Genomic DNA, 255,405 nt, shown 5'->3' on the forward strand with positions numbered 1-255,405 from the left:
CCTCCGCAATGTAAAAGACTCTTGTTGAGGGTGGTCATAATTCACGATGAACACCCTAACTCCCCCTTACTCCCTTCACACCCGCTGCTCTCCATTTTCCTTCCAGAAAAAAACGTGTCTTTGATGGAATGAAACGGCTCAGTCAAACAACCCCTCAAATGGTTGGGGACCCCTGCACTTGGCCACCCTTACCCACTTCCCAGCTCTATTTCTGTCCGAGTTTGGAGTTTAAGTGGGCTGACCTTGTGCCCTGACTGCCCTGGGGGTCAGTGATGAAAGCGGATGGAGGCTTCACAGTCAGGTCTCTTGTGTGTGACTCTTTTGTTCCCGGGACAGGGGTGTGCAGTGCCTGGGACAGTGCTTAATTGTTCAGGGGCACTGCTTTAGCCGTCATGCCCTTCCCCGGGTGGCCCCAGTCCTTCTTGCTCATGCGTGGGAGGGAGGCAGCTTCCCCACTTGGGGTAGGGAGGAGGAAGCAGAGTCTGGGTTGCTCGGCATCATTTCTGGCTGTTTATCAATCTGTGTAATAAATTTTGCAGAGTGCCAGAAAGCCAGAAAAAAAAATATTAAAAAACCAAAAGAACTTCCTGGAATTTTGTGACTCCTGTCTGTCACTGGGTGCATCCTCTGTTGTCCTGCCGTGCAGGCAAGAGCAACATCACCTTGCCCTAGCCAGCTCCTGGGGCCATGCACTGTGCTCTGTGGGATGCACCCTGTCACCAAGAACTCCCTCTGCCCTTCGGCAGGTGTTTAATGAAGAAAGCCTGATGTGTCAGGCCTGAGGCACTGGGCTTAGCCCGAGTGGAGGTGATGGGTTCGCACCAGGGAGTGCAGAAGCTTTGGGCTGGGGCACATCAAAGCTGGGTGGCATTGTGAGGGAGCAAGCCTGGGGCTGGATGTATTGAGGCTCCTGGAAAGCTTTGCTGGGCCTGAGCTGGCACCCACACCTGGCACTGCCCTGAGGACGTGCAGAGGAGCAGTGGGTTTGCTGTAGGTATGCATGGGCAGGGGAAGGATGCTGGACAACCTGTGGGCGTAATGATAAAGAGTTGACAGTTTACAAATGTCCATGATGGAGGTAGGTCAGCAGAGCTCAGCATAAGCATGTGGGAAGCCTTGTACTACTCAATATCTCTTTGGCTGCTCCCTCAGCATCTTTCTTTTCACAGCGAGTCCTTCCTGTGCTTTACATCTTCATTACAGCTGGAGGCTGGGGCAGGAGCCTCCGCAGCAGGCCCTCCCCTCTGCCGGTTTCAGGGAGTGACTGCAGAGGAAATGGATAAAAGGAGTGGAGGGTCAGGGTTTAATTACCCCATTGTGTGCAGAGACAAGTGATGGACAGAGACTGTCAGTGGGTCACCGATTAGCTGCCATGGAGCAGACAGAGGAGGGGGGAAACGTGATGAGCCCCTGGGACAGACTGATGTTGGGGAGAGCTGTGAGACATGGAGATGGCAGCTCATAATGGGAGACACTTTTTCTTTTAGTTGTTCCCCCAGTCCTTCATCCCCCTCTTTGTCCCAGCTCCATCAGGAGCCCTGTGGGCTCAGAAGCATCCTGCTGGGCCCTGGCTGCTTCACTGGTTAGGGTCAAGGGCTGCTGGGGTGGCAGGTCCCCTTGGGGAAAGGAGAAAAAGGTGGGATGTCTCCTGCCAAATGAGCTGAGCTCTTGTCTTCCTGTGGGGAGGCAGCAAAGAAGGATGGAGGGAGGGAGGGAGGGAGGGAGGGAGGGAGGGAGGGAGGGAGGGAGGGAAGGAGGAAAGAAAGGGCAGGAGGGAAGGAAAGGAAGAAGGCTGAAGGAAGTGGCTGCTGGCAGATGAGGTGTAATACATACGCAGTGCTCCTCTATGCAGGTGTGAAGGTCTCCTGCAGAGACATCAGCCCAACCAAAGTGGAAACCAGGCTGCCTGTCTCCAGTCCCACTGCCTCACCACTGCCTCCCTTGGACATGGCTGAATGCCTCAGGTAATAAATCTCTTCCCTTTGCATTCCTGGCATCTGGCATCTGTTGGCTCTGGGGCTGCAAGAGACCAGGGTTATTCTCTTGTCTGATTTGGTGACCTGCTTTTGTGTAAGCAGAATGCAGAAGTAACAAGTTTCAGTAAGTCTTCTGCTCCCAACCCCATAGGTACTTCTCCCTCCTTTCCTTCTCACGCTCATATCAAGCCCTGGTTCCTCATCCCACCACACTGTCTCTGAGCCCAGCCTCCCTTTCCTACATACTCGACAACTCAGTCAGCTCTTATCCTGACCCTGCCCTCAGTCCTGCCATACGATGTCACACCTAACCTTCCTCCACCAGTCCTATTACCCTTGGTCTCAAGACTCCTCTTTCTTCTTCTTTTGCCTACAATCCCTCTACACATCCTCTTTTGGATTCTGGCCTTCAGTTTCTAACTCCATCCAGTTGTCCTCCAAGGTCCTGCTTCCTGTTTCCCCTCTCCCTATCAATTCTACCCTTTCCTCTCCCTTTCTTGCCTTTCCTCACTCATCCTTTACCCCTCTTTCCTGTCCCCTTCACGCCTCATCTCCCAGCGTTGTTTGCATGAATCGTCTCTGGAATCATGAGATCACTGGTTTTTTCTGTCTCTGTCAGTGGGAACATCACATTAAGGAGCGTGGATAAGTGACCGGGGGCCATTGGGGTGACTCTGGCACCCCCTCTCCCCACCCTCCCTACTTCTCTCTTCTTCTGTATCAAAGGAAGCTTTGTTATCCAAAAGCAGAAAGAGAAAAGCAGATAAAAAGGCGGAACATGTGATCTCATTGGCTTTATTTAGCCATCCAGCTATCCCTCCTCTCTTTCTTGATTCATCCAAAATTATCCAAGTAAGAATCCATAATCCATCCTTCAGCTTCTCATCTGTGAAAGAGATGGTGGTAGATTCCTTTTTCCAAAGCAACTTCAACAGCAGACCTCTTGGTCTCCACAAGGTGCAAAGATGACCCTGATGGGGCTCTTTAGGCAGTGTAATGCCTTTGGCTACAGTAGTCTGCACTGCAGGACTGTGGGATCCCACCCTGTGAAGTGGAATTCAAACCAGGGAGAAGCAAACACTTTTCCTTGTTTCATCATTGCTAAATGGGGGTTTCTAAGAGGATCCAGCAATGCATTGCTTCATCATGGGCACTGCTTGGGGGGGGGAGGTTTATGTTTACAGTATTAGATGCACAACATTTGAATTAACAAGATTCTGGATCTGCCAGAGACTTGCTTTTTTGACAAGGGCAAAATTCTTCATCTCAGGGTGTTTTGGTTGTCCTTTGTGATGGACATGATCAGTGTTTGTACGATAGAGTAGTGGGAGCAGTGGGGCACAGCTGGGATTGCAGTAAGGATCTCTGTGTCTGTGTTGGGATTCATTTAGACACTATCAGCCAGGAGGCAGGAAGAGGATTATTATATATTCCTTAATTGTTACATATTAGATGGGTTTGAAGCTTTACAATGAAAGCTGCTCTGCATGCAGTTTCGAAACAGATATCGTTGACTTAGCACAAATCTTTATTGTGGGCACAGTCATACAAATATGAGGAGTGTGTCAGTGCACCGTTTGCATGATGTTTTAACCAGCTTGGTTAAAATCCACTAGACAAGAAGTTGTTCTAATGTGGGAATATAATGGCCCTTTTATCTGTATAGTCCATTCCCCTTCTCTACAGGAACAAAAATTGCCCAGATAACGCCTTACATCCACAGCTTTGTATGCGTGTGTGCGGGAAGTCACTAAGGCTGAAATTTAATGATTGTTTCAAGGGCCTTCCAAAATAGTTAAGGCACTGAATAGGAGAAGAGTGCAGAAAGCTTGGCAGATGGAGCCAGGCAGCATGTGCTGTGCTCATCTAAAGCACAACACGGACTGAGATGGACTCGGGACAAAGGGTAGTCAGAGGAGTGAAGAGGGTCAGTAGAGAAGATGAGTAGAAAGGCAGAAACGGTGAGATTTGCTTCAGGTGAGACTGAAGAATTTTATTTTCTTGCAGAAGGCAGTATCAGTGAAAGATATACCCGAATGCTCTAAAAATAGGGAGGTGGAAATCTGGCTGGGGAATTGTTTCTGTTGCAGAAAGGTCATTGTGGAAGTTGCAGTGACTTTAGCATCATGTGAACTTTTACATATCTATGTATGTACGTGTAAAATGACTCAGTGAAGCAGTATGTGCAAGGAGACTATAGCTAGAAGGATGTTTGTGGGAATGCCTGAGGTAGGATTTCAGTGAGGAAGACATGATGTCCATGGGGATGTGCCACAGCTTTTCTGTGGTAGGAGAGCATGCATAAGAACTTTTACAGCAATGGTGCGGAGAAACTGTATGACATTACAACCTGTCCAACAAATAGAGTTGGCTCCAGCTAACAAACAGCTGAATCAGTAAATGTGGAAGCAAGAAAGTGACTTTTTTGTGCCTCCCATGTGTTTTTTAATAAATGAAGAGTTCCTATAAAAATCTAGACCCATTGAAGCTGCCACTGGACTCCTGCCAGTTCTGGGTCCCTATCATTTGATTTTCCTGAAACAGGCACCATGACTCCATTCGCAAGACATTTCCATTAGCAAGTTGGGCTGATTCAACTTATATCCTGCCCTGTTGTGTCTGACTCATTTTTCCCCATCTCTAGGAGAAGCCCGAGGGAAGGCAGAGGGCCCTTCACATAGATGCTCAAGGTCTCTATCAGATAATAGCTGAAGAAATATTTGCCATGACCGAGCTATGGTCATTTTTTGCCATTCCTTAGTCACTTGGCAGCCAATGGAGGGAAGAGGGAGTGCAGGGTGGGGGAGAATAAATGAGACAGAGGGACAAGAACAAAAGAATCTTTTGTGGTACAGAGAGAGAGAAAAGGGAAAGCATCACCAAATGCCCAGAAGCCATGTTTGTAACAAGAGACCTATTCTCTCAGCTACTTGGAAAACAACTTGGAGTAAAAGGCCCTGGTTGAATTAACCCTTCATGGATGTGACTTACTGAGCATGCAGGAGAGAGGTATGGCCATGGGAGGCGTAATCTGTGTGGGGAGGTAGTGGTGGTGGCTCTTGGGCAATTTAAAGCAAGCATTGGTTGTCTGGGAAGAGGAGGTAGATGACGTTGGGCGGTTTGACCATACCGAAGTTTTAAAATGTCAGATGTTCTTTCTTCATAGGAGCTTCGGTTTTGGCAAAGGTCACTGGAGGGTTTTTTGCAGCATATGAGGCACTGACTCTTTTCCGTTGACATTTTTTCTAGGGACACTGGCACCTAGGACTGTGAAGAGAGAAAGGAAAGGAAAACACCACCCCTAAAATGTTTTACTGCAGCATAATCTTGTCCCATCATAGCCTCTGTGAATTCAGTTCCTATTGTTTGTCTTCAAAAAATCCCTTCTCACACATTGCATCTTTCTTGCTCATGTCTTAAGACCTCCCTTTGGCTGAGAAGAACTATTTTACTGTAGTTAGGGGTTCTCGATACAAATGGATTGAAGGTGGGCCATATACCCCATCCGCAAAGAAGCAACCAGCTTTATTTCACTGTGAACACTCTCCCTTAGCCTCCTCCCTGCCCTTTCTAAGGAGGCTTCCTCTTTTATTAAGTGGATCTTTGTGTGAAAGAGGACTTCTGTGATGATGGTATGAGAACAAGTTCTACCCAAGGAAAGAGAATCTGCACCTATTTGAAGATCAAATATGGGGTATTGGCATAGCCCAGGTCGATTTGTATCTGAGCTTGCTTCTGGGTGCTCTGCAAATTAAAAGAAGTGAGACAGCCTGATCTGAAATACAGAAGGGACAGCACCCTGCCTCTGGAGCCTCCTCACATAGTGCCAGGCAAAGGGAAGCAAAGAGCAGTCTGGAAACAGAAAGCTGGTCCTCCTCTCTGCTTCCCTGCCTCGCCAGGACAGAAGCAGTATCCACGCATCATGGGTCACCCACCCCCCTTGGCTCGATGGTGCAGATGGGGAGGATGCAGTGGGTGCCCACGGAGCCTGCAGTCAGGTGGGCTGCTGAGCGGATGCGAGATGCACACAACATTACGACTGTGCTTTCGTAAATAAGCAATCACATGGGACTCGTGTGTGTGTTAGAGCAGTGCTTTGAAAACAACCAGGAAAATCATGTGACAACAGAAGTCTGCAGGCTCCTGGCCCTCCCCCACTCCCTAACCTTCTCCCTCCCTTTCCTCTCCTTTCTATCTCTCTCTCTGGCTGGCTGGAGCTCAATTTTACTCTCGCTAACCTCATCCTGGGCTTTGGGGTGTTTGTACTGGCACTTGGTCTTGGCGTCCAACCTACCTGTGTCCCTCAGACCACCTGTGCTGTGTGATGTCCCCTGCAGCCCTGCTGGGGAAATTTTCAAGTTCAGTGTCCTAGAGGGACCGAAGGATATTTACCCAGAGGGGAGACTAAATATGATTAAACCCATTGTTCAATGGGATTTTCACTACTGCAGCCCTGAGTCCAGCAGAAATTGACTTTTTCTTGGTGCTACAGTTTTAATACCTGACTGGCACTTACTGGATTCACTTGTAAGGTCAGAAGAACAAGTTCTGGGAGTTGAATTGCAGTTTGGAAACTAAGAAACTTGAAGTGCTTCACTGCTCCCTCATACAACTCATTCACAGTAGCACAGCAAGGCAGGAGTCTCAGAGCATTAAGACCTCAGCTGAGATAAGAGCAGGTGGTGTTCTGTGTAGAACAAGTGCCACCACACTATCAATAAATGCATGTCCTTGAGCCTTGGCTCCACTAACGGCCTCCTACTGTAACTAAGTTCTCAGATGCATAAGGCTACCAACCTTGCTGAGTGCAAAAGAGCTCAAAGAGTCAGGAAGAAACTGAAGGATTTAGTGGGCTGTGCCAGGTGAAGCTCAACCTGTCCCGCTGCCCTAGCACTTGGTTGGTGTTTCTGATTACACCTTTTTCTACTGTATGTTCCTCCAGCTATCATTTCTTCCAAGCTGGCCTTTCCTAGTTTAGAAGCTCAAGATCTTAGTCTCCAGTCCATAAGACCTTCATCTTTTCCTGCGTTATGTTTCCCCAAATGCATTTCTGCTGACTGCAGTTCTCTTCTCTTCTCTTCTCTTCTCTTCTCTTCTCTTCTCTTCTCTTCTCTTCTCTTCTCTTCTCTTCTCTTCTCTTCTCTTCTCTTCTCTTCTCTTCTCTTCTCTTCTCTTCTCTTCTCTTCTCTTCTCTTCTCTTCTCTTCTCTTCTCTTCTCTTCTCTTCTCTTCTCTTCTCTTCTCTTCTCTTCTCTTCTCTTCTCTTCTCTTCTCTTCTCTTCTCTTCTCTTCTCTTCTCTTCTCTTCTCTTCTCTCTCTTCTCTTCTCTTCCTCGCCGCTCTCTTCCTTTTCCTTCTTCTCTCTTTTTCCATATGTTCTTAAAACAGATGGAAGAATTTTAAAGCAAAGTCCCTATCTTTTTATTTTTTTCAAGATATCCATCTGAATTTGAGTCAAGAGGATCTGCTGGAGGCAAAACAATAGGGCACAAGGTGGAGAGAACTGAAGAATGAGTGTGCCTGTATTGGTATGATGTGCAGGGTGTTTCAGGGAAACCATTGCTGTTAACCTGTTTGAGATAAAGTACCACCAGCTCTTAAAGCCATGGTGACCTTGGTAAGATCCAGACATTTTGACCTGAAAACACATTTCAAGTGTCTCAGAGATGAGCTTCTGTTGCCTTGCAGCTGACAACCTTACTGGGTTAGACTTTGAGTGCAACTGGACAGGCCACACTATAACCACTCCCTGAATGGAGTGTGGCTTGAATTTGGTCAGAATGGCCTGGGTATGGCTGACTTGGCCTGAGTTACACTGGCTTTGATCTGACTGAGCTACACGTACATGGACTGAGTGCAATCTGAATGTGGGTTTGAGATGGCAGCTTGTGATAGGCACGTTCTAGGTAGGCTAGACTTGCCTGGGTTAGCTGCCTTAGACTGTGTTGAATCTGAAGCTGAAGATGGGACTGGTTTGGATGGAGTTAATATTTACAGTGGATGGGAGTGGGCTGATGGGAAGAGTTTGCCTGGATACAGCGCTGCTGAAATGAGGTGAGTGACTTCACAGTGGCTGGTTTAAAAGCCTCATTTTGCTTATACTAGAACCTGTTGCCCCATCGGGGAAGCCATTTGCTGGACCAATGTTCCATGGATAGGAAAAAGTTTATTCAGAAAGTGCCAAAATGGGATCCCCAAAAGGCTGAGAAAAATCTTTAGTTCTTCAGTGTCCAGCTGCTCCAGCCATCTCCTTCTCCCACAACCTCTGAGTGGTTCATGCCAGAACATCTGCATCTTCTTTCCAGTCTGGTCCACCAGGTCAAATCTCTTCATCATTCAACATCCTAGCCTTAAAAATCCTCCTGTCTGAGAAATTCTCCAACCAGGGATGGCTACCAGTGTTTGAAGTGAGGAAATCGGACCTGAAAACCTCACACATGACTTTTTTTTTAATGACTAGGTTTCCTTGATAGTGCAAAATTTCAGGCAGTCGAATATAGCGTGTGTAATGCATTGCCGTAGTGTTGTTTATCGAGGGGATAAAATAAATACTTAACTTGGACACAGGGTTAAGCCCCAAATAAAGGAAAATTCAGACTGTGTCTCAACATAAAAGACTGTGTACCTGGATGATCTAGCAAGTCAGTCTAGGGGACAGTGCTGCCAAACGCCTTCCCTCCCAACTTGTTCTGACTGTGCTTTTAAAAAACAGAAAGAAATGCGTAGCGATGGGTAGGAGATGGTGTGGTCCCGGGGAGAAGCAGAGCCCCATGTCCTTACACAGCTAGCAGAGAGTGAAGCAGGAGAGTGGAGGGTAGCACAGTGCTGTACAGCTGCAGGGCTGCTCACAACAGGGCAGAGCTCCCGGAGAATGTGCTCTTTGTTCCCTGCCTTTAAAGGGTAAGAGAAACACTTATGCATGGCAAATTAGCCCAAAAATGTATTTCTCTAAAACACCCGATTGTCTGGCCAGATCTGCAGCTGCAGGGAAGTTCCAGGGAGAGAAGGGGGAGGTGGCGGGAAGGAGAAGGAGGGAGGCAGGGAAGGAGGGTTTTGATGGCTGGGGGTGGGGGGAGGCAAGATGATTGTGCGAATAAGAGAGAAATTCTCATGCCTCGATTCAAACAGAGCTGGCCAGTGAGCGAGGGGACCCCTGATGGAGGGGCCACGTTGGTGGCCAGGAGACCACGGATGCTGTGCGGTCTCCTAGGGGGTAGGGAGAAGAGGGGACATGAGGCAGCTGTGCTCCGGACAGTGCTGGAGCAGGCACTGGTGCAGCCGGCGGTGGCGGGGAGTCTTGCCGCCCGGCAGGTTCAGCTGTGCCATCTGGGCCGGTATGCTCAGCGAGCAGTGCCATGCTCCTCTAGTCACCGTGTCGTGCGTCCCAGGGGGCAACAAGCAGTGTCTCTTCTCCTGCTTCGGAGAAAAATATGCAGGGTGTGACTGTGCAGAGATGCAGAGCCTCTGCTGTTCCCAAGCGGTGGCACTTGGGTTTAAAACGTCCCAAATGTACCTCTTGATTAGGAACTTGATCTGGGCTTGTTATGAATCTGCAGCCCAATGCTGATACCCATTTAAAATCTCCCAGACCCTCTCTGGCAGACAAGTGATTCCTTGAACTTCCCTGGGGTTTGGAAAGCAAAACCTAATGGTAAGATGCTTGACAACTGCTCAGACTGTGAAGTTCATGGTGAGTGCCACAGTCCTGTCCCTGCCCCAAGGGATGCTCCTGAAAGCAGAGTCAGGCCCACCATGAGCACAGCTGAAACCTCAGTGTCCAAGGAGAGTCTCCCACACTGTCCAGGATGAGATGGCCTCTTCATATGCATGATGAGAACTTATTTCTCTTCCATTGTTTGCTCATGTGGAAGGACAGGTGCTCGCTGCTGCAAGCTACAGTGCTTTGCAGGCACAGCCTCTAGGCAACCTGACTGGTCCTCATTACTACCCATTGAATGTTCTTGGGGACATCTGTGGTGTGATCCAGATGCTGCTCTCAGGGGAAGCAGCTCAGGCTAGACTTTGCCTTTGAGGCAAAGGCGTGTGCTTGCCTGCTATAAATCCAGGTCCCTGTCCTTTCTGTGATGTGACATGACCTACGTTGGGCAGACAGGAGAATCTCCTTCAAAGCCACCAGTGCCACCTCCTGCGAGGGCTGATGAGATTGATAGGTAGCCTTAGGTTAGGCAATGCTTAGACTGCCCATGAGAAAAGAGAAACATGAGAGTCTCAGAAGGGGATTTGGCTTTGATACATTCAAGTGACTGGCCAGCTCAGGTGTAAGGTTGATGTTGCCACCGGTTCAAGTTAGCACAGGCAAACTGTAGTCTGTTTCCAGGTTGCTGCTAAACTAATTGGTGACCAGATTTTTCCAAGGAAAACCCTATAACTCTTCAGGTTTGTAATCCAGAAGTCCTATGAAGTCCCCTCTCACTGGACTGGAGGAAGGGAAGGACAGATGGACCTGGATGTTTTATCTGAACAAGTACCAGCTGCTGGTGGGAATTATTCATTCTTGCTTTTCAGAGGTTACATGAAGATGCTTTGGATGACACTGGGTGTGGAGGTTCCTGCTGGGTATGGAGCAGTACCTGACTGAGGGAAGTCAGAATTAGGTTTGAGTATTTCCTACAGCAGAGAAGCTGATCAGACCTGTGTGGGAGAAGCAGTGTGATGGGCAGAGGAGCAGGTGGGGAGCTGAACCACTCTTGAAATGAAGGGTTGGGAAGCTGTTGACAACTGTATAATCCTGTCATCATTACCTGGCTCATCTCTATGTGGCCACTGGGATGGTTCACTCTCTCATTTTATGTTTATGTGGGAGAAGAGGGTACAAAAAATGTTAGCTTTAATCGAGTCAGCAATATTTCTCAGCTTTGACACACTTCATTTTTCACTTAAGTGAAAAGGGGTCCCTCTGCGTGCATTGCCATGCGTCCCTGCAATAAGAGTCTGCCCTGTCCCTTCCTCTCCTCCCTTCCCCTCCACTTCTCCTACAGCTTCAGACCTTCACAGCTCTGCCACCCAGCTCCTCATATGTCCCTTTAGAAACATCCTGAGCAGCAGCCGCACAAACAAGTGTGACCATGTTACATGAGTTAAAGCCTCTAGTTTTTAAGGCCACAAAGCTACAGCTGTACCAGCACTGGGCTTCATGCCTGACCTTCAGGGAGTGGGTGGCACAATTGATGGCAGGCCTGCCATGAGTCCTGAGATCACTTGTGGCAAAGTGGGACTCGGGGAAACCAAGAATCCAGGCACACTCCAGCACTTTGTGGAGACCCAGGGATGGCAAGGATGTGGCATCATGTGAGGGTGGGAATGACTGGTACCGGGGAAGCATTTATTGGTAAATAATTTGCCAAGAAATGGGACTTCAGAGGAATGAAACCAGTTGCAGATCCAGACCTAATTCAACAAGCACTTTTGGCTGGAAAGCAAGTGTGGGAGAGGGATTTTTAAAATATCAAAACATTTCATTTCAAGACAATCTTCCTGAATTATTCTGTTTTCTAAATGCCAAAATGTTGTGAATGGACATTTTCATAGGGAATTTCTGACATTTCATTTCAAACCAGCATTTTGCATTTAAAACTTGACCCAGGTTGAAAGATGAGAGGTCAGACACAAGAGCCTAATAACCACAAAATAAAACCTGTTATTTCAAGTTCAGCAGAATGTTTCAGTCGCTGAGTTATGCTATTTGGAAAAAAAAAAAATAAATCACAGCAGAGCTCCTGTGTGTATCGAGATCAACGTGCCCTTACGTGACACCTCTGAGATGATGGAGACACTAGAGCAGAAATGGCTGGTGTGGTTGGGATAAAACCAGCCAGGCAGTGGCCTGAGATGAACTAGAAAATGCCCTTGAGCATCCCAGACAGAATTTTACTCTTATCTCAATAAATTTCAATCTGATGTCAGTAAGGCTGTTTATGGTGGGATGTGCACCTCTTAGGGGTGCTTGCATCTGTTCAGCTCCATGGGTAGCAACAAGCAGAGCAACGATGAGCAAAGTCCCTGTGGCTGTGGCAGTTTTACCTGAGCTGTCATCTAGCTTTAGGCAAAATGGCGACCAAAGTGCCATCATCTTCCAGCACTGTCCTGCTGATCCCTGTGAAAATCAGTGGAGCTCTCCATGGGCATGTGTCCATAGGCAGCTCCAAGGGAAAAAATGCAAGCCTGAGCAAGGTCTGGGCACAAGAAAATCTCTGCTAATTTGGGAAGCATCCCTGGTACTTCTCATAATGGGTGGGTAGGGTGGGGGATGATGGCCAAGCAGGATGAAGGACACTGCCAGTGCTTTGAGAAGATGCTGTGTCCCCAAACTGTCTCTTCTGTACAAAGGCAGGTTGAGACTCAAGAGATGTGAAGAATAGCCTTCCTCCCCCTTCCCAGCCAGCCCCAACCCCTCACTCCCACCACCCCATCCTCTCTGCCGTGCACACGTGGTCCCTGATGGCCATGAATAGAGTTGGCACGGGTGGGCCCAGCCCGAGCCACTGGGGCTCATGACTCCCAACCTGAATAAACAGCATAAAGGCACAGAGCAGCCCCGTCGCGGCTCTGTCCCGACCCATCCTCCCCAGCTGCGACAGCATCCGCTGCGGGCCCAGACCAGCCATTCTTACCAAGTCCTTCTGTGCCGTTTGTCTTTCTCTCCCGCTCTTGTCTCCCCCCGCCTCTTTTTTTTTTTTTTTATTTAATCCCCTTTTTCGAACATATCATTACAGGAGCAACAAAAAAGATGGGACAATACAGCCATTGATGAACTGCTCTCGTCCTCCCGTCCCGATCCCCCCCACTCCCTCCCTCCCCTCCTCTGGTGCGTGCCAGCACTCTTTCCACCCGCCCAGGGCTGGAGCCAGCGCCAAACAACCTCTGCTAATAAACAAGAGGAACCAGATAAACCAGGGACACAATAGAGGGATTTGTTGCACTTTAGTGATGGTGGGAACAATGTCAACTCCGTGGCGCAGCTGCATGGACCCCCTCCCATCCTCTCCCCCCACTGCCTCATGCCCCCCGTGCACTTGCAGCCCAACACTGTGATTTATGAAAGGCCAAAGGTCACCATGCATTAAAGAGCTCCTTTCTTGCATCATTTATTAACCCCTCTATGACAAGGCATGCTCATTGCGGAGGTGGTGGTGGTGGTACAGGGAGTGGTAACAGGGTGGATGACTCCATCCCGGCAGCACTGCACATCTCTCAGAGGATGCTGAGATGCAGAGCTAGTGCTTAAGCCTGGTTTTGCACTGACCTGGTGTGTGTGGGGAGGAGGGAAAGCTTTGGTGAGATGTGTTTTGGCCAGCAAAAGCAACTCGTGCATGCCAGCACGGCTCTGTTCACATTTCACGCAGGTCACTGCCTGCCCGACCTGCACTCGCTACCAGTCTGGCTGAGTTCAAATCACGGTCCGTGCTGAGGCCATGCGCACACCTAGGGCTGACCTGAAGGGTTGCCCTGAAGACCCCATAGTCCATATGGTAGGGTTGACCATGTTGGATCACCAGAGCCTTGGGTGACCTTGTGCTACCAGGTGTGGTCACATGGGCCTCCCCTGATGCAGCTGGTAAGGGAGGAGGCAGGGGACCATGGAACAGGATGGACCACTCCAAGGTCTCCTTCTCAGGCTAGTAGAGATGTGGCCAAAATCTTTCCTTGTCTCACCAGAGCTGGTTGCCATTACAAGCAACGCTGCAGTGTCACCATGCAGCACTTTCAAGCCTTCCTGTGTGGGCGTGAAGCAATGCCGTGAAACGCTAGCATGATAATTCACTGCCCTGATCTTTTTCTCCTGAAATTGCAGTGACCAAGTCAGTTTGGGTAAGATGATGCAGTGGTAAAGGCTTCAGCACTGAACTTTGTTGTTCCCTGAGCTACAGCCCCATGTCCCCAGCTGTGCTTGAGGGCTCCCTGGAGTCCCTGTCCATGGGCAAGCTTGCTCAGGAGGGCAAACCCCATGGCCATCACAGGCTGAGAGTGATGGGCAAGCCCTAGAGAGGGAGTGTCTGCTGGAGTTCACGTCCACCGTGAGGGCAGTGGGGTTGTGCTGGCGCCTGGTTGCCTGGCCCATCCCTCCTGGCTCAGCAGAGGGGAGGCTGCAGTATTGATGGGTTGGGACATCTTTCCCCCCCCCCACCCCCACCCCCGAGACAAAGCAATGGATAACAAGGAACAAGCTTAAGTGCTGGTAGGAGCCCTTTGAGTATGAGTGTCAGAGTGAGCCCCTGCACAGGGCAGAGGGGACACGGAGGCTGGGGCGAAGGGGAAGATGGTCCCGCTGCCCAAATGCCGGTCAGTAACGCTGGTTACCAGCCGAACTGCTCCTGCCCTGGCTTTGGTGCCTCGGCCTCGGGCCGTGCTCCCTTGCTCGCTCTCTCTTGCATTCCTCCGGGAGCTGATCAGGGCTTGAATGACACCCCAGATGACTCTTTGCTATTAATTCCTGTGAACAGAAAGGGCTCCTTGTTCTCCCAGTCCTACTCTCTGGAGGAATTACAGGGGCCAAGGCAGCAGGCTGAAGCCTTCCCAACTTAACCCTTCCCCTGGCTTCCCAGGAGCCTCCCTGCAACCAGAGGACCAGCAGAGGTGAAGAACACCCCGGAACCACCTCATCCACCACCTCATCCACCACTTAACAAGCCCACCAGGGTCACCCAGCACTGCTACAAACACAGGTCTTGTTGGGAGGGTCCCCTTTTCTGGTTGTTCTGCCTGATCGTGTACAATTCCCTTCCTCCCCTCTCTGGGCATCTCTCCTCTGTCGTGCAGACTGAGGGCACCCAGCTTCCTCCATTACATCACACTGGATATGCCAGACTCCATCTGAGAAGGGGCAAAACCAGCCCCCTTCTCCCCCAGCTCCCCACCCCTTCAGTGCTCGCTTTTTGGAGTACACCTAGCCTCTCCAGCAGGAGGTGAGGGGGTTAACAGCCAGGGAGGCTCCGTGCCACCCATCAAAGCAGGTAGCAGACAGACATGCTTACCCCATTCCTCTTTGATCTTCCCAGACCGGAGTAATGCAGGAAAATTGTCCCATTTAGCCATCACAAGTCCTTCCCATGCCCATGAAACATTGGGCTGTCCAAGACAACAAGATGGGAGCTCCCTGGGGTCTTTGTAATGCTCAGAGGTGATTGTCCTCTCTCCTTTCCATGACGTTTTCCCTACATCTCCTTTCCGAAGCAGCTGGCACTGTAATCCACTGCTTTAGAGCAAAAAATGCTCTGAGCAAAGTCTCCTGCTCAGCCACATCAAGGCATGCACACCAGTGGCAGCAGTGGGATGGTTTCCTGCACCTGCAGCAGCCCTCACTGTGCCTTGGAGAGGGAACGGGGTTTCTCCTGCTCCGGAGCTGGGTGGGACACTGCAACCATGTCCCAGACCCAGTCCTCAAAGAGCTTCCCAAGGACTCCCATCCCATCCTGGGGTGATGGGAGCACAGGGCCACGCAGCAATTGGCATCACCCAGGCTGTGTTGCCCATGGGGAATGATAACCCCAGAGGAGGGCAGCCACTGCGGCCTGCCTTTTGCTGCCCCATGCAGGACAACTGTGTTGACAAACAACCCAGTCAGGCAATAAACAACTCCAGGCATCAGCTGCCTTTTGTTTCCCCTGATACCCCATGACAAAAATTACTGCACACCCCCTGCAGCTAACTGTCCACATGGATGTGGTGCAGTGCTGCCAAAACCCAGGCAGGGCTGCAGGCAGCTCTTTGCTTTTCCTGAGTGACCCACACCACTTTCTTTCTCCTTGGGCTGCTTCGCAGGCAGCCAGTTCACCAGTGCCCATGCCTGGAAGCAGAGAGGCATCTGGGAAGGTCTAGAACCAATATCGGGAGCTTCAGTGCAAAACAGTGAGGGGTGATGAAAACCAGAGCCCAGCAGTGGTTCCTGTGCCCAGCTCCCTGCTGGGAGGATGCCTGTGGCACAAGGCAAAGTGAAGGGCTCTTTGGAGATTGTGGCCACCACAGAATCTTGGAGGGTGACACAAATGTGGGCTTGGAAAAGCCTTGAAAACGACCCTCATGCTGGGAGCCTGGAAGGGCGGTCATGACATCCGATCAAGGAGGAATTTGTAGAGAAGGGCATGAGGAAGTGGTGGAGACAGGGCTGGGCTTGGGTGCTCCAGCAAAGGGTACGACCTGGTCCTGATCTCTCCGAGGCTGCCATCAGTCATGTCCCATGATGTCTCACGAGTGAGACCAGCTGCAGACCCATAGATTTTCCAAGTGTTATGGTGGCCTCTCCCTTTGCTCCTCCCCACTTTTCCTTGGAGCATCACACTCAGGGCATCTTCAAATAAAAAGAGTAACCATTTGAAACCTTTCTATTTCTTCTTGTTCTTTCTGTGGATTGTTCAGATGGTCACCTGGCCACCCCCTCACTAGCCTCCACTTTCCCCCAGGACTGAGTAACCAGTTTCCCAGCTATTTTGTGGTCATGGTGATGAGGTGTGATAGGGCTCCGTGGCATCTCCACACCAAAGGTGACACGCAGTTCTCACTGAGCATGTTGGATATACTGTTTCTAGCTGGGGCAGAGGGAATGTCCCTGCCATCTGCAACACTCTCACGACCATCTGGGTCGCCTGGTCCTCTCCCTTTCTCCTTCTCCCTCTTGGGCCACCATGGGGCTGAGCAAATCCATTCAGATCTCCCAGCACCACAGCTTGGACAGGGAGACATCCCCCCACTTTCTAGCAGGAGGGCTGCCCCCCCGCTCTTCCTCACCAAGCCCTCCCCTCCAGCCACAGTGGGACCAGCAAGCCTCATGCAGGCAAAGATGCAAATCACACATGGGAACTGGGGATGGTTGAGGGCTTGGCTTTGGCACGGGAAACCTGTCTCCCCTCCCTGGCAGGGAGAGAAGACTTCTGCATCCCCCACCCTGGCACACTGTTGGGATGTTCACGCCCTGTCCTTCCCACAGCATCATGGAGGGACACAGACAGTTCAAACCCACACCAGCCTGCCCAGAGGGGATGAGAAGGCACCAGGGGCAAGACCCTCTCCCACCTCCAAATCCAAAACCTTGCCCCCCGCCACCCCTTCTGCCCCTCATTGCCTCATGTGCCCACCTCCATGGGAAGGGGATTTTGCAGAGAGGCGGTGGCGCCCGCTCGTCCATCCCAGTGGCCGTCCCCATCCCAGCCACCGCCGCCGCCTCAGCTCCTCCTAGCCCGGGTCTCCTCTCCAGTCTTCGGGTCTGGAGCAAGCTGGACGCTCTTAAAAAGCTTTTTATGTGCGCGCGTGTGTGTGTGTGTGAGTGTGTGTTAATCACATGATTGTAGTTCACCTGTATCCTGAACAAAGACGGCGCACTGTTTAAGGCCCAAACAAGAAAGCCGGCAAGGGAAGGAGGGGGGGGGGTGTTGGGAAAACTGAAGGGGCTGTTGAGAGAGCAGGCGCACGCGGGAGAAAATCCTTATCAGACTCCCAATTCATGGGTCTCCCTTTCCCTCAGCACACTGCGGGTATTGTTTGGCTGGGGGGTGTGTGTATTTTTTTGAATGTCTGTGTCGTTCCCCCCTCGCTCCCCAGCTCTGACGCTGTTTTACTGTATGGAAAGATTTCATGGGGAACCCCTCCCATTTTCCCAGGCAGTCCTGGGACAATACCAGTGCTGTGCCCCTGAGCTGGGTAGGGGACAAAAGCTGGCCCTGGCTCTCGCACTGGGGATCCTGCTGCTCCTCTGCTGCAGACAGGCTCTCCCCTCTTACTCCTCCCTTGCTACGGGTGCATGGGATGGGTGTCATCTAGCAAAATCCCTCCTCAGCAACTTCAGCGGTCCCACCTTGGTGGTGGAAGTGTCCCACTAATGTGGTCCCCTCATTGAAACCCTATTGAGCAGGTGTCCCTGCCTGACCCTGTGACGATGCACCTTGCTTGCCAAGCACCCAGCCCAGAGCAGAGTGCCTTTCCCATTACCCTTGGCAGCGGTGCGGGCTTAGGGGCACCTAGTGTGGTGGGACATCTCCACTTCCCAACCCACTCTTACCCATTGCCCTCCCAATATGGCTTTATGGTGGAGAAGTGGCATCCTTCCACCTTGGCATATTGGGAACTGAGGCCCCAGGAAAACATTTCACTGAGGTGTCACAGGAAACTCGTGGCTTAGCAAGTTCTCTGGCTCATGAACTACCTTCAGTGATAGATCCTTCACCTGCAAAGGACTGTCCCTTTTTATGGACCTGGAGTACCTCATCCATAGAAATATATGCTGAAAAGAAGGGGTGGAAACCTGCTATATGAGCATTTCCCCAGGGACCAGTCATTAGGAAGACTTGCATTTAGAAAGACCACTTCTTCAATGTTAGCTGCTGTGGCCAGTGGTGCCTCTTGGAGCATCCTTGTCTCTAAAAAGGGCTCCCAGGAGAGACGATGGAGTAAGAGGCATGCCACCCCAGTGATTTCTGAAATGGTCTCTTCTCCTTCCCCTCTGCCTGCGTTCTTGCCTCAGCTGAATAGAAAGTGTCACACCTCTTCTTGCTGCAGTAGAGGTATATTTTCCACAGCTATCTCTCCTGCATCTACTTCTCCATAGCACAAGAGAAGAGATGACACATGGACAGAAGAGACTTAAAAAAGGATATTCGAGCAGTCAGTGCTGTGAGAGGGGGCTGAAAACAGGAAAAAAGATGCTCAGGGAAAGAAAGTTCAGAAAGAGGAGGCAAGACCAAGGAGACAAAAGGCAAGAAATGGAAAAAGGCAAAATAAAGGGAAAAAAACCCTTTCCCTGCCATTTAGGTGTGAGGAGACACTTGACACTGCAGATTGCAGAGGCTGTGTGGCTGGTACCCACTCCTTTGAGGATGTCCCTGTCTGCAGTTGAGGCACCTACAGCTCTTCCAACAAGGTACAAACGGGACCCAGCTCCTGTCTGGCAGGTAGCAGTAACCCCTGACGGGTGTAGTGAGCAGTGGGACAAACACCAATCCAGAGCCCTGTGGATTACTGAAATCCCTTCAGGGTTTGATCCCTTTCTGCTCACCCAGACCCTGTGGGCATGCAGGAAGATGTGACCCCCATCACTCACTGTCTTGCTGGGGTCAAGCACTGTCTTATTCTCCCCACAGAGCTTGCCAAGAGGCCGCTGCATTTGGGGTATGAGCTGAGCAGGCTTTGAAGCTCCTCTCAGTGCCCTGTGGGGCTCCTTTGTCTCCGGTTTGGGGATCTTCTCCATCAAAGTGCTAGGAAGAGCCCTGGCCTCTCACTCCCTACCACTTGATACCCAGCACCCTGTATTCCCACTCTGGAGGGAAATGAGAAATACCTGCCCCATCACCTCTTTCCCATGGGGTCCACAGAAACCAGCCACCGGAAGGGAGGGCAAATAAACAGCCTTTTCTGGCCATTTTCTCTGGCATTCTTCCTCCCTGCCTCAGGTTGGAGGTTGGCTGCAGACAGGGGAACAAGCAGGGCAGTGTTTCTTGGCAGTGGCTATCTCCCTGTGGGACAGACCAACTCTGCAGTTCTCCCACATCTCATATGCAGGGTCCCTGCAGCTTGAGGATGATCCTTGCTGGCTGTGGGAAGATGCCATGATCTTTGCAGCATCACTGACTGCATCCAGTGGGCCGTTGACAACTTTGTACGAAGTGTCCTTGTCCCATTTGTTTTCTCAGGTTATCTGTCTGCCAGACAGAGGGTGAGCTGTCAAAGTGCCCCTGTCCATGCTGCAAGACCCCTTCTCATGACAACCACAACCAGGGTCTTTCTTGGTAAAAGAAATCATCCCATACTGCAGGACTTGAAGTTCACCAGCTGCTGCTTTGGTCGAGGAAGCAGGGCCTTGATGCTGTTTTGCTAGGCCCTCCACTGGGTTTTCTTGGCATTCAAGACAAAGGCACCCACATTCCTCTCTTCCAAAGGGAAAAAGGTATCATGTGAAGAAAAGTATCTGAGCCCATCTGAGCCCATCTTTTTACTGGAGTAGGTAATGCTGAAGAGAAGAAAGAGATGATTCCCTGAGAGTTTTTTTGAGGGGTGCAAGAGGTACCTTTAAGCACCTCTGCCTGCTTGATGCCAATGGTATGCAGCTGTTCCCCCTCCCAGCTCTGTTCAGTAAAGACTTCTCACTGGGCTCTAGTAAGGTTTTCCCTGCAGTCACCCTATGTTTTCAGAACTTTGCTAACTTAAGAGCAGACGTGCAGGGAAATGGGCCTATGCTGTCAGCCAGGTCTGCAAGGGCAGCGGCCAGCCCCACAGGTCTGCTCTGAGGTCTTTAGCTCGGGTGCTCAGCCCCATCCTTGGGACTGGTTCCCTTATGCTTCACGTGGTACCAGCCAGTGATTTTTCTGGGTCTTTCTAACACAAAGCTTCTGGAGAGTGAATATCTGCTACATGAGTTAAAAATGTTCTTGAAATCCCTTGAAGCTGTGGGTCACATTCATTTTTTTCGTTGTATTTTCTGACTTAGCACTGAAGTGTTTTCAGGTTGGCTCTGCAGCAAGGAGCTGGAGCAGGAGCTAGGTTTATCTCATTGCTGACTCAAGAGCGCCTGGGAGGATCATCAGATTTTTTGTGGGTAACCCCTCATAGTACAGCGTTGGTGTTGGTCTATATCAGCCCTGGTGATAAAGGAAACTGAAGAAGCAAACTACCAGAGGCATCTGGGAAGGTAAACGAGCTAGAAAATGGAAGATGTGATGAAGAACATCCTAACTCATTGAGTGCTGAGATCTTCTATATGTTCTAGTGCACGAGCAGCAAGAAAGAGGGTGAGTGAGTGTGAGAGAGTCCTTCTTGTCAGGAGACCTCCCTTTTCTCATGAAAGACCCCACATTTGCCTTCAGGAGCAATTCAGCATGTGGGAGGAAGCAAAGCCTGCTTGTCTTGGCAAGACCCCACATGTCATGACAAGCCCATCTCTAGGGTACAAAAGTCCTAAGAACGTTCAAACTGGTATCCACTGTCCAGCAGCATGGTATTTTCCCTGGACCTGATGTCCTCCATCCTTGGGACACCCCTGACCTCCTGCATCCCCTTCCCCACCCCGCAGACTCAGGTCTAAATGAGATGCCCTTTTGGCAGTGTCCTGACCCTGGGGTCTCAAGCCAACTTGTTGCAGCACAGTGGGGTCCCCGTGAGACTCTGTGATGGGGACCAGGGATTCATTTGGCACGTGGGGGGCATCAGGCCCTGCAGAAGCAACTGTACTAGCCGGGGGAAGGAGGCGATCCTAGTCCTGGGGTGCACACCCATCTCTCCCATCACCCCAACCCCCCCAGGACTGAATCCTTCAGCACCATCTCAGGGGCGGCCATGCCGCTGAGAGCAGCCCAACGCCAGCAGCTCTCTTGAAGAAGCTGGCACTGGGGGAAAGTGGGGAACGTGCTGGCAGCCGAGGTGGGGTGGGGGCTGCCTGTGTCCCCTCCCCGCCGTCCCCGACCGACCATATTCTGGCTCTGAGGAGTGCTTGGCTCCACCTTCCGCCCTTCCCTCCCCCGGTGCTAAGCAGCAAAGCCAGCTAGAGACATCCAGCCAGGGTATTAGTAAAAACCAAGCCTCCCTCTAGGAATGGCACTTGCCTAAGAGCCTCCCCACGCTGCGTGCCCCGACGCTGCTGGGGCTGGGAGGGAGAACAGGGGGGCTACTGGGATACAAATCACAGCCCTCGCAGGATCTGCCAGGCACACCGGACAGCAACGTAAGTTTTCCTACCTGAGCTTGCTTGCACGCATGCACGCACACGTTTGCTCGCGCTTTTTTCCCTCTACTTTATCTTACTTTTTTTGATTTCCCCAGCAAGGGTCCATGTCACCCTCTGAAACTGGAGGGATAACAGTCCTTGCTCTGCACTGGATCTTCTTCAGCTAAGCAAGAGACATGCTTTTCTATCACTTCTTCTTTTCTTTAATTTCTTTCTTCTTTTTTTATTGGGGGGGGGGAGGGGATAGAGGGGCCTTTATTTTTAGAGTGTTTCTTTCTTCAATGGGGAAATTGCTGTACAGTGGCAGGGACTTTTAGAGGTGGCTGCAGACAGAAGGAGAGAGGAGGAGTGTGTGGGGCAGGCAACCCAAAGCCTTGGCTTTTCTCAAAGTTAAACTTGGTTTGTGTTTTTATCTCTCTCTCTCTATATATATATATGAATGTGAATATGTATATGCATACATACACATAGACGGGTGTGTGTGGATGCAATGTAGATGTATTTTAACTCTCTGGTTTATGAGCTGAGAGAGGAGAGTGAGGGATGCAGAGGCACTTTTCCACAGCTGGGATCAGGGTCTCCATGTGCAGATGCAGGGCCCAGGCTGGTTCCCTGCCTGGTGGGGCTGCCTGCTCAGCTACCCCAGTAGCCAGGGTATAGGTCCCTTCTGATTTATCGATATGGTGCCAGTGCTTCCCCTCCCATGCCTCCCCCTGGGCACCGCGCTGGCATTTCACCGCACATCTTTGAAAGAAAGGGGCACTTCCCCACACAAATTTTGTGGCCGTCCCCTCATTCCGCTCCCTGTAGGGAGCTGTGCCTGGGCAGGATGGTCCATGTGTCTCTCCTTTCAGGTCCCCAACACCCTTATCCCTCTTGCTGCAGGCCCCTCTGCACATGTCAGCTCCAGACGATTGCAGAGATAGGGAGCAATATCCCAATTAATCAGGGGCCCCGACCCATCCCCACCCCCATTGATCACGGGTTTTGCGGTGTGCACGGCAATTGCTTTGCTTGCGCTTTTATCAAGCAGCCCCTGTCTCGTGGTCAGCTCTTCAGAGACCTCAGAATCCCTTTCAGATTTGGTGGTTGCTTCTCCTTTTCTCTTTTTCTCCCCTCTCTCCTTTCTTTCCTTTGTTTTTGTCTTCCTCCCTCCCCTCCCCAGTGAGAAGAAGGACGCCAAGAAGGAAGAGAGAGAGGGCTCAAGAGCAGCAATGGCTGATGACCAAGACCTTTCAGAGGTGGAGATGAGCCCAGTGGGCTCTGAAGACCACCACTGCCTCTCACCAGGACCTTCCATGGCGTCGGACAACTCCACACACCTCACCAGCTCTGGGAACGGGGAGATGGGGAAGGTCAAGAAAGAACAGCAAGACTCGGAGGCGGACGACGACAAGTTCCCCGTGTGTATCCGTGAGGCAGTCAGCCAGGTGCTGAGTGGCTATGACTGGACCCTGGTACCCATGCCCGTCCGGGTCAATGGAAGTAACAAGAGCAAACCTCACGTCAAGCGGCCCATGAACGCCTTCATGGTCTGGGCACAGGCTGCCCGGAGGAAATTGGCTGACCAGTACCCACACCTCCACAATGCTGAGCTCAGTAAGACCTTGGGGAAGCTCTGGAGGTAAGAGCGGGCAGGCGGGCAGAGGGAGAGCATGAGGGCTGAGGTCTGGAGGTGTCCTGGAGAAGACTGTGTGGTCACATGGAAGGATTGAAACTTAGCGGGATGGAAGCGGTGTCCCTTGAGGGGACTTCCTTCCCTGCGGGCAGCCCCCTCACAGGAGGCGCAGTTGGTGACTGGGGCAAGAGTGGTGGTTGGATGTAGCGAAGGCTTCCTCAGCAGAGCTCACCTCCATCCTGGGCAGCAGTCCTTTCCACATGTTTCCCATTAATTTCTGTTGTTCTTGACCAGGACACTTTCCTCCTGGTCCTCTCCTGCCTGACTGCCGGGGGAGATCTTGTTTTCTTGGCTCACTGTCTCTGTTGGGCCAAGTTGTGCCCAAGCAGTAACTGGGCTGAGCCCCATACAACTTAACTCACTGGTGGCTGCCTCAAGCCTGTTTGAACTCAGGTCCCAACACCAACAGGGGTTATTTTCCATGCAGTGCCACAGAGCAAGTAGCAAACCAAGTTACGGCTGAGGAAGGAGAAAGGTTAGGGGAAAGGAGCTAGGCAGTCGGAGCCCCACACCCATCCTTCCCACGGCAGTCCCGTTTTTGGCAGGCCATGCAAGTGCAGTGAGATGGACAAGGAGAGACCCTGCTAGAAAGGGGGGCTGAGGCTTACAGAAAGGAAGAGACCTGCAACAGTCCCAGCCTTAGCAGGCTCTCTTGCAACAAGCTGGCTCAAACCAGCCCTTTGCACCCAGAGAGATGCTCTTGTCGGCACACACACGCTCATTCTTCTGGCCCCACCAGTTTGTTGCACCCGTTTTCATTTCGGCTTTGTGCAGATCCCCATGTCCTTTACATACCCTCCCCAACCTGCTCCTCCTTCCTCCAGCAGACCGATGGGCTGCCCCAATTTATTGCAGCCAGCCCATCGGTGTGCAGAGAACCGTCATGGCCAAACTAAGTGTGTCAGGCTGGCCATGCCACTTCTGTTCCATCTGACAGTCTCTGCCGATAATCCCATCAACCTGTTATAAATATTTTCTGCCACAGGCCTCCAGCACTGTCCCCCCCACCATCGCCTTGCACCAACCAACGCAAACCAAGGCTCATGCAAATGTGCCCTCCCATTCTCTCTCCTGACAGCATTTTGTGGAGGAAGTCCTCAACCTTGGGTGCACCAAAAGACATTTTTCCAAGCAGAAGCAAAACACACCCCATCCAGCAGCTAGTACCAAGAGCTCCTCCTGTCTTCAAACCTCCTTGCTCATAAAGAACCAAGCCCTTGGGCATTAGTGTCTCCCTCTGCTATGTCAGCCTGTTTACCCCAATGTGCCAGTGTCTAGTGTAACTCCAGCAAAGGGATTTCTTTGGGAAGTCGAAGGCATGCTTGCGGATGTCTCATCTGATGCTCTTTCTCGCTTTGTTCACTGCTGCCTTCCTTTTACCACACCACTTGCTCCTGCCGGGGGCTCTGCTGCCAGCCTCTGGGCTGTGAAGCTGTACTGGAAGTTGTGTGTGTGTATGCATGTAAACCCACCTTTTTTGTTCCCAAAGTGTTATTTCAAGATATCATTCCTTTATTGCAAAATATTGCCAGATTTTAGAGCAATAACCTCCCTCTAGACAGTGCATTACCCCTGAAAATATAGCGAAACCCTCCACAGGTGTCGTATTCAGGGCACAGGGAGACACAGTCCCCAGCCTGTGGCCACATTCATGCACCCAACTGCAGCCCTGCTCCCAGGGCACAGCTCCTGCTGCTGTCTGCATGGGTCTCAGAGCAGGGGGACGCTGCCACCAGTTGATGGTCAAGGTCCCCAGGTGTTTCTTAGGGCCTTGTGCGGCCAATGAGTGTGGGTCAGGAAGAGAAGCTTCTGGGATCAGGCCTGAGGGTGTTGCGTGCTGCTGGGTTTGTGGCTGCTTTGATTGAACACATCTCCTCTCTGAGTGTCCCTAGTGCAGGCTGTGGCTCTCCAAGCCGTGTCAGCCCCTACAGGGACCGTACAGCACAGTAAGCTCAGCTATGGGTGCAGTCGGTGTCTGGCCTGGGTATAACTATGTGAGTGTGCCTTTCTGTGAGACTGGAGGGAAATATCAGCCCACAAAACTCCAGGGGAGGTGGACCAAAAGCTACCAGGATAGTAGCCCTGAGCCTCGCCTTCCAGCCATGATACGATTGGGTCTTTCTCCATTGAGGTTCCCACTGCCCTCATCTACACTGTCCCCAAGGTATGACTGTGAGCAGCTGGGTTTTGCTCTGAATAGCTTAGTCTCAAACATTTGACAAGTGTCCCTGCAAAGGGCTCTGGCTGTTCGCATATCCCCACCCTGACAAGGTGGCCACCCAAACCCTACATCAATAGTTGCCTTGGAAAATGTGGGTGACATATTTCCATGTGGGCTGCTCTGAGCTTACACAGGTAAAGGGCATGTTAGACAGAGAGATGAGCGCTGGTAAGCACAGGTTGCCAGCAGACCACCATTAAACCAAGTATGTCCCCAGCGATTGACTTGAGTGGGGATGGCAGAGGATGGGAAATCTTGAAAGGTAGCTAGCAGATTGAGCGATAACCACAGTGCTGTCCCATGTGCTCCTCTGCAAAATAGGCTGCAATGGTCCCGGCTTTTTTTCTTAAGCCCGGCATTTGCTCCGGCTCTGTGCCACCAATACATCCTCCATTGGCCGCAGCCCTCACTGGGAAGGGTGGCAGGACATGCCCCAATGGCCACACTTCCCGTGTGGCCCCAAGTGTGGTGCCAGGGGGCTCATGGCCCCATCCACCTCCCTGTCTGTACCCACTTAGGGTGTGTGAGGGGTGCAGTCAGCAAACCGAATATACTAAAAAAGAAGGGAGCATTTCTGTGCTTGACGGTCATGAAATCTCACCTTGGCTGCTTTCCTTCCCCAGGGTGGGACAGGGAGCAGCTCTCAAATGGAGGCTGGCTGCTGAAAATGGTGGTATGACTCTCAGCCAAAATGCCAGCTAGCACCACCTCTGGGGCTGGACACAAGCGAGGCACGGGCGGAAGGGAAGGAAGGCTCAGTAGGGAGGAGCGAGGGAACCTGATGGAGGGATCTTTGCATGGAGGTGGCAGCACCCAGGGAATAGGGTCATGCCCACAAAATCTGGGGCCATGGACGTGTAGGAGCACCCACACGGCTGCCTTCTGCTCCCAGCCAGCCCTTGCCATGCATCGGCCCCAATGCCCAACCCTGTCACCGCACTGACTCATCGGCAGCTGAGTCCCAGCACAGGGTCAGGCCGCTGGCCGCCGAGCCAGTCGCCTGGCACACAGTGCGGTCCAATGCCAGGCAGCAGAAGGGGAGGCTGCAAGAAGCAGGCAGAAAGGTTGTAGCCCTTCTTTCTTCTCCCAGAGCGGGGCGCTGGATGCTTGTCCCTCTCCCCTCGGCTCAGGAATGAGCATTCGGTGTCGGGGAGGGTGGCGAGAGCTCGGTTAAGCCCCATGAAGGGCTTTGCTCTGTGATCCATAACTTCTCTGCCCGTGCGAGATTCCTTTGCATTATGGCCTGGCAAGCGTGGGGGGCAGGAGGGGGAGGGCAGGAAGCAAGTGAAATCCAAATCCCCCCAAATCTCCTGGCCTTTGCCTGGTCGCACCAGTTTCACTTTGCTAAAGCCGATTTGAGCTCTGATCCAAGTGGGAGGGAGGAGAGAGCAGGCAGCCTTGGAAAGGAGAAGGCAAAGACGTGGGGAGTGGACTTGCCGCTGTCCTGCTGCGGCACTGTGGCACTGCCCGTGGGCTGGTGTGAAGGGGAGAGGAGGTGAGGCCCTCAGGCATAGCTCAGAGGGCAGGGATCCGACTCCTGCATAGCCTCCAGCAGCTCTGGTTCATGCCATCCACCATACGGATTTGGGAGGCTGAGCTTTGGTCTCCATGGGAGGCTCTGCTCTGAGCTCGCCATGTAGTCCACCCTGCAGATCAAAGCTGACTGTGCAGCCTACAGCTTTCTCACTCCGAGAGGAGCCCGTGTAGAGAGAGACCTTTCATTCCCAACCACAGCATCTTATTAGCTTTAGCACCATCTGGGCTGGGAGTGCAGGGACGCTGGAGCCTGGCTGCCTTGTAGTGAAGTGTCCCAGGTTGCAAGGCTGCAGTTTTTGCCTCTATTCTCCATCTCCCATGGAGACGGGGTGTTCTGCAAGGCTGAGGATTTTGGCAAGGCAAGGTCGCTTCCCAGTCCATGATGATTACGAGGGTTGGCCATGATGTCGCTTTGGACCCCTTGGAGGGCAGTCTGGAGCAGCGCAGGCTGAGGGATTAGAGCCCTCCGGGACGTGTGAGCATGGTGTATGGTGGCGGGAGGGAGACAGGAAAGCTGGTGTTGGATTCACAGTGGCTCAATTGCTTTAATCTCCAGGATTAAAGCAGTGGAGGAATGTGGTGTGTGGCTGCGACCTGCTCAAACTGCCTGGAGTGAACCCAGGTCAGCACTGTAATGGGCTCCAGCCCGTGACACGCACCTTCTGGCTGCTGGCTGAGGGGATGCACAAGGATCAGGGGAAAGAGGCTGCTTAGGAACCAACCCATTACTTGCTGGCAAACCCTTTGCCCTGGCAGATTTATCTGTGTGCTCCTTGAGCCATGTCTCCTCTTCATCTTCAGTTTTTCAGCCCAGTTCAGGCCTTTGTATCTTCCTCAGTGTCTACAGCTTAACAGAACTGGTCATGTTTTAGTGCTAAGTGCTCCGGGTGCACCAAGGTGCTGGCACAGCCCCATCCCCAGGTAGTTCTTTTGTTGGGGAGAAAAAGGCATGGACATATCATAATAGAGAATTTTTTGTTGTTTGGGAGCCCTGCCATTTCTAACAGCTGTTGGAGTTGCAAGTCATGGGAAGCCTAGTCCCTTCTGAGAGCACTGGTTTCTGGTTGGAAGCAGGATGACCTTGAGTCACAAGAATATTTGAGGGGAAAAATCATAAAATGAAACTGAAGTGCTTCCAGCAGAGACACTGCTAAAGGCTTGAGCAATAAGCTTGATCTCATCTTCAAGTGCTTTGAGCCATCCTGCCCGCACATTTCACCATCTCCTCAGAGAGCCTATCTTAACTAGAGCAGCCCATGATCTGGCAGGCATACAGAGAAGGAGCTTACATTTCTGCAGTGCCTTTCATCCAGAGACCAAAACTCATCTATTTCTACAAGGCTAGCAACATAGAAGCTAATTTTTTTACAACAGCTCGGCTAAGTTCAAGAAGGGCTGGTCCTTTGTACTTCAGCCTTTTGCATCATCCATGTCTAAGGTGAGCAGGAGCGCCAGGAATAGCAGAATAGTTTCCCCTCCTTTGAAATTTTAATTCCCTTCTAGGATATTGCAAGATGCTTAAAGGCCCAGCAAGCTCCATGCAGCAACATGGGTATTGTGGAGCCAACACCAATCGCTGCCGTTTGTGCTCAGTAGAGTCTCAAACTTGGAGCAGAGCCTATGGAAGGGTGTAACATTAAACTGGAGTAAATACAGTCTGGGGAAGAGAAAAAGACATGTGGGAGGCAGCACTGCGGATAGCAAGGGTGACCCACACTGCCTTAGTCCGAAGGATGATCCCAACTGCCCTTAATTTGCCCAAAGTCTTTGAAGGAAGCTTGTCCAGCCTTATTTTACACAGCTTATTTACACAGCTATGAAAGGCTGTGCTTTGCCTTTGGACAGCGTAAGAGAAGGCGTTGAACTTACTGAGGTGACACTGCTGGGGAAGGGGGACCCAGCGCTGGCACCAACCAGTGTCAGGGCTTAATAATTAACGAGGAGGAGGAAAACATTTCTGTCTCCACTGAAACGCTTCCAAGCTCTCCCTGTTGTTCTGGGAAATACTCTCAATGGGGCAACACCCTGACGTCTGGATTTACACACTGTGTCCCAAGATGCTGTATATAGCTGGGGTTTTTTTCTGATGTACCTGCCCCTCTCCTTCTCTTCTTCTCTTCTTTACCACCTTGGCCTCTGCAGGCTGTTGAACGAAAGTGACAAGCGGCCCTTTATTGAAGAGGCGGAGCGGCTGAGGATGCAGCACAAGAAGGATCATCCTGATTACAAGTACCAGCCCCGCCGGCGGAAAAATGGCAAAGCCACTCAGGGTGAGGGCGAAGGCCAGGTGGATGGGGAGGCTGGCGGGGCTGCCGCCATCCAGGCCCACTACAAGAATGCCCACCTGGATCACAGGCATCCCGGTGAAGGGTCACCCATGTCTGATGGTCATCCAGAACACTCCTCAGGTGAGTCCCAGGTCTCTGTGAACCTACTGACAGGTTTCAGCCAACTCAGAGGCTCAAAAAAGACAAGTCATCATGGTGAAAGCCTTAGTGATGTGGCTCACACCTTGCTCATGACCCAACAAATTCTGCTGGAGTCAGCAGTATGGGGACACACCTGAGTTTCACAGGCACTTGCATTCCTCTGGACAGGCAAGGTATTGTTGCACCCTCCCTCTTTTTCCACAAGATGATATAAAAAGGTTTGGTTTTGGCTGGCTATTTCTCTCTTCCTCCACTGAAGTCTCCAGCCAGACAGTTGCTGACATACCGGGAGGAGCAGAGCTGGGCTGTGTATAAAGCCAGGCATAAAGTGGTAACTCACCTCTCTCTTTCCTCCTCAAAATGTTTTTCACATTGCAGGTCAGAGCCACGGGCCTCCCACACCTCCTACTACCCCTAAGACTGAGCTGCAGGCAGGCAAAGCCGACTCCAAACGAGAAGGGCGTTCTCTGGGGGAAGGGGGAAAGCCACACATTGACTTTGGCAATGTGGACATTGGGGAGATCAGCCATGAAGTGATGTCCAACATGGAGACCTTCGATGTCAATGAATTCGACCAATACCTGCCGCCCAACGGACACGCCGGCCACCCAGGCCATGTTGGGGGCTACGCGGCAGCGGCGGCTGCTGGCTATGGCCTCGGGAGCGCCCTGGCTGCAGCCAGCGGACACTCTGCCTGGATCTCCAAGCAGCATGGAGTCTCCCTGTCCACTGCCACCTCATCGGTGGTGGACTCCAAGGCCCAGGTGAAAACAGAGGGGTCCACCCCTGGAGGTCATTACACTGACCAGCCCTCCACCTCCCAGATAGCTTACACATCCCTGAGTCTGCCCCACTACGGTTCGGCCTTCCCTTCCATCTCCAGGCCACAGTTTGACTACCCGGACCACCAGCCCTCAGGACCCTACTACAGCCATTCCACCCAAGCCTCTGGCCTCTACTCTGCCTTCTCCTATATGGGACCTTCCCAACGTCCCCTTTACACTGCCATCTCTGACCCTGCACCCTCTGTGCCACAGTCCCATAGCCCCACACATTGGGAACAGCCCGTGTATACGACTCTCTCCAGACCGTAGGGAATGGGGAACGGTGACCGAAGCAGCGACGGAAAGGCTCCGAAGAATCAGCACAGGCAGAAGAGCCTCCGAACTCCGAGGTCACTCAGTGCCATCCAGCCACCAGAACCCACTGAGTATACAGAAGTGCCTTTCTTGACCCCGGCTATCGCTGGCTCACCCGCCTAGAGGAAGGTTTTTTGTCCTTTCGCCCTTTACCAATTTCATGCAGGCCACATGACTGGCTTGCGACACCTTATTGGCCTTCTAGATGAGGAGGATTCTAGACATGGAGTGACTGGTCCATGGTGGGTTTCATTGTGCGCACCCTGGACTGTATGATGAGAGAGACTGTCGTTTCCTTCCCCTCCCCAAACTGCTCCAGGGAGTTAGCAAGTGTTTCCAACAGGCCACAATGGCCAACACTTTGTCACCTGCTGCGGGTGAAAGGTGGTTGCTCAGCCTTGGTGAACACGTTATGGGAGGAGTAGTAGGGAAGACGGCACAGCCGGCTTCCTTGCGATCAGCGTCGTGCAGCAGTCCTGCCTAAGATTCAGACATGCATGAATCTTGAACCCCGCTGGAAGACCAACCTGCGCTTGCTTCCCTGCTGCTTTCCACAGCTGCATCCTAGCTTTTCTCCCCGCCTCTTCTCTCCATCCTGTCTGTTTAATCCCACACTCTTTCCTGCATGGAGATTTTAAGGCTTGCCTGAACAATGCATAGGACTCAGGAACCACATTGTCGGTCTTAGTGTTACTCATATCACAGCCTGTGTGCACATGCGTGTTCATGTATGGAGGTGCAGGAGAGGTGGGGAAGGACCAGTAAATTATTAAGGTGCTGTGGGTGAATCCTCCTTTCTTAAGATTACTCTATATCGTTCATTCATGTCTGGCATTTCTGGCATCTAAGTCTTTTCTAATCTCTTCAGTATCCCAAGCAATCTCTGAGCAAACTTGGTCCTTGCTCTTCCATGTCTGACTGTGCCTGCCTGAAATGAAGAGGCACCAAGAAAGCTACTATGCACTGCCAACACCCTGAGTTGATTCCAATACTCTCTTTGAACACCCACTCCAAACTCAGGCTGATGGGGTGTGCATCCCTGCTTGTTTGTTCAGCATGTCTTCCAGTCAGTCAACACCTCCCTCCTACCTACGCTGAGGATGGAAAGATACTCCTGCAGCTTTAAGCAAGGTAGATAACGCACCCGATCTTGGATGAGTGTAAAGAAAAGAAGTCTATTTAGGTGCAAAGGAATTTGTTTTCCCCTCTGGGTTTCAAACTGGAAGCAACCAGCTCTCACAGTCAGATCAAGCTCCTTTTTTCAGCCCAACACCCAAGGACAGTCTGCTTATTTCTCCTTTCTCACCTCCAGGACTGGGGTGGTTTGTCCTGCCAGGGAGTGAACTGGCACAAAAGTTGCTGCAGGAAAAGATGACTCCCGGCAATTGATTGCAGAGACATGTTGTGGGACCTTCCAAAGGATAATTCCAATCTAAAAGATAAAATACTTTGACCAAACATGGACTGTAATTGGTGCCGCTGTATCCCTCTGCTATGACTGCCAGATGCCCTTCCTGCCTCCCTTAGCTATGGATGACTTATCCTTGTGGTGTCTGAAAAGATCATGTAGAATGTTTGTTCCTTGTACGCATGTAACCTCTTCCAGCCTTGACCCCTTATTTATGCAAGTAGCACCTTCCTCCCCCACCTCCCTTTCCCCAATGTCTGTGCTGTCCTAGCACCATTAACTCTGCATTAAACATATGGAATAATAAACTTAAAAGTTTCATTTTCATGTGTCTGGTTTTTTTTGATGTCTTTTCTGCAAGTCTCTGTTTTTCCCCCAGTAAGTGTATGATGGGTCACACCACCGCCACACGGATCCTGTGCACAGACCTCCTCTGCCTGTCATGAAGAGGACACAGGCTTACCAGACTCCTTCACAGAGATGAAACTCATCTTCTGTTCACACCCCAGCTCCAGCCATTTCTTCAGTGAGAAAGTAGTAACACTGATTTCTGTTCTTCAGCTAAGATTCAGCACGTGCAACTAAGAAGAGTGCTGTTTTGCACGTGCTTCACCCAAGAATTTCTTAGTGTGATTGTTAGCGCTCTCCAGAATAGGAGCATGGGGTTTCTCATCTTGGTTCCTCATCACCAGGTGGCAGATGATGTACCTTAAAAAAAACCTTCCTCACATACACAAACTTGAGTATTTTGGAAGCAACCACTAGTTTCTCTGCAGAAACTCAACCCCCCTGGCCTCTTGCCTTCCACAAGCAAAAACCTAAATACAAACACTCACACAGAGAGAGTATATTCAAGAATAGATGTATATACCTAATTACTTGTTGAAGAAGACATCCTGGGTGTAGTCAGGTCCTCGGAGGCTATCTGAAGATGTTTGGAAAGAAAACGTACAGCAGATATCAGTCTGCTTAAGAACACCTCTCAAGGCCAATGGTAGCAAGGTAGGATCCCAATCAACACAGAGACTCCACAACAATTACAAACTGATTCCAAAGGGCTTCAGTGCCAATGCACATGATCGATCCAGTGAGTTTGTGTTCACTAAACACTTTATGGGTGAGTAGAGTAAGCAGGATGTCTAGGAACTGTGGGACACGTTCAGAGCTTTTCAAAACTCCCAGCACTATTTGGATGAAGTCCTGCATAGGGCCAAGAGCATCATCAGCAGAATGGCTTAATGGATCTAAGAATGGTGATGCTAGCTAAAGAGCTCCATGTAGCACAGGACTGTGGCCATTCACTGGAGAGGACAAGAAATCTCTACCCCAAATTACAGGCTGTGGGAAGAGTCCAGAAGGGAAGTACTGCATTGCTGAGCAGATCAGGAGCATATGTGGGGACGAAGGGAAGCCACGGTGGAGTTAGGGGTAGGAGAGCTGATCACAGGGGTGGGAGAGAGAAGGGAGATGGTGTGGATAAACAGAAGAGTAGGAAAAGAAAGTTCTTAACCACACACAAGTACCATTCTCCAGCTCTTCAAAAAGCAAATTAAGAAAGTGAGTGGGCTCTGCCTCAACCATTCTCTAGTGGAAGGCAATGCCTCCTCTCATCTAGGAGGGTCCTCACAACTAAGACAGGACTGAGAATGCAGCTGGTAACAGAGGGGTTAACCACTCCTCCTCCAGCCTAGCAGGAGCTGGCCCGGCATCCTTCCCTATCCTTTTAATCGTATCTGATACAGATGCAGGGCTGGGGAGGGGAGGCGGGTAGTGAACAAAGAAGCCATTTAAAAAAAAAAAAAAAAAAGACAAGAAAACGACCCCCGCAATCCATGGCAGACGCCAAAACGATTGCACAAAGGCACCATTTCAGGGCTGAAATTTCACCGCACCAACGTGATTAAAGGATTCCATGGAGGGTGGGGGAAGAAGGCTGAAGGCCACAGTGCTGCATATTAACCTTTTCTTGGTAAGGATGGCCTGGACCAGGAAGCATTTGTGTTCCTCCCAGTCGACTCCCTTCCCACACCTGCAAGCATCTCCACATTCCCTTTGACCTGTCATTTTGCCCAGGGACCCATTCAGCTCTTGCATTATTGCCTCCAAAACCAGCCCCTCCTGTGCACACCAATACAGGAAGGATGGACTGGTGCTTTTACAGGGAGCAGTAAGAGAATGACATTCATGGTTGGTTATATGAGCTGAGTTCCCAGGCAGGTGGATATAAACTCCCTTTGGGACACAGATGTTCATGTGCAGACACTGACCACACATACAGCATGGAGAATGCACACTTTATATATAAGCACATGCTTTAACACAAACTAGTTGGAAATATTCTTCCTGGACCAGTGCAAAGAGAAAAATTAATGTAACACAGAAACCATAGGTGAGGTGTGCCTTCCCTTTTTGAGAACGGTCAGTGTTAGGTTAATGGTTGGACTAGATGATCTTCAAGGTCTTTTCCAACCTTGATGATTCTGTGATTCCCCCTTCTTCTCTTCAAAAAAAAAAAAAAAAAAACCCAAAAATTCCAAGAGCGCTTTTTAATAAGTTAATTGAGAAAGACTCAGTATGCTCTGCTCAAGAGCTCAGATCTTCTTCAGGCAGAACCAGAATCCTTGGAGCCCACAGATCAAGAAATGAGAATTAGGTAGTGGCTGGCTGGAAGCCCTTACAGATTGTAACACATCCACCCAACTCTTGGGCACGTAACCAGAGGCTAGACTGCAGGTACCTGAAGGGACAAATGACTGATCTTTCATCATGCTACAGATTAAAGGAACTCTAGGATTTAACTACTGTTGTGCCACTGTAAGAACCACCAGAGTGTGTACAACTGAGATGGCTGGAGAGCACCCACACACCCAGGACCATCATTCCCACTGCATGTCAGAGAACGGCCGTACAAGAAGCAGGCGCAGCAACAACCTACAAGTGCTGAACTGGTGGGGCTGTGAGTGGCGACTGTGCTTCCGGCTGGGGCAGTGCCACTGAAAGGGGATCCCCACTTCTGATAAGCAGCAGGAGCAGGGAAACAATAGGTGATTTGATGAGAGCTGCTCTACGATACTCCTGAGAAGACCCACAGCCAGCCCTGGCCAGAGAGGAAATTGGGGGTTTCCACAGCAACCTGCTGAGGGCACAAAGGCCCAACTGTCTAGGGGGAACCAATGGAGGTGTCTCAGCACTCCTCTTTTAAGAAAGAACAGGGGTGGAGAGCTGCAGTCTTTCTGAAGCCAAAGTACCTGCAAGAGCATTTTTGTACAGCAGGAATCTAATTGGCTATCGGTCCTATAAGCAGGGAGGAGCAGTGCTGGAGGATGAGGAAGTAGTTACTGCAGTCTTTCGTCTAGCTAAAAGGTAGGGCCTTTGCAGGTGAAAAGCAGCTGCAAGAAAAGCATGGCACTTGGCTCCCTAATCTTACTACATAGCCCATGACACAGAAAGAAGCAAGCTGGTAGAAAGAAGCAAGAAAGTCTTCTCTTGGGCATGTAGGACTGAGATGAAACAGAAGGTGGGAGAGGAAAGAAAAAAAAACCCACAAACACATTTAACTTAAAATGGGGAGGTTTATAATTTATTTACACAAATATAAACAAAAATAGGAACATCTCTGGAGAAGGAAAGAACCAAAACAATGGCTGGAGGCTGATCAGTCTGTGATAATTAACTCATCCACACCCCAGTCTTCATAGCTCCCGTCTGGTAGGTAACGACGGATGATTATGGGGATCTTGCGTGCTCTGAAGGGAGAACAAAGAGATGAACAGAAATGCCAGAGACCTCACTATACCACTTCAGCAGGCAATGGGAATTGAGGTGCTTAGCGGCTTCAGTAAGCTCATCAGGTTTAACAGAGATCTGTGTAACACCAGTGATTTGGTATTATATAGTAGAGGGAAGTCCCAACCACCTTCTCTCTTTTGTAGGTGCAAAGCACTGAGCACCCTTTGGTGGTTTCAAGTCTAAGCCCTACAGGTCAGCCCTCTGTTGCTACTGCAGGAATTGACCCCTGTGTTCTGAACCCACTGTGAGACAACGCCAAGCATCTAACACAGATATAGGGAAAAAAAACCATAAAAAAATCAGGGGACTTGAAGAACAAATCCAATTTTTGTTTGATGGAAAATTTTTCCTCACAAGACACTACAAAAGTGGCAGAATTCTGAGAATGTTCAGTACAAACTGGTATTTACAGAGTATTTTGCACCCTGAGAGCATCAGTTACATTTTAAGAATGATACATGAAGTAGGGACTATTCAGGTACCAAAACCTGGTACAGCTGGGGTGGAGCACAGCATCTGCTAACAGTGCTTCCAATTAGAAAGCAAGAAAATGCTGAACACAATTTAACTTAATGGAAGTAGATTTAAGTTAGCAGAATGTAATCAGACAGCCTGGAATCTAACCAGGGCATCAGGTTTCAACCATATCAGACTTGAAAAGTAATACAATCTTTAATAATCACATTCAGAGCTGTTGTTTTTCCAGTATCAAAAGTAGCTCCCTCATGCCAAGAATTACAACTGAATTTTGGCACAGAACAGGATGCCACTATACTTTGTCACACCCTGATTTACTTTCTAGAGCTCACCCTCAGACAGTGACCAGAGACAGGAACATGACGAAGGGAGCTGTAATAGATATAAAAAAATCTGCAAGAGCAACCGCAATGCACTGAGAAACTAGGGGAGCAGAGGGACAATTCAGTTCAAGAGGGACTTAATCAGTAATGGAGTCCAGCTGCTCTGCTTGAAGGATACCCGCCTGTGACCTAGGTCACCAAACATGCAGGCAAACTGTGGGCCAGCAGGGAGCTCAGCTGTGGAAAGGTGGGCCTGTCATCCAAAAGCTGCCTCTGCCACAGTCAGAAATGATTTGTTTATCTCTCTGTAAGCAGGGGACATGCCTCCCCACAAGCACAATAAGCCAAGTGTGCAAGGGCATGGGAAAAGAACATTCTTAACAGGGTCTCCACACCACCAGTCTGACCCTTATTTTATTTTTTGCCAGCACTTCATTTGAACACAGGTCTGTTCAGACGGCTGCTTCAAATCAGTTCCACTCAGGGAATGAAACTGATTCCAGGAAGATGAGGAGTCTCATCATAGAAATAAAGAACACTTGGACTCCAAAGTAAAAATGCCAGAGCACTCCTAATCATCAGTACTGTGTACGAGCAACTAGGATGGGAGAGAGCAGCTGCAGAGAAGTCCCAAGGTGAAAAAGGGAAAGGCAACCATTATTGAGGGAAGACGAGGTTGTCTTGGAACAAGCTGCTAAATGCTGGGACAAGGAGAGGACTGCTGGCTTTACGGAAATCAATATGCTCACTGCCAAAGTCTGGGACTTACTTGAGTTCTTTCATGGCAATCAGCAAGGGGTCTGTCTCTCCTTCCAACTCCACCATCACAGGGGCACACATCCTGGGACAGAACATCAACAATCATTTGAGCAAACACAGAGAGAGGGAAGAGGGACAGCTAAGCACATGCCTACCTGGAAAATGGCCAGTAAAGTAGGCAAATATAGTTTGCTCTGTTATGCACTTCAGGAAGAAAATTTCCCCAAGTGGTTAAAGACTGAGCTTTTACTTGAATGTTCTTGCCCCATCCCTCAGCCTCTGCTGACCAGCTGGTGCTCAAGGGCTGGTCAGATCCACACCCTTCTAGTCATCCTCTGCTGTACTCAAACATGAGGAAAACAGTGGTTCTAAAATTAATCCAGTGAAGTGAGTGGAAATACTGTAAGATGAGCATGCCTCCCACAACTCCAGAACATCTCTTACGTTCCGATTTGCTCACACCTTCCAGGCTTTGTTTGGGGGGGAAGCAAGGGGCTGGATTTACGATGCACTCTACCTCTAGGAAGAAAAAATTAAGCATCTTACAGAGGGTTGTAACAGCAGAGCAAATGGTTGATGATATCCGCCCATTAGACAGTGGCAGCAAAGAAAATTCACGTTATGTGTGGGTAAGGCCACTGGGGGCTGCTGCTGGCCTAGGTTCAGCACTGAAGGCAGAATATGTAGGTGAAGCAGAACCAGGCACCAGAGTGTTTTGGATTAAAGGCCTGGCACGGGCCCATCTCATCTCTCCCCTTTTTCTGGCCTTCCACCAGTTGGAAGAATGGGCACAAAACAGCTTCACAGAGTGAAAACTGCAAAAAATAGCTTGGCAAAGCAATGATTAAGGAAAGATCTGAGCACCACCTACGACCTTCTAAATGATGTAGAGGCATCATTTTGAGGGTGGATATAACCAAGATGAAACTTAGAGATGTGCTTTCAGACAAACCTTGTCACATCCTAATAATCTCACTCATAAGGCAGTTTTTCAAAAAGCACAAAACTTTTTGATATGTATTATTAAAACAAATCTACTCAGGTAAATGGACAAAGTTGAGAGCAGCCAGCCTTAACAGCAGTTAAAACAGGATTTAAATGTTATTACCCATTATAAATGAGGTCTCACTATTCCAAATACTTTAAAAAACTTACAACTTGCCACAACGCAACTGCCTTTAAAACAGATTTCAGGTTGGTTACTCCATTCCCAATTCCTAGAGCTCTGTGGTATCAACTGAAGATGTTTTGGAGCATCACTCCCTCCAACACTGGTTTTTGTAAACCAGTTCTGAGCTTTCCAGCCCACATTGGCTCCCTTATGAAAGACAGAAACCAGGATCAGCTTGTCACACTCCCTACTCATTTTGCCCATGACCTAGGAAAGTTCACTGCAGCTGCTGAATGCCCCCCTCTCTAAGCAGAAGTACCACAGTCTCAGCCAAGGAGCGATACAGAGACTTCACATGCAGCTAAAAGCTTCGCGGTCCTGTGCTTTAGTGTTGACCAAGATGGCAATCTGCAAGCTCAGCAGTCATGTAAGGGATTACGTGAGATCCAGTTTTTAAGGAAGGAGGAAAGCTGCCTTCACTGGGAAGGGAGGAGAAGCTGTGGCAACACTCGGGATACAGAGGAAATACTCACGCTATCTGGAGGGCGCGAGTGCCCAGGACTCTGGCTCGCTCGTATTTGGTCATGTAGGGGGTGGTGATCCGCTTCTGGTTCGCCTGCTGCCGCTCTCCCGAGGGGAGGATTTCCACGTTCTCCTGTCCCTCCTGGAGAAAGCAGACCAGCGCTGAACCTCAGCTGTGCCCACCACCGAGGCCTCGCGGCGGGGAAAGCCCCTGAGGCCTTCCCAGCCAGGCCGCGATGCAGGCCTGCGCTACCGGCAGAGCCCGCCCGGGCCGGCCGGCGCGGCGGCCCGCGGGGCACCCACCTCCTCCGCGTTCTCCAGGTCCTCCAGGCCCTCATCCTCCTCCACATCGTCGAAGTCGTCCCCGTCAAAGCTGCGGGAGAGACACGCACGTCGCACACCGGGGCCGGGCTGCCACGGACCCGGACCCGGACCCGGACCCGGACCCGGACCCGGACCCAACTCCCCTCCCCTCCCCTCCCCACCCCCGGCCAACCCCCTCTCACTTGTCCTCGTTGTCAGACATGTTGCCTCCCCACCGCCTTCCTGCCCGGCGGAAGTACAACCCCCTTCCGGGGCACGTCGCGCCGCTGCCGGAAGTGCCCCACGGCGCCGTTGCCGGGGCAACCCGCCGCCGCGCTGCCCCGCCGCTCCGCTCCCTCCCGGGGCGCCGCTTGTCGCTATGGCGACGTCAGAGCGCCGCGGCGTGACGCCGCCGCCCGCAGCCGGCGGGAGGGCGGCGGGGGGAGGCGGCGGGGGGCGCGGGCGCGCTGCCGGCCCAGCCGGGTACAGCCCGCGGACCCGGGAGCTGCTGAGAGGTAACAGCGGAGCGCGCCGGCCCGGGTCCGGCCCGTTCTGCCCCCGCGGCGGCCGCTGCAGGGAGGAGCCCCCCCACCCCGAAATGAAGCGTCGCGTCCCACCGCGGTTGCCCCGGGCGGGAGCGGGGGAAGGGGGCGCCCCGGCGCTTGTGGCGCCGGAGTCTTCTAAACCTGCGTCTTCCCCTCTGGGTGCGGGTTGTGAGGGGCGATCGTACCGGGGCGGGCCCCCAGCCCGTCCCTGCTGCCGGAGGCGGGGGTGCAGCCCCTCGGGCCGCCGCCTTCACCGTACGTCATGTTTTTCAGCGCTGATGGAGGAGTCGAAGCTGACGCGTTTCCAGAGGCGATACCTGATGGACTGCGTGAAACGTGAGTGACAGCCCTCTTGCTCTCTCGCCCGCTGCTGTGCGGTGGTGAAGCGCTTTTGTGGCTCACCCCGAGACGGGGGCATTCGCCCACAGCCTGCGTGGATGGGCAAGTGCTTTAAGGCAGCAGCGCGGCCCCTGCTGACGCGCGGGGACGTTCAAGGAGACGTGTCCCCAAGGGTCACCCAGGGAACGACACAATGGTGTGACTTGAACCACAGTCTCCCTCACGTCAGCGTGTACCGACAACCAGGGTGAGATATCTGTGGCACCCGGAGTCCTCACTCATGGTGCTACAGTGGATCCACAGGCAGATCTTCTGCTGGCAGTATCCAGGCTCCTCTCTGTCTGACTTACTGTTATTTTCGGTTTGTTCTCCAGGAGGAGATGCCCTGCCCGTCCAGTGCCACCCCACATCCAGCGAAGAGCCAGCGCCTGCAGCACCTGCTTTCTCCCCACCAGTTTGTCAGCCGAGCAGGCTTTCAGCTAAACCGCATCTCCGGCCTGCCAGGGTCTGCCAGGCAGGAGATGCTTACACCCGAGAGAAATTCAGGCCACAGGCAAGGCGTAAGTTGGCAAACATCGCTAATAAATAAGTGATGCTGGCTGGTCCCTCTCTTGCCCTTATGTCTGTCCCCTGTCTGCAATCTCAGTAGTGGCAGTGCGTGTCTTAATTGCTCTTCATCCTCACGCTTTCTGTCTTCAAAGCTGCTTTAAAAAGGGATCTCTGAGGGAACATCTGCTGTAAGTGCTCGCTGACTTCTGCCTGCTGGCACAGGGGGTGATACGGACTTGCACAGTCCTTGCGCAAGAAGGGAGCACAATGTAATTTTCTAGCTTATAAATGTGAACCAAACCTCTGATGTCAGTTTGGTTAGCTCTACACCTGTGCGCTGCTTGCACAGTTCAGTCTGGGGATGGGCTCTCGTTAACGCTTCCTCTGGCATCATTGTCAGGGAAGCGGCGTGGCCAGGCTCCTCCCTGAGGAGACAGGCTGATAATAAGTTTTTTCCCCTTGGCATTCACAGGAGATTTGGAAAAGGAGAAGCAAAGGCTCCAAAATATCTTAGCGACAGGGAAGGATGTGGTGGAGCACAAGGTGAAGCAGATGCTGGTTCAGACAAAGGAAGAGGAAATACCTGAGCCTGACCGGTTTGAAGAATGTACGTCTTTAGGTACCCAGGTGGGAAGCCTGGGAAGCCGGCTGCCTGCGAGGGCTCCTGCGAGGGCTGGGGTGGCAGGCCCTGTTGCCAGTAACCTGAAGCCTGTTGCGGAAAGAGGCACAAAGCCCAGTTTCCAAGAGAAAGAAAGGACTTGTTGCTGTGACGCTGTGATCCAGCCATCCTCGCAGAGCTTATACTGCAGAGGTTTGCTGGCAGATTCAAGCTCCCTGGGCTGCCCACACAAAATGAACTCTGCTGCCAGGGGAATCCACTAGGGACGTGTGGGGTGACCTGGGCAGGAAGCCCAGGTACTACGGGTCCTTTTTACAGCCAGTGTAACTCAACATAGAGTAGAATACTTGCCAGCCTGACCATGGTTTGGGCTCTGTTTTCTTTCACTCCCAGATCAGAGCAGTTACACTAGCAAAGTTTCAATGTCGAGCAGAATTTTAAGCAGTGAGGGACTTTCGCCCGCAGAGTATTCTGGTATGGCAAGACCCCACCTAATACCTCTCTGTGCTTGAATATTCAATGTGTGTGCACACACCAGCCAGCCCTTCACTAGCCAGGGCTGCACAAAGATGGACAATGCTAGAATAACATGTACAGAAGGGGTGCTTTGGTCCCTGCTGCAGGGAAGCCAGTGTGGCTGGCTTCACACATGCTTTGTATCCTCTAAAATTTGTCACAAGCCAAGTGTTGTCCTTGACACATCTGAAATACCCATGTACTTTGTACTGTGGCAAGATTTGGACCAGCTGGCTGCAGGTCTGTGCTGCAAAGCAGCAGCTAATGCTCTGTGCCAGTGCTGCTCCTGGGAGCAGAGGTGGTTGTGATCGCTGGATGATGTGTGTCAACTAGTGAACCTAAACAGCTTTAAGCAGGTTCTGTCTCCATCCACAGACTGGATAAATTGCCCACAAGCAACAGAGAATTGTCTCTACAAAGAAAACTAGAAAGTTACTATTCCTGCAAGCTGGGGAGTGGTAAGAAAATGGGCAGGGGGGACATTTTCCATTGCATAAGGGACTACTGAGGTATTTTGATAACATGCACAAGATGAGTGTTACAGCAGACATCCTTCCCCTGGCAGGACTGCTGTTCAAGCAGAGCTAGGAAATTGGGGTTTCAGATCTAGACAGAAACATGTTTTCTTGCCTTTCAGCTGCATGCTGTTTTCATAATGTTTTCTCTTACCCGTCAGTGATGAATGAAGTTCAGGAGAGGAGGGAATTCCTGGCAGAGATGGAAGCTCTAGGACAGGGCAAGAAGTATCAAAGAATTGTCCTCACTGAAATCTCCCAGGTATGCAAGGGCCCTTGTGGCATTGGCCATGCAGTGCTTGGAGGGAATCCCTGGTGTCAGAAATCTTAAAGCACAGTCTCCTCTGATACCCGAGCAGGGAAGGGGACAGAGAACTGAGTGTTTCCCTTCATAGCACAGGACAGGCGTGAATTTGGGGAATGGAGGATAGAGGTTTTCAGCCTTTCTTTCCATCTCTGCATGTAACTTAATCAGGGAAATAGAACTTTTGCTCTTGGGATTGGCAAAAGAAGAAAAAAAAAGCGGCCGGCTTTCTCCCTGCTCAGCCCTTCCCCTTTGTACTTTGCAGAAAATGCGTGAGATGGAGATCATTGACAAGAAGAGAAGTGAGGAAATGAGAGAGATCATGACAAAAGACTTCCCTGGTGGGAACAAATCCGATCCCCACGACTAGGCCAAGGGAAAAACACGAGTGCAATTTGTTCCCACCTCTTCTTCCCAGACTCTTGGCATCGAGTTTCAAGGACTGGTCTGTGCCTGTGCTGGAAGAGGGGGCAGCACCACCTGTTGCCTAAAGCCAGAAGACAGGAGCCAGTTGTACGGAACTCGTAACAGAAGAAAGTGGTTGTAAAATCCTACCCATGCACTGGATCCCTTCTTGCTCAATGATATTAAAGAGATTAAAACACACAGCAGCAGCTACCACAACAGGACAAAGCAGAGCCTCCTTTTGCCTATGCAATGCCTCAGAGTACAGCAATCCACCAATGAAATTGGCACTCCTTTCCATCTACCCAGAGCTGGAGGTTTCTTGTGACAGCACGATGCTAACGTGTGTTGCCACCCACATCTACAACCCACTGCTGTCCCCACCACTCTGGGAATGGCTATGCTGGCAGAGAGCAGTGAGGAAGATGCTGCTGCACGCCCTTGTGCAAACACAAGCCTCTGGCGTTGCTGGAGGTCCGCATGATTATGTGCATCAGCAAACTTCTTGGTGGCAGCTGAACTGGGCAGGTGCTCAGGAGCACAGCTGTGCTGAGGAGGGAGAGGGGATTTCAGCCCAGCACACGCTGCTCCTTGCTGCAGGCTTCCTGTGGTTTTTTGGTTCCTGAAAGCATGGCATGCAGAATAGCTGTCCGTCTCCCACAGAGCCTGGGAATGGCTGTTTGCTCACCTCATACATACTGCTACCTCTGTCCTCCAGCAGGCTGAAGCATGATGCCCCGCTATTCCTGCATAAATCCCAGCATAAAGTCCACCTCCTGATTTCCTTAAGATCCCATCATCTGCTTCTTAGCAATACTCGTCAGCCACTCCCCAAAATCAGGCAGCATGCCCTGTCCCAGGACAGCATGAGTACACAAAGGAATCAGAAACCTAAGCCACAGTTGGTTTTGAAATCCAATGTTTCTTTTATTTCTGTTCAGGTGAATAGAAGTCATGGAGTTAGTACAGTGTAATTTACAAATCAGAGTTCTGACCAGGCACAAGGCCAAGGGGTGTCAGGCTGCAGCAATCCCAATGGCCTTTGGCAACAGTGATGCGACAGCAAGCTCTAAAGTGAATTTGTTTCCCCTTGGAGAAAAGATGTACGTTGGGATCTCCCCTACCACTGCTCCTCATCAGCCTGCTGGGGTACAGCAAGAGTGGGATGGCATCACCAGCACGGGGCTGAGGTCCCTCAGGTTTTGGGAAAGGAGGATCCCTTTCCAGAATGCTACGCCAGCCACCTTGCAAGGCACTGCTCCGGGAGCGTTTTGGCTAAATCCTGTTGGGTTTTTAGAAAGGGCTGCAGCAGATTGCTTCAGGCTGGTTAGGTCTAGTTTGCTAATGAAAAGGCATGACAAACAGCTGACCAACCAAACACCCATGAACTCTAATTCAGACTGATCCAACAATTCAATAAATAGCTCCTCGCCTTGGAGGAGAAGGCAGGAAACAAAAATGGAAGGAAGGGACGGTTGGAAGAACACCACCCCGCCATTCCCTCCTCCAATGTACACACACGCGCACACACATGACAAATAAAATAAGGGGTTTAAGAAGTTTTAGGGTCGGTTTGAATTCATCTAGTACAGATGTAAAAAATAGCCAGCCAACCCCTGCACACTTTTAAAGTCTACACAGATGAAGCTGGGTAAAGGTCAGTTGTGAGTGCACCCCTCTTCCCAGCTGCTCAAGGGTGGCACTAGTGAGCAGGGGCACAAGCTCAGTGCCCCTTCCTGGCTCTGAGTCTTGAGCTTTTCTGCCCTTGCCTGGAAAAGGAATGTTCCTCCTCCCCCCAAAGGCAGCAGAGCCAGCGCTGGTTAGCAGCAGTGGGGGGCAAGATGTCCTGAGTAGGGCACGTGAGCTATGTCCTAGCAGCTGTACACCATCCCCTTGGGTCCTCTCAGCCCTGTAACAGAGCCCACCCAGCCCTGGCCTCGAGGAAGGGGACAGTTCAAAATAACAGGGCACCGGTTATTTTTTTGGCTATGGCTCCAGAGCCTCGTGATGCGGGAGTGTTTTATTAACATTTTAGTTCAGGCCAGTAAAACCCAAAGAATTCTGGTTCTAATGCCAGAGTTTTCTCTTGAAGTTAAAAATGGGACAGGAAGGGGACAAGAGCGGGCAGGCAGGGACAGGCAGGCCCAGTCCCCTCCTGGCAGAGGTCGGAGGCACATGGAACTGTCACAGTTAGAGCGGGAGAAGGGATGGGGGGCAGTTAGTGCAAGTTTTCCCACAAACACCAAACTCCTTGGCTTGCTTCTCAGTTAATAACAAGAACACGCAATGGGGTAACATATCCGAAAAGCAACTCCATCTTCTCCCTGCCTCGTTAGCGAGGTTTCACAGAGGGGGACGGTCACGCTCCTCCACAGCTTTGGGTAGGGGAGCACTTTGGTCAGACTCCCCCACTCCAGGCAGAGGGCTGGCATCTCCCCGGGGCAGCAGCTCTGGTGCCTGGGGAGGGAGCGGGGGGAGAGGCAAGGGGAGCAGAGGGAGACAAGACCCCCCTTCCTGGCAGGCGGCCCAGCCAGCTGCAGAGAGGCCCAGGCAGTCAGGCAGCACATCCCTCCCACTGCTGGTGTTCCCTGCTCTAGCTTTTCTCCTTGGGTGACTTGCTCTTGGAGTCATGCTTGTTGCCCAGCAGCTTAAGAACCTTCATGGGCTTGAATTTGCCTTTCTTCTTGCTTTCAGTCTCTGTCTCCTTGTGAAATTCTGCGGTTGCAAAGGGAGGTTGTTACTGGGGAATGCTGATGGTTGTACACACACACGCGCATGGCAACAAGAGCAAGGGTGAGAGCCATGAATCAAATCCCTCCACTGTACGCATGCTTCTTCCTGTGATAACAGGGGTGTGCAGCACAACTGTGCCCCAAACTTTAACAGGAAAGGCTGCAGAATCTACACAGAATAGATTCAATCTCTCCTTCTGCATGCAATTTCATGAATGGCTTACGCTGCCCCTCACTGGGGTTGGCAGTGAAGCCATCACTCCAAAAATCTTCCTGACTGTTTCTTACCTTTCCTTTTAATCATGGCTTCCAACATTTTATCCTCCTCCTCTTCTCTGAAAGAAAGGGTGGGAAATAGGTCAGCAACTCAGCCCTGAAAACAGCTGATGTATTGTTTAAGGCTAGAGAACCTCCTACTTATAAGCCATGGAGGGGCTGATCCATCACTGTCTTGTGAGCATTTGCACCAGCAGGATAAATCCCACGTGCTGCAAGTACTGCCCTGTCTTTCCCACACAAGGCATTCAAATAGACAAGAACTGGTAAGCCTGTGAAAGACGTCAGCAACAGGCACATCTTGGGAAACCTGCATGAGCCGTTCAGGTGGCCACACTTTTCCTCTCTCCCCCAGTCCACCCCACTCCTCACTCACCTCTGCCGGTCCTCGTCCAGGCAGTTCACAATTGCGTTCCTCTGCTCAATGATGGTCACCAACTCCTGCATCAGCACCTTCTCCCTCCCTCGGTCCTCATTGGTCCAGTCCTTCTCTACCCAGCCAAAGTGCGAGGAAGGACAGGCAATTAAATGGCTGAAGGAGCTCAAACTCAGAACTTTTGGGGCAGAGATCCCATAGCATGATCCCCTGCTACCCTGCCACGCTGCAGGGCCAGCTGGGCTAGTGGTGCTGTGGAGGGAGAGCTGTGTAGGTGGCATCCCATGGGAACAAAAGAAGCACTTCCCTGCACAAGGCTGGGGCATGCAGTGAGATGGGGCAGCAGTTCTAAAGCCAGCTGATTGCGCTGGCATCCCTACAGATCTAAGACCCACCTAGACAGAGCAGGGATGAAGCCCAGGGGGAAAATGGAGGTAACTGCACCCAGAGTGGTACTTTACCTGGCTTGTTGAGGAGGCAACGCAGTTCATACTCCACATCTGACTGCCGCTGCTCCAGGTTCTGCTGCTTGAAGCTGCAAGGGAAGGGGGCACATCCAGAAACCATTGCAAGGCTCCAGAGAGGCAGAACATCATCCCAAGGTTCGGGGTGAGCTTGGAAAGGACCATCAAGATGCTGATCTCATTCTATGCAGCCAACTGCCAGCAGGGACCAGCCCTGGCTGCTCAAGGCCTTCCTGGAGGAGATGCTGCAGGGGCTCTGGTGACTTGAAGTGGGTCAGTTCTGAGTGTATTTGGATACATTTGTCTGCTTGCCCTCTTTCCCTTCCTTCTCCAGCCAGGAGGCTGGGTCAGGCTCTCCCCTGCAAGCACAGCTTCAGGAGGGCTGAGACAGGGTTCCCTGCAAGAGCGTCAGTGCCTCCCCACCCACTAGCACACACTTACATGTAGATGAGCTCTGATTCGTGGCGCACCAGCATGTGCTTCTCATGGATGAGTTTGAACCAGTCCACCAGTAGGCTGTCCTCAGGGCTGTCTGCCAAGCAAAAGGACAATTCAAAGCCATCCCCAGCTCTGCAGGATCCCATCACCCTGCAGTAGACTGGGCTCTGCCAAGCCAGGAGAGTGGCCCCGGGCTAGATCCAACGTGAACTCAGCCTGTTCCTGGGCCCCAGAGGGACCTTATCTCTTCTCCCACCTGTTTCCACTCTAAAGACATCTCCAAGTTCAGGGTACGGCTGTGATCATTCTTGAAGCGCAGCCCAGCCCCTTGTGCTCTTCCAACCCCAGCATCAGCAGGGAGGAAGTCACCGCTGCTATCTCTGTGGCTGAACACAGGTCAGCCCTAGGGTCCATCCTGCCCCACACCCACAGACAGAACACCCTACCCTTCTCAGTGCTGCGAAGTTTTTCCTCCAAAGCCACCCCACGGTGCTCCAGCTGGTCCAGCTGGTGCTCGATGGCATCCATCTCCCCATAGATGTCTTCCTCAGGGATGTACTGATCTGTCTGCACCTGCCAAACCACAAGGCAGAGACTTCCATCACCATCAGCCTCCAGTTTCCAGGGATAACCCTAAGGCTGGTCAAGACTAACAGGGGCGGGGGGACAACAGAACACTCCACCTAAGCATGGATCCGAAATCCCCACCCCACTCTGGAGCAAAGGGAGATCATGGTGCCACCATCAACAGGGTCTAGCCTAGACACCATCTGCCACAGACACCTGTGCAATCCCTACCCACACATGCATCAGCAGGGTGCATGTACACAGCTATGGCCCTGGGGCCACAGTACAGAGCTGGCTTTTGCTCCCTGCCCTGCTCCCAAGGGCCCCTTTACCTTGCGTTTGATCAGTGGGAAGCCGTGACCTGGTGCAGGAGGACGCACTGGCTTGGAGCCCTTGGGAGGTTTCTTTGCAGAGGGGGAGGCAGCAGGCGATGGCTTCCGGTTGAAGGGATTCTCTTTGCAGGAAGACTGGAGAAGTGGGACAAAAGGAAATATGTGAGGGCCCAGGAAAAGGAAAGGATATAGCATCCCAACAGCTGGGACTGAGCAGACAGGGCAGCCCTAGGGTTTTGTCCTGCTCCACAGCCTCCTGTGTGAGGAACACAGCACTGATCTCCACCAGCAGCCTAGCCATGGGGCAAAAACCAGCTATGCTCCTATTTGGCATCAGTTCCCCAGCTTCTAACAAGCATGCTGAACTATCTTCCTTCACAGTTCCCTTCCTATTTGCTCTGACCACACAATATCCTGCCTCTTCTCTAGCACAAGGGGCAGGCAGAGTACGAGCAGAGCCAACATTTAACAAGTACAGGCCTGAGGCCTACTTTCAGGGGGTCACACACCAAACCTACCTAAGGGGCAAAGCCTGGACTCATGATGCCCACTGTGACCGAGTGATGGACAGGGAAGAAACGCCCCCTGATCTGGATGGGAGGAAGGTCACCACCTCACCTTCAGCTGTGGCTTGGGCGAGGAGGGCGTCTTAGGGCTCCCAGCACCCCCATCGGAAGCCAAGAGGATGGGCGTAGGGCTAGCCCCAGCAGGAGGCTTGGGGGGCAGCCGACTGGGGCTGGTCTTTAAGCTGCCAGTGGAGACACTCCTGCTGGTGTGTGGAGTGCTGGGCTGCGCCTCTCCGCTGAAGCTGGCCAGCTCGCTGGAGGAGGAGAAGGAGGAGTGGGTGGAGAGGCTGGCTGGAGCAGCAGGGCTTTCACTGGAGGAGACACTGGCCAGCGGCATGTCAGTGCTAGAGGTCTTGGTGGCCGTCGGCGTGTGGACAGTGGGCTCCGAGGAGCTTTTGGGCACTGAGGCCTCATCAGGGTCACCCAGCACCTTGGCTGAATTCTCAGAGTTGATGCTCTCGAGGCTGAGGGCTGGTGATGGGGTGGAGGATGATGGCTCCGAGTGTGACAGCCTGGAGATGGGGTGGTGGGCTGCAAAGCAAATGGAGAGCTCAGGGAGGAACAAGGGCACAGCCAGGAGAGAAGGGGAGACTGGTATATACTGGAGGCAGGGGTGAATGCAAATGGAAGCAGCACCTGTCTGTCTTCAGAGAAGACAGAAGGGACCCTCCAGCACAAAGGTCTTGCCTGCAAACGCTGTGCTCCAGTGAGCAGAGAAGACATGACTAGCACAAGTCCCAGCACAACCATCACTGTATAAAGGCCTGGCCTGCCAGGGTGATGCAGAGGTGCCTGGGAAGGGGAAGCCTCCGAGGGGACACACAGGGCTTGCGGAGGGATAAGGGAGTAGGGGGAAGCTCACCTAGCAGGGAAGCACTGGGGGCTCGTGGAGCTGGCCGCTTCTTCATCTTCGGGCTGCTGGTGGGAGTGATGCCATACCAGGGGTGGAGAGGCTTGGCAGCAGTCTCGCTCTGCTCCTGCTCAGGTGTGCTCTTTTGGGCAGCAGCACTCTCCTCTTCCTCCTCATCCTCCTCCTCAAAGGGGTTGTATGGTTTGGGATCTGTGGCATCAGACCTGCTCTCCTCACTCCCGGCTTTCCCCGCCTCCTCCCCATCCTCCTCCTCTGAAGTCCTACTCAGAGTCTCGTGGTTGCTGCCCGGCGGGGGAGGGGGAGCTGGCTTCTTCTTGGGCTCTGCTTGCACTAAGGCCATCCATGGTGGGTCCTTGGCTCTCACAGCAGCTCCAGCACTGGGAGAGGAGAAAGAGAGATTGAGGTGGCAAGGAGCAGAGACAATCCGGGACAGCGAGGCACTGGGAGAGGGACTTAGCCCTCAGGGGAAAGGACAGATGGAGGGGGATGTCTCCCATGCAGAACCAGCTTTCTCATACAAGGGTGGCCCTAGTCTTCCCCAGATACAAAGTGTCTCGTTCTCTGAGGGCAAACCTATGGGCCTGAGGAAAGCACAGCCTGCCCGACTTGCCCACTGGACCCAGCATTTTGGTTTCTGAATATTACAGCCTCCATCTGCTAAGCAGTGGTAAAGGCTGAGCTTTATGGGCACAGCTGTTCTTCCCTCCCTGACAATGTTCTTACACCCAGCTTTGCTCCCCAGGCTGTGGATGGAGGGAGAGTTGAGATCAGATACCTGACCTCTGTGGTCACAATTCCTTCCTACAATTCAGAGGGCTGTTTGCCACCTTATCATCTGAGTGTCCCAGGGATGGACTCCTTTTTGCTAACTCCCGTGGCTGGAAGCGGTGCTGCTCCTCTGGGGGCACAGCCCATGGCAAGCCTGCACCTGGGCTCAGCAAATCAGAAAAGTGGCTGCTGCTTGCCGCAGGCACCCACTCCTTGGCCATTGCGAATGCAGGGTGCTTGTGCAACCTCTGTCCCAAGAGCAGGCAAGGATGAATTGACACCAGAGGGCTCCTGGGTGGGAGCCCAGGAGGTCTAAAGGTTGCAGCCAGGCACCCACAATGTCCCTGCACTGGCCCTTTCCTGGAACAAACCCTCCACAAGGCAGACAAGTGTCCCCTTCTCAGCACCCACAAGCAGGGCCATTTCAGAAGGCACCTGGCAGTCTGCACGTGCTACAGAAACGGCTTTCTGAAGCTCCCAAACTCTTTACCAACCTCAAGACCCAAAGATCCTGGGAAGTACAGACAAACACTGTCAGCCTGACTGTACTGGGCTGGCACCCATTAGGTAAGGGAAGGGACCTGACCACATCTTCCTAAGAGCCTGGAGATGGGAGACCACATCTGAGCCGTCCCCACAGCCCCAACTTGCTACGGGGTTTGCAGGTGATCTGCGAACAGAAGGACGTACCGATCAGAGGAGCAGGGTCTCCCTCGGGGTTTTGGGACAGGGGGGCTGGGTTCAGGTACCCTACCTAGAAAGACACAGGGTCAGACTGTCACAACATCAAAAGGACATGAAGAAAGAGGTTAAATCAACAAGAGGAACCTCTTACACATCTCCCCACAGGAGACTGGTTAGTCCCACTGTCTGAAGGCCTCACTGTTTCTCCCACAGTTGGTGCAGTCAGTCAACCCCAAACATCCCCTTTGCCCTTTTCTCCCCACCCCACCCTAGGAGCTGCACCTGGAGAACCCACATGCCCCTCTGTCCCCATACCTGCAGACTGCTCGAGCACTGCCACCTTCCCTTCACACTGGCAGCACCCCCTGGAGAGCTCTGGAGAAATGTAAGGGAGCAGGCAGGCGTGAAACCTAGTGCTGCTCTCCCTGCTATGGGGATGGCTGGCAATCGAAGGCTCAGTGTCCGAGCCTGAGACTTATTCAGAGGCAGAAGGGCATCAGGCTGCAGAGAAGGAACGAAACTCATCCAACCTGCAGCCAACCACCTCGGCTGCTGGGGAGGTGGAGGGTAACCCCTGCCACCACTGGGCTCTCTTACCGTTCACCATGCCAGGCCCACACTCGCTGCCCTCGCCCTGGAGAGTGGACCTGGGCCGAGGGATGGGATGAGAGGCTGGAGGGGAGAGGGCTGACGCATCGGTGGCCCTCCTTGGGGCAGGGGTGGGCCGTGTGTCTCTGAGCCGTCCATCCAGTGAGCTGGCTTTGTCCTGGGTGAGCACTGTGGGCTTGCTGGGAAGGGGAGGTCTGGGGGGAGTCTGGGAGACAGGCACCGCACTGTCTGCGTGAGTAGGGGGCATTGCTGTCTCTGCTTTGCTGGGTGTGCTGTTCTCCACTGGGCCAGCCAGCCCCTCTGCAGGCATCTGGGTCTCTGCCATGCTCTCCAGGGAGTCACTGTTGTCCTTCCCCACCTCTGCTCCTGCAGGGAGGGCATCCTCATCCATGCTGCCAGCCCCAGTTTCAGTTCTTAGCTCTGGAGATTGTTGGTCTGGGCTGGGCCTCCTCTCCACCTTCCCACTCATGGCCAGTTTACCACGATGTTGCATGCAGACAAAAGTCCCTGCCTCTGACCCAGGCTTGTATGACCCCGGGAGCAGCGTGCTGGAGCACTCCTTACACCTGCCAGTGAGAAGAGAGAGCCCCTTGAGATGGGGAACACCATCTTGCCCCTCAGGGAAGGCAATGCACCTGGGAGATCCTTGCAGGGCCATGGAGTTAGTTCCCACCCTTGCTACTAAATCCTGGCACAGTCTTGGGGAAGTCATTTGGGAAAGGAGAGGAACAGAGAGAAACATCACCATGCCACTGCATGAACCCATGGGGAGTTCACAACTCAAATACTGCATGCATTTGGGCTCCTCCTTCAACTCAGAAAGGATTTAATAGATGTGGAAGGGCAACAGTTAGTAGTGGGATACAGCATGGTTTCCAGACCTGGAAAAGCAGAAACCCACAGTTTTCCTGGAAAAGATGCAGCTGGTGGGGGACAGGAGAGAGCGCTACAATATCACAGGTGGCCCTTCGAGAAGGATCAACCAGTCACAGACATGAAACAGGGAGTATCAACTGGAATTAGGGAGCAGCTGGTTCAGAACTGGCACAGGCAAGCTATGGGCTGCCTTGAGGGGGCCAAGGGTCCAGATTGGTTAAAGAACCATCAGACACATCTGTGAGGGGAAAAAAAAAATAAAACAAAACCCCCCAAACTCTGAGTATTAAATAAAATTATGCCACTTCCAACTCAGGAAATCCCTACACTGGAGGCTTGAAGAGTAGTCAGGAGAAGCAGCACACAAGCCTAGCTGGTCTCACGCTCACCCTCACTGGTGCTGACCATGGTCCCCACCAGGGTCATGGCATTTGGTTGGAAAGATGAGGGAATGATGCAGTAGGGCCATCCTTACACTCTATCTTGCCTGTTGAAACTAGGCTAGTAGCTTCCCCATCCTTCACTGTCTGCCACATTGCCTTGGATCAACCACTCTTTCTCCCCACTGAGCCTTTGAATTCTCCTAATGAAGCCCTCAGGCGCAAGGGTAATACACAGCACTGGCAACCAAGTCAGCCCTTTTCCACCTGGGAAGGGAGGCGGATAGCTTACATGAAAGAGAGCCAAGGGCAAGGGGCTGATCAAGCACTCCCATGAAAACCAAGCCTGTTCCTTCTTGTCTGAATACCTGGTGCTCACAGCAGCTGGCTGCCCTACACTGCAAGCAGATAACTTGGTGAGGAATTCTGCTCTGGGTGTCCAGTTGACTGGGGCTTCCTTTGAAATGTAGAGCAGAAGTGTGAGGACACAACGGGTCTAGAGAGAAGGGGTATGATGAAATAGAGGTGGCAAGTTCAGACAAGGGGACAAAGAGGTCTGTTTTGGTTTTATGTCAGTCAACCCACAGAAAATGCTGCCACAGGACATCCCCGACCAAACAGGACCAAACCCCAAAACTCCTGTTTTTGCCCCAGCTGCAGATGGGAAGCTTGATGGGCCCCAGCTCAGCTCCCTTCCTGCTGTTTCTATGACACATCCCCAGTTGGCTTAGGCAGGAACTGTTTATACAAGTGAATGAGGCCTCCTGTAGCTTCCCAGTGGCTCAATATTTCTGTCCTCGGATGCCAGCTGCCCACTTGCCAGCTCTTGTCCTGTGGTCCACAGGAGAGATCTCATACTTTCATCATCAGAGCAGGGAAAGCAAAGCGAAATGACTTCACAGGTGCTGCAGGTAAGGACCTGCACGCAGGGAGTAACCGCAGACCTGCTGACGTCTAATCCCTCATTCCTCAGTTTGGTAACTGCAGCTCTCCACATGCTCCCCTGAGAGCTCAGCACCACCCCAGGCAGCGTAGGAGCCTGTATATCCAGTTGAGGATGTGGACTGTAGGTGGAAGGAGGTCTGTAGGATGATGTCCTGACTTAGACCTCATTGGAAGGTGGTGGCAGGGGGTCTGGGTAGGCAGATGGCAAAGAGGCAGAGCATCCTGGTTTATGGAGGTGGGAAAAGCACAAAGGGGCTGAGATCCCAAGTCAGTGAAGTGCGAAAGCACAAGAGAGCAAGGCAACAGGGAGTAGGGGAGGCAAACAGCACACAGCTGGACACAAGGCCAGTCAGACCTCTGGGACAGGGGGCTGGCAGGCAAATGGACCCTCTTCAGTCTGATTTTGGACACTGTCATCGATGGTCTACGCTGCCCAAGGACACAGACACGCAAAGATGGGGTGCAGCTGGCCACAGACGTGCAGTTTGCCGAGGAGAGTGGCTGCCCCACCAGGCCTGGCCATGACATACCTAAAGCACTGGCGGTGGTAGAGCTTGCCCTCAGCCAGGTAGCGCTGGACCAGATGGACGTGCTGCTGGCAGGCCGCGCAGGTACTGCTGAGTGTGGTGCGCTGGGACCGCTCCGACAGGTCTGAGGGGGCATCATCCTGAGACAACGCGTGTGGAGCTCAGGATGGGGGTCACAAGCTGCTCCCCAGCCCACAGCTCCTCCAGAGCAGCTGCTCCCTGTGCAAGGCCCATTGCTGAGCGCTTGTGGCACAGCTCAGGGGCTGACCTCAGGGGCTGACAATGCACAGAACAGCTGCCCCCAAGTCCAAACACAGGCAGTCTGCCTCTTCCCAAATTAGAAGGCGCCACTCCAAAAGCTGCCTTGCCCCTGTCTAGGGCTGAAGGGCTGTGGGAGGGACTAATCTAAACCCCAGGCAGCAGGGACCTGCAAGAGGAACCCCCTCTCTTTGGAAAATGTGCCATCCTAGACATCTGCTAAAACCTGAAATAAAGGGCCAAGAAAGTAAAAGGCATCTTTTCTGCTATTCTAATCCCACATTCCTGCTCTTTCCTCATCTACATGGTTATCCTCCCATAGGAAGGAGGGTGCTTGTGCCCTGGGTGGCTCAAGGAACCATCTAGCACCAATCCACCCAAACTCTTGCCTGCCATGGACAAATTTCAGTCCACAGACTTCTAGAGAGAAATCACTCTCTCAGCTGAGTCCCCCAAGGCACCAAAATCCCAAACAACCCCCCCACCCCAAAATACACAGGTAGCCCCCTGCAAAGATCCATCCCGCTGTGATAGGCTCTCTTCCATCTCCTCACCCACAGTGCAGGGAGCACCACTGCCTCAGCTTGGCTTTGAATCAAGAAATAAGGTACCTGTGGTGCTGGGGAACTCTCCACCGCTGCCACGGGCTTCTTGTGGGACAGCAGAGGAGGCGAGGAGGCAGCAGCTGGGCGCTTCATAGGCGGAGGGACTCTGGCTGGAGGCAGAAGGCAAGAAGGATCAGGCACTGAGAGAAGCTGTGACTCACACCACCCGTGTGGGGGAAGGGGAGGGGAAAAAAAAAATCATCCCGCCTTGTGACATAGGACAGGACTTGCCACTCCCGATGCTTCAGTGCCTATTTTAGGTGGAAGAGACAAACACAATCTAATAATGGGTCAGCTGCAAGGCTGCCAGAGAGGCTGGCCCTGCTGTGGATCCCCTTCTGTGGGCCAGGGACACCAGCCTCTCACTGTGATTTGATTTACTCATCAAATGCTACTTGGTTTCCCTGTAACCAAGTCCCTAAGCAATGCTTAAAGCCCAGAGCACCCCAGGTAACTGCTGATCTATTGTTGTGACCCACTGGGCCCCAGGGCTTCTGTGCTGTCAGCAAGTCTGTGAAGTATCCCTTGCCCACCAGGGCTGGCACTCACACAGCAGTTCTCAGATGGGAGACCAGCATCCCTGGAGAAGTGTACACACATGGAAGAGATTTATCTGATGCTGCAGCTAGAGAGTGGAGCAGAGGAGACCTGGAGCCCTCATCTCCACCCAGGAGGGATGCCCTGGAAGAGCTGTCTCAGAGTAGCACTTAGCTCAGGTCGCAGTTGCAAGGAGAGATGAGCTGATTTGAGACACTCCACCCTGGCTCCCTTCCCTCTGTCCTCCAGTCACTTTACACTCACTGATGTGATAAAAATGAGCTGCAGTAGGCAGCTTGCCTATCTAGCTTTCTCTCATTTTAGTGGGTTAAAGCAGATCACAAAGGGGTCTGATGAGAACCAGGGGTGGTGACCCAACCCAAGTGGCAGGAATGCAGCGCGGAGGGAGGAGAAACAAGGCGTTCCTCTTTCACCAGCCTGAGCTGTTAAATCACTCCCCACCTCTTGTGAAACCTGGCTCTATCCCACTCCCTGTTCCAGGCCTTCCTCACCAGCACCAACAAGATCCAGGAGAGGCAGGTACTACCCACTCCTCTCCCCTTCCCCACAAACACACATGGCTCCCATTTGCCATAGGAAGGAGGAAGCACAGGTAATGCTGGGTTTCCTGTACTCAAGTGGGGGCAAACTGGAAGCCACAGGGGTGGAAGAACACTCACCTTGGCTGGGGTTATTGAAATGGTTGTAATACTGAGACACATAAGTCATGATGCTGAGGCAGTCTGGAACTTTCATGGAGACCATGTCATTGGGATCTAGCAGAGCTGGGATGCCCAGCTCCCGCTCTGCCAATTCAAAGGCCTGCAGGAACAACAGAGAGAGGCATTAAGGAGAGAAAACTGATAATCTCTGAAAAATAACAGAGAAATCAAGTCGGAAGGACCCTGGGGAAGGTTAAGTAGTAAGTCTATGTATGGCTGGATGGTTGCACTCAAAGAGCTGCAGTCAATGGTTTGATGTCCAAGTGGAGAGCAGTGACGAGTGATGTTCCTCAGGGGTCAGTACTAGGACCAGGGCTGTTTAACATCTTTGTTGGTGACACGGACAGTGGGATTGAGTGCACTCTCAGAAAGTTTGATGATGACACCAAGCTGTGTGGTGCAGTTGACACACTGTAGGGAAGGGATGTGCCATCCAGAGGGACCTGAACACGCTTAAGAGGTGGGCCTGTGCAATCTTCATGAAGTTCAACAAGGCCAAGTGCAAGGCCCTGCACATGGGTCAGGGCAATCCCCAGTATCAATACCAGCTGGGGGATGAGTGGATTGAGGAGAAGGACTGGGGGTATTAGTGGATGAAAAACTGATTACGAGCCAGTAATGTGCACTTGCAGTCCAGAAAGCCAACGATATCCTGGGCTGCATCAAGAGAAGTGTGGCCAACAGGTCGAGGGAGGCGATTCTTCCCCTCTGCTCCACCCTCATGAGACCCCACCTGTAGTGCTGTGTCCAGCTCTGGGGCCCCCAGCATAGGACATGGACCTGTTGAGAGTGAATCCAGAGGAGGGCCACGAAGATGATCAGAGGGCTGGAGTACCTCCCTTATGAGAACAGGCTGAGAGAGTTGGGGTTGTTCAGCCTGGAGAAGGGAAGGCTCCGGGGCGACCTTATAGCAGCTTTCCAGTACTTAAAAGGGGCTACAGGAAAGATGGGGAGGGACTCTTTATCAGGGAGTGTAGTGATAGGACAAGGGGTAATGGTTTTAAACTGAAAGAGGGTAGATTTAGATTAGATATTATGAAGAAATTCTTCACTGTGAGGGTGGTGAGACACTGGAACCGGTTGCCCAGAGATGCTGTGGATGTCGCCTCCCTGGAAGCGTTCAAGGCCAGGCTGGACGGGGCTTTGAAGCAAACTGGTCTAGTTGGAAAGTGTCCCTGCCCAGGCCCATGGCTTGGGTTCCCTTCCAACCCAAGCCATTCTATGATCTATGATCCCTGATGGACAGAGGCTCCCAGACACACCACTTGACTGGGAAGGTGGCATCAGAAACAAGGGAACAAGTTGCTGCAGCTGCCCTTTCCTTCAAGTCACTTCATCTGCCTGTGCCCCTGCAACTCCCACCTGAGGGGTCCTGGCATTCAGCTACTGCACTGGGACAGGGAGGGTCTCAGTTTTCATCGGAAGAAAAAACAAAAAAAAAAAAAAAAAATCAGTGCTTTTTCAACCCGTGAAATGGGCACACCACCAGTGCACTCACACAAGAGCCCAACAGAGCCTTGGCTGGCACCAGCAAGGGCCGAGGGCTGGCAGATACTTTCAGCAACACAGCCACACACCAGGTCTACTGAGTAGGGTCCCTGGCCACCCCAAATGCTCACCCCACAGAAACACCAACTCGGTCCATTCTTTCACACTCTTGGGTGCCACCTCTTCCCCTCCCACAGTTAACATAGCCATCCCGGCTCACCAGCCAGCAGCGGGCCATGCACAAGCCACTTCAGCACTTTTTTGTGTCTCAGCAAGCAGTAATGACAAGGACATTGTGATAAGGAGCACACAGCTCCTACAGCTGCATACATGACTACTTGAAAAGAAGGAGTGAAGGAGGAAAATAGCTGTTTGAGAGCTTCACACTTAGCAGTGTATGTGGATTACTGGCTATATGCCGGCCATCCTGCTGTTCTGCCAAGGGCAATGCACCCACATTGATCTCCAAAAGAGGGGGGATGCAAGACTACAGCAAGGACTGAAGAGACAGTGAGTCAGGATGGGATGAGAGTGGTGTGGGGACTGAATGGTGAAATACCAGGTGCAGTGTGTGGGTAAAGACTGAAGGTGCCTGGTCTCTGGGGCACAAGATGCTGTGCAGTGTGTGGGATCTAAAGAAAAGGAATGGAGAAATAAATCAAAATGGGTATTTACAGTAACTGGAGGTGTAAAATGCCCCTTGTGGACACCCTGCTCTGCTCAGCCTGGCTTTAAGCTGGTTCTTTGGACTGAGCCTTGCTGAACACAAGGCTGCAAGCAGCAGGGAGCAAGAGAGATCCCAGCTTAGGGGTCACTAATAGGACAAGGAACCCGTTGACTGATTAGGCTGAAAGAGGCCAACTGGTCTAGGAAAGGGTGTGGCCAGGACCCAACTGGAGAGCTCTAATCCTGAAAACCCAGAAGACCTAGCTCAACTCATCTTGGGAAGGTGATGGCCCATGTCTCTCCACGGACTATCAGATGGAGCCTGCAGCACTTAGGTCTTTCTCTCAGCAAAGAAAACCAAGGCTATTGCTGCTCTGTCCTACCCCTAGCCCCTGGAGTTAGGCATCTCCCCATTCCCCACTGCCTGCTTCGGCTGTTGGCTCCAGGTGTCCCAAGTGGGAAGGGAACATTGCAGAACAGCCCAGGTTCAGCATGACCTTCCTCTCTGCTTATGCCTGAAGTAAAACTAGGTTCCTGCTTCCATTGCCTGCAAGCCTGGCACAGCTGAGGTCAAGAAGATGTTGCACCATTTTAATCTTCACCTGAGATGTTGTCTTGGCAACTACCAGGATAACCATCTTATCTTCTCTTCAGTACAGGCTGGAAGCTGATGTTTCAGATTCCCTTATGTTTCCAGAGAAGCTTTTGTCTGTTACTTACAAACACAGATTTTTCTTACACCCTCACTACCATCACGAAGTCCTCCCACACTCCATGACCTCCATCAAATCATTCTCATGTCCTTTCTTCTTTCTGTGCACTGCATAACGGGGACTTACCAAGCGGTTATTCTCATAGACATCATCCTTGGAGAGAGAATCAAAGTCTCTAAAATGAGAAAACACAAAAAAGCCACATGAGGTGAAGAGGAAAAGTGCCCCAATGCTACCACATGCAGGTTCCCAGGACAGCCAACCTTACAACAACCCAAAACATAGAAGATCCTAGATAAACAAAACCTTGGCAAAACAGTTTTCAGGTTGTAAAGGGACAAAGAAACCAAAGGGAAATTGCAATTAAAAAAAGAAAGCAAGTCCCAAATGGGTGGTAACCAGGAAATTAAAATGTCATTCTTGTCTCTCGTTATCCGCTTCTCCTGCCCTTGCGATTAAAGGCTGCAGAAATACCAGGGCCACGTTCTGATTAGCACCACACACTGCTGCACTGAAGGGTGCACAACATCACCTGAACTTGCCCCTCCAATGCCACCAGCACAACAGCAGAAGGAGGATGAGGAAGCAGATCCCCCACCTCAAGAGCCGCCTGTGCTAGATCTCTTCCTGCTACGATGGTCCTTAGACAAACCTCCCTACACCACCTTAAGGAATTTGAGGTGACCACAGGATATGGAGTGACAAACTGCACTTCTGTCCTTGGCTGCCCCCCAACACTCGCGGTACATAGCAAACCATCCTCAGCTGCAGCCTTTCCAGTGAGGCAGCTTGCTGAATGCAAGGCATTCTGGGCACAGAGAGGAACCCCAGCAGTTCCCAACCCAGGCACATTGTGGCATTTAACTTGTGCCCCTGGATCCCTTCAGGGGATTGAATCAGCCCAGCCACAGGGATAACTAGCTGCCTTCATCAGAGGAGGAGAGGGTGGAGGGTTAAAGCAGTCTGCAGGTTTTCAATAGAGGGGAAGAAATAGAGGAAGGAGTTAGTTAGGCCTTTGCATGTGTGCGTGGGTATAATGTGTGAAAACAGCATCACACTAAACTGATTACAGCCCCTTCCTGCCAAGGATCTCAGCTTTGTCACCAAAAAACCCTCATGCAGCAGCTCGGTGTGCCTGCGAGCTGGATTCACAGAGGACACAGCCCAGAAAGGTTTAGGGTCAGGCGAAGCCACCCCGACGGCCCAGAGAGAGGTGTCAAAGCTTGGGAGACCAACCCAGAAACAGAATTTGGATTAGAGGAGGGAATGTGTCCCCCACCCCAAGGGCGGTGTGCAGGAACTGGGGGAGACGGCAAATCCCCAGCCGTGCGCCCACAGAGAGGGGCTGTGGGAGCCTCCCTTCCTCCATCCCCCTTTGGATTTTATTGCCTTTTCCTGTAACACCACCCCAGCACCGCAACGCAGGGCAACCGGCCCCTTCTGGAAGCCCCTCGCACGCCTTTCCCAATGCTGCAGAGGAAGTCTGTGATGAGCTCGGAAAGATTTTCCCAGCTGCCTGCGCCACCATAAAATTATACTTCCTCCGTTCAAAAGCGAGAGGCTGTTGGTGCCGTTTCCTCCCAGCTAAATGAAACTGCACCCGCTCGCTGCTGTGGGAGCAAATGCGGCAGACATGCAGAAGATGGGCTGAGCATCCAGCTCTGTGTTACGTACCTTTCCAAAAGCTCATGCAAATACAGACACAGCACTCAGCCTGTTCAAAATACTGCAACTTTTTGCTCTCTACACACTGGTGAGAAAAGGCTTCAGCTGCAGCCTTTGCTTTGATGTGAAAATAGTGCCTTTTTTGTATTTATGACTAGTTTCCACTGGGAGATGTTTTTTCCCTAAGTCTTTTTTTTTTTTTTGTCCAGAGAACTCCTTTAACCTTGCTTGTTTTGTTTTTTTTTTTTTTTCTTTTAAAGAAAAGCTCGGGAACACAGGAGAAGCTATGACAGAGAAGTTGATATATCAACTGCCCACTAAACATTCATGACCTTCATTTTGAATGCCCTCACTTTCAGAATATGGGAGTGGTGCAGCTGGAAGCTCGAGGACTCCTTGGTGGCCTGGGCTGGGAGAGTAAATTTTTGACAGACAAAACATCACGTCCATTCCGCTCTGCCTCAGTGAACCAAAGCCATTTTAGTAAATCAAGGCAAATATGTCTGGGAAAGCAGATGGCAGCAGACAGGACGTGAAGCTCAAGAAGTAACAGGGGGGCTACCAAGCAGCAAGGGAATAGAACATTTTTTCCACTAACATAGGATTGTAGGTTCTCAGAGAGCTTTTACCGGAGATATTGAAGTCCATCAGTACGAGGCCCCAAGGATCACAGTTTATTCAGTTCCTCTCCGCTGCATTTTCCAGCTCCCTCTCTGAACAAGCCAAACAGGACCACACTGATCTCCATCACTCCCAACATGAGCACTCCCACATGCCACTCTGTTGCGTGGCATCCCTGTGGCTCTGGGCATGTTCCCTGTACCAACATTCAAGCCGTCTCAGGCAGGGGGAAAGGTCACTCCAGACATACCCCTTTCCTCTCTATAAACTGCCTCCTCTGCAGAATCTCAGAACTTGTCATTTTGCGGCTCTGTGACATGTGGCTGCATGTCACGTTATTTCCTTGCCCTGATCTCAGCAGCCTTTCATCCAGCCCTGCTCAGGCTCCTCTCCTGACAACATACCAGTCCAAGGGATTGGATGTAAGAATAGGCAAGACTCTGGATATCCCAGCTGAACAACCATCTTAACTCAGCACACCCCAGTGTTGTAGCACATCCTGGAGTAATATTTCTATGCAAATAACATCCCAAGCACTCACCTAATTAGATACATACCGAGCCACTAAGCACTCCAGGGTTTAGGGCAGCTGCCAGGGAGCACAGCAGAACCAGGGAAGGGGGAAGGGTGTGCCGTACAGCTAAAACCAGAGCAAATTCCTGGATTCCTCAAACATAAATCATGAGCACTTTAACGGCAGTGCTGCTTAATAAGCCCTTGAGCTTTCGAGGTCTTGTCAGGGAAATGCAGACAGTACATGGGAAGGAACAAATGAGATTTGTGATCCTGCCTGTAACCGAACCCACGGCTCTAGGGACACAAAACAGCATTTCTAACGCACAGCTCTCATCTCCTGTTTCCCTCAAGCCTCCATCTCTCTCAGCACTCAAAAGGCATGTGCCATGCTCTCTTATTCTTCTCGCCTCCGAATGCCAAGAACCTGCCCTGAGCTCCGGGGAGGCTGCACAGCTTGGGACGCTGAAAGACTCTTTTTGCTTCACTAAGTTGTGACAAATGTCTTGTAAACACTAATTTCGTGCTTTACATTTCTAGAGCACTGAGCAAACAAACTCATTAATCCCCACAGCCCACTGTCAAGTTGGCCTGGATGCTTGCAGCTTAACTGACAAGGGAAAAGAAGAGATTAAATGTCTTGCCTCAAGATCACACAGCCAGCAGTGCAGTCAAAGGCTTCCCATTTCCCCAACTGGGAGAGAGAGGCAGTGAAACCAAGTGAGGTGTGTACAGTAGCGGAGCTACAGGCAGGGACTTTCAGCTTCACGGTTCAACACACAGGTCCTGCAGGTATGCACCTCATCCTTGCTGGTGAGTTCAAGACACCTTTAGCCGGATTCAGTAGACAGTGAACTCTTCCCAGTCTACTTCAAAAAGAACCCAAACTCTAGTGTTTCCAAGAGCTCTGCAGGGAGCTGCTCTAAGCTCTTCAGGGGAGCATCCCTCCGATGCCACCTGCCTCATCCCAAGGCAATCGTGTTCAAATCAAGGGTAACACAGAAAACTGTCCTCAGCCTCACTTACTCACAGGGCTTTTCACGACAGCCTCTTCCCCAGCGTGTCACCTGCCAGCACAGCAGCACAACAGGGGGGTGTCCTGGCAGGGTCAGACAGCTGGGACAGACAAACAGCCACTACAGCAGCAAAATAAAGCTCGGAAGATCAGGCTGCCAGAGGAGTGGTGTCACACAAGTAGAGAAGAGAGCTCCAGCTCTGCTCTTGTATGGATGTCCTCGTTCCTCTCCACCACAACCCAAGGGGAAGTCAGCAGGAAGTGGGGAAGCAGTACGGAGGAACTTCAGCCCTTGGGGAGCAGCGCGGCCATCTCGTCCAGGCCAAGAGAGCCCCACACAAAGGAAGACTACGCAAGGTCAGAAACGTACTCACGGATCCCTGCCAAGACCCATTACTGGGCTGACTGAAAGCACTTTAGAAGAAAAGAAGGGCAACCACTTTTCCTCTGCAGTCAAGAGATTTACCGCCTCTGATCTGATCTTCCCACTTCCAAACTGGGACAGGCTGAAGCAGCTGGAATCAGATGAAATGATGCTACTCTCCTGACCACCCTCTGAAAATCCTTCTACAACATGCCATGTCCTTGTAAGGCCCTGGGCTTTGTCTCTACAATACAGCTCATGCACAGGACCTGTGAAGTATTTAGTTAAGACATCTGCCAGGAGCAGATTTAAGCCCACTAACAACTTAAAAGCAGTGGCTGCTGCTTAATGAGATGGTAAATACGGTTAATGAGAAAGCATCAGGTGGTTTTAGTGGTGTTTATCATAAGCTTTTGCTGAAACTCTGCTTTTCAGTTCCCAGTTACTGTGCCACTTAGAAAAAAAAGAAAAAAATTTTAACATTTCAGAAACTACTCTTCCCCTCCAGTAGCCTTGCGACTGGAAGCGTTTTCAGAAGCTCTATCCTAGCTGGTCAGAGCAAGCCACACCACCCAGGAGCTGCCAGGACACAAGACCATGCAGCTCCCTCAAGACCCAGAGCGATGCAAAGCCACCATACGTCTCGGCTCTCAGTGGTTCCCGAAGGCCATGCTGAGGGTTTTGTGGCAGCCACCTGAAACACAGCAAGCAGCAGTCTGGTTTCTAGCCTACCTGTTCAGCTTCTGCTTGTAAGAACACAGGCCTGTTTTGCCCTCTCATGGACACCACAGCTCCAGGGTGGAGTTGCTGTCAACCCTCGGCCTGCTAGGGGTTGCTGTCATGACAAAAGGCTGTCCCAGGGCTAGCTCAGAAAAGAGGACTTGGTCACCTCAGGCAACCTCAATGGAAGAGCCACCAGTCCTGGAGCAGAATGTGACAGGGGACGCACTGCTGGGCTTTGCTGACAGGTGAGGAGCATGTGCACGCTGGAGGCACGGCAAGGTGGGGCGATGCCTACCTGCATTGCAAGGGCTACCAAAGATCAGAGCAGATAGGAGGCAGATTCCCAGCAGTGCAGGGCTACGGCAGGTTGGGGCAGATTCCTTCCAGCAGTTCAGCCAGTTTCTCCAGCCTGACACCATGCCCCATGCCCCCAAGCAATCCCAAACTTACCAGCTGCCTCCTGAAACTCACATTCCCCTCCCAGAGCCACCCTTCAAAAAGGAGGCTGATGGAGAAAACTCAACTCCAAGCCATTTGCCGGGGGGGAAGCTAGCAAGGCTCGAAATCCCTGCTGGTATTTGTTACCTCCTGCTATCACTGCGGCATCCACAGAAAACCAGCTGGAAGCAAATGCAAGAAGCAACCTGGTCCAGGACTCTGCATGTTTCAAAGCGGCTGCTTCTGGCAGCCAGGAATGTCCCTGTGCTGGGCAGGCCTCCAGTCCTCGGGAAGTGGGAATGCCCACTTCCATCAGAGGCGAGCAGGACCCACGCCCAGCTGCCAGCGCCATACCTCCTCCCTGGCAGGCTCCGCTCCCAGCCGGCTGTACAGACCTAGCCCACCTCTGTGCTCTCCTCGGCCTGTACCCACATGACTCTTGCTAGCCCCTGACCGTGATGGTCTGCGAGCCCGGGTCAGAAGGCCGTTCACTGAAACAAGGCAGCCTTCATCCCGGCACCAGACTATTTCAGAAGGCAACGGAGCCCTGCTGCGGTCCCTGCCCCTGAAGCCCCACGTCCATGCACAGGGAGCTCCTGTCCCTCCCTGCCAGGCGGCCTAGAGCCGTCTCCTATGGCGCCTCCACCTCCCTGCGAGCCCCCCGCCCGTCCCGGCTGCCCCCAGCAGCGCTGCAAAGGGGCACAAACGGCCCAGCCCCTCCAGAAACGGGGCTCCCGGCACCCCCCGCACCCACAGCCTCCGGGCCCCCCTCCTGCCCCCGGCCGTCGCCGGCCGGAGCCGGGCCCCGCGGCGGCCCGTCCAGCGCGGCGGGGCGAGGCGAGGCCGGTGCGGCGCGGCCTGCAGGGCCACCGCCGCCCCACTCACAGGAGGTCGGGCCGGTGCCGGTGCAGGATGGCGCAGAAGGCCAGGCCGTCGCGGAAGGAGGCGCTGAGGTCTCGGATCTCCACGCCGCGGTACCCCTCGCACTGCCGGCGGCACCAGGCTTGCAGGGCGCCCCGCGGGCCCGACATGGGGGCGGCCACTCCGACTGCTGCCGCCGCCGCCGCCGCCCGCCACCGCCCGCCCAGGGGCGGGGCGGGGGGCCGGGGTCGGGGCTTCCGGGGCGGGGTCCCCCGTGGGGCGGGGTCCCCCGTGGGGCGGGGTCCCCCGTGGGGCGGGGTCCCCCGTGGGGCGGGGTCCCCCGTGGGGCGGGGTCCCCCCGCGCCCCTCGTCAGGAGAGGAGGGGAAGGGCTGAGAAACGGGTGTCAGGGTCAGCCCCCAAGCAGCCGGCGGGGCGGGGAGGGAACACGGGAGGAAAGGGGACAGAGCGGTAGCCGAGAAACACAGCGAGTCCCCAGGGGCAGCGGGCCCGGGAGATGCACCCGCCCCACGGAAGGCTGAATTCTCCGAGAAAAGCCCTGAACGAAGGTTGCATCCTTTTTTATCCCCGGTCAGTCCCTGACGGAGGAGGCGGACTGCAAGCAGGAACTGCAAACTTAAGTTTAACTTCAGCTAAAGCAAAAAACACCAGCAAAAAAAAAAAAAAAAAACAAACAAAAAACCCAACAGAAAACCCCCCACTCATTTCCGGATGCTGACCAGACTTAGGCAGAGGCTGCCCTAGGCAGAAGCAGGTCTCGGCCATCCTACGGGCACAAGCTATAGCAGCTGAGGACATGGAAACGTCAGGCAGTGGAGTACGTGTGGGACATCAGTGGCTCCCGGGGTAGGCACAGGGCCAGGGAGGGCTTTGAAGATAAGGGCATTTGGAGTTGCAGGCAGCACTTCACAGGAAGCCCTGGAAGAAGTGGAGGAAGGGTGCAATACAATCTCAGGAACCCACAACATCGGGGAGATGGATTGTCATGAGAGCTGGCTTACATGCTTAGTGTGATGATCTGATAAGGCAGAGGGGAGAAAGCACACTATTAAACGTTAATTTTGCTAAACATTTTTTTCATTTCCAGTTGGGTGAAGGGGAGGACAATAGCTACCTCTGTGGAAGACCAATCCATCACACAGATGTTGAATTTATTGCTGGCAGTCCCAAATCCATAGGAGTCCCCTCTCTCCATTTTTTTTTTTTTAATGGGCCCTATATTCCTTTCTCCAGTCAGCGCTCATTCTTAGAGCCCTCCTTCTTCTATTCCACTGTTTCATTCTATTGCTCCATGGCCCCAGAGCTGTGACAAGTGAAAAATAATTCTTTGAATAGCTTGCACAGCCTCCACCCTCAGTGCCCGAGATAAGCTGTGGTGTAAATCACGGGAAGAGCTACTATGTAGAGAAAAAGGAAATAAAGTATTGTCTTGGTTTTGTAACGTCGAAGCTGGCTGCTCAGAATCCCCCAGACCTGCCTGACAGCATCTTCCTGATGTGTCCTAAGGGAGAGCAGGAATAGGGATGTTTTCTTAACTGTCTTTTCCAGGGTCCATAATCTGCCTTCACAACTACAGATCAGAGACAGAGTAGATAACCCTGTGCCGTGGTTCCCTCTGATAAAACCATTTTGACCAGAACTGCCCAAGAACACTTCCACTAACCAAACCCTGCTGTGGCAGGCAAGGCTCGAGAGTAACAAACCCACCCCACCTCCTTGCCGAGTGCCTTTCCAGCAGCAGCAGCAGCAAGGCTCTGTTGATACTGGTGAACGCCCTGCACTCCTCTAGCTTCAAGCAGTGCCAGGCACCACGGCTCACTGAGCCCATCTCTCACAGGGCAGAAAGAGCTGCAAGCTCTTCCTGGCTTCGTTCCACCAAGTGGCAGTCCTGCTCAGTTAACCTTCAGCAGTCCCTCAGACAAGGCATGGAGCCAGGCATGCTGGTGGATGGTCTCTCTGCATCCTCTGGCAGACACAAACACAAGCAGCAGCATATTCATGTACTTGCAAACACCCTGTAACCATTGGAGGGTTTAAAATGATACACACATGTATTAAAACCCTGTAATTCCAACATGCTGATCACAGATTAAACACAAACCAAATCCCAGTAAAACACTGTATTCCTTTGCTACGCTATGAACTAGAAGTGATCATGCAAATACTGCCCTGCCAGAGGTTCTCCTGCTCTTAGCACATGTTCTGGGAAAGATTTAGGCTTTGGATGGTAAGAAAGCAGGAGGGGAGTTGCTGTAGACACTGTGCTGCTCTTGCTAAATACATCCAGGCAGAAGTGCCAGCCTTAAGTATAAAAAGGACCATATTCACTTCATATGATACCCAGCTCCCGTGTGCTGCTGCAATGCAGTGGTGTCTCAGTCCTTTTATTTCATTAATGATATGGCAGCCTCAATCCCTTCAGAACTGAAGGTATGAAGTCCTTAGCACGTGTAACACTAACAGCAGCAGCTAGAAGGCCAACAGGAGTTGCCCATTTAATCTCACTCTGTGCTGCCTGTATCCTGCCTGCCTGAGTTGCAGGACTTTGGGATGGGAAACACAGTTTACTTCTGAGCAGTATCTAGGACACTAGAAACTTGACTCACATTCAAATACGGCATATAATCCAACAAAGGCTAATTATTCCTGACTTTTAAACAGAATCACATACAAAGCCAAGCTGGACTGCCAGGAACCCCCTCTCAGTGGAAAGGAATGACAGTACAAAGAGGCAGATGGTATACATGAAGCATGCTTTGTGTAGCTTTTCTATTACACATGCAGGTTTTGCTCTTGCACCTGTTTCTACCACTCAAACACCAAACTATTTAAAGACAGCAAGAGGAGAAGGGAGAGAGGGTGTGGAGGGCAGAGGAGATGCAATTCATTCTTTGCATTCTCTTCCCCAATATTTACAGGTCCTTGATTCCCCTTTATAAGGCTCCATTACATTAAGGGACAGAACTTGGGCATCACTTGTGCTGAAATAAAACTATCTCCAGCAAAGACATCTCATCACATGACCAAAGTTACTATTGGTTGAATATTTACAAAAATCCTCCCCCTTCCTTTAAAACATGTCAATCCACTCTGGATCATTTCTACCTCGTAGCAACTGAAAAAAAAACCAAAAGAGGAGTGGGAAGGCAAAAATGCAACCTTCTAGGACAGCAACTACAACTCAGGTTTATTCAATGTGTGGGGCAAGAGCTAAAAGGAATAATATTACCTTGTATCTCCTTCCATATCCTCTGGAAACACCAGAACAGCTCATTTTCTCCCTGTTAATCAGTTCTGCAGCCTCCCCTGTTTGCTGTGCACAGTGCCTTTACAGAGCATGGAAAGAGATCTGCTCCCAACTGTTACCTGCAACAGCATGGACCAAGGACAGCACAAACCAACAGCAGCTGCCTATGTCTCCAGATGCAATTATATCCTTCCATGGAGAAAAAATAAAATGAGTACATCAGATGCTGAATGCTCACGAGGAAAATTCCACTAATTTATTAGATGTCTTGTCCTTCGTACGATAGTTTGAGCCAAACAAGTCTGCTTACTTAAGTACAAAAACCCTGCAAAGTCACAGGAGATTACAGAAATGCCAGAACCCTGAGCTCCCCTCCCTCACCACAAAGAGAATAATCTCTCCCACCCACTTCTCTGTTCAGTTCGATCACTGCATCCACAGAATTTTTAGGGTCTCTGGCCCATCTTCTTCAGGGTTCGATTCAGCTGGAATTAGAGAAAGCAAAGGTCAGAAAAAAATATACAGTGATTGACATATACTGTTCCCCTCAGCAGCCTTCATCCAATGCCTCTACTCCTTCCTCTCCAACTGACTGTCAAAAGCAGCTCTTGTGCAAGTGAAGGCAGTGTGCAAAGTAGAACAGAAACTAGTAAACTCCCTCCTCCTCTCCAAGGCAACAAAGGAAGATATGGAGAGAAGAGAGGCTGCAAACTTCCAGCAGTGGTATCAACCATGTACTGCTCAAGTCCCCACATCTCAGGATTTTGCTGCCTAAATTTTCAGTGCACAGCAACCTCTGTCGGGAGAGTGGAGCAGTGACAGAATGTCACCTCCTGGCTGAGCACAATGCTGAAGGCATCTGTGGTCTAAAAATCTTTGAGGCCACTTTCTAGAGCTGTAGTTATGAGGGTAGAGATGTTATTCTGGTTGTGTTACTGACAGGAACACAATTGTCTAGGGACAATGGAGTCAGTACCCTTGGACAGTACAACCCTCCTCCTTTTCCACTGTGGCTCAAATGAACACTTCTCACACAAAAACATACCATTCTTCAAAGGCCAGCAGCTGCTGCTTAAACCACCTGCCTTTGCTCAGTGCCTTGCAGAGCCGAGGCTCACTACAGCAAGGCATCATGCAGCTGTCTCACACAAGCATGGCTCCTCCGAGGCCTGCACAGCCCAATGCTTGCCCCCTTTTCTTACAGAGTTACACAGCAATCCTGCCCAGGCCTCACCTCCTCAAACTTGTGGATCTGGCGGATGAAGAAGTCCCCATAACGTCGAGCAACCTTTGTGTCCGCAATATGAATCATGTCCTGGGGAAGAAACAGCATGAAGTCAGGAAAAGGACTGCGCTAGCAGGGAGACAGCAAGCACCACCAAGCGTGAGGAGCAATCAGAGGGGCTTCACTCCAGCCCTGGTTCAGCATCACACACACCTGACCTGTGCTAGTCCCACAGCAGCCACTCAGTTCTGTGGGCTGCCTTCCCTATACCCTTGCCTGGGATGGGTCCCAAATTCACACTGTATTCGCTTCCCCCATTCTTGCACTCTGCCTATTTTTGTCTCTCATGGCAGCAGTTTGACAGTCCCAACCCCAATCCATCCTCTGCTTCCCTCTACCAGCAGCTAAGAGTTGTGCTGCAGGAAGAGGTCTGCTCTAAGGACTGAGAACAAGGGGCAACCTGTTCTCCTTCCTAGCAAGAAACCTAATGGTTGCTGTTACCTTCTTTGAAAATCAAGTCCTAGAAGACTCTTTGCTATGCTTCCTGCTGCCTGGAGCTACATGGGCAGGATGGTGACAGGACCATACCGTGTATTAAGATTCCTCCTAGAGCAGACAGAGCTAAATGCTGTTCCAGTGAAAAATGGACGTGTCACATGATCAAGCATGATCCCTGCTTTGTCAGGCAAAGGAGATGCGGAGGAGACCTACAAAGCTGACAATCCCACCTGACACACAGACAGCACTATCTGTCACCCAGCTGTCACCTCCCAAGAACACTGACAGACAGTTCCCTCTGTCCTGGCGAAGACATCTAGGATCTTTGTTTTCTGGGTACGACAACTGCCAAAGCTGCCTGTTACATCCCATCACTATTCATCTACTGACACTCCTAGTAAGCAGGGCTACAACTTCACTGTGGGCAGCCAAGCCCTTCACATGGCAAAGAAGGAAGGGATGTTTCCCACACTGGAGCAAAACTAGGTGCTGCCACTTCCAGAATTTCCTGGGTGAAAGAATTTCCTACCCAGCAAAGGACAAATACCAACCTTGTCAATATAGAAGTCAACCTCAGAGGCTGACTGGAACTCCCCATCCAGGGCAGATATGCCACTAGTCCATACCAGGTTCTTCATCTTGTGCTTGAAGACAAGCAGCTGGATACGAAACTCCTGTTCTGTGAGGTCTAAGAAGCCAGCCAACTTCGCCACGGGCATGGTGGTGTAGAGCTTGAGGAAGCTACGGATGGTGGAGAGCTGGGCCTGCTGCTGAACCTCATCAGCAAAGACCTTGAGCTGCTGCAGGAAGGGCTCCTTGTGGTAGTTGGGGTGCACATTGTCGTAATTGGGTACCACGGGGGAGAGGAACTTGGGGCAAGCGTAACTGAAGAGCTCCTCGTAGACTTGTGCATCACCCTTCTGCATGCGCAGCATTTTATCCCCATATTTCTCTCGCAGCTGCAGGTGGATGCTCTCATCTATGCGCATGGGGTACATGGTGAGGGCGATGGCCAGGAGTGCATGCATTTGCTCGTTCTGCTTGTTAATCTGAGACAGAGAGGAGAACCTGTTAGCTTGCCAACGTGCTCAGGCTTTATGGTGCCAGAAGGAGCTGGGAGCTGTGTTTTTCAGAGACAGACCTTTTACCCAGAGCACTGATGGTCCTAATGCTTAAGAGGGACAGCAGAAAGAAGCAGTGCCTCTGGGCAAAGCAGACAGCTGAATGCTGTATCAAGGCTCTCACCAATGAAAAAGAGGGCTGGACAAGAGGAAAGTACAGAGTGAATGTATCACGGCCACACAGAACTTGGATGGCCAGAAGCAGGTTTGACTGCTTTGGTGCAAAAAAGTGCAGAGCAGAAGAGACAGATAGTTTAACAACCATCTCCTGGCAAAGGACAGCTATCAGGGAGGCCAGTGAAGAAAAGACTGAGAAGGAAGATTTATCTGAGTGTGGGAAGAAACGGAGAGCTGTGTGGCTGAAACAGACATACCAAACTTTTGAAGTGTCATGGAATTAAAAACGGCAGGATTTGGCTACACAAAGTTAGAAATGAATCATAAGGATGAAATTGAGACAGCAACAGCAGGGGGTAAAACAGGCACCAGGGACAGCTTAGGTGGAAAGAGAAAGGAGCTTTGTTTCAGCCACACTAAACTAAACCACTATGTGAATGATTATCTGATAATGGAAATATATCCGACAATGGCAGTAACCTGAAATGCAGGACTGGACCAGAAATAGGACTGAGTTTGAAGAAGCATTGACAAGAATATCATTAGCAGCTGATATTCATTAACAACACTGCCTAGAGGGAGAGTGCAGACGGTGCCAGGGCAACCATATGGTGAACAACCAAAGGAACTAATAGTTAAGAGAAAATATTGCCACATATGGCAAAGGAGTTCAAAGGATCCCCAGTCACCACCACCAGCATAGTCCAGGAAAATAAGGCTGGACTATTAGATGTTACCAGGTGACAGAGGAGGGGCAGGAAAGACGACAGCAGCCTTTTCTCTTGGTAAGGGTAGACCTATTCTATCTCTTACCATCTCGTATTTGTAGGTCGTCCTCTGGAACATGCTCTTGGTCCTTTGGATGTAGAGGAGGATGTTGGCAAAGACACGGATAGCATCCTGGTAACGTCGCATCATAAGGTATGCGAAGCCCACGTAGTAGTAGGTGGTCACCTGGCACTCAGGCACCCGCGAGTACATGCTCTGAGAAGGAAAGATCAACACACTATGATAGAGGGGAGACTACCACCTTTGATCCAAACAGCTTGTTACCCAGAATCTAGCCACCTCTGCTTTCACCCCCATCCCAAATATAAAAAGGAGAGGGTTAATTTAGGATACCTCATCTCCCACCCATCCTTGCAGCAGCTTCCTCACTATTTATTAGATCATCCTATGTTTTCCAGTTTCAGCTTCCTGCAAGCAGAAGACTCTTGCACTTTGCTTTGCTCAGTTCCCTTTCCCCCCATTTCACTCCACGTCCTGTGCCAGACAGCACATACATAGATCTGGGCCAAGCCTTGGGCCAAGCCTGTGTTGCAGCTGGACTTCTGTCAGCCACCGTTACCACAAGCAACACCCAATTCTAGGGCAAAAACATGCAAAGTGGGAGTGGGCACAGTGAGAACAAGACTCAAAAAAGTACAAGAATGAGCCACTGACAAAGGTGGGAACAATATGTTCAGCTAGCTACCACTGTGCTACCGCTTACAGTTCAAATAATAATCCCTATAACAACACTGCAAGCCTCCTCAAAAACTAGGCAGTTGTGCTGCAACAGCATCAGGCATCATCATACAGCTTGACTTAATGCCAAAGCTCCAGCTGTGTTTAACTAAAAACTCCTGACAGCTACAAAGAGCTCCTCAGCTGGAAGATTCATTATGGCAATCTTTCACCAGCATATTTGAACAGAGGCATTCGGAAACCTGCAACGAAGTGTTTAAAAACATGTATTACCTTCTTGTTGAGCTCAATGTTCTCCAGAACCTTGATTGCTTGGTAGTAATCCCCCAGCAGAGAGTGCAGACGCAGTAGCCCAACCAGGCTGAAATAGCCCAGCATCTTGTACAGAGAGTGGCGACCATATTCACCAGCCACGCTTTCAGGGTCACCTGGGAAAAAAAGGAACCATGACACTTTCCTCCAAGGAAGCAAGCTCTCCTTTCAACAAGGGGTGAGAACTCTTCAACACCTCTATGTTTACAAGCAAAGGGAGCAAGACCTCAAATGTAATCACCGGCACTTCTCATGCAAGGCCAACAGAATCTGTTCCCAGTCAGTCCATCCACTGATTAAGGGATTAATCCAGCTCCCAAACAAAGCTAACCAAGCTTGGTCAAATCAAAGTAAGGCAGCACAGACATCAGTCTTGCTTGGCATTGCCCAGCTAGCTCACCTCCACTTGTATAGACCTCCAGCTGTCGGTTGATGTTGGATTTGTCCACCAGAGAGTGCAGCACATTAAGGACACTGTGGACATTCCAGATCTTGGGGTTGGAACGAAGGAAATCAATTTCCTCTTCAGACTTCTTGGCTGTCTTGCAGCGGTACTGGCTGAAAGACTGGAACTACAGGAAAAAGCAGAGATTCAGTGATGAGAAGCTAGTTTGGACATGTTCAGCTAAGGGCACTAAGCTTACAAGTTGATCACGCAAATGCATTACAATAAGCTGCAAGTTGCATGAAAAAGAGTTTCATCTGAGATCACCTGGCAATCAAAATGGCAAATTATACCAGCACCTAGGGAAAAAATGATACAGAGCAGAGGGAAAAGGGCAGAAGACAGAATGAAGCACAGAAGGATCTCTTAGACAATTAGGACCAGCAACTAAACATGAATTTGCTGTCTGAACAGGTAGCAAAGAAAATGACCAAGTCATAAGATGCATCTGCATACACACACATCTGTTTCTATAGATGCACACATCCTTTTTCATGCTCAGGCCTGAGAAGACTGCACTTGTGGAATTCCAGGCAGCTCTATAAAAAAAAGTTACAGAGAAAGGAATCTATAGAGAAAAACCAGTAGCATTTGAGATCTGTATTATTGCACTCCAGAACAGTAAGGGGAAAAATATTTCCTAACATCAAGATCCTAGGCCATAGATTTCAAATCGGGTCAGCGATCTCTCAGTGGAAGCATAAAGGCCCTATGACTAAGAAATACGAAGCAAAACCATAGAACACAATAAAATTAGTTTGAACAAGTATCTTAATAAGGTCTTTGTGATTATAACTGATTTCAGTCAGGCTGCTTTGCACAAATCAGACAGAAATGAAGGAGAGTTTAATAAAAAAAAAAATCCCCCAAGCAGCAACTGAAACAGAAATATCAATCGAAGTCCAGGACTCCCCAAAGAGCTCCCTGTAACTTAAAAATCTGTACATTTACAAATACTTCATCTACCCAGGAATAACAGTGCTCACCAAAGTTTTTTGACCTGCAATGGTATCCTAGTATGAAAATAACAGAGAGGGAGGAGATGGAAAATTTAACTAATAGAGGCAAGGCCACCCCAAAATGGCCCAGTCTTATAGTCATATACCTGGTATATGAATTCATCAATGATATCCCAGAGCCACTGGTTGGGCAGTTCCAAAGGAGCAGGGCCATCAGCATCTGCAGAATGTAAGTAAGAGATGAGAAGCTTAATACCTTGAGCAAGAACAGTGGCAGAACTGGAGGAATAGACAAGTTAAAGAACACAAGAATTTCCCTGAAATGGGAGATGCAGCAGCAAATGAAGCTTCCAGTAGGGCAGTGATATGTAGTTTTGGCTACCTCAACTGCCTTCACTTTTAAAGAATATGAGCGTCTATGGGGTTAATCTCTAGAGTGTGACTGCTCAGCAGCAGTGATTCTCAGAAGCTGTGCAGACTGTAGGGCTTATCCTAACTAATCTATTTTCCGCAAGAAGTTTGGTGGGGAGTCACAAACACTAAAATTTGTTCCAAGGGGAGTCAACAACAGTAAGCAGTTGTGAAACACTAAGTTTTCTCTAGCTTACAGCTTCGTTGTGCTTTTTACTAAAGACAGGTGAAGAAGCTCTCAGCAAGACAGAAAGCTAAATAAGTTTTATTCTTTACAGTATTTCAGAAAGCACTGGAAGTTATTTGGGCTTTTTGTGGTTTTAAATGCATGGCTGTAAAGCGCTCTTCATTGAACAAACTCAAACATATGGAAAGTTCATAGACTACCTCTCCCTATATGATCTAAAACCAAACTGACTCTTTGTCCAGCCCTGCCTTCTCCATCCACTCTCCCTCTCCAAAATTCACAAACCAGAAGTGAACTGCAGCAACTCACTGAGGATGTAGTTGAAGAGATTGCAGTAGTTGTAATAGGATTCAAATCTCTGCTCCAGCGTGGGCCCCCCCTGTAGTGAGAAGTCAGCACAGTCTGTTTAGTTTCAAGCATGGCAGGAGTGAGTTCATGGGCAAGAGCATATGACAGACAGTCAATAGTCACAGCAGCAGAAGGTCTATTTCAGAAATGTTAGAGCCAATATTCAACCAGGACACCCACAAGCAACACCCAGAAAACCTGGAATTGTGTCACCATTGTGCCATAGAACAGAGCTGACTTGACACACAGGTAGCTTCTCCCAGGATAACTGAGCATTCAAACCTTCTGTGAATAGGATGCTTTAACCTTCCTTGTCCTCCTCTCTGCTGTCCAGACTTAAGAGCTTCCTATTACCTTCAACAGCCTTCCTTCCTTCTCTCCTCATGAGAGACCTTAATAAATCAACAATTCTGCTTCTGGATGGTATTTCTAAGTACTTTGAGAGACCAGTAAACACAGCAGAGAATCATTCTTCCTAGAATCATCTTCCTTGTTTCACCTGGAGACATTTGAGGGCAGTCTGAGAACCACTAACAGCACAGCTTGAGAAACCAGTCTCTCCTTTTAAAGCCTGACTCAGATTAATACACTTTTTAAAGTGCCCATTTCTCCACCCTCTGCTCCAGACCAAAATTGCAGTTATTACTTATTCACTCCGTACAGCATGTCTCTGTTCAGCAACTTTCCTTAAAGAACAAAGAAGCACTGTGATTTCTTACTCACTTCAAATTATCCTAAGAAAAAAAAGTGGGGCTTTTTTATTTTATAGAGCGTTACTCCTTTTATTTCCTTCTCCTGTATCCTTTATGGTGCCCATGCTTTCCCCTCTGCAAGACACTCTGACCCCATGTGTTTTTTTAATCAGAAATAATGCACCCTCTTCTTGTGACACCCCCTCTCACCCACCTGCTAATCTGAAGAACAAAGAGCCACAAAGGAACACAGGAAGCTAACTGATCTACAGGTCTTGCAATCACAGCTCTATCAAAAAGAAAAGTCAACTATCTCCCAACACCTCCTTCTTCCCTAACTCACCAACCACTACATTTGACATCAGTAACAAACTTACATAATAGCCTCCTGAAAACTCAGACAGGTCTTCTGATTAATATAAGCTGCCAGGGAAACCTCCACACTCATTACAACTAAGTTTGAGGAGACAGCTAACGAGCCTCAGAAAGACAGTCAAGGCTTTCTTGGTTTTCAGCAGTGAATCCTTACTAAACTAACAAAAGGCAAGAATTTTAAGTCTCCCTAAAAGCAGCTTGACTTATAGTTCATAAGCCCATCCAATCCTGTCTTGCAAAAATTATGGAACCACTGATACTGTGGTGGCAGCAAGATTTGGCAAGTTTTATGGCGCAGAGAAGCCAGCATGCAACCAACAGGAAGACAGAGGACAAACACTCACGCTGACTTTGGCATAGATGTGTCTATAATACAGCTCCTTGTACAGGATGAGGAAAACGGCATCTGGAAAAGATGACAGAACTGGACATTAGCAAGCCACAAGGCCTATGCACCTGGATCTCTCGGATACACCAGTTGTGCTTCTCCTGCTACAGTAATATAGGGAGGTACAGGACACTTCTTTCAGTTTTGACTTCTTGCCAGGCATCTACTGAAGGAGGTGCCAGCGCGAACAACAACGACTGACTAAGGTGGCAGCAATACTGTGTACCTGCTCATTTATGTATCAAAAGTAATTTAGTTCCTTCTTTCTCTAACAAGCAAAGATAAAGGAAAAAACTTACCATTTCCAACCTGAGGGGCAATGGCCTCAGCCTCAGGCCATGGGGTATTCTTAAAAAACCTTTCTGTCAGCTTTGTCCAGCTGAAAGATAGACACACATGTGGTTTTAGAAACTGTTTCTCAGTATGAGAGTGCTGGAGTTAGAGATGACAATATAGAGGCCTTGGATTTGATGAAAGTAGAACACCACCACCACCCCCTAAGTCCAGTGTTGAAGCAAAGAATAAGAATGGCAAACTAAACAATTAAAGTCTTCAATTTATCCCTGAAGTATGGAACAGCTGAGTATGTTACTTTCACATTCCCTTTGTGGTAAGGTAACATAGCTATAAACAGGAGTAGGAGTACCTGTAGAGAACAGACACAACAATTACACCTCACAGCTTTCTGCAAACTGCCTAACTAGCACTACTGAGGTCACTTTTTGCTGCCTCCATACCTGTTAGGCACAGGACTATTCCTTTAGATAAGTCTAGGTCATTTGTGACCTATGTTAGACTAATGGCCTGGAAATACCTGTTTTTTTCCCCAGTGATCAAATCAAACATCATGCTGTATTTTAGAGGAAGCCCAGGTTTGGAACAAGGCAGCTAGTCAGCCTTTGCTTTTAAGAACAGGGTGCACTTTCATGACAGTTTACACAGTGATTCCTGTTGAGGGGAGGATGGTTTTGTACCTGTTTTCATAGATATCCTGGATCTCGTACACCTTCTGGTCAATGACATCACTGGAAACACGGCTGGCCTGGAGCTCATACACCTTCTGGTCAATGAGATCCGACACCGTCTTGTGAAAATACTGAATGAAGTTTTTGATCACTTCGGGGATCACCTGGTAGGTCTGCTGCTCGTACTGGCGCTCGTAGGCCAAGTCTTGCTTCGGGTCTCCTGAGGGTAAAGCAGAGCGGTGAGGCAGCTGCCACCCGGCCGGGCCCACAGAGCCAGCCGGGCGCCAACAGGCCCGGTGCCCTCAAGCGGCCGCCGCGGCGGCGCGGCCAAGGCCCACACTCACCCGTGTGCATATCATAGTCGTTGGAGTAGGCGTACGGGTCGTAGGCGGCCTGTGGAGAGAAGACGGCAGCGAGTCATCGCGACCAGCCCGGACACGGCCCGCTCGGGACCCCACGCGTCTCCCTCCCACCGCCGCAGGTCGCCCGCCCCAAACCTCGTTGTCGTAGTCCTCCCCCGGGTAGGCCATAGCGGCGGCGCAATACTGAAAGGCCTCCGGGGAGCAATGCGGGCCCGGCGCGGGGACGGCAGGAAGAGGGGGCGGGACTCGGGCCGGCCAGCCGGAAAGAGCTGCAGCGGCCTTGCGGAGCTGCACCCTTCCACTGGTTGAAACAACTGCCTATCTTCGGCCTGCTCAGCTGCCATGGGCCTGGTGCAGCCTACGGCCTGCCCCTTCCTCCCTCTGATTGGAGAGCATGTGTGCCTGTCAGACCTCCCCGGGCACAGCCTGCACCTCCCGCCTCGCCTCTCGACTCGCCTTCCTTCTGCCCGCTCCTCTGCATTGGCTGCACACACACGGGTGCGGCGCCTCCGACTGGTCGAGCGGAAGCGGCCCGCCCCGTTGCTATAGCGACGACCCGCCCCTCCCCCCGCCCCCCGCGCGGCGGCCCGGCCCGGCCCGGCCCGTGAGGGGATGGAGGGCGGCGGCGGGGCCGCAGCAGCGCCCGACGCGGGGCCGGGGCCGGCGCTAGAGCCAGAGCCAGAGCCGGAGCCGGAGCCGGCGCTGGGGGCCGGGCTAGCGCTGGGAGCGGCGGCGGGCGCCCCCCTCGGCTACCTGCACGTCCTGTGGCAGCGGGAGGAGCCCGCGGGCAAGATCCCGGCCCGCCGCCTGCGCAGGGCCGCCCGCCTCCACCGCCGGCTGGGGCCTACGGGCAAGGAGAGCTACGGTGAGCGGCGGGCAGCGCCCCTCCCTGGCACGGCCCTTCCTTAGGCCGGCCCCGCGCGGGGAGCGGCCGTGCTGCCGGCCGGGCCTCGGCGGGGAGGAGAGGCTCCAGTGTGGGGACCCGGTAAAGCTTCGGCTTTCCCGTATGCGGGCCCGCTGGAGGGAGGTCGGATCTGCTCAGTGGGCGGCTTGGGAAGGCACCCTTGCTCCTGCCAGGGGAGGGTGCCTGTCAGGAGTGGAGGGACCGTGGCCAGCCTCAGGAGGAGGCAAGGAGAGTGCTTCTTACCTGGCATCTTGATCTCCTGCTTCCCCTTCTCTGGGCTGAGCCGGCACCAGCGTGGTTTGGGCCCTCCTCCTGGGATGGGATGTTTCTGTAGGGAAACGCTCCTTTTTCCTCTGTGCTTTCCAGTAATTGCTTTTTTTTCTCCACAGCTCTGAAAAGGCTGCGTGAAGCTGCCAATAGCAATGACTTGGACACAGGTAAGACTTCTGCCAATCCTACCTGGGACCTCTTTCTGGAAGGGCAGTTTTGTCGAGGACGTTTATTTTAAGGAGAGGAGGAGGAGGGTGCAGGTAGTTTGCAGACATGGTGCTTTAGATGCTGCAAATCTAGAAACTGCTTTTCTGGAGCCTTGTTTCATTCTCTGAGCGGAGTGAGGCTGGTTATAGTATTCACTGCATCTGGTTCATGGTGTTAGTTTGCCAACAACTGCCTCAAGCTAAATCAGCACTTTGCTTTTCCAGCTTTTTTGGTATGTAACTTGTGCCCAACTGTAAGCAGCAAGAGTAGTGTTTTGGTAAGGTGGAAAAGTTATGATCGTCTAAGATCGTCAACCTGTTTGACCCAGTAGATCAGAACCAGGATCAGCACTGGTCTCTGCCTCTCACAGTGACTTCAGAGAAGGCTCGTGGCCTATCTGTGACTCCCTTTACCTCTCTATACTGTAGATTAGGTGGGGTTTGATATGAAGTGCCCAGCAACAATATTGGTGTATGTTATCTGCCCATTATCATTGTGCCTCCTTAGACATGCAGTCCCCTCAACTGTACTGACCTAACTGTTCATTGCACCATTCTGTGAACAGAACTGGAAACTGGTTTGACTTGTAGAAACTCCCAGTATATCAGAATGGGGGTTTGGCCTTCGTCTCCACAGTACACCTTGTGTCATGAACTGGTGGAGCTCTGTCAGTAGAGAAAGACTTGTCTTCAGTCACCAAGGCAAGAGGAAGAATGAAAGAGTCAGGCTTTATGAAAGTCTTGGTTTCAATCCATTTTAGAGTTTTACATCTGTATTTGATACACAGGCTCCCCTGTTTCAATGGTTGGACTGGATGATCTTCAAGGTCTTTTCCAACCTAGACGATTCTGTGAATCCTGCTGTGTTTTGTGTACTCTGCAACTTGAGGAAGTGTCTGATGATGAATTTATTCATCATCAAGTAAAAATCTTTGCTGTTTCCTGTGGTGGCACTGGGTGGGAGAGGTTATGTCATTTCCTACTGGTTTCAGGAGGACTAGGTAATGTGTTACCCATTAACAGTTCTCACTGGTGGCACTGTCAGTCTCCCTGTCTTTCTTCTGGAGTATCAAACATTCCCCATTAATGACACTTCCATCTTTTCAGGTGTTCCTTTCTCTTCTGCACCACACTTAAAGTAGTAGGTGTACAGGAAGAAATTCAAGCGTGACTATAATTCAATCTCTGGATGAATGAGATGAATGATGACTTTCAGTGGTCTGAGCTATTTAGTTTCTTGTCTCCTCCTGACTGTTGCAGGATATGCTATTAAAGATCTCAAAATATAGCGAATCTGTCAGTATTTTTAATAGCTACAGAATGAGCTTTATTTTACACACAGATTACTATATCAGGATAGTCTCAAAACAAGAGTAACAGCCTTTACAGTTGCCCCTACACATGTTGCTGTAGATGCTACTTTTATGTCCCTAATCTTTTCAGCCTTTACTAGTCTCTTTGCCTTTGTAACACCCAATACTGGAGAGTCATACTAGCTTCTCTTTCTGTACGAGCAGGTTTTTCCTTCTTATCTGAGAAAAGGAGGTAGTTCAGGTTACAAGAAGTGGCATTGAAGAAGTAGCTGGGTGGAAAAGCAGGGGGAACAAATGTGAGTAGGTGATGGCGTGGCTACTTGGGCTGTTCACTAGCTCACTTCAATACATCATCTTCTAAAGGTATATTTACACTGTGTTGGCAGGTTGGTGCACTCACCTGCCTGCTTCCCAAACTGTAGACACCATTAATATGGCAAAAACTAGGAGTTTCAGATGAATCTATGAAGGGGCATATTCAAAACAGGTGCGAAGAGGTGGCTTTTCTTACTGCATGTGGTTACACTGTGAAACTTCTCACCACCATTGATGCAGAAAACAATTATGCAAATCTACAGAGAAAGTCCACAGAGGGATTGTAAACACAGGATGCTAATTCTAGCTTGGGAAGCGCCAGAGATGCAACTGACTAAAGACTGTGAGAGTGAGCCCCACATCCTTGCTATCTTTTTATACTCTTCTGTAGGCATTTGCTTCTGATTGTCCCTGGAGCTCGAAAATTTTGCTAGATGGATCCTTAGCCTTAGCCATTACAGCTGTTGGCTTATCTTTTGTGGCAGTACGTGGAAGCTGGTGAAGGCTGGTGGAGGGTGGAGGGTACGCTGTCTAGGCTGGTTCTGTTGAGGAACAGATAGCATTACCCCTTTCTGATCATGTGCCCCTTCAGCTTACCTGCTTTCTTCTCCTTGGCGCTGTCAGTGCAGCAACTCTTGGAGGATGGAACTGACCCCTGTGCCGCGGACGACAAAGGCCGGACAGCCCTGCACTTTGCCTCCTGCAATGGCAATGATCACATCGGTGAGTAGGGAGGGGGAATTCTGTCTTCCAACCTCTTTGTGGCAGAGATTTCAAAGGATGCTCTTTATTTTGATTCAGCACATGACAGAGATTACTGGGTTCCTTGTGTTTTGTGGCAAAGTTGCTAGCTGAATTCTGGCTCCAGGCTTGCCATGTCCCCCTGCTGAAGGGGGAGTGGGAGTTCCTAGCAACAGGGCTGTACTGGTGCAGAAGGAAAGGTGTCCTTAGTCCCAGTTCTTCCCTTCAGGGAGCCCAGGGGCAGTGGTACTGCCTGGCTTTGTGCTGAGTCCTTCTGCATGGCTGTGCAAACCTCCGTCCCCTGGTTCCGGGAAGAAGTCGATGAGCTGAACAGAAGCACCCATAAGGCAGCCTGGTAGCTGCTGCGTGGACCTGCGACCCATGTGGGCCTGACCTGTGGGGCAAAGGGAAGGGATTGATGTGGCTCTGTTTCCTTGTTTCCAGTGCAACTGCTTCTGGACCATGGAGCTGACCCGAACCAGAGAGATGGGCTGGGAAACACCCCCTTACACTTGGGTAAGTGCCACACAGATGAGGTTTGCATGCAGAGAGGTGAGGTGAACACCACCTTGCTGTTCCTTTCCTCTCCACCTTCCTCTTTCCTGTGCATCACAGTATGCATTCCCAGCTTTAAGGACCTAGGAGGGACTCTTTGCATTACATTACCTTCACTCCTCACAAAAGTTTAAGGGTGAGAGATTGAGAAAATCAGTTTCCCTCCCTCTGCCAGCCCCAAGGATTGAGAGATCTGTTCCAGCAAGAGTACTCAGGCTTGGATGTGAAGTTACGCTTAGCAGTTGGGCTGTTTCCCATGGCAAAGAGCCTTTTGGGAAGCAACAAGCTCGACACTTGAGCAGAAACTCCTTTGTTGTTTGCTAGTACCTCTGAGTTGTGTGTCCTGTGTTTTCCCTCCCCAGCTGCCTGCACGAACCACGTTCCTGTCATCACCACACTGCTGCGCGGAGGTAACATTTCCTCTATAACAATTACAGCCTGTCCCTTTCCTGGCCTGCCCCTGTTTACACTCCCCAGGGACACTAAGTCTTGAAGAGAGACCTCACTTTCTGTCCTTGCCCATGCATCTTGCAGGGGCCAGAGTTGATGCCTTGGATCGAGCTGGCAGAACCCCACTGCACCTCGCTAAATCAAAGCTGAACATCCTGCAGGAGGGACTCTCCCACAGCCTGGAGGCCGTACGCCTTGAAGTGAAACAGGTAAAAGAAACAGTCTCATGTTCTGGTAAGGTGGTGCAGCCCCTGGCAGTCTTCTGCACCCTTTAAGAGTCAAATATCATTTAGCAGCTGTTTTAAATACCTGTAGGCTCTTAGCTGCTCTGGGGAGAGTTTGACTTTTTCTTCTCTTTTCAGAGACCTTCCTTTTTCCCAACCTCTACTCTGAATTTTTGCAGGACCTCTCTTAGCTCCGGTAGGCCAAGGATGCTTTGAATGTCTTAATTCTCTGGCTGTATGGAGCACTTTCTTTTCTTCAGCCACCAGATGCCTTCTGGCAGGAGAGGGACCACAGCATGGGGCTGTAGCTACGGCATACACGTGCAGTGACTCTGCATTCCTAGTACAGTCTGCCCTGCTCTGATAGGTGGAATAGGAAAGCAGTCACAGGGCTACATCACAAATGCACGAGGTGTGGGCCTTGCTTCAGGAACCATATAGGAGCCACAAGGATTTTCATCCTCCATGCACAAGTGGATCCTGCTGGAGTGGGAAGTCCCTATTCCTTACAGTGAGGGAAGCCAGTTAGCCATGAAGAAAAGCTTGATGCTTTCAGGGCTAGACCTTATGCTTCTTCAGCTGGGCCTTCCTCTTTTCCTTAAACCAGGCACAGGGGTCACGACTAGTCCATCTGTGGCTGATCAACACCTCTGGTGACTCACTGGCCTCTGATGCTGCCATTAGCGCTCTCCAGTTGCTTTGCATGTGTTCTTCTGTATGGGTCATGTACTCTGCCACGTACTGCAGCGTCAAGGCTGTGCTTGGCAATTTAACTGCAATTTAATTTTTCCTGTAAAAACATCCCAGCCTGGTGCAGCTGTCTGATATTTGCCTCTCATGCCTGTTGGTTTCAGATTATCCAGATGTTGCGGGAATACCTGGAGCGTCTGGGGAGGCACGAGCAAAAGGAACAGCTGGATGACCTCTGCTCCAGGTTACAGATGACTAGCACAAAGGAGCAGGTAGGCAGCATTGAGCTACTGTGACTCACCTACTTGCATTGTGACTTCTGCATTTAGGAGAATGCAACTGCATGAGCAAGGTGACACCGAAGACACGGTTATGGAAGTGTTCTTGCTCACATTGGGTAAAGTGGGCAAGTTACGTGATGACTTGTACTCCTTTAGGTTGGAATTCAAAATGCAGAAAGCATCGCTGTGCCTAGCAGCTCAGTAGAGAAGCTGATGGGCCGAGGGCGCAGGCATTTTAAGGCCAGGATCGGCACAACCACGCAGGGTTGCAGGGCCTGTTTGGTTTTTTTTCTACAAAAGATTGGCCCTTAGAAATGGGCTTAGAGGAAACAGTCCTGATACCATTGTTGATTTCTGGGTAATGCAGAAACATGCTTCTATTTTAAGGACTGGCTAAATTGCATGAAGTGGAGGTCAAGCATCGTCCTCCTGAGGAATGTGGGGAAGCTCCCATTGCCTTAGTTTAGGACTTTTTTGATTGTGAGGACGGGAGCCCTTCCACATGGTTGTGGGACCAAAGGGATCCTGTCCTAGTATAAGCTCAGCGTGGGTGTTACGGGCAGTCCTGGTGCAAGGGTGGTCCCTGCTGCTTGGGGATTTCTTCTGGGGTGGTGGGTGACTGCACAGCTGCATTCCCCTGCCTAATGGCCAGCTGTATTCTTCTGGCAGGTGGACGAGGTTACAGACCTCCTGGCCAGCTTCACATCACTCAGCCTGCAGATGCAGAATTTGGAGAAGAGGTAATGGGCTTCCAAATGCATCTTCCTGATGCAGCAGGAGAAACCTTAGAGAGAAGAAGAGGAAGCTGAAGCTTGCTTCCCATATCACTGAATAAACATTGCTGCCAGCAGCCATTCCTGCCAGATCCACTCTCCATTGGTGCTCAGACTGTTCCTGTTGGTGCTGCCACAGCTGCCTCACGGGAAGACAGCAGGCTTTAGACAACAGAGTGCTGCAGCTGAGATTTATGGAAAAAAAGAGCTGCTCTTTTTATCAGACGGGCTGGCGCTGAATAGAATACCCCGTCCAGAGATATTTTGCTTTCTCCTAATCACTTCAGCTTGATGTAGGTGGTGGCTGATGCCACATGCAGTCACCAGCCCTGACTAGTGCACTCAGCAGCTGGCCAACATCACCGAAATGCTTGGAACAGGCCCCTTTTGCCACCTCCGCAGTACTCAGTTGCATGGGGGAGAAAGTGGATGCCTCGGACAACAGAAGGCTTTGTGTTGTGAGAAGAACACACACTTAATTCTGCATGCTAGCAGCTGAGCAAACATACTGCCTTGAGAAACACGTGCTGACGCTTAATCCTAACCTTCCCCAGAGCCTGTGGTCAGAGGGCAGAGAATCTGTCTGGTTGCAAATATGATACAAAGCTTTTAACCACTAGACTAACAGCTTTCACTGCCCCTGGTTTTTAAATCACTGCTGCAAGTTAGTGCTTAAATACTACAGTGAAACACTTGCAAAAAAATACCCAGGTAGACAGCCTGCCCTGATGCAAGATAGGGTTTGAGGGGTGACTTAATCCTAGCGCAGTTTTAGGCAGACATCTACATCTTGGAAAGAAAACACCACCGTAACTGACTTTTGTGTTTCCTGTTACTGGCGGTCTTGGGCAAGAGGTCCAGCTGCAACAGGAGGTGTTGTGTATTCAGCTGTACTGTCAGGCTGGGATGGAGGTGGATTTACGGCTGCCTCAGGAGTGCCAAGCCCAGAGCCGGCCCATACTGTGTTTCTTGCTTGTCACAGAGGTGCTGCTCCAGGACCTCAAGTGCGCTGTGAGGAATGAGTTGTGACCTCTGCTGGGAGCCTGAAGTGATGCAGCTATGAAGGATGCAGGGAATTGCCCTTGCTATTTAATCTCTTGCTTCTGCCCCACTGTGATTAGTGAAGATGTAGATAGCTTTGTTTTGGAGCTGGGATCCATAAATCTTGTCAGTAGGGTGCAAATAGCAGCAGGGTGACAAGAACATGCCTGATAGCAATGTGAGTGCCCACCGGTGGACCATACCTAAATGACACAGCGTGGTGGTAGCAATACCTGTCCCGCAGCTTGGGAAACGCTGGTTTGGAAGTGTTCATTCTTAGGATTCAGCTTAACCATGGAACAGCCACAGTTTGGAGCGTTCAGAGACCTTCAGGTCAGCATGTTCTCTAATATCTGACCTCTTGGCCAGGAAAAGGCTGAGTGGACCTCTATGTTCAAAGCTGAGATGCCAGAAATACACATGACTCTCAGATGGGTTCATCCATGAGGCCATGACTGGGACTAAAGGTCTTGTGGTTTGGCTGGAGCTGTCACTGTGAATACTGATACTTTGTTACGATATGCTGGATGGGAAGGATACTGAGCGGGTGGGAGACAATCTGACCTTTTTATATTTTGAACTTCAATAAAATCTTGTCAGCCTTTTTGGAGTCTTCAGCCAAGTTCTCTCTTTTTCAGAGTGGCTCATTCCTCTTTATGTATGTATGTTCCGGGCCCCAGGCACAGCACTGGACTTGGTAACTGCTATTCATACCTGGTACTGAAATCAGAAGTGACAACGCAAAGTTGTTCCAATTCAAACACCAGTCTGTTTGCAGATTGAAGTACATGATTGCTGACTCACCTCCTGATCTTGACTACCACTACCGAGAAATCCAAACTTCAAATCTAGTCAGCTGCTGTGAAACCATACAAATAGAGGAACGAGAATCTCAGTGTGATTGCTTAGGCTGGAAGATGGGATGTTTTGCAAAGAGGAAAAGCAGCCTTACCCAGTCTGCAGTCCTGCAAAAGTATGGAGCTGGTGTGGGGAAGGCAGCTGAACTTGTGCCTTGCCCCATGCCAGATAAAATGGCTGTGCTGTGAAGAGACAGCAGGGGGGTGAGAGGCTGGGGAGGGACATCTGAGCAGGGCACAGAATTTCCGGGGTGGTTCTTGTGTGAGGAGCAGGTGAACTCTGTGTCCAGTCTTTACTTACATTGTTTCTTCCCATCTTCACAGCTGAGTCTTGGTCTGCATGTACACCTAGCTGTCAGGGTTTCTGCACTCAGCAGCCTTGTTGCAGAGGAGACCATTAAGATGCCCGACGGGCAAGCAGCTGACATGATCTTTATCATTGCAGTTACCTTAGTTGCTGAGGTTGTCTGCTAACTAGACACAGCTTGGAAGCTTTCCTGAAAACCAGGAATACACCTAGCTGGGACTCGGAGCAAAGCTTTTAGCCTTGAGCACACATGATGTTGTTGTTCACAGCTCTTCAGACCTTCCTTGCCTGGCACTGGAGTTTTTCATAACTGCTCCTGACTGTACGCTCAGAGGGGAAAAGGGTACTGCAGCCAGCCAGGAGCAATTGCCTTGCTCCCTCCATGGGAGGTGAGGCAGTGCAGGCAGTCCCCTGGAGACTGGCACAATGAACAGGCAAGTAAGACCAGCAGGCTTATAGGAAGTTTTGCCACTGCTTTAGCGATAAGACCAGATAATAAAGAGAAAACGGGATCTGGTTTTCAGTGGGGAAAAAATGCAACATTTAGGAATCATAGTCTGTGAGTCACCGCAGTCAGTTCTGCTTTCCTGCCTGAGGGCTGAAGCATTGGGGCTGCTGAGAGCCACGTCATGTGTTTGGCACCAGACTGAGAAAAGTTTTAGGTTTCTTTGTGTCAGCTGGTCATGCCAAAGCCTTGACTACCCTGCCGTGCTCAGCAGCTGTATCTAGAAAGAGAGAGGTGCTGGTGGATAGAAAGAAGGAAATAAAAGGTTCCAGGGGAGGAGGAGAGTGTGGCTTCATGCTGTGCCAAGAGCTGTTCACTGGCCCTGTCTGTTTTTTCTGCTGCTCCTGGCATAGAGTCTTCAGCCTCTCCCAGCAGCTTTTCCCCATGCCCTTGCACCCTGGGCCACAGATCTCCCTGTGCAGCCCATAGGTGTGAGGCTGGTGGCAGCTTTCTGCGTCTCCCGGAGGTGTCTGCTGCGGTAACGAAGAATGAAAACAACAACACAGGTTTCCCTCAGCTATTTATTTTTCCATGAAACTCAGTCCAACCTCCTCATTTTCCTTGTGCTACACCGTCAAACACGCCTTCCAGGTCCCTTTCCCAAGTGGCAGTGCATCCCCCGCCTCGGGGCCGTGATGTCAACCAGGACTTGACCCAAGGCCTTGCTTGCGCCTCACTGCTGTCTGGCCTCCAAATACAATACCCCATTTCCCCTCCTCATTCAGAGCACAGCTCTGCAGTGACGTGCGGAATCCCCAGCCACTCAACCCAGCAGCAACCTCCCCATCTTTGCAGCCACTGCTGTGCTGTAAGATGCAACCAAAACAAGCCAGGCTGAGAGTCAGGCTCATCCAAGCCTGTGAAGACAAAACCTGCTTGCGTCTCACTGAGGACCCACAGCAGAAACAACAGCCCTGAACAAAGCCTCCCAGCAAAGCTGCATGGATGTTATTAAGCAAAAGGCCTCTCTCTGGAGCAGCCACTCACCAATGCAAGTGAATGCAAAGTGCACGCTGCAGTATATGCAGACATCAAGAATCTTTTCAACTCTTTGGCAGCCGAAATGATTAAACTCCAGGGTATCATGCCAACACTTGAACTCCATTATTTTCTCCACCTTTGACTTTCTAGCAGACTCTGAATCCATCATTGTAATTATTTGTGCTGCTAAAGAGAGAAGCCCCATGAAGCATCTCTGGCAAACCTCCCACCCTTTCATCTGCTTCCTCTGCTCATTCCGTGAGCAAGACAGAGCTCTACTCCTCCATCAAGGAAAGGTACTTGCGGAAAGGTTCCTTCTTCATGCACCATGCCTGGCCAGTGTGGGAGAGCATCCCTGGGCAGCTCAGGGCCCATGGGGCAACTAGGTGGAAGAGTCAGCAGTTTTGATTAGGAAGCTGTTAAAGGAGATAACAGCAAATAGCATTCCTCTGTGGTTTTTTTCTGAAAGCTCCGAGGGGAAGAGAACACGTGGTTGTTGGAAGAATTAAAATAATCAGCTGGCAACCTGCTAAGTCCGGTCATGGATTAGGAACTAGCAGCTAAACCCAAAAGCAATTAAGCAGAATTCCCTATAGCTAATGGTGCTATATGTGCCCTGTCCACACCTGGCACACCACTACTCTGCCTGCGAGCTGGCAAGGCTGTCCTGCTGCGAGCTGCCTTTGCAGGGCTGCCCTGGCTGCTTGCAGAGTGTCTGTACAAGGTCCTGTTCCCATGAGCACAAGGGGAAACAGGCAGCACTCGAGCCTGTTGCTCTGCCAGGGAATTAGGACTAGGAGCTTTCCATCTCCCCCAGCCCCATGTGTTTGCAGACAGGGAACCCCTGTCCCACCAGGGCTGCCAGATTTGCACACAGGAGTGTAAGCAGGATGAGCTCCTCGGCACCCAGGTCTGACACCTCCCAGCAGTGTCGGGCTCACAGCATGCATGCCAGGGAGGTGCCAGGCACCAGAACCAGCACACAGCTGGCAGGAATAAGTTGCCCCACAGAGGAAAGCTATGCCCAGCTTGCAGGGGAGCTGGTGCCAACCACTAGCTGCAAAGCCCCGATCTGCTCTCACCTCTCCCATTCCCTCTGCCCTGTGCCAGCTCCTGGCACCGCTGCTCTCAGTCAATGTGGCAAACTGGCCTGTGCAGGGTTAAATCTGAGCCCATCAGTCTGAGTGATGACAACTAGGAAAGAAAATATAAGCAAGGAGTCATTAATTAAGACAAGAAATGGAGCGGAGACTGCAGAATGCTAATCAATCTGGAGGAGAGGCTGTGTGGAAAGCAGCAATTAAGCTCCTTCAGCTTTAATTAAACCTGGCTCTATATCAAGGACATGACACCTTTTCTTCACCTCTGCCTTTGAGCTGAGAAACCAGTTGGGAGTGTGTACGCTGTTACTGGTCAGACAGGAATTCCCTCCTGGCTCCTGAGCCCCCCCAACCCAGGCTCAGTGCCTGCCCTTCCCAATCATGTGATCCCCAAAGTGAGGGCTTAGCACCAGGCAGAGCTTAGGAATGGGAGTCAGGGCTTGCAGACACTTGCCATGCTAAATGCACCTTCTCTCCCAGGCCTTCTCTCTGTCCTGTTTTATTTAGGCTTCACCCCAACGTGCAGCAGTCAGTCCTGACCTGATCTGCTCCCTTTGCAAGCTGGGACCAGGAGGAGCAGGATCAGGGGCGAGCAACAGCCCAGCCACGTGGGCAAGAACAGGCAGCGTCCGACTGTGCTGCATCACTGCTCCCAACTGCTGTTTCCTTCTCCCTCCAGTGTTTTGGACTGCGAAGTGAGTCCTCACCCACAGAAATGATGTATACATTCGTGTTACCCTGAGGCTGTGTGAGGCCATGTGGGCTGGCTACCAGCCACTGCGTTGCGTGCAAAGGGGGGCTGCAGGACTAGCCATCCCTGGGAAGGTGGGCAAAGCACACTGGACACGTTTCTGAAAGGCATCAACTGCAGAGGAGCAGCAGCCACCATGGAGGAAGGGAGCTGGAGAAATCAGTAAGAGGGATAGGAGGTGAGGGAGGGTCAAGGTGCAGAGAGCATGAAACACTTGAAAAAGAAAAATAATTCCCAGCTCAGTTCTTCAGCTGGCCTCCACACAGGGAAAGGGGTGTCCTTGGAGCTGAGCTATAGTGAGGCGTGCGACAGCTTCAGCGAGGATTAGAAATACCACATTGCCCCATTCCTAGGGCTTCTTCCTGGTCTTGTCCTGTGGCATCACCAAAAGCTCCCAAGACATAGGATTGAGGTTCAGGGGCTACAACTGCACTGGCAAATGAAGCAGGATCTGTCCTGCTTGCACTCACAAGCAAGGTGGCATCACACAGCTTGTGTGCCCATAGCAAAGTTGTCTTGTCCCACAGAGGATGGCCCCAGGCAGCTGCAATCGCCTGTGGCACACAGACTTGGCACAGTGGGGAAGCCGAGTAGCCTGCATAGTCCCCCACCCCTCTCCACTCATGTCATGACAACGTGACAAAACCGGAGCTGTGTGAAGTGAGCCACGTGGCCGGACCTGGCTCTGCCAGGCACCACGGCAAATCACAGCATTGCAGCAATGCAAATCCCACTGGCTCCCTCCCTCACATTTGCGCTAGACTGATCAAAGGCCTTGCTTGGATGGTGTTTTTCTGGGCTTCTCTGGCAGCCTGATGATGCAGAAAAATGCTGGAGAAAGCTGCCGTGGGACTGGGGTTCAACATGGCTGAGTGACGCTCACCCCAACTCCAGAGCAGTGTGACACTCCTGGGCTGGGGAGAAGGCTCCTGCCAAAATGTGGGTGCTCTGCCAGCACATCGCTTCCCACCTCCCTCATGCCCCTTGTCCTCCTTTCTGCCCTCTGCATCTAGCCCCTCACTTTGCCCTGCCTTCTCACTGACGCTTTCTGTCCCTGTGGATGGCTCCCACCAGACATTTGTCATTTACATTGCCTCCCTCCACCATCCCTCCTTTTCCCCCTGCTTCTGTCTCCCTCTCCCATGACTTTCTCTTGAACACCAGCAGTGCTGGATCTGTCTTAAAACCTTCAGCTTTTATTCTGTATACTTCTGCAGTGTCTGCAAAGTCAAATAAAACAAATGATGCCCTGCTAGTGAGTTGGGAGCACCAGACTGTAGTCAGACGGCCCATAAAGCCTCCATCACCAGGTCCCACTCTGGGCAGAGATTGTATCCAGCACACAGCAAATACAGCAGGCAAAGGAAATTACCTGTGGAAGAGGGGAAGGAGAAGGAGAGACCGAACACAACATGGGTGAGATGAGGTGCCCTGTGGAGCTGCCATCTGTGCACCCCTTCCCATGCAGCCACCCATCTCTCCCCCTCCCCACCTCTTGGTAGGGAGGGTTACAGTGAAATCACATAGAGATCAAGGTCATCTCAATAGGGGTCTGGGATCTCCATCACCCACTCTGCTGTGCTAGCTTGGGAAGGGCAAGAAGCTTTTTGAACCAGGGAAGAGAAGGACAGGAGCAGCACCCAGAGGGCTCCCTGTTTCTCCTGTGGTGTGTTGCTGCCTTGGAGCTTTTGCTGTTCTTGGTTTTGCATGGTGGACACCAAATATCAGCGTGTGCCTGCACCCCTTCCCAAGTGAGGGCTGGGTAACCAGACTGAGCGCTTGACTTGGTGCTGGGAGAGGAGCTGGGGAGGCTAGCTCTGTTGGTCCTGCCTCTGGGGACACCCTACCTACTTCTTAGAGGGCACTCAACAGGGTAAGGACTGGCTTTCTCCCACTCCTTAGCTCAAGGGTGGCAAACATGTTGTCCCTGAGCTGAGGGACTCAAAGGGAAGGGGACACTTACCTGTCAGTGGAGACAGCAGCCAGGGTGAAGCTGCTGGCATACGTGGTCAGGTAGATCAGGAAATGCACAGCCTTGCAGGCAAAGGCCCCAAAGAGCCACCCATCCAGGGTGTAAATGGTGCCCTGGAAGGGGACACAGCAGATGATGAAGCACAGGTTCGCCATGGCCAGATTAAGGAAGAAGTTGGTGCTGGTGTACTTGACTTGGCCATTCCGGAGCAGCACAGGCAGCGCCAGCCTGTTCCCCACAGTACCCAGGAGGAAGATGAGGGAGAAGATGACAAGCACAATAATCCCTGCTGCTTGTAGCTCCAGATTGTCAGAAGAGGCATTCCATCCCCCTGGCATCTCCGCATCTGGCTGAAGGGACCTGCATGGGGAGAAAGGGAGACACAGCACCTGTGCATGGCCATAGACACGCAGGTGCTGGTCAGTGTTGACCACAGTGGCCACCAGAGCTGTGGCCCTAAGATGCCTGATCCCGGTCTTTGTTTGATGCCCACGTTTCTCCCAGAGACACCAATCCTCACCGGCTGGTTAAATGATGACATCAAGATCCTCATGACATTGCTGGCAAGAATGCTGTTGAGATCAGTCAGCCCACATCTGCCTGGCTCGGGCAGAGCTGAAGCCCCTTCCACCTGCCCAGATTCACATCCCCACCACGGCACCTCCTGTGCTCCCAGCCCCCTGAAGGACCCCCTGCCCTGCTGACTGGCCTCGCCTACATTCCTCCTACAGTCCCAAAGCTCCTAAACCTCTTGGGATCACTTGCTTTGGCAAGTCTAAATCCTGGCTGGTGTTCAACATGTTCAACAGGGCTTGGCCTCAAGGCCATGGGGAAGGGGGTTCCCATGAGCTGTGGATGGTCCTGGCACATTCATCCCAGGGCTGTGCCACCTCTGGCAGCAGGGATCTGAGGGAGCTCCTTGACCTGGGACCACCTCCACCCTGGAGCTGGCTGCTTCTTGCTCCCTGTGCAGTAGTTATGCTCCACAGGGGAGAGGAAACTAAGAATACCTTTTACTGATGCTGAGAGGTGGTCACATGTTGGTTGGTGGCAGCTGGGAGAGAATGGGGAGGAGACCTTGGAGCTGCCTGAAACACAATGATCATTGTGAAAGAGTGTATTATTACTGCAGCTTAAGGTATTGTGATTTGCCACAAAACTTCCTCCAGCCCTGAGTAACACCGTGCTCAGGAGGGGAGCACCAACAGCCTATTTCCTAACAAGACTTCACCATGTTGTGTTATCGTTAGAGCAAACTATCCTTCGCTGAGCAGCAACAAGAGGGAAAGACACAGTTATCTAGCAACTGTTGACACACAATTAACTCGTTTTTGGGTCGTGCAAGTTCCTTCCATGCTCCCCCATTCCTCAGCTCACACCACTTCTCCTTCCCAGCAGCCTCTCTGTATCACACCAAAAGGTCGTCCCTGCCTCTCTGGCTCTGCGGTCCTCTCTGTCCTACTGGTAAATATCTGGCCCCATGGGATCTCCTCGCTCGAGCAGAGGACCCTGGTCTCTCTCTAGGCATGCACCTCGCACATAAACTGTGGGACATCTCTGGGCACCAGTGTGTCCCCTGCTCAGAGGAGCCTGAGGCCACCTCTCAGCTTGGGAAACCAGCGCTCACCTCTGCAAGGAAGGGCCTGCAGCTTTGCTGCTCGCTTGCAGAAGACCTCTAGTCTAGCCCAGACAGTGGTGGTGAGGAGGACATGGACCACTGAAGAGTTTGTCTGAGCAGTGACATCACCCCTGCCTGGCTCCTGGCTGCCTCCTCCTGCCTGATGCCAGCTCTGTTCTCTCTTCTCCTGGCTGCCACACTCTCCTGGCTGTCTCTCTCCTTCTGGAGCTCCTCTCCTCTCTCTCTGTTTCTCCCCTTTTTCCCTCCCTCTGCTCTTGCTGCTGATCCATTGATCTCTTTTCTTTTTTTTCCCCTCTCCCTGAGTTTGGGTTTGGAGTTAACTTCTCTCTGCCCAGCCTTCCAGAGGGCTCAGCTGCTCCCTGCTCCAGTGAGGAGGGAGCAGCAGAGAAAAGCCCACTGCTCTCCAGTGGGAGAGGGAGGATGGAAGGGAGCAGGGTGCCATGGACCCCGGAGGGCCTTGCAGGCACCTCTCGATGCTGGGTGTTCAGGATGTGTTTCTCAACACCTCTGAGGAATATGAATATCCCACCACAGGAAGCCTGGCCTCTGCCCCATCCTTGGGGTATGAGTCCAAACACTCTGGAGCACAAGCAATTAATCGCTATTACTAGCTGTTATTAATTAGTTGTTAGTAGCACAGCACAGAGCAGATCAAGTCTCTCACAATATCTGATGCGGGGAAGGAGGGGAAAGCAGGTTTTGGTTTCCATCCAGTCCAGATCTGTCCTCCACCAGCACTGCTGGGGCATTGCAGTGTGGGGAGGGAGGACAAGCCACCCAGGGAGGCCATCTCCAGAGGTTCAGCTCCATCACAGCTGCTTGGGACAGCACGTGTGCTGGCTGTTGTGCTGAGAGGTGACAGTGACCCACACAGCCCTCCTGCCCTGCTGCCATGTCCACTTGCATGATCTGACCTGTTCCCTGTCCTGGTTTAGCCAGGATAGGGTTAAGTTTCCCCAGCAGTGGGGGGGAAGCTCTAGCCGGGTTATTCATATGCCATGCTGACGTCACCTCCTGGCGCCGGCGCGAGAGAGTAGGTTAACACATGTGTTATGCCATCGCTCTGCTCTTACTGCTGTATTGGTAGATATCTTGCTCTGTTCATTGTTATCACTGTTACTGTTATTGTTATTGTTGTTGTTTGTTGTGTTGCTGTTGCTCTGTTGTATTAAACCTTTCCTTATCTCAGCCCCGGGGCTTTGTATTTCACTCTCTTTCTGGGGGAGGGGCAGCGGCCACATGGTCTCGAACCCCGGCAGGGACTAAACCACCACATTCCCTGTGGACTTCCAGGTGCACTGAGGCCAAGCGCAGCTTGGTGGCCCTTTCCCAGCAAGACCTGAAGGCCACCAGCTTCCCTTCGCTGGGAAGGTCCTGGACGCCTCTTCCAACGATGGAGCGAGATGAGGAGAAGGAAGAGGAGGAGGCGGTGCTGGCCCATTCCCCTCCACAGCATCCATGATGCCCCGTCAGCAGCACCCATCAGCTAGGTGGGAGGGACAATGCGGCCTCTCCTCCCCGCCTGCCCTGCTGGTGGGAGGGAGCGAGGTGTCCCCACCAGCTTGCTATCAGCTGCTGTAACAAGGGAAAAGGGAAAGGCCATGCCTCAGGATGTGGTGATAACCCAGGGGATGCAACAGAGTGCAAACCTGCAGCCTGGCACTCACTGCCTGTCACAGCACTGCTCACCACAGAGGGACGACACCACAGCTGCCTCCTCCTTCTCCTCCTCTTCCTCTGCCTGCTCCCACCACCAGGTGCCCTAGGCCCGCTGCCACCTCCAGAGGAACCCTGGCAGCCACCGCCACCGCCATCCGGCACTGCTGACCCCACTGCCCACCTGCTGCATGGCCGCCCCTCAGCCCTGGTGTAGCCCTACAGCCTCTCGCTCTCCCCTGAGGACTACTGCTACTCCCCCAAACCCTGGCACCTGCAACCCAGGTGGCTGCACCGGCTTCTGGGGTCAGGCTTTGACCCCTTCTGGATGGTGACTGAGGAGCCCCAGGTCTGCAATGGCAGCGTCCTCGAGGAGAACCTGGAGTCCCTGAGCCGGGACCTGGCAGAGGGCACCAGGCGCTACTGCTGCAGGAGCTGCCCAACCTCCTGCCCCCTGACCTGGGAGTGGCGGTGGCTGGTGGAGCAGGCTGCCTGCCACCTCACCTGGGTGGACCTGGGACCCATCTTCTGGCCCCGCTGGGGGCACCACACTGCCTGTGAGACCAGCCTCCCCAGCTGCTCCTGGCCCCCTGGCATGGCCTGCCTCCCCACACAGATCACCCAGATCAAGCTGCTGGCCTGGCACTGCTGGGCCCCCCAGCCCCCCCACATTGCGACAGATCCCCTACCCAGTCGTGGCTGCCTGCAAGTGCTCCTGCCACTGAGGGGGCTGCGGAGGGACCCCCCAGCACATGTTCTTGCAGCCAATGGCCTGAAAAGGTGAGCAGCTGCCTGGACTCACCCTTGGGGCTGGGGACCCTGGGAGATAATCCCCCAGACAGAGAAATAAAACTCCAGAAAGGAAGTGGGGATCGGCTGGGGTCATTGCTGTTTCTTGCTGAAGCCCCCTGGGTGGGCGGACACAGCTGCTTTACCCCTCGCCTGCCAGCTCAGGGAGGCATTAGCACCAGCGGAGGCCCTTGTGTAACGTCCATCTCCAACAAAGGATGCAGGATGGGAAAATCGCAGCACCTGACAGCAGGTTCAGACCCCATTTGCATCAGCCCCAGTGGGCTTGGTCCAAGCTGGGGCCTCCCTATCTTCCTGGGCAGGGCTGCGGGCAGGAAGCAAGGGCAGAGGGATGCCAGCAGGGAAGGGGTAGAGGGAGGTGGGTTGCAGCTCAGAGTGGAAATGGAAGTGTGGATTGGGGATGGAGGGTGTCAGTGGGAAGGGGTGCAGGTTTGGGACAGCAACCAGGCAGCCTGGTGAGGGTAGAAGAAGTAGGGGGTGGGCAGTGACCCAGGGCTGGAATCATCTGTGGGGGTGGGTGTATGGAAACAGGATGGGACAGGACAGTCCCCTACTTTAAGGTACAACACGTGAGATACAGACATTCCACACCTATCCTACATGGTGTAGAGGGTGATGGCTCAAGACCCAGGGGGAAGCCTGGCAGAGCAACGTATGGGGTCTGGGGTGGGTTGGTGAACCTGGGGTGGGAACTGCATCCTCAAAAAGTGGTGTCTGCCTCTACATTCCACCGAGCACAAAGTCCTCTGCTTTCTGGGCTAAAAGCTGCAAAGACCTGTAGATCAGACCTAGGCAGTGAAGCCTTGAAGAAATAAAGAGCTGGAGGCTTTGCCTGGGAATACAATATTAACATGATGCCTGCAGTTGATGGGTCCTGCATTATTCATTTCTGACCCTCCTGCCTTCCCTGGGCTCCAGCAGTCCCCCGTGCTGCTGTGCAAACTGCAGTCTGCTGCAGAGCTTGGCCTTGAAGCAGGCAGAGCAGCAGATAGAGCATGGTGGGTTGGCTGTCAAGGGGCATGGGAGAGACAGAGGAGAGAAGGAGGTCTGGGCGCCTGGTGAGGAGAGGAGGAGGAGGAGGAGAAGCGGGGAGTGCATATGTGTACACAAAGACAAGAGTGTGCATCGCAGAGGAGGGAGTCTGCTGCTGCTCTTGCTTGTGGCTGAGTAGGAAGTAGTCTGTGTATGACTGCTGTCCCATTGAGGGAGGGCTTGAAGGGTGGAGCAGGGTTAAATTGCTTGACTTAGTTGCCCTGAGCAGAGCAGAGACATTGGCAGGGCTGCCTGCAGAAGCCCAGAGGAGAGGGAGAGGCCTGGGCTGGGGACCAGCAGGAGAGAGATAGGGGGAGAGCATGGTACAGATGTGCAATGGAGGTGTGCAAGTAGAGGGCAGCAAGGGGTTGCGTGTGCCCTGGGCTCAGAACAGCAGTGATTCAGTTTAGGGACTCAAACCCCCTATACCAGAGCCCATCTGGCTGAAGCTTCATCTATTTCAGGTTGCAAAAGAGGCCTGAGTGTAACCCCCTGCCATTTCCCCATTACATTCCCCATTACCAAAATATTGCCCTTTGGTAAGGGGGGAAGAATTTGCAGCACTGTGAGGGCCTGGCACCACACAAAAGGGAGCTCCATATCATACTTTATCAGCAGGCTGAGCTCAGGGCCCTGTGGAGATGGAAAATTAAATAAAATTCGGCACACAGTTACACTACCAGGTGCTCTAACAAGTTCTGTTGGCAGCCCTATGACAAACATGTTTCTCCTGTGCCCTCTGCGTCCCGTAAAGTCCTGCAACCCTGGATTAACTTTTGTATTCTTCTGCAGCTGCTCTGGTTCAGGTCAGACATGTTATCACCCTGTAACTTGCTCCCTGACTGCCTAACAGCAAGTAGCATTTTCAGAGCAGGTCTTTGCTGATGTGACCCTGTGCTCCAGCACCCAAGCACAGCGCACCCCGACTGCAGTTGGAGCCTGTCCCTGGCTGCAGGCAGCTGGTGCTCAGTTCAGCACGTGGGCAGATGGCAGGACACACATGATTTGTCATCTGGAGCAAAACCGATGCAAACAAAGCCATCCTGAGAGATGCCCAGGAACCACTTGTTCCTGCTTGAGTGCTAAATCAGTAACCAGCAAGGCTTGGAGGTACAAATCCCGAGATCCCAGCCTGCTGTGTGTTCTCTGCTGTGTGAAAATTGCAGCTTACAGAGGAAAATTACAGGTTTCTGTCACCTGCTCTGCCCCTGGTCTCAGCCTCAGCCCTCTTGCCATGCTGCTGGCCTCTGCCTCCTCTGCTTACCTGCTGCCTGATGGCCTCTCTGGGCAGCTGCAAGAAGCAGCTCCCAGGGCAGCTTTGGGAACACTGCAGTGATGGGCAAAGCCTTAGAGACAGCCCTAGGGATCAAGCAAGCCTCACACCCAGCACCCAAGAATGGAAGGGGAGAAAGGAAGATGGGAGCTTTGGCTGGCCCATGACCTCTTTCCCAAACCAGCTGCCAGTGGCACAGGTTGCCAAGGGCTTGGGGAACTCCCCCTGCCTCTGTGGGGAACTACAGCAGGTGGATCTGCTGGGTGACGCTGCTGAACCTGGAGGAGAGGTGGAGGAAGCAGGCGACCTCGGGCATACCAGCAGCCATCAGGAGAGCAGGAGCTGCGGTGCTTCAGTGCCCAGACTGGGGCTTCAGGGAATAGACAGCAGAGTGTCCAGTCACAGCAAGAGAGGATGGGGATGGGCTGCAGCTCCTGGATGAGAAAACAAGAGCCAGACAAATATCTGTGGCACTGCAGGACACCTTTAATGACACAAGATCTGGTTGCCAGTGCTGCTGCCAGCACGCTGCAACAGCCACAGCCTTCCACAGGCTGTGATGTCTTGAGGACTGGTCCTGCTTTCAGCAGCGTGCTGCTCAATCCTTTTCCTCTGGCACAGGTCGTGGGCAGGGAGGGCGCTGGAGGAGGTGTTCACTGGCCCCTCAAGGCAGCGCTCTGTGTTTCCGTCCCACCTCAGTGAAGGCTTCCACACAGCGGTCAATATCCTCATCGCTGTGCACAGCTGAGATCTGGACCCGGATGCGGGCCTTTCCCTTGGGGACCACGGGGTAGCTGAAGCCAATGACATAAATGCCTGGGGAGAAAATACACAGAGAGTCAGAGCTGGCTGGGATGGAGGGAGGCAGAGGTGGTGGTGGGTGATAGAAAGGCTTCTGGATCCTCTCTCCCCTCTCTATAAGCATTTCCAGGCTTCAGGGTTTTCAAGTGGCATCTGCTCCCAAGCACAGAAACGAGGGTTAGGGCCAGTGATGGGGATGGAGTGCAGCATGGCAGGACAAGAGGGCTCAGTAAACCCCCCCAAAAGAGAAAGGAGGTGAAGCCACCAACATCTGGGCAACCACGAGGACATTTGCAGCTGAAGGGTATAGAAATGACAGATTTCATGCAGGAACATCCTCTGGAGAAAGGATGGTGGTGGCACCACCACTGGCTGTCCCTTCCCTCAAGGCATTTGTCTGCATCCAGAGCTCCCTCCCCAGTTCACCTCTGTTCAGCATGTCCTCAGCCATGACTGCAGCCAGCCGAGCATCCCCGAGCATGACAGGACAGATGGGGTGGTCTTTCCCCGAGATAGTGAAGCCAGCTGCCATCATCTTGCTTCTGAACCTGGTGAAGAGAACGACAGGATGAGTAAAACCTCATCACCCCTGTCCTTGCTTTCTCCCAGGTAGCCTAGCCACTGAAGGTTGAGTGTGGTTCTGCTCCACCTGCATCTCCTGTGCAGGGAAAGGATCTCTTTTTGGAGTGACCTTCTGCCATTTCCTGCTCCATGGAACTGCAGCTGCTTGGGGGGCAGATGTGTCCCAGCATGCAAAGCATCCAGATGTGACACATCTGCCCACACATCTGTCTGACACACAGAGGCACATCCTATGGTTTCCCCTGAGCACCCCCTGGCCACGACTTGCCAATTGCCTTTGTGGCTATCACCGGGGGGTGGGGGGCAGTGAATAAACACATGTGGACAGCTCATTCCTAACAAACGTCTCCCTCTGTTCCCACACCAGTATGGCCCCCTCACCGCTGGGTCTTGGCAGCCATGGACTGTGCAATGGCATTGCTCTCCATGAGCAGGTCCAGGGCCTTGGACGCACAGCCCACCACAGCGGGGGGCAGGCTGTTGGAGAAGAGGTATGGGCGGGAACGCTGGCGGAGCAAATCGATGAGGGGTTTGGGGCCAGTTGTGTATCCGCCTGCAGATGGAGGAAAGAGAAATGGACAAGGCATCCCAGGGTGACCTGTTCAGAGGGGGGGGCCCTCGATAAAGCCAACCCGTCACCTACAGCAGGAATTTCAGTGCAAACCAGGCTTAAAAAAATCACAGCTGATGCCTTTTACCAAGAGTTTCCACCTTGACACCAAAGGAAAATGCATGGAGAAGATGACAATGGAAGAGGCACATGGCAGGACCTCCCTTGACCCTGCAGCAGGGTCCCAAACTGAGCCTCATGCCACCAGTAGAAGAGGACAACATACATTTGTTGCTTTATCATTAGGCAGAGGAAGGAAACATCAAAATGATGCTGTGGAGCTCTTTATGGCATGGAGGGTCTTGGACAGGAAAAAGTCTTCACCTGCAGCTCCTCCAAGAGCTTTTCCCAGGGTGGAGTTGATGACGGTGACTTTGTCCATCACTCCCAGAAGCTCATCGGTACCCCTGTAGAAAAAGGCATGTCACATTTTCAGCTGTGCCAGCACGAACCAGGGAAGCTGCTCTACACCTGATGCCTTACGGGAAACAAAGCACCACCAGCCAGGTCTCTGGTGCCCCCTCTTCTCGTAAAGGAAGAACACCCCCCTGTGGCAGTTCCACCCAAGTGTTGACCTTCCCTCCTCCTGCAGAAAGGCTAAGCTGGGATCTCTGGAGGTAAGAGAATGGGTTCTTCATCCCTTACAGATGGGAGAGCGCTCACATTTCCCTCATAGGGGAATAGGCCAAACAGAGCACAAGCCATTGATGTAGGTCTTGCACACACCTCTGACATGCCATACCATTAGCATAGGCCAGCAAAAAACAGCGGCCTGGCTAGAGTAGCCAATGTCCTCTGAGGTGGGCTGTGCACATCACTGATGCACTGTCCCAAATGCAGAGAGGCCTAAAGCATCCATGTCAAGGTCTGCGCTAGTGGAACCAACCAGATGTGGCAGATGTGCTCTGCAGCTTTGCATCCTCTAGCCCAAAAAGAAAGGATGGGGCTTGGCCACACAGCTTCTCTGTTGGCTCTCTTGAAACACAGTGTTGTAGACAACAGCATTGGGTTCAAACTGAAACTAGCACAACTCATGAAGTGCTCGGTAACTGTTCCCTCTTCCTCCAGCCATTGTGCACTTACACACCTCAGTGCAGTCAGTTAGTTTTGCAGCTGGTGGGACCAAAGAGCCCACTGGGACGGAGCAACAAAGTCTACCTAAACTCACAGGATGGCTACCATGCCCCAAGGAAGAAATATTACAAGACAAACAGACCACCCTATGATTTCTTCTTTATGAAGACTTAAATTTGAGAAAGCTCAGTACAACCACAGGGTCAGCAGAACCACCTCTTGTTAGTGATGAAGTGCCACCAGAAGTGGATCCCTTCTCTTAAAAGATGCTTCTTGCACCATCATTTTGATCCAGGATGAAACACTTGCCATGTGAGAAAACGAGGCAAGTTTTCTTGCTTAGTTCTCACCTCTCACCCATTTCACAGCTTGATGTGGATTTGCCAGCCTCCCACATGAGATCTGTCTAGAGATGAAAGAGCTGGAAGGGAGCTCCTCATAGAGCAACTTTTGGCTTTTTCAGAGATGGCCTTCTCCTTATCCTGCACTATCCCTCCATCTGAGGAGGCACCCACTGCTTGTTCCTACAGGTGTTGCCTCACATGGCAGGAAGGATCATGCAACAGAATGCTTGGCACTCACAGGCCTGAACAAAACAAGCACATGAAGCATCTCTTCTCAGCAAACACCTGCAAGCAAGTGCACTGCTTGGCACCTGGAGAATCTTCAGGGGATGGAGGGAAAAGCTGCACTAATGGAATTAATCAATCTGTGCAAGCTAACTCCACAAAACCCCCAAGACCCAAGCATTTGAAAGTGATATCTGAGAGGAGAAGGATTCAGAAATCGGGAAGTCCAACTGCTTGCCAGAAGAGGCAGACGAGATGGTCGCATCATCCCTTACACACTAAGAAGCAGCTGTCACGTTGGGATCGGTCAGTGCTAAAGTATCTCTCTTCAATCCCCTCAGGTGCCCCAAAGGTGGGGTGCAAAGCCTTCAAGAAATGGTGGCGCCAGGAGTCCCCACACAAAAATATGTTGGTCATCAGCACCTTAACCTTGCATCAGAGGTAGCTGGCGTCAGGGGGAGAAACAGGATTGAAACAGCCACTTACCGGCCATTGGGTCCCAGGAAGCCTGTGGCATGGCATTCATCAATGAAGACCAGGGCATCATACTTCTGGGCCAGCTGGCAAATCTCCCTCAGGGGTGCGATGTCACCATCCATGGAGAAGGCACCGTCAGTGGCTACCAGCCGCAGACGATGTTTCTGTGGGAGGGAGACCAGCATTTCCAAGGGTGAAGAGGTCACCCTGAGGAGAGGGGCTGGAGAAGGAGACTGGGACATAGTCCAACTCCTGTAGGGAGTGGATATATCTAGCCAAGACAGGGGGGTTGCATTGCAACCAGCTGCTTCCTCACCTTACCCATCCATGCCTACCTGTGCCTATCAGCAAAAATGATGCTGGCACAGGAAAAGGCAGAGCTCATTCTTCACGACTGGTTACTGTGCAGGTAGCAGTCACGTCAGAGCGGGAGCAGACATCCGTACCTGCGCATCCTGCAGTTTGGCCTCCAGGTCCTGCATGTCCATGTGCTTGTAGCGGTACTTGTTAGCCTTGCACAGGCGGATCCCGTCGATGATGGAGGCATGGTTCAGCTCATCCGACAGCACTGCATCCTCTGGGGTCAGCAGAGCCTGGCCATGCCAAACAGAGAGGATCATCCTTTGCTCCAGGGCACCACTTCACAGAGATCTTCCAGCCTCTCAGTGCAGAGGACAAAGCTGCATTTGACTGCAGCTGCCACGTCTCTCCTGGCACCTCTAAACTTTCCACTCTTCTTCCCAGCCACCTTATCCCTTGATTTCCTTAGGCCAGGCTCTTGCCTGTGACTTCTGAGCTCAAAACCTCCCTCCCCTTCCCTAGCAAGCCTGGGGGAACACCTCTTCTCCCTGCCTAGGCTTCAAAGTGGAGTACAAACCCCCCAGGAAAGGGGACCCCTCCCCAAAACCTAGAGCTGGCTGGTGAAGGGGGAGGTGAGGGCTAATTAACCAGCTCTGCATGGCTCCCCCAGTCCAAGGGCACCAAGTCTAGGTTCTCCACCACCAGTCACTGCCATCTTCTCTGCAGCACAGAACTCACATCAGAGCCTCCAGAAGGCATGGCAGGCACATCGCCAACACCTCCCTCCTCCACGCACAACCCTGAGGAAAGCCCTACGAACCTCAAAGATACCAGCGTTGGCATCAAAGCAGCTGGCATAGAGAATGGCGTCTTCCCGCTGGTGGAAACGCGCGATCTTCTCCTCCAGGTCCTTGTGTATGCTCTAAAGAGAAGAGAGGAGCGAGCATCACCAGTGGGGCAGCACAAGTTCTTGCTTGCCCGCTGCTGTTAGACGCTGACTGCAATGGGAAGAAACATCCAGGTTTTATACAGAAAAGGGTGTGTGTGTGTGTGTGAGATGTTAGTTGTGTTCAGAAAGTGTTTGCAAACGCAGTCCTAAAATGTGGTTATGGGCTGGATGCCAGAAGCACAGCAGAGAGACTCCAAGATCCCCACCCAGGGGGAAGCAGCTCTGAGTTTTCTTTGCACTTAACCTAACCGGGGCTCTGAATGGGTTCCAGTGGGGATACACCAGAGTGTGTTTGACAGAGCTGTTCCAAGTCAGGGTCCCTGTAATTTTGACCCTTAAGGGAGGGAAAAAAACATTTATTTTCTGAATTCAGAGGGGTGTTTCATTTCTTTGCTCTCCCAGGGGTTGCAATGGTTTAAGTTGGCATATCTCCAGAAATTGGGCTAGCGGGAACTTGGCAGGCCTTTTTTTCTGCCCAGCCTCCTGTACCTTAGCGCTGTGCACGCATGTGAGTGCCAAGCGGGGAGTCTGAGCGGAGCCCTCAGAAAGTCTCCCCGGGAGCAGGGGATGCTGCCCCAGTGCCCGGTACCTGGGTACCGCAGATGAAGCGGACGGAGCTGAGCCCAGCGCCAAACTTCTCGAGGGCCTCTACGGCAGCACGGATCACCTCGGGGTGGCTGGAGAGCCCCAGGTAGTTATTGGCGCAGAAGTTGAGGATCCCTGCGGGAAGAGAGAGAGAGAGAGAAGCCCACGGGCGTCGTACCGCAGAGCCCTCCCCCGCCGCCCCGTACGCACCGGCTCCGCCGCCTGCCAGGCGGAGGTGGGGACCTTGGCGGGAGGCGATCACCCGCTCGCTCTTCCAAGTGCCGGCGCCTCGGATACCCTCCAGCTCATTCTCCAGCCGACGGCGGAGCTCAGCTGCCGCCACGCCCGAAGCGGCCCGGGGGGTCCCGGCCCGGAGGGTCCCGGCCCCGCCGCTCCGCAGCACCCGCACCGCCACGCCGCGCCACATCCCGCCGCCCGCCCCGCCCCGACGGCGAGGGGGCGTGGCCCCGCCGGCCAATGGCCGCCAGGGACACGCAGGGACACGCCCCCGCGCCGGCGGGGCGGGAGGGAGGAGCCTGGCACCCCCGGCCCCGCCCCGGCCCCGCCCCGAGCCATCCCCCGCCGGGCTCCCGCAGGTCGGACGCGTTCAGGCTTTTGTGGGAGCGGGGGGGAGGCTCCCCCCAGGGATGATTTGGGATCGCTGGAGCCTGAGGGGTTTGGGGGAACCCCCATCCCTGGGATTTAGGAACTTGTAGTGGCGAGGGTCGTGTACTCGTGCCTGAGGGATTTTAGAGCCATCGTGGACCTTGAGGATCCCAGGAGCATTAGGTGGCCCCACCGAAGGGGTCTGGGGTCCGCAGCACAGCTGACTTGGATCGTCACAACTAGGTGGTTTATGGGTGCCCACCACAGCAATTGTTCTTGTGGGAGACTTTAACTTCCCAGACTTCTGCTGGAAATACAGCACAGCAGAGCGGGACCAGTCCCGGAGATTCCTGGAATGTGTGGGAGAAACTTCCTGACACAACTGGTGACAGAACCAACCAGGGAAGGTGCCCTGCTGGACATCCTCTTTGTGAACAGAGAAGGACTGGTGGGTGATGTGGCAGTCGGAGGACGACTAGGGCACAGGGATCACGAAATTTATAATAAGAGTTCTCTATTCTTAAAGAGGCCAGGAGAGGGAGCATCAGAACTGACATCCTGGACTTCCAAAGGGCTGACTTTGTGCTGTTTAGGCTCTGCTTGACAGAATCCCTTGGGAGACGATCCTGAAGCGTATAGGGGTCCAGGAAGGCTGGACACTCTTTAAGGAGGAAGTGTTAATGGCTCAGGAACAGGCAGTCCCCAAGTGCTGTAAGAGAAGCCGGAGACAGAGAAGACCACCCTGGCTGAGCAGGGAGCTTTGGCTGCAACTCAGGGAGAAAAGGAGAGTTTATGGCATTTGGAAGAAGGGGCTAGCCACTCACAGTGATTACAAAGTGGCTGTGAGGCTATGCAGGGCAGAAATCAGGAGGTCTAAAGCCCAGCTGGAAATTACCCTGGCTTCAGCAATCAAGGATAACAAGAAATGTTTCTATAAGTATGCCAGTAGCAAAAGAAAGACCAGGGAGAGTATCCATCCCCTGCTAGATGTAGGAGGAAACATGGCAACGAGTGATGAGGAAAAGGCTGAGGTGCTTAATGCCTTCTTTGCCTCAGTCTTTAATAACAAGACTAGTTGTACTGAGGGAATCCAGCCTCCTCAGCCAGAGGACAGAGACTGGGAGAATGACCCCCCCACAATCCAGGAGGAGATAGTCAGTGACCTACTGCATCACATAGACACACACAAGTCTATGGGACCGGATGGGAACACCCGAGGGTGCTGAAGGAGCTGGCTGGGGTGCTCGCCAAGCTGCTTTCCATCATTTACCAGCAGTCCTGGCTGACCGGGGAGGTCCCGACAGACTGGAAACTGGCCAATGTGACGCCCATATATAAGAAGGGTCAGAAGGATGATCTGGGAAATTACAGGCCTGTCAGCTTGACATTGGTGCCTGGGAAGCTGATGGAGCAGCTCATCCTGAGTACCATCATACAACATATGCGGGACAACCAGATGATCAGGCCCAGTCAGCATGGGTTTATGAAAGGCAGGTCCTGCTTGACAAACCTTCTACGACAGGGCGACCTGCTTATTGGATGAGGGAAAGGCTGTGGATGTTGTCTACCTTGACTTCAGTAAGGCCTTTGACACCATTTCCCACAGCATTCTCCTGGTGAAACTGGCTGCTCACGGCTTGGATGGGCACACGCTTCGCTGGGTAAAAAACTGGCTGGATGGCCGGGCCCAAAGAGTTGTGGTGAATGGAGTTAAATCCAGTTGGTAGTCGGTCATGAGTGGTGTCCCCCAGGGCTCGGTTTTGGGGCCACTCCTGTTTAACATCTTTATTGATGATCTAGACGAGGGGATCGAGTGCACCCTCAGTAAGTTTGCAGACGACACCAAGTTGGGTGGGAGTGTTGATCTGCTCGAGGGTAGGGAGGCTCTGCAGAGAGACCTGGACAGGCTGGAGCGATGGGCTAAGGCCAACTGTATGAGCTTCAATAAGGCCAAATGCCAGGTGCTGCACTTCGGCCACAACAACCCCCAGCAGCGCTACAGGCTTGGGGAGGAGTGGCTGGAGAGCTGCCAGTCAGAGAGGGACCTGGGGGTGTTGATTGACAGCCGGCTGAACATGAGCCAGCAGTGTGTCCAGGTGGCCAAGAAGGCCAATGGTATCCTGGCTTGTATCAGAAATAGCGTGGCCAGCAGGGACAGGGAAGTGATCTTACCCCTGTACTCGGCACTGGTGAGGCTGCACCTCGATTACTGTGTTCAGTTTTGGGCCCCTCACTACAAAAAGGACATTGAATTACTCGAGCGTGTCCAGAAAAGGGCAACGAGGCTGGTGCAGGGTCTGGAGCACATGTGGTACAAGGAACGGCTGAGGGAACTGGGGTTGTTTAGTCTGGAGAAGAGGAGGCTGAGGGGAGACCTCATCGCCCTCTACAACTACCTGAAAGGAGGTTGCAGAAAGCTGGGGATGAGCCTCTTTAACCAAGTAACAAGCGATAGGACAAGAGGTAATGGCCTCAAGTTGTGACAGGGAAGGTTTAGACTGGCTATTAGGAAGTATTTCTTTACAGAACGGGTTGTTAAGCGTTGGAATGGGCTGCCCAGGGAAGTGGTGGAGTCCCCATCCCTGGAGGTGTTTAAGAGTACAGTCGACATAGCGCTGAGGGATATGGTGTAGTTGGGAACTGTCAGTGTGAGGTTAATGGTTGGACTAGATAATCTTCAAGGTCTTTTCCAACCTTGATGATTCTATGATGAAATTCTATAGGATTTGGGTGCATCCAGCTGAGGTGACCAAAGATCCTTTGGTCTGAGAGGTTTAGAACTTACTAACTGAAGGACATTAGGCACCTGAGCCCAAGGAATTTAAATGCCTTTGGTCAAAGGGGTTTGTGACCCACAGTCCCACCAGTTTTAGACACAAAGAGTCTAGCTGGAATCCAGCATCTCCATCCTCCACTATAGCTGACGGTAATCCTGTGGCCAGAGTGGTTTAGGCCCCTCATGTCCAGGATTAGGCACCAGGCTCTTGAAAGGGGTTTAGGGTCTTCAGCCTAGAGGGAGCCTTTTCTCCACAGGTCTTAGGAACAAAAGCCCAAAGGGATTAGGTGCCTCCAGACCAAGGATTTCAGTACTCTGAATTACACAATTTGGGAGCCTCGATGGCTAAAAGGCTCAGGCACCATCTGCCCAAGTGATTTAGGATCATCAGGCCAATAGATCTGGGAGCTCCCACCAGGGAGTGTGAAGATGCTGAGCCCACAAGATTTAGGCACAGCAAGGCCAAGGGGACTGGATGCCCACAACCCTTGGGATTTCGGAGCTCCTGGCCCAGGTGGTTGGGGATACTGACATCCAAGGAGTTTAGATGTCTCTAGCCAAGGGAGACTGGGCACCTCCTGACTGAGGCTCAGACCCTGCTGAGCTGTAGGGCTGGCCCACAGACTCCTAGCCAGCCCTGGCTGTCAGGACCACCCAGCCCTGCCCGGGGAGGGGCTCTGGCAGGGGCCAGGCAGGCTCTGGAGCCATGCCAGCCCCCACTGGGCACAAAGCCAGAGCCCCGAGGTGACAGCAGGGCTGTGCCCAGCAGTCCTGCCCGCCCCAGCCTGCCTGCAGAGCTGCCCACTGCCGTGCTGGGGCCAGTTCCTCCCCAGGGAGCAAAGCCGCTCATAGCCGTGTTTCTCCTTTCTCCCCAGGGATCAACCCCTTCTTGCTTGCTGGACACCTCCAGCTCCTTGATAGCAAACATGGATGGACCCTGGTCCCACTGCACCTTCTCCACCCTGTTCCTGCCACCACCCAGCAGAGCAGCGGCGGCTCCGCAGGTGGGTGGGCAGCCCCATCACCTGCCCGGCTGGTTGGTTATCTCCAGCACCAGCCAGACCTCACACCCAGCAGCCCAGCACACCTTGCCGGAGTGGTGGAGGAGGGAGAAAGGAGCCCCTTTCCCTCCTCCTTGGAGGGCTGTGGCTGTTGCAGCCGTATGTTCCCACTACCCCTTGGACACAGGCAGAGTCTTTGCCCAGCCTCAGCAAACACACAACCCACTGGGAGCTGGGGCAGGATCAGGAATTGAAATCCTGTATGGCCTTGACAGAGACACAGAGTCACCATCACTCCCCACGCACAACATGCAGCCCAGCATCAAAAAATATAGACACACACAAGAAATTTCTGAGACGTCAAAATAAAAACCTAGACCAGTAACTCTTAAAAATGGGAACTCTCCGTACCAAAGATGTTCCTTTTTTCTTTCATTAACTGCCTTCTTTTAGCTATTTCCAGACAGGAATAGATCAATTCTTTATAAAATGCAATAGAAAGGAGTAAAAATAAAGGCAAATCTATTTCTATTATTTGTTTTTATAATCTATTTACAGAAGCCAACGGAGAGAGTACCGAAATGCCTCTAGACTTCTCACTTCTTCTTAGGTGGTTTCCTGGTGCTGGACTTGGCTTTGGTTTTCGACCGCTTTGCCTTCTTGGGTTTGGATGCCTTCACAGACTTGGCCTTAACAGTCTTTGGCTTCTTGGCTTTCTTCGGGCTGGCCCTTGGCTTCTTCCTGGCTTTCCTGGTGGCAGATTTGGGCTTCTTTGCCAGCGACTTGGCTTTCCTGGGCGTAGCTGCTTTCCGGGGCGACATGGATTTCCTGGCCACCTTCTTGCTTCTTTTCCTGGCAGGTGACTTCTTCGCCTTGTCAGCCTTGGCCAAGCGGAAAGAACCAGAGGCACCGACTCCTTTGGTCTGCTTGAGGACTCCGGTGGCGAGCATGCGCCGAATGGAGAGCTTGATCTGGGTGTCAGCATTCTGGCCCACCTTGTAGTAGCTCTTCACGTACTTCTGGATGGACTGGCGGGATGAGCCGCTGCGGCTCTTCTCGGCCCGGATGGCTGCCGTGATCATGTCCGAGTAGGTGGGGTGGGCCGCTGGCCGCCGCGGCACCCTGACCCGCTTGGGCTTGGCGGCTGGAGCCGGGGCTGGGCTCTCTGTCATGGTCAGCACTTTGCCCCTCACGGCGGGCAGCCTGGCGCGTCCTGGGACCCGCAGCCCCGGGCGGGGAGAGGCTGGGAAGGGAGCGGTGGTGGGTATTAACGGCAGCTAAGTCGTCGTCGCGGCCGCCGCCGCCGCCGCCGCCGCCGCCGCCGCCGCCGCCGCCGCCTCTGCGGCCGGGCCCGCCGCAGGCACCCTTTAAAGGCGTAGTGCGGACCGCGGGGAGGACAGCCTCGCGCGCGCGCCACCCGCCTGCCGCCACCAGTGTCCCCGTGCGTCCCCCGCCACGCCCCGACCCGACCCGCCGGGCTGGGACAGGGGCGACAAGGAGGGACACTTGGGGGACAGGGAGGAGCACTGGGGGAGTCACTGGGGGACAAGGAAAAACACTTGGAGGGGACACTGCGTGGGGACACTGGAGGACAAGAAAGAGCATTTGGGGAGATATTGGGTAGGGACAAGAAAGGACACTGGAGGGGACAACAGCAGGATGAGGAGCACTTGGGGAGACACTGCGTGGGAAGAAGGAGAGACACTGGGGTGGGCATGGAGGAGACAAGGAGGGGCACTTGGGGGGGCACCGGGTGGGGACAAGGGTGGACACTGGGAGGGGACATGGGGGAACACTGGGGAGACAGGGAGGGACATGGCAGGGGCACTTGGAGCAAAATCAGGACATGTGGAGGGACACTTAAGGGGGGATGCTGGGGGTCAGGGAGGGACGCTTAGGGGGGACACAAGGAGAGACAGCAAGAAACTGGGGAGGACATTAGGGAGACAAGGAGGGACACTAGAGGAAACAGTGTGGGGGACACCAAGGAGAAAAGGGGCGCACTGGGCTCAGAATAGGCTCAGCAGCAGTACCCCACAGCCCAATGTCTCTGTCCCCCTCCTCTGCCCCCTTTGCTCCCCACCAGGTGCTTTGGGGACATCAGCTCAGCCCTCACAGGTGGGTGGCAGGGGTCACAAATAACAGGCTGTCCCCTTTTTGGGGACACACACACACAACTCTTTGTGAGGGGACACATAACACTGACAGTCAGCCCCCCCCTTCCCAGCTGGGTGAGTGGTTGGCTGTTCCTGGTAGATTAAAGGCAGTTACTATCATCTTGCCCGTAGGATTTAGATTATATTCCCCCCCTTATTTCTTAAAAGCACACAGATGCAGCCACCTGGTGTCCACCGACATGCCCTGCGGTGCTTGGAGGTGAACCCCAGCACCTCCAAATCCCCCAGTGCTTCATCAGGGCATTAAAACACACAGTGAGCACCTGTCTGTGTCCTCAATGTGCCTTGGATGCCCAGGGACATGAAAACCATGGGCCAGGGACATGGAAGTATACATAAAAATATAGATATATGAGTACAAATAAATATAAATATAATATAAACAATAGAAATAGAAATAATAGAAAATAGAAATAGAAATAGAAATAGAAATAGAAAGAAATAGAAATAGAAATAGAAATAGAAATAGAAATAGAAATAGAAATAGAAATAGAAATAGAAATAGAAATAGAAATAGAAATAGAAATAGAAATATTTGCTGCCCGCTCCCTGCCACACACACACACTCTGTGAAGGTGCCGCATGTCCCTGTCCTGAGAGGAGTCACTCAGCCCCCTGACGTCTTCCCACTGGTGGAGGGGCTGCTGGGGGCATCCCCTCGTGCCTCCCTCCCTGGTGCTGCTCTTTTACATGCCCTGCTTCATCTGGGGAGTGGGAGAGGTTTACAGCATCTGCAAACCACTTGATTTTATTAAGAGAGAAGAGCTCCTAATTGCAGAGAGGAATAACCACCCTCCCACCTCCCCTGGGTGGTTTTTTTTTGCTTAAGACCTAAGGAATACATCGCTTTCCATCCCACACGGAGTGCATGGGCAGTGAGCTCTGGTGCCCTCTGTACAATGCTTTGACTGGCTGAAAGACCTCTAACTTTTCCTAGCCAGGAATAAACCACCGTCACTGGCTGCCTGCACGTAGGCAACCCCGACGTGCACAGATAAGGCACCATCTGCTTTTATTTGCCTCCAAGTTTTCAACCGTCAGAAGCAGCTCGCCCGTACGTCGGGCTCTGAGGGTAGACAAGGAGGGGGGCTGTAAGCATCGGCCCTGAGCCGCCGGGGTTGGCACAGTGCCGCGGGCTGACCGCAGAGCCTCCAGCCTTAAAAAACAGGCAGCCATTATCAAGGCAGCGCAGTGACGAAGAGGCAAGGAGGAGGGCAGGCAGGGAGGGAGGAGGACAGATGCTTTACCTAACCTGAGCCAGCTGAAAATTAGGGATCTAATCTCAGCCAGTCACCTGGGCAGCTCCTGCAGCCGACTGGGGCTGCTCAGCCTCCTCCGGCGGGTGCCGCTGCCAGCGGGCAAACACCCTCTCCCCTATACGTGGGGGTTCAGACCCTTTCATCCAGTCTAGCTCCCTAATTTTTAGCTAGTCAAACTACGGGGTAGATCCTGTGCCCCCAAGCGAGTTGGTGGAGGGAAGGCATACGGGTGCTAACAGCTCATCAGGCTGCTGCTGGCCTTGTGCATGGAAGGGATCCTGGTCAAGGTAGCCCCTAAGCACCCCACTTGATATTGGAAAGCACCCCTTGAACCCTGCACTGTTAAACTCATACATCCTTAACATGAGCTGGCCGGGATCAAGAGGGGTTTTCCGGTCCCTGGTGGGATGATGGGTCTGGGGGCGGGATGCAGATGCTGCAGGGCAATACAAGCTCTGCTGCCTCTGGGAAGTGGGGTCCAGCGCTGCCAGCACCCCACTACAGGCAGCATGGGGGCCTCATCCAGAAGGAAAAATTATTCCCATGGGCGACCCAGTCCTCCATGCCCAACTTGGGTTTGTGACTTTATTTTTGCCACAGGAACCTGCCACCATGCCCAGGGTGGGGTGGGTTACCCCCTGCACCCCCTTTTCTCCTTGAGGAGAGCTACCAACTGCTCCAAGCCTCCTGTGCTTCCCATTTCTGGCATTAAGTGGCAGAGATTGGGAAATACTGCTTCTCCAATGAACCCCAGAGGACAGAGCCTGGCAGAGGAATCCTCTTCATAATCCCATTTATCTTCCCCTCCCTCCCTGCGCTGCATTCAACCAGACCCCGCAGGGATTTATGCACTTCCAGCTGTGGATTTCATCTTAAGTGGTCAAACCATGTCTATCGTTGACATACTACAGATCCGCTGGGTAACAGCCCCTGCCTTGTAGGGTCAGGATGGCTGTTTGTGGGCATCTGAGTGCACCAGGGCACTTCTGGAAACTAATGCCAGCAACAACATCTGATTTTACCTGGTTTTCATTTTCAAAGAGGCTCAAAATCCCCATCAGTGGGACTTGGCCTCACTAGCACTCAGATCCAAGTGCTTCAGTGTTTTTTAGTGGCAAAACAGGGAAATAAGCTGATTTTCCAGCTGTGTTCATCAGAGCTTCGGCCCTGAGATCCCAGTGTGCAACGCAGTGCAGTCAGCCCGGCACAAAGCCGCTCAGCCCAACCGCTGCTAATGGCAGAGTGGGCTTTAACCGTGCCAGTAAATGGCAAAGGGGTATTGACTCTGACTGCTGAACTGATTACCACTGTTTTAAAAGATTTACGAGCTGGTTTTTAAGGGCAAGCACCTTATGCAAGCTGGGATGCTGGCTCTCATGCACCTGGGGCTCTGCGGGGCTGCGGATTCTCCCTGTGTTTGAGGCTGGGATGCTTCCTGCAGCCACAACCCAGCTGCAAGCGAGAGGATGGAGTACAGGCATCGTGTTGGGATGTTTTGGGCTTTGCAAGGTGTTGTGGAGAGCTGGCCTCCCTCCGGCCATTGTGCCTGTCACCCACGGGCATTTTGGCTACCTCCTCTCCCCACCACTCTCCCCCCACCCAGCAACCCTGCACCCAGGAGATAGCAATGCGGAGACAACAGGGCAACCGTATCGCCCTGCCGCAGGGGAGATGGGTGCCTCCTGATTAACACCACGCCGTTTTGGGAGGCAGCGGTCCCCCATCACCCCAGGATGACAGGACACTTCTACCCAGCCGGTGGCTGATCTGCAGCCACAGAGCCTCGAGGAGGGGCGGCTTGACTGCATGTCAGGCACCCACACATTTCACCCGTGCTTATGTAACATGTTTATCAGGATCAGCAGCCCCCAGCCAGGAAGGGAAAAAAAAAACCACCACACCAACAAACCAACCCAAACAAACACAAGATACCAAACCTCTCGGGGAAGGAGCCGGCGAGCCACACAGACCAGCAGTCTGCAGTTCACCCCTTGCTTACCCTCCACTTGCCCCCAGTGCCCTGCTTTTGGGGGTTTCCTCCCCCAGGAGTAAGTACAACCACACAGACTGTTGTTTCAGTGGTGTTTTTTTCTAAAAGCCATGCACACACCCCCCAGTCCACAACACCGTGTCCTGAACCCCACTTTTTTTCCTCCTTTCTTGGTCCCTACAAATTGCCAATGGTAAGACCAAGCCCTGGAGCCTGGAAGCAGCTGCCCTGAGCTGCTCTATTGACTCTTGCCTCCCTTCCCATCTCAGCCCCAGGTGTGCTGAATGCTCACCCCATCCCAAACTCGATAGCAACAGCCATGTCCTGCTGGGAGGCAGAGGGAAAAGCCTGGACCTTGGGCAGCACAGGGACAGGAAGGGTTTCTAGGCAGGAGGCCAAGCATCAGCTAGAGCAAGCCCTGGCTCAGCACCCACCCTCTTGCACCATCCGCTGGGTTACCCAAGGGCCTCATGTTCGTGACGAAAGCCTGCAGTCCAGTTTTACTGGAATTTGTGACTTACAAAGCAGCTTGCCTTACCTAAGGAAAGCAGTAGCCACAGCCGTGCTCATGGAGGAGCAGGTCTGAATTTGCCTGCACCCCCCTGCCCCAGGGGCCACTGCTACCACAGCAAGATTATCACAGGCTGAGTGAAGGCACACTGCCCTAACTCCCCCCATTGCAGATGCCACAGTGTCCTTGTGCCCTGCTCCCACCCTCTTGTCTTGCAGTCTTCCAGACTCCCAGCTGATGCCTGTCACCTCCAAGGGTCCTCCTTGAACCTTTTGTCTTCCCTTCTTCAGATGGCACCTCCAGCCCTGGCACAAGCCCTCTTCCGTAATTGCCAGCAGCCTCTGCAGAGCAACAGCTCACATTTACATTGGGATAGGGCTGAACGAGGAGCAGTCACCCCCAGGTCCTCCATCCTGCCAAAAAAAACAATGTGCTTCACCCAAAAACAGGAGAAGAAAAGCATTTGAGATCCCTCTGATCTCCTCCAGGATCTGTTTACTCTGCCACGAATTTGCAGTGCCATTTGCCCCCCCGCAATACTGGATTTACTCACACAGCCCAGGCTCAGCTCTTCCTCCATGGGGCTGAGGATCCATGTGGGATTTTCAGAGCGCTGTGGTGAAGCGGTTTATTTACTCCCCGAAACCCAAAGGTGGAGCAGAGAGCTGGATAACAGCACTACAGGGCTCCTCTCACTCTCCGGCCAGGGTCTGGGGTTGCTCCTGCTGCCTTTCCCTCCCCAAATCCAGAGGGAGAAAAGAGACAGGTCAGGATGCCCCAAAATCACACAGAAACCTGGAAAAATGGCCCCCCACTGCCGCCACACTGGGTTTGGGACACATTTCCCTCAATGAACACATTTTTCTCAGCGAAAGGGGAAGATTTTATTAAGTTAAAAGTTGAAGGGTGAAGCAGAGCAGCAGCAGCTGCCACCTTGGGGAAGGTTGGCTCTGGTGGGTGCAGTAGCAGCCTCACAGCTCCTCTTCTCTGGAAAGGAGAAGCCCCGTGGCTCTGGGCTCCTGCCAATTCTGGTTCTTGAAGGAGCCAAAGGACAGTCACGGAGAGAACTCGATCATGCGGACTCTTGCCAAGGTCTCCTCTTTCAAAAGTCCCGGGCAAGCACATCCATGGCAGACTGCCCCGGCGGCTCCCTCCAATGGCTTGCATGTCTTCTCCACAGGTCCCTGGGGGTGGCACGGGAGGGGGAGCATGGTCCTCGACGTACATCCCAGGGGGGCCATGGAGACATTTGGAAGAGAGGGAGTATGTGCCCAAGGTGGCTGTGTGGCCGGGAGCAACAGGGCTGGGGCCGGGGGGGGAAACCAGATTCTCTTTTTCAGGTTAGAAAATGCTGGTGATGTAGTAAGTTTTTCCCCCCTCTTCCCCTTCTTCTCGCAGGGGGAAAAAATTCCTCTATAAAATATAACTTTCACATAAAAAATCCTGAAGAAGGTGCATGTAAGGAGCCAGTCCAAACAACGTGCTCAGGTATGCAGGCAAAAGGGGTTCATCAAAAAAGCTTTGGAAGGGGATTGAGAAGGTTGGGGGGGGTGTGATTCCTTGCCAAGACGATATGGATGGGATTCAACCTCCCCCTCCCCACAAGTGAGGAATGGAGCAAATACAAAACAAGAACAGATAAACAAATGAAGAGCAGACCTAGAGAGACACAAAACCAGAAATGGTTTAGAAAGACTCCACTGAGCGCAGAAATGCCGTCCCTTCTGCTCCCTGGGAAGGTGGCATCTGGTGTCCTTCTACAGACCCACTCATCTCGGCGCCCACCAGCAAGCACTGGCGGAGCAGGGTGACCCTAATCCCAATGGCCACGGCATCCAAGCAAGAAGCAGAATCGCTTCAGACAAGGGGACACCCCCATTCCTGTCACCCTGCTTCCCTCCCCAGCCGCGATGCCCCCAGGCAAGCGTGGGAGGAGGGCTGGGTCTAGTCAGGGCTGCTTTGATGCAGACCTAAAATTTCCATGCTTCGACAGGGAAACCGCTTCAAAGGCGAACGCAGCAGAAACATCACCTATGTGGGTAGCGTGTAGCTGCCCCCCTGCTGCCACCCAAACCACGGGGTAAAGGCCAGCATGTGGCTGGCTCCCATCTTCAGCATGGTTGAGCAGCACTTGGTGCTGGCTGCAGGAGCTTCAAGAGCAGCACGGTGAGAAAGGGGCTGGGACCTCGAGACAACATCAGGGACAACAGGAGGGCAGGACGAGAGAATTCAAGAAGCAGAGAAGGAAGAGTCTAAGCCTAAAGTTTCAGCACTGAGTGGAGCAGGAACTGGCAGCTTCCATCCCCCTCTCAAAGCAGGGCAGTTGGTCTCAGCCACCTGCACCCACAGGTGCTCACAGCATCCCTGGCGCTTACCGTTATTCACCGACGCTGTTGCACAGCGACTCCTTCTCCTGCAGAGCGGCCATGGCCAGGCGCAGGTGCTCCTTCAGCTGCTCGATCTCTCGCTCCGAACGCACCTTGATGTGATTCAGCTCTGCATAGACGTCTTGGTATTTCCCTGAGGCAAATCTCTTATCCTGCCAGGGGAGGGAAGGGCATCAGCAGGTTTTAGGGCTGGTACTAAGGAGGGGGGCAGCAAGGTGAGCCCAGCAGGAGAAGGGCCAGGAAGTGAGGAGGGGAGACCTAGCCCCAGGTTTGAAGCCCATCCCAATCCAGGCCATGCAGAAATCATTCAGAAGAAGAGGATGGAAATAGCACTTCCCAAACCCTGGGCTATGGAGGAAGGCAGAGTTGCTGGTCCTGCAGCAGCAGGGATCTGCAGCATCACATTGAGGAGGCGATGGGGGCTTTACCATGGCTTGTGTGCATTTGGGCCAGTCGTGTGGGAAAAATAAACCCCACCAGAGTTGCAGGCCACTAAAAGGGCTGGTCCTAGCCATTTATGTGGCAAAAAGTCTAAGTGAGAAAGCTCTAAACTCCTGGAGCATCACTGATTCTCAAAGCCTCTTTCAGGTTCCCCTTTGGCAGGGGTCTTTGCAAATCCCTCCAAAGGAGCTGCTGCCAGCGGAGGGAGCAGCACACCCAGCAACGGTGCCCAAGAAAACATGTCCACACAGTAAGGGGACAACTAGGCAAAGAGAAGGTGGCTGGGGAAGCAGAGTGCTGGGCAGGCTTCATCTGGGCTTCCCACCTGGGAAAAAAGGGCTCCTGGCTTGTCCGCACTTTTATGAACATATATCTGGGGAAACCAGCAGCAAAGTCTCCATGGTATTTCCCTTGTACAAGATAAGTTGATGCCAGCTTGGAGCACGTGGCTGCTATGTGCTCAGGAGCGATAGAGGCCAAACAAAGAGCGTTTGGTCTGAGCATCCCATCAAACCCAGCTGAACTGTGCTCACATGTGGCCCTGGTGCTCCGCTCCCTCCCCTCTCCTGCTGCTTTCCCAACGGCTCCCAGAAAACACTGACCTTTTGCATCATCTGCAGCTCCTCCCGGAGGCACTGCACCTCTTTCTTTAGATACTGGAGCTCATTCTCCTTCACCCGCAGCAGAACCTGGGCCAGGAAGGGGGGAGATGAACCAGAGGTGACTCAAGAGCCATTGCCTCGGAAAGGCGGGAGGGCCCCGGCGCAAGCGCAGCGATGGAAAAGGAAGGAAGGGCCAGGAGGGCTGGGGCAGGAAATGACACGAGCGCCCCAGGAGAGTGGCAGAGGGGAAGCTTGCGTACCTCCTTCCTGCACCAGCCCCGCTGCTCCATCAGGCACCCCCCTCCCACCCGCTCTAAGCCAAAACCACCACGAGGAGGACACCCTCCAGCACGGGGTGGGGATGGAGGCAGTGGGGCAGCCCGGGGGAGGACTCCCGTACCTCCAGCTCGCAGGAGCTCCGCTCGTTGTTGTGCAGGGACCGGTCCCCAGAGCCCCGCGATGAAATAAAGCTTCGCAGCTTCGCAATCTCATCTGAGAGGCGGGTCTGCAGCTCCTGCAGGCAAAACCAAAAGATGTCAGAGTAGCCATGGCACAGGCCTCTCTACTGTCCCGACCCCTCCATCTTCATGCCAGCCCTACTCCCTGTCCATAGGCGACGGCAGCACCTACAAGCAGCAGAATACACTCGCCATATTTAACACCATAGTTAAGACAAGCCCATCTACAGCCTCTAACTCTTAATTTTTTTTCTTTCTGATGATAAAATCTCAGAAGGGAAGAAATACGAACAAGCAGGGGAGTTTTAACAGAGGGGCTGTGCTGTGCGAAGGAGGAACATGCTCCACAGTCTCTGCTGGCAGGGAAAGCCCTTCTCTTGCCTGGTTTTTCCGGAGGAGCTCCTTCCCTTCCTGCTGACACCGCTGTAGTGTCTGTTCCCGCTCCTCTGCCTTCTGGGTGAGCTCTCCAATTTCCAGGCACTTTTGGGAATATCGCTCAGAAAGCACCTGCAGCTCCCGCTTCAGGGAATCCATGTCCAACCTGCCAAAGAGACACTGGCTCATTGCTGCCCCGCAACCCTTGCCGGCCCCTGGCCACTGGCATCACCTTCCCCCCTGCCATGGGCAGCCTCTGCCCACTTCAGTCATTGGCACAAAATAATGTTCCCTGTGGACCAAGGCTTCCGTTCCCACCCTCCTGCACACGAGTATGGTGATTCTAGGAGCTTCAAGCCATGCAGGAGAAATGGAGGAGCTTTCTGTAAAGAAAATAGAGGGAAGAAGCTATAGGGAAAACAGAGGTGCTGTAGGGGAAACAGCCAAGCAGGGAATAAACCTCTCTGCCCTACAGCTCCAGCAGCCCTGGCAGTCACTGCCGGGCACCCACCGCCCCCGGAGAGGGAGCTGGGGAGGGGGCAGGAGGGACAGCTGGGGCTACGGCCACAGACGGGGTTCGGTGACACTGGCATAGGGTGGCAGCATGGGGCAAGGGGAGAGGGAGAGGTGGTTTCTTACTGGTGCTGCTTCTGGAGGGCATCTGAGACTGAACTGCACTTCTGGAAGCTTCGTGTCCTGCCCAGCTCCTTATTCATCTCCTCCCGGTGGGCTTTCTTCAGTGCCTCAATGGCTGCAGAGGGGGACAACAGGAGACGGGGGATCAGGCTGTGCCAGTTCCAGCACATCTGGGGAAACCACGCCAGGGAACCGGCTGAGCTCTTGCCACTGCAGGCTCCCAGCCCTGTCTTTGCAGATTCCCTCTCCTTCCCTTCTGCCCTCAAGGCATCCCCCACCTTCTCCATGTACCAGGAGCATCCCCAATGCAGCAAATGCTGTTAAGGAGACTAACACAGGGCAGAGTGGGAGCTCCCTGCCACCTCTGCCAGCCCTGCCTGCCTACAAGAAGGTGCTGGCCCCCCCCCACCCATCCACAGAGGCAAGATCCCATTTCCCATGGCATCTTTACCACCCCATCCTCCCCAGCCCAAACAGCCCCCGCAGCACAGGTCCAAGGAGCATCAAGCTCATGCTCCAAGGAGCATCAGCCTCACACCAGTAGGGTCAGCAGCGTGGCTCCAGGTGACTGGGATGACTGGTTTCTGGCAAGAGACGTTTGGGAGAGGTGGGAAGGACCCACGTGAGCAGAGGCACAGCTTGATGTTCACTCCTACCTGCTGCTGTTGCTGCTGCCTCCTCTGCCAGGAGCCGCTCCTTCTCCTGCCGAAGCCGCTCCAGCTCCCGCTGGTGATGCCTCTGGAGCTCTTCCATCACTTGCTGGTGAGACGACTCCATCTCAGCCAGGCTGCGCTCGCAGGCCTCCTGCCGTGCCAGGGAAAGGAGGGGTGAGGGACTAGGAGGGCAGGAGGAAGGGCTTGGGCCAGGACAGGCACCTGGTCGGGCTGATGTCTGCCTTTGCAAATCTCACCCGAGCCCAGGGCCATTCTGAGAGAAGTGAGACCACTTCCCAGGAGTGTCTTTTCCTTATGAAAGTGAGGTGGCACTTTTACCACCGAACACAACCATTTGTCAAGGCCACAAATCTTGCAACCCCCTCGTGCTTTGCCAAGGAAGAAACGTTCCTCCTGCTCTTCTTAAAACTGAAGCAGCAGGAGAGGAATGTCCCTCTTGGGCCAAGAGCTGGGAATAATGCACCCGACACCCCAGTCGAGACCCTCCACCAGGCTGCACTGCCTGGCTGGAGGAGATCAACAGCGGGAACCACATCTGGCTATCTGCCTTTTAAATGAAGCATCATCCACCGGCATCAATGAAAACTGAGCCTCTTCTGAAAAGTGACACCCTCCACTGCCCTGTGGCCCTATGGAGGCTGCCAAAGAGCCCTCCCCAAAGCCTAATGGTCAGGGATCCTCCTCACATAGCTTGCCCTCCTTTCTGACAACTCTGAGACCAAGGGGATGGTTCTTTCAGTGCTGAGTGCTGTGGTTAACTGGTGTTACAGCAAAGCAAAGCAATTCCCACCTTGGAGCTACACCTTTGCTCTCCCTCCAGACGCTGGCAGCACCACCCCAAGCCCCTCAGGAAGGATTTGTTCACCACCAAGCCACGCCAGAGTATTATTTTAAAAAGCCAGGACCTCTGAGACATCAGTAGAGAGACAGGAAGCCATCACATCCCCCAACAGCTCCTTGCCATCCCATTTCTTCCCCCAGTACTAAGGCAAAGACTGATATAAAGGGCACTGCAACACGTTGTGGGAATACAAGTTCTTGCTGGCTACTCCTCCCTACTGAGATGAGGAAAGCTGGGAAGCTTCACAGATTGAACAAGGAGAGGAAAAAGCGAGGGATCAGTTTGGTGATCTGTCCATGCATCTGTCCAGCTGCAAACCTTGGCAGACTGAGAGAGAATAAACCCCTTGGGGAAAAGCCAAGTTTGGCCTCAGATGTGAAATGTTGGCCTTTTGGACCAAGTTATTAGGAAGATAAGGTGCCATTCCTCTCCACTCCTGCTTTCCTTGACCATAAAGAGGCCTGTGAGCTGTAAATATTAAATCAAGATGACAGAGCAACTGGTAACTGGCTGGGCTGGACACCATGGGACTTGTGGGTTTCTTTATCTGGGCTAGGTACAGCTAACCTGCCAACAGGCTTTGCCAGCTCCACCTCCTTCCCTCCCGGCATCTTTCAACACGTAGGGCACATCCTGAAATCCCCACAGCGTGGTGGAACAGCAGCCTCCCCCCAGGAAATCCCTGCAGGATGTGACCCCTCTTGCTTTGGACAAGTCCATGGCAAGGAAAATAAATAAAGATAAACGAGAGGCTGAAAGCGTGACCAAACTCTGATTTGTGGGCTTTCCCACATGCCGTCCCAGCAAACAAACACACTGCACTGTCAAAGTGACCTTCAGGGCTCAGGCGGCTCTGGCAGGGACAGGAGATCCCCAGGGCCTGACAGAGTTCGTTTAACAAGGGATTCAGGAGTCCCTGTTATCAAGAACCATATGTGGCAAGCTGCAAACTGCCAGGGAATGTGCGAGCAGCTTGGCAGAAAGCTGCTGACCCCCTCCCGAGCTGGGGAATGGCTCACCCCTCCAGCCCAGGCCAGCATCATGCCCAAACACAAAGTGGGGCACAGATCCTGCACCCCTCTCCTAACTCTCCTCCTCCTTCCTGTTTATACTCTGGTCCCTTTAAGGCCAAGCAACATGCACCAGCCTTTATGTCATTAATATTAATTACAAGTGGGCCCAGTTAGGGTCACCATGGCAACCCAACGATTAGCAATACCTGCTCAGCAATGAGCTGAGTCCCAGCATTTTCCAGTTTGGGACTGGGAGCGACCCCAGGGTCCCATGCCCTGCTCACCTGTGAGATGTACCCCCGGGGCACATGGCTGTCTCCCTGGGATTTGGCCGCCTCCCGAAGGCTCTCGTTTCGGGCCTGGCAGGATTCCAGCTGCACCCGGAGTGATTGGACCTGTGCCAGGGAGGGCAGAGAGGTGCTCAGCCAGGGGTGGAAAAGTGCCACAGCCCAACAATGTGCCACATCTGAACCCTGGGCTTAGAGATAGGAAGGATCATGCACAGCCAACAGAGACATCTGCTTCCCACAGGAATGGCAGCCTGCCAAGGGACCAAATTGGCAAAGCCAGCCCCAGCCTGGTAAGCACTAGCAAGGAGGGGAGGAGACATCCCAACTTCCAGAGGTGGATCTGTGCTGGAGGAAACCATCACTGCACGTGTAGCTGGGATGACAGACAAGTGCATGGCTCCTTTCAAAAGCTGGCAGGTGAAACGCTTGCAGGCTTGGGAACTGCCAGAGAAGAGAGGCTGAGGATGTACTCTGGGAAACACAGACTCCACACAAGCAGTGCCACCAACTAACTTATCCTGGACCAAAATGTGGCCTGTGGAACCTCTCCAGGCATGTGAGAGCAGGTCTCTGGCCTTGCACAACCCAGCTGCAAAAGCTTCCATGCACTCAAGGGGCGGCAAATGGAGCCAGAAAGAATTAACATCTCCCTGCACCTCTGCCTTGCTCTTCTGCAGAGCCTTCTGCTGCCAGGGACCACATTAAGGGGCCACCAGAATCCCAGTTTCAGAGAGGAGGGATTCTCTTACCTCCTTTTTCAGCGCCTCACTGGTGTCTCCATGGCCCCCCTTGGTCTGGTTCAGCAATGCTGTCAAGGGCACCCGCCGCGAGTCCTTCAAGGGCAGGCGTTCCAGCTCCAGCCACTTCTTCTCTATCTCCTCATTCAGCCGAATCCGCTGGTCCTCTGAAAGCAGGGGAGTGGGGAGGTCCTGCTCCCCCACCTTGCGGGAAGAGTCTCCCACTGGGCCATCGCTGTTTGGGACCCTGCCATCGGGGGTCTCAAACCATTTACGCCTCTCCTCCGAACGGACTGCCAGATCCCGCTCCAGCTCCTCTTGCTTGAGAGTTCGGTCGGAGATCCTCAAGCTCCCTCTCGTCTTCTGAGGGGACCCCTGATTCCCGGGGTCCTGTGGCAAGGGAGACAGCTCCACGTAATCAAAGGCATGGCGCTGCCCATCCGCCTTCCAGTGACCACCCTTCGAGTTCCCCTCAGAGCCTGAGCCTGGCCGCTGCTGCTCCTCCGTCCGGAGTGAGCCCTTCTGGGGGACACAGTTACGGAAGGAGTTCTCCTTATCGCAGTCAGAGAGCCTGAAACCAGAGTGTCAGATGGTGAAGAAGAGGTACCGTGTGGGAAAGGATGCCAGCGGAGGCACTGCCAATTGCCCAAGGCTCAGCCCTCGCTCAGCCCAGCCTTACAAAACCCCACCCTGAGCACAGAGCTGGGCCTGTAGCATCCCATCCCTTGGGGAAACAGGTTCCTTCATGGGGTGGGGAGGATTCACCCCAGTTCCAGGCATGCTGGTGGAGAAACTGGGCTAAACTGATGTGGCAAGGCAAAAAGCAGGTGCAAGAGCAGGAACCATTAAGCTCTCAACCCTACCACCGGCTGGTATATCCAGGCCGTGTTCAGGAGGAGTGGAGGGCAGGGCTGATCTGGCGGCAGCTGGATTTCCAGAGGGACCTTTCTGGTCCCTGCCTGCCATGGGAGAGGGGCAGCAAGAGGGGAAAGAGGAGAAGTGGCACGGGGCAGCTCTTACTTGGTGACATCTGGAGCACTGACTGGGCGCACGTTCTTCCTCAGGGCCTCGATCCAGTTGCGTCGGATGCCCGAGGTCATCGCCGATAGGGTGAAGACGGCATCCTTCGTCTGCAACAGGGAGGTGATGGAGGACTTGTCAGTGCCCGGTGGAGGGGCAGACAGCTCCCACTCGCTCCCTGGGCACCCGCTCGCATGGGGGGCAGAGAGTGTTGGAGAGGCCACCCGCTGTCTCGAAGACTCCTGTGGCCAGGTGAAGGGATGGGAGTGGAGACATGCTCTTTGTGGGGAAGCCCGTTACACATCCTCCATGAGACCATCTCCAAACAAAGGCAAAAGAAACTTTGCCAGTACATTTGGCCAAGCGTGAGACAGTGGAATCCAGCCGTTCAGGTGCTGGGAGCTGGGCACCAGTGCTGGGGTACAGCAGCAAGCCACAGGGAAACCCAGACCATGAAATGCCCAGCACTGCACACCCACAGAAATACCATTTTTTGTGCTACCTTAGCAGCCACATCCTGCTGCTACAGCAAGCAGCCAAGGACAGGATTGTACTGGGGCTGGATCCAGGGTACAGGTTGTTACTCAGAGCATGGTCAGCCAGGCTACACTGAGATCTGCAGTGCTCACCACTCCCTCCCTGCGGCTCTAGAGAAGCTGCCTTGGCCAACAGGTCAAATAAACACTCCTGGCATTTAGCTTGGCTCCTGGGCCGCCTCCAGCACAGCCTTTGGCAAGCCCTGCAAAGCCTCGTCCTCCTCCTTCCTTTGCAGGCAGGCAGCACTTGCACTGCCACCCATGTGTCACCAACCAGCCTTGCTGGGCCATTATCCTGACAAAAGGTTTGCACGGCTTGCCCCTCAGCATCTTGGCACAGGGAGGAGGTGCGCATTCCCACCCGATGTTCCTTGGTGCTGCTGCTCCGTGTCCATGCAGTGCTGGACACTCACATGTATTTGGAAGCCATAGTTGCGCTGCACTGCAAACTCTGTCACATCCGTGCAGGAGCGGAGGTCGATTTCTCCATCGAGGTCATCAACCTGCAAGCACAGCCACCCGCTAGGACACCAGTGCAAACCCAGCTTTGAAAAAGCCCCCACCACCTGCTGGTACCCTAACCAAAGTGCAGGCCGCCTCTGCCTTCATCACACAGGTCTCCAGGAGCCAGTCTCAGCTCCCCAGCACAACGTGGCCCAAGGGGCAGCCAGCAGCGTGGATGGAGAGCATCAGAGATGCCCAGCCACAGGACCAGCCCTTCTCCTCACCTCCCACCACTGACAGCCCCCCCAGGCTTCACCACCCCACCGGCCCACCTCCAGACACCCATCCTCTTCATCACCCCTTGGCAAAGAGCAGCTTGCCACCTCTGGTGCCTTTGAGGAGGACATGATGCTGCCACTTCTCCCAGGAGCACACTGGTCATGCCAGGGCTGTGCTCCTCTCTTCCCTGGCTGGGAAGGAAGACAGGGCTGGAGAAAGGCTGGCTGTGCTTACCTCCTCTGCATTAGAGTCCCGGTAATACCTCAGGCTCGAGTCGGTCAGCACAAACCAATGTTTCTTCCACTGCAGGCGGATCAGGCAGGGGAAGGGAAGGTTAAAGACATGAGGGAAACGCATAGGCAGTTACCAGGGGAAGTGTAGGAACAGGGAGGGACACTCTGTGACGTGACCTCTTGGCCTTCTCTTCCCCCTCCTCCATGTCCCTTCCAGCTCCCTCTTGCACCCCTCGGCTGGGAGAGGGGTGCCGGGTGAACCTCCGTGCCCGCACACAGAGCGAGGCACCTCCACCAAAGGCTTCTCACTGCTTTTCCCATCAGGAGCAACCTCAGTCAGCAAGGGGGGAGGAAATCGGCTGCTCACTCTAGCAGCAGGGGCTGGGGGAAGAAGCAGACCTGTGCCTCCAGCTTACCTCTCCCAGCTCGTCCAGGATGGACATCCATCCCTTCTTGAAATTGAGGAGGTCCGGCTGGAGAGACAAGTACAAAACAGAGGGTTACTGTCTTGGAGCAACCCACAAAAGGGCTCTTCATGCCAGGAGGTGGAAGGCGAGTCCCAAGTGGCAGAATGACAGTGGGAATAGCCTGGCATTTAGGAAACTCATGGGGGTGTAGGACCTGGTGGCAAAGGAGAACTGGATTTAGCTCTCAGCAGCTGGCAGTGTTCCTGTAAGAGGAAGCAGGAGATAAGGAAAGAGTTTTAAAAAAAATTAAAGGAAAATATGCAGCAGGGAGGTTTCCACAAGGTGCCTCGGAGGTATTTATTCAGAGAGGGGGAGGCAGGGACAAGGAGAGCGGGCAGAAAGGAGTGCTCCACTGCCACCGACAGGGCTTGTCTCAGAGACTGAGGCAAGTTGCAAAGAATCAGCACACCTTGTCCAAACCTTGGCCATCCATGCCCCAGAGCTATGTCCCTCTGGTTACTTCACCACCAATCATTTATTAAAGACAGGAGTAGCTCTCTACGAAATGGCCCTCACTGAAAAAGTACAGGGGGTAATTCAACAGCTGTGAAAACACGCTGCCTTTAAACGATGTGCCCCAGGGTAGAGATTAAATCAGAGTCACAACCAGCACTTAATCCTCTCTGAGACTCCAGCCTCTCCAAGACTCAATCCTCTCTGAGATGCTGGGGGCTCCTCTCTTACCCAGCTACTTCTGCTCCCTTCCACCACAGAGCCTGCCTTCTGCCCAGCCTCAGCCACAGCTACGGAAGATGAGGATGAACAGAGTTTCACCGAGATCACCCCATGCTAGAAAGAAGTTTGCCCCCACTCCCTGCCTCCTCCTAACCTCATGCCACTGGTGCGGCATCCCAACCAGTTTATCTCCTTCCCAAGGTGGAGTGCCAGAGAGCTGACTCAGGGGAACCGCTCTCCCTGGCTTTGCCCTCAGCCAAACAGGCTTGAGCTGGTCCCTCCTCCCAACCCTGCTGGCTCTGGAGAAGTTGCACCACCAAATAATTCAGCCCAACGCCTCTTCTTCCCGGGAAGCCAAAGTTTGCCGATCTGCCCCTTCTTCTGCAGCTGAACCAGGCGAGGACAGGGCTGGAGAGGTGATGGTGCCAGAGCTGGATCTCCCAGTGGTCTGCACCAGACATGCCAGCCCCAGAGAAGCCACCAGCGATCCCCATGCACCACAACACCACCGGAGACTGAGCTGGTGAGAAGTGGTGGCTTGGCAAGCCAGGGGGCCACTCCGCACCCCCCAAAGAAGCCCAGCATCTGGCTGCAGCTGCCCTGCAAGCCCAGCTCCCTGACTGCCCAGCCAGGCTGAGCCTTCCCCTGCTTTCATCTCCCCGAGCTGCCGCTCTTGAGTTACACCCAAGGTTATGGGGTGTCAAGAGCTGAATATGTGCTGGCCCACCCCAGCGCTTCAGCTATTGGTTCGAGCAGGCGCGGGGAGGCCTGCCAAGGGGAGGGTCACCAGCTGCTACAGCTTCAGGCCTGGCCAGAAACATCCGAGGGTGGCCCCACACCACCCAGGAAGAGAGGGAAACCAGAATGAAAGGGCATGGGAGGGCTCCCATGCCTCAGCCCCACCACGGTGATGGGTGCTACCAGCAGCTGGGAGATGAGGGGGATGCATGTATCCCCATCTCCACGGACCTGGACACCCCACCAGCCCCAGTGCCACTCTGAAAAACTGCCCTGAAAATTAATTCTTTCCCCATGGCAACAGCTCCACCCTTTTTCCCGTTATCCCTTCCAATCCGGTGACTTCAGCTCCGGCTCTGAACTGGGAGCGGCGGGAGGGAAGGAAAGGAGGCGAAACGTCAAAGCGCAACCTCCCCCTCTCCCAGGATGCACGTGTACTCAGCAGAAGACAGCCAGGCAGGCTCTGCAAAGGTGGAAAAATAATATAGGGAGAGAGGGAGCGAAAGGACTCCTGGCTGGGGCTGTTGTATGGATCAGTTCTGTCTCTTCTTCTTGAGGATTTACAATCACAAAGCATTAAGTGTCAAAATAATGAACGTTAACAGGATGCACGCTGCTGGGAAAGCCAGTACAAAGTCCTGCCAGAACCGCTGCCCCTGACACAGTGCTGGGGCCAGAAAATCCCCCCAGAGGGCTTCTCCCAAGCAGACAAATTGCACAGGGCTCCTGTTTTCCCTGCTGGCCCCATTTTCCCTGCCACCTCCAAATGTGGAGCTGCAGCTCTGGAATTGGCTTTGAACTATTCTTGTCATAGAGGGGCTGGTACTGTAGGATGAGGCATCAGTTGATGCACGAGTTTTTAAAGCTACTTTTCTCCCCCTTCCCACAACCAAATCCAGCTTCCTCATCCAGCATAAAGACCTTGGGATACCAGTGGAGAAGAGAGCAGGGTTCAAACCGAACCCCCCATCCACAGGAAATGACCCAGCACTGGGAGGAGGAAACATCCAGGAAAGCTGAACCACTGGGAAGATCCGGGCGCCGGAGACACAAGGATGCAGCAGGATGCACTCCTGGCATAATGTACAGCTCTGCAGCGCAGGGCTGCGGATGGCGAGGCTTTGGCTTGGGAGGTGGCAGCAGCAATTTTGCCTGGTTGCATCCATACCCACCAGTTACAATGTTGAGCCCCACAACTGGCCAGGTAGAGGCACCAGAGGGGGTCCCAAGCAGCCGGGGACATAGGTGAGGTCTGGAAGGACTGGCTTACAACAGCAGGTTAAGGAGAGGCAGCTGCCTGCTCTGGCTGAAGAAGGGCTACAAGGGAGGTGATAACAGCCTACAAGTATCTGAAGAATGTAAACACCAAAGAAGGAAAGGGGATGGGGTGGGAGCAAAAGAATGGCTCCTGAGTGGTACAGAGGCGCTGGGATGGAGAGGGGAAAAGAGGCTGCAGCAGGCTGAGAAAGCTCGGTGTCCAAGAGGAGAGACGGGACGGTCAGGTGTCTTCCTTCCATTGCCAGCCTCTGCCATTGCTGTGCCCCCCGCTCTTCCTGCTCCCAAAAGCTCCTCAGGACCACGGGTCCTGGAGCGCTACTTCCCCTCACCTCCGAGAGCTGGTGTGAGGGCTCTCGGCCTCCCGGAAAGCACAATGTCTCCTCTCCTCCAAAAAGGGAACCTGCTCCACAAGGCACAGGCCCCAGGCCAAAACACAAAGCAAAAACCTTCCAGCTCAGTTTGGTGGAAGCACAACCGCTCCCAGGCTGGAGCACGCATGCAGCTCCTGAATCTGTACGTGCTGCGAAAGCAAGCGGGCGACAGCCTCTCCCCATCTCATCGCCCCCGGACGAAGCACCAGCAGTCGCAGCCCGGCCTGTCACCTCCGTTACCCCCTCAACAGCCTTCCTCTTGGGGCCAGCCAACATCCACGCCAAGGAAGGCTCGCCCCAGGGGTGGGACGCTCCCTGCCCCAAAACCGCATCTGGTTCCCACAGGGAGCAGGAACTCCCCACGCCCAGGGCCATGCGGATTCCACACAGGACTGCGGTCATCGGTGCGGTGAGCTCGGCAGGCCTCAGCCCGCTCCGCTTAGGCGCGGCGTTACGGGTGTCTTACCTAGGGGGGTGGTGCCCGCTGCTGACAAAGCGACTCTACCGAGCAGCCACGGGGCGCCCTGGAGGGGAGCCCGGGGGCGACGGGGACGGGAGGCAAGGAGGCACCAAGCCTCAGCCGCAGCCTCGGACACGCGGTGCGGCCAGAGCCCCCCACGGCAGCAGAGGTGCCCGAGGCGGGCAGCGAGCAGAGGGACCCCGGGGCGGTGGCGCGGACAGCTGGGGACCCTCCGCCCCGTCCCAGCCCCGCGGGGTCCCGCCGGGCACCCCAAGGCGCGGCCGAGGGGGAGGACAGCAGACGGGTAGAGGAGCCCTCCCCCGAACCCCCCCCGCCAAACCCCGAAGCCCGCGGGCCGGTCCCGACTCACCGTCATGGCGGGGGCGCCGCGGCCGGCGGCGGGGCCGGGGCCAGGGTGGCGGCGGGGCCGGGCGCGGGCAGCCAGGGCGGCGGGGCGGCTTCAGCGGCCGGGCGGCTTCCGCGGCCCCACCATGCCCGCTCCGCCGCCGCCCCGCTCCCCGCGCGCCTTTTCCCCCCCGCTTTTTTTTTTTTTTTTTTAATTAAAAAAAAAAAAAAAAAGAAAGAGAAGGAGGGGAAAAAAAAAAAAAAAACTAAAACACAAACCAACTCAAAAAACTTTTCTTTCCACCCCCCAAACTTCCTGGGAGGGCCTGGGCAGGCCAATGGCAGGCAGCCGCCGCCGCCCCGGCCGCCCGCAGCCAATGGAGCCGCCGGGGCGGGCGAGGCCGCCGGGCGCACGGGAGGGGGAGAGGCGGGACGGGACGGGACGGGACGGGACCGGTCCGGGGGCTGAGCCGCGTCCCCCTCCCTCCCCCTGGCCCGGGCAAAGTTGAAGCCCAGGGAGGGACGGGCTGAGCCGCTGCTGCCCCAGCAACTGACCGCCGGGAGCCCAGCCCTTATCCAGGCAGGGTTTTCTTTCAGGCAAGGATTTATTTGTTTTTTCAGGCAGTTTTTTTTTCAGCAGTCCCGTCATGTGGGTGAGCACAGGCAGGTCCTCACCTTCGCTCCTGAAGCTGCTTGGTTTTATATCCCCCCCGCCCCCAGTGAACACCTAAAGCAGCGATTTGCAATCCTGGCAGAGGTGGTAGGGAGGCCTCTGGGGCCCCCGGGAAGCCAGCTGGCATCGGGAAGGGGGATTGCTAGAGAGGGTCCCAAAGGAAAAGGGGCAGGGGGCTGCCCATCACGAAATGCCAGGCTCTGCTGTGCAATTACACCGAGGCGATGCTTCTCGCTGAAAGGCAATGCGAAGGTGCCTGGTCTGGAGCTCAGTGCTCAAGAAACCCGGAATAGATCCACATCTGTGGGTGAACCAGCCCCTGTTGAGCAGGCGGAGCTCAGGGCTTTGGGCTCCTCTCTGGCTTGGGGCAGGGAAGCAAGGGAAGGGATGTCACCGGTTTTGAGTTTGAGAGTCCTCTAGGAGCCTCCTGCCTAGCTGCAGTTTGTCCTCATATAAAGCACAAAGTCAGGCCCTAGCAGGGAACAACCTGGCCGAGACAACTGACACACACAGAGGGGGACAGAGGCAGGGACTTGGGCCCAGCTGCCAGCTGCATGGGCTCCAGGGACACTTTCTGCAGCCCTCCAAAGCCGCTCTCCATTTTTGGTATTCCAGGAACACCAACACAGTTGACCGTATCTTCTTTCATGCCGCTAAAGCCTGCTTCATCCCTGTAAAACCCTCAGTGCCATCATAGCACTGGGCAATAGTAAAGGGAACGAAAACAGCTATGCTGAGATTTTAGTCCCAGGTCTTCTGCTTGCCTCTCTCTGGCTTTAAAAATTGTTCCATGCCTCAGTTTCCCACCTGAGAAATGGGCAAAGGATGAAGGACAGGGGTATGTTAGTGAGCATGGTGCCCAGGAGGTCACGGGAAGGCAGCGCCACACTAAGCCTTCTCAGATCAAGTGCTGGAGACCCAGGTGCTGCCTGCAGTGACCTCCAGGGAAGGGCAGCTGCCCCTATCTGGCCCCTACCTTGTTGCGCTTCTCACTGGCATTGGAACGTGGCTGCGGGCTTCCCGAGGAGCCGGCGCTGCTTTGGAGTGGGAAGGTACCTCCACCCAGCTGGGGCTGCAGGGGGAGAAAGCAGAAGCTAAAGCCACGGGGGTTTACTTCACACCTCAGTTTCCTAGATCTGAGCATTCACCTCCTGGCACGAGCCAGGGCAGGAAGCATCCTCCCTCCTCCCAGTACCAGGCATGCAGCACGGAGAAGCAGAGGATCCAGGGAAGCCAGGGAGTGCAGAATTGCAACCCAGGGGACCCACCCACTCTGTGCTTGCCGGTTTTATGCCTGGAAGTGTCCCCATCACCTCTGGCTCCTGCTCTACTCACATGGTAAATGAGAAGCTTCTTGTTCCCACAGTCACTTTCCAATGACTTTTCTGGGTTGCTTGTGTCTTGGGTGTGCTTGGGACCCTTCCACTCGTCCTCCAGCTGCTGTGCTGGACTCTGAGGCCTTTTCCAACTCTCATCTGGCCGTGGACATATAGTGGGGCTTTTACAGTCCCTTTCCTGATGGCGTATCAAGTCCGCATGGCACATGGGCTTCTCTTGGCGCTTCCAGTCCTTTTCCCACGCCTGCGCTTGGTGGGCATCCCTCCGACCCCTCCAGTCCTGTTCCCGTGGTTGTGTTGGGCTCACAGGGCGCAGGGGCTTGCCTCGGCCTTTCCAGTCACTGCCAGTGCCCTTCCCAGGGTGGGAGGGTGGCAGCTTTTCCCGGAGGCTCTTCCAGCTGCATTCAGATGGCTTCCCAGACCCCCTGAGGTGCAGCAGCTCCCCCAGCTTTGCTTGTTTCTTCTCTGCTCCCCACACTGGCCTGGGAGGGGAGATATCCTTTTGGCTTTTCCACGTGCTCTCCGTATGTCTCCCGGGACTCAGAGACCGTGGTGGTAGCCCTGCCTGCCTCAGTCCACTGTTATCCAAACCCTTCCCAAGGCCTGCAGGGTGCAGGGAGTCCCCTCGGCTCTTCCTCTCCAGGGCTTGCCCTGTACCCCCAGCCTGCCAGGTGGCTCGGCCCCTCTCCAAGTTCGGAGGGTGGCCTGGCTCCCCTCGGTTCCTCCAGCTTTTCTCTGAGAGCCAGGGAGGGCTTGCAGGCTCCCCTGCCCTCTTCTCTGACCGGTGGGCTGGACTTGCAGAGCGTGGGCTCCGGCTCCCTCTCTCCAGCAGCCAGCTGGGGCTGGCAGGGCGCAGGGGGTCCCCCCGGTTCCTGCTGGCCTTCTCGGTGTGCCGAGCCGGGCTGGGGGAACGCAGAGGCTCCTTGGGGTCTCTGCTGCGCTGCTCGAGGTGCCAGGAGAGCCGCTGACCCTAGGAACACAGGGGAGAGAGAGCAGAGGGTCCTCTTAAAAAAAATAAATGCTGGTGAGTGGGAAGAAGACAGGATTAGGGCTGGGAAATGGTTTGGTTAAATAGTTCCCAGACAGCTATTGCATCCCCGTGCACAGAGCCAGCCCGTATTGAAGAGAAGCCTCTTGCACCCAAAGGGTGAAAGGGCTGCTGCCATTTAAGAGCCAAGAGTCCCAGTCCACGGTAGAGGAAGGGCTGGGAATAGAGGGAAGGGGGAGCAGGAAAATGGTAGAGAGAAGCATGTGGCAGAAAGAGAGGAAGATGTGGGACACAAAAGCAACCCAGCTTGAGGAGCTGGGATGGGTTCCCTCTGTGCAGCCAAGCCTCACCTCCCTGGGCAGGCTGGGGCTGGACTGCCTCCGAACTAGGTGGCCTTTGCTGGGTGGCACCGGGGTCTTGCCATCGAGCCGGTCCACGCGGCCCTCCTCCAGCGCCTGGAAGGCCTCCAGAGTCTCCGATTTCCTGCAAGCACACACAGTTTGTCCAGCTGCCACCAGGCTCAGCTTGGAGGCAGAGCCCCTGTGAGCCCTGCTCCAATTAAGCCTGACCCTGCAGACCTCTGCCTGCCCCAGACACGGTGTACACTGTAGCCTCTCCCTGTCCCCATTGCTTCAACCACCCCAGCTTTTGTGTCCTGCTGCCTGACCCATGTCTTCTTCACATTATTCCTTAAGCTTCCCTCCATCTGGTCCTTCACATCCCACCCACCTGCCCAGGATACTTCCCTGGTCCCCATTTACATTCCCTCCTGCCCTGTGCCACCAACATTGGAGCCATTTTTGCTTCTCCAGCCAAGACCCAGCCAGAACTGGGTACTTCTTGGCGTCCCCCGTCCTTTTCTGAGCAGCTCCTACAGTGGACCTTGGATCCCTGGGGAGCTACTGATGCTCAGAGTGGGGACCACCTCTTTCCTTCCCCCCTTCCATAGCTTGCCCTGCTCTGCAGCACATCCTGCAGCTTCCAGGAGGTGGCTGTGAGGATGAGGAGGGTGGGCTGCTCCCTCCACTTCCAGTGGCAGAGCTCTGCTCCGCCTTTCCAATGGCCTCAGCTGCCTGTGTGCTGCAATGGGGGAGGTTCCCCAGGCTGGGAGGTGCTGAGCCTAAACCCAGTCCTTGCTTTAAGGGAAATTTAAGCACAGCTGAAAGCTGAGATTTGCCATCTAGCCCTGCTCTCTCCCTGAGGCACGGTGATTCGGAGGTGAGGGCCCCTGACAGCATAGGGAGGCGATCCCCCACTGCTGACTACTATGGAGACCCATTCCTTCTCACCTGCGTTCGCATCCAAATATTTTCTCCACCTCCACCCGGCCGGGGCTGAGCGTACGGGAGCCACGGCGGTCAACAGCATTCTGCTGGCCAAGGCGCCTGGGCTTGGGCAGGTCTGCCAGCACGGTGTACTCCTGCCTCTCCAGCCCATGCCGCCCCTCCACGCTCCCGCTGCTGGGGTGCCTGTGGCGCTCCCGAACCCAGGAGCTGGCGAGGTGCCCATCGCCACCCAACAGGTTGCTGCGGGCCAGTGAGAAGCTGGCGGTGGCACGCGGTGGGGTGGACGCCCAGGGAGGGTCGGTTTTCCGGTGCTTTGGCCAGCTCTCCTTGGGCTTCTGGCTAGCAGGATGGCGCTCTGGGACGGGGAGAAGGCCGTTACTGGGGGAGGCACTAGCGACATGGGATGCCACCACATCCATGGCAAAACAGGTCTTCGGAGGAGAGCTAGAAACAGTCCAGGAGGGCAGAGATAAAACCCAGACTCCCTCCAGGAAGGGTGGGAGTGCTGGGACACAGCACTGCAAGTTGAGGGTATGCCAAATCATGCAGAGAGAGAACACCCACGAGACCCATGATTCAGGGTCAGCACACACAGAGATGCCATGTCATGGACTCTGGGACTCATCACTTTGCATGGTGCCCAAGGGGGTGTGGAATGACTCCTGGGACCAGAACTGGGTAAAGAGATGCTAAATTTAAACAGAGATCTGCCGTGAACTTCAGAGATCCCTGGGTGGAAAGCAAACCAGAACTAGGATCTCACACGGGAGCAAACCAAGTGTACCTGCTTTCAGTGGGCAGATTTCATTCGTAAAGTCCTGGTCCTCAGTTCTCACCCAGGATCCAGAGGGAACGGGCTGAACCCACCTGGGTCTGTCTGCCTGCGGGGCTTGTGGCCGCACCTCCTGCTTGTGGCCCATGTGGCTCATCATGTTCCGTTTGCCCAATCCCAAAGTGTTGTCCCACAACTGGGTCATTTCCCTGTCCTGAGAGACAAGACAGGGCAGATCTCTGCAATGCAGACCAGTGGCTTTTGTGGGCTGAAAGGGGGTAAAAGCTTATATGAGAAGTTACAGCCCATTCAGCCCAAAGATGCTGGTAAAAAGGAACCAGGAAAGGAGCTGGGTGAGCATAAGATAACCCCAGCCCAACATCAATGGGCATGGCAAGAAATAACATAGGAAAGTCTGCATGCGGGAATCCAAGTGCGAATCTCATGGGCTCTTTATGGGGAAAGACCCCTTTGTGGGGACTAAGGGTCTCAGCTGATCCCCCCCTTGTATCTCGGGACCTTCTGAATGTGCCCAGCAGAAGTGGTGTTGAAGGGCTGAAGGGGCTGGGGAGACCAAAGTAACCCAAACCACGAGAGATCCGCATCTCACCCTGGCAAGCATGGAGTTGGCTTCGGCACAGGTGCTGAGGTTGGTGCCGGTTTCTCTGTGCTCAGCCTCAGCTCCAGGGCTGAGCAGGGGATATCCCCTGCTCTCGTGCCAGCTGTGGGGCAGGGAGAGAGGACAGCTGGTGGTCAGCACAGCCTGCAGAGCTCAGGGGTGGGTGGCAGCGTCAGCAGCCCAAGCCACACCATCTCTCTCCACTGGATGAGCAGAGGCTTGCAGACCCCATCCTGGGACCACCAGCCTCGCTCTAGAGGCAGTGAGGAGGAAGGAGACTCTTTTGGTGGCTCCCTGACCTCTCCTGGGACAACCAAGAGGAACCCGGTTAGAGGGCATGGCATGGGGTTTGCTCAGCCCTTTTTCCCAGGCACTGGGTGTGCAGAGCATCAGGGAGAAGGTATCTTATTTCCCCCTGCTTGGCTTCCCGCTCCCCCTCCTCCATTCTTCCCACCGAGGGGGGTCGTTGGAGCAGCACAGCTCCCGGCTGGTACTCACCTCTCTGTCTCCTCCTCTGGGCCCACGCACACGTATACCTTGCACTGCGGGGCTAAAATACAGAGGGCGTCCCAGGGCCCGCCTGGGTCTGTGTCGCTGCTGGCATCACACCCTGCAACCTCCACGGCATGCTCCTGTGAGGAAGAAGGGGGTGCAATGCTGCTGTCAGCATGTCGAGGATGAGGAGGAAGGCTGCCCTTCAGAAACACCTGCTTCTTCTACCTCCTCCAAGAGCAGCCTGGCATCTGGGGCTCTTGACGCCTCTCCCAGCCCACTGTTCAGATTTTCCTCCTACTTCAGGAGGCCAGAGAGGCCCAGCTGAATGCTGCAGGCATCCCAGAGACAGCACATGTGGGTGAGGGCTCAGGGAAACTTCCCCCCCACATCGATGTTGATGCTGCTGGCAGCTGCTCTCCCTTGGCACCCGGATAGCCCAGGGAGAGGCAACGGAGCCAAGAGGGAGATTTTTGCAGAGAATGCTGTAGCTCCAGTCCCTGCCTCTCTCTGTCACAGCTTGTAGGTGTCTCAGCATCCTCCCCAGCCCTGTTACCTGCAGGGTTTATGAGCAGCAGCGTGGGAGGCTCCAGGGAGCCAGCTGCCTGTACCGCTTTCCCTCTAGCATCTCGCCTGTGCTGGGATTCACTCAGAGGTGACAGCTCTGAGCAGATCGCAAATGAAGGGCTGAGGTAACCTTAGAGGGCCTGGGGCCAGGGGCAGAGAGGGAGAGGGTGAGAGAGAGGGAAGCTCATTACTATTTCATCACGCCAGGCCAGTCGCTCCTGGAGGACAGCGAACAACACGAAACCCTCTGTGAACATGAAACCAGCCATCGCCTGGTCAGAGGCAGCCACGCAGCTTGTGTGTCCAGCCCTGTGCCGAAGGACTGTGTTGGATCAAGGTATCTGGAGCCCAAAGTTCTGTGAGATTTATCCCACTCCTGCCTTCCCCTCCGGGAACAGCTCGCTGCAGCTGCCCAGGGACAGGACTCAGCCCTGGCTCTAAGCCAACAGCTGAGAGCCACAGGGCCACCCACCAGGACCATATTTTAGGTGAGGCAGGCTGTAAATGCCAGCAGGCATCAAGCAGAGATAAATCCAGGGTGGGTCCCTCCTCTGCCAGTCCCCTCTTCCCTCCTGTAGGTTTGCACCTGCAACACCCCTGCTTTCCCTTCCAGGATCTATCAAGCCCCTCGTACCCTGTGTCCAGCCCTTCCCTGCTAAGATGTCTCCCAGCTCTGGTCTGGACACTGTTCAGTGATGGATTCCCATGCCTGGGAAGACTCTCTCCCCTGCAACTTTCACCCAAAGACATCTAGAAAGCCTGGTTGAGCCTTTGTCTTAGGGATTTCCATCTCTACAAAGGCACATGGGGTCCCAACATGGAACAAAGGGGTCCTTAATGAAGTATTCATAGCCTCCAGGTGGGATGGAGGAGCTCACCTGGATAGAGTGCTGGTGAGCTCCTTCGGCTTGCAAACAGTGCTGGCACAGGCTCCTTGCAAATGTGCTGGCTTCAAAGTTCATGCAGGGCACGTCATCTACTGAACCAGACATTGTCCATAGCAGGGATAAAGATCTTTGGCTGCTGGGCTGCTGGCAGGGGGCAGCCAGGAGGAAAAGGAGGAAGGAACAGCAAGCAGCAGAAGACCAGAGTTTGGGGTCCCCCAGCCTCAGGCTCCTTTGGAAGCAGGAATGTTATTCCCAGACTGAAGTTTGCTGCTCTCAGCTGGCAATACTGGAATTGAAGGGCATCCAGGTGCAAGGTGATCAGTATGATCCATATCATTATAGTTAATAAAAGGGTACACTCCAGCAGGGACCTCTTTCAGAAGGGGGCACTGCACTGCGCCCTGAAATGAATGCTGACACCCCCCAATTTGGGAGTCCCTGTGAATATAGGCTCCCATCCCACTATTCTAATGGAAGTTTTCTTCCTTCAAGGTCGCTTAAAAGGCACAAAACCAAAACCTTTCTTCTTAACTATGTTGCTCATAAAGGGATAGCTATAAGCAGCTTAGGAAATTTGGAAACCCACTGAGACTCTTCCTAAGCTTGTTGATCCCACTGAAATTTCTGAGACCTGTAGGACAGTCAATTGCAAAACTGTGAAGGGCAACAACGGAAGGACAGGGTATCAGTGTGGGATGAGTCCGGCATCCCTGATGTGAACATGCCACTGCTCCCCTAAACATGGACACTTGAGTCAGAGCAGCTGATCAAGGCTATGGCTGCTCCCAAAACAACCAGGGTCAACTGTCAATGCCAAAAACAAGCTGTAACTTTTGTTTGTCAGTGCAATCATTTGCAATACAGCAAGCTGCAGTAGTACCAACCTTACAGCTTTCCTCCTTGCATTGGGCCACATTTCTTGACTCGTTCACACAAAATGCTGGACAGGAGCTTAAGCACTCACCTGCCAGCGATGCAGCCACCAAACACCCCAACATCGCAGCCCACCCCTGCCTGCAGAGTGCCAGCTGTGCCTGGAGCCCAAGGCACCCCACTGCCTGGTGAGCAAATCATTGCTCTGCACATCCCTTGGGACCTCCTGCCAGGATAATGCTGTGATCCTCAGGGCCTCTGGCATGCATGCATGCATGCATGCATGCATGCAGCCAGCCAGCCAGCCAGCCATGCTCAGTGCTCCCAGTGCCTCCCAGTACCCCCAGTACCTCAGCTTCCCTATGGCTCCCAGCACCTGGCCGCCCGCCGAGCTGCCCCTCAATGAAGCTCGCTGTGGGAACGGCGGGGAGCGAGGCCCCGCCCCTCCCCTCTCATTGGCTGCCACCGACCAGCGATTTGAATACCGCTCTCTGAGTGGCTGGCGGCGGCGCGGGGCCCTGGCGCGCGCACACACGTGCCGCTGGCAGCGGGCGGCAGGTCCATCGACCCGGCCGGGCCGGGCTCGGCGACCCCGGGGCTGGTGTGACTGATTGATACTGATTGGTTATTAATCTGAGTTGATGATTTTTGGTGATTTTGATAAGAAATGATTAGGACTAATCAATTAAATGGAATCTCACAGAAATATCGTTTTTTATAAAAGATAGAGGTGTAATGTTTTAAGCAGTCACAGAGATGTTGTATTCAGTTTAAGGTAACCAACCAACCAGTTACGCTGCTGGATGAGGCACCATCGTTAGTCTGTCTGGTGAGGATGATTTATTGCCCTGTAGGCCAGGTGTTTTGAGAGTTGTATTGTGAAAGGGCCTCGAGGCGTGTTCAAATTGCAATGTGAGCCAAAGTCCTGGAGTGAAGGACATTGCGGGGGGGGTCTTTCTTTTGAGTCAGTAGTCTGTGGTGGTCGTAAAAGCAGCCTCCCGACTCATTTCAGGACTCGGGTGCGCATGACCAGGAAGAGGTGGGAATATGAAAATGAGTTACGGGAATAAGTATGTTTATGTATGGCACTTGATTAATATGTGTTACTGTATCCAATATAGTCAGCATGTTACACGAGTTAGGTGTGCGTTGTTGGTGAGACGACTCCCCTGCGCACCCGGCCGTTAATAAAGGAGTGTCTGCTTATCTACACCACATTGGTGTCGATAAGTTCTTTTATCCCATTTTGGTGACACTGGGGAGGGGGCAGCAGGCTGCAGCTCATCCCCTCACTTTGCACCCTCATATCTCAGCCTCTTCCCTGCCCTTCCCCTCCACTGCATCTCCCCCGGGACCACCGAACCACCTGCCAAGGGCCTGCCCCTGTGCTCCCCTGCAGGTGTCACCTCAGGAGTGAGTTAACGTGCACCCTAGAGTTGCTGAAGCAGCAGACTCGTCTGCAAGCACCAAGACAGCCAAACGTCACCGTGTCCCCCGCACAGCTCCAATGGGAGGTCAACCCTACCCTCAGCACTCCCCACAGAGGTTTGTCTAACCTGGGCTTTACCTGCCATGCACAAGCCCTGCCTGAGCCTCGCAATTCCTAGTGAGACGTGCTTAACATCTCTCCTTCACTGCTCCCACTACAACTCAACTTCCTTCTCTTCCTGGTCTTGGGGAGCCTTAAAAAAAGTTTAATTTCACTTTTTGTTGACCCATTGAAAGCCATTTGCAACCCACTCTATAAACCTGTCTTTGCCAGACAACCCCAGTTATTCAGCTCAATTAGTCCCCAAAAGCTCTTGTCACTCTCCCAGCAACTTTTTTCCCCAGTTCATTTCTGGAATACAATGCTGGAAGCAGCAGTGGGACTGTACTGGGTACAGCTTTGAGCTTGATATGCTACTTAAAAGCAATAAATACAGTGCACTGACTATCACACAGCTCATGCACATGCTGCAACCATGCCGCCTTTGTGCAGTGCTCCTATTTTTCCCCAACTCTCTGACCTTGTCAGCTCCCAGTCTGGTTTTGATCCTCTGTAATCTCAATTACATTTTTGTGCACGCGTGTGTGCGGAATCATGGTCTAGCCAGCAAAAGCCATCATGCATGCAAACCCCATGGTGGCAGCCCACATCAAAACCCTGCACCTCTCCATGTGAGCCCGCAGGCACAAGCTCGAGTACCATGCAGGTGCCTGAGGTGGCCCAGCTGCAGAGCCAAGCGTGACAAGCCTGTGCGCATGCCCTGGAAAGAGGAGCACACAGCAAGCTGCCCCTCTCTGCTTTTCCTTTTCGGAGCAGCGGCTGTGCTAGCATGTTGATTTTTGCAGGTGTCTTATATTCGAAAGCGGCTTCTCCTGAACAGCTGGAACTTGTGAGCAGCTAGGAGGGGAAAAAAAAAACCCAACAGAAATGCTGAAATCCATATTGAAAACAAGGGGAAGCAGCAAAGAAGAATTGTAAGCCAGAGTCTGGTATGAACCGTGATGTGTCTGGCAAACACTTAACACACTAACTTGCATGTGGGAGCTCCAAAACATCCTGGGGAAGCCTGTCTGCACAGGGTGTAACACAAAGACAGCAGGCTAGGGCTGAGTCAGTAATTTACATTACAAAATAAAGCTTTAATCAATCAAATGGAGAACAATTCTGATGGTTAACACTGCATAGGATTTAACAGTGCTGTTGTCAGTTTTTCCATAAGCTTTTTTTTTTTAATGTGGAAACACAACTTCCAGCAGGAACTGAAAGCTTTCAGAGCATGAAAGAAGCTGTTAGAGACTTCAGCTGACACTTGAGAAAGGCTCAGAAGTTATTAGGGCCAGCAAACTAAAAAAGATTCTTCCAAATCACCTGGCAGCAAGATAACACACACCGAAGTACTACTGAGAACACTCTTAACATCCCATCAGGATTACAATGCGGTAATCCAGCACTGTCCCAGTGACCATGCCAGGCTGTCTATAGGCTGCAGAAAGCAACCCAACCCACACTTCAGCAGATTTCACAAATGCACAGACTGTACATTTCCAGTGGCCACTGCAGTTCCAGAGCAAACTCCTGGGCTGGGGAAACACAAGCCACCTCCTGCCCATGGTCACTCCACAAGGCACTATGGCCTGAAGAGAAGGGAAAGCTTCTGTATGACCCAGACCAGGCGTGTCACACACTGTCCTCCAGCTTTGAGCTGCAGTCCTCTTGGTGTGGTACACCAGTCCAAACAGAACTTCCCTCTCCTTCCCTTCTACATCCCTCTCAAACCCAACAACCGTAGAATGGCTCTAGAGCACATTACTTGCAAACCAGAGCAATAAACACTTTGTGTTTCACATATGGCGCCTCTTGGACACTTTGGATGAGATTCACTCCGGAAGCAGACTTTTGGCCTTGCCTCCGAGTTGTGGTTTTGCAGCTCTGAAACGCCCAAGACCCCAAGGTAAGGCAGGAAGATGGGTAAGGTCACACATTAAACCCCATGAGCTTTCTGGAGAGGCCTTTAAGGCAACGTATGTAAACTATTTTGGAGGTGAGGAAACCACACACACTGTGCTTTCATGTGACTGAGGTTCTTCAGCGTTAGTGCCTAAGAATTCAGCCCAGGATAGGACTCAGAGTCCAAGCACACAAGGCACCAGTGGTACACGGATTACCAGTGTCCACTTCCCCACCATTTTCCTTCTTCAGAGAATGGGAGGTACAAACGGACCCCATCCCTCACCACAAACATGCGTGTCACCCAGTTCTCTCCAGAGGAAGATGTTCTAGCAGAAATTGCGTAGCTGCTGTCAGTGTTGAGATCGTAACCTCCTCCTCAATGCACTCTGAAGAATTTCTGTGCGCGCAGCGTGCATGTGTGCGCATGCCCTGGGAAATGATGGAGAGACACATCAGGCTGGTGCCATTAGCTTCAGCGGCTGGTGGCCATCAGCATTGCTCTGATGTTCTTCCACAAAGCCTCAGGCACTGGTTTACTCTTTCCACTCCCATTTCTAGCATGAGGAATCTATGTACTTGCCCATTGCTGGGTTGCCAATTTTCTGGTGTGGGTTTTGGCCACACAGGCCTTTTGTTTCTTTGTCATTTCCTTGCTGGTACACATGGCATAGGAGGAGGCCTGGCTGACAGAGGCATAAGGGCCACCATCTCCTACAGATACTCCAGGACAGAGGCTAGCATGCTGCCTAGGCTCACTCTCCTCCTCAGAGGAATCACTCAGTTTTTGCCACCAGTATTCCTCAACTCCAATCACACAAAGCCTTCCCCCCCACCCTGCTGAAGGCATCCATGCTAAAAAACATTTACTAGGGTTCCAAGAAAGGCAATTAACTGCTGACGACTGCAGCAGCCCTGAGGTAAAGGGCAGTCTCTGCTGCTCCCATCCCAGAGAGGGCCACACACATACAGCAAGGGCATTAGGTCATTTCATACTCCTCTAAGCTATCGCAATTAAGATCAGCATATTCAGCAGACAAAGGAATGAGCCATTCCCACTCTGGCTGGCTCTGTGTTACTGCAGTAATAGCTCCCAGCTATTCAATTTCCCAAGCACCAGTGGATTTCAATATCCTTTAAGCACCAGGAATCATCTCCCCTCTTTCCAGCTGATACTGGTGTTAGCACAGTTGCCGTTGTGCTTCAAGTAAGTCACAAATATGGGGGTTTTTTAGCAGAATGAGTTAAAAATTTATTCAAAGTTACCAAATTTCACCTGGCACAGGTACCAAACAAAAAGTACCCCTGCATTCAGGTATGGCACTGGAGAAGAAACACAAGACAAGATGACACCATGTCTCCACGGAAAAAGGATTTACTGCACAGCAGAAATGCCAGGGCACTGACGCATGAGTGGAAGCAGAGTTCTTCCAAGTCTCAAACTGCCCTGACAATGTGCCTGTTGCAACCCACCTCAGATCCTCTCCTTTGATAAAGCCAAGTTTCAGATCTGGAAGGGGAGGCCCAAGGACAGAAGGGTTACGCCAAATAGAGAATGTGACCCCCAGCAGAAGTTTTTAGAGACTCCATGGCACCCAGAGATCTAGCTGGAGACAACTGCAGAAATAAATGGGTAGAATGTCTAGTCATCCTGGACAATGCTCCAGAGGTGAAAGGCTGAACTGGGCTCACTGCTTGTCAGAGCACCAAGTAAACAAGGCCCTTGCTCGTAATGAAGGGGCCCCAAACAGCAGCAGGCCAGACATGGAGCACTGTCCCAGCTGCTGGTCTGAGCTTCTCCGTTAATCTTGGTCACGGCCCATTTTTCCTGTCAGCCTCCGTCGCTGAGTCTTAGTAGTTCGCCCTGTGCTGGATTTCTGGATTTTCTTGTGTGGGCCTTGCCCACGTTGGGGTCTCTTTCTTTTCGTCTTTTTCCGGCTATGCATGTGCAGCGTGGCAGTAAGAGAAGAGATCCTGTGCAGGGCAGGAAGAGAGAAATGTTTGGGGACCAAAGTCTGCAGGAGCAAGGCAACACCAGACCACCACCAGGAGAGCCCTGTGTGGCCCAGCATGAATGGACACCAGCCACAGCAAGCCCCAGAGGAACTCCACTGTTCTGGGCACCATCCTGACAGAGCAAAAAACCTGAAAGTCTACACGTGCAGTAACAACCAAAACAAATTTTCTGAGCAATGGGTTACCCAGCCACCACAGAGTTAAGTAATTCTCTGCATCCTCAAAGCAGTTGTAAATCCTGGATACTGAAAAATGTGGAAAATGCCAAAGCTTTAGGGTCTTTTGACCTTCAATCCTTGAGACCAACTCTGCACCCTGCAATACACCCTTCCCTGCAATATATACCAAGAAAGGGGACTAGGTAAACAGTTCAGGACAAAGCCTGTCCTGCACCGCATCTTGCTCCTCCTCTTGCTGCTGCTGTCACCAGCGATCAACGTGATGGGAATGGGAGTGTCCGGGGCAGGCTTGTGCTCTGCCAGTGCCCTCTGCTGGCTCCTGCCCGCTGACGCCCAGGCAGCACAGCATTCCCTCCCTGCAACCACACCTCCGATCTGGAAACCCAAGATCCTCCTGATGAGCATGCACAGCCTAGCAGTAAAGAGTTGCATGAATTTATACATACTTTTCAGATAGAAAGGGGTTTCTGGACTTCTTGGGCATTGTTCTTACAGGCTTGTTCGCCACCTCTTCCCCCTTCTCTTCTTCTGATCCATCACTTTTTCCCTTTAAAATGAAGCAAAAAGAGAGAAAAAAATCCTTATAGACACATCAAAACATTAAATCTTGTGATTCTGATGTTTCTGCTGCCTTCTTGGTTTCATCCTGTTTTGTGAACCATCTAGTTATGGATGAAGTCTTTTTTAATTCTCCACATCCCTTGCTGTCCAAATCTCAATGTTTATCATTGCAGTCCCTCAAAAAGGGACAACCAGTGAGAAGTCCTACAGTAATCCACCCTAAGATCAAAAAACTTCAGCAGCATCTTAATGGCCATGCAACTGAAGTCTAAAGTATGAACTGAATGTTTCAGCTTTTTTCTTGAATGACTAATGAAACACCTTTAAGCGGCTTTTCAGATTAGAAGATGACCTTACAAGTGTGAAAGGTTAACTATCAAACACAGACACTTCCCCAAAAAAGCTCAAATCCAGCCACGAGTCATGAAGCTCAAAAGGATCAAGTCAACCAGTGCCTGAAAGACTCTATGAAACAAATATGAGATCTGTTACAGTATGTTTTGAGAATAGAAGCAACTGCAACCAGAAGTGAATGGTTCCCTTATTTGTGGTCCAAGCACAGGATGGATCATGGAGAAAGAAATCCCTCATCATACTAATAATTTTTCCTTGACAGGACACAGGAAAGAGGTTGAGGATAGCCCATGCAGCAAAGTCTGAAATCTCCCTGCTTGTGCTATATTTGCTCTTAAAATACTAAATTCTCCTGTGACGCTTTTCACTTACACAAGGGCATTGGAATGGGCTGCCCAGGGAAGTGGTAGAGTCCCCATCCCTGGAAGTGTTTAAGAGTCGGGCTGACATAGTGCTTAGGGACATGGTGTAGTTGAGAACGGTCAGTGTTAGGTTAATGGTTGGACTAGATGATATTCAAGGTCTTTTCCAACCTAGATGATTCTGTGAAGGGCAGCTGGGACTAGCAAAGGACTCCAGGGAGGTTTCAAGTGAGCTGTTCACATCAGACATTTCTTTCTCTTTAGAGGCCCAACATAAGTTGTGGAGGACTGTGAAAGTTATGAGTTCCCTCTTGCATCCCTGCTCCCAGCCAGCTTTTCTTTTTTTTTCCCAGTCTTTGGGCATAGTCAGGGAATACCGGCCCTACCTAGTCAGCCCCAAGAATATTTATGGCTGATACAGAGAGGCAGCAAGAGGCTTTACCACAGGGGTGGTCAGTCCCAGCTGGCGTGCCCCTGAGAGGTCCAGGTCGCTGATGGTAGTCACTGTTACAATGTGGTTTGGGTGGTCGATGTTCACAGACTCTGTCCGCGACGTCACCAAGTGCTCCAGTTCATCAGCCTCATCTGGGGAGACATGAAATCCTGCACTGCAAAGTGCCCAACTTGTTGCAATATACGCTCTCTTGTTCCTGTGGTGCCATACTGGTGGGGGGACCCAGCCTTTGCATGTAGGGTTAAAGGGCGGAGGGGCTTGAACACTGGCACTACAAGCATGATGGGCAAGCTCCTTCTCCCAGCAGAGGGGACCTGCTAACACCTTGGAGATGCCCTCCTTCTTGTGTCTTTCTGTACAACTCACTTGACACCTGTCCCACCAGGGCCAGAGGGCTGCGGAGGTCACACTGCCCAGCTTCCCAGGGGGACATGAGAGGTGCTGACACTGTGGGACAGCGTGCAAGCGTCCCTGCTCCAGCCCTTATCACCCAGCCCAGGGTATCGGACCACGGGCGCCCACCTCTCACCCCACCGCCGAAGACCCAGCACGTACCGAGTGCCTCCTCCCTCTCGCTCAGCATCTTCAGGTACTCCTGGTGCCGCTGAGGGATGGAAACAGGTCACTGCGGCGCCTCTGCCGCTCCAGCCGCCCAGGATGGCCTCATCCCCTACAAGCGGGGCAGTGGAAGCCCGAAGACCCCTCCTGCCCCACAGCCTGGTCCCCGCGGCCTGGTCCGCTCCCAGCCCGCCATGGCAGGACGGGGGGCGGGGGGGGGGGGCCTTCTCCCACAGAGGGTCAGGGGGTGTTTGTGGGGGTACCTCCTCCTTCATCTTCCTCTGCTCCTCCTTCAGCTTCCGCTTAATCTCCTCCAGCGCCACCTTCCTCCGCTCCACCTTCCGCTTGTGGAAGCCGGTCAGGTACTCCCTGCCGCCGGCAACACAGAACCCCCCCAGCTTTTAGCGACCCCTTCACCGCAGGACACCTTCCCCCGTCCCGGGGCACGCCCAGCCTTACCTCCGCCTCTCCTCGTCGAAAGTCACCACCAACCTCCCCTCACGGCCGCCCCAACCCTTCTTCCTGCGGCCCATGGCGGTACGACGCTGCTGCTTCTGCCGCCGCTCCCGCCGCCCGCCCCTTCCGCCGCCGCCCGGCCCTGAAGGACGGCCCCTGCCCCGCCCGCCATTTTGTGCTGCCGGCGCCTCGCCGGGCGGAGGAGGTTGAGGGGCTGGTTTCTTCATGATGTCTCAAGCGGGAGACCCTTGTCGGCTGAGCTGCTGTTGGGCGGAGGGTAGAGCGGCCCCAGGGTGTGGGGGAGCCCCGAGCACCACCAGCGGTGGGCTGTGGGGTGAGTGGAAGGGAGGGAGGAAGGGCACGCCATGGCTGCTGCCTGTGGGGCGGCTTGAAGGAGATGTGTGGGGCCGGTATCGGGTCCTCTTGCTCCACCAGTGTGTGGGGTCTGTCTGTGTGTCCTTGCCCGCTCCTGTCGTGCTTTCTACCCCCAGGCTGGGGCAGGAGAGAGAAGCCACTGTCATAGATCTCACAGATGTCCCTGGCCATAGCATTCAGCCTGGGGTGGATGGGGTTGCTTCGGGCTTGAGTGCCTCCAGCTCCCACTGCTCCTCAGCTCTCTGCCAGCAAAAGATTCTATAGCACCACCTTGTGCAGCCAGCGTAGCACCCGATTGCTTGCCCTGAGACTCGCTCTGCCACTCCTCTTGAGTATTTTACATCTGCATCTCTTCAATAAAGGTCTGAAAGTTTATTTCAAGCTGTCGTCATTGCTTGGTGTCAGTGGTACCTGTGCTACTCCTCTTAGCTGGGGAAGGCAAGCGCAGGGATGGGTTTTGGCTCAGACAGTGTCCCAAGATGCAGGACCTGGCTGAACGTGGTTTCTGTAGTGGTGGTGAGAGGTACTGGCACGAACTGGTGGGGGCATCAGGACTGCCATGGCTTGAGTGACTTGGGCTGAACTTTTGAACCTTTCTCACCCTCCAGTCTTCGCCTTAAAGATGGGTGTAATGCTTGCGTGGTGGCCAGCTGACTTTGGTGGAAGCTCCTAAAGCACTGCAGGGGAGCCAAAGCCAACCCCCACAGCCCACAGAGCATGACGAGTCCTGACACAGCCTGGCAGCCGCTTGTCCAGGGCTGCCTTGCCTTTATCATGTCCCTTGCTGCTTGTGCTCTTTTCCTGGCCTGTCCTTTCACCAGCAGAAATGCGGAAAAACCAGTTCTGTGGTTAATTGCTGCACTTCCCTCCACGCCCATGGGGCAGGTCTCCTCCTCCTCCTCACTCACAGTCTGGGTGCACTTCAGCCTCCAGCCTCTTTGCCCCTGCCTGTGCTCAGCCAGCTCAGGTGCGTCAGGCCTCCGTGCTCCTTCCATTAACCTTACAGCTTCTGCCTTCCCCTTTTCCCTCTGACAGAGCTTCTGTCTCTCTGGTGGCTCCTTTGCCCTTGGGCAACCCTGTGGGTTGGCCTGCAGGTGCAGAAGGTGCAGGCAGCTGCCCTCCTGGCCCTGCCCGGCCCTGCCTGGAGGAATAACATTCTTACATGATGGCTGGAGGCAACGAGAGGAGCGTGAAGGCCCTGAAGGAGGTGTGGAGAAGAGCAGAAAACTCTTTGTGTGCAGACTGCGGGAAGCCAGGTGAGTCTCTGATGGCTGCTAGAGGAAGAGTAGGAAGCAGGGGCTGGTCTCTAGCAGCTGTTTGGAGTACCGGCTGTCTGGACTGCACACAAGCCTGGGGTGGAAAGGAAGGAGAGGCATTGCTCCGGGTATTCGCTTCCTCTCCCTGGAGGTGAGTTGTCAAGGGAGGAGGAAGGAGATGCTGCCGAAGCGCTGGTGGGAAGAAGGACAGGGACATGGTAGTGCTAGATGAGCAAGGGCTGTGTAGCTGCAGTACTGTGGGTTGTAGTCATGTCAGATCTCAAATACAAATCAAGGTCATGCCCAGTCAGGATCTGACAGGAAAGGTCCTGGTGAAATCCTAACTGCTCCAGAAAGAAGTCATGATTCAGGAGGGCATTGTCTCCTTTATGACTCAGCTCTGAACTGACAACCTGCTACAGGCACCTCAGAGATTTCTCTTATGGAAGGGCTTGCTCTCTGGAAAGGGTACCCAGTTTGACGTCCTACAAGTGCTGCTAAAAATACCCATCATACACCTCCCAAAGGGACACATGGAGTAGACCACCTGAGCCAAATTAAGACTGGGCTAATTAGTACCATTATACCTTCTTAAATTCTCCCAAGAAAGTTTTGGATTCAAGGCTGCTTTCCACTTCCTAAGCAAAATACTGGTGGGGGTTTGCTGTGTTGCACTAAACAGCTCCTGGAGTCCTTTCCCAGAGATGGCTTCCTTTTCATCGCAGATGACCCTTTATACAAAGGGAGTGTGCAGAGCACTTTGGAGTTTTTTAAGGTTCAGGTCAATAGAGATTCAGATGAAGTGGTTGAAGCAGGGGCAGTGAGGGACTAATAGCTATGGTTTTTGCTGACTGGCATCTGTACCTTGGGTGATAATTAATCAGCTCAGATGAAACTGTGGTCATCCAGCATTCTGTTTCTCAGGGCTATGTTCTCAGTTGAGGCATATCTCCCAGGGGAATTTACCGCTTCTAGTCACACCCTTTTTTATACCCTCAGATCCTGACTGGGCATCCTCTACTTTGGGTGTGTTTATATGCCTCAGCTGTTCAGGAATTCACCGCAACATCCCTAGCATCAGCAAAGTCAAATCCCTGAAGATGGACCACTGGGATGATGCTCAGGTGCAGGTGAGATCTTTATCCCCACTGGTATGTCAGGTGGCTTGGGTCTAGGCAATAGACTGTCCTGGGAAAATCAGGCCTTTGGCTGCACAGAATTGGAGATTTAATCTGATTTAGTCTGTCCCTTTGCTACTCATGCTCTGAGTACTCAAGCAGGGATAAAGTCCCCATAACCCACTGGGAGGGGGAGCATGCACTTGCTTTATGTGTCTCTCCCTGTTCTGTTACTTTATGGCAAATGTAGAGCTCTTGCAATGTATCTTGCCAAGGCTCAGGGTCTTTATTGCTCCAGATTACTCATTTACCACTCACCAGCACCATCCAGCCTCAGTGTCTCCTCTTGGTTTCAGCAGTCCAAGGGGAAAATCTTAGGTAATTCCATGGTCTAAGATGAGTTTCCAGATATGTGATCTCTTGGGAAAAATGGGAACTTGACTTCTCCCCATTACACTCCCCTCAACCCATTAATCTTCAGGGGACTGAAGATATTTTCCAGAGATCCAAAGAAAGTAGTCTGTATCTCGCTGCTCTGTGGAGAGGAGTGAAGAGACTTGGAATGTCCTCCCAGATGACATTGCAGAGCTGTTGTTGAACTTGGTCTCTCCAGAGATGTGGAGCATAGCAGCAAATCCACTGAATGTGGGTACGCCTAGCCCCGTAGAAGTGACATTTATGGCATTCTGTTGATTCAGGCGCAACCAGTATAACTTCTGAGAGTAGACAAGACCTTTGAGACCCACCTTTCTGTAGCCCGACTTTGCTGGGATGTTGCAATGGAGAGGAAAGAGAATGCTCCATTAGAGCTCAGTGTGCATCTAGCCCTGCAGTGGATCAGGAAAGAAAAAGGTCCAACATGAGTCTGCATCAAAGGGAAGGCACTAACTCTCTGTCTAACTCTGCAGTTTCTGGCCAAGCATGGGAATGCTGTAACCAAAGCCACATATGAAGCTCACATCCCTATTTACTATTACCAGCCAACCTACAATGACTGCCAGTAAGTTGCTGCATACAGAAGAAAAGGGGGAAGGGCAGTTCTGGGCTCCTCTAAGTTTGTTTCTGAGCTATGTGTCACCTCCTTCCCTAGAGTGCTGAGAGAACAGTGGATACGGGCCAAATATGAACGCAAAGAGTTCACTGAGCCAGGAAAACAGCTGCCATATTCTGATGGTAAGAGCAGAACACAACGTCAAAATATCCTGCCTGTTGCCTTCACTCACCATGAGGACAAAGCTCATAGTGTCAATGTTGCGAATCCTACAAGTACTCCTGAGAACCCAGCTGGTACTTACAGGGCATTGTTTTGGGGGGGATTAAATTGTGGGCAGCATAGGTTGGCACTGCCATGGCTTGCTTCCAAGCCTGGTATTACCAGCTGGTATTTTTCAAAGGCATTTGCTGTCCTGGTGGAGCCAGACCTCTGCAGTAAGGAATTTCTGTCCTGCTGCATGCCACCCCCTCCAGCCATGGCAGTTGTCTTTGAAATGTCACTGCCAGTGCTGTGACACAAGGCTCTGCAGCCCAAAGGCCTGCAGAGTTGAGTGGGAAGAGTTGTGGTTCCACACCAGGGTCTGTGTGGGTCAGGACTCTGGTGTTCACAGGAACAACAGCTCTCACACAGTCAGAGGCAGTAGTGGGAACCAGACTAGGAGATGGGAAGCATCTCAGAATGTCTTTTGGTGACCATTTATCTGGGCTGCAAACCCAGGAATACCATCAACTTCATCTGTAACTCAGAGGTGAGACCTCTCCTTCTCAAGTGTTTGATCTCAGCAGCAGTCCATCATGTACTTTATCCCAGAGGTGTGGCTGGGACCCCAGGCTGCATGCAGCTCTCTGATGCCTACCATACCTGTGGGGGGATGCTCTTAAAAGTGGCCTTCTGCTCCTAGGGGTGAAGGAAGGTATCCTCTGGAAGCGAGGTCGAGACAACGGGCAGTTCCTACCCCGCAAGTTCCTCTTGTCTGAGAGAGAGGGATGTCTGAAGTATTTCACCAAGCAGGATGTGAGTATGGTGGTCAACTCCCACCTCAGTGCATGCCCCACCCAGGGCAGTGGGGTCACAGAGATGTTTCTATTTTCTAAGCATGTTTCTGAGGTTGCCTTGCTCATCCCAGGCCAGGGATGATAACAGAAACATGTCACTGAGGAGAGAGGCCCTCTTCCTACTGTCAGGGTGACATTTCCCCACGTCCTCCCTTTGCGCTTCCCAACACCCTTCCCTCGCTGCCGATAAAAGGACTGATCTTTCACTTCACCCCTACCCATTTGCCTGGCTGTGTAATCCTGCAGCATCCCTGTCTCACCCCACTGTGAGCCAAGTTGGCAAAAAACAGTTGTTTGGTTTGTTTTGAGAAAGGCTACTTTGCTGCTCGATCATCTCCCTGAAATGAATGGGGCAAGTGCTAATGCACTATCACAGGGTGGGAATGGCTTGAGGTAGGGAGGAGCAGGAAATGCCATCCAGAGGGACCTGGACAATCTCATGAGGTTCAACAAGGCCAAGTGCAAGGTCCTGCACCTGAGTTGGGGCAACCCCTGGTATCCATACCAGCTGGGGGATAAAGGGGTTGAGAGCAACACTGTGGAGAAGGACTTGGGGGTATTGGTGCATGAAAAATCACATGAACTGGCAATGTGTGCTTGCAGCCCAGAAAGCCAAGGGTATCCTGGATTGCATCAAGAGAAGTATGGCCAGCAGGTTGAGAGAGGTGATTCTCCCCCTCTGCTCTGCTCTCATGAGACCCCACCTGGAGTACTGTGTCCAGCTCTGGAGTCCTCAGCACAAGAAAGTCATGGACCTGTTGGAGCAAGTCCAGAGGAGGGCCACAAAAATGATCACAGGGATGGAATGCCTCTCCTATGAGGAAAGGCTGAGAGAGTTGGGATTGTTCATCCTGGAGAAGAGAAGGCCCCGGGGAGACGTTATTACAGCCTTTCAGTACTTAAAGGGGGTTTATAAGAAAGATGGGGACAAACCTTTCAGCAGGGCCTGTTGCAATAGGACAAGGGGTAATGGTTTTAAACTAAAAGGGTAAATTCAGACTAGATGTAAGGAAGACATTTTTTACAATGAGGGTGGTGAGGCAATGGAATAGGTTGCCCGGATTGGTGGTAGATGCCCCATCCCTGGAAACATTCAAGGTCAAGTGGACAGGGCTCTGAGCAACCAGATCTAGTTGAAGATGTCCCTGATCATTGCAGGGGGGTTGGACTAGATGACCTTTAAAGGTCCCTTCCAACCCAAACCATTCTATGATTCTAGGAGTGGGCTCTTTCCTTTTGAGGTCAGTTAGCCTTTAGACTGGCTCAGCTGTAAAGTCAGATGAATTCTCAGTGTTTCACTGGCAGTTCCAGAGTAGGCACAGCTCAAATCTAACTTGGAGGGGCTGGGTCACTGCTTGGTCTCAAGCACACCACACAGTGAAGGGACTGCATGCCACAACAGTTTTGTTGGGAAGGGGCAGTAATTACCTTTTAAAACTCTCTGATCTGGCCTTACCCCACTAAATCAGTAGCTCAGGTCCCTTTCCCACTAGGATTGCTCATGAATGACCAATGTCATTCTGTTTTCAGGCCAAAGAACCCAAAATCAATATTAAAATAGATGTCATCAATGCTACATTCCAGCCAGTGAAGATTGGGAACCCCAATGGCCTGCAGATCACCTATCTCAAAGACAACAAGACCCGGAATATATTTGTCTACCATGAAAGCGGAAAGGTATCTGGTTTTAGCATCAAACACTGCAAAGCAATTGAGGTGTTTTGAGAAGCTGCTGACACTAAATAGTCTGAAGCATGGGTAGGACCGTACATACGTGCGTGAGTTGCTGTAGGTAATAGGGTGGGGATTCTGGCTCTGTGTCTGTGTGTCTGTGAGAGAGTTTTGCTGCAGGGAGCAGGGCAGAAACACTGGCTGGTTTGTGTGGGAGGAGCTGCTGGAGAAGATGTTCAGATGTGCTGCCTGTGCATGTGGGGAATGGGGCAGCCATGCTGGTGGTGTGTGTTTGAGGGAGATGCTGTAGGTGCCGGGGAGGGAGAGCTGGCTGTGTTTATAGTTAACACAGGGTTGGGTGGACCTGGGTGAATTTAGATGGCTCACTGTTGCTCTGGCTAAGCTTTCTGTCCTGTCCTTTTCCATTCTCAGGAGGTAGTAGACTGGTACAATGCCATTCGCTCTGTGCAGTTCCATTATCTGAAGGTAGCATTTCCCATTGCCAGTGATAACGAGGTGAGTCAGCAATAGAGCGTGGTGCTGAGTCTCCTGCTGGTACTTGGTTATGTGATAAAAGAGCCCATTAGCTTCTATTAGATCCCCAGGTACAGAAGTGGAAATTGCAGTGTTTGGATAGAGGGATGAAAAAGTGTGTGTAAGAGGGCCTGTGATGGCCAGAGAACAACTGCTCTCTGCTGTTTCTGGGTGCTTTGGAGACAGAAGTGACTCCTGGTGAGGCAATTCTGCAAACATGAATTTAAAAAGTGGCTGAATTTGGAGGAATAAAAGGAAGGGTTGGGGGCAAAATCAAATAGCAAAGAAACATGCCTAAGTGACGTTACTCTTGCCTTTTTGTCAGATTAAAAATAGGCTGCCAAGAAACTTCCTGAAGGAGGGATACATGGAGAAGACTGGTCCCAAGGTGAGCTGCTGTGGGAGAAGAAAAATCTAACAGGGACCTCCTAGAGAGCCACTGACCTTCCCTACTTCAATGTTTTTCTCCTGCTGTTTCCCCATTCCCCCCTGACTCTTTAGAAACCCGTGGGAACTGTGTGTGTGCACCAAGGGAGGGGAGAATAAAGGGAAGGGGAGGGACACATGTGAAAGTAGGTGAAGCCACAGTCCCTGCTTTCTCCCAGAACAACAGATCTTTCTGCATGTGTCTGTGTGTGTGTGACCTTACAGGTATGTAGCATCTAGATTTCTCCTGTCTCAACTCTGGGGTCCTTCAGAGAGGTCCAAGATTTGGGGACAGCAGTTGGGACCCGATACTGATCCCCACTCTCAGCTCAGAAAGGGTGAGGAGGAGGTTGATGTTAAGGCAGGGCCTTGGTTCAAGTGGTTGGGATGAATTCTTGGTATCCATTCGAACTGCTCGCGGCAGAGGGCACTGTCCCCTTACATATGTCACCTTTTACCTTCACAGCAGAGAGAGGCTTTTAAGAAGCGCTGGTTCACGCTGGATCACCGCAGGCTCATGTACTTCAAGGACCCTTTGGTGAGGGGGAGATCTGACCTCTGGCAGCTGCAGGCAACAGTGCTGAGGGCAGGGTCGAAGTGTAACCAGAGTCTTTGTGCTGCAGTAAGGGAGGCTTGCAGGTTCCCCAGCTGCTCTGAATGGACTCTAGATCTTCCCCTTTCCATCTTACTTAATTCATCCCATGCTTTCTGTGTTGTTTCATTGCCTGCAGACAATGGAAACAGGGAGGGCAGTGGTGTAAAGGCGATGATGGGGAGGAGAGTGACATGAGAGGGTGTCATGGAGAGGCGGGAGCAGCAGTTCCTCTCTTAGACCTCTTAAGATCTACGCTCTTAAATTTTTCTTTACGCTGCTGCCTTTGAGCATAGCCTCCCTGCTCTTCTGAATCCCCTGACCGTTTTCATATCTTTTTGCTGCTACATCTCTGGTCCTCACCCACTCTCCTCCTGTCCTTAGGTGCGTTGCTTCTATTCCCTGGTTCTTCTGGTATTCCGTAAATCCCTCTTTCCCTCCTGATGTGCAGGATGCGTTTGCGAAGGGTGAGGTATTTGTGGGCAGCAGAGAGAATGGATATAGCGTTCAGAAGGGATTGCCTTTGGGGACACAGGGCAACTTCTCTTGGCACTATGGCCTCACCATTGTCACCCCCGACCGGGAATACCTCTTCACCTGCGAGACGGAGACTGACCAGCTGGACTGGATCGAAGCCTTCACGAGCATCATCAACCAGGCCATGACACCACAGGAATATGCAAGTAAGTGCCTGGGTGCTGTTTCCTTCCCCTCCTGCCACTCTGATTCAGGGTATTGCCCTAATGCACCACTTTTTTTCTTCACTACAGTTGAAGCCTACTTCAAGTTTAAATCCTAGGAAGCCATGCAGGAACCTCGCTCTACGACTTGAACCCTACTTGGTCCTGTTGGGTGGGCTGTCAGGAGAGGAGAGGAGATTGACATTGGAGAAACACAGTGCTCTTGAAGCGCTCTTTGAAGCACTTTTTTTCCCCATGGACAGTCCATTTGTTCTGGGGGCCAAATTAAGCTGCTTCCTTTCAAGCACAAGACTTTGCAAGTCTGAATCCTCAGTGCAACCTGTCACTGTTGAATTACTGTGATCTGACTGGATGCTGGCAGGCCTGGCCTGTCAATTGGGCCTTGAAAACTTGGCACTTGCTGTGTTGGATGTGGGACCTGGCATCACTCCGCAGGAAAACAGTTGCCTGGCTGGGGCTACACCCCAGTGGGTTGCAGGGGCTGCTGAACTAGGAGAGACTGTTCCTTTACAAGAATTGGCTTCTCTGCTGGCAACAGAGATGTGAAACATCTAGATATTTGATCAGTGGGAGCTGTAGTTGAGAAAAGTCCCTTAAAAGATGTAATCTAACAGCCAAATGTGAGGTCTGTTTCCTCCTGCCATGTATGGACTTGAAAGCTTCTTCAGACCACATTTGTGTGGAGACCTTCCTCTGATTGCTAGAGAGGGTTAATAGATGTGCTCAAAAGCAATGTGTGTATATACTTGTGTGTATGTGGATAATGTGTGTGTGTGTGTGCACGCATATAACAAAAAGTGGTGGGAGGTGGAATACTGCCCTACAGAAGATACTGTGAGGGATATTCATGCCATTGAAGTTCAACTGTCAAATTTAAGTCTCTAATCAAACCAATGGAGCAGAGAGCAGCCTATGGCATGTCTGATACAGACCTTGGACTCTGTTAACTTTACTAGAGCCTAGAGGTTGATGGCTGAAGTTAGTAAGACATGGATCTCTGCTCCCTCATTCTCTGTATGTCAAACGCCTGGCACTTTCATTCAGCCCTATACATTACGTATGTATATATTTTATGTTACATACACATATAATTTTATGCAGTAGTGGGAAGTCCGTATGTTCATGCCCTTCTAGTAACAGTTAGCCCTAACCACTAAATCAACCCATGATTCATATCTTAAAGATCATCTCTTAAAGCTCTCCTGGGAGAGCTGTTTCACGTGCTGGAAGGACCAGCTGAGTTCTGCTGATGACTGTAGAATCTGATGTGTCTGCAGTTTTACATGGGCAGTGTGAGAGTAGGTGTCTCGTGTGTTAAGGGGAGCTAACTGGAATTAATGAGGCAACAAGCATTTTAATTAGCTCCTAAAGAAATTAATTTTAAAATTCCATTGTAATTTATTTTAACTTCCTAAATGAGCTGAGCTGCTAACTGCTAAGGCATAAGGTCGTTTCTTGAAAAAAGACACAGCCAATCAGAGCAAGGAGCCATGGCTCTTCATTGCATTTCCTGGGGCACATGGACTGTGAATCTTCTCTTCAGAGCCAAATGGGCAAAGGCATGGTCCAAGGCAGGGGCTTCTCTGTGCTGAGACCACAACCTGTTGGGAGCATTGACTTCCTGGATGAGAAGCAGCATCACTCATCCTGCTGCCATGACACAATGGAGCTTTCCACCCAAAAGTATGTTTTCACTGCAGTTTGCTGATCTCCCCCAGTTTGGAGCTCGACTGTCCTAAAAACCGAAACCCATTGCAAAGCTTGTGTTCCAAAATGAAGTGCCTTTTGGTTCTGGTAACATGAAAATGGGGCAGTCCATTAAAAAAAAGCTCAAGCCCCATCTAAATGACCTGCAAATTCAGGGAAGAAGAGTAGAGAGAGTGACCCAGACATGCCAAGAGTTGACACAGATAACCCAGAGGGAGGCCTCTGAAGTTGCCTCCATTGATGACATGTGCCATATGGCCACTCCTGTGGCACGGCAATGCTGAAGCTATTGCATACCGCACATTGGTCAGGAAGGTGCTTGGGTCCTACCGCAGCGAGAGCAGTAATGGTAGGATGCTTCCTTCTCCTGTTTGCTGCTGAGTTATTGCTGCTGGAGATGAGTGGAGGCATTTAACTTGGCCACAATGAAGCTAATACACTGAGGATGCAAAAGAGCGTAGATGGAGCGGCCTGAAAACGCCTGTGAACTAACAGCAGAGAGCAGTTGATAGTGGCACATCTGTCTCTGCTCTGCAAATTCTGTCCCTCTACGTCTGTTCCCTGAGATGAACGCGACTCAGATGTGGGTGAAGAAAGAACAAGGTAGCGTTGAGCGCAGGAGGGCATAGGTGTCATGCAGCAATGTCCCACTAGAAGGCACTGGTGCCTACGTAACAGGCTTCCGCTCCCTGCTCTGAGGTGAGGCAGCAGGGATAAAGCTTAGAGAAGGAGGATGGTCTTTAGGGAGAGGGAGGAAAGAGCGGGTATAAAATATCCAGCCCTTTGAGTCTCTAGGAGCTTGCTGCTGACAGGGGGACAAGCGTGGAACAGGGCACGGTCATAGAAAATGTGGGATGTCCTACCATCTGGTGGGCTTGTTTGCAAACTGGGGACTACATCCACTGTCTACACCTCCAGGGGCCCTGATGTCCTTAGAAGGGAGTAGGGGACAGGCCCTCTCAGCCTGACTCGGCTAAGGGCCAAGGAGAACAGTGTGGCAGCTCCCTGCCTATTTCACTTTCAGGGCTGGCCCTTGTTTCTCTTCTAAAGCCACAGTGTGACGCTTTTCCCCCACTTGCCACATTAAAAAGTCTTACGTTTCAGTTATCTCCTCTCTCAAATGAGAACAACCATGCAAGGGGAAATGGGGAAAAGAAAGGGAAAGAAGAATAAGAAGGAAGAGGGAGCAGGAAGACATGGGGGAAGAAAGATTGTGTCTGCAAGAAAGAGGAGAGAGCCAGTAGGGCTCCTCAGCTAGTGGCTAAAAGCCCAGTATAAACTGGGACTGTGTTCACACCGGTGTGTGAAGCTGTGAGTCAGACACATTCCTCCATGCAGTGTCCAAGGCAACTCTCCAGTGGTTGGTTCAGGAGGGCAGAGCCCACCTCTCCAGAGTCTGAGCTGAGAGAACACAGACTTGGAAGGAGAAATCTACTTGTCCACTGAGTCTACTGGTTTCCGTGGGCCCAGTGAATGCTAGTGAAGCAACAAATGAGAAGCTGGTGAAGATCAGAGATGTTTCGTCCTGGCTGGCAGAGGTTATTTTGCAGCTGTCGATCTTGAAGGGGATGGCAGTGTTTCTTTCTCAGCCCTTTGATGGTTAAGGGAAACCACCGGACAGAGCTTGTGATGGACAAGATCAGCAAAATGGACTGGGGAGCTGGAGGTGAGGAATAGACTTCTCTGGAGTAGCCTATGTCTGATGAACTTTCAACATTCTTCCCCTCGCTCGACTGCTTTCCTGTTAAGGCTAGACGTGTCCCATAGAGTGAGGAAGCAGGGGGAAGGAAAGGGTCTCTGACAGCCTGACTTGCTCTTGCTTGCCCTACCCAAAGATGTCTTATGACCCTTACTTCACCAGTGCAAGGCCTGGAGAGGATCCCGAGAGTGGCAGCTTCTTGGAGGAAAGCAGCGGTGGGGTTGATGACAGTAGTGTCCTGGGAAGGGACAGCCTAGTCACGGGGCCACTGGGTGCAGTGCTGCTGGTCATGTGCCTCATTGGGATGGTGGGAAACATCTACACGGTGGTGGTGGCCTCTGGCAAGGTGGCGGGACACTCAGCAGGCTCCTTGGGGGTCTACGTCATCAACCTTGCCCTGGCTGACCTCCTGTACCTCTCCACCATCCCCTTTGTGGTCTGCACCTACTTTGCCCATGACTGGTTCTTTGGGGATATGGGCTGCAGGCTTTTGCTCAGCCTGGACCTCCTCACCATGCATGCCAGCATCTTCCTCCTGACCGCCATGAGCCTGGAGAGGTACTGGGCAGTGGCCAGGCCACTGCGGGCCAGGCAGGCCAGCAATGCTTACCGCAAGCTGGCCAGTGCTGTCCTCTGGCTCCTCTCACTCCTGCTTACAGCCCCCATGATGGTGATGACCCAGCTGCGGGAGGGGGACGGCCCCAACAAGCGCATCTGCATCCCCACCTGGACGGCATCAGCCTTCCGTCTCTACCTGACAGTGCTCTTTGCCACCAGCATCCTGGCACCCGGTGTGGTGCTGGGCGTCGTCTATACCCGCCTGGCCCGGGCATACTGGTCCTCCGCCTGGGGCCTGGGGCTGCTGGTGGCCAGCCGGGCCCCTGCCCGACGGCTGTTCTCCAGGATCTCTGCCATTGTGGTGGCCTACTGGGCCTGCTTCCTCCCCTTCTGGGCCTGGCAGCTGGCCTGGCTGTACTGGGGCGAGGGGCTGGGCATCGGCCCTGCCGCCCAGGCCTACCTCAACTTCGGTGTCACCTGCCTGGCCTATGGCAACAGCTGCGTCAACCCCTTTCTCTACACCCTGCTCACCAGCAGCTACCAACGACGCCCTGGCTGCAGCGGGGCGGGCATGGCACAGCCCCCAGCACCCTCCCGGGAGGCTACAAGGGGCCCAGCAGGAGGCCACAGCATCTTCCCAGCTTTTGGAAAGTTGTTGGGGTCTGTGGGGGAAAGCGAGGGGTGAGCAATGCCCCAGGTTGGGAACATCTCCCAGCCTTTGGCTGGGGTCAAGTCGAGAAATAAAAGTGCATCACCTTCCATGCCAGTATGCAGTGTTGTTGTGGTGCCTTTCCCTTTGCAAGGCCACTCACTGTCCTCAGCTGGGGGAGGACACTTATCTTTCGGAGCCTGACTCCACCCTCAGGTCCGTCAGCCCTTGCACGCCAGCCTCTACCTTGCGCAAGGCGGGGGAGTGGGTGGAAGGGAGCAGTCAGCCTCGATGGGTCTAAATTATACAGCTGGGGAACCCTCACCTCCTTGCTAGCAACAGGCTGAGCCATAACAAAGTCAGGAGAACAGTGAGTCACAGATTTCACAGGCCCAGTGAGTCACTTGCAAGCAGCCACGCTAGCAGGACACTTGAATAAGGTTCATCCTCTTGTGGTAAAACTTACACTCAGCTTTCTTCCCCCACCCTCCACAAAAAATCTTTGAAGAGTCTTTCTAAAAAAAGACTCCCAAGTGCAATTAAGATACAGTGTGAGATTGCCCTGAAGTACAGCTTCAGGAGATCAGCACATTTGCTCAGCTTTCAAGATCAGTCCAGCAGAGGAAGATGCAAGGAGAGAGCTCCCCTACATGTCCATCATCATAGCTCATGGAGGGAGCCCTCAGCAGCACCATGTCCCTGCTGTGGCTGAGGAAATCGCCAACTCTCTGCCTACCAAATGTACCCCAGTCTGCCAGACTGTGTCAATGTCACTGCATAAACTGGGCCAGGTCTCTTGCCTTGAGGCCATCTAGCCTAGTATGGCTCACTTCTATACAGCTAAACTCTCTTCTCGTCCCCAGAAAAGATGGACTCATCTATGGGAACTGTCCAAGCTATGCTATCCCCCAGCCATGCCTATGCACAGGGTGGCAATGTTAGTTGTCATGTTTACTATTATAGATGTCGCCCTAAAGAGCAGGATGTGATCATCCAGAGCAGACTGGCTTTGGGCAACATGACGCTTCAAGAGACATCCAGCTGCAGTGCCTCAGGTTACTTGTACACCACGAGTGTTCCTGCCTCCCAGCTCAAAAGCCCATCTTGAACCCTTGTCTCCAACCTGTCTCTCCCTTCTCAGCCCCCCAATTTCTAGCAGCCAAGCCTCCCTTTGCATGGGTACCTGAGACACAGAACCTGCCAGAGCCTCATGAATTATGGAGCAAGAACAGGAGGTGCTGCTGCTGTAGGAGTAAGTTCCCATGGCTCTGCAACTGCTTAATGGGAAGAATCAGCCCAGCCAGGCCAGCAAGGAGTCCTTGTAGGACATCAGGTTGTTTGTGCTTTGCGTTGCTCATGGCCAAGCCTGAAAGTGAGAACCCAAAGATTGGGTCCTTCCACCCCAGACTGACCTGGTAAATGCTGTGCACTGTGGAAAGAGCAGCTTCCACCTTTCCTATGCCCACCAGGCACAGCCTGCCCAACAGCAGTAGTCATTACTGCCAAAGCAGCATGAGACTGGGAGACCCCCCCCAAGGCAGCTGCTGGCTGACACCTTGGGTAACAACCCACAGCCCCGTGAGAACTATGCTGTAACATTAAACATGCCTCATCATCTCCAGGCTCCTCAGAGGCTAACCTCAGTTCAGACTGAGAAATGCTCAGGCTCCTTTGGGCTAATGTGAGTGAAGGAGTTACAAAAGCATAGTGGACACATCCTTAGTATCCCAGACCCCAGCTGGGCATTGCTACCTCTCCCAGCTCTCGCTGGACCAGGGCAAGGCATATGGGGCAAAAAAAACCCCAAACCCTGCCAGGTTACTGCCCTTGTGTGCTACATGAGCTATGGCCCAACAGTATGCATACTTCTGCAGTTGCTGGAAGCAAGGATTTGGATGAGGAGCCCAGCGCATGCTTCATCACACTCAACAAGGCATCCTTTTCTACTGTTGTGCTCATGCAGCAGCAAGAATTCCCAAGATAACATAGGAGAGCTGTGTCTTGAGTAGGACCTGTGTCCACAGAGGGGTGCAGGCCAAAGGTAGCACAACTGAGGACTTTCCCCTCACTCCACACCCCACTAGGTTTACCTAGCACAGCAGCTCAAAGCTGTCCAAGGCCAGCCATGGATACTTGGTTTAGGAAGAGATAGATTTAATCAAAACATTTTACTCAAGCAGGGTAAGGTGTCAGTCTAGATATCAAGAGTGGGTGACTTTGCCTAAGAGACCCTTCCACTCCTCCCCCAAGTCACATCTAACCCCACTGTTTCCTGCTGAGACTCTCCTTGGGATTTTCACCTTCTGTGCTTCCAGGCTTTTGACCCTCACCCTCCTCTCCATCCATGACTTTAAGGGCCAAGGCTGGCACAATCCCACCCACATATGGTACTTGAGCAAACTTGGCTACCCTCCACCCCTCCATCAAGGTGACCAACCTATGTGGACTTGCAGTATGAGAGAGGAGATTGAGACTGGGTAGAGCAAAACTCTTGTTTATTGATCACTTTTTCTGTATCTTTGAGATGGAGGTGTCAGAGGAAGTTATTCCCAGCTGAGGGACTGAAGTGTGAAGTCCCCTTGTGTATCAAAGTAGTCAAAGACAGAGAGACCAAGTCGGTTAGGGAATGTGAACTGGTGGCCTGGCAGGTGGACTGTCACATCGTTTTGATTGATGCCAAAAGTGATCTGCAAGACAAATGGAAAAGTCAGAGAAAGTTTCTGCCAAGATACCCTCAAGCCTCTCCCCTCCACAGCATTTCTGTGCCACCCTCTCTTTGCAGGGTGAACATGCTCAGCAGCGTAACCTGCTCTTCAAGAGCAGGAGTGTTATTCTGGTCTCCCAAGAGATGCCTATTCCCTGATCAGTTCAACAGTAACATCCCTTAGAGCTAGACAGAGCTTGCACATTTGATCACTGCTCAGAGCCCTGCGTGGTGGCACTGGCCAAGAAGAAGTCAGCCACCTCCTGTACAGACAATCCTGAGACAGTCCCTGCAGTTGGGTGCCCTGTGTCAAACACCCTCCCTTCACCAGGGCATGGACAGAGAATGTGTCCCAGGCCTCACCTCTGCTGTGCCCCCCTTCTGGAAAGGGAAGACAGTCTCCCTGTGCTCTGCACCCCACTCTTCCACCTTCTTTGAGTTGCACACGATGGTGTTCACATCACCATGAGCATCAAAACGGGGGTTGAAGTGAAGTCCAAGGTGGGAAGCATCCTTCCCCAGATTCATCACAAAGCTGCAGAGAAAGAAAATATCAATGCTGTTTTAATCAATACTATGGTAACATGTTGCTGATTACCATGAGCATCTCTGGGTCTGTTGCTTCAAGCGCAGCTGAGGGTAACCAAAGAGAAACCCTTTGCTAAACTACACAGCTTCCCTAAAAAGATAGTTCTGTGTCAGTAAAGGGTGCTCTCCTCTGCTGGGGTGATAGGCCCCACAGGGCCATCCCTAGGAGAGACTTAGTTTCCACAAAACTTTTGAGAGAAAGGTTCAGCACTTAGAGACCTGAAGAGGGAGTTATTCTGCACTCAAACCAGCTCCCAAGGAGTCAGTTGCTTTTCACAGATTTCCTTTCAGCCCCAAACAGTTAGCTGGTGCTGCATCCTGCCAGACAGCCACTGCCTTCTCCCCACCCTGCAGGCAGCTGAAATAATTACCATGTCATTAGCTATCCCAAAGCATCTGCAATGTCAGTGGGAGGAAGCAGCTTCCTAGCCCAGTGTCCACCTTGCCTCCAGGCCTCTTACCCAGATGAGAAGAGGCAAATTATTTGGCAAGAGAAAGCCCAGGAGGCTTCACTCTGATGCTATCAAACTTCAAAGGCACTGGGAAGAGCTGGGACATGTTTCCTGGAACACCGCTAGTGCTGGTACAGCAGCTATAGGCTCCACCTTACCCATCAAGGGGCCCCACCAGCCACAGACCTGCACAAAGGTTGGAGTGTGCTGCAGCAGCTTCCCCAGGGACCCCAGACACCCTGATCCCTGCAGCATTAGGAGCGCATTTCCATTTAATCCCACCTGTCTGCTCACCACCTTCCTCCCTCCCTTCCCTACCAGCATCTGAGAGGCATCTCCACTGGGTGAAAGCAAATTTCAGCACTGAGACCCCCTGCTGCAACATGCAGCCTTTCCATTTACACCATCAGCAGTGGCTCAGAGCACCCAAGACCTCCCAACTGTTTGGGCTATAATCTCCTCTTGTGCAGTGAAGCAAGGCACCATAACAGTATCCCTGCTACTGGCCATCTTCGTGCAGGGGAGAGGATATGGCTGTGGGGATGATTTTAACCCAAGTCTCAGTATAGACAGCTTCCATTTCCTTTACCCTGCACTAGAGAGGATGTGGTCACTGCCAGTGCACACAGCTGGAGCTTCACATCTGCTTTGGCTTATCCCTTGGCAGTAAAGTGCATCTGCAAAGTGCATTAGGCAGTGACTCACTGGGAAGTTAACCCCTGGTTAACTCCTTCCAAAGCTGCTCCTTTCCTACCCAGGGGAGGGATTCCTTCTGTCCTCCACCAGCAGAGGGCAACCCAGTGTGGTGCTTTGGCCATGCCCGGGCAGCACAGCACAGCTTACCTCTTGGCACTTGGTGCAATTTTCCCCTTGACAGTGAGGCGCTGGCCAGGCTTGAGACCCAAGTTGCTGCATACTGGTCCCTGGGGAATGCGAAGGCAGAGATGTTACCTCAGTACCTGCTGGCTTGGCAGCTCTCCTTGCTGCCTTGCAAGACAGTGCCTCGCTTGTACGGCTGGAGACAGGGAAACTCCCTTCCCCTAGGGCATTGCACCAGGGACATCCCAGAGAAGCTACCCCAGTCACATGGGACATGTGCCCGATTTCCCAACCTTTCTCCCACTGCTCTTATCAACATATCTGTATTTCACAGCAGTGAAGGATAAGTACCTGCAAGCTCCCATCACACCCACCCTATCCCAAACACACTTGTGTGCCTTGTGGGTCTCACATCATCCCACACAAGCCTAGCTGTGCATGGATGGAGCCTCCCTCCCTTCCCCTGGCTTGAATTTGAACTCCAAGCCTTGCCCAGGTCCAGGGGCTCAGACACTTTGCTCCCCAGCTCCCAAGGGTTTGTTGTTTGTGTTTTTGTTTGGGTTTTTTTTGTAGGCTCAGCCTTTGCAAGAATATTGTCCTGCTCCATGTACCCATCTTTCCCCACCTTCTCTCTAGGAGAGCTAAAATACCTTGGTAAAACCATATGTACTCATTTTCTACCACAGCAGAAGCAAGACCCCAAGAATACTAAGAGTCTTTCTCCCATCCCACTTAAATAAGCTTGTACTTGGGTCACTCCTTGATTAATCACCCTCAGTCTAATGAAAGATAAATTAAAGAAGTGGAATCTCTTCTGACACAAGCATCTCCTCAGCAGTCTTTGACACTCACAAAAGGACACTTCTGTACAGCACATTTCCTTATGAGAAAGAGGGAACAATTCAGTGACTCATGAAAACTTCAGCCAGGAAGCAAGCAGTAAGGCTGCCCAGAAAAGATGCTTAGAGACAATAAAGATTACTGCAGCTGCTTCCCCAGAGTAGAGCTGCTGTAAAACAGATTATGCCAGCTTGGGAGCCAACCCAGCAAGGACCCCCCATGTATGTACCCAAAGGGATCCTGCAGGGAAAAAAAACACTCCTGCTAGAAAAAGAAATAGCAGCCCCCTCTCTGTAAGGCATGCAGCAGGGATCATTCCTCCCTAGTAGTAGGCTACCAGCTCTAGCAGTCCCTCTGACACAGGGGTCGATGAGAAGATGGAGGAAGACAGTGCAAGTACCCTCACAGCAAGCCAACACATTCCCCACAGTCCCACTCCACGAAGCAAAGCTGCCCCATCCCTTCCTCTACTCACGCAAGACATGGTGCTGCTCTGCAGGCTAATGCTCCTCTCCACCAAAGTGCAAAAGTCCTAGGCAAGCAGCTGAAGGGGCCCCACCCTTGCCTTTAAATAGATGAAGAGCTGAGTTGTCCCAGCCCTTCTCCACCCCCCTCCGGCCAATCAGACCGAGGAAAGGGTGGGAGGGGTTAGTTTTGGGGGCAGGGAGGGCCTATCAGGCAGAGCTGCCTCCTCCCACCCTCACCCAGGCTCCTCTCCAGGATGCTAAACCCAACCCTTCCAAGCAGGCTGTCGGGCACTCCGGGAGGAGATCCAGCTGTGTGTGGCCATGAATCCAACGGAAAATAGTTTTACAATGAGTGTTTTACTATCCAAGGCTTTTATCCCACACGGAAAATGGTCAGATGGATTGAGACTTGGCGGGAAGGGTCTGTGAGGAGGGCTGGGCTCTTCAGCTCTGGCTAAATCAGGAGCAGAAGAAATATCACTGAGCACACACAGTACCTCAGAAACTGTTTGTGGTCCAGGTGAAAACCCAGGAGCAGAGGACTGAAGCTGGATCCAGGGTCACCCAGCTGCACTATCAAGCCTTGCTGTCCCTGGAGGCTGTCCAGCTGCTGACCCAGCCCCTACCACCTGCCTTTGTAGGTACAGGAACCAAAGCAGCGAAAACAGTCCTTATTACGCAGAACCCTTAGATGCCCTCCAAACCATGCAGTTCATCTTGGCTGTAGGGCACAGCAAGCCAGAAGGAAGCCATCTTGGAGGGGTGGGGAGGAATTATCCAGGAAAGCTCAGTGCCTGGTTCTTGCACCTGTCCTGGACACACCTGGGGGGCTGAGGAACAAGGGGATGGGGGAAAAATGCTCTATCACAATAAGCCATAGGATCTATATGTCTTTTATCTGCCTCCATGTTCCTTTGTGGCAAGTATGATTCACTCTGGGTGAAAGGATTCCTTTGGAAAAAATTACTCAATTACTACATGGCTCAACTGTAATTACGCTGAAAGATGAGGGAAAAAATTCAGGCAGTGGGCCAAGCCTGTGGCTTAAAGCTCTCCTTGTCTTGCATATTTGTCTCTAAATCACAAGATGCTCTGTGATTTCCTTAAGAGGCCCAGAACTGAAACTCACTGAAACACTTTCTTCTTCCCTTTCTATGAGGCCCATCAGTTCCCCCTCTGCTGAGGACATGATAGTCCCCATCCATCTTACTCCTGTCAAGCACGACCCCAGAGGCTGTCATTCCTGGGTATTTCCAGTTGGTGCCATCAATGCCAGCAGAGCTAGCAGGGAGACCCTCCTGCCTGCTGGAGCTGGGGAGGGCATGGACAGCCTCCAGCCTTTGGCCAGGTCACGGATCACCCCACTGTGACTGGAGTAAAGGCCAAAGTGGGCTTCTCTGCTCTGACATGCCCGCTCCCTCTTTCCCCCTCTGGAAATCTGCCTCAGGGTTCAGCCCTTGAGCCTGATCCCTTCCATGTGGTGTGGGATTAGGAGAAGTGCTCCATACCAGCAGGAGAAAAAGTAACAAGAGCCAGCTTCCCTCTGCTCAGGCTGTATGTGTGATTAAATCAATTCCTTTCAAATTCAAGATTTTGTGAGACCAAACCCTTGCAAAGGACCCAAACATCTCTCCAAGGAGATGATCTGCTGCTGGAGCCATGATCTAGCAGGTTGCAGGGGCTGGACTAGGAGGGACTGTTCTCTTGCAAGAAATGTTGGACAGGGAAGGGAAATGTGTAGATACTTGCTCACTTAGAGCTGGAGATGGGGGAAGCCATTTAAAAGGTCAGGGGTAGATTCTGTTTTTCCTGAAGCATTTCTGGCAGCTGAGCACTGTAACCCAGCCTTAGCAGCTACCAGCTTCTTGAGTCATACCTGTCCAGGGACCTTCCTCCAAATGCTGCTGGGAAGATTAGAGACCAGCTCACGGATAACAGCTGATAATGAGTGAGGGGATACCATCCCAGAGGAGGCACTGGAAGGGCTATTCAGACTTGAGTCTACCTTAGGCAGCCTGTGTTTGTCTGATGGAGGTTCAGGTGTCTCCATTGGCTTTCAGGGAGCCTTGAATTAAATGACATTAGCACAACAGGCCAATACCACAGGCAAGGAGGCCATGGAGTTTCCCATTGCCTGTAGGCCACGAGCTACCTCCATCAGTACAATGCCATGTCTCCCTTCCCACCTCTGGATTGGCCACCATGATGAGGTGACAAAATCTAAAGCTCCAGGATCAGCGTCCTCACAAGGTATGGCTGAATTCAGGGCAGGGAAGGTCCCTGCTCACCCTGATGAGACACCAGACAGAGATGGTGTCCCCAACTGCACTGACACCTGCTCCACCACACTGAAGATGCAGAGGTGCTTGCCCATTATTTTAAGGAGCAATGTGGTATAGAAAGAGCCACTGTGGGTTGAGAAGGGCAGAGCCAGGCTGACTAGAGCTGGCAAACTTCACCTGCTGTCACCTCATTCCTTATCAGTGTGCAGTGGGTCAGCCAGCTAGGGCACGTGCCAGCAGATTATCAGCCCATCCGATCTGCAAAGGATGGAGATGAGGAAGATGAGGACAGATCACAGCAGACCTTGGTGGCATAGGCTTATCCTGCTGTGTGGGAACTCAACAGTGGGATAGGTCACTTTTCCTCCACCCCTCCAGCCAGGCTATTCCTCACTAGGAGAGCTCTCCTGCATCACATGGGAAATCCTTACTTTGTATTAGAGGGAGAGCCATTGATCTGCATCGTGCATGGGGAAGCAAAAGACCTTCTTTGCCTGAGCCAAAGGGAGTGACTGGACCTGATGCTGTTGCTGCAAACAGTGCCTGTGGCCATGCCAAACTCTTGGCCAGAGGGAGCCGCAAGTGTGGAGAAGGGAGTAATGTCTGTGGGATACTACTTCAGCAGTGCCTTATCTCTGGTTATGAGGGTGAGGCAGGTGGTGTTTGCATTTGCACCTGCTTTCTCCAAACTGGGATTGTGTGTTCTGGACAGGACAGGACCAGGAGATGGGGGTGTAGAAGACCCAGCTGCCATGACAGGGGCAGACCAAATTCACAGCCAGCACATGTGTGCAAGGACAGAAATCACAGCAAAGACCCCACCAAGCATGTCCTATGCCAGGGGTTAGGCATCCCACTCAGGGCCTGACCCTGGGCACCTCCACTGTGGCCCATGCTTCAGAGACAGCCTGGCTCCTGGGAGCAACTTGCTGTCCTCTTGCTAGCCTTTCCTTGCATAATGTCCCTATCTGTTCACTCCTCCTTGGAAAGTGCAAATTGCCCTTGTATGGTGAGCAATTCCCAGACAGTCTTTCAGGAACTGCTGCTGCCTTTGGGGCCTGAGCTCCTCCCCCAACGCTGGCTGTGACCCATCATTCTTGTAGAAGGGACTGGACCATCCCCATGTGTAGCTAGGGCTGCCCATGGTCTTCTTTGTAGATCTTCTTCCAGGGACTCCGCCTTCTTCCTGCACTCTCCTTGACACCCAAAGAGCCTGTGCTGATCTCTCTATGCTGAGATGGCATGATTTCTTGAGCTCCAAGCCTTCTTCATGGACATCCCCACCCCCCCAACCTCCAAGCTTAGGTGAAAGAGGGATTGCTAAGGGTGAGTTTCATTACTGTGAGTAGCTTTGATTTCAGGCGTGCCTTCTGGTCTAGCTGATAGGCACTGGTGTGCCTCAGAATACCCAGACTGGTCCTTCATGCTGAGGGCTGGAGTCCAGCTACTGCAAGTTGTGGGGTTGAGTTGAACTGCTGGGCTGAGCTGTTGAGTGGCTCTAACCAAGGTGGTTTGGCAGCTGCCAAAGAAATAGCCCAGTCAGGCAAGTGTCTGAAGCAAAAGAGAGAAGATCTACCTCCAAATCTGCTTGTGAGGGATGCAACAATAGACAGGGCATCCCAAGTCATGACCTTGGAGGACTGGGAAAGGGCCTGTCTGAAAAGCCCGTGGACTACGTGACCAAAATCCACCTGTATACATTACTCTCCAGCTGGCAAAAGCCTGTTTCAGCTGCAATTACTCCTTCAGTGATTTGCAACATCTTTCCACTGGGAGACCGTCTTTGTACCTGTTCAGCCACTTTGTGTTATGTGGGCTGTGGTATTTTAAATTCAGGATTAGGTGCACTAAACACAAGTTTATTATCTCATGGACACAGAGCCTCACATCAGGAATAAGCCACATGAGCTTTGCCTGCTGAAATAATTCCAACCACATCCAGTTTCCTGGATTAGGAGCTGTCTGTGAGTCTCTGGCTCCTGCTGACTCCAGAATCTGTGCTTTCATTAAATCAGTATGGAAATGTGTTCCCCAGTGGTGAAGATAATCCTGCAAATGTTATCAAAGGGTACCTGGACAAGGTGATTTATCTGGGCGAGCCTGAAGTTACAGCTTGGGTAAGCGGGAATGACTCCTGCTCACGCTAATGACACTGGGATGTGTTAGACACACCTCAAAGCGCATCCCAGGAGCTCCTCAAATCTGTGCTCCCCACCTCCTCACCAGCACCTCTGGCTGCTCACATTGGGCTCTATCTCACCTCTGGGCTGTAAACCCTCCCAGGCACACCTGGTGGGCCTTACAGCAGTTAGTGGGGAAGGGAGTGCTCCTGGTCTGCCAGTCAGGGTGGTATCCCTGCGGATCCGGTATGGGCACAGTACCCTGGCTGGGAGGGCAGGGAGGGAGCCAGGTGCTGGGTTGCAGCCACAGGCAGCACGGATCAGCCTGTGTCAGCCTGGGGAGATGGTTGGCCCAAGATGTTCAAGTGCCCTTCTAGCATGAGAGAGCGGCGAGAAGCCACCCACTGATCTGGGTTAGCTCCTCCACCTGGGAGATAGGCAGAAGGACTCCATGCCTGACGGTGCTAGAAATACTGACAGCACAGCAAAAAAGCGCCAGGCCTTCGATTATCTTGGACATGAAGGATCCTGACTGCGAGTCGAGCACTGGAGTTAGCAGATCTTTAATCCCAGCCAGGCGGTGACTGGTCAGGAAGGCTTCAGGCCATTTGCATTTCGGTTTAAGGGCACTTGGCCCAGGGCAGCACAGCCAAGGCAAATGAAAGAGGGGTGGCCTGATGCTTTAGGAAAGCACATTCTTGGTTTTGACACAGAGAGGTTGCTCTCAATGAGGCAGCCTGGACTGGGTGGTTGCTGCACCTAGAATATTTCCAAGAGCTGCAAATGCAGGTTAAGAAAAGTGTTGCAGCAGGTTGAGCAATCACTGCTGAGCCAGAGGGGGACAGCAGACTCGGGAGAGCTAGAGGGTGAATGGTGTAAGGCTTAAGTTTTCCTGTAGACAAAGTACAATTAGGGACCTTGTACAACCCTGCCACACAGTTTGAAACTGATACTATTATTCTCATGTAAAGAAAAAGAGAAATCAACTTCTGACCAGTGGCATAAATTTCCAATTTTCTTTAAATAAAACAAGTTGAAAAGAAAGAAAGGAAAAGGTAGAAGTGAAAATGAGTTGTGGTGCAGCATGCGTTGTTCAGGCTGTGCAGGCACTGCAGGCAAGGCTTCAAACTGAACCTTTAAGAAATGACATGTTTTGAAGCAGAGCTACAAGCTCAGCAAATGCTGACCATAGAGGGGAAAACATTGCCAACAGTTGTCTGGATGTTGGCTAATGACTTCAGGAGGGCCTGCAACATAAGCCCAGTACAAGGTCTGCAGGAAAGGGAATATTGTACGACACTAAGGAATATTCCTCGGCTGCTGGTTAGTGCTAGGAACTCAAGGGCAAGGAAATGCAGCTCCATGCAGGAGGGTCAGATGTTTCAGCATTGATGTGCCAGAGTGGGAGAGCTGCAGGCTATCGACTGACTGTGGCCACCAGCTCTGCACTGCTGTAATACCCAAATCCTTGCAGTGCGTTAGAAACTTGCCATTTATTGGGCCTATTTCAAGCCTAGAAACGACCTGCTGAGACATATTCCATGTCTTGGGTTATTGTCTGTTAAAGTGACTTTTGAGATGTGCTGGGCAGAGGTTTCTTTGCTGTACTTAATATGCAAACTGTAAGTGGACGCTGTGTTTGAACATGTTACAGCAACCCAGATGCGGGTTTCAGCTCTCCCAAGAGACAGTGCTCAGGAGAACTATGTTCATGGAATACAGGCACGTTCTCCTGCAACAGCCTTGAGACTGAAACTCAGCTGCATGCCATTTTTCAGCAAGTGATGTGTGTAAAAACCAGTGTAGAATGATAACACTGAAGAAAAGGATTGCCTTGAAAAGGCTTTGCTAGCAGAAATGACAAGGAAGCCTGAAAACACCCTTTTTTTGTGCATGCAAAGTGGTACCTAGGGTGTGGGCTGTGATATTAGTCTCAACACAGAGAAAACGGCATCAGAGCTGCTTGGAAGGTGAAGCCGGCAGGGAGCCTGAAGCATGTCATGTTTTTCTCACTGAGACGTACCCTGTGTGGACCATTGCATCTGCTTTGGCGAACGCGTTTGTCTGCAGCCAGCCCATGAGCCAGCATTAGGGGCACATCTTGTGCTTGGAGAGCCTCCAAAGCACATGGGACTACAAGGCATCAGCACAGCTGAGCTGAAGCCAAGGCAGGCAAAAGGTCAGCTTGGTCTTTCTGAGGGGCAACAGGTCCCCACCAGGCAGCAAGAGCTGGAGAAAAGAGAATTGCCTTGGGCAGACATGTGGGTGGCACAGCTTGTCATTCTCCAGCGGGGATGCACCCTCCTGACAGCGGCAGCGCCCCAAAGTCAGCGCAGCCCAGGACTCTCCTCTACTGCTTGACCAGGGACCCCCACAATCCCCCAAAACTTCTTCAGGGGTTTCAGTAGCATGTGCCATCCCTCACTTTGTACCCCAAAGAGTTAGGTGGTACTTAGCCCTGTTAGGCAGCTGCTGCCTGGCACCCTACAGCCAGCTGGAACAATTAGCCTCTCACTAGTAAGCTGTCTGTTATCTGCCAGGATCAGCTGCTGAAATGGGAGGGTGTTTCGGCAGGGCTTGGCAACCTCCCTTCCCCGAGGCTTGTACTATTTGGGGAGCGAAGGCGAAGGGCACTCCTCTCCGATACAATCGCAGTTTAGAAAGTGCAGTGAAAATGCAGTGGAAAGCACTGGGATGTGTCATCCCCTGCAACACTGTTGGTTCTCACTCCTTTGCAGGGGGGCTCAGGCACCCTCTGGGGCTGGTGGGCACAGGCGCATCATTGCTGTGGTGTGGCTGTGTTGCTCTTTTGGGAGTTTTTGAGGCGGATCTCTGCGAGGAAGCCCTTTGCAGAGCCATGTCTACCTCTGCCAACAAATGTGTCCATCCATCATCATGTCCCACACAAGAGCTCGCTATTCCTCACGCTTCTCCAGCTCCCTCTGCTCCCTGGGCAGAGAGCAGGCACTGAAGCACCCCACTGACACCAAAGCTGGGCTTTGCCTGCTTTGCAGGGCAAAAGAGGGAAGTGTTGGCCTTGGGCACTCAGCCAGTCCAGGTGTCAACTGTCCACATCTCATGGCAAAAGATAGAATACACACTTGGGATCTCCTTGGTTCTCTCCTCCAGATCGGAGCTCGGGCAGGTTCACAACAGCAGCTGGTGAGGTGGTAATTTCATCAGGAGCACAAACTCATGCTCCCCCAACACTGGTGGCACAGATGTACCCTCCCTCTCTCCTGCCTTGTGCTGCAGGGTTGGGCTCCTCAGCCTTTCCCAAACAAAGGACCATCTCATTTTTCTGGGAGAAATCCAAGGATCAGCTCACATCCCAGCAGAACTGGGTGGTTTGGGAGAAGGGAGGGAAGCATGTCGATGCACTCAGCACCAAAATAAACAATGTGGCTTTTGTTCTATTTGTAGTCTTGCTCTTGTGATGGACATTGAGGCTAAGCACTGACAAATTCTGACTTTGGCTGGAGGGGTAGATCTTGACATGCCAACTGACTGCCTGGCCATGTGCATGAGTGGGGTGCTTTTTTGTGGGACAGCTTTGAGGATTGTATGAAGCATTTTTGGCCCATGGACTACTGGCTGGCAGACATTTTTGTAGGGAGTAGGGTCACAGATGGGGCAAGGGGTTGATTAGACATAATATCAGCTTCTGCTTAGCCTCTTCACAGCAGGATCTTGGGGGAAAAGGGATGGGCATTCACTTGCAGTATCCATGCACCAGTGATTTGGTGGCAAGTTCTCCTCGCATGAGCATGAGACCTGCTCTTCTCCCACAGCACAGAAGGTAAGGGAGAGTCCATCAGCCAGCCAGGTATCTTGGGATGTACCCTCTGTACCCTATAGGTAGCCAGTCTGTGGGGCAGGTCCATGCTGTCTGTTCAGCCCACGGCATGTTCACAAGATACACTGAGGCCAAAGGCCACTGGCAGGAGGCTCAGCCCTTACACTCTGGGGTGCTGATCCCTGAGACTTCCCCAGAGCTGGGAAATGCATTAATGTGTTTAGCTTCTCTCTTGGCAGAAGCAAAGTAAATGACTGCAAGGGAGTGCAGCCCAGAAGCGGAGGGCAGAAGGCACTGCCTGAGGATGGGGGAAGGCACTGGGCACATCTCTGTGGACATGACGAGACAGAGGCATCAAGGAGCAGAAGTGGGACACCTGTGAAGCTCCCTCCTGGGCAGAGGGGCATTTATCACTTCCCCTTGGCTCCAGCTACTGACAACGGTTACCCAACAGGGTTACTAAACCTGCCTGACTTCCCCTCCCACCCCAGACCTCAGGCTGGTGACATTTCAGAGATCACATCGACATGGTTCATGTGGTGTCCCCTGCACCCCTGGCTCCAGAGGGTTTGTTCATGCCTGTTTACCCTCACTCTGGATGTCCACGGCCTTAAGTCCTACAGTCTAAGAGTTTTCTTGTGCAGGGTGGATTATCTTCAAAAACCCCAGACATCTGAGAAGTACGGGCCTCCAGGCCCTCGGGCATTTGCTCCAGAAGCAGTCGACAGCCAGGATGTGTCATTTCCATTCCCACCAAAGCAAAGAGGGAAAACCAGGGAGGTTCTCTTGGCTTCTGCCCTGGCTAAATTTAGTCAGCCAGGTTCAAGCTGTAATATAATGCACCTCCTCCCATTCAAAGGGAAGATGGGGAGATGAGAGTAGTTCTCAGGTCAAGCCCATGATAAGGAGGTAACCTTAGAGGGAAAGTAACGTCCCTACAGGGTCTGCAGTTGTATAAACTTGCCCTGAGTGGGACAGACCCTTTGCAGGACACAACCCTAACCCAAGCTCTGGGCAAGGCATCCCCCAACATGGGCAAGGTTTCACTGGCTCTGCTGCCTGAGAGCTCCTGGAAGAAGCAACCCAAGGGCCACTGCTGGGTGCAGATGTTGGGTTGGAGCGGCATGAGCTTGGTGCTGGGCAGCCCCAAGAGAAGGCCACTTCTTTAGAGCTCAGTTTTGGCATCCCATGGTGTGTATGCCAACCCAGGGGCACATGGAGAGGTCCAGAAATGGGGGCCTCCCTGCACACTCCTTGTCAACTGCCAAGCTAGTGTCTGTTTGGGGTAAGAGTTGTCAGGAAGGGAAGTCTCCCTGGGCAAGCAGCATCAGTTGTGATTTTCCTGGAGAGAAACGAGCAGGGGGCAAAAGCCCCAGCCCTCCCAAAATGCACCCCTTCTTAACAATAGCACTGTCAGCAAGGACTTGTGCTGCATGGCAGGGCTCCCCATGGCCCTCAGGGATGTATCTAACCCCTGATGAGACGCAGAGAGACATGCCATTCTGACAGTCCTTCCCGCTTTGGAAACAAAGGCGTTTGTCTCTCTTTGTGGTGATCTTTTTATTTGGGGGAAAGAGAAGAAAAAATAGCAGAGAGCAGAACAGGGCCTTGCCCCACGTTGTGCTTTATTGGGCTGCCCTGGGGGTGCAAGCTCAGCTTTGTGGGCAGGGAAGGTTTTACCTGCTGAACAAGTCGAAGAGGACCTGTGCCCATGAACAGGGATGAGCAGCTCAGGAGGCAAAGCAGTGGCTGGGAGAAGGACCCATTGGGGCTGATGGGGCAGGGCAGCTGGGGGTCAGCTCTACAAGTGGACAGGACCTCTTTTCCAGCTGTGAAGGTTTGACTCCAAGGAGGGTGGCAAAAAACAGAAGCCACCTGCCAAAGACTGCGAAGGCACTCACCCTTCCCACTAATAATAAGAGGTTACCTCACTTGGCCCAGGTGCCCACCACACCTTCCCTAGGGGTTGGTCCCCTCTCCAAATGGCCCAGCCAGTCTCTTGGCTTGGATGCCACAGAGGAAACAGGGCTGCTGCTCCCCCTCTCCTCTTCCTCCTTCTGCAGTGCTGAAGGCTGTGGTGGGAGAACTGCCCACCTCACTGTGCTCAACACTCCCAGCTGGTGGGTGAAGGTACTCCTGAACTTGCTCGACAGGTAAAACCTTCCCTCCCTGTGAAGTTTCTCCCCTCATTTATGACTGCCTGCCTCTGAGCCAAGGATGACTTTTTGGCAGCTCCAGGAGTGGGCCTGGCTGGGAGCGGAGCACTGTGTTTCTCTGGGATGTTATTACTTGCTTCATTTCTCAGGGTATCTCAGTTGGCCTTCCTTCACACTCTCCATTGCTTCATTGCTATCCACTCTCTTCCTTCCCTCAGCCCTGCATGGACCCCATGCACAGCAGGAAAACCACAGATGGCACCCGGCACCTTCCAGAAATCTCTCTGGCTGAAACACCCCCTACTGAGCTTTGCTACAACCTCCACATAGACTGAGCTATGCAGCATCCTTGTGATGTAGCTGGTGGGTTGGGGAGGAGATGGGCGGCTTGTGCAGGACCTCTGCTGCTGCTGTGGTCCCATCTCGTTCTGCTCTCTGGCTGTGCTGGGAGCCTGTCACACCAGTGCCAACACTATCTCTTGCTGGGCAGTGAGGCTGAGCCTCCCATCCTGGTGCTGGGCCACCTAGCTACATGTCCTGGGCTACCTGTTCCCTGTCCCTCTGCCTTGGGATTACTGCTTGCCTGCAGGGACCCCTCAGGGCAAAGGAGCATGTTGACATACCTGGGCCCAGGCGGGATCATCCGAGGAGCACCACCGAGGACAGTGTGTCTGTCCTTGCTGCTCAGACCCTCCAAGCACAGCCCTGGAGATGAACCAGAGAGAAAGGAGCAGAGACGCCAGGACTGATTTTCATCTCCAGATGTCTGGGGCAGCCCTCTGGCAGGTCAGGGTACTGTGCTAAAGGGATCTGGTCTCACCAAACACCAACCTTCATCTCTTGTGTTGTGCATTGTCCATCACTCTGAGGCTTCCTGAAAGACACCTCCTCAAGTTCCCAAGACCAGCAGGGAAGCCCTGTGAGCTTCCAGTAGCCTGGACTGAGAGGATCTTTAGGTACTGCAAGCTGTTAAAGGATTCACAAAGGTACAAGAAGGCAAGAGGATGGGAACTGACAGCAGCCATTGTTGCTTTGGGGCAACTCTGTCCTTTGGGAACCGCAAACCTGTTGCTCCTGGGCCCTACATGTATTGTGGCCTGAGCAAGGTCAGGATCCGTGCTGGCACTGGTTCACTCAGTGCAATGGGGTTGGAAAGAGTGGCTTCAGAATTGTCAAGCCCTTGGCCAGGGGGAGAGGCAGGCCGGGTCTCTGCAATCACTTGGTTATGCTGGATGGAGCTGCATGGAGCTGTGAGGTGCTAGAGGATCAGCTGTCAGGTATCTCCCACCATCTGCTCCCACAGCTCCCCTGGCCTCTTGGGCACATAAAGGAATTTGGGATGAAGGCTAGAAGGTGGGCTGCCATGCCTATAAGGCTGCTAGCTGTCATGTGAAGGAGATGGCTTGCAGAAAGACTTTATCTCCCCAAAGAGCGATGACTAACGCTGGGAAGGCAACAGAGCCCATGTTTTTTGACAGAGGAATGGGGGACAAAAGGAAGTGTCATTTAGCCTGGGAGAAAAAGGTCAGTGGAAGATGGGGATGAAACCTTGCCCCCAGAACCAGGGCCTCCTCCTTCCAAACTAATAATAAACCCCTAGTCAAGCAAGGGTAGATCCAAACTGCCGCCATACAGCTCTGCAGTGAATTGCAGGGCCCTGGGCCAGCTGGAGCAGCCCTACCAGGGGAAACCTAAACCCTCTACACACATACCCAGGGTTGTTGCAGTTTGGCTCAGGCCAGCCTCAAAAATGCCAGGCTCAACCTTCTTGAAAGCAGGCAATGTAAGTGAAGAGCATGACTGACCAAAGCTGGTGGGCTGCAGCTATCTGGGGACACTCTCGAGAACTGGCCCTGAATTCTAACCAGCTCCCCACTGAGTCGCCATTTCCCCTTTGGAAACGTGACGATCTCCTGCTGCAGAAAGGTCAGGCTGTGCCTGCCACATGGCTGCGTCTCAGTTCGGTTATGGGACAGATGGTTTTACCCCTCAGAGTGAAACCAAGACGCTGGGCTCTGTGCTGCTCTTCCCAGAAGTAGAAGTGGGTGAGGATGCTCGGCTGTGTTGTGATTTGGCTGTCCCTCTTGCAGGCAGGAGGGTGGCCGCTGGCTCAGAGTGATACTCCCCATGGGGAAATGGGATGCTTTCCGAGAAAGGCAGGCTGTCAGCCAGCAGTGTGCCAGCAGCACCCTCTGGGTAGGGGTGAGAGCTGCTGGAGATGGGGTGGCCCAGTTTGCTGGGCATGTGCTCACCCTTTTCAGGGGATACTTGAACATGGTTCAGAAAAGTTGGCTTCTTTGGGTTTTTTGGCCTGGCACGGGTCTGCCCAATGCCGACCCCTGTGTGTTTGCAGGGCCTCTCTTGCTGTCCTGAGTGCCCAGGGAAGGGCGTCTCAGCCCAGCCCTGCAGAGCCTCAGCACTGTGCCAGGGTGTGGGTACCTGCAGTGGGCAGGGAAGGATGAATCCTGGGGGAAGGTGGAAAGCAGAACATGCACTATGGTTCACAGCCAAGCTTGTCCTTTTTTTTTTTAACTTTCTGGAAGTGCTTCTAAAGACGAGATACTCTTTGGTCCCTCCAAGAGACTGAAACATGAAATGCAATGCTTTCCTTTCTTACTTTCTTTTTTAATGCAGTGTTGTTCAGTCTTCTGGGTTGTGTGAGCACGCTTCAGGGAACACCATGAAATCCACTAAGGAGAATCACCCAGTGCTGTAATACCATGGACCAGGCCTCAGCAGCACTAGCAGAGCTGATGGGAATGAAGGGTGAGGCATGTGGGACAAGAGGCAGAGGCAGAGTTGGCCTGGCCAGAGCGAGACAGGATAGTGGGTGAGCAAGCAGTGGCTTGGGGATGAGAATGGGGATCCTGAGGCCTCTCAAAGCATCTCCTCCCTGGGGGACATACCATACTGCTCTGGTCCTGCCTTCACTGAGTTGGGGAAGAGTATGCTCAGGGTATGCCAACACCCACCACTCCTTTTCGGTAGCCACAACACCCTCCCCAGCTCTGGCTCCCCCCATCACCTGCCAGAGCGGTTTCAAGTGGATGTTTTGCAGAGTGCTGTCACACTGGCCATCATCACAGCAAAACTGGGTGGCTGGAGGAAGCCCTACCTCTCCACAGCACCTCACAAAGGTGGCTCTCCAGGCTCCCACTGCTGGTAACATCTCACTGCCACACCAACTTTGGGTAGATCCAGTCCCTAGCCTCCTCTGTCTGCAACCAGGACAAGCACCAACAGGCCTCAGGTCCCCAGCATGCCTTCGACCAGCTGGTGTGTTTCAGCTCTGCCTGCAGAGGAGCTGAGAGCTCCCTCTCCACATTGCACCAGGGTGTCAAACCTGACTTTGCTGTTGGCCATGCCTGTGGGCCATCTGACCACAACCCTGGGTCTCCTGGGGCTGGGTTGGCTGGGCACACTATTATGGCAACCTCGCTGGCGTGGCGGCTGCCCCACTCCAGCTGAGCGTCTGTGGTCTCCTCCTGTTGAAACATCACCCCTCGAGGGCAAACCAGCTGGGCACCAGCAAATGAGCTGGGTGAAGGTGAGGGCTGCCATTACAACAGCCACGCTGCGTACGTGCAGCTTCCCAGCATCGTGCAACCACATTCCCAGGTGCTCTCCTTCCCTCCACCTGTCCAGGGCTGTGTAGCTGCAGAGAAGGGGCACTGCCTGGCTGTGCTGTGAAATCTGGCTGCTCACCCAGCCTGGATCAATAACTGCCCTCCACATGGGTCTGGAAACGGGCACTGCATGTGGATTTGGGATTGCTGCACCCCTTGGAAGGGGTTGTAGATGACTTATTGCAGATGTCCCTTTTTCCCATACTGCTGCTCCAGACTTCAGGTCCAATTCATAGAGATTTAGGCACTTGAAACTGCTTCTTTACAGCAGAGCCTGAACAACTTAAGGCCTCTTTCACTTTGGCATGGATCGGCAAAACAATGTGCCTGTAGGCCTGGAAAATAGAAAATGTGATTCCTGTGGTGGTGCAGCCAATAGAGCAGTGAGTAACTCAGTGAGCAGGGTGTCTGGTGTTCATCAAGGGATGATGAGGAACTGTGTAAGACAACTTAGGGAGGGTGATGTGCAGACTGGAAAACATACATCTATAACACTGAAACTAGATGGAGGGCATGGTCCTGCTAAGAGCAACTGGAAGTGTGACAGAAGATGCCAAGCAACAGCGTGGTGCAGCCCAGAACAGAAGGAGCTGATTAAGTACGCACAAAAGGGAGCTGTGACTTGGATGCAGACTGTAGGGCTGTCAGCCACATTGTGCGCTGTTTGCTCTCCGGGACACAGCCTTTGCTTGCCAACGACCAGGCTTTCCTGAGCAGAGACGCTAGCGTGACCAAGCCGCTGCTGACTAGAGCTGTGGGGGGAAGTGAGGATGAGCTGTGATGAGAAACAGCTCTGGAGCAGAGAGCTGCAGCTGCAGGGTGGCTGACTGCACCCAGGGTGCCAGCAGTAGGTAGGGGCCCTGCAGTGTCAACAACAGCCAATGAAAGAAGCTGACGCCTGAAGAACAGCCAAAACTGTCTGTGGTTATAAATCTGGCTTTTCAGCCCTCAGGAAGGGGGCTTGTTCAACCACTTGGAGGAACACAAGTTTTGAATGTGTGAAGGGACAGGACTCCACACTCTTTTCCCAGCCAGCTTCCATTTATCAACCCATATTTCTGTGGATGTCACCCCAGACCATACCATCCCCCTTTCCAACCTTCAGCTGTTTGCCCCTGCCTGGCATGGCCTCCTCTCTCATGGTGAAAGCATTCCTGTTGCCAAGCATCAGACCAATGTGAAAATAACTGAGTTTTCTGCAGGCAGCACCAGTTTACCTTGGATTTGCAGAACTATGGAGTAACTCTGACATGGAACTTCCCGCTCCTTCCCTTCTACTGAGATGGACAGACAGACAGGAGGCTCAGGCAACAGCAAAATTGAGGTCTGCTGGAAAACAATTTCAGTTGCACTTCTTTCTATACAGTTGCAGTTTTTCCTCTTATCATGCCTAGTAATAAGACCTCTAGGTATCACCCAGCTGTGTGTTAAAGGATTAACAACTTGTCTTGGTGGGGTGAGTGGTGATGGGGATTCACAGCTCACACTCCATTTGTACAAGGATCTGACAGGCAACAGAACCCATGGTAGTTGCAATAGAAAGGAAAAAGGAAAGAGAAAATTTGACATGAATATTATGAAATGAAAGAGAAATCTGGTGTCAATTTGCCCCAGCTGGCATAATGGGAACAACAAGGCAGAAGCCTCTTACTTCAAAATTTATTTTCAGCCTAGAGAACAAAAGTCCAGGAGATGGGAGAATGAGAGCCCTAGACAGATTACTTAATAGAGATGTCTAATTTACTTATTGCACCTGGCGCAGCATCCAGGTTCAAGAGACAAGGAGCACATAAGGATGATCCTTTGTGGATGCCTTACTCCTCTGCGTTGCAGAACATTGCCAGGGCAGGAGGAGGAAACATGGGTAGTGAACAGGATGACTCCATGTTGCTGAGCTTGGAGGTCTGCTGCCAGAAGAAGTCCCAGGATAACTCACAGTCTCCTTTTCCAGGGAGTTATATCTCTTCCTAAGTCACTACAGGGATTTGACAGATTTTCCTGATGCTGTTTTTCTCCCATTGCTGGAGACCCTGTTCTGGAAAGCTTATGTCACACCTACAAGTAGTAATGGCAGAGTTTTATATTGCATCAGCAAGCAGCACCAGGGGGGTCTGCCTCAGATCCTGACATGTAAAAGATATGCCAGCCAAGACCACGTGCTACCTGCAATGACCAGCAACCTCCATCCTTGGATTGACCTGAGAAACAAGTGTGCTCCAGTAGGAAGGACTGTGCTGCTGCCACTGGGCCACCAGCAACTGACAAGTGACCTTTAGGATGAGGAAGACCACTTCTGTAGAGGGTTGTCTTGAGCATCTTTAACATCAGGCTGCCCGAACAGATAACTGAGAAGAAAGCAGCTCAAAAACCTGCACCAACAGGTAGATTTCCAGCAACCTTTACTCAATGGCATTCTGAGTTGCCTGTGGCCAAACAGGAGTCAAACACAGTGTGGGACTGCTCAATGACACAGGTCCTTTCACCCCTGAAATTGTTGAGGGAAGGCAACTAATGAGACTGTGGTGGATTAAAAGGCAGTGAGCACCAGGAAGCTCAGCCTAAAAACAGCCTATGCTCTCCACTGGAGGAGTGTGGCCCTCCTCATGAGACATGTCAGTCTCCAGGTTATCAAGACTGTGGCAGGCACGTGGTCCCCTAGTTGTACCCGGAGTGCTGAATGGGAACATACTGCCATTTTTCACACCTCCACCCCCAAACTTTGCAAGTGCACAAATAGGGGCTGGCACTGCTACACACCTCTCATAGGCTCTGCTCAAAGTTAGCTGAATCAGCAGCCTCCACGCATTAGGCCGGAGAAGGACAACAAGTCAGGAACACTTTTATTTTTTGAGGAAAGGGCACCTTGTCAGGGCCACAGTCATTGTTGTCCTGTCAGGTGGGAAATCTCTAATCTACAGCCCATGAAGACTCAATTTCCTCTGGCATCCATGCTGCAGGGATAAACTACTTAACTTGCATACAGGCAGCTGTAGTACAACAGCAGAGAGCACCTGGAGGAAACAGATTACCTGAAACAGGTCAAGTAGGGAATAATCCCTGTCCTCGAATTTTAACCAGGTACCACTTTCTGTGCAGCTTCTGTGGGAGCAAGGCTAGAGGTTCAGCAAGGGCTAGTGAGCAGAAAGGCTGGCACAGGGCTTCAGGCAACCTGATGGACAACGGTGTCCATTTAAAGGACAGGTTTCTCTCACCCGTAACGAGTGAAGAGAACATCTCAGTGCTCAGCAATATCCTGTTTACAGAATGGAAACTGCTAGTTGCTGGAGCTGCACATCTAGCAGGCTAAATCACGGGGTAGAACAACCTGGATTGTCGCAGGCAGCTGCCCTGTGATCTGGGAATGTTTCTGGCATCATGTCTCTCTTGTCTCCGTACTGAAGGCTTACAGAGCTGACAGGGCTTTGCTGTGGTGGTATACTGAAGCTACAAAGATCAGTATAACTCTCTAAGTTGGTGGAGTTTTTAATGGCTATTAGTTGTTCCTAGCAGCTTCAGCTGTTCAGTATCAACTAGGGATTGTACTGAGTGCCAAAATACCTTGTCTGCCAGGAGCACTCCCAAAACATTATCAGCACACAACTCCCAGGCAGGCAGAGTCCAACAATGCAGCAGCAGCAGCTCCTGGATGTGCAAAGCCACGCAAGTCTCCTGGGCTGCCTGGCAAGTTTGCTGGGGTCAGAGTCCATGGAAGAAACGATGCAGCAATAAGGAAGGGAAAACCAGATAATGACACAGGGGTGGCAAAGGGGTACATGAAAGCCCATGTTATGGGCTGGAGGGGGCAATGCCTTGCGTAAGGAGTGAGGAGAGGGAAGCTGTGCTGCAGAGTAGGGACTTCTACCCACACCGCTGCTGGAGGAAGAGCAAACGCTGGCTGTCTCCTCAGGGCAGGCAGTAACAGGCTGCTGCTTCTCGCCTTCTCCTCCTCCCTGCTCTAGCTGCTGCAGGACAGGGTGGTGCTAGAGCTGCCTGCCTTGGCAAAGGGAGACTCTCACATCAGGTTAGGCAAGTACTGAGTGAGTTCCTAGCATCATGTTCCTTTCTTGGCTCTGGAGGCACTTTCCCATGCAAAAAAACCCTTCTCTGTCCTGCCAGTCCCAACACCTTCCAGCTCCTCACAGTTCTCTTACCATGTCACGTGGTTGAACACTAACAACCTCCCAGCCAGGGTGATCATTAGTTCCCCATATTAAAGGCATCTACTCACTAATTAATATCTTTGAGCCCATTTGTTGTCTTTCTGAAGTGTCAGTTCCTTGACCAACTCAATAAACTTCTATGATGAAATGGCTGACTTGGTAGACGAGAGGAGAGCAGTGGACATTGTCTCCCATAAGATCCTCATAGAGAAGCCAGTAGAAGTATGGGCTGGGTGAGGAAACAGTGGGGCGGACTGAAAACTGGCTGAAGATCTGGGCCCAGAGGGTGGTGATCAGTGGCATAAAGTCTAGCTGGAGGCCAGTAACTAGTGGTCAATACTGGATCTGATCCTGGTTAGCATCTTCATCAATGATCTGGATGATGAGGCAGAGTGTACCCTCCGCAAGGTTGCTGATGACACAAAACTGGGAGGAGTGACTGATACACCAGGGGGTCATGCTGCCATCTGAAGGGACTTGGACAGGCTGGAGAAATGGGCTGGCAGGAACCTCATGAAGTTCAGCAAGAAGTGCAAAGTCCTGCACTTGGGATAAGCCCAGGCACCAGTAAATGCTGGGGACAGCCCAGCTGGAAAGCAGCTTGGCAGAAAAGGACCTGGGGTCCTGTTGGACAGCAAGTTGAACATGAACCAGCAACATGCCCTTGAGCAAATGAGGATAACAGTATCCTGGGCTGCCTGAGGACGAGTGCTGCCAGCAGGTTGAGGGAGGTGATCCTTCCCCTCTACTCTGCACTGGTGAGTCCACACCTGGAGTGCTGTGTCCAGTTCTGGGCTTCCCAGTACAAGAGAGACAGGGACATATTGGAGAGAGTCCAGGGAAGGGTCACAAAGATGATTAAGGGACAGAATCATCTCTTCTATGAGGAGAGGCTGAGAGTGCTGGGACTGTTCAGCCTGGAGAAGGCTCAGGGGGGACCTTGTCAATGTCTATAAATACCTGAAGGAAGTTGCAAAGAAAATGGAGCGAGAATCTTCTCAGTGGTGACCAGCAACAGGACCAAATGCAATGTGCATGCACTGAAAACACAGGAGGTTACCTCTGAACATCAGGAAACACTTTCTTACTGTGAGGGTGACTGAGCACTGGCCCAGCTGCCCAGAGACGTTGTAGAGTCTCCATCCTTGGAGACAGTCAAAAGCCATCTGGACATGATCCTGGGCTGCTGGCACAGGGAGTGCTGCTTGAGTAGAGGGGTGGGACCAGATGACCTCCAGAGGCCCTTTCCATCCTCAACCCTCTGTGATTCCATGAAATGGAAGAAAGCAGTATGCTTGAGAAGGTAGGCAGGAAGCACCTCTTAATATGCCGATCCCAGGAAAACAGGAGCATGAAGAAGAACATTTCAAACTAGGGGATAACAGGTTGCCAAAGTGTCAGTGCCCTAGAAGTCAGGCCGGTGAGAGCAGTCTAGCCAGAGGTCACAAAGCAGTAGAGGAAAGCAGCAGACAGGAGCACACACAGGCTGCTTCCAAGTTACCTGCCATCAAATCACAAATGCTGCACAAAAATGGGAGCAGTGTAGCTCGGTCCACTCCAGCTCAAGGAATAGTTTCTTAGGGAAGCAGGCTCACCTACTCATATGACCTTTTTCCACATTGCCCCAAGCTCCCAAGAGCCTAGAGAGACTTCTCACAGCTCTCTGCTCTCTCCACCCATCCATGCCTAATGATGGCTGGAGTCTTGGAGGCAAGATGAAGTTACCTCTGCCCCAGCCAGGGAAACACAGGGCATTCCTAGCCTCTCCCTGGGCCTTGCCCAGAGCAGGCAATTTTCTGCAGGTTGCTGCTTACATCATCCAGCTAGCCGTTGCCACAGTAACCGAATTTACAGATGAAAGATACAAGGATCCTGGGGTAACGGAATGACTGCCACCTGCCTGGGTGTTGTCTGTATTGCATGGCATGAAAGGACGATGTAGTTTTCTGAAGGTGAGAAAATAAATACCCTTCTCTACACTACACCAAGTTGGTCTTCCCATCTGCTCCACCCTCCCATGCGCTGCTGCAGCTCCACTTTCCAACAGCCCTGTGTTCCCTGGCAACAGTCCTGCTTCCTTGAACACTCAACCCAAGAAGAAAAAACTGCTTTAGACAAGAAGAAATCAGCCTACCCAGGCTGGAGCCATCACTTTCTTCAGTGGCAAAAGCAGATGTGCTCTGCATCCCCACCAGACCCACCCCAGAGGGAACCAAGGCCTGACCCCCATGAGGATCACAGACCCCTGAGTGTTAGATGTCTGAAGGGCTTGGTCCCTCAGGGACCCTTCCAGTCTAGTTTTCTAATAAGATCTGCTCACACTTATCTTCATGACATGCAGGAGTGATAGTAGCAGAGGAAAGCTGCACAAAACCAAAGCCTGGCAGACCTGATGGATTCCTATAGTGCTGCTCTCATCCCCATTCAAAGCAAGAAGTGGCTAGAAGCAGCACTTATCCCTCTGTTTCCATTGCTGGGAAGAGGAAACATTTACAGGAAGAACCAAGGGAAGGCTGGGTAAAGCCTATTCCCCTTCTGCTCCAAGTCCACCTCTGCTTCATAGCAAATCCCTCAGGAAGAGGTACACCAGATCAAAAGAGATTACATGGTCATAAGAGATAGGGATGAGCCATCACCTCTGCTGAACTCTGTTTTCAGCAGCAGCCGCATGAAAATCTACTCTACAGGCTCACCATTTGGGATCCAAAGTACAAACTCCAGTGTCTATTTGGAGAGGGCCCAAACACAAGCTGTAGCACTCTGATTAGCTACTGTTTTCCCTTCTGTTTCCCAGTGTGCCAGCCTGGGAGACCAAAGCCTCCAACCTCGCGTTTGCTGGCTGGGAGAGCTGGAAAGGACAGAGCAAACGAGGCAGAGAGCACAAAAAGCATTCACCCTCAAAGCACCCTAGAAAAAAGGGGGCATCTCCTGGGGATGCTCTTGCTGTGCACCGTCTCCTCTGTACATGCACATGTAACCAACTCAGTCTATGCAATTTGCAGCCATACTGAGTGTTCCTAGCTGTGGCCTCAAGTCACAACAACAGCGCTCTGAGTTTCAGCCTGATACAAGAACAGAGAGCTCTGAAAAATAAATCAAGGTCTCAGTATCTCTAGTTAAGCAGCCGGAGTTAGCAGACACATTAGGTCTCAATCTTGCTCTGCTTGGTGATGCAAGTGTTGGTCAGGCATTCATTAAGGGAGTACCAGTCCTCTGGTTGTCTAATTGGAGACAGAACAAACAAAAGAGAGAGTCAGACACATACAAAGGGGACTGATTAAGATGACAGGCAGTCTTCAGAACGCTCTTTGGATCTTCTTTTATTTTGGATGGCTGTTTCCAGGGCGCGGGGCAGCTGAAAAACACTCAGCACTTGAAATTATCCTAGGGCCAGTAAGTTGCATCTAGTTCTGCCACATGAGCTGACACAGCACTAACTTACACTGAGATCTGTTATTGGGCTGAACAGTCAATCTCTCAAGCGGGAAATGCGATGCTTGATTACCATCAACAGCTGTTAAAGGGGTCTGACAAAGGGAATGGTTGGCTCCCATATGAGGAAGGGAGGCAAAGTACATTCAAAGTGATTCTGAACTCTTCTTACCTTGTTTTCTCCCTCCTGGCTGGGACCACAGCCAAACCCATGGACAGCCAAGCTACGGTCCGGTGAAGGTCACCTCCAGGGGTACCATGACACCCACCACACCTTCACTCAAAGCTTAGTGTAGTCGAGATGGGTCAACAAAACCTTACCTGGGCAGTTCTCAGCCCTCTGCAAGCTACATGCAGGTGACAGAGGTGGCACCTCACCCCTACCCTAGCACAGCTGGACACTGCTGAGCAGGGCCACACAGATCACTGGGGCCCACCTGACTAGCAGCAGGCAGACTTCAGGCACAGCACAAGAAGTTACCGTTGCCCAGCAAGGGATCACCCATGCTGTGAAATGCAAAAGCAGCTGGCAAAGATCGCTCATGGCTCCAATTCGCTTGGCTGGACCCTGCACCCTATGCCATAGCCCCATCAGTCACCTCCACCCTTGACTACAGCTCTGAGACCCCAGTAAGAGACAGCAGCAAACAGCAGCTCAAAGACACTGTCCACCCTTCTCTTGTCTATCCAGCAGCACCCCCTTGAGTGAGGAAAGGTCTTGCCATGTCCTCATCTTCGAGGGCTCAAAGATACCAAGGGCACTTTCATCTTGATGGGACCAGAAGGGAAAAAAGGAGGCCATTTCCAGCCTACGCTCACACTTTATTATATACAGAGACACGGTGAGTGCAAGAACATCAACATGGGACATGGACAGTAAGGGAGGCCCAAAGGCACTGCCTCCTGTCCCCTTGGTGCAACCAGTCAGCATAGTTTATACAAATAATACAATATTTGAACAATAAATAAGTTTGATAAATAAGATCAAGAAATTAAAAAAATGTAGAAAGACAAAGCAGCAAGGAATGATTTTGAGGGCTGTGACACATTCACAGCAGTGACAATACCACCACCATCTCACCTGCACACCAGCAGCTGGAGCACAGACCCCCCCCATCAGCCCTTTTCTCTCACTGTACTATGGCAAAATCCAACTGAGGAGGGGGAACCAGGGAGAGTAATACAGTTCACTGCTGCTGTGCTGTTGTGGTCTAGGAGCCCTCTCTCCTTCACAAGCCCCTTTGGAAAAGGTGCTTGAAAACAAGGTACAACCTCAGACGTGCTGTGTGCAGTCACAGCTTGTCTGTTTGGCACAAAAAACCCTCAAACCAGTCTCTTCCCTTTCTGTAGTCCTTCAGATGGACACAGTCCACAGATGGACACTCATTATTAACCGAGTTGGGGCAGTGGGTGGTGAGGGAAACATCTCTAAGGAACAGGGGAGAGAACAGATGAGGCAATACTCCCTTTCACTCGTGGGAGGCAGAGATATTCTCATTCATTGCTCCAGAGGTCCGGCACACTCCTTCCACATGCCCTGGCACTGACAGAGACTGCGCGGGTGACAACACCAGCCAGTCCCCTGGCAAGGAGGGGGTTACAAGGACTGCAGGGATGCAGCTCAGAAGTCAAGAGTTACACGAGTGAAGGGACAGCAGTAAAAGGCCGCCACTGGTTATCTAAGAAAAAAAGAGTAAAACAGCCAGTCCCTAACCCCTGCAGGGGGAGGGGCCACACAGACACTGATTTGATGCCCCCTCCATCAGCCTCAAAGCCTCCAGCTCCCTCCCAGAGATGCTGGCAGCTGGCATATGAGGGAGAGAAGGACTCAGTCCATCATTGATAGCTCTCAGCAGAAAGGAGACAATTGAACCCTGTCCCCTCCTGCCAACCACCCCCCATTTTGCCCCCAGAGAAGGGTGTTGGAATGTGAAGAAACCAGGAATTGAGGGAATAGGGCGGTGAGAGAGACATAGGAACAGATGGAGATTTGGGATGGGGAACCTGACCCCTCTGCCCTCACATGTACAGACTGCTACTCATCCAGCCCTGGTATCAAGTCTGCAATGCTGTCCACATAGTAATTGGGCACCAGATCCTTGGCAGCAGCGCTGTCGCTGGCCATGTAGGCCTGCGCCTCTTCCAGGCGGGAGACACCCGTCAGGGTGAGGATGGTGGAGAGGCCGCAGTTCTTGCCAAAGAGGATATCTGTCTCCAGACGGTCTCCCACCATGAGGGTGCGGGACGGGTCGACGCCGAAACGCTCCACGATGCAATCAAACATGTATGTGTTCGGTTTCCCCACCACCAGCGCCTTGCGGCCTGAAGCGGTTTCCACAGCGGCTGTGAGGCTGCCAGTCCCTGGAGGGGGAGAAGGAGGAGAAAAAGAAGTAGCTGCGGGGCTAATCGGCTGTGGGCAGCTCAGCACCCCGGGTGCTGCCAGAGGACGGTGAGCAGGAGGGGCGCTGGCCACACGGCTTCAGGAGCCGGCAGGGACGCGAGGGCAGCCCTGCCCGTCCCGATGCTCAGGGAACCGCCTCGCCCGGGCCCAGGACGGCGATCCCCCACCGAGGCCAACCCCGCCACCAGCACCCCCGCCGGCCTCGGCCCCCCGCTCCCCACCGGGGGCAGCAAGGGAGGGCAGCGCGCGCTCACCGGGGGTGCGCTGGCCGTCGCTGAGCGGGTGCCAGGGGTCGGGGTCGGTGGCCACGAGGAGGCATTGCGGGTCGCGCAGGTAGCCGCAGGCCTGCGCCAGCTTGGCGAAGGTGAACTGGTCGTCGTAGCCCACCAGGACGGCCCGCACCGGCTCGGCGGCGCCGGGCGCCGGCTCGCCCTCGCCCGCCAGGCGCAGGCCGGCGTCGCGCACCTCGCCGCGCAGCCCCTCGCCGCCCAGCACGAAGACGCGGCCGCTCCCGCTGCCGTTGCCCCCGGCGCCGAGGAGGCGCTGGCGGAGGAAGAGCGCGGAGCAGAGCGCGGAGCTGAAGACGTGCTCGGCGCGGACGCCGCGGAAGCCGAGGCGGCTGAAGCGCCGCTCCAGCTCGGCCACGGAGCGGCGGCTGTTGTTGCTGACGAAGAGGGCGGCCTTGCCGCTGCGCCGCAGCCGCTCCAGCAGCTCGGGGGCGCCGGGGACGGCGCGCTCGCCCGCCCACAGGACGCCGTCGCAATCGAAGAGCAACCCCTGCGCCGGGCCCAGCACCTCCCGCAGCCCCGCGCCGCTCAGCCGCCGGCAGCTCGCCATGCCGCCACCGCAGCCCGCCGGCCAGCCGGCCGCCGCGTCCCCCCGCGCCGCGCCGCGTCCCGCCCCGCCCCGCCCCGCCAATCACCGCCCCCCGCTCGCCGCCACCACCAATGGGAGGCGCGCAGCGCGCCGAGCGGCAGCCGCACCGCCCTGTCGCCTAGGAGGGGAAGGGGCGGGGCCGAGCGGCGGCAGGCCGGCTCCCGAAGTGACAGCCGCGCCGCCCTGTTGGCTGCTGAGGGAGGTGGTGAGGGGCCGGGACAGAGCCCGAGCGCGCTTGCCGATTGGCTGAAGCCACCCTCCCCAGACACCGCCCTCCTCGGGTGAAGTCGCGGCGGCAGGGCGCTCCCTGCTGGCGGGCGGGGCCCGCGGGCAGGGGGCAGCCATTAGCTCTTGGGCCTATGTCTCCGCGGGCCGGTGGAGCCGGCTGCCCTCCCGTCCTGCGGCTGAGCTGTGCCTCTCGCGTGGCGCCCCCGCGGAGCTCCCCTTCCCTCCTCCCGGCTGTAGCCTGCGGGGCGGGCGGCCTCCAGCACCTCGGGCTGCCGAGTGTGCCCTGCTCACGCCTGCCTGCAACTGTGACACCAGCTCTTTAAATAACTTGGTTGCAAAAAAAATATATATATTTATATGTATCTGCCTGTGTGTTCCTGGGGCAACACATTAAAAGGCAAAATGGGGCAGAAGGGGCTGGGGTTGTAGCTGTGCACCTGCAAATGGCCCCACTGCGCCCACCTGCCCACACCAGCCTGGGAGCTGCCCCGCCTCGCCCCCTCCTTCCCTCCGGGTGCAGGAGGACCCCACGGGGACCTGAGTGGGTGGCTCGCCGCCATCGCTCGGGGGATCCTGGGCAGGGAGCTGGGTCCGTGGTGGTGTGGGGAGGAAGGCTATGTGGACGCTGGAGAGCAAGGGGAGGCAGGCGGGGGTCCCAGTGAGGCTGGGCCAAGGGAGCAGGATGGAGGAGCTGGAGGGGTGTGCTGTCCCTTAGGCCACGCTCGCGTTTCCACAGCACCTGCTGGGTCCTAGAGGGGCACCAAACCCCATCTCCCTGGCCTTGCGTTGCCCCTGTGTCCCACACTCTGCTCAGTTCTCTGTGGGCTGTCCTGCTGGCGGTGATGTGCCCAGGGGGCACCTTCCTCCCACAGGCAGTGGCTGCCCCTCATCTGCAGCTCCCGCGGCACAGTCCGTGGTAGCTGGGGCTTCAGCATCACCAGCGGGAGTCCTGGGGGACAGCGGGGCATCTCGGCTGTGGCGGTGTGCCGGCTGTGGGGGGAGCGGTGGCGGGACAGAGGGGGCTCGGCTGGGCACCCCAGCCATCCGTCGCGGGCGGGCTTTGGGGCTGGCTGTGTGCTCGGGGGCTGCTGGAGAGGGAGCCATGCTCCGAGGCTGGGCCACAGGTGGCGGCGGCATCATGGGTCGGGCTGGAGCAGGACGCTTGCCTGGGAAGAAAGCTGGGGTGAGCTGAGGTCCCCTCTGCCATGTTCTCTCCCTGGAGCAGAGGGCTGCCAGCCGTGGATCAGGAAGGGGGCTGCCCCTTGACTAGCTCCCATACTGGAGACCCCGCACACCAGCTTTTCACAGAATCACAGAATCATTCAGGTTGGAAAAGACCCTTGGGATCATCAGGTCCAACCATCAGCCCTACTCTACAAAGTTCTCCCCTACACCATAACCCCCAACATCACATCCAATGTTTTGAGGGATTTTCCCACCCTCTTCCCTTCACAAGGGGCCATGAACTTTGACACCTCTTTACGGGGGGTGTTCAATCCGACACTGGAGGACTTGCCATGTCCATCCCACAGTTCCACCTCAGCTGGGGCTGGAGCACACAATGAGGGGCTGGATCCCACCCATGCTTCCCCAGCCAGAGGCCCTTCCTCTGCCTCTGGTGGCAGGGATGTCCCCAGCACCCTTTTGTGCAGGGAACGGTGGGATGAAGGCAAACCAGAGGAGGTGGCACTGGGGGGTGTCATTTCCCAAGCACTGTGCTGTCTGGGGCACCCTAACCTTTGCGGGCGGTGGCATCAGTCATTGTTGGAGCCGGCGACCCCGCAGCTTCAGGAGATGGTCTGGTCACCACTGGAGGTGCTGGCTGGGACCTGGCCTCAGGGTCCCTCGAGGTGCTGTGCACAGAATGGGGCAAGTCATGCTTTCTCTGGGCATGGCCGTCCTGGCCACGAGGCACCTCACATCCACCTGCGAGGGTATGGCCCCTGGCGTGGGGTGAGGGGAGGACATGGGGAGAACTGGCTCAGCCAGAGCTCTCAGCTCCCCCTGGACTTACACCTCTCCATCTGGGAGAGTGGAGTTGCCAAACGGAGGGGGCTCGGGCGTCAGCTCTTCCACCAGAGAGGCCTCGTCAAGTCCGCTGTTTGCAGGTGGTGTGAACATGCCCGAAACGTTGAAATCTACCTCTGGGTGGAGAGAAAGCAGGAGACCCCATGAGGAAGCACTTGTCACCCAGCTTCCCCTGATGACCCCACAGCAGGGAACCAGAGCAGCCCCCCCACTTCCCTCCTGCTGGGGATGGAGAAATGTCCCATTCCTTGCTCCTCCCTTCACCCTGGGCTGCGGCTCCCCAAACGAGGCCCTGGCCCTACCTCCAGGGAAGAGGCTGTCCGCGTTCTGGATGAGGGCTTCTACCACGCCTACTACCTGGATGGAGGAGACCGAGGCCAAGTCTAGTTGCATGGGGTCTCTGGAGAGACAGGGGTGGGGGACCATCAGAAAAGGGATTTCAGGGCATTAACCCTTTTGGTGTTCATTCCTGAGGGGGCAGAGCCTGAAGGGGAGATAGTCTAGCTGAGGGGAGTGGTAGGGCAGGAGGCGGGCCTTGTTCCCTGTCCTGGAAACCCTGGTTTGGTGTTGGAGGCCAATGGTGTTGGAGGCCATCCATGTCACAAGTACTCCGGGTCTCAGCCTCTGCTACTTTGCAGGTGGCTAAGAGGACATGTGCTTGGCAAGGGGACATGCCATGTGAGGACTGCAGGGACAAGGGACAGGACTTGAGGACGGAAGAGGTGCAGGTTCTTTAGACCAGCCTGAAGGCTGCTGGCTCAGCCTTTACTATGGCGTTTGCACTCAGGGCACCCCAGCTGGGGCTGGGGAGCTGCCTCCCACCCCTCCAAGCTGGGCCTTACCCTGTGCTCTGCTGTGACCACAGCAGGTTGGGACCCAGCACGATGGCGATGTTGCTGGGGGTCATTTTATTTACCTCCTGGTGTTCGGCAAGCTTGGCTAAAAACTTGATCAGATACCTGGGAGGTAAAAGGAGGGTGAAGGGGCGTAAGTACGGATTTGGGGAGGGAACGGCTGCCCCCTGTGATTGCGTGGGGCCAAAGAAGACTTGTCCCTGCAAAACACCTCAGATTGTTGTAGCTCTCCTGGGGCAGGTGGCTGCAGGTGTCTCGCAGGCTCTGTACGCGGCTGTCAACGTCCTTTAAGCTGCAAGAGAGAAGAAGGAGGAGTGGAGAGCTCAGCCCGCTTCCTATGGCAGAGAGGGACACAGTGTGCAAGGGAGGAAGGCCAGTGTCGGCCACCCCGTGCGGGCCATAGCCCTGGGCATGGAGATGACCTGCTGCTGCCTTTACTGGGCAGCTAGGGCAGGCATCCACAGAAGACAAAATTGCTCCCCAAAGGCTCAGAGGGATTTAATATGATATGAATATAGCTTGTGGGTAGGCCTGGGGATGAGCACTGCCGTGCCATGAACAGCCACCCTATTTCACTGTAACTATGGGGCTCGTTGGCACTGAGCTGACCCCTTCAGAAAGATGCTCTCCCCCTTTCCCCAGGCTTTTTGCTTTGCCTCCTCCACTACCCCTTCCATCCCAAAAGCAAGATACCAAACTGGGCTGGTGGGCTGGTGAGATGGGGCTCATGCCATTCAGGCCAAGTGGGTCTTCACAAACTAAGCTCTTCTTGCAATCAAAAAGGCTGCAGCCTTCCCCCTTGCCCTGCTGTGTTTTTTATTGCTATTCTCCAAGATTTTGGGCCATCTGAATGTCTGTCAAGCATGGGACAGACCAGGTGCTGTGTTTGTATCTCCCTACATGGCAAACGAGGCCGAGCAGCCCAGCTCCAAGTGCTGGGAGGGATGGAGGGGGGTGATTGGGGGCTTTTTGAGACTTGCCAGGATTTCTGCCCTAACACCTGGACCCACCTGGCCACTTTGACCCATTCGTTGTAGAGCTCGAAGGTCATCAAAGGCTGGGGCAGCTCCCGCAGGTAGGATTTCAGTGCACCTGGGAGGGGAGGGGGAGCGGAGGGGGTGATGGCAGCTAGGGGACAGCAGGGACTGCCCAATTGTGTCCGCCCGTCCTGCCTTGCTGGCACCCACCGGCCACAGCGTGGGGGTCCGAGTAAAACTCCTCCAGGGCGTTGGAGCCACTGGCCAAGCTGCTCTTCAGCTTCCTCAGCACTGAGGCGCCTGCTGCCAGCCGGAAGAGTCCCTGGGGATGGAGAAAAGAGGGAAGGGATGCAAGGGGCTCCACTGTTGGGGGGGGGGAGGGTGGTGGGGGAATCAGGAGTGCTTTCTACCTCCTCCCTCATGCCGGCAGTCAGCAACATCATGACACAGGCTTCGATGGGCAGTGCAATCTCCCGGCCCAAGCTCTTGAGGTGTGTCTCTAGGGGCACACCGTAGTACCCCACCACCGGAATGTCTGCAGTGAAGGAGGGCTCTAGAAGAGGGAGGTAAATGTTGGGAGGGACAGCAGCCACCAGGGACATCTAGCACATAGCCACAGCGACACCTTACTCCAAGCCAAGCCTGGCTGGGTGGAGGCAGAGGCAGTGCAGGCAGCATCCCCAGCCTGCCTCAGGCTGCAGTCCCCGACTGACCAGCTTGATGTGGGAGGCAATGGCAGGTGCAGGGAGGGAAAAAACCCATCTTTCCCAGCCTCACCAGCCACACTTGCATCCCCCAGGCTTGGCCATGGCTCTCGCCAGGCTGCATGGAGAGCTGGCAGGTACCTGTCTGGCTGTGGCTTTCCTTCAGCTCTGCCAGAGCAGAGTCCAGCGATCCTAGGGACTGCCGGTGGTACTGGGCTTGGATTTCCAGCAACTGCCGGACAGGAGACAGACAAACAGCTCTCAGTTTGGCACCGGCCCCTCTCAGAGAGACCCCTGTTCCCAGGACATTGCACCCACATGGAGACAGGGTGAAGGGGGAGCTGCAAGGGTAATCCCCTGGGGTCCATGGGACCGTGGCTATAGTGAGGGGTAATGGGCAAACTGGAGAGGGGGGTCATTGGGACAAGCCACTCTGCAGTTGGTGACAGTGGTGGCATTAACTCACAGTGCACGGAGCAAGGCCAGCTTTGGGCATTTGCTAGTGATTGGGGCTGTCCTCTGCCCTGGCCAGAGGGCTTGGTGTGCATGGGGACAAGACTGGGCTCACACATACCCCAGGAGATGTTCACACACAGAGGAGGAATGTGAGAGAGGACTTACTCTGATGAAGTAGCTGGCATAGCTGTCCTCTTTGGTGGAGAAGTGGTAGAGGTCAGCCATGTACTCATCCTGGGAAGGGAGACACAGGGAAGAGCAACCTTCCACCTTCTCCTTGGCACCCAAGGAGGACTTCACGAAGCCCCCTGTCGGGGCCATGGTTTCCCAGACAGGGTCTCTGGGGTGCAGTGGGGAGGCAGGCTGGGACCATGTGGGGATCCCTCCTTGCCCACATCACTTGCATTCAGGTAGTGGCAGCAACCTGCCCTACGATCAGGGTCCTGGCAGAACTGGCTCAGGGACAAGGGGTCCCTGCACCTCCAACTGTGGTGAGTCCACGGGCTCTGCCAGACAAGGCAGAGGGCTTTTCAGAGAAACAGGGCAGAGGTGGAGAAAGCTGATGTGAAAGTCACCTGCCACCCAGCACAGACTCCAGCTTGGCTGGCTCCCAGTCTGAGGGGACGCCACAAGCTCCCTGCTCTAGCCCCTGGAGCCTCTTCTCTGCAGCAGCTTGTGCTTCAAATCCTTTACTCTTCTTCCCTGGGCTTGGGCCATCTCCCTGTTTCTGTTCCTTGAGGGACCAGTTTGCTGCCTGGCTGCATCTGTCTCAGCATGAGGTCACCTTGGATAGAGCCACTGAAGGGGAGCAAGTCTCTAGCCCTGGAGCTGCCCAGTGGGGTAGAGTGACACTCTCACCTTGCACTGCTCCACCTTCCTCTTCACTTCCTCCTCCTCTTCTTTCAAGATCTCCAGTTTGTTGGCAGCAGAAGATGCTCCCGGGCCAGTGCCAGCACCAGTGCTGTAACTAGAACTCTTGGCAGCTTGGTTCAGCCTTTGTGGTGGGAAAGAAGAGACTCAGTGTCAGGGACATGGGGTGGGACAGGTGTGCAGAAGGGGTATGGGGATCACGAGGGCGACAGCAAATCCCAGTACTGCCCTGTGATGGTTTTCCTAGGCCAGCACCTCTCACTTCCCTCACCCGGAAGATGCTGCCACACCAATGGGCGCGACCTGGTCAAGTCAGAGGGCACTCAGCAAGGATGACTGAAACACCCAGGGTCTGCAGGACCCTTCCCAAGCCCCGTTCCTGAGATCTCCTCTCCTCTTCTCCCTCCAGCCAAAGGGAGGACAGTGTGGAAACAAGCCATCAGTGACCCATGGCTGCCCCACTCTCCCAGAGAAACATGGCACAGCACAGGCTACCCTGCAAGAGTCGGAGCGGGGCAATCTCAGTGGCACTGAGTGGCACCGGGGCACTTTGCTGCCTTTGACAATGGTGCTGCCCTTCTCTCCTGTGCCATGGAGCCAGCAGCTCAGCCCAGAGTGAGATGCATCTGCAGAGAGGGGCTGGCTGGACACACCCAAAGAGCTGTTGCCTCTTGGACTTTGCCCCCAGCCATTGGAAATTCACGCCCCAGGGCAGTCATCTTCCTCTCTTCCCTGACCTGGCTGGGGGCTGTGCCCCATATGCCCTGGGTCCTTGGCCACAGTGTGCCCATACCGGCTCTTGATTGTGTTCCAGTCAGAAATCAACTTCTGGAGGGTCTTCTTGCGCTTCAGGATGATGGGAAGCTCCTCCTGGGTGAGAGAGGGACCAGAGTGAGTGCAGGAGGCTTGGGGAAGGGGAAGGGAAGGTGGGACAGGAGAGCAGAGCAGGGAGGGTGGCCAGGACTACCTCGCTGAGCCTGTTGAGTGGCTGCAGGACATCATGCTCCAGGGCAATCTCGAACTCGGCCAGGATTTTGGCCAGCGAGCTCTGTATGCAGCAGCCCATCTCCAGGGCTTTCCTGCATGGGGACAGAGATGAAATGAGTGTAGGCTGAAGCCATGCCACTCTCTGACCCAACACCCCCGCTATACCCATACCCACGTGGGATCCTGAGCTAGGCCCTGCCCCCTCTGCAATTGGAGGTGAAGGTGCTGACTGTCCCTTCTTCCACTCCAATGCCAGTGTTTGCTCTGAGGACAAGGTTTGACAGTTCAGCTTGGCTGTGGGAGCCCCTGACCCAAGACAGTGGCTCTGACAGGGTATGGCATCTTTTGGAGTTGCCCCCGGCACTTTGTCCCATCAGCACTTACCCAAGGCTGGACTCCGTGTCAAGTTCCTTGAAGCTCTCAGCCATCGTCATGGACAGAACCATCAAGGGCAGCTTCTTCTGCACAGAGCCAAGGATTCAGGAAAGGGATGGTGAGCTGGCATGTGGCAGCTCCCTCCTTGTGAAGCATGCCACCATGGAATAGAAGCAAGTGGCCAATCCCTGTGCTGGGTCCCCACATCTTCCCCTGGCTCACCCAGCCCCGTTGGCCCTGGAGCCTGAGGAAGGGCCCCTTAGATCCCTTCAGCCAAATCTAGGATCCGGTTAGCTAAATAAGGCACAGAGGCTTCATAGTTGGTTAGAAAACTTCCAGCCTTCTCCCAAATAGTGAAGGACTGTGACACTGGTGGAGGCCCTTACCAAGCCCAGTCCTGCCATGGCTTCAAATGTATAGATCAGTTTAATCACTGAGAATAATTAAGCCAAGATGGGGCTTGTCAGGTTGCCCAGAAGAGTGAACCCCACAAAATCATGGTGGGGCGAAGGAAAGCACTGGGGGATCCAGTGCTTGCTTCCTAGACAAGGGCTGGTGAGCACTTGCTGGGAAGAGGGTGGCAAGTTCAAACCGAGGAGGAGGAAGTGGTGGCACCACTGTGCCCAGCTGCACTGTGGTGCTCCTCACTGCAGGGCACTGTGGGTGCCAGAGGTTCACAGGGGTTTGGGAAGGGACATGAACAACAGGGCTTTGGAGGGTTATTCAACGCAAACACACCATCTCTTTCAGGAGTGTCTCAAGTTAGTGATGGTTGAGAATGTTGCCCTGCTCTGCTCTCCCTAGGCACATGCCAGTGGCCACTGTTGGAGATGGGACTTGGGCTGGGCGCAGCTTTGGGCCACCCTTTAGCAAAGCCTGCAAAGCAGGGGCCTGGCATCCCCTTTGCTGGCAGGGGCAGAGCTGGGGTGAGCACGGGCTGCGGTGGGAGGACTCTACTCACTACTCGCTTGTCCATCTCAGAGCCACATTGCCCCTGCAGGCAGGCTTGGAGCCTCTTGGACACACTGTGAGCTGCTCGCTTGGCCGGCTCAATCCTCTGCTCGATCTGGGGACAGAAAGGTGGGACTGAGAAAGCCCTTTTGCCAACCGTGGACACCCTGAGGTCATCTCCCCACCACCCAGCTCTGGGTGTAGGTGGCCTGCCCAGCATCCCACTGCAGTCCAGAACATCCCCGGTCCAGGGAAAAGGAAGCACAGCTCCTGGTCAGGATTCATCCCTCAGCGAGCAACTGGAGACGCCCTCTCCTGTGGCAGGAGCCTGACATTCCCTTAACGCTGTGGTCCTGGAGTCATGGGCAGATCCCAGCCCCGTGACTTGGATGTGCTGGCAGGGCAAATCGCAGGCAGGAACAGGGCAGGTTCCCACACCCAGGCACAAGCAGGCACACGCCTGCCAGCCCAGCCCATCCTGCGCCTCACCTGCAGCAGATCTTCCGGCAGGAGCTCGGTTGCTTCTTGGGCTCTGTGGAGGAAGGAGAAGGAGCCATCAGCAGATGGGGGTGACCTCCACCCAGCCTCCTCAGAAGGCAGGTCCTTATGCATCCCACCTGCCTCTCTTTGGGGTCTGGGAAGCAGGAGATGCTGGCTGTGGCGTGGACCACTGCACACAAGGCTATAGGCAGAATGAGCCCAGGGGGATGAGAACAGCAGGAGCAGGGCAATGCAGCCAGCCTTGCTGGCTGGTGGCCCCCCCATCAGACGGGGTTTCCCGTTCAGAGCACCACAGTCAAAATGTCCAGAGGTGACCTGTTTTTTGGAGATGCGATACCTAGCAGGGCCATGGCAGGGGTGAGATATTTGCTGGTGAAACCTTCTACCCCTGAGCACTTGCCTCTCCCCTGAAGGTGAATCCAGGGCAGTGCTGTTGGAGCCTGGCACATGTCTTTGCAAACCAGCGTAGCCACCGGCTGTGGGGCCGCTGGTGCTGGAGTGTGGGTATCTTTGTGGTCAAGCTGGAGACTGAGACCAACACCACCCCCTCCAGAAATGCCTACATGAAACCAACTTTCTGCTCAGTTTTGCAGGAGGTATTAGGAGCGAATCTGGTGAAGGAAACTTCTGGTTTGCAGCAAATTCTGCTCAAAACTAAATTCAAAACCTGGGAGCTGCCATCACCACCAAATGTCCCTGATGCCTCCCACAGAGGAAACCTTGCTTCATGGCACACTGCCATTGCTACACCCTGGGAACCCCTTTGCTTGCTGCTGCTGCTTTTTCCCCATTTCATGTTTCTCTCTTTTCACCGCCTGCCAGAGCCAATGTGGGACAAGGCGTGGAGCTACAGGAAACGGGGGCGGCTTGGTTGAAGGCAAGAAAAATCACGTGAGATTGCAGCCCATGGAGGAGAGGCTCTGCAGTGAGTGAGGATCTTGCTCTTGGACTACACAAACTGCTTGAGACTGGCACTAAATGAAAGGAAGACGTATCTAACAGGGGGATGAGACATCTTGAGGGAGAAGGGATGGGAAAGGGGATCATGGTCCCCTCCAGGGAATGCAAGAACAGCAAGAGGCCACCAGGATGTAGGAGCTGCTTCCCTGTGGCTGCTCTGCTGGGCTGGCTGAAGGACCTCAGTGGTCCAGGAGACATGATTGGTGCCGCTCAGCTTCCTAGCGCTGGGGAACCTGCGGAGGTGGCTGTAAGAAAGAGGGAGTGAGGGGCCTAGGAAGGGAGGGCCCAGCCCTGTAATTTCAGTTCTGGGTTTTACAAGGGGAGAGCTTTGGAAAGCCAAAGACAAAAATAAGGAAGCGGTGGAGGTAGTATGGGGCCAGAAGGATTTGTGTGAAGCTGCAAGTCCTCTACGGGTGCACTGAGGATGTCTGGTCCTCTCCTCAAAGGGCATCCCAGGATACCCACGCTGGTGGGCCAGCTAGAGTTATGCAGGGTATCTGGCTCCTGTGGGGCACCCTGGGCAGGTGCCCAGCTCCTAACACCCTCCTGGTCACCACACAGCCAAGGGCATGTGGCTGGAAGGTTCTGGCCCATTGCCCTCACATCCTGGGAAAGCCAAGCTTGGGAGAGGCCTGTTTCCAGGCGGGCACGGCATCTGTGGGCCCTGGAAGAGGTAGCTGGGCTTGGGGATCACGTCCCTGCTGAGCAGCCTTCCTGCTGCTCTGTGGGCGCTGGGGAGTTGGGGAGCCACAACCTCTCGGCTTAGCCTGAAGATGCTATAAACCCAGCATCGTTGCCCCCTTTTCCCAGGCCACCAGCCCTGGGACATCAGTCCAGCCACAGCACAAGCCCTCCAGGACCCGCATCCCGCTTCCTCCCAGCCCTCCAGCACAGGTAGTGGAGAAGTCCTTACCGGCTGGTGATGTTGGGATGGGACAGCTGCTGCCGCATCCAATTAAACTGCCTCTTCATCATCTTGAGAGCTAGGAGGTGACCACAAGAGCTGCTCCACTTGGCTGTACCTGCTCAGCACCCCTTGGCGACACTTGGCATCGGATGCTGGCAGCCCCTTGGCTCCCCAGAGCCACTCTGCCCCTTGCTTTTCCCTGAGGACCTCTCCCTCCTTACTCTTCTCCTTCCTCCTTCCCTTGTTCCCCCTTTTTCTGTTTCCCCAGCTGGTCCCCTCCCCTGTCCCTCCCTGGGGATGCCCTGCCTGCTTTCTCTTCCTCTCCCTTGGAGTCCCTTCTCTCGCTCCCTCTCTTTTTCTGAGCTTCCTTCCTCCTCTGTCCGCCTCTCCGCTGCAGATCAGGTAAGAGCAGCTCAGGGCTCCTGCTCCGCTCTGTGTTCCTGTCACCACCCCACAAGTATAAATAACTTCAGCCCAGCCTTAAAGGGGAAATATTACAGCAAACACGTAACAAGGCATGACAAGTACACGCTGCTGCCGAGCCTGAGTGAAGGGTCCACGCTCTGTTTCTTGCTCTGCCTCAGCCGGGGTGGTTTTTCTTCCCCCTTGCCTTGCCCACCATCAGCTGCTCTGTGGGGTAGCCCATGGCCATGCCAGCTGGCTGTGCGGTACATGCAGGGTGCCTGACGTACACCCTGCCCTACCCAGTCACCCTAACTCTGCCAACACCCCTTGGGCACCTCTCCATGTTCGTGGGTGCAGCTCCATCCTCTTTCCCCTCCAACATATCCCCCTCGTCGTGACAAAAGCAGGAGGACAAAGAGCAAAGCCACCCCTGCAACCCCTTCTGCGCCCCCCACCCTGCTTTCCCTCCCTGACGTTGCCAAGGCTCTCTGGAGCCACTGCAAAGCTGCAGCCAAGGTCTGTTGCCCTGTGCCCTGGGGAGGCCCCCCTCCTCCCCACTCTGCCACCACTGGCAGAGGGCCTCCGAAGCGGGGTGGCTGGGCCAAGCACAGAGCAGCAGCGCCCGTGCACAGTTGCACGGGGACCACAAACTCCCGGTTCCCAGGCTCGGGTGCTGCCTGCTCTCTGCAGTTCTGCACCAGGGCTCAGCTTTTTTTTTTTTTTATGTGTCTGAAAACATCCCCTTCACACTGCCACCACCACCACCACCACCACTGTTGCTCCTGGCTTTATGAGATATCAACCTTGCCTTTTTTCTGGCTACCTGCAGCTGGGACTTTCCTCCTTCTGCACTAAGAAAGAGCAGAGGTCGCTGTCGACTGGGTTACGTGGTTGGCAAAGGAACAAGCACCCGAGCCCAGACAGGAAGCGGTCAACTTGTGGGCTGATGAGACAAGCAGCAAAGGAAAAAGAGGCGGAAGGGGCACTCCACCTGTGCCATGACGCCTGGGGAGCAATAATTTGGGGGCTGCTGAGCTCTGCAACTTGGTGGGGGGTGAGTCTCCTGTGAGTGCATAGCAGAGCAGTGCTGGCAGCTGTTTTCAAGCAGGGACAAGGTGGAGACCACCCATCTCCCTGCCCAAAACACCGGGTTGCAGATCCTCACTGGCTGCATCAGGTGGTGGCCAAGTCATGGTCTCTTTCCTTCCATGAAAGACCTGCTCCCAGTCCCAGGTTGCTGCTTGCCAGAGCAGAACCCCCCTCTTTGCACCCCTGCGATCAAACCGCACCACAGAGCCACTTCTGAGAGGCAGCCACGGGGAAGAGGAGGAAGTGCCGCTACAGGCGGCGGTGAAGCTGCAAACAGCCGTGTGAGGCCTGGGAGCAAGCTCAAGTCCTGCTCCCTATGGGCTATGGTGCACTGACCTCTGCCCACCGCCTCTTCCCAGGGAGGGAGGGAAGCAGGCAGCACCCAGCTGGCAGCCTGGAAGTGACTCTGCTCTCAAACAGGAATTGAGAGCAGATGGGGGACTTCCACCATCCCCTCTCCCTGCTCACAAGAGTGGGGAAATCACTGTGGCAAGGCCCTGGGTGACTGGGGGATGAGTTACAGGGTTGCAGGGGCAGGATTTGAGCTGGAAACAACCCCCTGCAGGGTGGAAACAGCTCCTTGGGGGTCAGGGAAGGTGAGGGGAAAATGCATTCACAGAATCATCTAGGTTGGAAAGGACCTTGAAGATCATCTAGTCCAACCCTTCCTTGGGTAAAACGGGAGACAAGACAGGGTGAGGAAAGAACTCTTTATTTCCCATAAATACAGCAGATTATTCGCGCCGGGCGTTTTCGTTTTAAATCTTTTTGTTTGTTTTCTTCCATTTACAGAATTTTGCACTGAAAATATATACAAGTCTGTTCAAGAACCAAACAAGATCTGCAAAGAAAAAAAATCCATACAAAACCCTGAAAAGAGACCAGAAAGGGAAGTAAGACACAGCAGAACCCCAGCATAAAGACCTTGCTTCCCCCTCTCCTCCACCACTTGCTGCGCCCAGCTCCGAGACACCTCACCTTCCCTGCCCCCAAGCCAAGAGCATGAGGCACCCACTCACTGCCATCTCACACAGGCCTCCTCCTACCTCTAGCAAGCCGATGCAGGGCGCAGCTTGCCCTGCTTTTAAGATCAGGCTCTCTTAAAACCAGCTGAAGGATGGGAAGCAGCTCCTGTGGTTGCAAATCCCATGGGGATGGGGATCGCTCAGGATGTGCCACCCCCGGTCTCCTCTGTGCCTGCAGATCCCCGCTCTTGTGTCACAGTGATCAGGCAGCTGGGGCAAACCCCCTCCCCGCTGCAGGGAGCCAGGCCTGCCCACGGCTGTGGGCAAAGGTGCACAAGGCACAGCTGTAACCCCCCTTCCACCCCCCACTGCAATGCTGGGCTCCCAGTGCAGAGCTTAGTGGTGCCCCTGATGATGGGCTGGGCTGGGCTGCAGTCGCTCCCCGACTCCCCAGCCCATCACCAACCCCCACCGTGAGAAGACCCTGACGAGCTGAGCCAGCCCCCTGCCTCGCCAAGCTCGCTGGGGAGGAAGAGCATGTGCTGCTTCCTCTCCCTGTCTGGAAGGAGGCTAGGGGAAGACTCACCTCCTCAGAGCACGCCCCTCTCAGGGCTGGCACATGGGACAAAGCCCAGCAGCACTCCCCAAAGCTTGCTGTGGTAGATAAAGCACGCGGGAAGGGTGTGGGCTTCCGCGCGGCAGCGGTTCAGTGCCCAGGAGCTCCAGCTGAAGGGGATGGGAGGGCATGGAGCAATCCCTTCCCTGACCCCGGGGTCCAACCCCAGGGCCCACCTCCCACCAACAGCACTTAAGCAGCTGAAAGGAGGGAGATATGGGAAGATCACTTCCCCCTGACCCCCCCTAAAGAGAGACACCTAGTCCCTGCCCAGCCTTGCTCCACACCAGCTCCAGTATGATCCCACCACACCGGGAACCCCTGGGGCCCAACTCCAAGGAGGGGGTAAGGGGGACAAGAGGGAGCACCACAGAACACAAAGCAGCTGAAGGGCTGGGAAGCACAGAGGAGACAGACAAGGAAAAGGATCTTCCTCTGCTAGGCCTTGCCCCAGGCTGAGGCTGTTAAAGCTCCCCATCCTTGTTCCCCACTGCACCCAGAGGGGGAAAAGCAGGGTTAGAAGAGAAGCTAGACAGAGTGGGGAGGGAGTGTCGCCTTCAGAAGAGCAGGGAAGGCAACTGTTCACCCACACTAAGCTTTCCACTCCACTGCTAGTTTTGTGGGATGAACATCTCCTGGCGTCTCTGCTCTCCTCCTTGAGGCACGCTCCCTCTGGCCCTTGCCTGGCCGTCTGGAGAATAGAGCATGAGCAGCAGCCTCCCACCCGCCCTCCCCATCTCCTCAGGCTGCTCCAGCCCTGCAGGGCTGGCTTCCCAAGGACTCTGCAGTGTAGTGCCTGCCACGTGTGGCCCTAGAGGTTTCCCCAGGACTCCGGCGGAGGGAACTGGTCCACGTCCCCCATTTCATTGTAGGTTTGCTCTCCTATGGTGAAGGTCAGCTTGTACCGTAGCCTCACTTTCTCCTGGAGACAGGGGAGAAAGTATAAGCGGTCAGAAGCGGGGGAAGAAGGGCATGAGGCACAACCATTCAGGTCTCCTGGAAGCTGCAGAGGGCAGAGGAAATAGGGACAGGGTAGGCAGGCTTTATCCAGGCAGCAAGACCAGCCTCTGCTCATGCCCCAGGGATGGTGCTGTTACCTTCTGTGGGTTAGCGAGCAGCAGGACTTGTGTGATGGCACTGGGGTGGACAATGGGGTTGAATGCCGGCAGCTCCATGCCTGAGGGAGGCTGTAGCTTCACCTTCATCACCTAGGGAGAGAGAAGAGCATCCTGCATGCCTGAGAGAGAGGGACTTGGCAGCCAGATGCCCTGTTCTTGTATCTGAGGAGCTTCCACTGCCTAGTCAAAGAGAAAAGCATTGTGCTGGTTCCTGCTAATCTGAAGGCAACACAACTCGCTCTCAGCCCCAGAAAGCTCTCTCCACTGACCCTGCCTTTCCTGCAAAAGCAGAATCACACTTTGTCCCAGCCTGGGAACCTCAGCCCCAGAAGCGGCCTTACCTTGGGGACGGCGGACTGAAAGACAATGTTGCGGATGGGCTGTGGGGCCGTGCTAAGCATAGAAATCACCACCACAAGTACATCAGGCCTCTCGGGCAGGGCATCCTTCGCGAAGTGGAAAAGGACACGGAAGCCATGCTGATCATACACCGTCACAGGGAGGATGCTGCCTGTGGGAAAGGCAGGGACAGCCAGCAGTCAGCCAGGAGGCAACTGGCCCTGCAGCAACCTTTCCCCATCACCCAAACTCCATACACAAGTAACAGAGACACCATGCCTCCTTAACCTCCACAAAATCCAACAAGCAAGAAGTTTCCTCACATTCTTCCCTTCCATGTGCACATGGTTTGTTCCCCCCAGGCTTGCCCCCCTCTTTCGCCCCAGCTCACTGGGTTTGATTGACTCCAGAGGCACAGTGATGTTGGCCAGCGAGATCTCCTGGGGCAGCGCAGTGGCAGGAGGCCGCAGTGGGACTGCAGTACTTCCTGCTGCTGTGGTGGCAGCTTTTGGAAGAGTAGCAGGGGCAGGCAGCTCTGAGGTCAGGGGCAGCGTGGGGTTAGGGGAAACACTCTGGAGCACAGGCAGAGAGCTGGGATTGTGGGCCACGGTGCCAGAGCTGCTCCTGTTCTGGAGATCCCTCAAGGTGAGCCGTGGGGGTGGCTGATGCTTCTCCCTGTAGGGAGAGACAGCAAGGAGTGGAACAGGGCACTGGAATGTTGTGTCCAGCACTGCAGAAATGGAAACGATGGGGAGTCATGCGAGATTGTGCCACCCCTGCTTACCATCGCACTTGTTGAGACTCTGGAGGCAAAGACTGTTGCAGCAGAGTCTTGCCCAGGAGGTCCAGGTCATCCAGGCCACTGGTGAAAGGAGAAGGTTTGGGGGAGGATGCGCCAACATCTGCTTTGACTGGTGGTGTTACTGCGACAGGGGTGATATTGAGCTCGTTGCTATCCGATGACTGTAAAAAGAGTGCACAGGAGAGCCCCCCAAGCAGGGTCACATATCAGCACCAACCATCAGATGTGGAACGTTCCCCTACCTACTCCCTTTGTTGCTTTCACCACCCTTCCCACCCTCTGCCCTGGCTCCCAGCACGTTACCTGGAAGCTGTTCCAGCCACTGCTGTCACCAGCCTGGGCAGGATGCGGTGCTGGGTCATTCAGGCCTGCCGAGGGTAAAAGCAAACATGAAGCTTAGCTACCAAGTGGGTAAGAAAATTAAACAGGGCCTGAATAAGACACAAAAGCAGCAGGCCAGAACCACCAATGTGGTCTCTATCTCTGGCCCTAATCCTTGCATGGGGGAGAGCCACGAGGGTGAAACATGCTTCTTCTGCCCAGAGATCCTCATTTACACTCTAGTTCTTACTGCAGTTAGCAGAGAAATGAATACTACTGGGCTGACAAGCATGACTGACAACACTGTCTACTTCATGCTGTTGTACTCAAAGGACCTTTCTTAGGAAACAAACACTTTGTTGGGAAAAGCAGGACTCTAGAGCCTTCTAAGATTGGCACCTCACAAGATTTCCATGTGAGCAGTTCTGGAAGTTCTGAGCATCTGTTGTCAGCTCGTGACTTCAACTGCAAGGAGTAAACATGAGGAGCTTGGGGTGATCCACCCTTGTGATCCCATCTGGGATGGCCATTGCATCACTCTCGATGTACCTGCCAGGTCAGTTTTCCCAGAGCAAATCAGAGGGCACATCCCTGCAGGCTCTCTCTGACTAGCCAGGAAAACACCACAGGACTGAGGTTCAGAATCATAGCAGGGTCTTTCCCTCCTCCCTCACACTTAGTGAAGGACACCTCTTGGTCTTTCATTATTCACCTCTCCCAGAGCTCTCCCTTACGCATGTTCCTGCCACAAGGAGAACCATCCACGCAGACTGTCCAGAGTCAAGGAGAGAATAAAGAGCTTCTGCTCTGGATTTCTCACCTAAAGACATGAGTTCATCATCCAGCAAGGACACAGAACCAGCTTGGTCAGGCATGGGAACTGCTGAGCCACCTGAAAGGGTGGGCAAGGCTGGGTAGGAAGGGCCTGTTGCTGGAAGATCCAGGCCTGATAGATCCAGAAGTGCTGAGGTGCTGCCTGCAAAGAAGAAACACTGAGAGACAGAAACCTTATCCAGGCCTTATCCCGTGTGCTGATGCCAGCTCCCATCCTTCCTCACACCTGGGAAAGGGAACTCCTGCTCTGCTCTCCCTTCCAATTCCCTCTCTTCATGCCTCAATCATTTCCACAAGCCCCACTCTGACCTCCTGCAGGTTTCACCTTTCCACTTCCCTCAATCCTCTCCTACATTGCAGGGAACCAGCAATAGGGTCCCTCTGCTTGACCTGCCTGTCCCCATTCCCCAAGTCTCCTCACCTCGAAGGGGAGCGGCCACTGTCTCCCCATTGATCTCTTCTCCCTGAACAAGCTGCTTGTAGAGATTGATCACCTGTGTCAGATTGTCATTGGCTTGCAGGATCTCCGCTGAAATGGAGTAGGTGGGAAGTAAGTTTGTAAATTGTGAAGAAACAGAGTGAGTTTTATACCCCATATCTGTCTACTCCTTCAAAGCAAGGCCCAAGGAGCTGGTAACAGCCCACTGAAGATAGTGTTTTTGCAATTGTTGCTGCAGACTGCACCAGGGTACACAGACACCTTCACGGCAGTCTCAGCAGGACAAGCTCAAGCATCATTCATTCCTACAGTGAAGTGGAAGAAGCCTGTAACACTGCTGATTGCTGCCATGTGCCCTTGCTTAGTACCAAGCCATAGACTAGCTAACCTACAGTGAGTAATTACCCCAAACAGAGCTGCAGCTGCTGATAGATGCCATGCCATAGGCAGTCTAAGCACAGGCTCCCTGAAAGAAAATGAAGGGAGAAGGGGACAGAATGAGAAAGGCCAGATACGCTTACCCAGAGCTTCATCACTGTCTTCTGTGTCACTGGCGAGCCGGAAAAGCATGGGCCTCATGCGCTCACAGCGCTGATACAGCTCCTGGGGGAGAGGAGAAATGGGTGCTGAGGCAAGCAGCAGGATGGTCATTTGAGGGTGCAAAACAGGCAGGAGGAACTTGGGGGGGATGGGGTCACCCATCTCTGCTAAGCCCAAGGAGGATGCTGGGATGGGCTTTCCTCACCTTCATTAGGTCCTCATTGCTCTCTGTTGTCTCCCCCTTACTGTAGTTTGTCACCATTTCTGTCAGCAGTCTCACATTGTTGTTCACCTCCTCAATGGCATTCACCCTCTTGGAGATCTTCTCCATGCGCTTCTGATCCTGGAGGGGAAGGACATGGGGAAGGATGTCCTTGCTCTTGTCTGCAACTTGGAGAGGAAGAAGGCTGGGCCAGCCAACACACCAACTCCTAAGGCACAACACTGCCCTCAAAACAGCTCCCACTCCAGTGGAAAACTCCAGATCATCTTTGGGCCAGCACTTGCCAAACAGGGATGGAACTGCCGCAGATCTAGTGCTGCAGCAGGGCTTGGGCCACACAAAGCGCCCAGAGCCATTCCTCCAAGTAGCCAAGGGATGGCAGAAATCATGTAAGAACTCTTTAGCAGCTGCTGCTGCAAAATTTTGGGCAGAAGCTCCATACATCTGCTTGAGGACAGAGAGCCACTGCTCCCTCGGTGCCAACCACTGCCACCCAGACCATGACCTCCCAGCTCCCCTTTTCACCAGCCCCACCTCCTGAACCATCTCCTTGATGAGCTTGTTGGCAGCCCGGAGGTCCTCAGGATGGGAGCTTTTCAGGAGACGAGCCAGTATCTGCAAAAGAGAAGGTACCTCTGAGCCCAGGCTGAGGTGGCAGCCAGAGTCACTCTTGCAACACGGGAGACAGTAGTTACCCCTGCCCCAAACTCATGTCTGGCAGAGGCAGCGGACAATGCCAGCCGTTTGAAAGCCCAGCCACAGGAGCTTGTGGGCTATCGGAGGCCAGGGAGAGAAGTACAACTGGTCTTCCTTTTCCTGTTGTGGTCCTGGTTATGTAAGAGAGGTCTTTCCCTGAAGATCCCCTGTATTCAAAACCTGCTCCTGCCTGCCCATTATGCATCATGCATGGAGCACAACAACACTAGTACTGAGGAAGAGAGAAAGCCTGGTTTATGCAGGAATTGCCAGGGGATTGTAACAGACTCCTCCTCAGACCTCTTCATGTGCCCCTTTGCATGCACAACTGGTGAAAAGGGACATCTCCTGCTTTCTCTCCCACTCCGTGGTCAGTGAACAGTCCCACTGGCCACCTACATATCCTCATGTGCACACTGTGACCCATGGAGGCAAAATATATCCCCTGCAGCAAACTGGCATCACCACTCTGCTGCAGAACTAGACCCAGAGGGGCCCAATACTTGCTTAAATGTATCAGCACTGATAATGCAGGGGTTTGTCTGAGTGGTGACAATTCTGATAGAAAGGCAATATAACGTGGGTCCAGGAGGGTACAAGTAGTTGGGCAATAAGCAGATTGCAGTGCTGGGGGTGGGGAAGAGATAACAGCAGCAGCATCTGGGGCTGGGATTTAAACCTCATGGCCTGATAACTCAGAAGCCTGGAGAGTGCACAGCAGCAAACCTCTCAGAACCTGCTGCACTAATGTCAGCACTTCACCCTTTGCACCATCCTGCAGCTAAGCACTCCAAAGGTCAAACAGACCCACATGTCCCACCTCTGGCTGTTTCCTTTGTCACGGTTTTGGAGCAGGCCCTCAGTATTCCTGTGATGTATTTTCTGAAGGACATCATGTGGAGCAGGGGCCTTGACTCTTTCTGGATCTCTGCCTCAGGGGGTCAGGAGATCCTGGAGCAGGGAAGATGTTGCTGACTATGCCTCTCCTTGCACAGAGCCCTTACCTTGGATTTCTCTTCATCATCAAAGATGATGTTCTTGGGCCGAGGGGGAGGTGGCGGAAAAGGAGCGTCGTCAGGCAGTTTTGGGTCGCACTTCACAATTCCTGCAGTAGACACCAGTGGAGAGGTCGGGAGGACTCACCCACTGGGTGACAGCACTGCCACATAGGTCTTTGCTTCCCTAATGGCCCACCAAACCCAGCTGGAACTGAGGGTGTGTGGGTTTGCTCCCGCTACCTGTGATCCTGGATTGTATTTTCATGGAAGAACTGCCCTCCACTCTCCATAAATATCCTCTTAGAAAAACCCAGCATCAACTGCCAAAGCACTTGCAGCCCTTCAACCCCAGACCTTTCCAGTGCCCCACCTCCTGTAGGAGCAAGCAGATGTTCCGTCCAACCCATCAAGGAACTCAGACCACCAGCAACTCCCTCTGCCCCGCTAAGAGCCCCAAGGCACCCACTCCTTCACCTGCCCCTGGTGCTGAGCCAGACTGATGGATGTGCTGGGTCTGGGCACAGGAAAGGGAGAGTCTTGTTTCGGATTCTGCCCAGACAAAAAATGAGGGAGGGCAAACTGTCTGTCCACTTTCCCCTTCCAGACAACTACCTCTCACCTTGTTTCTTCAGCATCTGGTAGGCTTCCAAGATCTTCACCTCGTGAGGCAACCCTAAAGTCCAGCTGTACATCAGCTCCAGGATCTTTGACTTCACTTTTTCCGGTGTCCGGCTGCCAAGGTACTAGAAGAGAGAAGAGGCGGCTTGAAGCTGATCTGAGCCGTTGCAAGCCTGGCCTGTTCCTCTCCTCCCCTCCCCCAGGAGAAGTGAGACCGTTCCCAACGGCACAAGGACAGGGAAAGAGGAAGCAAGTAGGAAAGCTCACGAGGCCCTTGCAACACGTCTTATGCTGTGCTTGGTTTTCACCACAGGAAACACAAGAGGTGGGAGAAATGCTGCACCAGCAGCCCCTCAGCAACATGCAGGGACAGGTGGGAAGGCTCAGGCAGGTCTCTGTCACCTTCTGAAGGAACAGGTACTGTTAACAGAAGCTGCTCAGCAAGGCAGCCCTTCAGGAACGAGGTGACAGTGGGACTGGGAGGGGAAGAACTGTGGGTAACAGTCCCTAGGGCACGGCCAAGCCCTCTCTCGCAGGGGCACTCTCCAGCACAAGTGCCTGGCACTCTTCAGAGCTAGGTGAGCCCTAGATGACCAGCACCCAGCAGTGAGATGTCCAAACGTTACAGCTCTCCCCCTGCCATGAAATCATCCTTCACCCTTCTCCTGTGGGTCTGCTGGGAGCACTGGTGGTAGAAACAGTGCACATGCCACCAGAGGCCAGTGGCTTAAGGTAGAGGACATTCTCTAGGGTGCCTAGGGAGAGGACTTTAGGATGCTGCTGTCACTGTCCCTGGCTATTCATCATCACAGATCACAAGCTGTGACTGGCAGACGAAGGTTTTCCTTAGTCATATTCAGTTTGTGTTCCCTTAACTCTATACTTGCTGGTGTTAACTGCCTTGGCTGAATAGGAGAGCATGCACAGCTTGTTCTGCTGCAGGAACAGCAGCATCAGCAGAGGAGCAGGTAATGACTTGGTGCTTCAGATGAACTTGCCAGAGCACCACTGACTAGGCCTGGGCTTGCCCTCTGAGAACATCTCAGCCGGGTTGGGACACCCCAGAGAGACATGGTCACAACGTCAAAGCTGGGGCAGGTTCCTGAGCACATGCAGCATGGACAGATCCCAGCAGAGATGCCGGGAAGATGACTTCAGGCACACATGTGTGGTCAGTAGTCTCACAAGCGCTGGTTGCATCATGTCTAGCTGGCCCTCAGCTTACTGCATCAAGAATCAGCCTGGAGCAGAGGGGTGAAAGCTCACCTTCCCACCAGAAAACTCATCAGGGAACAAGGACTAAATCTCCTACTAGCACTGTCCTGTATCCCCCACATCCCAGCGGGTGTCTGACCTTTCTGCTCAGCCACCACTTCTTCCCAAAGCCCTCCTGCCACCAGGTTCCAGTCCCCTCCAGCATGATGCCCTGAGACCCACCTTGGGTGACACCACTTTGATGAGCTCATTGAGGAAGCGGAACTTGCCCACCTCGTCGTGGAAGCGTTTGCCGCAGCTCTTCATGCAGGACTCCAGCACCTGGGGAGAGGGGCCGGATGAGCCCCAGCATGGGGTCAGCAGCAGGTTCAGGAGCCAGCTCCCTCCTGCTCCCTCCTCACTAGTCACGGAGCCTGTGGCTATCCTCACAGCAGCATGGAGGGACACCTCATCTCCCTCCCAGGTGGTTAAGCACCCTCCCAAAGGGAAGCAAGAAGCTTTTCTTCTTTGGGGTCAGTCTTTGCAGAGATGGCTCAACTGCCCATGGAAGGGGATACCCTTAGAGAGCTCACAAACACCAGGGTTTCACAGTGTGGATCCACAACACAATTAAGAATCATAGAATCATTTAGGTTGGAAAAGACCCTTAAGATCATTGAGTCCAACTGTTAACCTAATACTGCCAAGTCCACCACAACATAAACCAGAAAGCTTCCTATCAACTTCAACAGGCTATGATCCTTTCTAGGAACAAGACCTTTCCTACCAGTCACCCGTCCTCTACTGCGGAACCACCTTCAGTCCCTCTCCCACCCAAGGGCCCAGGTGCTCCAGGGCTTTCTCAGAGGGAATTCAAAGCTTCTCGTGCTCCTCCAGTCAAACTGGAGCAACTCCACACCATAGCCCTCCATCTAGTTCTACCAGCCTGCAGATGCTCTTACCGTGAGGGCTTGGATAGCTTCCCATTCCTGCGGAGACTGGATCTTGTGGGCAAGAAGTCGAGTAGCAAGTGGAGGACTGGAAGGAGTGAGGGGGAAAAAAAAGCAACTAGCTGGTTATTGATGAAAAGCCTGGTACCTGTGTTTCTATCTGAGAATCCAGGGTTGAAAAGCATGTTGCAAGTTTAAGGTACTGATAAAGCACCAAGACACCTCAAAACCCTGAGGGAACCTTCTGTTAGTGCACCAGGACCCACCCCCCGCTCCCACTTTGAGAGGCTTCATGCCTATTCAGCTCTTGGGACAACCCTGCCAAATTTTACCAGGTGGGAAATCATAACCCAGGCCTGTGACCCAGAGCAGCCTGGGGAAAGGACGAAGCACTTACCCCTCTAGCTCCTTATTGAGCTGCTCACAGAAAGCATTGATACCATCCCAGTCCAGGTCCTTGTTCAGGGGGTTTGTTGCTTTGTCTGCAGGTGGGAGAAGGGGACAGTGAGAAAAATCTCCCCAGGAGGGCAATATTGCTCCTGTTCCCTCCCTGTCAACTCCACCAGATGCACTGATTTAAGATGACATGGAAGCAAAGACACACTCGTGTCCGCTAGCACGTTCCTGTCGAAGCCCTGTGCACAAACTGTCGCCGCCGCCACCACCACACGCTGACCCACCGTTGCTGCACAGACACCCACCAACACACTGCCTGTCCCACACTCAGCTGCAGGGCCTCATCCACAGGCCCCAGGTGCACCCACAGCCATGGCCACGGCCACCTCCCCCCTCACACGAGGCCCCAACACCCCCACTTGCCCCAAGCCACCCCCTCCACACGCAGGTGGCTCCGCCCTGACACCTCGCTACGTGCGACCCCCAGCCCCTCCCCGTGAGCACCCCCCCTCCCCTCAACACCCCAGTGCCCCCCAAAATACCTGCACCCCACCCCATCTATTCGCTCCCGCCCCCCCGCCAGCAGTGTCGGCCGGGGCCCGCTGGCGGCGCGGCCGGGCCGTGTCAGAGAGAGGGAGGGGAGGAGAGGGCAGGGGTGGTCCCAGCCGCACTCACTGATGCGCGCCTCCAGCGTCTCGGGCTCCATGGCGGAGGGCCCCGCCCGCCAGCTCCTCAACGGGGCAGCGCCGCGCCGCCGCCTACCCGCCCGCCCCGGCGCCGCCGAGCCATCAAGAGCACACCGCCCCGTCTAGAGCGCCGCTCCGACGGCCTCACCATAGAGCGCCGGAAGTCGGCAGCACAGAGCGCCACCCCCGCTCCCAGCGCGCCCCCTGCCGAAACGCACCCCCAACCCACCATAGAGTTCCCGCGCAGGGGAAGGAACGGCGCAAGCCCGGGGCAGGAAGCGGAAGGCTCCAGGAAAAGGACACAGAGAGCGCGGGAGAGCAAAAGCGGCCGGGGGCCGGAAACCGGCTGCCTCGCGGAAACGCGCCGGCCCGGCCCGGCCCGGAAGAACCCTCGCGCTGGCAGGTGAGGCCACTTCCGACTCGGAGCCGAGCGCTTCCGCCGCGCGGAGCTGCATGTCCTTTGAAAGGACACGGGCCCGGCGGCTCCGGCGCAGGCGCGGTGCGGCCCGTCCGGCCGCAGGGGAGCGGGCCCGGGCCCTGCGCTTCTCACGCTTTGGTGGCTGTGGATGGCGTCTCCAGGGGGCGGGTGGTGGCTTAGGAGATATTACAAATAGTAGTAAGAGAACGCCCGTGCCCTGGCCCGGGTCATCTTTAAATAGCTGCCAGTCTTCGCCTGGCAGGGCCTGGCCCGGCCTTCTCCAGCCTGGCAGAGCAGCTGAAGGGGGGGCGGTTGGTAAAGCCCTGGAAATAACTAAGGGCTCCAGGAACATAAACTCCATTTGTCCTCTTTCTCCTTGCAGCTCTGGTAATTCAGGCCAGCCCTAACTGTGTCACTTGATACCACTTGTGTTCTCTGTGCTCCAGTGGTCTTGGAAGGAACGGTGTGCCCGTGTTCCTGTGGTGATTTAAATTCTTTTTAAATAATGCCGGCAAAAGGTGCCAACTCAATGACCTTTGGGAGTGTAGGCCTCCACCTGTTTGAAGAGTCCCTTGAGCGCCTCTTCAGCACTGGTGCTCAAAGCTGCCCGCTGGGGCTGGCCCTGCTGGAGCCTCTGTGATAAGAGTATGATACAGCCTATTCAGCCTTAAAGCACCTAATCCTGGAGACGGATGTCTGAGTCAGAGTGGTCCTGTGTTGGGTTACTCATTTACAGTGCTAATCCCGCAGATGGCAGGCAAGGGAACTGCCCTGATGTCACACCTAATGTCTTTTCCTTATGGATAGCCATTGTTTTAGGGGGGATTTTTTTGGCCATTATAAAGTACTTTTTGGCACTTAAATGTAGTTCTTTTTTTAACTGTTACTGCCTTGCATCACAAAGCCTTTTTTTAAGTGCCTTTCATAGTAAATTGCCACATCCTTTCCTCTGCTGTGTTCAGGCAGGTTTTACACAGGTTATTTTAATCTTATGAGTCAGCCTTGCCTGTCATTACGACCTCTCTGATTTTTCTGAGAATCCTTAAGTCATCTTTAGGAGATTGAGGCCTAGATATTGCTCTTCTAGGTCATGTATGATCTGCATAGAAGGCATGCATCTCTTCTCTCTAACCCACAAAGCCATGCCTCTGAAGGAGTGGTTTTGCAGTCTGGTATTTCACAGCCCCCTTTTCCTCAGGTTTCGATCTGTCTGAGTCTCAAGGTTGTTTATTTTCCTCTCTTTGGCAACACCCAGTGGTTAGCATGTCTAGGATGAACGGAAGGCTGCACCTCTTTTCAGCTGGTTGCAAACAATGGCGAGTGAACTCATGCATAACAGTCGTGTCAGCAGCGGCCTTTCAAACCTTACTTTTGTTTCTCATAGATTTAGGAGTCTCCCTTTCGGTTACATCTGCTTTCCATATAACAAGAACCCTAAGGGCAACAAAGAAAGCTATCTGAGTCTGAATTTTGCTCCCTGTAACACTGGCTAGATGATGTGTGAGCAAAAACCTTTCTCCTCTTCCTCGATTTATTTTTAACGACAGCTGGAATCTCAAACTAGGTTTGGATGCAGTGAGACACTCCGTGTTGTAATTAACACTGCTCCAGAATGAAAATACTGGATCTATAATTAGCTCGTAGCCAGTTGCAGAGGAAGGTGATTATGTGCAAGCTGGAGGCCGGGGTAGTTGGCGTCCTGGTGAAAGGAAAGCTTGTGCTGGCAAAGGGGTGCGGGATCCCAGTTTTGGCAGGCCCTGCCGCAGACTGCCCCGCAGAGGGCAGCAGCAGGCAGGAGAGCTGCTGCCTGATCAACCTGGGTTTAGCAGATAGCTCTTGCTGCCTGTACAGTCGAGGTGAATCGCAAAACAAACAAAGTCCCTCTCAGTCGGGAAGGGAAGGCGGCCTTGCAGGAGTGGCGGCGTTGCTTGGGAAAGGGGTTTTCCACCCACCAGGTCATCTTCAGCCAGCCAGAACCACCCTGTCAGCCTCCCTCTGTCCCAGTGTTTGTTTGGTTTCTCTGCCTTGTGTGTTTATGCAAAAGCTGTGATGTTTTTCAGATGGGCTTGTGTGCAGCAGCGAGAGCTTTTGTGGGCTTCCTGCTGGGTCGTCGGCTCTGGCCCGTGATGTGAGGTTCCCTTTCCCCTGTCACATTCTTCTTTCCTTGGCAAGGCATTCTCCTGGAGACCTTTCACTTTCCTGAAGCTTGGTACCGTGGTCTTCTGTTCCCATTTCTTGTTTTCCTGCTCTGACTGACTGCAGCAGCCAGTTCCTGGGATTTTGGGCTCAGTTTTACCTCTACTACTTTCTCTTGGAACAGAGCTGGCAGCACCTCTCCTGACATCACCTCAGACCACGCATCTCTTACGCAATCCTCTGGATTTGCAGCCCTGCTATTCCTGACCTTGGCTAATCTCCTTTCTTTCGCAATACTTTTAAGCACCTTTCCCAGCGGAGGGTTGCAATTAGAGAGGCAAGTATAGAGTTGCATACTTCTCTAGAGGGAGAGCAGGTTTGAGCTCCTTTAATCTAATAGGAAATGTCTCCTTCCCTTTCATATGCAGCACTTTCTTGTGGTATGCAGTCATTCACCAGGATTGCTCCCTTCCATTTCTTTCAGCGTTTCCCTTTTCACTGTAGGAAGACCTGTCCCCGGTGATCAAAGACATCCTTCTACAACTGAAGGAACAGAATGAGGAAACAGGATGTTGGATAAGGGATCAGAAAACCTGCTGGCTAGATCTCTGCAATTAAGCATGTCTCGGAGCAAGACTCAAGGAAGGGCACAGCTATACTCGCTGCCTCAGTTTCTCCAGTCATTAGCATGGGGATAATTGCACTTGGTTCCTTTGGGGAATTGCCTTGACCTCTATATACTAAATTTCCTTTCCAAGTTGGTTCTGTCAGAGCAACTGGCTCAGCGGGACAAGCAAGTGAGAGAAGCAAATACCAGAATTAGAGGTGAGCTGTGCAGCTTTCCACTTCCTTGTGTTCGAGCCCTCCTTCCAGACTGGGCAACTCAAGGGGTGTCTTGATCCTTCGACTGAGTGGGCAGCAGTGCCCTCCTGGCCAGTGCAGGGAGTGGCAGTGCCTTGTTACCCCTGGGGAAGGCTCACCTGGATTTGCTGTGGCCAAGTGTCTTCCCAAGAGAGTCCAGGAGAGTCAGGGGATGCTCTGAGAACATGGGAACACTCTTGCTGCTGAGGAACAGTATCAGCAGCAGGCAAAGATGAAAGAAAACCGACAGGACAGAAGTCATAGTCATGGCTTGGGGGCTGATAGGTTCTGTATCTGGGTAAGCCAAAAACAGAACAGGGAGAGGAAGACCTGCCAGTTTAGAGAGAGAGCTGCTTATATTTATGGGGCTGAAGTGCACTGAAGCCCCCCCAGCCCGCAAGAGGGAGCCTTGATGAAGTCATTCACTGCACTGCTGATGAGATCAGCTCCAGGCAGGAACAGATCCGCTACCGATACAGTGCACTTGGGATTCAGGTGTTGAGAGGCACTTGAAAAGGTGAAGAGATTCACCCATTCTTGCTCTAGCCCTGACTTGCTGTGTTATTGCTAGCAGATGGAAGAGGCGTCATTAGAAAGCACAAGTATTGGGAAAAAGTGGTTTAAGAGCCTGGATTTTGCTGAGGTACAGTTTGGCTCTAAAGAACAGCAGGAGGGAGAAGGAGAAGGAGAAAAATCCTATTGCAAAGGCATTTTTCACAGGCATCCAAACATGATCTGAGCAGAGATTGGTGGCACAAAGCTAGGCATCCTGGAACAGATCAGGGAGCCCAGCTGCGGCAAATCCCCAGGCCAGGATGATGAATACATCCCTGCATTGCAGTGACAACGAAGTGTGACTTAGTGAAGCGTTTGCCGGGGATGTTTAGCGTAGCAGCCGCCCGGGGAGCTCAGAGACGCAGCCGTGTGCAGCCTCTCTTTTACAACGCGGCACAGGGGGGAGGCATTCCCGCTGCGGGGTGCCCCTGCGCCAAATGCACGTGTGCTCGGCTGTGCAGCTAGCTCAGGTTTGGCAGCTGGTGAGCTTGAATAGATGGGTTTTGGCTTGGGCTTGAAAATCCCTCATTGCCAGTGATCCTGCTTTGGCTGCAGCTGCCTCAGGTTCCCTAGGAAACTTCAGTGCTGGCTTAAGTCCGGACTGTGAAATGGCAGGAGGAGGAAGTCCAGCAACTCTCTCACTCCAGCCAGGCTGCTTGGCCTCTGCTGCTTGGCACCGCAGCCAGCTTCAGCCCCACTTTTGGAGGCGGCAAGGAGCAGCAGGAAGGAGTGAACCCAGTGCCGGGGCATGGTTGATGTAGGGTTAGGAATAAAAAGAAAACCATGACCCAGGAGGAGGAGGGAGATGCAGAGTCTGCATACGCAGATTTCCTGAGGGTGGGCCTGGCCTTCTGAAGGCTCCTTTCTGGTCCCTCTGGCTTCGCCTGTCTTAGTAAACACAACAAGAGCAGGGTCAGGCCTGAGTGCTGCCTCGGGATGATGGCTCATGTGGTTGTTAGCACCCTCCCTGGCGTGGTTTTGGGCTGTGCCAGCTAGCAGTGACGCAGCACCCAGGAGGCACAGCTGGGGACAAGATGGACTGGGGACTGTTCCCAACAGGACCTTGGTGTCGCCGAGCATTTAACCCCATGGATGGGAGCTGTGCTGTGCTCCTTGCTTTTGGGGCCAAGAGTGAAATAGCTACACCCTGTAAACCCAGATCCCTCTTGAAGGCAGGCTTTTGAAGTGCAGTCCCCTGCAGCCTGCATATTTACCCCCTCATTTTCCACTTTTTCCCTCTCTGAAGATGGGAAATGTCACACAACAGGTTGTAGGTGAGTGTGTGGGGTAGGAGGGTGTGCGCACCAGACTGAAATTGGGAAATGCTCTGTCTGCTGGACATGGCTGAACACAGGGTTGTGACTCAGTGTCCTACACCCCGTGCTAGTGGTCACTGGCCACATTTGACCTCCTAACTTGTGGGGTGGGAGAGACGCTATTAGGAAACGTTGCCCAAGCGCATGAGGTCATGGGGGTGTGGGGGCCAGCTCCTGGATGCAGGGAATCAGACAGGCCCGGGCACACAGACTTGTTGAATTTGCCCCACTGGCTCTCCTGCCTCGGGCAGGCAGAACAAGGAGCCCATCATATTGTCCACGGAGCACATGATTCTGCAAGAGCTTCCCATGCATGCACACCTCTGTCCTGTTTCCCCTGCCACCCCAAACTACATCAGGCTTGGGAACTCACTCAGGGGGCAGAACAGGGACAGAGCTCGTGTATCTCCCACTTAATGTGCTGCTCATGGATGAGTTCCCCAGCCAGAGGAAGGATCAGGTACACACCTCTGGGTGCGTCCCAACGGCCTCTGCCTTGTCCCTGCCTGGAGGGGCTATGTTCAAGCAGCACGCTGCTGCTGCTCTCAACCCAGTGGGCATTTCAAAGGCAGTGTCCACAGTCTGTGTCTCACCGCAACCACGTTGCACCTTTGCCATCCTCAATATGCAGCCCAAGTCCTCCTCTGTGCAGGAGGAGGAGATGCTCCCAGCAGAGGCTGCTATTCTTTCCACCTCCTTCCTCACGCAAAGTAGCTTTGCAACTTGAGTAGCTTGCCTCCCCGTAGCGGTGCTCTGGCTGAATTTCGGGAAGAGGATGCATGCTGGGAGTCGATGCGGTTAAAAGCAATAGTGTCCTCACGTGGCTTAGGAGTGGGCTATGAGACCTCTTCCGTCCAGCCATCCTCTAGCTGCTGTGCTGCTCCTGCAGTCTGCCAGCAGCTTGCTGGTGTCCAGAGTAGACACTAGGCACTCTTCAGCTCATCCTGAGCTGGGTGCCTGGGGAGCTGCATCTCTGCTGGAGCTGTGCAGGAAAGATTCCCACCCCTTTCCTAACGAGACTGAGTGAGTAATAGAGATGTTCCTCAGGGACGGTGTTGTAAGGAGTGCTACATGTGTGTTCAGTACCAGAGAGCAGGTCTCCACTAGCTTTTCCCTGCTGTTGTGCAGCAGACATTGATGCATGTCCCATCTTGACAGAAGAGATAAGCTATCTGTGTGCAGATGGGAACTTGCCTGGCAGTTGCAGCCACTGGTCCTCCTTGCACTGTTCTTATCAGATCTCCTGGCTTGGCAAGTCTGTTTGGTTCATGGTGGATAGCAGTGTTTGGGGCTATTTAGCCTGGGATATGATAAGATTTGTCTGGTATGAGTTGTGTTCAAAGCATTTAGTTTGTAATACCCCTCTCGGGAGCAAGCATTCTCCATCCAGGAATCTGACTGCAATTAAAGTCAGGTGTCTGCTTTGCTACTGGGCAGCTCTCAGGGGGAGCAGTGCAAAGAAACCTGGGGTCAGCCAGAGAGACACAGCCAGGTTCTGGCCTGGCTGTGTTGCCACTGGTGGGAAAAGTAAGGACAGCAGGAAGAGACACAAACTGGAGGGAAGGGAAAGAGAGCCAGAGGCAACAGCCTAGCATGCCTGCTGGGAACGCAAAACAAACATCCACTATGGTCAAGTGAGCGTTTATGTACTACTGGCTACATGGGATGGGTCAGAAACAGGAGCAGAGGCTCACAGGAGCCAGAGGAGGGACAGGATGCACATATGGGACTGGTCAGCAAAACAGGGTGTCCTCAAATGCATGGGGTGTCCCTTAGTGCCCAGTATAGTGCTGGAAAAGGAGACGAGGTGTCCCAGCTGCTGCCCTGCTCCCTGCCGTACCGTGTGGACAGTGCCATGACCTAGCAGGCTCAGGTGCTGGCTTCAAAAGCTCCTTCACCTGGTGGCAACTCTAAGCAAGGCTGTGGCTGTAGCTCCTCACAAGAAAGCAGGGAAAAGGTAATTTAGCACTCTTTGTGCCAGTGAGAGTTGAGACCTCCTCTGCACTTTGGTTGTCTTTGGCACTCTTTCAGCGGGTCAGGCTCCATCCACTCTTTTCTCTGTGGCTTGCTCTGGAAGGGGGGAGGAGAGGAACAGGGAGAGTTGTCTGTGTGGGCCTGGTCTTTTCTTAGGTCTCCTTCAGATGCCTGCAGTTCCCTCTTTAGATGCCCATTTCCTGCACTGAGTCAGTCATTTTGGGATGTGGATTCCCTTTTTTTTGGCAGCTTTTCTTTCCCATTTCCATCTGGTTTGGTTTTTACCATTTCATTTTGCAGGGCCATCAAAGGGAGTTTGTTCAAGCTGATTTTGGAGCAACAGATAGTTTTGACTTGACAGCTCCTTCCTCTGCAGACCTCAGCCATGGCCTTAGATCCAGGGTGGGTTGCCCCTTCAGACCCTCTCAAAGCTGATGGGTGTTAAAGTGGCCTGCTGCTTCCTGGCAGGGATGAGGGACACTTGACTTCAGTGATGCGAACATGGGAGAACAGACCTTTTTTTTTTCTTTCTCCCCTTCTTTCCAGCCCATGAGCTGTTAATTCTTGTGGCTTTTCAAAACTTGCTATTTCTCCCTTAGCATTCTTTCTCTCTTTTTTTTTTTTTCCAGTGGATGAGCCACCCTTGGCATCACGCCTCATGTGTGTGACTCAGATGGATTCTGCTTGTCTGAAGAATTCCTGCAAGTCTTCAGAGTTGTCCAACCCGCCTGGGCTCACACTCAAAGTGAGTCATGCAGTGCCAGCAGCCTTGTTCTCCCTGTGCAGGATGGACCACTACGTGTGGGGATGGGGCAGTCACTCTCACTGCATACCCTTGCTGTCCTGTGGGGTTGAATCTGGGATGGCTGCTCAGAGCTCAATGGAGGGAGGTCCCCATGGACCTTTTGTGTATGGTGCAACACTATGTTTCTTTTTGCTTATGTGAGTTCCAGCCAGCTGGCCTCACACTTCCTTTGTTGTGGGAAATGGTCCCCTTGAAGTCAGGGGAGTTGGGCTTGGGGCATCTCGGAAGTCCCCTGGCTTCCACTGTTGGAAGGCATCCGTTCATTTTGAATGCCTCTGGTTTTTGGACTTAATTGTCCCAAGGGCTGATTTTTTTCAGAGTCACTGAATGCTCAGTACCTCCTACTGATAGTAGATGCTGTGGTGAGAGATCAGCATCTCTGATACTTGAGCTCCATTTAGCCAAGGGAGCCCAGCTTCCTTTTAGCTTCTAGGACAGGTTTGCCAAGCTGATTTTTTTTTTTTTTTAAACTTGTCCGTGGGAGCTTTAAGATGAGAATCTAAACAAGAAGAGGTTTTTTTGGGTGTGAACGTGGGTATCTGTGCCTCAATTTCCCTATGTGCAAGATGAAGGGGCTGCCATCTTCCTTACTCAATGGTAAGATAAAGCTGTTGGAGATCTTAATCTCTTGGTACAAGATGGAAGTGGAGCATAAGACCTCATGAAGCTGATCCTTTGTGGAGAGCTCTTTGGAAGATCCTTTTCCCATTAAGCTAATAATATCTCATCCAGCAAATCTGGATAAAGCTGGGAGATCCCAAAAGTCCAGGAGCAGGGGAAGCCATGAGCCTTCTATGTATCTTCTCTTTGCCAGTAGGGAAGCTTTCAACAAAGGTGCATTTTTAATCTCCAGATGTGTTTTTGAAAGCCTTTTCCACAACACACATTCCTGGCATGCCCCCATGAGGGAAAGAATTAGAGAACTGAAGGCTGGAAACAGAACTGGGTGGCATGTAATCAGTCCTCTGACCACCCTTCCCCACTCTCTGCTGGTTCTGTTCATTTTCCTGCCCCTCAGGCAAGCTGAGGACCCACAAGACGTGACTCATCTGGCTGCTTGTGTTGATGAAATGACCCTGATGCCTTATGAACCAGCTCCCATGCACGTGAACTACCTTCCTCCCCTCTCTGTGCACAACTTGTAGCACACAGAAGTGTTGCCACAGACTTCAGAGCTGCCCGAGTGAGATGTCCCCTGCAGAGGTATAAGGACGTAACTTCGCCCTGGGGATGAAAACCATCTGTTAGAGCACATTTGAGCTCCCCATGGAGATGGGAGATGCAAGTCACTGTGTCACCACCACCTTTCTGACAGGGTAAGGAGAGAGATGGAGTCTGAGGCTACCCCCTCCCTTGTGCTCTTGATCTGCACCACTGCTTGGTGCAGGTTCCCTCCACTGTTGCCCCTAGTTCTGAAGAAAGGTGGTTTTTTCCCACATTTCAGCTCTTCATCTAGCTTTGTTCTTCCTCCTTATTCCCCACATCCTAAGAAAGAGAAATTGCACTCTGCAGATGAAGGGTGGTGATGCTGGTGGACAGTCTATTGGAGGCTGATAGCCCTGTAATCCCTTGCCCCCAGGTTCAGAGCATGGATGCTACTTCCATACTTCCCACAGGGGTTCCAGGTGATGCACTGTCAGGGAGCTGGGGCATGAGGGGTGGCAGGAGATTCACCTCCGGTCCTTTGTTCCTTCTCATTTTAGTTGATCCGAATGCAGAGACTTCAACGACTTCCCTAGAGGAGCCATCCCGCTCTGGTTAACCTCTTAGGCATGAGGTTAGTGCTCATGGGCACCAGTTTCCTTGTGCTCATCGTTGCCTTGGCTTCTCCTGCATCTCCTGGACAATCCTCTCTTGTACACGCCCTCCAGATCCACAGACCTGCTTATCCAGTCTCCTGCTTACCTCAGTGTTTGGCTGAGGTAAGTACTTTTTGTTCTCTCTGTCCTCCTCCATTAGGAAGCTGGCTGGCTGTCAGAGCTTAGGGATCAGTTGGGTGAAGGTTGCAGCACTGTCTGCTGAGAGGTAAACCAACACCCCTTGACTAAAGGGGAAGCCAATCCCACCAAACCTATGGGAATTTCTGTGACTGGTAGGTGGAGGGCTGTGCAGCTCCATCACGAGGTGTCCTGAGCCCTGGCCTCTGAAAATCCAGAGCTCAGCTTCTTGAAATCCACCCCTCTAAGGCAGGGAGCATTCCCCGCCTAGGCTTCATGAAAGGGGGAAACTGAGGCAGAAACGTGGCTTAATCTCAAATGCTGGGAGGAACCACAATCAGGGCCCAGATGAGGTCAGAGAACACAGTTTAAATCAGGTCACCACTTGATATTTATTGTGTGGAGTTTTTCTTTTTTCTTTATTCCTGCACTGAAATCCTTCCCCAGAGGCTATTCAAGGAAATAAATAGCCAGTGGAAAGGGACAATAGCTTGCTGTGGAGTACAAATTATATGAAGCAGTAGGAAATAATAGCAGAGTGAGCAGCTGCCACTCTAAGAAAGAATGTATGGTCGGTCTCTCCAGCTCCCTTTGCCTCAAGCAGACGCCAATGCCCAGTCCACGGCACAGACTCCCTGGTGCCTTGAGTGCAAAATGGGACACAGGCACCTTTTCCCCTCTGCAGTGTCCTCCTCCTGTGCTGCTTCTCTGATGTCTAGTGCTGAGCTGAAACCACACCCTTTTGTAAGGGTGCTAAGGGGATCTCTCGCTTCCTTTTGCAGAGATTGGTTTGATAGGGGGGCAGCGGTACACACATTCATGCACCGGGTGTGGCTGCCTCACCTTTCCCTCTCTCCCTCTTCCCTTTTGGGCTGAGCATCATGTCTGGTGATGACCCATGTCACACCTGCAAGGGACTGTTCATAGCTCATGTTGTCTAGAGAGGATGTGTTGGCTGCCCTCTCCTCCAAGCACCTTGGAGCCCTTCCTCAGGGCAAGGATGGCGGGGACCATTTTGGTGTGCTGGTGGGGATTTTGAAGGCTGCCCACTGCCACAAAAGGCCCTGAGAAACCTCTCACAGCTGGAGTGGTTGGGCTACCTTGGCTGGGAAGTGGGAAAGCCTGTGGTTTTCCTCAGGGCTTCATACCTAGCTGGCTTATCTCCTGCCCGAGTAAGAAAACAAAATACTACTGCCAGCAATGATGCTGCCGAGGATCTTGGCAGCATGCTGGGGAAGGTGGCATTCAGTCTGTTCTCAACAGCTGTGTGGGTGCCCTGTGGTAGAGGTGGCAGCTCTAGGCTATGGTACATGAGGTGCTGCTGTCTGGATCCACCCTAAGGGTCCTTAGATCTCATGGGTGCTCCTAGTGGCCTGAGATCTCCCCAGGACTAGCAGAAAGGGTGGGAAGGACTGTTAACCCCAAACCCTACCTTATGGGACCTCTGCAAATGGAGCTGCCACATTTCATGGGGTGAAAGCACTCTGCAGAGGACCTGCCCTGCCACCCTTCTGGCTGAAAGCCAACGTGGTTGAATTGGTCTCTTCCCTCCTTAAAATACGATTTTTTTGGTTTTCTCCATGCAAAATTGCAGGCCTGCTTGCTCCCTGTTGGAAGCTCGCCTTGCCCTCAGGTTGGTCATGGTCTCCACCCTCGCCCCAGTGACTGCTTGTCGGGTCTCTGCTGTTCCAAGGCACCCTCTGGGAATTCAGCAAAGCCTCTCCTGATGCCAGCAGTGTGAACATGGGCATCCTACACCAGTACAGGCCAATTGCCCTCTGGCCAGGATAAATGTCTATATGGGGCCCTGGAGAGACACTCGCAGGCAGGTACCCTATTATAGGATCATCTCTCTGGGGGTGAAGGGTTCCTGGATCCCTTGCACTGGTGGCTGCCAGCTTCCACAACCATTGCTTATATTTTCCTCACTGCACAGACCCTCCACCTCCTTCGCAGATGCCTTTTAGCTGGATTTCCTCTTTCTTTGGGATTTACGTTCCCATCATATCACTGTTTCCCCATGCTTTTTGCTTTGCAGTGTCTGCAGGGAAGTATCATCCCGTCCCCTTCACCCTTCTTTCATCATCCCAATCACCACCTCCAATTGCACTGGAGAATTTGGGCTCTTCTGGAGTCCCTAAAGTCTCAGCCCCTTCCTATGTGGGGAGCACATACCCTTGCATGAGACTGCATACCCCTGCACAGGACTGGTGTGTGACCATGCAGAGACTCGGCTCTGCAGATGAAGGAAGTCACCAGCACTGGCAGAGTTGCTGCCTGGTTTCCCACTATTGTTCCCAGTGGCAAATAAAAGGGGGTGAACGCCCCTGCTGAGCATTGTAGAAGGGGGGTTAATGTTACTTGATAAAATCTCACAGCCCCTCTCTGAGCAGCTCGGGCCTCTTTCCTACCCGTCTCCCTCCCTGCACATATAGGATATTCTCACATCCGTGGTAATTGTGGCTCTGCACATAACTCTCTGTGCGGGTAGTTTTTCCCATCCCTCAGACACATGTTGCTCTCCCTCCTGGGCAGCCTCACGCTCTGCCAGTGGGATCAGTGGATAAATCCCAGTGAGAGTGATGTTTCTGTCTGCTCTGTGTGGGAAGTGGGGGGAAGGCTCCTCTACGTTGCTGGCCTGGGACCCGGGTCTTGTCTCTGCCATAACATTCCTGTGTCACCCTGGCCAGCCACATAGGACAGGATTTTTCTGACCGAGTTTAGGATCTGTCTTGGGAGGTAATCTCTTGAGTTCTAGAAGGGTTGTTTCTCCTGGCTGGCTTAAAGTGAGTTCAGCTAACTAATCTTGATGGTGGCTACGCAAACTGTCTTTGTACTGCCCTTGTCCCTGCAAAGGGACAATGTGAGTTGCTGGAAAGGAACCTCTTTCTTTCAAGCCAGTGGGATGCTCTGATATTTTGAGAGGGGGGTTCTGGGCTCTGTGTTCTCTCTGGGATGACTGCTGGGGAGCAGGGTGATGTGAAGGTGTGTGCGGGTGGGACACAGCAGTGTGACGGCAAAGAGACCCAATGCCAGAAACCACCATCCCCAGCACCTGCTCTGGCTGGCTCCACGCTCAGCCCGGGGAGGTTTCACCAACAGCTTCAGTGACTTCAACAGCAAACAAATTCCCCAAGCCTGCTGGGCTTTATGACCCTCTGCTAATAGGAAACACCTCCAGGGAAGGAGTGCTTATCAGCACTTACCTCTGTTTGCTTCAGGAGGTTTTGGGGAAGGGCAGAAGCTGTCTTCCAGCTGGCTGTCCAGCAGCAGGATGACTGCACTCAGCTACTCTCTGCAGGGCTTGGGAGGGGGGCTGAGGGACTGCTGGTCTCCTGAGCCTTGGCCTCCTCCTCCCTCATGCTTTCCCACTGACTTCTGGTGTCTGGTAAAACACCACCTATTTGTTCAACCAAATGAACAGAATGTCACTGTCTGCTGACTCGTAGCTCTTACCTGGGAAGCAGACAGGAGGGGTGATGCTCCCCTGTGAGGACAACATTCCTGTGTCCCAGGGTTAGGGAGGGTGGGGCTACTGAACCTGATGTGCATGGCTGCTCAAACTAAAAGGCTTGGGTCTCGATGGAGTTTGGATGGGAGGTTGCAGAGAGCTCCCACGTATTGCTACTGCAATCCAGGCAGTTGGGCCTGAATCTAGAGCCACAAGAAGGGAAGGAGCTGAGATGCCACTAATGTCACTCCTGCAAAGGACTGTTCATAGCTCATGTCATCTAGAGGGGATGTGTTGGCTGTCCTCTCCTCTGAACCCCTTGTAGCCCTTCCTCAGAGCACTGTGGGGAGGGATGGTGGGGACCATTTTGATGTGGTGGTGTGGATTTCGGGGGCTGCCCCCTGCCACAAAAGGAAGGAGCTGGAATGCTTCTTTTGGTAGAACTTCTACATGCAGAAAAGAAGTGAACATGGTGGTCACACCTCCATGGCCATCTGGGAAGACGCTTGTCCTATGTGGTGTCTGGAGTAGCACCCCTAAGGGCTGTGTGTGGTGGTCCCTCCACTGGGAGCCCACCGAGGAGGCTGGGAATTGGTTAAATCTCCTGAAGTCCCTAATGAGAGGAAGTGTACATAGGGAAGCTATTTCTTTGGATCAAAGTCTCCTGGCTTAATAGGAGTTGGTGGAGCCTTGCAGAGGCGGGGGTGCTGTTAATGTGTAAGCCACAAGGAAGTTTAGGGATGTAAGGTCTTCCGTGTGAAGCGTTTCTGAGCTAAACTGCTGGTGGCTCCCTGCCTGGTTACTCTACCCTCCAAGGAAGATGGCTGTAAGGGCTGCTGCTCCTGTTCTCTGTCACCCAGGGTCCCCAGCTCAGCAAGGCTAAGCAAGGGACCGGCAAGCCACAGCAACCTCTGTTCTCACCTCTTGCATCGCTTGGGCTGCAGGCGATGCTGCCCACCAAACCCTGGGTTGTGCCCCTCTGCTTTAACCCTCTTTGTACCTCTGCTGTCATGCTGTCCTTGTCTTCTGCTGAGAACAAGCCTGTTTTCATCTCCTCTCTCTCTGATGTCATTCCTCGCTTGCTGGCTTCACTCAGCCTGCTCTTCCCTCACTGCATGAGAAGCAAGACCTCCAGCATGGAGGGGTTTTGGCCATGAGAGGAAATCTGTCTGAGAGCAGATGTCCTCCTGGCTGGGGCACCTTCTCCAAGCAGCACCTTCTCACTTGCAGTGGCAGGGGAGGAATGGCTGAAGGAGCCCCGCAGAGTATTCTTCTCTCTGCCTTAGGAAAAATTTGAAATCTTCAACCTGGATATGAAGACTGGGGATACCCTGAAGGTCAAGGGCAAGATATCTGATGATGCTGACAGGTAAGTACAAAGAAACCACCTCAACTTGCCAGGACTGAGGTGGGATGCAGAGGGAGGTGGTTTTCCAAGGTCTCCAGGTACAAAAAGCATGAGCATAGTTCAGTGTTAGGGGAGCCCCTACACCACCACCATGCAAACTCTCCTGGTGCCTGAGCAGAATGAGGAAACAGGAGGCATTAAACACCTGCAACACTGATGGAGAAATTTGGTGCAGAGCTGTGTGTTGGATCTCAGGTCTTCCAAGACCCTGCCCTGCCCATGCAGCTGATCTTCCTCCTGTTCACCCACAGCTTCAGCATCAATCTCGGCTGCAGCTCCTCGGATCTGGCACTTCACTTCAATCCCCGCTTCAATGAGTCTGTCATTGTCTGCAACTCCAGGTGCTCCAAGGCCTGGCAGGCAGAGCATCGTGATAACCACCTCTGTTTCTCCAAGGGCTCCACTATCAAGGTGAGGGGTTTGTGCTGGCGTGCTCTTGTAGGGGGTGTGTGTGCTGGGGGGATTCCTGTACCCTAGTACTCCCAGTCCCATCCAATGCCTCCTGCTCCCTCCCAACAGCCCCTCATCCTCTGCAGTTTTGGTCCTGATTGCCATTTCCACCGCTCCTTCAGAACCCCAGTGCTTCCTCTGGGAACTTTTCATGAGCTCTGTCTGTCTCAGGCTGTAAGTGCTTCCTGACCCCCATACCTACCCAGCAAGTGAGTGTACCAGGGGCACGTATGAAGGTAAAGGGGACCTCCAGGAAGCAGGATCTTGCTGCTCTTTACCTTATTTCTCTCCCTAGTTCCTTCCTGTGCAAACATAGGCTTTAAGACAACCCAGAGTTTGGAGCAATGTCCAAAAACCTCTCCCTCAGTTCTTCTGTCCTCACTAATCCTGAATCCATGCTGCCAATTTGTCCTCCATTTCCTCCTGCTGTGGATCCTATCTTAGTTTCTGTCTCACCCCATCTGATGTCCCAAGACATTAACAGGGCTGCATTTAAGACCAGTCCTTTTCCTACTGTGGTGGAGAGGAAGCTTGTTTCCTTAGTCATGGCTGGCTCTTGGGGAAGGGTGGCGAGGTGACAGCTTTGGGGAACAATCCCTTTAATTTGCAATGATCAGTGATGCGTTCTTGTCCTGTCTGCTTGTGTGTGTTTATCAGTGAAGGTTCTTTTTCCTGGTCACCGGCAGCTGCTGAGGGCATTGGGGTGACAGGTTTATTCTGCCCTGTTCAGAGCAGATCTAAGCCGTGTGGCATATAAAGACACACTTGAGTTTAACTGCTCTGAGTTTACAATCTGAGTAGCTGAAGCAGCCCCAGGAGAGATCCTGTCCCCAGGTCTATCTAGCTGCTATCTAGCAGCTTAGACCCTTGATGTCAACTGCTTATTTCCTGCATCACCCTCAGCTCAGCCCCCAGCATCTTGCTTAAGGCTGTAGGGTCCAGGTCCAACCCTCATGTGTAACAGGCCTTCTGCCTGGATGCTCACCTCCTAGTCTCCTTGTCCCCAGTTCCTGCCCTTCCTCCCCTCTTTTCTCCCAGGTCATCATTGAAATGCTGGCAGACAAATTCCAAGTGAAACTACCAGATGGGCATGAAGTGGAGTTCCCCAACCGACACTGCTACGACAAGATCAGCTACATGAGCGTCAAGGGAGGCTTCAGGGTCACCTCCTTCAAGCTGGACTGATGGGCACTGCTTCCTAGCTTGAATAAAAACCCAAGCAGTGGGAGACTGCTTGCTCCAGCTGCTATGGCTTCTGTGAGGTCTTTGCCTCTGTGGCTCTGTGAGAGACAGCGACAAAGCTTAAGGTTTTTTTCCCACCAACAGGAAAGCAGCCCCTGTTGGATGGAAATAGCTCCCAGATAACAGCAGGTGTTTCTCCAGGTCAGACCAGGATGAATGGATATTAGGTAGGGCAAAGCAGGCTCTAGGTAGGGTTCGGGAGGGGGAGTTCACTATGTGATTGGTCCGGGAATGGTTGTATAATCTCGTCACAATGCACCATTTCTTCCTGCACCAGAGTTTTTGGAATGGCGGGGGGAGGAAGCGGAAAGGGAAGAAAAGTGTGGAGGTGAGCAATGTGGCATTTGATGTGGCATTCTGTGCCCCAAAAGCACATAATTAAATGTTAGGTTTGGGAACCTCAGGGCACGAGTTTGACGAGTTCCTCTTGGCTGCTCTGGCAGCCAGCAGGCAGGAGGAAGGGGTGCCTTGCCCTCCAGCAAGAGTGGTACCACTCGAAGTGGTGGCATGGGGAAGGCAGCACAGGTGTGCCCCTGAGCCAGCATTCCTCCCAGCGAAAGGAGATAAGGAGTTGTCTCCTCCAATTTTCCTCCTTATCTCACTTATCTGCTAGCACATTCCAGCCGGGTTACCCATTACTCTGACATTTTGCCACCAAATCCTCTTCAGTGAGAAAGTGAGGCAGGGGAAGGCAGTGGGGGAGGGAGGATGGGGTTTGGGCTGGGTTGTGGCTCAGGACCTCCCAGTCTGTGTCTCTCACGTGGGACTACAGGCAATTAGTGCTGATTATCAGATGCTGCTGCTCTAATTAAGAAGTGTCTCACCAGCCTTAAGCGAGACTGATGTATGACAGCAAACATCAGGGTGCTTTAGGCTAGGTAGGAGGAGAGCAGAGTAGAAGAGCATCTTATGGAGAGCCTGGTCCAAGGCAAGGTGGCAGCTGCCCTGCCCTCCCTCTCCTTTGTTGCTGCCCAACCCACGAGGCTTGCTGCTGCCTAGGTGCACAGGCAGAGGATGTCTGATGGGCTGGAAGAGCTGTAGCCAAGCTAGCTTTGGGAAGGGTACTAACCTGCTTCAGGCTGAAAATGAATTGTTGCTGGGCTGGAGAGGAAACTTTTCACCCTCCTGCATGCTACATGGGGCTAGGTGGATAGCAGCTTGCTTTGTTAGCCACGGTGAGAGGCAAAGTACTGTGCTAGTTAATCCAGGGATCCCCGAGGTACTGGCAAATCCTTCTGAGAGTGGAGAGGGTGGGATTTTGTGGCTGGGGCACAGGCAGACACAGCAAGGAAGATAAGGTCGCTGCAGCTGAGGGGAGGCACCAGGGGAGAAGTTAGTAACAAAACTTTTAATAAGAACAACAATAAGTGCATGGGATACAGAGTGGAGGCAGAAGGGATATTCCACGGATGTGGATCTTTGGTCTAGAGCTTGTGTTATGGTCTGGGAAGCGGAGGGCAGGGGGAGCTCATCCAGAGAGCCGGGGTCCCTGCCCCAGAGGGTGCAGGGGTAATAGGGCTGATCCTGCTGGGTACCAGTGGCCAGAGCTGGGGACTCCTTGAAGCTGCTGCTGGGGTGGCTTGCTGCTGTCAGGCAGCACAAGGCAGCTGCCTGGGGAGGCTGGGGGAGATGGGCTTGCCCATAACCTTGATGGCCTGACTGCAAGTGGCGCTCCCATGTACAACATGCGTGCATGCCGGAGCCTCTTTATTCTGCTCTGAAGAGCTCCCTGCCAGAAGCAGCTGGGCGGTGCGTGAGCTGCATGGGAGCGGAGCCTTGCAGCCATGGCCCGGCATCTTCCCCCACTGCACACCCCCTCCTGTTGCAGAGAACAAGGAGTGTCCTGTGAGGGTCCCTCTGGTGACCTCAGCCCCTGAGCATCTTGGCTCCATGCTGTGGCACAAAGGCACTTCTGTGAGGGCCAGTTTGCACGCGGGGCAGCGTGGGGGGCAGCTCGTTCCAGGGCAGCTGTGTCGCCCAGGGCGGCTCAGCAAGGGGCATTAGCTGTTCTCCACATGTACCCCTGGGAAGGGGTGCACTGGAAAGAGGGGTGCACACATGGAGAATGGGTAGAGGGGGCAAGGATGGAGAAGAGGTGGCACAGACAGAGTAGCTGCAAAGTGGGAGTCTCCTTGTTCTGAGGCGGGGGGAAAGGAAGGAATTTTTAGGTCATGAACTGCAGGATTTGGTGACCTGACAACCTCGCCTCTGCCTCCAGCCAGCCAAGAAGTTTCTCCCCTCCCTGCTGCGAGGGAGCGGGGGTGAGAAACGGAGCCATCCTAAGTGACGCTCAGCAGCAGGAGGCAAGTGGAAAGACCCCTGCAATTATCTCTGTGTGCTCTCACCTCCTGAATGCTGAGCTCATGGCTTTTTTTGGGGGAAAGGAAAAGAGAAAGCTCAGCTCTGTGGGGTTTGCCTGCCCCTTGAGCCCCCAGCTGACCTCCCCCAGTAGACAGATGTGCTATATGGGAGGGTCTTGCACCAGCTGGAGCTGGGGAGACCCCCATCCTCTACATCCCAGAGCTGTTGGTGGGAAGATTTTCAGGAGGGCACCTGTGCCAGCGCAGAGGGTGGTTGGGGACTTTGGTGGGAGGATGGGGCATGTCCCTGGGCATGCTGGTGGGCCCAGGCTGAGGGATGGCAGAGAGGGCACCGGGGGGAACAGGATGGGTAGGAAGAGGTTTGGAGTTTCTTTGGCACATGGGAATGTCCCTTTGGTGTCTAACGGCAGTAAGGCTGGGGAAGGGCTGTGATGCCTGGTGCTGTGATTCACAGCCCTCACCAGCCCTCTGCAGCAGCCTGGCCCAGCCCCAGGGAGCCCCCCAGGAGACAGGCTCTCCTCCTGCCCCACTCTGGCCCCCCCAGTGCCCCCATCTTGGCAAGGATGTCACCTGCTGGGTCTGCTGGTGACACTGGTACCTGAGGGTGGGGGATGGGGAGGAGGGTGAAGACCCCAGCACCAGTGCCTCTGGTGCGGGGTCATGATGAGAGGGATGGCTGTTCACACCTTGACTTCATCATCTTCCTCCTCATCGGCATACTCAAAGGAATTACTGAGCCTTCCCTGGGCACCAGCATAACCCTCCTGCAGGCTGGAGAGCTTGGCCACCTCCTCCTCCTCTTCTTCCTCCTTCTCCTCTTCCTCCTCTCCTTGGTTCCAGGTGGCCTCAGGGGACTGGCTCTCCTCTGTCACTTGTGACCACAATGAGCTGCTGTTGGGGCTCTCCCACAGCATCTGAGTCCGGGCCTGCTGGGGACCCTCACCCTTCTCCGAGCTCCGTGGGGTGCTGGTCCCACCGTAATGGCGGGCCAGGACCTGGGCTGCCCGGTCAAACTCTCCTGCCTCGATGGTGCAGTCGTTCCAGTGCCCCTGCCACGGTGTTCCTCTGGGCGCAGCCCCCGGCCCCAAAGCCCAGGCAGGGTCCTCTCCAAGGCCCTCGATGGCATGTGCCTCTCCATTGGCATGGACTGACAGTCCTGGCAGCGAGCTGGCCCCCAACAGGCTGCTCTGCCTGGAGTGGTCCCAGAAGCTGGACGTTGTTTTGTCCTCTCCATAGGATGCACCCAGTGCTGGAAGGACCCCATCCTTGGTCCCCTCACCACGCGGGAGGTCTGGGCTATCTTCCCCTGCCTCACTCCCATTGGTTTCGGAGAAGCTTATCACCTGGAGGAGCTCACTCATCAGGGAGGGCCCCAGGTCCAGGCGGAAAGAGAGCAGGGAGTCTGAGCGCTTCAGCTCTGCTTCCCCGGGGAAGGTGCTCTCTTGGGCCTTTTCCAAGCGAGGGCCTCGAGGGATGGTGCAAAACCCGGACTCCAGCCCTGCGAGGCAGAAGAGATGGCTGGTGAGGGGGGAGGAAGCCTGCCTTACATCTACGGGGGACAAGGGACACTGCCACTGAAGTGGGGCAGTTCACACTCCCATCCATGATGCTGGCCTCTGAAGGACAGGCCAGTGTCTGTGTGGACACCTCCAAAGCCCAGAGTCACAACTGAGGGTCTCCAGGTGGGCTCTGGGCTTGGTAAGATGCTGGTGGGGGCTGAGCCAGGCAGGTGGGACCAGGAGATGGCAGCATTGTCTCAGCTTGCCTTTCCCTCTGAGCCCAGACATCTCCTCTGGCTGCTGCAGGGCCCCCAGACTCCCCCAGACCCTCTTCCCCAGACCTCCCTCCCTGGGGAAAAACTGAGCCACTGCCCAGTGCTGTGAGGCCAGAGAAGAGCCACCCAGCTGTCCTGTCCCATCCTGTCCTTCCCACAACACTTGCCCAAGGATCCCTCCTGGACCCCGGCTGGCAGGGAGGCAAGGGAGGGATGTGGGTGCAATGGGGAAGCGGGAGGACTGAGATCCTCAAGGAGCACATGATGATGGAGGGGTTGGGACAGGGTTGGAGCATCTGCATGGAGGTGGGGAAGGCTGTGCCATGGTTCCTCTTGACCTTGCTACCTTGGTGTGGGTACTGCCCCACTGTCCCAGCATCCTCTTTGCCTTCCTCAGGGAGGCTGCTCATGGGGAAGGTGTAGGGCTGGGGGGAGATGGGGGCACCTCCTTACAACTGCCCCACCCAGGCTGCCAGCTGTGTGGAGCTATGGGGGAGGGAGAGGAGGAGAAACTATCCATGCTCCACTTTGGGGGGCATCTGGGAGGAGACCCTCCAGGGGCAGGAGCAAGGACAGCAGTTGAAAGCAAGGTTAGGGTTATCGTCTCGCAGGGATTAATTACCAGGACTGGGGACTCTTAAATGTCCTGTCTCTGCTGAGAGCCTAAAGTCCCTCGATGGGGAAACTGAGGCAAGGGTTGATGGAGAAGGGCTGCAGAGGATGCACAAGCCTCTGCCCCATGGTTCACTCACCATAGGCCTGGTGCGTTTTGGAGAAGCTGTTGGAGGCACTTTTGAAGGAGAACTTGCTGGTCAAGCCCCGGCTGCTGCCGCTGTCATATGTCCCTTCATTGAGCTGCGGCAGTGAGACGGCATTCTTGATGATGGGCGAGACGGCTGGTGGGGCGGGTGATGTTCCCACTTGGCTCCCACTGCCCCGGCTCCTCAGCGGCGTCCGGCGGACATGCTGCAGCGTCCGGGTGAAGAAGTTGTTGGTTTTGGCCGTGTTGGCCCCACCATGGTTGCTGAGGAAAGAGGTGTCCCCGAAGACATCCCCGCCATGCCCCACGTGCATGGTGTGCCGAAAGTCCCCCAGTGGTGGGCTGATCATGTCCGGCGTCAGCTCTGCCTTCAGCCGCCGCTTGCCGTGAGAGCCTGACACCCAGCTGAGCAGCGGCAGCTTCCCCAAGCTCATGTTGCACCCCTCACCTCGCCCCCGCCTTTGAAAAAGCCCTCAGAACCAGTCCAGCACTGGGGTGGCTTGTCACATCTCCGGCCTCCCCATCACTCCTGCTCCGATGCTCTTGGGGGAACAGCTCACGTCACCTTGTCTTTCAGCAGGTGGGAAGGGTGCCTGTCGCCCTGCTTCCCTGCACTATGTTGTGCCCATAAAATCACCTGCAGCGGGTATGTCCCCAATAGTGGTGCAGAGGTGTCCCCAGGGGGAGTCTGGGGTCACGCCTGGTGCTGTGGGGGCCTCTGGAAGCTGCGTCTGGCTGCAGGTTTAGGGGTTAATCCACTGTCTTCTGCTGCCGCTGAGTGAGTGGGAGCCGGTCACGGATGGGGCAGTGGGTGATGGGAGCTTGGGGTGGGCTGACAGGGCAAGTGCCTCGGTCCCTTCGTTGGCCACCTATAAAGGTAAGAGGAATGGTGAAGTCCTCAGAGAGGATTTTCATAACCATGTTGGCTATACCCTCAGTACTGACTAAAGAGGTTAAAGGTTGTGCATGAGCAACGGTGGGGAGGTTGCTACCTGCTGTCCCCCTCACTTGGCCCTCTTCCTGGGGAGGAAAAAAAAGTCCTTCCCCCCAAAACACGTGCTCTCCCTCACCCCTCTGATCTACCTTGGTGTGCCTCAGTTTCCCCTCCCTGCAAAGAAACTTTGCCAGACCCATGCCACAACGCAGGCTGAGGATTTCCCTCCCAGGCAGCACCTCCTCCTGGAGCGGTGCCCTGCCTGCCTGCCGGGGCTCCTGGGGCGAGAAACCTCTCCCTCCTTTTTTGCGATTCAGATGAACCCTTGGGGAGAGGGTGCGGCCTGGGGACTGCATGCTTCTCGGGGAGGAGGGACAGCAGGAAGGGAAAATGCAGTATTTGTATATTGGTTTCTTTGTCCTCCTCTAGCTGGGTCCCCGGGTGCTGGGCAGACACGTCGGAGCAGCAGAGAGCTGGGGGTGCGGGAAGGTCAGCTGCTCTGCAGTCAGGGGAAACTGAGGCACGGCAAGGAAGGTGATTGCTTGAGGTTGGAGAAGAAGGCAGGATGGGTCCCCACACTCTGGGAGCAGGAGGGGAGGCAGCAGCTGGGTGCACGATGGCAGGGTGAGCACTCAGATCAGCAGATCCCCTGTCAGTGTGTGTGACAATAAGGAGAGGGTGAGTTGGGGAAAGGAGAGAATTTGGGACGCAGGGCACCTCAGAGCATCAGTGGTTTGGGTGCCTGCCTGGGGACATGTCCCTCCCTGGGCTCAGTCCCCATTCAGGGGCTGGGGGGACAGGATGGAGCTGGATCCCTTCAGCAGGACCAGCTGCGGAGGGCAGCATGCTGAGAGGCGATGCAGGAGCCTTGCATCCTTCGGTCCCCATGTGCTGGGACACCCCTTGCTGTGTGGCTCTGTCTGTCTCCCCCAGCCACGCTGCCTGCCTCCCCTGCCTGTCCCTGGGTCACCTCGGAGCAGTCAGGTGGTGCCAGGGTGGCAAAGCCTCTGGCAAGGGGGAGTCCTTGACATGAAGCTGGTTTCCTGACTGGCTACATGTGTTTTGCCTTGTCCTGGCCTTGTTTGCTCACCCAGGGCCCCTCTTATCTGCCAGGGGTTAATGCCTGGGGAAGGGAAAACAAACCTCCCCCGCCAGCTGCCAGCACCATTGGCTGCCTCCCGGGGTGGCAGTGGCCAGTGGCAGCTGGGATGGTGGCAGACTGGCTTCCTGCTGGCCCCCAGCTCCCTGGCTCATGCAGCACATGTCTGCCTCCTGCTCACGGAGGCCATGCCATGCTGCCTTATAGCCAGGATGGGCCAGACCCATGGCAGATTCAGAGTGGGAGGACAACAGGGGAGCAAATTTCCTCCCTCTGGCAGAAGCCCACCCATAGCCACTGGTCAGGGCTCTCCTGGAGTTCAAGGAAACTGCTGGAGTGATCCCTGCAGCACATTGGATCTCGGGAGAGAGGCGTGACCCCATTTCTGAGCTGTCCTCAGGTCCTCCAGGAAGGCGTGTGACCCCAGGACAGGGTATTAGCCGAGTTACAGCCCTCGAGTTTTCCTTTCCCTCTGCACATTGGAGTCCCTAAGAAACCCAAAGTGGGGACTGCGCCATTCAGCACGTGCTGTACTGGGCAGAGCTACTCTGAGGTGTGGGTCCCCCCACTCCAGGTCCCCCGCACAGCAGAGCTGCCCTGCAGACCTGTGCAGGGGACTGGGGCTGGCATGACCCTGGGGATGGGATGGGGAGGCGAGGGAAGGGGGAATGCAGAAGGAGCACATCCCATTGCTCCCTGCCTGGAGAACTACTGAGCAGGGAGCTGGGAGGAGGAAAATGTTGCTCCTTCCTTGTCCCTTGGCCACCGTAGGGCACAAGCCAGCACGTCCTGGCCCTTGGCTCTCCCTGCCTGCTGGCAGGCAGCAAGCTCTGGGAGAGGAGGGAGGGAGGGAGGCAGCTGGTGCCCAGCTCTACCTGGATGGCAGGTTTCTGGCAGGCCTGTTGGACTTTTTCTCCCTCCAATCTCTCCATTTTTCCTCCTTCTCTCTGCCCCTGGTGTGTCTCCCTGCCAGCTGTGCCCCTTTGAGCCCTCCCCTCCACCCAAGCGGACTCCTCCATGCCAGGGAAACTCGTGACTCTGTGGGCAAAGGGTGACCTGTGTGCTCTCCTTTCCTCCACTGGGCAAGGGGACCCTCCGTCTGGCCACCCATCTGTCCGGATGCTGCTTCCATCTGGCAGCCCACCATGTTCACCAGCCCCCGGCATGGCGAGTCTGCAGCCCATCCCGACCTCCCCTTCCCCAGCATCCTCTCCCTGGCTCCCTCCTTGCCTCCTCTGGGAAGCCTCCTGCTCTCAAAGACCAACTGCTGGCACCTCCTCCTCCTCTTCCTCCCAGCCTGGCCTCCCCCATTTCCCCCCCGCCCCCCCACCCAAGTTCAGCTGGTTTCCACTGGTTTTTCACTCATCAGGAGTGGCCAGAGCTATTCTGCTTGCTGGGAAGAGCGGAAAACAGAAAGGGGGGAAGAATAATCCAGATGTCTAGTTGGCTGGAGCTGCTGAAAGCAGTTTCTTCCCTCCTTCTCCTCCTCCTCTCCATATGTGCCCCCCCCCCAAGTGACAGACTTCAAAAGAGGACGAAGAGATGTTTGGGGTGGTCTCAACAGGGGGAAAAGTGGGTGTAAATGGCTCTGGGCAGCCAGGAGGGCTTTCCCAGCCTTCCCGAGTGCCAAAAAACCTCCCTTTCCCTGGAGGAAGGGAGGCAGAGGCTCTCCAGTTGGGTCACTGTTCTGGGATGGGGAAAGCTAGCAAAGACAGGCTTTTGGGGAAGGGGGAAAGGGGCTCGGCTGGCCGGGCTGGGCCTCTTCCACCTCCCCTGGAGCGGTGCCAGGCAGTAGGCGGACAAGCCTGAGTTCGACTCCTGTGCTGCCGGCTGCTATATATATATATATATATATTTAGTTATATCTCTCTGTATAACAAGGGTATTTTTCCAAGGAGACGTGCTGGGACATGGAGGGAGGCCGAGGCTCCAAAGGTGGGTGGTTTCCATCCATCATCTCCCTGCCCCCTTGCCCCAAAGCCTCCCTTTCTTCCTCCAAATGCCCAAAATCGAGGCGCTGAGAGCCTGCAAGGCTTCAAGGGGTGTCCAGAGTGGGGTGTGGGAGGGGGGTGACCCGCTGCCCTCCCCCATCCTTGGGACTCCCTCTCATCTCCTTTTTCTCCCGGCTCCCCCCTCCCCGCCTGTCTTCCCTCTCCTCGCTCCTGCTTTCCTTCCTCCCGGTTTCCTGTTGCATTCCTGCCTTCTTCTTGCTTTCTTTTTCATCATCCTTCCCCGTCTCCATCGCCTTGCCACCCCTCCTGCTTCTCCCCTCTCTGACCACCCTCTCCACCCTTTTCCTTCTGCTCCAGACCCACCCCCCCAGCTCTACAAACTGAGGAATCAAAACTTTCAGGATTTACCTCTTCCGAACCAGGGTTATTTTTTTCCCCCGTCCTCCGGCCGAAAAGTTGGGAGACAGTCTCCGTGGGCCCCTGTAACTTGCTCCGAGGGTTACTGGCACTACGTCCCAGAGTGGAGGGGCGGAGAAAGAGGAGGCATGGCTCCCTCCCTTTTCCCACGGCTGTCCCCCCAAGGCTGGCTCTCCCAGGCTGACGCCCCGATGCCACGGGAGAGAGGGAGCGAAGCTGGCGGGGAGGGGATGTGGGAAGGAGGAGGGCGGGCTGCAGCACCGCCGAGCCAATCCTCGCCTCGGCAAAGAGACCAGAGAAAATGAGATTTATTCCAACTATCCAGGACAGAAAACTTCAGGAACTTCTCTGCCGCTCTCCCCCTCCTCCCCACTTCCCCAGTGACATTTCCTGTCCTCTGGCATCGGCTGCCTCCAGCTTCTGGGCGGCCGCTTCAGTGGATTTGGGAGAAGGGGGAAACCCAGGTTGCCGGCTAACCTGGTTAGGGGAGCCTGGCCAGGGGGAAAAGGAAAGGAATTTGCCCCCTCTGTGTGTGTGTGACCCCTCAAGTATCACATAGGGTCATCCCATCCCATGTTGGATGGGAAGTGCCCACCATGTAGCGCTGCCAACCAGGAATGGGGCCTGGGGGTGGGTGGTCATGCCAGGACCTGTGGGTAGCGTTGGGTTGAGCATTAGCAGGATAACAGCCTCCCCAAAGGCCATGGGGGCCAGGCTGGCGTTCATTACAGGCTCCGGACAAGCGTTACAGGGTCAGGACAAGCATCATATCAGTGGCAGCATGTCAGATCAGGGTGAGGGGGTGGCAGTAGGTAAATTCAAGGAGGTCCTCTTTGGTGGCAGCAGGGAGGGTCTCTGCCCACACGTGAGACACCATATCCCTCTGGCATCATGTTTCATTGCTTTGTCCCTTGATGGTTGCAGGGCAGAAGACCCTATCAGTGTCAATGAGGGGCAACCTTCTGGTGGGCATGGCATCACCAGTGCCATCAGTGACTCCCATAGCGTCCAGGCAAGACTCAGTGGCTCTGCTGGGGAGCACTTGGTCAGGCACAAGCACCTATTCAGGGCCCTGTGGAGGAGAAGGGAGGTGTCTTCACTGGTGAAGGCAAGACAAGACTTGTTGGGGTTAAGCAGGGCCTGGCTGAAGGGACGACAAGATGTCTGCAGAGGAAATGTCAAAATGGAGCCTGGCCTCTTGCTGGGCTCAGGTGGCTCGTGCTGGGGTGCCCAGGCAGGAGCACTTCATTGCTCAGAGGTTTGCTAAGCAGCAGTAGGGTTTTGGCACTGTTCTCAGCCTCTCGGCCTCAGGCTTCTCCTCTGTGAAATGGGACAGTTAGGGTTTCAGCCTTCTGTGGAGCTCTTCTTCATTAGAAATTAAGAAAACATGGACAGTGCATTTTGATGGTACTTCTAAGTGGGTCTATGTCCTAGAGGGAGACCGGAGCTCAGCTCCCGTGAGCTGTGCCACCAGAGGTGAAAGGAGGACAAATCGTGACCTGTGTCATTCCTGCTTGCTGGAGGTATGGTAGGCATTTCTTCCCCCATGTCCTGCTCAGAGGAAGCAAATGGGGGTGGTGAGAGAGGCAGGAAAAGACTTCTTCTTTGGGTCTCCCCCTCTGCACGGCCTGCCAGGGCATCTGACCCCCAGCCCAAGGAGCTCCTCCTTGCTCCCCTCACTCCAATCCCTGTGCCCTGCAGTGGGGTCTGTGGCAGGGAGTGGAGCCTGGACGACAGCAGCCGCCTCTGCCGGGGAATGCAGAACAAATCTTTTCCAGATGGGACAGGAGCCACGTTCCTCTCCTCACAGGGCGGCTGGCTCTCCACTGCCTCCTCCTCCTCACCCCTGCTCCAAGCATCTCTGCGCTCTGGGCCAGGATGGGCTCCATTTCCAGGAAAGCAGCTGGAAATCCCCCCTCTCCAGCACCCCTCCCCACACCCTGTGGTCTTGCAGCCATGCCAGCTGGGCTGTGACTTTTGTCCTTCTGGGGCTGGCGCTGAAGTGCTTTGGAGACCTCCAGGGTATGTGCCAGCTCCAGGGCTCAGTACCATCCTGGCCTCTGGCTGTCTGGTTACGAGCAGAGGTGGTGTGGCCCCTCCAGCTGTACTCTAGCAGGGCTGCATCCTCCCGACACCCCCTTCTTTTATACAGATGCCTGGAAAGCAAATCCATACAATTCTGCCTCCCAGCCTCTTTATCCAACTCTGCTGATAAATGAGAAGTGGCTGTGGGGCTGGACAGCGCTGCAGAGCCACTGTACGACCCATGGGTGCCCTGGGCATGAACTAATGCCTGGACCTCTCCCAGCCCACCTATCTCATTTACCTTCAGTCACCCCAACCTTTCATCCTGTCTGTAACCCTGTGCCCCAGGCAGCAGTACCAGTCTCATCATTACAGAGAGACTGGCCATCAGGCTTATCATGGGAGCAGACAAGTGGCCCTGCAGCTTTTCTGGCTGAGGATTTGCTTTGATTCCCACAACATCAAAGATGGGGCTGTGCAAATTGCATCCCCTCTTCTTCCCAATGCTCATCCCTCTGGTGTGGGGCTGAGGTTTTATGGGTGGCTGAGTCTGAGCTCTCTGCCCCCATCTCCAGGTGCTCAGTCCTTCCTCCTATCTTGCTTTGCAGCCCCTGCTGCTCACAGACTGGAGGCTGCTGATTGCAGGACTCCCCTCCAGAGAAGAAAAGTCCCCCTTCTCTCTTTCCCCAGTGCCTGGGGGAAGCCGAGGGAAGATGATCGGAGCAGCCCACTTGTGGACAGGGCACTTGCCCCTGGGTTTGATTTCCCTGCCATTTCTCTTTGCTCTCTTCTTGCCTGCCCGCCTTCCCTGTGATATTTCCAGGGATGGGGCTCTGGGGGCACTGAAACACTCCTGGAGCCCCATCCCTGGAAATTTCCTGCAGATGGAGGGCAGGCGAGGGGCTCAGTGGGAAGGGGCTGCCTCGCTCAGTGCACAAAAAGCAGATATCCTGTTGCTGCCCAGGGTCTCCAGCTCATATTTCCTCATTAACTAGGAGCGACGCTTGTTTGTGAGTGACTTCCAGATGTTTCCATTCTCCTCATGGTGGCCGCGAGGGCGCATACCACATGGGTATGGGAATTACTGTTGGCAGTGGGGTGGGGGACAGTCCCCTACCATGATGGGAAGGGGGGTCCATAGGGCCCCCTGCCCCACCACACATCCCAGTGTAGCCTCATCCATGTCCCCCTCACCTTTGTGCTGTCAGGTCCCTCCTCCCTGCTTCCAGCCCTCAGCATTGCCTCCAGCCTGTGTCTCACTGCCCTGGGAATGAGTTGGAGGCAGAGCTGGTTTTAGGGTAAGCAAGCCCAAGCTGGGGTGGTAGCAGAAGGTGACACCCCGGGGTGAGGGATAGGTGTGAGGCAGCCAGTGTCTTGCCCAGAGTATCCCTGGTCTAATGCCAGTGCTGGCTCTGTGGGCACTGGATCCCTCATGCCCCGTAGTTTCTTCACAGGGATGATTTCTCCTCTGGCAGCACCCCCAGCGATGTGCTAGGCCAGGCTTGGCCCATTTTCAGGGCTGTGCTGTGGGTCCCTTGCTCTATGCCCGTAGCCTTTATGATAACCAAAGAGAGGGATCAGACCGGTGCAGTTCCCGGCATCCTTGTGCTGCACTGGGGAAGGAAAGCGGGTGGGTTGTGGTGAGCACCACCAGGCAGGCAGCAGCATTGTTTTAGACCCACTCATGCTAGAAGAGGGTGGATCGACCTCTGTAAAAGCTAATTTCTAATTTTGCCCACCAATTCCTCCAGCTCCCCTCCCCTGGAGTAGCGGGAGGCTGAAGGAATGGGATTGACCATGTCCTGCTTGTAGGGATTGCAAAGGCAGGGGGAGGGGGGTGTGTACTTTTCCCCGGGGACTTGGGCTGGGAACTCAAAGCCTCAGAGTTTGCCAAAGCCCAGGAGGAGGTAGGGATGAGTTCCCAGGCTTGCTGGCAGGCTGCCTCCCTCCCTCTGCCCATGTCGTATCCTAAATGTTTTCATCCTTCTTCCTCCTCCCACCCTCTCCAGCTTCCTCCTTGTATGCTAGTCCTGTTTGCTGGTTGGGGATGTGGGGTGCTGTAGGGGTGTTGTGGGCTGTTGTGGGAGGGAGGATGGAGGGACAGACCCCCAGGATGGACCCCAATCTGTGCTCTCCCTCTGATTTTCCCCTGAGCACAGAGGAAAGGGAAGCGGGGCTTTGGGACATGGCTGGGAGGGGAGGGAGGATGTTGCATAAACCAGAAGCAATCCAGGAACAGCTCTGCCTGTGGCCTGGAAACACCTCTGTGATTTTGGGCACTGAGAAAGGAGTTGTAAATATATATATATATATATATATATATATATATATATGTATGTACATTATGTGTCCCCAGAACAACCCCCCCCCCCCCAAACACCACTTGATTGTCTGGTTCCTTTTCATAGACCTCATGGAGGTACAGGAGGAACTGGGGAGCTCAGATACCAATTTGCTGCTTGGAGAAGCAGCTCTCTGTGTGCAGGGGCATGTGGAGGTCTGTTTGCCCTCCTTCAGATATGTTCTCTCAGCAGGATAAGGAGAGGGGAGCACATCTGCAGGAGTTTAAAGCCTGTGCAGCCTGGAGGGAGCTGGGATGGAGGTTGCTGGGGTGAGGAGAGAAAAGGGGAGATGGTGAGGGTTGGAGGGATGCAGCAGGGAGGGAGGGTGAAGAGGAGATGGGGGTGAGAAGCAGGAAACTTGGGGGGTTCTGGTAGCAAAGAGCCTTCTGGAGATGAATTGCATGAGAAGGTGGGGGAAGGTGCTTTGGGGGAAGGAGGAGCCGGGAGATCTCAAGAGAAGGGAGTATGTCCCCAGGGTTGGTGTGGCATGGGAGAGGGGACCATCAAGGGATGGGGGATGCATCCATGGAGCAGACGGGAAGTGGGGTGCAGGGATGAGGAAGGATGTGATGTATGGAGAGAGGATGTGGGGATATAGAGAATGAGGGATGAGAATGAAGAGATAGGTCATCCATGGTGGGAGAGGGAGACCATGAGTGAGGAATGTCCTGGTCAAAGGGAAGAGGTGAAAGCCAGAGGAGTGGTTGGACACAAGGCCTGAACAACTCTTTTGTTTTAATGATTTTGCCTGTCCATCCAGCCCGTGTATTTTTGACCCACGGAAGGAAGGGGGTGGGGTTGCAGAGGCAGCTAAAAATAGGGGTGTCCCTGCCCTTTCCCCCAAGGTGTACATCCATCTGTCTGTCTGCCTGCGGGGTTGCTGCGGGATCTGAAGGAGGGGAGCAGGCCCAGCCTCCTCCCCACAGCGTCTGGCTCTGCTTTTGTTTGTCTTGCAGCCCTACGGGGACAGGAAGAGGCTGCAGGGCCGGGGAACAATGGCTCATTCTCTGGGAGTCCGCGCCTGCCGAGGAGCGATAGGGGACGCGGGATGATGGCCAGAAGGCAGGCACAGCCTCCCAGCGCTGCCGCGGCGGGAGCTCGCCCCCCAGGAGATGATGGGGTCCACCGGTGGGATGCGGGAGGACCTTCCCCAGGCCATCCCTCTTCCCCAGACCCCAACCAGGCTCCTGTGCCCAAGCGGAGAGGGGATGAGGAGCCGTTTCTCGTGGGAGCACTTTATGGAGATGAGGGAGGCAACACCAGCAACTTGAAAAGCGGTGGGAGCGTGTCTCCAACTGGCACTGGGGAAACCTGTTGTTTTGCAGCCTCTCCTTGAGCCTGTGAAACCTGCAGGGAGGATGGCTGGAGCTGGCATCCCCCGATGGGAATGTCTCCAGCTGGGGCCATGAAGGTATTTATTTGGGACCTGTAGCGTGCCTTTCTGTTGCAGCCATTATTGCACTCGCTGAGGCAGTGCCAGCACTGCTGGTGGAAGCTCTCTCAGTGCTCTGTGCTCCCCGCTGTCTGGGAGACAGCCAACGGGCACGGATGGGTGTGCATAGTGGGGGGGGGTGTGTGTGTGATAAATCCTTTTATCCCACCTCTTTCTTCTCCAGACCCTCCTTTTGTGGCAGTTTCTCTCCCAGGGGCCTTTTCCTCCCGGGATGTCAGATCTGACAGCTGGGTGCTGGAAATGCCTCAGGGAGAGTCTCTCCCCACACTTCTCTAGATCTGGTAGGTGAGAGGAGGTGGCATTAGCACCTGAGGTAGGGGAAAGGTTAGGAGGTATTTTGCAGGGGTTAAGCAAGGAGGGGACAGAAGAACCTCCCTGTCTCCAGCCCCTTTTTTTCAAGGTCTCGGATGCTTGGGGCTGAATGCTTGCCAGGGCTCCTCTTGTTTACTCAGCCGCAGAGCTGACACATCCAAGGTCTCTGCTGACTCCACTTTCCCACATACTGCTGGCAGGCGCATTCCAGGGCAGAGTGGAGATCAGCGCAGAGGCATGCCAGAGGTTTCCATCCGGGATGCCATCCCCCCGCCTCCCTGCTCTCACCAGGCATCCGGCACCTCCTGTCAGGCCGTGAAGAGTGGGCATCACATCTGGACAGTGTCCTGGGCTTTTACAAGCCAGCGCTGGCACAGAACCCAAGCATGGACCGGGACCCTGGGGACAGGGATCTGCCTCTCAAGTCTTCAAGACTTCAGCAAGGCTCAGTTCTTCTCTCCACTCCCCTCTGGAGATCTCAGTCCTGCTCCCCATGATGACCCATGGGAGACATGCAGAGGGGCAGGGGATGCCTGTCTTGGCTTAGTCCTCCCCAGAGGGACCTGGAGGAAAGGGGTAACACCTTCCTAGTAAGTAGTCCCAGCTTTTTCATTTTAGGACTGGCACCTATTCCTACAGCTGGGCTTAGCTTGCTGAGGGTTAACGGTGCTGGGCTCTTCAAGGGCGACTGTGTGAGCTGGAGGAGGAGCTGTACCCTCCTCCTGCAGGCCCCTCCTGGGCAGCCTCCCTGACCCTGCGTGGCTGCCTTTGGTTTTAGGAGGGAATGCCACAAAACTTTTAAAAATAAGTGCCAGGAGATAAACAAGGGTTTGGAGAGCTGGCTGCAGAGCCGGGATGGGAGTGTGGCCCTCGCCCTGTCATTTTGGCTGGAGGCTCCCTGTCCCAGCGATGCTCCCACCTCTCCTGGGGCAGCTGGCATCTTTGCCTCCTCGCACCTCGGGTTGCTGGCAAAGGACTACCACGACCTCTCCTCCCTGCCCCTGGCTGGCCTGAAGAGGGCCCTTTATGCCCAGCCCCAGCGTCTGGAAGAAGGGGCCTCATCTCCCTCCTCGCCTGCCACAGGAAATGCAGAGCCTGGAGGTCAGGGGCCAGACGGCAGCTCCTCCTGTGGGGGCCAAGCAACCCAACCATGGGGCTTGTATGACGCCGGCGCCTGCCGAAGAGGAGGGGAGGGAGGCAGAGCCGTGGAAGAGGGGAGAGAGGGCCAGGCTTTTCCTGTTTATGTGACTACCAGGCCCCCAAGAAAGGGAAAGGACTTGGAAAGCTCGTTGCTCTTGGGCGGGCTCCAGCTAGCATCTGTCTGCAGCTCTCAGCCTGGGGATCGCATCCCTGGGGGAGGGTGTGACTCCTTCCCAGGGGGGAAATGGGCATCCAGCTCCCAGGGGGGATGGGGCTACATTCCCAGGGCTTGCAAAGGTCTGGTCTAGCTGGGAGGCTGCGGTTGGCTTCCTGGAAAATGAGGCACATGGCTCCTGCTGCACCCCAGGCTTTGGTTCCTTCCATGGTTGTCTCTGGCTTTGGCTGATGCTGGTCTCTGTGGGATGGTCTGAAAGGCAAAGAGCCACTCAGGCCAAGATGTGGAGGTAGCTGGACATACTGGCTTTGGGACACAGAATGGGGAGCTCTAGGAATGCCAGGCATGGAGGAGTGCTTAGGGGAAGGTTACAAATCACACCATGTTCAGCCACGACAGCTCCACCACAGATCCCATGCAGCAGACAGAAGGGCTGCAAGACCTCTCGCGTTATCTAGGGTCACATCCTGCACCTTCTGCATAGTGTGGCCATGGTGGTGTGTGGAGAAGGAAATGAGGTCCAAGATGTTGGTCTTTTGCCTTCACTTTTAGCACCTAACTGTTTTGGCTTAGGTCACATCTGTACCAAGTTTGTCGGGCCTCAGATTTGGTTTATAGTCCTTGGCCCATGCTTAACGTGGGTTGAGAGGTACTCTGTGCAGACCCACCTCTGACAGATGCCCTGGAGCATACCTTATTAGGTGGCATTAATGGGAGCAGAGGGGAGTTACGGCCCCTTTGCTGTTCCACAGGTAAGCCTGGGCCTGGCTCAGTGCAGCAGCGATCTCTGATCAGCTGTAGGATGAGAATAGCTGGGCCCAGCATAGGTCAGGGCAGTGGGTGCTTGTTGGGGTGGGTCCAGCATCTTCGGAGTGGAAAGGCTTGGGAAGGGCCTCAGGAGCAAGGAGCCCTGGCAAGTCTGCACGGCAGGAACAGGCAGAGCTCTTGGCTCCCCACATCCTTCCCTTTGCAAGGGCTCCAGCATAAGGCCACGCCGACACAAAGCTTTTGGGCTTTGCTCAGCCACCTCCTTCCCCAAGGGGCTGGACGGTGAGCTGGTGCCACCCTATGGCTCTGGAGCAGTGTTACAAGTGCTGATGGCACTTGGCTGCTCTTTGCCCTCTCCAGAGAGACTTTGCCCCTGTTAGCATGAGCTCAGCTCTCTTCCCTGTCTGTGTCCTGGACAGGTTTGCTCTCCAGTCAAGGGGAAAAGGTCCTAGCCTGGTCCTGGCCTACTGAAACTCCGGCAAAGTCTCAGCGTGCTCCCTCTCTTGCAGTTGCATTGCCCTCTCTAGGGTAGTCAGGTATTCCTGGGGCTAGAAAACCACCAAGCTGGCTTCTGTTGCCCAAACCATGAACTGCAAGGCCAGCTGCACTGGTGAACCAGGATCTGTCCTCTGTCAGTTGCTGCTGGAGCTTCGATGGGTTGCAGGCTGAAAAGCCAACATGCCTTCCCACATACATTACCAACACGTGCCCTCAACGGTCCAACTATCGTAGCAGAAAGGAGTTTTTTGGGACTTATTTTATGTTGTCTGTTGCTTTATGGAGCAAATTTGCTGGTAGGTCTGAAACAGCAGCATCTTCTTTCCCTGACACATGAACCCTGTCCATTTCCCTGATATGGCACATGTGTAGTGTCATGGGTGCTATGGGACGGTATCACCCCCTCTTGCTTCTCCTCCATCAACATCTGGCCAGTCTCAGCTTGACAGCAACTCTTAGGGACGCTGGCTGCCAAAGACCCTGGTGCATACTTGTGTACCAGCTCAGCAGAAGAGCCATACAGGACTTTGATCATCTCAGGGAGGAGAAAGATAGAAGTGATGTTTTCCATCTATGCTCCTTTCTTCCCTTCTGTCAAAGCTGCATGAGGGACTGGTGTATTTTTGAAGTGGGCTGAGCAGAGCTTCCAGCTAAGGAGCTGGTCTCTTAGTGGCAATTTATTCTTCTGAATTCAGACTGCTCACAGTCAGTTTGCACATCTATATAATGGCATCTGAGCTGGTGTTGGTGATTCTTACTGTCTCGGTGTCTTCAACTTCAGCTGCCCTGCAAACACAAGGCAAGGTTTGCCTTCTGGTCTGTCTTTGCTCCCACCCTAAGCTAGTGCTCATATGAGATGGTGGAAACATGCTTAGTCTGGGCAGCTGGCTAGATCTGGGCAGAGGACCACTGATGATCCCATAGTCCAGTGAAGTCTTCTTCGAGACGAAGATGTTTCTCGTCTAGGGAAATCTGACATTCCGCAAGGTTGGAGCTCTGCTGGAGGGGGAATAGGAGTGTTTTGTTTGTTCTGACTAGATGATAAAGAGGCTGGAAGGTTAGGATGGAAAGGGCCTCTCAATGACTGTTTGAGGAGGTCTAGGGAAGGACGTAGGTAAGATGGAGAGAAGAAGATAACTGGTACGTGTGGGAGTGCTGAGGAACAGCTGGCTGTTACAAAGCTATCTAGACATATTTATTTCTGTTCTGCACAGTCCCATCTTCCCTGTCTGACTTCTTCTAATCCAGATTGATGACCCTGCTCATTTAACCCATTTCCCTTCCTCTGGCTGCAGTCAGATACTTGTTTTATTCAGCCAGCCTGGATCTGTGGCAGACCTCATTCACTGTGACAGACCTTAGGCCCCAGGAAGCAGAAGTGGAACTCAGGGGAGGACAAATAGCCCATTTCCACCTGTTGCTAACAAGGCAGGTCTGGGATTGGTGAAAACATCTGAGTGACACTGAAACCAGCAGTATGAGACATGCCCAGAGTGACTGGAGCACTTGCGGGGTCCTGTAGGACCTCAGGCAAGTAACAGGGACTCAATTCAGAGGTATTTGCAGGATGCTAACTGGGCTCATCGTCATTCTCAAGCCCTTTTTTCCAGGATAGTGCTGAGGTCACATTGCGATTAACGCTTTGGATGTTGGTTTACATGCAAATCTACCCCAAAGTTATGTCCTGAGAGGTGGAAAACACTACCCACTTCATATTTCTGTTTGTCATCCCATTTTCAAAGGGGCTGTGTGCAGCACCCAGCGACAGCTGGTTGAGGTTGACGTGGTCACATTGACCTCTGGTGGCTGCAGCCTTAGCGTGCAAGGCAAGCACTAAGGAAAAGCGGGTGGGTTTGGTGAGCTGTTGCCTGCTGCAATTAAAATACAGTTGGGTTTGTTCCTTCCCTGGGTTCCATCCCCCAGCGCCTTGGCTCTTGGACAATCATATCTTTTCTGCCTGAAACAGGTGTGATCCTCACCCTCTCTGTGTGTACATCTTCAGTCCATGTGGTTCTCATTCCTTAGAATCAAAGTCTGTTTGCACACACACCAGTAAGAAACAAAGGTGGATACTTTGTTGGAGAGCTGAATTCACTCCCAGTTTCTAAATAAAGTGGGTCATACCTGAGGAGAGCAGATACTGGTCCCCTGAATTCACTGTAACCTCTGTACCAGTGTTTGGACCCTTCTTATGCAGTGGAGGGCAGACTTTTAATGGTCCCCTTGCAAAATCTGATGCAGAAGCAGCCAACTAGAGAGGATTCAGAATGAGCAGCAAATGGGGCTCTTGGTTGGTGCATTTTCTGGAGAGAGAGGAAAAAAGCAAGCTGGGACCGATCCCACAGGGATAATGCTTTAAGAATAAGGCATCTGCAAGCAAGGCTGAGGTGGGAGCCAAGCATGAGGAGATTTCCAGGCTCAGCCCTATGGAGGTGGCCCCTTTGCCAGGGGCAGCTGAGCAGCTTTGGAGTGATGAAGCCCATTCCAGTGGCTTGAATCCGGTCAGCCTACTCTAATTCAGGTCTTCCTTGCCACCCTGCACAACTCCTTGCCCTAATGAGGACAGAGATGTGTTGCCAATACCTTTCCAAAAGGCTCCCACACACTTTTGCCTCATGTAGCTCCAGGCAATGGGTGTGTGTGTGAGGGGGAGGAAAGCTGGAGGAAATATTCGCTTGTTTTGCTATCTCCACACACAGATACATGCGTTTCCTTCCTGCTAGAAGGCCACTTGTCCCTTTTTTTGGGGGGGGACCTTGTTCCTCCTCCCCTTCTGCAGTCATCACCACCACCGTGAAGGGAACAAACCGCTGTCTGAGTGCTGGGGCAGTATTACATTTGCAATGAAAAGCGTCAGGGAGATGAGCAGGTAGTCAAAGTCCTTGCAAAGGTTGTTAATACAAACACTGAGTTTGATGAGTGTCATTAGGAAAATAAAACTGGGTTTTTTTTCCGTGTGTGTTAACTAATCCGTTGTGAATCAGCATATGAGCCTATTAGATCAGGCTGAAGTCGCTAATTCTGTTTCACAACCTCTTTTGTGTTTTCAGCATTTGTTCCACACAGGAACAAAAACTGTGGAGAGTTTTTTCACGACACCAGATTGTGTTGGGACAGCTATTGCAGGGTGGAAGTTATTATTAGAGGGGTTATTTCAAATTCTTTTCCTTGTCCTGACTAGGGAGACCACCCTGGACCTTAGCAAACCTCCCCCCTAGAACCTCACTGGAAGCTTTAGGTCTTTGCAAATCACTGGGCTGCAAGAAGAATAGTATATTTGACTGGATAAAAAAGGACCAAACAAGAAATATATTACTGAAGATATCCTGACCAGCTCACATTACAGACACCATGTGGGTAGGAAGTTTCAGGGCAGATTTGTAAAGATACTGCGCTTCCCAAAACACAGGGCAGGACTTTACAAAGCATCTAAGCTCACCATCTGTAACCACAGCTTGAACTTTATACTGACAGTGTTTTAGCCACATGATCTGGAATTTAATGAATTCCTTCCCTGCCTCAGACCTTCCTAAAGCTGTTTCCAGGAGGGGGCAAACGACGCAGTGCTGTGGCATACCCAGCCCTGCTCCACGCAGCACAGGCTCGCTCGCCTCTGAGGGATCCCACGGACCTCTTAGTGCTGTCTGTCGGAGCCACACTGCAAGGTCCTGCAGAAACCCAGCTGCCTGTCACGCTCTGTGGGCTATATGTGATAAGCCCTTCCTCTGGCAGTGGAAACAATGCGTGCTTCACCATTTGCTGGCTTGTCATAGATTTCCTGCGAGCCAGCGTGGCTTGGAAAGTTTTACCAGTGTGACTATTTTGGTTAGCATCTGAAAAAAAAAACAACAAACTCAACAAACACCCCAACACAAAAAACCCCACCCAAACATCCCAATGTCATTCCTAGTGTGAACTCAAGTGTGCCAGCACAAAAGTAGCTGCTACTGGTAAGGCTATCTTAGAAACGTCATACCTGGGTGTGACCACATGCAGTCTAGTGTGACCACACATCTGAGACAAATTGGGGTGTCTTGTACAACCGCAGCTTCCCTCTGACATGCGAGCTCTTCATCTCTGTGCCTCCAAACCCTGGCCAAAAACCAGGGATGGAACATATCCTTCCTCTCAGGAGCTGTCTGATCTGTCGTCCAGACCAGAGCCTTCAGGGGTGGTCTGCTTGATCCTGGCGAGCTCAGAGACCCTCCATGAAGGACAGTTGCTGATGGTGCTTGATGTGGGACCTGCTTTGTCTGATGTCTGCATGCTCTGAGTCACAAAGCGCTGCAGCCATTGCCCGTAGGGTCAGGGTGGGTGAAGGGAGAGGTTTCCTTGACATCAGCCTTGAGTTCGTCTCTCTCTGGGTGAATGAGAGAAACCAACCCTTGTTTTGGGGCTTCTATCATGACTGTGAAGATCTTATCTTCTATCACCACATAATAACCTGCTCAGGAAATCTTTTCCCTAGAGAGAGAGAGATATACCTGGGTTGTTTGCGAGAGAGTAACCAGCAGGCAAAAATTGTCATGGCTTGAGTCAGAACTGGTTCCCTGCAGGCAGCCTTGCTTGTACTTGCTTCTGATCACTCAACTGGATGCCTGTGGCTGAAGGTAAGGGCTGGAGACCAGAGCTGTGCCCCGCTGCTAGTGGTCCTGGTCAGCGTGCACCCTCTGGGGGGGGGAGCTGTGCAGCACTGGGCTTGCAAGAGAGAGGAAAGGAACGCGGCAGCTGGAACCCCTCGAAGGGAGGGTGAGTCAGCAGCAAATTCATACGCTTGGGGTGTCAACCGGTGCCTGTTGGGACAGATGCCACACGAGAGGAGGTGGTGTTTGCTGAAAGCCCTGCATCCGCGCGTG

At 53.4% G+C, this 255,405-nt stretch overlaps 19 protein-coding genes and 1 pseudogene across 46 annotated transcripts; 7 read left to right on the forward strand and 13 right to left on the reverse strand.

The window, feature by feature from the left end:
- Positions 1-21,492: 21,492 nt before the first annotated feature.
- On the forward strand, positions 21,493-32,375 carry SOX10 (SRY-box transcription factor 10). Its single transcript, XM_074871178.1, has 4 exons — positions 21,493-21,634; positions 22,803-23,261; positions 29,215-29,480; positions 29,880-32,375. The coding sequence occupies exons 2-4, from the start codon at positions 22,852-22,854 to the stop codon at positions 30,593-30,595; spliced, it is 1,392 nt and encodes a 463-aa protein (XP_074727279.1). The 5' UTR covers positions 21,493-21,634; positions 22,803-22,851; the 3' UTR covers positions 30,596-32,375.
- A 3,225-nt stretch (positions 32,376-35,600) lies between these two features.
- On the reverse strand, positions 35,601-39,629 carry POLR2F (RNA polymerase II, I and III subunit F). Of its 2 annotated transcripts, XM_074871190.1 has the most exons (5): positions 39,536-39,629; positions 39,333-39,402; positions 39,041-39,171; positions 37,407-37,478; positions 35,601-35,794 (listed from the first exon to the last, which is right to left on the reverse strand). In XM_074871190.1, exons 1-5 carry the CDS (start codon positions 39,553-39,555, stop codon positions 35,704-35,706), a joined length of 384 nt encoding a protein of 127 aa, XP_074727291.1. In that variant the 5' UTR covers positions 39,556-39,629; the 3' UTR covers positions 35,601-35,703. The 2 variants fall into 2 exon arrangements, with proteins under 2 accessions (XP_074727291.1, XP_074727292.1); XM_074871191.1 differs by lacking the exon at positions 37,407-37,478.
- On the forward strand, positions 39,619-43,325 carry C5H22orf23 (chromosome 5 C22orf23 homolog). Of its 3 annotated transcripts, none has more exons than XM_074871187.1 (7): positions 39,619-39,847; positions 40,151-40,213; positions 40,431-40,463; positions 40,591-40,776; positions 41,238-41,372; positions 42,276-42,358; positions 42,985-43,325. In XM_074871187.1, the coding sequence occupies exons 1-6, from the start codon at positions 39,712-39,714 to the stop codon at positions 42,326-42,328; spliced, it is 606 nt and encodes a 201-aa protein (XP_074727288.1). In that variant the 5' UTR covers positions 39,619-39,711; the 3' UTR covers positions 42,329-42,358; positions 42,985-43,325. The 3 variants fall into 3 exon arrangements, with proteins under 3 accessions (XP_074727288.1, XP_074727290.1, XP_074727287.1); XM_074871189.1 differs by lacking the exon at positions 42,276-42,358 and adding an exon at positions 42,577-42,677 and having other exon boundaries at positions 39,629-39,847; XM_074871186.1 differs by lacking the exons at positions 40,431-40,463; positions 42,276-42,358 and adding an exon at positions 42,577-42,677 and having other exon boundaries at positions 39,629-39,847.
- A 701-nt stretch (positions 43,326-44,026) lies between these two features.
- MICALL1 (MICAL like 1) lies at positions 44,027-69,121 on the reverse strand. Of its 4 annotated transcripts, none has more exons than XM_074871181.1 (16): positions 68,973-69,121; positions 59,651-59,699; positions 56,616-56,757; positions 55,405-55,508; positions 54,539-54,675; positions 51,796-52,373; positions 51,205-51,268; positions 49,738-50,123; positions 48,928-49,406; positions 48,310-48,444; positions 47,857-47,983; positions 47,414-47,504; positions 46,970-47,043; positions 46,509-46,623; positions 46,145-46,191; positions 44,027-45,839 (listed from the first exon to the last, which is right to left on the reverse strand). In XM_074871181.1, the coding sequence occupies exons 1-16, from the start codon at positions 68,987-68,989 to the stop codon at positions 45,718-45,720; spliced, it is 2,667 nt and encodes an 888-aa protein (XP_074727282.1). In that variant the 5' UTR covers positions 68,990-69,121; the 3' UTR covers positions 44,027-45,717. The 4 variants fall into 4 exon arrangements, 3 of the variants coding, with proteins under 3 accessions (XP_074727282.1, XP_074727281.1, XP_074727283.1); XM_074871180.1 differs by lacking the exon at positions 68,973-69,121 and adding an exon at positions 65,749-65,930; XR_012629254.1 differs by lacking the exon at positions 68,973-69,121 and adding an exon at positions 65,749-65,930 and having other exon boundaries at positions 45,748-45,839; positions 47,414-47,500.
- Positions 69,122-69,224: 103 nt separating this feature from the next.
- Positions 69,225-79,317, reverse strand: EIF3L (eukaryotic translation initiation factor 3 subunit L). Its single transcript, XM_074871183.1, has 13 exons — positions 78,998-79,317; positions 78,845-78,893; positions 78,510-78,720; positions 77,835-77,914; positions 77,492-77,553; positions 76,042-76,111; positions 75,281-75,354; positions 74,131-74,302; positions 73,692-73,846; positions 72,765-72,935; positions 71,265-71,762; positions 70,225-70,305; positions 69,225-69,475 (listed from the first exon to the last, which is right to left on the reverse strand). Exons 1-13 carry the CDS (start codon positions 79,028-79,030, stop codon positions 69,437-69,439), a joined length of 1,695 nt encoding a protein of 564 aa, XP_074727284.1. The 5' UTR covers positions 79,031-79,317; the 3' UTR covers positions 69,225-69,436.
- A 127-nt stretch (positions 79,318-79,444) lies between these two features.
- ANKRD54 (ankyrin repeat domain 54) lies at positions 79,445-87,242 on the forward strand. Of its 2 annotated transcripts, none has more exons than XM_074871184.1 (8): positions 79,445-79,727; positions 80,156-80,203; positions 82,495-82,593; positions 83,056-83,127; positions 83,529-83,576; positions 83,701-83,825; positions 84,695-84,802; positions 85,481-87,242. In XM_074871184.1, exons 1-8 carry the CDS (start codon positions 79,475-79,477, stop codon positions 85,553-85,555), a joined length of 828 nt encoding a protein of 275 aa, XP_074727285.1. In that variant the 5' UTR covers positions 79,445-79,474; the 3' UTR covers positions 85,556-87,242. The 2 variants fall into 2 exon arrangements, with proteins under 2 accessions (XP_074727285.1, XP_074727286.1); XM_074871185.1 differs by having other exon boundaries at positions 79,478-79,727; positions 82,500-82,593.
- An 8,997-nt stretch (positions 87,243-96,239) lies between these two features.
- Positions 96,240-97,118, forward strand: LOC141944143 (noggin-2-like; annotated as a pseudogene).
- A 2,856-nt stretch (positions 97,119-99,974) lies between these two features.
- On the reverse strand, positions 99,975-105,895 carry GCAT (glycine C-acetyltransferase). Its single transcript, XM_074871192.1, has 9 exons — positions 105,666-105,895; positions 105,460-105,590; positions 104,742-104,843; positions 104,068-104,214; positions 103,631-103,785; positions 101,826-101,908; positions 101,273-101,444; positions 100,736-100,857; positions 99,975-100,324 (listed from the first exon to the last, which is right to left on the reverse strand). The coding sequence occupies exons 1-9, from the start codon at positions 105,880-105,882 to the stop codon at positions 100,173-100,175; spliced, it is 1,281 nt and encodes a 426-aa protein (XP_074727293.1). The 5' UTR covers positions 105,883-105,895; the 3' UTR covers positions 99,975-100,172.
- Positions 105,896-110,220: 4,325 nt separating this feature from the next.
- Positions 110,221-111,176, reverse strand: H1-0 (H1.0 linker histone). Its single transcript, XM_074871193.1, has one exon. The coding sequence runs from the start codon at positions 111,008-111,010 to the stop codon at positions 110,435-110,437; it is 576 nt and encodes a 191-aa protein (XP_074727294.1). The 5' UTR covers positions 111,011-111,176; the 3' UTR covers positions 110,221-110,434.
- Positions 111,177-115,344: 4,168 nt separating this feature from the next.
- TRIOBP (TRIO and F-actin binding protein) lies at positions 115,345-131,237 on the reverse strand. 5 transcript variants are annotated; one of them, XM_074871195.1, is made up of 14 exons: positions 130,502-130,695; positions 127,158-127,214; positions 126,743-126,811; positions 126,199-126,288; positions 125,250-125,359; positions 124,242-124,800; positions 123,487-123,597; positions 121,331-121,478; positions 120,678-120,789; positions 120,045-120,204; positions 119,606-119,719; positions 119,206-119,292; positions 118,151-118,314; positions 115,345-116,188 (listed from the first exon to the last, which is right to left on the reverse strand). In XM_074871195.1, exons 1-13 carry the CDS (start codon positions 130,670-130,672, stop codon positions 118,153-118,155), a joined length of 1,950 nt encoding a protein of 649 aa, XP_074727296.1. In that variant the 5' UTR covers positions 130,673-130,695; the 3' UTR covers positions 115,345-116,188; positions 118,151-118,152. The 5 variants fall into 5 exon arrangements, with proteins under 5 accessions (XP_074727296.1, XP_074727299.1, XP_074727297.1 ...); XM_074871198.1 differs by lacking the exons at positions 115,345-116,188; positions 130,502-130,695 and adding exons at positions 116,635-117,434; positions 131,101-131,237; XM_074871196.1 differs by lacking the exon at positions 115,345-116,188 and adding an exon at positions 116,635-117,434 and having other exon boundaries at positions 130,511-130,693.
- Positions 131,238-131,296: 59 nt separating this feature from the next.
- LOC141944524 (uncharacterized) lies at positions 131,297-139,937 on the reverse strand. 5 transcript variants are annotated; one of them, XM_074871203.1, is made up of 5 exons: positions 136,144-138,026; positions 135,363-135,714; positions 134,424-134,556; positions 133,084-134,055; positions 131,297-132,820 (listed from the first exon to the last, which is right to left on the reverse strand). In XM_074871203.1, exons 1-5 carry the CDS (start codon positions 136,334-136,336, stop codon positions 132,710-132,712), a joined length of 1,761 nt encoding a protein of 586 aa, XP_074727304.1. In that variant the 5' UTR covers positions 136,337-138,026; the 3' UTR covers positions 131,297-132,709. The 5 variants fall into 5 exon arrangements, with proteins under 5 accessions (XP_074727304.1, XP_074727303.1, XP_074727302.1 ...); XM_074871202.1 differs by adding an exon at positions 139,920-139,937 and having other exon boundaries at positions 132,761-134,055; positions 136,144-137,382; XM_074871201.1 differs by adding an exon at positions 138,688-138,819 and having other exon boundaries at positions 132,761-134,055; positions 136,144-137,382.
- A 4,427-nt stretch (positions 139,938-144,364) lies between these two features.
- NOL12 (nucleolar protein 12) lies at positions 144,365-148,865 on the reverse strand. The gene is made up of 6 exons (XM_074871208.1): positions 147,949-148,865; positions 147,753-147,858; positions 147,487-147,535; positions 146,920-147,062; positions 145,647-145,747; positions 144,365-144,979 (listed from the first exon to the last, which is right to left on the reverse strand). The coding sequence occupies exons 1-6, from the start codon at positions 148,170-148,172 to the stop codon at positions 144,808-144,810; spliced, it is 795 nt and encodes a 264-aa protein (XP_074727309.1). The 5' UTR covers positions 148,173-148,865; the 3' UTR covers positions 144,365-144,807.
- LOC141944525 (arf-GAP with dual PH domain-containing protein 1-like) lies at positions 148,140-157,400 on the forward strand. 4 transcript variants are annotated; one of them, XM_074871204.1, is made up of 12 exons: positions 148,140-148,279; positions 149,356-149,576; positions 150,576-150,706; positions 151,603-151,694; positions 151,785-151,867; positions 152,590-152,702; positions 154,274-154,420; positions 154,847-154,930; positions 155,274-155,336; positions 155,841-155,912; positions 156,418-156,649; positions 156,737-157,400. In XM_074871204.1, the coding sequence occupies exons 2-12, from the start codon at positions 149,483-149,485 to the stop codon at positions 156,763-156,765; spliced, it is 1,140 nt and encodes a 379-aa protein (XP_074727305.1). In that variant the 5' UTR covers positions 148,140-148,279; positions 149,356-149,482; the 3' UTR covers positions 156,766-157,400. The 4 variants fall into 4 exon arrangements, with proteins under 4 accessions (XP_074727305.1, XP_074727308.1, XP_074727307.1 ...); XM_074871207.1 differs by having other exon boundaries at positions 156,502-156,649; XM_074871206.1 differs by having other exon boundaries at positions 155,844-155,912.
- Positions 157,401-160,161: 2,761 nt separating this feature from the next.
- Positions 160,162-161,316, forward strand: LOC141943784 (urotensin-2 receptor-like). Its single transcript, XM_074869447.1, has one exon. It carries the CDS (start codon positions 160,210-160,212, stop codon positions 161,314-161,316), a length of 1,107 nt encoding a protein of 368 aa, XP_074725548.1. The 5' UTR covers positions 160,162-160,209.
- Positions 161,317-163,758: 2,442 nt separating this feature from the next.
- LGALS1 (galectin 1) lies at positions 163,759-167,228 on the reverse strand. The gene is made up of 4 exons (XM_074869448.1): positions 167,159-167,228; positions 165,868-165,947; positions 164,348-164,519; positions 163,759-163,967 (listed from the first exon to the last, which is right to left on the reverse strand). The coding sequence occupies exons 1-4, from the start codon at positions 167,165-167,167 to the stop codon at positions 163,824-163,826; spliced, it is 405 nt and encodes a 134-aa protein (XP_074725549.1). The 5' UTR covers positions 167,168-167,228; the 3' UTR covers positions 163,759-163,823.
- Positions 167,229-189,523: 22,295 nt separating this feature from the next.
- On the reverse strand, positions 189,524-192,007 carry PDXP (pyridoxal phosphatase). Its single transcript, XM_074871209.1, has 2 exons — positions 191,378-192,007; positions 189,524-191,083 (listed from the first exon to the last, which is right to left on the reverse strand). Exons 1-2 carry the CDS (start codon positions 191,958-191,960, stop codon positions 190,758-190,760), a joined length of 909 nt encoding a protein of 302 aa, XP_074727310.1. The 5' UTR covers positions 191,961-192,007; the 3' UTR covers positions 189,524-190,757.
- A 573-nt stretch (positions 192,008-192,580) lies between these two features.
- SH3BP1 (SH3 domain binding protein 1) lies at positions 192,581-203,007 on the reverse strand. The gene is made up of 18 exons (XM_074869449.1): positions 202,804-203,007; positions 200,919-200,961; positions 200,440-200,544; positions 199,488-199,564; positions 199,084-199,195; positions 198,910-198,986; positions 198,105-198,240; positions 197,412-197,480; positions 196,932-197,022; positions 196,497-196,639; positions 196,297-196,408; positions 196,120-196,201; positions 195,321-195,401; positions 195,098-195,214; positions 194,558-194,655; positions 194,242-194,371; positions 193,965-194,080; positions 192,581-193,393 (listed from the first exon to the last, which is right to left on the reverse strand). Exons 1-18 carry the CDS (start codon positions 202,863-202,865, stop codon positions 193,038-193,040), a joined length of 2,007 nt encoding a protein of 668 aa, XP_074725550.1. The 5' UTR covers positions 202,866-203,007; the 3' UTR covers positions 192,581-193,037.
- Positions 203,008-204,987: 1,980 nt separating this feature from the next.
- GGA1 (golgi associated, gamma adaptin ear containing, ARF binding protein 1) lies at positions 204,988-216,366 on the reverse strand. 3 transcript variants are annotated; one of them, XM_074871212.1, is made up of 17 exons: positions 216,256-216,366; positions 215,342-215,426; positions 214,957-215,032; positions 214,238-214,336; positions 212,802-212,925; positions 212,189-212,289; positions 211,023-211,103; positions 210,471-210,608; positions 210,247-210,328; positions 209,708-209,815; positions 209,273-209,428; positions 208,435-208,499; positions 208,114-208,292; positions 207,721-208,004; positions 207,332-207,501; positions 206,970-207,080; positions 204,988-206,794 (listed from the first exon to the last, which is right to left on the reverse strand). In XM_074871212.1, the coding sequence occupies exons 4-17, from the start codon at positions 214,319-214,321 to the stop codon at positions 206,684-206,686; spliced, it is 1,794 nt and encodes a 597-aa protein (XP_074727313.1). In that variant the 5' UTR covers positions 214,322-214,336; positions 214,957-215,032; positions 215,342-215,426; positions 216,256-216,366; the 3' UTR covers positions 204,988-206,683. The 3 variants fall into 3 exon arrangements, with proteins under 3 accessions (XP_074727313.1, XP_074727311.1, XP_074727312.1); XM_074871210.1 differs by lacking the exon at positions 216,256-216,366 and adding an exon at positions 216,016-216,177; XM_074871211.1 differs by lacking the exons at positions 204,988-206,794; positions 206,970-207,080; positions 216,256-216,366 and adding an exon at positions 216,016-216,177 and having other exon boundaries at positions 207,338-207,501; positions 207,653-208,004.
- On the forward strand, positions 216,305-232,598 carry LGALS2 (galectin 2). 8 transcript variants are annotated; one of them, XM_074871216.1, is made up of 9 exons: positions 219,388-219,405; positions 223,916-224,031; positions 225,110-225,407; positions 225,795-225,868; positions 225,963-226,013; positions 227,623-227,857; positions 230,766-230,848; positions 231,139-231,298; positions 232,376-232,598. In XM_074871216.1, exons 6-9 carry the CDS (start codon positions 227,828-227,830, stop codon positions 232,520-232,522), a joined length of 420 nt encoding a protein of 139 aa, XP_074727317.1. In that variant the 5' UTR covers positions 219,388-219,405; positions 223,916-224,031; positions 225,110-225,407; positions 225,795-225,868; positions 225,963-226,013; positions 227,623-227,827; the 3' UTR covers positions 232,523-232,598. The 8 variants fall into 8 exon arrangements, with proteins under 8 accessions (XP_074727315.1, XP_074727319.1, XP_074727316.1 ...); XM_074871218.1 differs by lacking the exons at positions 219,388-219,405; positions 225,110-225,407 and adding an exon at positions 216,390-216,429; XM_074871217.1 differs by lacking the exon at positions 225,963-226,013.
- A 1,310-nt stretch (positions 232,599-233,908) lies between these two features.
- On the reverse strand, positions 233,909-242,015 carry CDC42EP1 (CDC42 effector protein 1). Its single transcript, XM_074869450.1, has 3 exons — positions 241,828-242,015; positions 237,427-238,303; positions 233,909-236,398 (listed from the first exon to the last, which is right to left on the reverse strand). Exons 2-3 carry the CDS (start codon positions 237,866-237,868, stop codon positions 235,581-235,583), a joined length of 1,260 nt encoding a protein of 419 aa, XP_074725551.1. The 5' UTR covers positions 237,869-238,303; positions 241,828-242,015; the 3' UTR covers positions 233,909-235,580.
- Between the last annotated feature and the right edge of the window lie 13,390 nt (positions 242,016-255,405).

The sequence above is a fragment of the Strix uralensis genome, chromosome 5, assembly GCF_047716275.1.
Source record: "Strix uralensis isolate ZFMK-TIS-50842 chromosome 5, bStrUra1, whole genome shotgun sequence".
In the NCBI taxonomy this organism is placed as follows: domain Eukaryota; kingdom Metazoa; phylum Chordata; class Aves; order Strigiformes; family Strigidae; genus Strix; species Strix uralensis.

Bases quoted from the DNA above. Each gene is read 5' to 3' on its own strand.
- NOL12 (XM_074871208.1), bottom strand. From the start codon at position 148,172: ATGAAGAAACCAGCCCCTCAACCTCCTCCGCCCGGCGAGGCGCCGGCA. The intron at 147,063-147,486 runs GTACGTGCTGGG...ATGTCTCCCCAG, and splicing joins CGAGAGGGAGGAGGCACTCG to ATGAGGCTGATGAACTGGAG. The intron at 144,980-145,646 runs GTATGTATAAAT...TGCCCTGCACAG, and splicing joins AACCCCTTTCTATCTGAAAA to GATCTCTTCTCTTACTGCCA.
- SOX10 (XM_074871178.1), top strand. From the start codon at position 22,852: ATGGCTGATGACCAAGACCTTTCAGAGGTGGAGATGAGCCCAGTGGGC. The intron at 23,262-29,214 runs GTAAGAGCGGGC...TGGCCTCTGCAG, and splicing joins ACCTTGGGGAAGCTCTGGAG to GCTGTTGAACGAAAGTGACA. The intron at 29,481-29,879 runs GTGAGTCCCAGG...TTCACATTGCAG, and splicing joins TCATCCAGAACACTCCTCAG to GTCAGAGCCACGGGCCTCCC.
- ANKRD54 (XM_074871184.1), top strand. From the start codon at position 79,475: ATGGAGGGCGGCGGCGGGGCCGCAGCAGCGCCCGACGCGGGGCCGGGG. The intron at 83,577-83,700 runs GTAACATTTCCT...TGCATCTTGCAG, and splicing joins CACCACACTGCTGCGCGGAG to GGGCCAGAGTTGATGCCTTG. The intron at 84,803-85,480 runs GTAGGCAGCATT...TTCTTCTGGCAG, and splicing joins TGACTAGCACAAAGGAGCAG to GTGGACGAGGTTACAGACCT.
- LGALS2 (XM_074871213.1), top strand. From the start codon at position 225,879: ATGGGCACCAGTTTCCTTGTGCTCATCGTTGCCTTGGCTTCTCCTGCA. The intron at 226,014-230,765 runs GTAAGTACTTTT...TCTCTGCCTTAG, and splicing joins TACCTCAGTGTTTGGCTGAG to GAAAAATTTGAAATCTTCAA. The intron at 230,849-231,138 runs GTAAGTACAAAG...GTTCACCCACAG, and splicing joins ATATCTGATGATGCTGACAG to CTTCAGCATCAATCTCGGCT.
- LGALS1 (XM_074869448.1), bottom strand. The intron at 164,520-165,867 runs GTAAGCTGTGCT...CTTTCTCTGCAG, and splicing joins ATTGCACCAAGTGCCAAGAG to CTTTGTGATGAATCTGGGGA. The intron at 163,968-164,347 runs GTGAGGCCTGGG...TTTGTCTTGCAG, and splicing joins AGAAGGGGGGCACAGCAGAG to ATCACTTTTGGCATCAATCA.
- MICALL1 (XM_074871180.1), bottom strand. From the start codon at position 65,894: ATGTCGGGCCCGCGGGGCGCCCTGCAAGCCTGGTGCCGCCGGCAGTGC. The intron at 46,624-46,969 runs GTAAAGTACCAC...TTGGCTGGGTAG, and splicing joins TTGCCTCCTCAACAAGCCAG to AGAAGGACTGGACCAATGAG. The intron at 45,840-46,144 runs GTAAGAAACAGT...TTGCAACCGCAG, and splicing joins AGCCATGATTAAAAGGAAAG to AATTTCACAAGGAGACAGAG.
- SH3BP1 (XM_074869449.1), bottom strand. From the start codon at position 202,865: ATGATGAAGAGGCAGTTTAATTGGATGCGGCAGCAGCTGTCCCATCCC. The intron at 196,409-196,496 runs GTAGAAAGCACT...CTCCATCCCCAG, and splicing joins CTGCCGGCATGAGGGAGGAG to GGACTCTTCCGGCTGGCAGC. The intron at 193,394-193,964 runs GTTAGGGTGCCC...CTTTCTTCCCAG, and splicing joins TGATGCCACCGCCCGCAAAG to GCAAGCGTCCTGCTCCAGCC.
- POLR2F (XM_074871190.1), bottom strand. From the start codon at position 39,555: ATGTCTGACAACGAGGACAA. The intron at 39,403-39,535 runs GTGAGAGGGGGT...TCTCTCCCGCAG, and splicing joins ATGTCTGACAACGAGGACAA to CTTTGACGGGGACGACTTCG. The intron at 37,479-39,040 runs GTGAGTATTTCC...GTTCTGTCCCAG, and splicing joins ACTCGCGCCCTCCAGATAGC to GATGTGTGCCCCTGTGATGG.
- H1-0 (XM_074871193.1), bottom strand. From the start codon at position 111,010: ATGACAGAGAGCCCAGCCCCGGCTCCAGCCGCCAAGCCCAAGCGGGTC.
- LOC141943784 (XM_074869447.1), top strand. From the start codon at position 160,210: ATGTCTTATGACCCTTACTTCACCAGTGCAAGGCCTGGAGAGGATCCC.
- EIF3L (XM_074871183.1), bottom strand. From the start codon at position 79,030: ATGGCCTACCCGGGGGAGGACTACGACAACGAG. The intron at 77,915-78,509 runs GTACAAAACCAT...TCTATCTTTCAG, and splicing joins CAGGATATCTATGAAAACAG to CTGGACAAAGCTGACAGAAA. The intron at 70,306-71,264 runs GTTGGTATTTGT...TTTCTTCCCCAG, and splicing joins TTGACTTCTATATTGACAAG to GACATGATTCATATTGCGGA.
- LOC141944525 (XM_074871204.1), top strand. From the start codon at position 149,483: ATGATGGCTGGAGGCAACGAGAGGAGCGTGAAGGCCCTGAAGGAGGTG. The intron at 152,703-154,273 runs GTGAGTATGGTG...TTCTGTTTTCAG, and splicing joins AGTATTTCACCAAGCAGGAT to GCCAAAGAACCCAAAATCAA. The intron at 155,913-156,417 runs GTGAGGGGGAGA...CCTGATGTGCAG, and splicing joins TGTACTTCAAGGACCCTTTG to GATGCGTTTGCGAAGGGTGA.
- PDXP (XM_074871209.1), bottom strand. From the start codon at position 191,960: ATGGCGAGCTGCCGGCGGCTGAGCGGCGCGGGGCTGCGGGAGGTGCTG. The intron at 191,084-191,377 runs GTGAGCGCGCGC...CTCCCCCTCCAG, and splicing joins CGACGGCCAGCGCACCCCCG to GGACTGGCAGCCTCACAGCC.
- GGA1 (XM_074871210.1), bottom strand. From the start codon at position 216,046: ATGGAGCCCGAGACGCTGGAGGCGCGCATCA. The intron at 214,337-214,956 runs GTAAGAGCATCT...CCCTCTCCCCAG, and splicing joins AAGCTATCCAAGCCCTCACG to GTGCTGGAGTCCTGCATGAA. The intron at 211,104-212,188 runs GTAAGGGCTCTG...TCTCTTTTGCAG, and splicing joins ATGATGAAGAGAAATCCAAG to ATACTGGCTCGTCTCCTGAA.
- C5H22orf23 (XM_074871189.1), top strand. From the start codon at position 39,712: ATGGCGACGTCAGAGCGCCGCGGCGTGACGCCGCCGCCCGCAGCCGGC. The intron at 40,214-40,430 runs GTGAGTGACAGC...CTTGAACCACAG, and splicing joins CCTGATGGACTGCGTGAAAC to TCTCCCTCACGTCAGCGTGT. The intron at 40,464-40,590 runs GTGAGATATCTG...TTTGTTCTCCAG, and splicing joins AGCGTGTACCGACAACCAGG to GAGGAGATGCCCTGCCCGTC.
- LOC141944524 (XM_074871202.1), bottom strand. From the start codon at position 136,336: ATGACCCAGTTGTGGGACAACACTTTGGGATTGGGCAAACGGAACATG. The intron at 134,557-135,362 runs GTGAGAAGGAAT...GTGTGCTTGCAG, and splicing joins ATATTTGGATGCGAACGCAG to GAAATCGGAGACTCTGGAGG. The intron at 134,056-134,423 runs GTGAGGCTTGGC...CTGTGTTCCTAG, and splicing joins GCCCCAGCCTGCCCAGGGAG to GGTCAGCGGCTCTCCTGGCA.
- TRIOBP (XM_074871195.1), bottom strand. From the start codon at position 130,672: ATGACCGCAGTCCTGTGTGGAATCCGCATGGCCCTGGGCGTGGGGAGT. The intron at 126,289-126,742 runs GTAAGCACAGCC...CTGTGCTTGCAG, and splicing joins GGGACTCTAATGCAGAGGAG to GTTGATGACCTCGATGGAGA. The intron at 119,720-120,044 runs GCAAGAGAAGGG...TTTTGCCTGCAG, and splicing joins AGCTCCTCCGGAAAAACCAG to GAGCTGCAGACCCGCCTCTC.
- GCAT (XM_074871192.1), bottom strand. From the start codon at position 105,882: ATGTGGCGCGGCGTGGCGGTGCGGGTGCTGCGGAGCGGCGGGGCCGGG. The intron at 104,844-105,459 runs GTACCGGGCACT...TCTTCTCTTTAG, and splicing joins GCTTCATCTGCGGTACCCAG to AGCATACACAAGGACCTGGA. The intron at 101,445-101,825 runs GTGAAGACTTTT...CTCCATCTGCAG, and splicing joins AGCTCTTGGAGGAGCTGCAG to GCGGATACACAACTGGCCCC.
- CDC42EP1 (XM_074869450.1), bottom strand. From the start codon at position 237,868: ATGAGCTTGGGGAAGCTGCCGCTGCTCAGCTGGGTGTCAGGCTCTCAC. The intron at 236,399-237,426 runs GTGAGTGAACCA...TCTGCCTCGCAG, and splicing joins CAAAACGCACCAGGCCTATG to GGCTGGAGTCCGGGTTTTGC.